This window comes from Lissotriton vulgaris, chromosome 1_1, assembly GCF_964263255.1.
Source record: "Lissotriton vulgaris chromosome 1_1, aLisVul1.2, whole genome shotgun sequence".
Lineage (NCBI taxonomy): Eukaryota > Metazoa > Chordata > Amphibia > Caudata > Salamandridae > Lissotriton > Lissotriton vulgaris.
The window spans coordinates 74,736,339-75,012,488 of record NC_141685.1 but is presented as its reverse complement, the minus strand read 5'-3'; the positions used below and the strand labels follow the sequence as shown (position 1 = coordinate 75,012,488).

The 276,150-nt window shown below is 49.2% G+C and overlaps 2 protein-coding genes across 2 annotated transcripts; one reads left to right on the top strand and one right to left on the bottom strand.

Annotated features, from left to right (window-relative positions):
- Positions 1 to 56,274: 56,274 nt before the first annotated feature.
- Positions 56,275 to 266,939, bottom strand: LOC147737380 (uncharacterized). The gene is made up of 2 exons (XM_086928029.1): positions 266,848 to 266,939; positions 56,275 to 58,402 (listed from the first exon to the last, which is right to left on the bottom strand). The coding sequence occupies exon 2, from the start codon at positions 57,743 to 57,745 to the stop codon at positions 56,423 to 56,425; it is 1,323 nt and encodes a 440-aa protein (XP_086784155.1). The 5' UTR covers positions 57,746 to 58,402; positions 266,848 to 266,939; the 3' UTR covers positions 56,275 to 56,422.
- Positions 266,940 to 270,942: 4,003 nt separating this feature from the next.
- LOC147737379 (uncharacterized) lies at positions 270,943 to 272,628 on the top strand. Its single transcript, XM_086927789.1, has 4 exons — positions 270,943 to 271,136; positions 271,212 to 272,282; position 272,412; positions 272,452 to 272,628. The coding sequence occupies exons 1-4, from the start codon at positions 270,943 to 270,945 to the stop codon at positions 272,626 to 272,628; spliced, it is 1,443 nt and encodes a 480-aa protein (XP_086783915.1).
- Positions 272,629 to 276,150: the final 3,522 nt, after the last annotated feature.

Here is a 276,150-nt window from a genome sequence, read left to right as displayed (position 1 = left end):
ATTATGCCAGCTACAAGCTCTTCATACAGACTATTTCAGGTTATGAAACTATGGACTTTTCGGCAAGTTGGGTTAGCCGTTACTGGGATGGGTGTTGCCTGTTCACGAACCTGTAGCACAGTTACTGATGTTGTTCTGAAGCTGGGAAGGTTTACAAGGGATGACTTGAGCTCTAATCGCACCTGTGATTTTGCTGCTGACTGTTTGGTTATGTTTGCTGCGTTTATTTGCCACAGTATTTTTTCGATATGGAAATGGGTGATGTGACGGATATGCAACCATCATTTAAATTCCAGATAGCGTCATGGAATGTGCGGGGGCTGAACAACCCGAGGAAGAAACGGCAGGTATTAGGATATCTGGATAGGCACGGGGTGTCTGTTGCCATGCTACAAGAAACGCACTTATTACCCACTGGATCCCCCCTTTTCGCCTCTAGGTGGGCCTCCTACAGGGTGTTCGCATCATATTCCAACTACTCAAGGGGTGTCACGATCCTAGTGAAGAAAGGTATGGGGTTTACCCCGGCAGGTACTGAAATTGATATGGAGGGGAGATACTGCATGGTCTGGGGAAAACTTCACGCACACACCATTCTCTTTGCCTGTTACTATGGCCCCAACACTGATGACCCTACTGCTCTCCTTACCATGTGGGGCAAAATCCAAGCATTAGGCATCGCCCACGTTGTACTGGGCGGGGACTTCAACACTGCCCTTCAACCCGCAATGGACAGATCTCATCCACAATCGATCCACTACACCAATACCCAGCGCGCTCTACTGAGCATTGTGGAAGGACACCACTTCGTAGATGCATGGCGACACTCACACACCTCCCTGAGGCAGGGTACACACTTCTCCGCAGTTCATTCCTCCTGGGCCCGCTTAGACTACATCTTCGTGTCAGCTGGTCTTTCCCCCTGGGCGGTCCACTCTCTGCACCTGACACGCACATTCTCTGATCACTCTCCAGTCCTCCTATCATTACGTATCCCCCTAGATGTCTCCCCTTACTTAAGCTGGCGTCTCAACCCTGCTCGCCTCACAGACTCAGCCTTCAGAGCAGAACTGGAGCAGGATATCATAGATTTTTTCGAACGCAATATTGAGTCAGTCTCCAGCTTCACCACAGTCTGGGAAGCCTTTAAGGTCACAGTGAGGGGATGGTGTATCTCAAAAGGAGGAGGTGTCCTAAAGTCCCTTCGTGGCGAACTGCGGAAGCTTGAAGCCGAAATACGCCTCCTTGAGCGTGACTTGTCTCATAGCGCACAGGGCGATGCAGTCAGAGCTCAACTCAGGGAAAAGCTTAATGAATACACTGAATTGGCGGACAAGGAGTGTAAATTCCTGGGGAAGCCTTACATGGCGCGCACATACGGAGAGGGTGACAGACCAGGCAAGGCCTTAGCTTGTGCGGTCAGACCGCCTAGACACCATAACTATGTCACCACCCTGTTGGATGATCAACATATACCACACAGAGACCTACCCAGCCAGCTTGGTGTCCTAACTGGCCATTACAAAACACTATATACCTCCCACAGACAAACGGCGTTAGATTTACGCGCATACCTAGAGGACACAGCGATCGCTTGGCTGGGCCCGTCCCAACAGAAGTTTCTACACCATGAACTGGAATTGGACGAAATAAAAGACGCAATCATGTCCATGAAATCGGGTAAAGCTCCTGGGTCAGATGGCCTGCCTATAGATTTCTATAAAACCTTCATTCATGTGCTCGCTCCTATATTGAAGCGCTTATACTATGCTTCCCTAGAAGAAGGCATCCTACCCTTCAGCATGCGCGAAGCCCTGATAACGTCCCTGCTAAAACCGGGTAAACCGCCGGAACACTGTGATTCATATAGGCCCCTGTCATTACTGAACTCCGACGTTAAAATCCTCGCAAAGGTTCTTGCGGCTCGCCTTAATCTCCTAATGGACCGACTGGTCCTGCCGGACCAAGCGGGCTTTGTTCCGAACCGTGCGACATCTCACAATCTCCGTATATTACAGGCTGTTTTACAGGACATTACCCCTAGATGCGAAGCTGCTGCGATCTTCCTTGACGCTACTAAAGCTTTTGATTCTTTAGAATGGGATTACCTGTTCTCCCTATTGGAGAGAATGGGAACTCCTTATAGCTTTATTGATTGGATCAAACTGTTATATCACAAACCACATGCAGCTGTCCTTTTAAATGGATCCAGGTCCCACTCCTTTGGCGTTCAAAGAGGTACCCGGCAGGGATGCCCGCTATCCCCGGTCCTATTCGCCATAGCCATTGAACCCCTCGCTGCCAAACTCCGGCAGCATCACAACCATCGCTCCCTGAATTACCCAGACAGACAGCTTCTCGTCTCATTATACGCTGATGATATGACCCTGTACGTCCACAAGCCACAGGAAAATCTGAATCCCCTCCTTCGCGAAATTACTAAATTTGGAGCCATTACGGGGATACAGATCAATTGGGCAAAATCGGCCCTCTTTCCCCTGACTGACAAAACCCAGCAGTTCCCTCTCGACTTTCCGCTGATATGGGAAAGCGATGAGATAAAATACTTGGGTATCAACATAACTAGAAATCGCGAAGCCCTCATTAGGGCGAACTATGGTACGGTACTGGATAAAATTACAGACAGCGTTACAAAATGGATCCATCTGCCATTGTCTATGGCTGGGCGTATATCCCTGATTAAAATGGTCATTCTTCCTAAGTTGCTATACCTCTTCACTAACATCCCTTACAGCCCTGGACCGCACTTCTTCCGAGCTTTAGATTCCCAATTGTCAAGACTAATATGGGGCGGAAAGCAGGCTAGGGTAGGTCTGAAAACGCTCATGCTGCCCTATCATCAAGGTGGATTCGACGTTCCGAACTTTCGACTCTACTATGATTGTGCGCAAGCCCACTTCGCTGCTTACTGGCTCCACCCTCCTCCCTTCATGGCACACCTCGCAGTTGAGGATGGTTACATGAGACCGGATAAACCGTCAGGTTATCTCTTCACAGAAGCCAGAGTGTCTGATCGCGATCCCTCCACAGTGGACTGCACAGTGTTGGCCTGGCACAGGATTGCGGTGCGCATGGACGTTGCCTTTCTCTACTCCCCACTCATGACTCTCGCGCACGATCCTAGGTTAAGCATATCCAGGGAAGAATTGGGCCGCAAACTGTTCACTAAATTGGCACTTCACACATGGGGGGATTTATATGTGCAAGGACAATTCCGCTCCTCTGCCCAGTTCTTCGGGGAACATACTCCCTCTATTATGGATACGTTCCTCTACATCCGGCTCAGACAGAATGTTAAGGCTGTTACCCCTGACTTTCCAGTAGAACCGGAGGTCATGGTACCCCTGCACTGTCTTCTCCAATCCGACACTCCAACACACGTGGTCTCTATGCTGTATAACCACGCATACTCAGCTCCCACTCCCCCCGCTTTCAGAGCTAGACGCGACTGGGATGATGACCTTGGTACTCCACTCACTGATGATCAATGGGAGGAAAGCTGTTCTCATACGAACTCAGTGACGGGAAATGCTCGCCTTCGCCTGCTCCATTTTAAATTCCTGCACCGCCTCTACCACACTCCTACCAAATTGCACAAATTCGGGCTGCGAGATAATGACCGATGCGTCCGCTGCAATCGTTCAGGGGCCAACTTCATGCATCTGGCATGGCTTTGCCGACCAGTTGCTTCATACTGGGTGGAGGTCTTTCAAGCTCTGTCTGTCATGATGGAGATTGAGATTGCTCCTTGCCCCAAGCTCGCCCTGCTAGGTCTCTCTTCCCCGGCCATTAAAAAGAATCGGAAATTCCTCGCGTTGGGATTTCTTCTTGCCAAACGCCATGTGGCCTGCAGATGGGGCCGTGGCCGCGCCCCCAAATTCAAGACGTGGCTGACTACCATGTCTACCTGGCAGGATCAAATGCATAATTACGCTGACTTATTGCCCCACAAATCGCGCCCCAAAGACCTATGGGGCCCTCTCACGGCCTACCTACTCCATGTCCAGGCAGAAGACGAATCCTCATCTGACGATCTAGCTGCGAATGCTCGGACTACTGCGCCAGTGGCGCACTACTGAGTGTTGACCCCTTTGCTGCCAGTAGCTGCCCGACACACTTCCCTTCTCAAGACACATACACTCCCCTAAGTAATCTGCGCGGCGGGAGTTGGCGTGCTGTGGGATAGCCCCGGGTTCGGGACCGCTATGCTGTGATTGGTGGCCCTAGCACTTTGTCCTTGCGCTAATGTATGGACCAGTTGTTAGCACTTTCCTCCTGCATTCCGGGATACTAACCCTTTCCTCCTTTTCCTTGTACATCACACACTGCATACGCGCGGACGGGCAACATAATCCCCCCCCTAGATCACAGACGAGATCACAGACTACACTAATCCCCCCCCACAACATCTCCACTTTCAGTTGACGGTAGGGTACATTCTTCTCCAACTGCACCAGAAATCTCTCAGAGAGAACACTACACCCTCACCCTACGTCACACAATTCTCTATACCACATACTTCGTATGGTGGCATCCAGTGGGGTGGACTGACTACACCTATTCCTATTTTGTTATTACAGGTTTGAAAATAAAATATAAAATGAGACCTCATAGGTTCATCTTTTGAACTCAACTCACTAACTGCTGAATGCAACACCGCAATTCTTTACCATCTTTGTGCGCTTTGCGACGCGGCCGGCCCTGTTGGGTTGTAGGCGGCATGCTGTGATACGTTAAGCTCCCGCCGCTGGTTAATACCTATATATTGTGACACTGTTCGTTGACGCTGCCGGCCTGCTCCTTCAGGTTGTAGGCACACAGAGCTGTGTATTTCTTCTGTATGTACAATAAAGGTCTTCCAAAAAAGAAAAAAAAAAAAAAAACTATGAATGGAAGTGTATGAATGTCTGCACTGCCACACAGGTATTGATTAACTCCTCCCTTCAACGTTAGTACTCTCACACGTATGGTGTAGGGACACATATGTTCGCGACTATCATTTTACAAGGCTGGACTTCTGTCAGTTGCGTATATGGCAGGCTCCCCCTTCTGGGCTCATGTGCTTCAATTCCCTTTTAGAGCTATTGTGCATGACTTGTCTCTTCCCTATAAATGTTGGTTCCCATTACATCTGTTCCCCTACTCAGCTTGCCATTGATTATGTGTAATGTTCAAGAGTCTCTCCTCTCATTTTCTCCATTGTACTACATATAGAATATTGCAATTAGTGTGTTTGTGTTAAGAATTAACATGTAATTTTGCTCAAGTATATTTATTTACATTGCATTTCATGTTCCCACCTTTTGATGTCACCCCAACACCAATATTCACCACTTGTTAGTATTGTTTCTCATTATCATTCCACAATGGTTCTTTTGCTCTCTCTTGTGCAGTCACGATTTTTACGCCACGGGGCCTGTCTCCATACTAAGTCACATTTACATTTGTCTGTCCACTTTTCTTCCTAGGGGTTCCACGTGCTATTGGTGGTCTCGATATACATTTCCCCATTGTTGTGTTTATCTTGGTTTTTGCAACAACTAATTCTATGATTTTCTATTATTTTACTATATGTTTGGTATCTTCCCCAGCCCTGAAGAAGTCACAGGTTACTACCCTTATGTGACGAAACACCTGTTGGCTGGTTGTTTTTCTTTGTTGTATTATTAAATACATTTGCATATTATACTGGTGTCGACCACAGATATTCGTACAATACGAGACATTTCAACCATTGTTATAACCTTATTACGTGTGCCCAGGACTGTGCTTTCAGTATGTGCATATGCTCTGAGCAAACAAGATTATCGGCCGATTTTATTCTAGCTAAGAGCGGTGGTGCTTGCGCAATAATAGGAGAGCAGTGTGTGGTCGGTATCACGAATAAGGAAAGGAATATCACTCAGCATATTTTAGACATTTTGTAAAATGTTCGAGGAATGGAGAGCGGTTATTTGAGTTGGTCTTTAATTGGTGGTTGGGGTTGGATTCTAGAAAAGGTGATATATTTAATTGTTCTTTTCATTTGTTGCTGTGTCTTGATTCAGTGTCTTCCCTTATGCTGTTCATACTGTGCTACATATTTCTCTCCCAAAAGGATTTCAGTTCATGATATTAATTCAACTATAATGCTTCAAAAGGAGCTTGATACTATTATGCAAATAGATGAGTGTTTTTGGTTCAACTACTTCTCTTGCCGGTTCTGTTCCTCATGTTACTCGAACTACTGATGTTTAGTGTCATTTACTTTCACTCGTTTGCTATGCATATATACATATATTCGTACTTAACATGTTATGGCTTGTATTCATCTATTGTCTCTACTTTTATATTTGTAACGACTTTTACCTGATAGCAAGAATAAAGATGTCCGTGTTAGCTAATAAATGCTAAAAGAGGGGTCTGTTAGAGTTGAAAAGTATTACTCCCATATTACTCGTATTTTACCTGATATTATGTTAGCATTTAAGTAGCTATTTCGTAATATATTCTTGCTGTATGCATATGCAATTAATAAGCACAGATGTTACGTTAGGTAGGTTGACATCTGTTCCACCATTTTAACTTTCGAAGACGCCATTTTGTATTATAATCCAAACATTTACTTGAAACCTTTACCAGAAATGGTCCTTGGTAAGTTTTGTTTCTCATATGTTGAATCTTGCTTGTTAATGCATGCCTTTTCTGTTACATAGAGGCCTTCACCTGTCTATTGGGGAGGATACGATAGACGACCTTGGGCAGTAGATAACTTATGCCAGGCTGTGGAATCGAAACGTATGTTCTGTACCCCCATTGTATTATGACGGCTACCAGTGTTTTTCCATAATAGGCGGGTCTTTGTGGACTCCGCAACATACATAATGTAACTTTATGACTGTAAGAGGCAGTCCCTTGTCAGCCATCATAGGAGGATGGTCAGATTGGACTCCAGTGCAGGGTACTTTGTGAATAAACTAGTTTGCTTCTATTCTCTATTGTGTCATTAACTCTTCATTCTTTGAAGTTTACAGGAGGTCGAGAGTGACCAGAGTGGCCCTAGTTGGGTCACTTCCTTCACAACATTTGCTCTTTTATTTTTACTGGTCTCCACCTCTGTCCATGACATTCATTCTTCAAAGTGCAGAGCCAGGTTTCTGATGCTATCAGGTACCTGCCTCTATTGGCAGTGGTTTAAAGGGAACTACAGAACTGCGGGTACTCATTCTCCAACATACCTGCTTGCTGCTCAGAAGTGCCGTACTCTTCCATTACAGGTATCCTACTGTGATAGAGAGCATCCTATCACCCAGGCTACTGGGAACCTCAAGATGGTGTCCAGTGGTCCACCTCAACCAGAGGCATCAAGCGGTCTAGTCTACGGAGCACAAGAGGAACAGAAGCCCGGACAGGAGTTAAAAGGGAGCCGTTGGCTCAGCTGTGGGCCATCTGGTGATTGGAGGTCCAGAGGAGGTGCAGCTGCGACGGACAGCGGCAGGAGAGGAGGCGAAACTACGCAGGACGGAGCATCGGACGACGGAGCCCGTGTAGACGGAGTGAAGAGTCTAGACAGTGGAAACACGGAGTCGACGAATCGATGGAGCGGCAGAGCTGACCTACAGGAGGTTTCCCCAACACACACCGCGCTCGTATCCGGCTGTCCCTCCGAGCTACAGGACACCGCGATACCCACTGCTACGGTCACCGGGGACCGTAGCCCCAGGCAAGTGACGTGGGGAGAACAGTGGAGGAGGAGGATGGAGGGCACATGACTGTTGGGCTTGAGGCATAAATAAAGTGGTGCACGCTGCATGCGAACACTCTTTCCTTCCCTTCACCTTTCCTCGTTACACCGACCCTTCCTCCTACTTGGGAATTATCCCTAACCTCGGTGACCCCCAAAGTATTGGTGACGGGTGCATGCATAGCGCTTTAAGAATCTATACAGGTCATGACGGTAGTGTTCTTCTGTTTGCCTTTTGGGAAACGCCGGTACGAGTGACTTGCGAGGAAGAATGACCAAGGAGGAGAGAGTCCGAGAACTGCTTTCCTGAACTACAAAGACCACGGCCGATAAGCTTTGTTATTTGCTACCAAGTTTTCTGAACGATTTATCCTTTTGATGCGTGAATAAAACGCTTATGTTGCTACTGTCAATGACTGTGTGAAAGAGTTAATTAAAGACAAGGTATCGAAACGCTTACACCAACCAATACTGAGAAGTGCAGGTGCCGTCCCTTGTGAAAGGAAGAGGTGCAGGTGCTGTCCCTTGTGAATGAAAGAAGTGCAGGTTTTGTCCCTTGTGAATGAAAGAAGTGCAGGTGTCTCCCATGTGAATGAAGGAAGTGCAGGTTCTGTCCCTTGTGAATGAAAGAAGTGCAGGTGTCTCCCATGTGAATGAAGGAAGTGCAGGTTCTGTCCCTTGTGAATGAAAGAGTGCAGGTGCTGGCCCTTGTGAATGAATGTAGTGCTGGTGGTGTCCCTTGTGAATGAAAGAAGTGCAGGTGCTGTCCCTTGTGAATGAAAGAAGTGCAGGTGCTGTCCCTTGTGAATGGAAGAAGTGCAGGTATGGAAGAAGTGCAGGTGCTGTCCCCTGTGAATAAAAGAAGTGCAGGTGCCGTCCCTTGTGAAAGGAAGAGGTGCAGGTGCTGTACCTTAGGAATGAAAGACGTACAGAAGCTGTCCCCTGTGAATGAAAGAATTGCAAGTGCTATTCCCTGTGAATGAAAAAAGTGCAGGTGCTGTCTTGTGAATGAAAGAAGTGCAGGTGCTATGAAAGAAGTGGAGGTACTGTCACAAAGAAGTGCAGGTGCTGTCCCCTGTGAATAACAGAAGTGCAGGTGCTGTCCCCTGTAAATGAAAGAAGTGTAGGTGCTGTCCCTTGTGAATGGAAGAAGTGCAGGTGCAGTCCCCTGTGAATGAAAGAAGTACAGGTGCTGTCCCTTGTGAATGAAAGAAGTGAAGGTGCTGTCACAAAGAAGTGCAGGTGCTGTCCCTTGTGAATGAAAGAAGTGCAGGTGCTGTCCTTTGTTAGGTTAAGGTTAGCTTAAGTATTAAGGCCCAGATCTCTGTACTGTGGTGAATGTATGACAATGTTCTGCATTCTGTCCAACACCTGTTTTTGCCTTTGTCGCCCCGAGTGGGATGGGTATGCTCAGACGTGAGTCCCATGCTCTCCACACCACTGGAGTCAAGCTATCCAGGCTGATGCCGGCTGATAGCCAGAAACCAGTCCTTGGATGCTTGATTCCGGTCCAGGAAAGACATGGCTTGGCAGTTCGGGCTGGACTGTTCCCATGAGGCACAGGGTCAAGGCTGATTTGAATATGGCCATGTCTGACTTGGGGTGGTGTGGAGTGCAAAAAACGATGGATTTAGGCCCAGATCTCTGTACTGGGGTGAATGTATGACAATGTTCTGCATTCTGTCCATCACCTGTTTTTTTTGCCTTTGTCGCCCCGAGTGGGATGGGTATGCTGAGGCGTGAGTCCCATGCTCTCCACACCACTGGAGTCAAGCTATCCAGGCTGATGACGGCTGATAGCCAGAAACCGGTCCTTGGATGCTTGATTCCGGTCTGGGAAAGACATGTCTTGGCAGTTCGGGCTGGACTGTTCCCATGAGGCACAGGGTCAAGGCTGATTCACATATGTCCATGTCTGACCTGGGGTGGTGTGGAGTACAAAAAAATGATGGATTTAGGCCCAGATATCTGTACTGGGGTGAATGTATGACAATGTTCTGCATTCTGTCCATCACCTGTTGTTTTTGACTTTTAGAAAGAAGGCATTTTCCTACTTTTAAACCATAAGAAAAATATCATCTCGGAGGCCACTTGGGAATGCTGTGTAGCATTCTGCAAAACAGGAGCCATCTTCATATTGAATAAACATTTAATATTTTTTTATATAGCATTATTTTGTTTAAGATTTTGGCATCACAAAATGTTGTAGTGAATTCCACGTTTATTCTTTGTTTACTTCATGCTTTTCTGCACTCCACACCACCCCAGGTCAGGCATGGCCATATGCAAATCAGCCTTGACCCTGTGCCTCATGGGAAAAGACCAGTCCGAACTGCCAAGCCATGTCTTTCCTGGACCGGAATCAAGCATCCAAGGACCGGTTTCTGGCTATCAGCCGTCATCAGCCTGGATAGCTTGACTCCAGTTGTGTGGAGAGCATGGGACTCACGTCAGAGCATACCCATCCCACTCGGGGGACAAAGGCAAACACAACAGGTGATGGACAGAATGCAGAACAATGTCATACATTCACACCAGTACAGAGATCTGGGCCTAAATTCATTGTTTATTTGCACTCCACACCACCCCAGGTCAGACATGGCCATATGCAAATCAGCCTTGACCCTGTGCCTCATGGGAACAGTCCAGCCCGAACTGCCAAGCCATGTCTTTCCTGGACTGGAATCAAGCATCCAAGGACCGGTTTCTGACTATCAGCCATCATCAGCCTGGATAGCTTGACTCGAGTGGTGTGGAGAGCATGGGACTCACGTCTGAGCATACCCATCCCACTCGGGGCGACAAAGGCAAAAACAACAGGTGATGGACAGAATGCAGAATATTGTCATACATTCACCCCAGTACAGAGATCTAGGCCTAAACCCATCGTTTTTTTGCACTCCACACCACCCCAGGTCAGACATGGCCATATGCAAATACGCCTTGACCCTGTGCCTCATGGGAACAGTCCAGCCCGAACTGCCAAGCCATGTCTTTCCTGGACCCGAATAAAGCATCTAAGGACCGGTTTCTGGCTATCAGCCGTCATAAGCCTGGATAGCTTGACTCCAGTTGTGTGGAGAGCATGGGACTCACGTCAGAGCATACCCATCCCACTCAGGGGACAAAGGCAAAAACAACAGGTGATGGACAGAATGCAGAACAATGTCATACATTCACACCAGTACAGAGATCTGGGCCTAAATCCATTGTTTATTTGCACTCCACACCACCCCAGGTCAGACATGGCCATATGCAAATCAGCCTTGACCCTGTGCCTCATGGGAACAGTCCAGCCTGAACTGCCAAGCCATGTCTTTCCTGGACTGGAATCAAGCATCCAAGGACCGGTTTCTGACTATCAGTCGTCATCAGCATGGATAGCTGGACTCGAGTGGTGTGGAGAGCATGGGACTCACGTCTGAGCATACCCATCCCACTCAGGGGGACAAAGGCAAAAACAACAGGTGATGGACAGAATGCAGAATATTGTCATACATTCACCCCAGTACAGAGATCTAGGTCTAAACCCATCGTTTTTTTGCACTCCACACCACCCCAGGTCAGACATGGCCATATGCAAATCAGCCTTGACCCTGTGCCTCATGGGAACAGTCCAGCCCGAACTGCCAAGCCATGTCTTTCCTGGACCCGAATCAAGCATCTAAGGACCGGTTTCTGGCTATCAGCCGTCATAAGCCTGGATAGCTTGACTTCAGTGGTGTGAAGAGCATGGGACTCACGTCTGAGCATACCCATCCCACTCGGGGCGATAAAGGCAAAAACAACAGGTGATGGTCAGAATGCAGAACATTGTCATACATTCACCCCAGTACAGAGATCTGGGCCTACATCCATCGGTTTTTTGCACTCCACACCACCCCAGGTCAGACATGGCCATATGCAAATCAGCATTGACCCTGTACCTCATGGGAACAATCCAGCCCGAACTGCCAAGCCATGTCTTTCCTGGACCGGAATCAAGCATCCAAGGACCGGTTTCTGGCTATCAGCCGTCATCAGCCTGGATAGCTTGACTCCAGTGGTGTGGAGAGCATGGGACTCACGTCTAAGCATATCCATCCCACTCGGGGCGAAAAAGGCAAAAGCAACAGGTGATGGACAGAATGCAGAACATTGTCATACATTCACCCCAGTACAGAGATCTGGGCCTAAATCCATCGTTTTTTTGCACTCCACACCACCCCAGGTCATACATGGCCATATGCAAATCAGCCTTGACCCTGTGCCTCATGAGAACAGTCCAGCCCGAACTGCCAAGCCATGTCTTTCCTGGACCGGAATCAAGCATCCAAGGACCGGTTTCTGGCTATCAGCCGTCATCAGCCTGGATAGCTTGACTCCAGTGGTGTGGAGAGCATGGGACTCACGTCTGAGCATACCCATCCCACTCGGGGCTACAAAGGCAAAAACAACAGGTGATGGACAGAATGCAGAACATTGTCATACATTCACCCCAGTATAGAGATCTGGGCCTAAATCCATCATTTTTTTGCACTCCACACCACCCCAGGTCAGACATGGCCATATGCAAATCAGCCTTGACCCTGTGCCTCATGGGTACAGTCCAGCCCGAACTGCCAAGCCATGTCTTTCCTGGACCGGAATCAAGCATCCATGGACCGGTTTCTGGTTATCAGCCGTCATCATCCTGGATAGCTTGAATCCAGTGGTGTGGAGAGCATGGGACTCACGTCTGAGCATACCCAACCAACTCGGGGCGACAAAGGCAAAAACCAACAGGTGATGGACAGAATGCAGAACATTGTCATACATTCACCCCAGTACAGAGATCTGGGCCTAAATCCATCGTTTTTTTGCACTCCACACCACCCCAGGTCAGACATGGCCATATGCAAATCAGCCTTGACCCTGTGCCTCATGGGAACAGTCCAGCCTGAACTGCCAAGCCATGTCTTTCCTGGACCGGAATCAAGCATCCAAGGACCGGTTTCTGGCTATCAGCCGTCATCAGCCTGGATAGCTTGACTCCAGTGGTGTGGAGAGCATGGGACTCACGTCTAAGCATATCCATCCCAATCGGGGCGAAAAAGGAAAAAGCAACAGGTGATGGACAGAATGCAGAACATTGTCATACATTCACCCCAGTACAGAGATCTGGACCTAAATCCATCGTTTTTTTGCACTCCACACCACCCCAGGTCATACATGGCCATATGCAAATCAGCCTTGACCCTGTCCCTCATGGGAACAGTCCAGCCCGAACTGCCAAGCCATGTCTTTCCTGGACCGGAATCAAGCATCCAAGGACCGGTTTCTGGCTATCAGCTGTCATCAGCCTGGATAGCTTGACTCCAGTGGTGTGGAGAGCATGGGACTCACGTCTGAGCATACCCATCCCACTCGGGGCTACAAAGGCAAAAACAACAGGTGATGGATAGAATGCAGAACATTGTCATACATTCACCCCAGTATAGAGATCTGGGCCTAAATCCATCATTTTTTTGCACTCCACACCACCCCAGGTCAGACATGGCCATATGCAAATCAGCCTTGACCCTGTGCCTCATGGGAACAGTCCAGCCTGAACTGCCAAGCCATGTCTTTCCTGGACTGGAATCAAGCATCCAAGGACCGGTTTCTGACTATCAGTCGTCATCAGCAAGGATAGCTGGACTCGAGTGGTGTGGAGAGCATGGGACTCACGTCTGAGCATACCCATCCCACTCAGGGGGACAAAGGCAAAAACAACAGGTGATGGACAGAATGCAGAATATTGTCATACATTCACCCCAGTACAGAGATCTAGGTCTAAACCCATCGTTTTTTTGCACTCCACACCACCCCAGGTCAGACATGGCCATATGCAAATCAGCCTTGACCCTGTGCCTCATGGGAACAGTCCAGCCCGAACTGCCAAGCCATGTCTTTCCTGGACCCGAATCAAGCATCTAAGGACCGGTTTCTGGCTATCAGCCGTCATAAGCCTGGATAGCTTGACTTCAGTGGTGTGAAGAGCATGGGACTCACGTCTGAGCATACCCATCCCACTCGGGGCGATAAAGGCAAAAACAACAGGTGATGGTCAGAATGCAGAACATTGTCATACATTCACCCCAGTACAGAGATCTGGGCCTACATCCATCGGTTTTTTGCACTCCACACCACCCCAGGTCAGACATGGCCATATGCAAATCAGCATTGACCCTGTACCTCATGGGAACAATCCAGCCCGAACTGCCAAGCCATGTCTTTCCTGGACCGGAATCAAGCATCCAAGGACCGGTTTCTGGCTATCAGCCGTCATCAGCCTGGATAGCTTGACTCCAGTGGTGTGGAGAGCATGGGACTCACGTCTAAGCATATCCATCCCACTCGGGGCGAAAAAGGCAAAAGCAACAGGTGATGGACAGAATGCAGAACATTGTCATACATTCACCCCAGTACAGAGATCTGGGCCTAAATCCATCGTTTTTTTGCACTCCACACCACCCCAGGTCATACATGGCCATATGCAAATCAGCCTTGACCCTGTGCCTCATGGGAACAGTCCAGCCCGAACTGCCAAGCCATGTCTTTCCTGGACCGGAATCAAGCATCCAAGGACCGGTTTCTGGCTATCAGCCGTCATCAGCCTGGATAGCTTGACTCCAGTGGTGTGGAGAGCATGGGACTCACGTCTGAGCATACCCATCCCACTCGGGGCTACAAAGGCAAAAACAACAGGTGATGGACAGAATGCAGAACATTGTCATACATTCACCCCAGTATAGAGATCTGGGCCTAAATCCATCATTTTTTTGCACTCCACACCACCCCAGGTCAGACATGGCCATATGCAAATCAGCCTTGACCCTGTGCCTCATGGGTACAGTCCAGCCCGAACTGCCAAGCCATGTCTTTCCTGGACCGGAATCAAGCATCCATGGACCGGTTTCTGGTTATCAGCCGTCATCATCCTGGATAGCTTGAATCCAGTGGTGTGGAGAGCATGGGACTCACGTCTGAGCATACCCAACCAACTCGGGGCGACAAAGGCAAAAACCAACAGGTGATGGACAGAATGCAGAACATTGTCATACATTCACCCCAGTACAGAGATCTGGGCCTAAATCCATCGTTTTTTTGCACTCCACACCACCCCAGGTCAGACATGGCCATATGCAAATCAGCCTTGACCCTGTGCCTCATGGGAACAGTCCAGCCTAAACTGCCAAGCCATGTCTTTCCTGGACCGGAATCAAGCATCCAAGGACCGGTTTCTGGCTATCAGCCGTCATCAGCCTGGATAGCTTGACTCCAGTGGTGTGGAGAGCATGGGACTCACGTCTAAGCATATCCATCCCAATCGGGGCGAAAAAGGAAAAAGCAACAGGTGATGGACAGAATGCAGAACATTGTCATACATTCACCCCAGTACAGAGATCTGGACCTAAATCCATCGTTTTTTTGCACTCCACACCACCCCAGGTCATACATGGCCATATGCAAATCAGCCTTGACCCTGTCCCTCATGGGAACAGTCCAGCCCGAACTGCCAAGCCATGTCTTTCCTGGACCGGAATCAAGCATCCAAGGACCGGTTTCTGGCTATCAGCTGTCATCAGCCTGGATAGCTTGACTCCAGTGGTGTGGAGAGCATGGGACTCACGTCTGAGCATACCCATCCCACTCGGGGCTACAAAGGCAAAAACAACAGGTGATGAATAGAATGCAGAACATTGTCATACATTCACCCCAGTATAGAGATCTGGGCCTAAATCCATCATTTTTTTGCACTCCACACCACCCCAGGTCACACATGACAATATGCAAATCAGCCTTGACCCTGTGCCTCATGGGAACAGTCCAGCCCAAACTGCCAAGCCATGTCTTTCCTGGACAGGAATCAAGCATCCATGGACCAGTTTATGGTTATCAGCCGTCATCATCCTGGATAGCTTGAATCCAGTGGTGTGGAGAGCATGGGACTCACGTCTGAGCATACCCAACCAACTCGGGGCGACAAAGGCAAAAACCAACAGGTGATGGACAGAATGCAGAACATTGTCATACATTCACCCCAGTACAGAGATCTGGGCCTAAATCCATCGTTTTTTTGCACTCCACACCACCCCAGGTCAGACATGGCCATATGCAAATCAGCCTTGACCCTATGCCTTATGGGAACAGTCCAGTCCGAACTGCCAAGCCATGCCTTTCCTGGACCGGAATCAAGCATCCAAGGACCGGTTTCTGGCTTCCAGCCTTCATCAGCCTGGATAGCTTGACTCCAGTGGTGTGGAGAGCATGGGACTCACGTCTGAGTATACCCATCCCACTCGGGGCGACAAAGGCAAAAACAACAGGTGATGGACAGAACGCAGAACATTGTCATACATTCACCCCAGTACAGAGATCTGGGCCTAAATCCTTCGTTTTTTTGCACTCCACACCACCCCAGGTCAGACATGGCCATATGTAAATCAGCCTTGCCCCTGTGCCTCATGGGATCAGTCCAGCCCGAACTGCCAAGCCATGCCTTTCCTGGACCGGAAGCAAGCATCCAAGGACCGGTTTCTGGCTATCAGCCGTCATCAGCCTGGATAGCTTGACTCCAGTTGTGTGGAGAGCATGGGACTCACGTCAGAGCATACCCATCCCACTCGGGGGACAAAGGCAAAAACAACAGGTGATGGACAGAATGCAGAACAATGTCATACATTCACACCAGTACAGAGATCTAGGCCTAAACCCATTGTTTTCTTGCACTCCACACCACCCCAGGTCAGACATGGCCATATGCAAATCAGCCTTGACCCTGTGCCTCATGGGAACAGTCCAGCCCGAACTGCCAAGCCATGTCTTTCCTGGACCCGAATCAAGCATCTAAGGACCGGTTTCTGGCTATCAGCCGTCATAAGCCTGGATAGCTTGACTCCAGTGGTGTGGAGAGCATGGGACTCACGTCTGAGCATACCCATCCCACTCGGGGCGACAAAGGCAAAAACAACAGGTGATGGACAGAATGCAGAACATTGTCATACATTCACCCCAGTACAGAGATCTGAGCCTACATCCATCATTTTTTTGCACTCCACACCACCCCAGGTCAGACATGGCCATATGCAAATCAGCCTTGACCCTGTGCCTCATGGGAACAGTCCAGGCCGAACTGCCAAGCCATGTCTTTCCTGGACCGGAATCAAGCATCCAAGGACCGGTTTCTGGCTATCAGCCGTCATCAGCCTGGATAGCTTGACTCCAGTGGTGTGGAGAGCATGGGACTCACGACTAAGCATATCCATCCCACTCGGGGCGAAAAAGGCAAAAGCAACAGGTGATAGACAGAATGCAGAACAATGTCATACATTCACCTAAGTACAGAGATCTGGGCCTAAATCCATCGTTTTTTTGCACTCCACACCACCCCAGGTCATACATGGCCATATGCAAATCAGCCTTGACCCTGTGCCTCATGGGAACAGTCCAGCCTGAACTGCCAAGCCATGTCTTTCCTGGACCGGAATGAAGCATCCAAGGACCGGTTTCTGGCTATCAGCCGTCATCAGCCTGGATAGCTTGACTCCAGTGGTGTGGAGAGCATGGGACTCACGTCTGAGCATACCCATCCCACTCGGGGCGACAAAGGCAAAAACAACAGGTGATGGACAGAATGCAGAACATTGTCATACATTCACCCCAGTATAGAGATCTGGGCCTAAATCCATCATTTTTTTGAACTCCACACCACCCCAGGTCAGACATGGCCATATGCAAATCAGCCTTGACCCTGTGCCTCATGGGAACAGTCCAGCCCGAGCTGCCAAGCCATGTCTTTCCTGGACCGGAATCAAGCATCCATGGACCGGTTTCTGGTTATCAGCCGTCATCAGCCTGGATAGCTTGACTCCAGTGGTGTGGAGAGCATGGGACTCACGTCTAAGCATATCCATCCCAATCGGGCCGAAAAAGGAAAAAGCAACAGGTGATGGACAGAATGCAGAACATTGTCATACATTCACCCCAGTACAGAGATCTGGGCCTAAATCCATCGTTTTTTTGCACTCCACACCACCCCAGGTCATACATGGCCATATGCAAATCAGCCTTGACCCTGTCCCTCATGGGAACAGTCCAGCCCGAACTGCCAAGCCATGTCTTTCCTGGACCGGAATCAAGCATCCAAGGACCGGTTTCTGGCTATCAGCCGTCATCAGCCTGGATAGCTTGACTCCAGTGGTGTGGAGAGCATGGGACTCACGTCTGAGCATACCCATCCCACTCGGGGCTACAAAGGCAAAAACAACAGGTGATGGACAGAATGCAGAACATTGTCATACATTCACCCCAGTATAGAGATCTGGGGCTAAATCCATCATTTTTTTGCACTCCACACCACCCCAGGTCAGACATGGCCATATGCAAATCAGCCTTGACCCTGTGCCTCATGGGAACAGTCCAGCCCGAACTGCCAAGCCATGTCTTTCCTGGACCGGAATCAAGCATCCATGGACCGGTTTATGGTTATCAGCCGTCATCATCCTGGATAGCTTGAATCCAGTGGTGTGGAGAGCATGGGACTCACGTCTGAGCATACCCAACCAACTCGGGGCGACAAAGGCAAAAACCAACAGGTGATGGACAGAATGCAGAACATTGTCATACATTCACCCCAGTACAGAGATCTGGGCCTAAATCCATCGTTTTTTTGCACTCCACACCACCCCAGGTCAGACATGGCCATAAGCAAATCAGCCTTGACCCTGTGCCTCATGGGAACAGTCCAGCCTGAACTGCCAAGCCATGTCTTTCCTGGACAGGAATCAAGCATCCAAGGACCAGTTTCTGGCTATCAGCCGTCATCAGCCTGGATAGCTTGACTCCAGCGGTGTGGAGAACATGGGACTCACGTCTGAGCATACCCATCCCACTCGGGGCCACAAAGGCAAAAACAACAGGTGATGGACAGAATGCAGAACATTGTCATATATTCACCCCAGTACAGAGATCTGGGCCTAAATCCATCATTTCTTTGCACTCCACACCTCCCCAGGTCAGACATGGCCATATGCAAATCAGCCTTGACCCTGTGCCTTATGGGAACAGTCCAGTCCGAACTGCCAAGCCATGCCTTTCCTGGACCGGAATCAAGCATCCAAGGACCGGTTTCTGGCTATCAGCCGTCATCAGCCTGGATAGCTTGACTCCAGTGGTGTGGAGAGCATGGGACTCACGACTAAGCATATCCATCCCACTCGGGGCGAAAAAGGCAAAAGCAACAGGTGATAGACAGAATGCAGAACATTGTCATACATTCACCTAAGTACAGAGATCTGGGCCTAAATCCATCGTTTTTTTGCACTCCACACCACCCCAGGTCAGACATGGCCATATGCAAATCAGCCTTGACCCTGTGCCTCATGGGAACAGTCCAGCCCGAGCTGCCAAGCCATGTCTTTCCTGGACCGGAATCAAGCATCCATGGACCGGTTTCTGGTTATCAGCCGTCATCAGCCTGGATAGCTTGACTCCAGTGGTGTGGAGAGCATGGGACTCACGTCTAAGCATATCCATCCCAATCGGGGCGAAAAAGGAAAAAGCAACAGGTGATGGACAGAATGCAGAACATTGTCATACATTCACCCCAGTACAGAGATCTGGGCCTAAATCCATCGTTTTTTTGCACTCCACACCACCCCAGGTCATACATGGCCATATGCAAATCAGCCTTGACCCTGTCCCTCATGGGAACAGTCCAGCCCGAACTGCCAAGCCATGTCTTTCCTGGACCGGAATCAAGCATCCAAGGACCGGTTTCTGGCTATCAGCCGTCATCAGCCTGGATAGCTTTACTCCAGTGGTGTGGAGAGCATGGGACTCACGTCTGAGCATACCCATCCCACTCGGGGCTACAAAGGCAAAAACAACAGGTGATGGACAGAATGCAGAACATTGTCATACATTCACCCCAGTATAGAGATCTGGGCCTAAATCCATCATTTTTTTGCACTCCACACCACCCCAGGTCAGACATGGCCATATGCAAATCAGCCTTGACCCTGTGCCTCATGGGAACAGTCCAGCCCGAACTGCCAAGCCATGTCTTTCCTGGACCGGAATCAAGCATCCATGGACCGGTTTATGGTTATCAGCCGTCATCATCCTGGATAGCATGAATCCAGTGGTGTGGAGAGCATGGGACTCACGTCTGAGCATACCCAACCAACTCGGGGCGACAAAGGCAAAAACCAACAGGTGATGGACAGAATGCAGAACATTGTCATACATTCACCCCAGTACAGAGATCTGGGCCTAAATCCATCGTTTTTTTGCACTCCACACCACCCCAGGTCAGACATGGCCATATGCAAATCAGCCTTGACCCTGTGCCTCATGGGAACAGTCCAGCCTGAACTGGCAAGCCATGTCTTTCCTGGACAGGAATCAAGCATCCAAGGACCAGTTTCTGGCTATCAGCCGTCATCAGCCTGGATAGCTTGACTGCAGCGGTGTGGAGAACATGGGACTCACGTCTGAGCATACCCATCCCACTCAGGGCCACAAAGGCAAAAACAACAGGTGATGGACAGAATGCAGAACATTGTCATATATTCACCCCAGTACAGAGATCTGGGCCTAAATCCATCATTTTTTTGCACTCCACACCTCCCCAGGTCAGACATAGCCATATGCAAATCAGCCTTGACCCTGTGCCTTATGGGAACAGTCCAGTCCGAACTGCCAAGCCATGCCTTTCCTGGACCGGAATCAAGCATCCAAGGACCGGTTTCTGGCTATCAGCCTTTATCAGCCTGGATAGCTTGACTCCAGTGGTGTGGAGAGCATGGGACTCACGTCTGAGCATACCCAACCCACTCGGGCGACAAAGGCAAAAACAACAGGTGATGGACAGAACGCAGAACATTGTCATACATTCACCCCAGTACAGAGATCTGGGCCTAAATCCATCGTTTTTTTGCACTCCACACCACCCCAGGTCAGACATGGCCATATGTAAATCAGCCTTGCCCCTGTGCCTCATGGGAACAGTCCAGCCCGAACTGCCAAGCCATGCCTTTCCTGGACCGGAATCAAGCATCCAAGGACCGGTTTCTGGCTATCAGCCGTCATCAGCCTGGATAGCTTGACTCCAGTTGTGTGGAGAGCATGGGACTCACGTCAGAGCATACCCATCCCACTCGGGGGACAAAGGCAAAAACAACAGGTGATGGACAGAATGCAGAACAATGTCATACATTCACACCAGTACAGAGATCTAGTCCTAAACCCATCGTTTTCTTGCACTCCACACCACCCCAGGTCAGACATGGCCATATGCAAATCAGCCTTGACCCTGTGCCTCATGGGAACAGTCCAGCCCGAACTGCCAAGCCATGTCTTTCCTGGACCCGAATCAAGCATCTAAGGACCGGTTTCTGGCTATCAGCCGTCATAAGCCTGGATAGCTTGACTCCAGTGGTGTGGAGAGCATGGGACTCACGTCTGAGCATACCCATCCCACTCGGGGCGACAAAGGCAAAAACAACAGGTGATGGACAGAATACAGAACATTGTCATACATTCACCCCAGTACAGAGATCTGGGCCTACATCCATCATTTTTTTGCACTCCACACCACCCCAGGTCAGACATGGCCATATGCAAATCAGCCTTGACCCTGTGCCTCATGGGAACAGTCCAGGCCGAACTGCCAAGCCATGTCTTTCCTGGACCGGAATCAAGCATCCAAGGACCGGTTTCTGGCTATCAGCCGTCATCAGCCTGGATAGCTTGACTCCAGTGGTGTGGAGAGCATGGGACTCACGACTAAGCATATCCATCCCACTCGGGGCGAAAAAGGCAAAAGCAACAGGTGATAGACAGAATGCAGAACATTGTCATACATTCACCTAAGTACAGAGATCTGGGCCTAAATCCATCGTTTTTTTGCACTCCACACCACCCTAGGTCATACATGGCCATATGCAAATCAGCCTTGACCCTGTGCCTCATGGGAACAGTCCAGCCCGAACTGCCAAGCCATGTCTTTCCTGGACCGGAATGAAGCATCCAAGGACCGGTTTCTGGCTATCAGCCGTCATCAGCCTGGATAGCTTGACTCCAGTGGTGTGGAGAGCATGGGACTCACGTCTGAGCATACCCATCCCACTCGGGGCGACAAAGGCAAAAACAACAGGTGATGGACAGAATGCAGAACATTGTCATACATTCACCCCAGTATAGAGATCTGGGCCTAAATCCATCATTTTTTTGCACTCCACACCACCCCAGGTCAGACATGGCCATATGCAAATCAGCCTTGACCCTGTGCCTCATGGGAACAGTCCAGCCCGAGCTGCCAAGCCATGTCTTTCCTGGACCGGAATCAAGCATCCATGGACCGGTTTATGGTTATCAGCCGTCATCAGCCTGGATAGCTTGACTCCAGTGGTGTGGAGAGCTTGGGACTCACGTCTGAGCCTACCCAAACAACTCGGGGCGAAAAAGGCAAAAACCAACAGGTGATGGACAGAATGCAGAACATTGTCATACATTCACCCCAGTACAGAGATCTGGGCCTACATCCATAGTTTTTTTGCACTCCACACCACCCCAGGTCAGACATGGCCATATGCAAATCAGCCTTGACCCTTTGCCTCATGGGAACAATCCAGCCCGAACTGCAAATTTGCATTTGTCCATGTCTGCTAAAGAACAGTGATGGATTAAACCCAGATCAGTTGACTGGGGGTGAGTGTTTGTATTGTCAACTCTCTGTCCATCACTACCTTTGTTTTTTCTTTGTTTGCCCTAAGTTGGCAGGGTATGCTCAGGCGTGAGTCCCCTGCTCACATTGCCACTGGAGTCAAGCAAGCTCGGCTGAAGACGCCTGTAATGCCAGAAACCGGGCCTGGGAAGCTTGATTCCGATCCAGGGAAGACATGGCTTGGCAGTTCGGGCTGGACTGTTGCCATGAGGCACAGGGTCAGACTGATTTGCATGTGGCCATGTCTGAACTGGGGTGGCGGAGAGAGCTAAAGAACGGTGATGGATTAAACCCAGATCAGTTGACTGGGGGTGAGTGTTTGTATTGTCAACGCTCTGTCCATCACCACCTTTGGTTTTTCTTTCTTTCTAAAAGTGGCATGTCCAGAATTACAATTTAAAATCTAAGTAGATCATAAGTTCTGATTTGAAATTGTGGTCTCAGAGACACCAAACTGGAAATGTTAATCTCTTCCAGGGTGTAAATTACACTTACAAGAGGCGATAAGGTAATCCCAATGTTATCCTATGGTAGAGATATGCATTCAGTAGTGAAAAACGACTTTGGGTGTTTTTCACTACCAAGACATGAAAAACTTAAAAAACCATGCTCTGCCTTTAAAATACATAGCTCCTTGCCCTCTGGGTTAACCAGAGCCTACCTTTGGGGTGACATATGTGTAAAAAGCGAATGTTTGGGCCTGGCAAGGGGGTTATTTTGCCAGGTCCACATGGCAATGTAGAACTGCCCACACAGGCCCTGCAATGACAAGCCTGAGACATGGTTATAAGGCTACTTATGTGAGTGGCACAATCGGTGCTGCAGGCCCACTAGGAGAATTTAATTTACAGGCCCGAGCACATTTAGTGCACTTTACTAGGGACTTAGAAGTAAAATAAATGTGCCAGTTGGGGATGAGCCAATATCATCATGTTTAGGAGAGAGAGCACAAGCACTTTGGCACTGGTTAGCAGTGGTAAACTGCACAGAGTCCTGATACTAGATCATAAAAAATGAAGGAGGTAGATAAACAGTTGGAGGGAAGACCACCCTAAGGCTGCCAGGTTTAACACATCCCTTCAGGAAGGCTTGAGCTATCCAACACGAATAGACCTCTGGCAAGTGAGTCGTTGTCTCAGGTCCCCTCATTTGACAAAGACATCAACCCTCGAAAGGTCCGTCTGTGGCGGTGCCCTCATGATTTCAGACCTAGTTGCAGTTCATATCAGAGCTGCTCCCTCCATGTGAATGTTAAAATCAGAACTCAAAAGAAGGCCCGTAACTAAGTTCTAGATTTTATCTTTTTTAAGGCTGATCCTTCGGAGATACCGGGTTTCTTTTCCCCTTATCTTCTTTCTGCGTTTCCTCTTCTCCGCCTCCTTTCTTTTCTACTGTCTGGTTATGTGCTTGACCCAGTATGCCCAGTATGCCCAGCCCATCACACATCTTGTATAAATGCTCCGAGTTTAGATTTTCCTGAGTGTGAAATGATGGAAAATGTCAACTTTATCAAAAGCACAAAGGCAAGTATTATACTTTACTTTATTTTCTTCGTCTGTACGGTAGTCAAGTTAAACTCTGTTACAAAAAGACTACAGTTCCCAGAAGCCATTGGAATTCATGATTACAAAAGACTAAACCAGATGCACCATCAGTGGCTCTCTTGATGCAGCCAGTCTGCTTCTCTGTCGTCGCACATTGGAGACATAATTGAGAAAAATCAGTGCTGTAAAGAGTATTGATCACTGGAAACATCAGAGCGAACCAATAGTGAAATCAACTCTGGACAATTCATGACCATGAGTGACAAGAGCTAGAACAAGAAAGAGAAGAAACATGGCAAGGGTGGCATCTAATACATAGAAGTAAGTTATGGCGTAATCGTATTGCACTTACTCCAAATGTGGTTACTGAATATTATGGGGTTCGGCTCCTGGGGCTATCAACTGGCTCTAAACTCACAAGTCACACAGGAATACAGCATAAAAGAGTTCCAATTTTCAAGCATTATTCCAGTTTACTATATGACAAGTATTACTCCTATAAAAGTGCCAGCACTCTCAATATCTCTTGCATTTAGTCTATCAACATTGAGCGCTGCAAGTCCCAAGTGTTCCTTGTTTTAACAGATCGCATGGGAGAGATGAACAGCCCATCAACATTTTCGAGACAGATGAATTCCCTGTCAGTCACCGGTTAGTGAAAAATTCTTCTTCATTGTAAATCCAGTTTAAAGGACACAGCCAGAGCGTTTGCATGGTCACCCCCAAACCTTTGGACTGATGCTGCTCGTTTATTGACTCTGAAGGTGCACTGAGTCCTGCCAATCAGACCTCAGTGCCAGAGCTTTGACCCTTAAAATGTGTATGTCTAACAGGTTTACCCACAATTGGCATAAGTTCATCTACTCATATGCCCCATGTATGTTGTACCAAGGGTATCTAGTCCCTGTAACCTAACTGCCCCCGTGGACTGCAGAAGTTATTGTGCCACCACCAAGTAAAGCATGATTCCCAGTCCACCACTGCTGGCTGGCAGAGAGTTTTTAACTTACTAACCTGAGTTTGCCATTCAATCCAATGGCAAAGCCTAAAACCTTCCTTTTTCTGAAGGTGGGATATATTATACTAAAAAGAAGGACTTCTGTTTTATTGACTTCACATGTCCTGACAGTAAAGCTCCACATTCTTGTTTTTGCTGTGGAAAGGTTAGTAGCCCATTTGGGCTACTAGCTCTAACTCTAGCAACTCAGCAGGGCTACCTTCCGGATGGGACTACTAAATACGTTACTTCAAGTGATCAAACAAATTATTGCATTAAACTGACTTGTTGTTCAAGTAGATTTTAATGTAATCGTTGCCCAAAGTTTTCTAGTAGCCGTTCACGTTGTACAAAAGCTGCCATCCTCTAGGTAGCCTTCTGCCCTCCTGGGGAGATGTGAGAACCACTCAACAAACAAAGGACCTGCAGAGGGAAGAGAGGTGGCTTCTTCCTGAAATGATGGCCAGAGTAGTTGTGCACCCAAAAGCGAGCTTCAAAGGTGAAGCTGCCTTTGAAGAGCAAATGGTAATCACACATGGACGGGGCTGCTCTTTTGTACTGTCATATAGATATGCTTTGCCTACACACTGTGTTAAGTTAGCATGAGTTTATTAGGTGTTTAAGCGCCATTTTACCTTTCTGCTGCTTCTGCACATGGCACATAATTGTTACTTTAGCTTTGAGCCTAGTAGAATGTTTTGCTTCACACGAGAATAATTTGTTGTTGCTCTGATATCAGTTTTGCTTGGTGAGCTGTGTCTGTACAGTGAGTGCCGAGGCCTTCAAGGATATCTCAACACAGTGGTTGTTGTAAAGTCTGATCTTCGCACGTTCTAGACATAACAAACATGCAGCTGCGGCCGAATTCTGGCTTTAGGCGCGTTTAATATTGCAACACACAGAGAATACACACACTTGATGGTGTTTCGCATGCAGAAGCACCATCATGAAATTATTATAAAAAATGAAGATAAAACTTCAAATCTACAAAAATCAGTCCCCAACAATGAGCTCCGGTATTCAAGAAAATATCAGTGCAATCTGCGTCAGAGGAACCTGCACCTAAACTGACAGATCCTGGATGAAGCAGTCAAGGGCAGTTCAGTGGATGTTAGAGTCTGACCTGTGTACCTCTACGCCACAAGACTGATAAATTAACTCTAGAAAATAAAGGCAACAACATTCACAAACCGCCTCATGTGTCAACAGGCGTCCAACACCAGCTGTGATCATGGGAATGGTATGATGTGGTTACAGCCGTGCTCTGCTTCCTCAAGTGATAAGGAACCATCATTCAGTGCTCTAGGTGTATTGTAAACTCTTTGTATCCAAACGGCAGCAACCAGTGAAAGCACAAAGGAGTGGAGACAAACAACCAAAGGGTAAAGGAAAGAGGAGTTCTGCTATCTACAACACAGCAGACTGTCCCAATTTGTACCAACCAGAAGGAAGATTAATCTTTACCCACAAGCATGCAAAACCATCATTCAATCTGAAGGCACAATCACCTTCAAAGGAACCTTATATATATTATGAGTGTGGCAAATATTTAATGGCTATTGCAAGTTATTGTTAAATCAGAAATCAAACGTGCAAAATACCACAAACATACTGGGTTTGAGAATAACACAAGTGCGTTATCAACCATGTTGGCCCATCAGGAAACGCAGTCATGGGATGTAGACAAATATATCCCCGACCCACAGACACTAATCAAGAAAGAAGAACCAGCGCTTTAGTTTGTCATCGCTACTAAAGCTTCATCAGTGAACGCACACAAGAGAAAAACCATTCAAGTGCAGTGACTGTGTGAAGAGTTTTTGTAGGTTATTAGAACTACAAAGACACCAACGAACACACACAGGAGAAAAAACATTCAAGTGTAGCAAATGTGAAAAGTGCTTAAGTCAGTCAACAAACCTACAAAGTCATCAGCGAACACACACAGGAGAAAAGCCATACGATTGTACTGAATGTACAATGCGCTTTAGACAGTTATCACAGCTACAAAGACATCAGCTAAAACATTATGGGGAAAAACAATACAATTGCAATGAATGTGGAAGTATTTTTAGTGATTCCACAACATTAAGGAATCATCAGCGAACACACACAGGGGAAAAACCATTCAAGTGCAGTGTATGTGTGAAGAGATTTAGGTGGTTATCATAACTACGAAGACATCAGCAATCACACACAGGGGTTCAGTGAATATCCTTTGTGCATCACCCAGTAAAACTGTCTTGATTTGTTTTGATCCTTTTAAAATCTTTGTTCCAATCACGCTTCAGAATTGCAAAATAATGGATTTTATTTTGCTTTCCAAACTGCTGATATATTCTGAAATAAATCAGCAGTTAAGAAAGGTTAAATAGTGTGTGTTAGAAAAAATGCCTTTCCTTTCACACTCTATTCACACCAGCGAGATTGTCACATAGTTCACTTTAAAAACACCAATCGCTTTGGAATCAGAGTAAGAAAAGTAAACACCAATCCCCATGTTAACAGCGTAAGCTGGAATTTGTCAGAAGACGTAGCCGTAAGTGTAACCTCTGCCTTTAAAGCACAGCAGATGTGATGAGATAAATACAAAATGTAAAGGCACCGTTATTTGTTACTCTTTCACGACACCCCAGAAATTAACTGGCGGCCCACAGTTAAGGGAACGCTGTTCTATGATATTGATTGAACGACTTATTGGAGTATACATGAATTCTAAAATAAATGTTAATCGATTAATTTACTCAAATTCTGTCAACTCTTCTGTGATTTTCTTGTTTTTGGAGAGAGAGTGCTTGAAATATATGTCTACGTTCCTCCTCATCAGGAACGTGTGAGGAACCCGATGTACCACTGTTGGTCCGTCAAAGCTTAAAGCGGTGGGCACAGAGACTCAGCTGGAAGGTTTCAATATCATACCTGCTTATCAATACTACTCATCCTCACTGATTGAAATAAGTGACTGGATCTGGTTCCCTCCTCCCTTGTCCACTAGCTTGGGGGGGTTCGATCTCATACCTGTTTATCAATACTACTCATCCTCACTGATTGAAATAAGGGACCGGAGTTGATTCCCTCCTCCTTGGCCCTCTAGCTAGGGGGTGTTCGATCTCATACCTGTTTATCAATACTACTCATCCTCACTGATTGAAATAAGTGACTGGAACGGGTTCCCTCCTCCCTTGTCCACTATCGGGGGAGGGGGTCAGTCTCATACGTGTTTATCAATACTACTCATCCTCACTGATTGAAATAAGTGACTGGATCTGGTTCCCTCCTCCCTTGTCCACTAGCTTCGGGGGTTCAGTCTCATACGTGTTTATCAATACTACTCATCCTCACTGATTGAAATAAGTGACTGGATCTGGTTCCCTCCTCCCTTGTCCACTAGCTGGCTGGGTTCAGCATACATTGGAAAATCCAGTTTTCATGATGTAAACAATAAAGGCAAGAGAATCACGCAGGTTTTATGATCAAAGGAAAGAGAGAGGAACCAGAGACGCTAGTTCTTTTCCCCTAGGGTATCGTAGCTAAACAACAAGAACTAGCTCTGTCAGTGTGCTATGTGTCTGTGTGGGAAACCATTTGGTTTTTTATGACGGTCCTCACCCACCAACCTAGTTGGTGGCATGCTTCATCATCGGGCCCCACCCGAGGCACCGAGTGTGCCTCAGGTGTGCTGCGAAGCCAGATTACTGCGGAGCGGGTTTTATTGAGTCGTGAGTGTGCTAGGAATTTAAAAGAGAGACAGACAAAAAACACATAATGTATAGGCACATAGTATTCAGCCATATGCATCATGTGAGTCAGCGCCAGGTGCCTAAACGTGTCAGCGAATAAGGCGGTAGTGTTGGCGCTGGTGGCGGAACGTGGCATGCAGCGATCTCATTATATATGCGATATGGGTGCTAGTGCCTAAATGCGGTCAAACATTGCTGTGAAGGATTTATGAAGCATTGCTTACACCTATACTCAGGGGACAAAGCTCCATGGACCTCTGCCAGGGGCCGGGACCTTTTTGCACTCTGGAATTAGTGGAGAGAAAATTAAAATTCATTGTGTGGGGGAGGCTTCGGACATTTGCTACAACCGGTAAAGGAATGCACACCCAGTCACGGCCGAAGGCAGCATGACTGGCGGCTGTACCGTGAGCGGGGCCGGCCTCTGTTACTTACTTCGCATGGTCTTCAGACCCGAAAGGAACCTGTTGTCTGGTTGTGAGCTCCGATGGAAATGAGCTCCTGGAGTTGCGGCATTTAAATACCTTAGTGGTATCACAGGTGTAGCTCATTGCTGGCAAACAGGGACTGAGTGAGTAGTGTTCTCCCGATCTCGCGCTGCTCACAGGAGGCGTGTCAGGCGGGGTCTGTGTGAGTAGCGTCCTCCTGCTACTCGCAGAGGCGTGTTTTCTGGTAGGAATAGACAAAAAAGAGATACCCATGCTCATGCCCTGATGAATGATCCTGATATATACTATGGTAAATTGAATAGAATATTAGGGCACGAGCATGTGCATTTTTTTCCTGTCCATTCCTGCAGGAAGATACGCCCCAGTGAGTAGCGCTAATTCTAGGAGAACGCTACTGACGCAGACCCCGCCTCATGTACTTTACATTTTTCTTGAGACATTATTAACACTGACCACTTTGGAACCCACAGTCCTTTATATACTATTCAATTTACCATAGTATATATCGGGATCATTCATCAGAGCATGAGCATGTGCATCTCTTAGATGAACAGTTGACACTCTCTCAGTCATACAACACCTATTCTACAACCTCAGGAGCAGCGCCTGTAGGAGAGTGTGAGTGTGAGACGCTTCCTAATAAACTCAACCTATTCTACAATGTCCCCCATAGCACCTGTAGGAGACTGTTGGGTGAGCGTCAGATACTCTCTAATAAAGCCAAACCCCTTTTACACACTTTCCTGCAGCACCTTGTGGTTCTGACAATTATGGACCCTGCTATAATGTGGTACCGAAGCCCAATACCCGTGTCAGAAAATATCATCGTACCATGACGAATTTTGTATCGGCAGACCGGTAATGATTTGGACATTATACCTGTGCATTTGCGTCATGATCGAGCAATGCAATCACCTTAAAATAATAGTTTCTGTCTTGAACCCTCGAGGTTCCATTTTGTGAGCGGCATCTGTCTTGTGGTTGCCCTTACATAGTCAATTGACCAAGGCCGAATTCGAGCTGAAAGGACACGTCCACCTTTCCTGACTCCTCTCTGACCTGGGAGAGCTGCCTTTACTGCCTTCACTGCCTCCAGCCAAACCTGTTCGGGCAGTCCCCAACCCACTGGCCGAGCGAGATTAGCATCAAGGCACAACATGTCATAAACCATTCACTTTATCATACACACACCTGTCTCAGTTTCTTCTTTATGGCTAGTTTTACAAGGAGGAGGTGCCCGATTTTATTGGGGTTTCATCGATATCTGATGGAAGTTCTGGGCCTGGCTGGGTAATCTATCACAAACTGGACATACGAAAATGTAGGCTGGCCATCATGACTTTGCTTTTTCATTGTTGTGAAAATATGTATATGACCATACTGTAAACTAAAGAATTCTTGCCCGAAGCTAGTATTTTTGTATAAAAGGAGAAGGCTGGTTCTGTAAAAACGAACAGTCTCCTGAGAATATACACACCGTGCTGTTGTACTTCTAGGACGCTTGTTACTTGGTTGCAGCCAATAAAACTCGATCCTTGACATCACCTAGAAGACTCTGTGTTTCTGTGGTCCAGAACAGGAAGAACTCAAGAGGTCTCTGGGTGTTCCCCCTGGCACCGCCGGGTTCCTAAAAACCCGGTACCTCAGTTTGGGGCCCAACTCGGAGCGGTATCAAGTGGTGTCGGTCCAAGCCAGATGTTTGTGAGGAGCTTCGTGTGAAAATTCCAGAGGACGGCCAGCCACTTCAGCGACCTCTGTATGTCGACGTGGTTCCGAAGGCCTTTGCTGCGAGGTTCCCCGCGTCCCGACGGCTACGAAGGACTGCTGCCCTGACTATCGCCCTATTTTGGACCCATTGATGCTTGGTAGAGCGAAACGATAGACGAGTCTTCTAGTGACGTCATCGATCATCAATACTTCAGTTAAGTATAAGTGGAGCATCTCCCAGTCCTTAGTTTGATTCTTAGTTTTGGTATCCTTGAGATACGCTTTGATTTGGAACTTGCAAGCGCCAAAGCCGAGGGACTCGTGTATTCACGAGAATATCGTATTCGATAATCCTTTGAAGTTTGAAACTAGACTAGTGAGCGAAGATGCCTGGTCTTAGCAGACTTGGAAACTTGTTTTGTCTTGGTTGTAGTAAGGACTCCCGATTAGAGGATTCGTGTCCGGTTCCTCCGATTGGAACTCCAGCATATGAGCTCTAGGTAAAGCACGGCGTAAGCCCTATCACATATAATGAAGTGTGGATAAAATACATCAGAAAAGATGGTGTCTTAAAATGGTCCCAATATGGTAGCTTTGACACAGAAATATTAGATAATCTAGAAATGAAACTGTTCAAGAAGAAAGCCCGGGCGGCGATGTTTGACTCTTTTTGCCTATGGCGCAAGGAAGCCAAACAGAAAGAAATGAAATTAGCAAAGAAAAATAAAAGAGGTATGTCAATGGTGCAAGCCGCCGTTGCATACAGGGATAATGAGGAAGAGCAAGAGAGTGAACAAATGCTTAGAAGCAAGAAGTTAGCAGTAGACAAATGCTACCCAATGTTGCCACGTGAAGGACAAGGATCAAAAGGGACATCTGAGAAGGATCCTTTAATGTCCTATTTACTGAGTCCTCCACCCCCTATGCACAAAATGCTACTGCACCCCAGCAGCGCTTTGTTATACCGCGCCCCTGCGCACAAACTCCAGTTCTTACACAAGCACCAGCTCCTCTTCAGCTGGTTTCTACTCCTCCGGCGCAGCCCTCTCAAGGGCTGCCGCCTTTGCTACACACTTCATCTGCTTTCTCTACGATTTCACCAACTGCTCCAATTTCTTATCCTGATACTCTTTCTGCTACTGCCTCGACTTCTACTTTTCATCAGCCTGTCTTTTCTGGCGTATCTGCCTTTCCGCCTGCTTCTCCTTCTGTTCGACAGAGAGTGACAAACACTGTCACTGGTCTTTTCTCACCTTTCTTTGGGTCGCCTAAGACGACCCCTAATACGGAACGTAGACAGTTGCGAAGTCGATTGCCTGATTATCAGGAAAGAGAAATGCTGAATGAGTTAGCACGTAAATGGGTTACTGATACTGTAAAGTATGATGTTCAGTCCGTAATGGAAGTTTTCCGTCAGTGGGAAGCATCTACACAGAGATATGTATTTGAGCAGATGTGTCTATATCTCCGTGAAGATGTGAGGGGAAATGATCCAGAATATGACATGACTGAATTACTTCGTGTGCGATTCAAGTTCGCAGAAGGCATGATTGTAGGTGCCGATGTTGAACAAGCAATTGAGATGTTATTGTCATATAGAAGCAAGGGAAGCGATTCCCGATCACTATCTGAGTGTGACATGCCAGGTAGGAAGAAACCGCGACAGTACCCCATGAGAGAGGTTCCTCCAGTTTGGAGGGAAGGTGATGCAAATGCGAATCCAGCAATTCCGCCGCATTTCCAGCCTGTATGGGTACATGTTCCCTGGAAAAGATCTGAAGTTTTGGCTCTAAAGCAGACATTGCCTGATCCTCGCAAAAATCCTGCAGGGTATTATAAGGAGTTATCACAGACTGCCAGTTCATGTATCATGAATTTAGCCGATGTAGACATGTTGTTTGGAAATGTTGTTCCACAGCCTTTATGGGGAAAGATTCGTCATGCAGATCATGACCAAGAGCTAGGTGATACATGGGTTAATATTGCTGCTGCTGATGCTAGACAAGTTGGTGGCTCTAAGCCCAAGCCTTTGGTAGCAGACCTTCCTGGTAGAATTATCACATATATGAAGACTTTAATGCCTGAATTGCGTGTAAATTGGGGCAAGCAGAAGAAAGATGAAAATGTGTCTGACTTTTTCACGAGGTTTGAAGAGACTTTCGTCGATCATATTGGTCAGGATATGGCTACCGAGGGTGGCCAAAGATTGTTTGTAGACAAGTTTGTGCATAATCTGCTTCCTGAACTATGTAATAAATTGAAAGATTCAGAGAGTGCTTGGACTGTTTCCACATCAGCGCAGATTTTAGCCACAGCCCAGTACTACGAGAATAGGCGCAAAGACGAGCTAGAGAAGGCAGACAAAAAGACTTAAGACTTGAAAACTAAAGTCCTTCTCCAGCAAGCTTATCCGCCTCGTACTGCTAGTCAGCGCGATTATCAGCAACCTCAGCAGTATTCGAGAAACTCTCAAAGTAACAAGTCTTCTCAACAGCGTTTACAATATGGTCCCAATCAGTGTGCGTATTGCAAGGAAGAGGGTCATTTCAAGAATAGTTGTCCAGCTCTATTGCGACGTTTGAATGGTGTTTCTGGTGCAAGAAAGCTAGTTCTTTTCCGCCTCAGAATTCCATGAACAGCTTTGATCAACAAAATAATACGTCTTCTAGGACAGCTCAGTACTATGCTGATGACTATTATGCAGAAAACGAGAATGAGGGTAACGATTGCTAGGAAAGCCATGGACAAAGAGAGGGAGTTGTTTCAGTTCCAGTAGATCAGAATGGACCTTATGTTGAGGTGATTACATCAGGTGTGTCAGAACCTTTTCTGTTGGATACTGGTGCTACAAAGAGTTCTATTATGCACTCAAAACTTCCTGGTGCACCTTTGTCGGCGAAATGAATGTTTCAGTAGGTTTTTTCTGGCGCCCCTGTTAGGAACCCGATCTCTAGTCCTACGTCCCTTTCTGTTGGGCCATGTGAATTAGAAGCACTCCTCATTCTTACAACCGGTTGTGGTGAAAACTTGCTGGGATTGGATCTGTTAAAGAGATTATATGCGACTTTGTACTGTTCTCCTTCGGGAGTACAACTCACCCTAGGTAAGAAAGTGGTTTCTCCAATGTATTTGTCAAGGGAAGATATTCCAACAGAATTATCTTCTCTTCCAGATGTACTTTGGGCCACTGGTTCTAATGATGTGGGTCTTTTGGAGATAGTGCCATATGTTATAATATTGAAAGCCAATGTTAGGTTGCCACGTATTCCCCAATACAAGATCTCTAGAGAAGGTGAAAAGGCGTTGTTAGCAATAATTTACGATCTGATTGAGAAAGATGTCATTGAAGAGACAACAGGTAAGCTCCCTTGCCCTCCCTTCTTTGTCTCCTCCTGATTTAGTGAACAGCGCCAAGAAACCGACCGGTGTATGTTGCGCTTTATAAATTGTTTTTACATTACATTACGTTTGTAACAGTCCTGTTCTGCCAGTTTTAAAGCGTACTGATCCTTCACAGCCACCTGTCTATAGATTTGTGATTGACCTTAGAGAAGTAAACAAGATCGTTGTGCCCCAGTTTCCAGTTGTTCCCGATATAACTGCCCTATTGACTATGGTTCCAGCTTCAGCCACTTGGTTCTCGGTGATTGACTTGAAGAATGCTTTCTTCAGCATCCCGATTGCTGAGGAGAGCAGAGATATTTTTGGCTTCAATTTAGGAGGTCGAAGCTTCCGCTTCAAACGCGCTCCTCAGGGCTACTGTGAAAGTCCATCTATATTCAGTCAGGCTCTGAAATCACAGCTTGACACAATTGTTCTACCTGATGGTGCGACACTTATTCAGTACGTAGACGATTTGCTACTCGCTGCAGATACTGAGGAGATTTGCAAACAAGCCACTTTGTCATTGTTGCGTCATTTATGTGACATGAAGCACAAAGTCTCTCTTACGAAATTGCAATTTTGTCGACAAGAAGTGACCTACTCAGGTCACATCTTATCGAAGGAGGGAAGGAAACTGACCCCAGAGAGAATACAGGCAATTGCAAAGTTGGGTGTCCCAAGGACACAGAGAGAAGTGCGTGCGTTCTTGGGGATTACATCATATTGCAGGCAATGGATACCACATTTTTCATTGGTGGCCAAACCTTTGGTGGCATTAACTTGCAAGGATACACCGAAACCCATTCCGTGGTCTGAAGATTGTCAGAAAAGTTTTCACGAATTGCGTGATGCATTATGTTCGGCTCCTGTGTTGGGTAACCCCGACTACAGTAAGCCTTTCACGTTGTATGTCCACGAGAAGGAAGGTTGCGCATTATCAGTCCTGACACAATCCTTTGGGGACAAACAGCGTCCATGCGTGTACTTTTCAGCAACTCTAGATCCCGTAGCTAAGGCATTGCCAAGTTGCTTGAGGGCCACTGCGGCAGCAGCTGTCTGTATTCGACAGTCTACTGGGATAGTAATGAATAATACATTAATAGTTATGGTTCCACATGCAGTAGACATTTTGCTAAACAGAACAAGGACACAGCACTTAACTAGTGCTCGACTGTCAAGTTATGAGCTGACACTGTTAGCGAGTCACATACACATAAAGAGGTGTGATACATTGAACCCAGCCACATTATTGCCCATTCCAGCAGAGACAGATGAGGTCGAACAACATGATTGCTGTTTTAGGACAGAAGAAGAGACAAAAGGGAGAGTAGACTTACAGGACACTGTGTGTGAATGTAATGATGCTTTATGGGTTGATGATTCATGTTTCAAGTTGCCAAATGGTGATACGACTGCAGCATATGCTGTGACAACGTTGCATACGATTGTAGAAACTGCACGTATCCCACACAATTCTGCGCAAGCAGCAGAGTTGATTGCACTTACAAGAGCGTGTGTGCTGGCAAAAGGAAAATGAGTGAACGTGTACACAGACAGCCAATACGCCTTTGGCGTGGCTCACAGTTTTGGACGATTGTGGCGTGAACGTGGGTTCTTGACATCGCATGGCACAAAAATCCAACATGGTCAGTTAGTGAATGAGCTTCTCGAGTCACTGACCTTGCCACTACAAGTTTCGATTGTGAAATGCAGTGCACACAGAAAGATTCAAGATGATGTTGGTCGTGGGAATGCATTTGCAGATGAAGTTGCGAAAGAGACTGCAAGGAATGTAATGAGTCGAATGTATGTTGCAGGTCCCGCGAGATGGATTGGTGATGTTGGCATGTGTGAATACACAATTGAGAGTGTGAAGTCTAAACAATCCGAGGCCACTGAGAAAGAGGTGAATGGATGGAGAGAAAGCAAAGGTAGATTGGATGCGAATGGTTGTTGGGTCGAATTGTCAGAGCATCAGAGATGGCTGCTACCCGACGCGTATGTGCTTGCAGTGGTGACAATGGCTCATGGAATGGCTCACATCAGTGTGAAAGGAATCTGCAAGTTGTTGGCTGCAGTATGGCAGAATAGTGGAATACCTAAATGTGCACAGAATGGGGTCAAGAACTGTATGGTGTGTTTGAAGTACAATCCTGGTAAGGGAACCCCAACTCCAGCTGGTCATTTTGCGCCTCCAACGTATCCGTTCGAGGTTTTGCAGCTAGACTTCATCCACATGGAAAGGTGCAACAATCTGAAATACGTACTTGTTGTTGTTTGTGCCTTTTCCAGGTGGGTGGAAGCGTATCCCCTTAAGTACAATACTGCCTTGTCCACAGCCAAAGCCCTTGTCAAAGAATTCTTCCCTAGATTCGGAATGCCGAGAATGATCTGGAGTGATAATGGGAATGAATTTGTGGGACGAGTGATGAAGAGAGTGTGTGAGAGTCTAGGCATACATCAGAAGTTTCACGCTGCAAATCACCCCCAATCAGCTGGATTAGTAGAGTGCTATAACGGCACTCTAAAGTTGAAATTAGCCAAGATCCAAGCCAGCACAGGCCTTAAATGGCCTGACGCCCTGCCTTTGGCACTCCTATCTACCAGAATGACTGTCCATTCTAGAATGGGACTTAGCCCTCATGAAATAGTGTTTGGCGGCCCGGCCAACATATGGGGAGTGCCAAGGCCCTAAAAGCTCAGTGAGATAGAGCATCCTGTACTGCTTGACTATTTGTACGAATTGACGGCTAAATTGTGTGTTTTACACCAACAGGTCCATGACTCTCTGCCTCCGGTCTCTGAAGCTCCAGGACATCAAATCGATCCTGGATCCTGGGTGTTGGTGAAAAACTTTCAGCGAACAAAGAACGAACAGCCCAGGTGGACTGGCCCACACCTCGTCCTTCTTTCCACAAGATCAGCCATTCGGGTGGAGGGAAAGAAGAACTGGATCCACGGGATCCATTGCAATTGGATCCCTCTGCCTCTGCCCTATGACCGGTGGGACCAGGAGGGTGTCGCCGACTCAGAGACTGAATCTGTGCCTCATTTCTTACCCTTCAGTGATGCACGTTTGAAAAGGACTACTACAGAAAAGGAGAGCGATAACATTCTACAAGGATTTGTGCCACCGTCAATGCAGTTGGACACTACAGAACCTGAAGTCCTGTTTGAAGACCATACCGTCCCAGGAAAACAACGGTATAATCTGAGGCCAAGAAAAACGAACTAATAAAAATGAACTAATAAAGTTTTCCTTTCCCCCAAGAACTATTTTTGATTGTGCAGCTCTCTCATCCAGGAAACTTGCTTATTTTTGATTTTCGAACCGCCATCCGGTTCTGCTGCTAGGGTCGCGGTTGCCACAGTGCAGCTAGAGACGGTTAGGTCGACAGTTCTGGTTGGTCTAAGGGAGTTACCCTGGACTGAACAGAAGCACTCCTTAACAGAATCAATCTCCCACTGCGGGCAGCAACTTAGAGGATGGAGTTTCCAAAGATGGAGAGACCTGCCAGATCTACAAATTTTGAAAAGACAATATGCACTTTGATGGCAAGAAAACAATTTTTAATAATATGCATTTTAATGTTGTGTAGCATAATGATGTTTTTGGTGGGCTATGCTCTGTTCACCTTTCGAGCCACATTTGTACACGACACTCAGCCCACACCTCCTCCTACTGTTTCCCCGCATTCTTTTCACTCTCTGCCTGAACACGAGTCTGCCAGAAGATTAGAATTTGTAAATAACTCATTCGTCCAGCTCCTACACCAGCACCAGTCTGTAATGAACACAACGAATTGTTGGGTATGTGGACTTATGCCACACAAAACAGATAAGGGTATCCCGTATTTTGTCCTGCCATTTAGTTACCATGGTTCTCTGTGGGCTTTTCAGACAATGTTCGTGTTTGCCATAGAACCGTATCTCCCACGTCCCACAGGAAGAAATTCAAGCAACAAGGCACTAGTGGCAGGAATCAGAAATATGAGCAGGGATATCGACACGGTTAGAACAATTCCCAGAGATGAGTTGACGCCTTACAGTAGATGGAATGTAACTAAGTATGGGATTTCCTTAGCTGAGAGCCAGAAAGCAAAGAAATCCTCCCCAATCTGGATAGTACCCCATCAAGGTCACCTATGTCTGCAGGGAAATGGCAAAAACCCCAGAGCTCAGTTAGGGAAGAGTGTCTGTACTGAGACTTACGTTTTCTCATCTCAGACCTCTCTTTCATTCATAGCAGCTAAGGGTACCTACTTCATCTGCCACGATAGAGCGTATACATGGTTGCCCCCTGACTTCTCGGGCACATGTTTCATCTCATTTCTGCTGCCACCCACCTACATGGCCGAGGCAGATTACCATCGGACAAGGACAGTCAGGGGTGTCATGAGTAAAGACGACACTGCGGAACAGGAGTTTGGAGATTTCACAAAAGGTTTTTTGCAGTTTTGGGGGCCTATGGTGAACAGCAGGAACATTCACCAATTGACGAGGGTAGTTGAATCCGCCGTGATTGAAACGGCTGGTGCCCTTAGTAACTTGACTGCAGAGCTCCAGTCGGACCGCCTTATGACTCTTCAGAACAGGGTTGCCCTAGATGTCACACTCGCAGACCGTGGTGGGGTATGTAAAGTAATCCAATCCAGTTGCTGCGTTTTCATCCCTGACAATGCTCCGACAGTGTACCAGGCCGCCATCTCCAAACTGCACAAGATCTCTGACTCCATTCATGTGAACAAAGGAGACTGGTCCTTGCTGGGGTGGTTCTGGGAACTGATATCTGTCTGGGGATGGAAAATTCTGATTTTCATTGGAATGATCTTAGCCATTCTGTTTATGTTCTGCCTGTGTGTGCAGTGCGCTCCTGCAATATGTGGCCTCTGTAATACATCATGTGTAAGGAAGCCTGTGTCCAGGGACGAACTGAGCAACAGGATGATGCTACAGCAGCATCTCCATGACTTCATGAATACAGATTTGGACTCAGATTAGCTTGAGTTATTGCGTATATAAGGGCAAAAGGAGGGTCTGTGGTTCTGAAAATTATGGACCCTGCTATAATGTGGTACCGAAGCCCAGTACCCGTGTCAGAAAATATCATCGTACCATGACGAATTTGGTATCGGCAGACCGGTAATGATTTGAACATTATACCTGTGCATTTGTGTCATGATTGAGCAATGCAATCACCTTAAAATAATAGTTTCTGTCTTGAACCCTCGAGGTTCCATTTTGTGAGCGGCATCCATCTTGTGGTTGCCCTTACATAGTCAATTGACCAAGGCCGAATTCGAGCTGAAAGGACACGTCCACCTTTCCTGACTCCTCTCTGACCTGGGTGAGCTGCCTTCACTGCCTCCAGCCAAACCTGTTCGGGCAGTCCCCAACCCACTGGCCGAGCGAGATTAGCATCAAGGCACAACATGTCATAAACCATTCACTGCATACAAACCACGCTTTATCATACACACACCTGTCTCTGTTTCTTCTTTATGGCTCGTTTTACAAGGAGGAGGTGCCCGATTTTATTAGGGTTTCATCGATATCTGATGGAAGTTCTGGGCCTGGCTGGGTAATCTATCACAAACTGGACATACGAAAATGTAGGCTGGCCATCATGACTTTGCTTTTTCATTGTTGTGAAAATATGTTTATGACCATACTGTAAACTAAAGAATTCTTGCCCGAAGCTAGTATTTTTGTATAAAAGGAGAAGGCTGGTTCTGTAAAAAACGAACAGTCTCCTGAGAATATACACACCGTGCTGTTGTACTTCTAGGACGCTTGTTACTTGGTTGCAGCCAATAAAACTCGATCCTTGACATCACCTAGAAGACTCTGTGTTTCTGTGGTCCAGAACAGGAAAAACTCAAGAGGTCTCTGGGTGTTCCCCCTGGCACCGCTGGGTTCCTAAAAACCCGGTACCTCAACCTGTAGGAGACTGCCAGCTGAGGGTGAGGCACTCGTTTAAACTCAACCACATTTACACACTCTTCAGCATCACCTGTAGGAGACTGACAAGTGAGCATGAGGCGCTTTCTAATAATCCCAACTACTTTTACACCCCCTGGAGCATCTGGAGGAGACTGCTGGGTAAGTGTGAGGCGCTCTCTAATAATCCCAACCTCATTTACACTCTCCTCAGCAGCACATATAGGAGACTGATGGGTGAACGTGAGGCACTCTCCAATAAACCCAACCTCATTTACACTCTCCTCAGCAGCACATGTAGGAGACTGCTGGGTGAGTGTGAGGCGCTCTCTAATAAACCCAACCTCATTTACACGCTCCAGCAGCACATGTAGGAGACTGCTGGGTGAGCGTGAGGCACTCTCTAATAAACCCAACCTCATTTACACTTTCCTCAGCAGCACATGTAGGAGACTGCTGGGTGAGCGTGAGACGCTCTCTAATAAACCCAACCTCATTTACACTCTCCTCAGCAGCACATGTAGGAGACTGATGGGTGAGTGTGAGGCGCTCTCTAATAAACCCAACCTCATTTACACTCTCCTAAGCAGCACATCTAGGAGACTCCTGGGTAAGCGTGAGGCGCTCTCTAATAAACCCAACCTCATTTACACTCTCCTCAGCAACACATGTAGGAGACTGCTGGGTAAGTGTGAGGCACTCTAATAAACCCAACCTCATTAACACTCTCCTCAGCAGCACATGTAGGAGACTGCTGGGTGAACGTGAGACACTCTAATAAACCCAACCTCATTAACACTCTCCTCAGCAGCACCTGTAGCAGACTGCTGGGTAAGAGTGAGGCACTCTCTAATAAACCCAACCTCAGTTACACTCTCCTCAGCAGCACATGTAGGAGACTGCTGTGTAAGCGTGAGGCACTCTAATAAACCCAACCTCATTTACACTCTCCTCAGCAGCACATGTAGGAGACTGCTGGGTGAGTGTGAGGCGCTCTCTAATAAACCCAACCTCAGTTACACTCTCCTCAGCAGCACATGTAGGAGACTGCTGGGTAAGCGTGAGGCACTCTCTAATAAACCCAACCGCATTTACACTCTCCTCAGCAGCACATGTAGGAGACTGCTGGATGAGCGTGAGGCACTCTCTAATAAACCCAACCTCATTTACACTCTCCTCAGCAGCACATGTAGGAGACTGCTGGGTAAGCGTGAGGCACTCTCTAATAAACCCAACCTCAGTTACACTCTCCTCAGCAGCACATGTAGGAGACTGCTGGGTAAGCGTGAGGCACTCTCTAATAAACCCAACCTCATTTACACTCTCCTCAGCAGCACATGTAGGAGACTGCTGGGTGAGCGTGAGGCACTCTCTAATAAACCCAACCGCATTTACACTCTCCTCAGCAGCACATGTAGGAGACTGCTGGGTGAGCATGAGGCGCTCTCTAATAAACCCAACCTCATTTACACTTTCCTCAGCAGCACATGTAGGAGACTGCTGGGGGAGCGTGAGGCACTCTCTAATAAACCCAACCTCATTTACACTCTCCTCAGCAGAACATGTAGGAGACTGCTGGGTGAGCGTGAGGCACTCTCTAATAAACCCAACCTCATTTACACTCTCCTCACCAGCACATGTAGGAGACTGCTGGGTGAGCATGAGGCACTCTTTAATAAACCCAACCTCATTTACACTCTCCTCAGCAGCACATGTAGGAGACTGCTGGGTGAGCGTGAGCCACTCTCTTATAAACCCAACCTCATTTACACTCTCCTCACCAGTACATGTAGGAGACTGCTGGTGAGTGTGAGGCACTCTCTAATAAACCCAACCTCATTTACACTCTCCTCAGCAGCACATGTAGGAGACTGCTGGATGAGCGGGAGGCACTCTCTATCAAACCCAACGTCATTTACACTCTCCTCAGCAGCACATGTAGGAGACTGATGGGTGAGCGTGAGGCGCTCTCTAATAAACCCAACCTCATTTACATTCTCCTCAGCAGCACATGTAGGAGACTGCTGGGTGAGCGTGAGGCACTCTCTAATAATCCCAACCTCATTTACACTCTCCTCAGCAGCACATGTAGGAGACTGCTGGGTGAGCGGGAGGCACTCTCTATCAAACCCAACCTCATTTACACTCTCCTCAGCAGCACATGTAGGAGACTGCTGGGTGAGCGGGAGGCACTCTCTAATAAACCCAACCTCATTTACACTTTCCTCAGCAGCACATGTAGGAGACTGCTGGGTGAGCGGGAGGCACTCTCTAATAAACCCAACCTCATTTACACTCTCCTCAGCAGCACATGTAGGAGACTGCTGGGTGAGTGTGAGGCGCTCTCTAATAATCCCAACCTCTTTCACATTGTATCTAATTGCATTAATACAGCGCTTGCTTCCCCTAACGAGGCCTCAAAGCACTTTTGGCAAGTAGCACGCTACTCTGGAACTCCAAAAGGATTAGCGGTGACTTAGAGTAGTGAAAATTGAGTTAATTTGAGCGGTAGACATATGAGTCTGTTAGTTGGATTGAAAAGGATAATGGGGGGATAGAAGAGGGAAGGGTGTAGAAAGTGTTTCTTAGGAGATCAAAGTAGTAAGATGAGGTTTGGGACGAGTATAAGGAGAGATGGAGGACGGAAGAATCTCTAGAAATGGATTAGGGAGATCATAGTAGTAAAACAAATTTTGGGATGATTCAAAGGAGGGATATGGGAGGGAAGAATTTAGAAGGGTTGTTTTGGAGATCATAATATTCAAATGAGCTTTAGGGTGATCCAAGAAGGGATACAGGAGGGAAGAGTCGAGAAAGGGTTATTTTGGAGATCACAGTAGTAGAATGAGGTTTCAGATGAGTCAGAGAGTGGAGGCAGACAATATATTGAGAGAAGTATAGGGTGAAATATAGGTTAATGCATTGGATATACCATGGCTAAAACACTTTCGCAAAGGCAATATCTCGTTGATTGGTCAGACCTATTGGCTTTGCCAAAGCTTGTTTTAATTTAACTTTATGGTCCACATGTATTACGGCAAGAGCATCGGCCATTATCACTTCACTCCCAATTGCCATCCATCCACGTCCTATTTTTGACAGGCAGCAGTGAGAAGCACGCTAAAGGTAAGCCTTTCTCTGTCTCTCTATGCCCAGACCATGGCCCAGGGACACTGCCCAGTCTTCTTTCCGCAGTCGATAAGCAAAGACTCAATACTACTGTTAAATGATTTGCATCTGTGCAGCATTGAACCTATTAATTTGAAGTTCCTCACTAGTGCAACCGAGCAGCTAAGGTGCAACACACACATTTCATCTTTACCCTCTCTCCCCGTATCTTCTAGAATTTCTAATGGAACTGTACATCATACTTGTCAGAATCTCAATATAACATGAATTCTAATCGATGTCTGATGGTTAAACCTGTGCCTGAGGGGAGGAGCCTGGACGACTCATTTAGATTCTGCATGAATAGCAGAAACCGGCTTAAAACGGGCTCGGACCCTGATCTTACATTCTTCCTGGTTATTGTTTCAAATTAGCCAAAGGACCCATATGATTATTTACAAAAATAAATGTTTAGTCTCCTCATTCACTATTGAGGCATTTTTATTTACAGAATATATTCTCAATATTTCTCATTAAAAATGTCATTTAATAAAAATGTATCCAATAAAATGGCACATGCTCTCTGGCCCTGTGAAGAACGTTATTACTTCAATACCGGAGTCGATCTCTCTAGTCTAGAAACTAACAGTTTTATCTTGCTTTAAGATTTTAATCTCCATGTGGACAGGGAGTCTGACAGGGAACTCATAGAAATGCTATTTATTCAGCCTTTGATTTGCTGTAACTTGTACAAGGATCAACTCACTGAGCAGGCCATATTCTTGCCCGTATCTCGTACTCCAAGCTTTCGTCACCACTCTTTCTACTTTAGAACTGACGTAGATGGACTACAAAGCAATATTGTTGTCAATCAAGGAGAGAGAACAAAACATAAGCCAATGAGTCGTACAGCATTGCTTATCACCCATGGTCTAAATTGGGCCCTCTAAAATTGATCCCCTGCTTAGAGCATACTGTGCCTGAGCCTCCTGGTAGCATCAACAACTATGTAGATTAGTTTAATGAATGGATCACTGTTAGAAATGGGGTCTCTAGTTTGGCAAGTGCTTGCACCTTTGTCCAAGTAGGGACCCTTCTTCCTAGTTAGGATAAGGGAGTTACACTCCTAAAGTGACCCCTGCTCACCCCCTTGGTAGCTTGGCACGAGCAGTTAGACGTATTCTACAGGCAGTGTGTAAAGCATTTACACATAAACAACAGTAATAAAGTGTAAGTACTACAAAAGGACACCACACCAGTTTAGTAAAATATCCAATATAGACCAAAAACTATAAAAATCCACATTACAGTACTTAGAAATCTTCAATATCAAAATAACCTTGAAAAACAGTTCCTTGAAGTCTATAGCTCCGCCCGGGGCTATCGCGGCGTCATGAACAAACAAATCCAAATAGTTCTGGCTGACCGTGGCGTTGCAGGTCAACTACCTTTTAGAAATGCAGGGCGTCCGCGACCTCTCTAGAGCTTCCGAAAGTACGGCCTCCACAGGCGTCAGTTCCGTAGGTCGGTTCACAAGTCCTCGGGCCCCACCAGCCCCTCTGTGCCCGTCACTATGTCCCCTCGCCCTTGTGTCTCTCACCGTGATCCCAAGCTCTCGTGTGCTCATTGTTATGACCCCGTGCCTTGTTAATGAACAGTGACCCCCTCCAGCCCCTCTGTGCCCATCACTGTGTCTCCTCGCCCCGTGTGTCTCTCACCGTGATCCCAAGCTCTCGTGTGCTCATCGTTATGACCCGCGCCTCGTTAATGAACAGTGACCCCCTCCAGCCCCTCTCTGCCCGTCACTGCGTCCCCTCACCTCGTGTGTATCTCACCATGATCCCAAGCCTCTGTGTGCTCATCATTATGACCCCGAACCTCGTTAATGAACAGTGACCCCCTCTGTGCCCGTCACTGTGTCCCCTCACCCCGTGTGTCTCTCACTGTGATCCCAAGCCCAGGTAGGCTCATCATTATGGTCTGGTGTGCCTTGTGTGTTCTCGAGGAGCCTCAGATTCAGCCCCTCATGCCAGCTCTGCCTCCCTCCTTCAGTGAAATACCAGCAATTTGTTCATTTTTTAAACTTCTGAAAAAGAACAGACATGACATTCAGGAGTAAATTTAACACCTTCGCTGCTAAGCTGATTCCTCTCCTGTGCTGATATTTATAGAATCCCATGGTTCATGACGAGCTCAGCTCGTCATGAGCACACGACCAGTGTACTGCATGACGAGCTGAGCTTGTCATGAGCAGCGAAGGGGTTAAATGAGGACTTGTATTTCATTCAATGTGTGAAATGTAGACACAGCTGCTGCAATGACACTGGGCAGCGTCTTCTAATTTTCCTGTTCCTGGGGGTGATTCTTTATATTTGACAGGGCTGTGAATCCTCAAACCATAGCTGCCAAGTTTCAGATTGCTGTGCGTGACATTTTCATAATTTCACTGAAATTATGAGTGACATTTCAATGACTATGAGTGACACTGTCTTGCGGCGAGAAAAATCAAGTAATGAAGATTAGGGAAATAGATCAATATCAGAAATGACCCCCATTTGAGCAACAAGAAACTCTAATAAGGTCTTAAAACTGAAGCAAAGCAGCAGAAATGGAAGGAAGGGCACTAACTGGAGACAGCAGCATGACTGCAGCTCTCAGCGACAGACATATTTCCCCCTGAAATAAAACCAAACACGTAGGCCCACGGAAAAAGCTAAATATCAGAAATTACGCCCTTTATAACAGTAGTAAGCTTTGGAAAGACGTTGAAGCTTCTGCATAGCCCCTGAATTGCAAACTTACTAACCTACTGCCCCTTTCTAAGATGAATGTTACAGAAAGGGGACCCGTTTTAAAACTTCATGGGATATAAATTGCACACAAATAATCAATCATGGTAATTAATAAGAAATCATTTTTAGAACTATTAAATGTGAACTGTTACTCATCCAAGTTATTATTTTTTTCAAGGGACCATTTCTCCCTTTTCCGTCTTCATACTGCTTTTCAAAAAGGTTTTTGTTTTGGCGTTTATAAAAACAGAAGAGTTCAGGTCTTACAAGCAATATTCTGCATTGGCCGCATGTGGAGAGCAGGGCACGTGCACACTCCAGTACGGATGACAGCCCTAGGTCAGGTGTAACATGAAAACGAAGTACAGAACTCCCATGATCGCTTTTATGTGACCTCAAGACGCCACAATGTACTAAAATGCAATTGTTTAGACAAAAACGCAGTCATGTAGCTAAGAACCGGAGTATGTGCAAAACAAGAGTTGTTCGGTATTAAATACACTCGTATCACTGCTAAACAATTCCCAAGCAGGCCTCTGCAACAGGTTATGAAATAATTGCGTAACATTATGATGTGAATGCAGAGCCCGCACACTGCCCAGATGAACAGAAGGGCCCTGCACACATTTGTTTTCAGAAGTTGCTGTCACAGAGAGCTACTACAGAAATACTGAGCACCTGCGCTGTGCTGAATTAAGTTCGCTAGAAGAAACGAAGAGAACCCGTTTACTAAATAGATTAATTCAGTCTAAAAACAAAGCTACATTGGCACAACTTAGCTGAATAGCTTAGACAATTGTGACAAATGAGGCCTCTGTCTTTACAATGGAATAAGACACCTGCAATGTATTCGCATGTCTTGTAAAAAGAAAAAACTCTGCCACACCCGCTAGTTACATGATGATAGAGAGCGCACGACGGGACAACGTACCACACATAAATCAAGGACAATTTGCAATTAAAAACATTTTAACTTTTAAAGGAACGCTACAAATTGAAGATATTTTCCATTCTTATTGAACAATGCCACTCCTGTAAGCAAAAACATATCCGGGACTGCATAGAAGAGGGTTTCGCTGTGAATAAGCAGCACAACCTTTTACTATTTAGTACAAACAACTCCGGTCACAAACTGGCACTGAAAGTATTAGGAACAGCAGCACTGGCAGCGCACTAGCGCTATTAATAAAATGTAAAGTACACTTCGAAGAAAACCGATACCTCTCGAGGAGCAGAAATTGTACGGGCTCCTTCAGTCTCTCCCTCAGTGGATGGGGTCTGATGGAGGGGGTATTTCACCCACACAGGGGTCTCTCACTCAGTGGATGGGGTCCGAGGACGGAGAGGGTATTTCACCCACACAGGGGTCTCTCACTCAGTGGATGGGGTCTGTGGACGGAGGGGGTATTTCACCCACACAGGGACGGTGGCGAGGGCGAGGTCAGCGTGTAGAAGGTGAGTTGTTTGTTGAGGTATGCTGGTCCGGTGTTGTGGAGTGCTTTGTGAGCGTGAGTGAGGAGCTTGAAGGTGATCCTCTTGTTGGCGGGGAGCGAGTGCAGGTCTCTCAGGTGGGATGTGATGTGGCGGGGGATGTCAAGAATGAGGTGTGCAGAGCCATTCTGTATGCGTTGTAGTCGTTTCTGGAGTTTGGCCGAGGTTCCTGCGTACAGAGCGTTGCCGTAGTCCTGCCTGCTGGTGATAAAGGCATGGGTGACTGTCATTCTGGTCCCGGTGGGGATCCATCTGTAGATCTTGCAGAGCATGCAGAGGGTGTTGAAGCAGGAGGAGGATACAGCGCTGACTTTCTGGGTCATTGACAGCGATGAGTCCAGGATGGACCCCAGATTGCATGCGTGGACAGTGGGAGTCGGTGCAGCTCCCTGTGTGGCTGGCCATAAGGTGTCGTCCTAGGCAGACGGGGTGCAGCCGTCTTGTCCGAGTTCAGTTTCAGGCGGCTGTTCTTCATCCATTCGGCGACGGCCTTCATTCCTTCATGGAGGTTGGTTTTGGCAGTGGTGGGGGCCATGGTGACGGAGGGGATCAGCTGGGTGTCGTCGGCATATGAAATGGTGTTGAGGTCATGCGATCGGGCTTTGTGGGTGAGCGGTACCATATAGACGTTGTAGAGTGTTGGGCTGAGGGATGATCCTTGGGGTACACCGCAGATGATCTTGGTAGCTTTAGATAGGAACGGAACTATGGACAGGGGCTGGGTGGCTGGTGTCGCAACATTGTATGGGGACCCAGCCTGCTCCTGGCAACTAGGGTGCTACACTAAAAAGGCTACGCTGCTGTAGTAGGGGCCAGTGGCATCCATGTTGGAAGTAGAGAGCACCTGCACCCTAACACAGATTAGCTATGAAAAGGTGCCCGAAGACCTAAGGGCCAACAAAAAGTAGGTGGAAAAAATTAGGCAAGGGAAAAAAATCACAGGGAAAGACCACCCTAGGGCTGACAGGTCTAACACCCAGCCTTCATGGGGTGGACATAGCGTGGTGTACAGCGGCTCATGAAAACGTCGGGAGGAGCTGGTCAAGGCAGAGGCCGAGGTGGTGTCTCTTGAGCATCACAGTCAAGAGGCGAGCGGGGGTCTGGTGGTGTGTCAGCTGTTACACGCTCAGCAGTCGTACGTCTCTCTACTGTTAGACGAGACCCACCAGGTCTGGCTGGCGACACGGAGCAGAATCTGCCAATGGGGTGACAAGTCGAGTAAAATGCTACATCGGCTCTGCCAGGGGGTTTTTCTTCCACAGGTCCTTCCAAGGGTGCTGGATGCAAATGGGGCGCTGTTAACGGATCCCCGGGTCATAGGGGAGAGCTTCGCCACTTATTACGTGGATCTTTATGCTTCACGGGAATGCCTCCCCGAGGAGACAGTCGAGAAGTTTATCGCGGATCTCCCGCCTAAAGCAGTATCTGACGATACGCGCCAGCGGCTTGAGCTCCCTTTATCAGTGGAGGAGTTGAGTACCGCCCTGGGAGAGCTCAATGCAGAGAAGGCCCCAGGCCCTAACGGGTTTCCCGCCGAGTTTCATCATCGCTATAGTCTACAGTTGGCCTCTTACTATCAGGCGGCGGTGGAGGAGGCTAGGGAGATTGGCCGTCTCCCTCCACACTGGCACCATGCAGAAGTGGTGGTATTTCATAAGCCGGGCCGGCCTCCGGGGCAACATGCCTCCTACCCCCCCATTTTTCTCCTTAATGTGGAGGCGAAGGTTCTGGCCAAGGCCCTGGCTAACCGCCTTCTGCCGTATATCCCTGAGTTGGTTCACCCGGATCAGGCCGGGTTTATGCCCCAAAGGGTGACGAGACATAATATACAGCGGGCCCACGTGGCCCTAGCAGCTGTCCGGCAAATAGGGGAACAAGCGATGCTCCTAGTGGCAGATATGTACAGGGCGTTCGACTCCCTGAGCTGGGTCTATCTGTTCGCCCTCCTTCGTCGGCTTCATTTTGGCCCCCGGTTTTTGTCATATGTTAATGTTAATGTTAATGTTAATGTTAATGGGACTTCTAGAGCGCGCTGCTCCCCTGAGGTGTCCTGGCACTATGCACTACCTACTAGAGAAGCTGTGGCAACCGCTGTGGGCGGGATTCAGTTAACTAAAAGCCAGGTTTTTAATCCTTTCCCGAACGACAGCAACTCTTTCGAGTTCCTTAGGGTGAAAGGAAGGTAGTTCCAGGCTTTGGCGGCGCAATGCCAGAAACTCCTACCGCCCCATTTCTGTTCATTGAAGCGGGGGAGTACGACTTGTTTCGCCTGCATGGAGCGCAGAGCTCTTCCGGGGACATACCATTGAATGGATTGCTTAAGGAAGTCAGGGCCAAGGCCATTAAGAGCCTTAAAAACTAAGCACATGGCCTTGAACTGGATCTGAGATTTTATAGGGAGCCAGTGGAGAGCTTTAAGTCCTGCCCTAACTGAAGAAAATTAGGAGTCTCCAATAGCAGTCTGGCTGCCGCATTCTGCATGGTCTGGAGCAAAGCCAGCTGTCTCGTCTGGATGTTAATGAAGAGGCCGTTGCAATAGTCCAGACGTGAAGAAATGAGCGCTGTGACGGCTGTTTTCATGCTTTCAGGCGGAAGAAGGTATTTTATTTTGCGCAAAATACGCAAGATGAAAAAGCAGGAGAGACAACCTTACTGACCTGATCACAGTATGTCAGTTTAGAGTCCACAATCACTCCGAGATTTTTCGCCCCGGCGACCGGCGTGGGAAGGGCGCCCATTGTGTCTGGCCACCAATCAGGGGTCCACAAGTGTGCTGTGTTTCCAAAGAGGATAACCTCAGTTTTCCCTGCGTTAAGTTTCGGGCAGTTTGACGCCATCCAGGCAGCAACTGCCTGCATGCAGTTGTGACATTTTAAGCTGGTCTCTGCCTCATCGCCTTTTTGAATAGATAACACAATTTGTGTATCGTCGTCGTATGAGATTAGCCGAAAGGCAAAGGATCTAATCAGAAGAGCCAGCGGGACAACATACACATTAAATACAGTCAAAGAACTAGCAGGCGCTCAAACTACAGCAACTGCCCGGCCTTTAAATAAGCAACAATGTCAGGACCTTGCTCTTTTTTTCAATGATAAAATTGATAACCTAATTCTAGAGATTAATAATAATAAGAGCGATGCCGCCACCCAAGGAGGGTCTGATAACACCGCGATAGCCAAGGCCACCCTAGAGTGCTGGCCTCCCATTACAATGGAGGGTCTAAAGTCCATCATAAACACCATTAAATCAGGATCCCCCAGTGACCCAATCTCCATAAACGTATTAAAACAACTCAATACACCTTTTCTGGTAATAATACTAGACACTCTGTACACCTCCTTTGAGCAATCAACGGTTCCCACACTGTGGAAACATGCTAAGGTGAACCCGCTACTAAAAAAGCCAACGGCAAATCCTGAAATTTTGTCTAATTATAGACCCATCTCACTCCTATCAGTATTTTCTAAAATGCTTGAGAGACATGTCCACTCAGCCTTGACTCAATTCATTGAAGGAAACAATCTTCTTCACCCCTCTCAGTCAGGCTTCCGAGCTGGTTTCTCGACAGAAACAGCACTGCTGGGAGTCACAGAAAAGATCCGGAAACTCCTTGACGAAGGTCAAACGGTAGACCTCATTTTATTAGACCTCAGTACGGCCTTCGATACTATATCACACAAAAGGCTGCTAACCACTCTGGAAAGCACTGGGATATGTGGGGAAGCATTGAAGTGGATTAGCTCCTTCTTGGAAAAACGGACTTTCCAAATCATATCATCCTCAGCATGCTCAGGAAACTTTGCTTCACCGCACGGAGTACCCCAAGGCTCAATTCTGAGCCCGCTGTTTTTCAATCTGTATGTAAAGCCACTGGCAGATCTTGCGGATAAAGCAGGTCTAACTCTTATGACCTATGCGGATGATTCACAAATCATCTTCTCCCTTTCAGAATCTAGTACATTGTCCCCTTCACATCTCAAATAAGGTCTCAGTGACATATTCAACTGGATGACTAGCAACCAATGGAAATTAAACAGAGATAAGACAGAGGTTATTTTACTGGGAAAACAGAAGGATCTGTGGAATGTCTCCCACTGGCCTATTCAGATGGGAAATCTCCCTACACCGACCACCCAAGTGCGTAACCTGGGGGTTATGGTGGACAGCACTCTTTCCATGAAGCCACAGGCAGGCAAAGTGGTGGCTCTATGTTTCACCATATTAAAATGGCTCAGGAAAATCCTCTGGATGCTGCCCATCTCCACCCAAAAGACCGGAGTCAACGCCCTCATTACATCCCGGCTTGACTATGGAAACATCCTTTACCTCGACGCAAATAAAGCAGTAGTGCGGAGACTACAGCTGGTTCAAAACTCGGCTGCCAGGTTGCTTTGTAGAGTCCCAAAAACCGCCAGTATCTCTGGCCACCTACGAGATCTACATTGGCTCAGGGTCGAAAACCGCATCAAGTTTAAAGCCCTGAGCTACATGCTCAGAATAAAAGCGGGTACAGCGCCTAAATATCTTCAAGTCCATCCTTACACACCTAAACGCAACCTACGATCTCAATCCGCAGCAAATTTCTGTGTACCCAGATTCAAGTTGGCAAGAATGGGTGAAGTAGTGTGGCTCACTGGTTAGAGGCGGCAGACCCGAGAGCAGAGGACGGCCCGGGACCAGGGTTCGATTCCCGGCGCGGCAGGTTTCTGGACCAGGGTCAGCGGACTCGATAATTCTCTCGCCTCGGTGCCCACTCTGATCAGCGATCACACTCGGCAACTCTGGGCATTAGCTTGCCTCATCTTCACTAACGGCCCCACCAGACAGCCGGGGATGCCTGGTCTCACCCTGGAGATACCCATTAAGGGACCATCTCTCAGGGAAGCCAGGAAGGGTTTCGCAGCGGTCGAAGCGCCTTGGGACCCTACGGGTAAGTAGTGCGCTATATAAATGCCAATACATTTACATTTACATTTACATTTACATTTACATTTAGATCCTTTTCATACTTGGGTCCATCCCTTTGGAATACGCTACCTTCCCATATCCGAAAGGAGGAAAGCTACTTAAGGTTTCGTAAAAACATCAAAACCTGGTTGTTTGAACAATAACTTCTTACTAGGTGACCTGTAATCTGATGTGCTCCGTTGTGGCCCCGGGAAACCCTTGTTGGGTAGCTGTGCGCCTTATAAGTTTGACATATAAAAAATAAATAAATAAATAGAGTTGGGCTAAGCGAGGAACCCTGTGGGACTCCATATGTGTGGCTGCTGTACACTGACTTGACGGCGTCGGTCCGCGTGGCGGGTGCAGTGTCATCTGGGTTCTCCATCCACTGTGGCACCAGGCAGGGGTGTCCCCTTTTGCCCTAATTATTCGCTCGCGGCCTGGGTGCGCATTGATGCACAACTGAAGGGATTTGAGTGGGCGGCGGGTCCTTCGGATAGGATCGCGCTCTATGCGGATGACGTCCTCTTCTTTTTAACGGCCTTGAATAAGTCGGGCCGCGGATTCTGGAGATCATGCGGATTGTTGGGGAGACGTCTGGGCTCTACATGAACCCTCGTAAATCTATGCTATGGGTACTGGGAGCGTGAGATGGGGTGGGTGCCTGGGCGTCCACGCTGCAGGTGGTGGTAGGAGGCATCAGATACCTGGGCGTTTCCTCTCTGATGTACCAGCGGTATCCTGGGAGCGGAATGTGGTGCCAGTCTGGGAGCGCGTTCAGGCGGATCTCAAAATTTGGTCCTGCATGCCACTGATGATCTATGGCCGATCTGACATATTCAAAATGGTCGCACTCCCACACCTGCTCTATCAACTGAAGAATCACCCATACCCGATCACGTCCAAATGGTTCCGACTGGTCAACTCTGCTTTGGGGCAGTTCCTCTGGTGGGAGGGAGAGGTGCGTGTTGTATTGTGGACGTGCATCCATTCTACATACTGTGGAGGGCTAGTGACCTTGGATATCCTTTCCTACTATCAAGCCTGCCACCTGTTGGTCCTCAATGAGTGGTGGTACAGGGACAGAGGAGACCCGGTCTATGCAGTGGAGCGACACCTGATGGGGCATTCCACTCTCCATACAATTCTCTATTCCGCTGAGCTGCGTGGCGCATTGCCGCTGGCGACAAAAGTAGTATTCCAAATTTGGCGACAAGCCCTGAGGCATATGGGGTGGTGGAACACTCTCACGGATAAGAGCCCCCTATGGCACAATGGACGCCTACCAGCCTTGGCAGCTCTTCAGGGTTTCAGGGGCTGGGACGCCATTGGCGTCTCCACCCTGGGAGATGTTGTGTGTGATGGTTTCCTCAGGTCGTTTCATGACCTTCAGGTGGAATTCGGCATGCCTCAGTCGCAATTCTTCCAGTACCTCCAGCTCCGGCCGCGGTCGCCCCCAGCCTGGAGGGCCTCGACTCAATTCCTGAGTTTAGTCCACTGGAAGCGAAAGTTTTCATGGGTGACCTAGAAACCAAAAAGATATCAAGAACTTACCAGACCTTGGTCACTCACAGCGCGACTCAACTGGGGAAACTGTGGAGGCATGGGAGGGAACTGTGGGGGCTATGGAGGAAGAAGAGTGGAGGGAAGCCCTTGCCGCACCACGAGGGGCGGATATAGCGGTTCGCCTCTACCTCATCCAATTTAAATATCTTCACCGTGTCTACTTTACTCGGGTGCGGTTGTGGCGGGCGATGTTGGTTGCGTCCCCAGAGTGCCTTCGGTGTCCCGGGGTTGAGGGCACCTTTTTACATACTGGTGGTGGAGGAGTGTGGCTCAATGGTTAGAGCGGCAGACCCTGATGCAGAGTTCTGGCCAGGGACCAGGGTTCGATTCCCGCCTCGGCGGGGCCTCGGGCTCAATTTCCTCGGACCTGTTAATTCTCGCCTCAGTGCCTATTCTAATCACGGGCCCCACGCTGCAACTCTGGGCAATAGCTTGCTTAGCCTCCACACCGGCCCCAACAGCGCTAAGGATGCCTGGCTTCACCCTGGGGGTGCCCAGGAGTGGACACTTCACAGGGAAAGCCAGGAGGGGTTCCACAGCAGTATGAGTATCAGCGCCAGGAAGCCGAATAGGTGACACCGCAAGGTGACCGTCTAGTGACAGTGCGCTCTATAAGTACCATGACATTTACATTTACATCCTGTCTGGCAATGCCTATCATTAGACCGGTTCTGGAGAAATATCTTTGCTTGCCTTTCTGAAGTTCTGGGGTGGTCGCTCCCACGTACGCCTCAGCTTGCTCTATTACATGTGATTGAGGGATGGGGGGTAACATTTATAAACGCTTCTCCAGCTGGGCCTCACATTGGCGAAACGTGACATTGCCCAGATGTGGAAAGATGCACGAGCGCGTTCTGTGGCTGCATGGAAAAACAGTTTGGACTTCAACATGGGGCTGGAGCGGCCGATCTTTGTGGCGCGGAGACGCCGCGTAAGCATTACAAAATTTGGAAGCGGTGGGCTGACTATAGGGGCCTGTGGTTGGAGCCGCCGATTGAACTAGACGATGTTACGGTGGATCGAGGGAGTGGATGCGGGGATGGGTCTGGCTCGGGGGGAGGGTGGTCGGGGGAGTGTTTGTGCTCGGTGTGCATGGGTCTCGGTGGTGGTGGCACAACCTGGGAGGTGGGAGGGGGAACAGTTGGGGTTCAGGGGGATGTTATTCTTTGTAATACTCATGGTATTGCTTGTTTTGTTTTCGCCACAAAAAGGTCAATTGCTGCCATTAAACTATGTGATGTGATACTGCAGTAGATTCTGGTGTGCAGAGTTATGTGTTCTTGGTGCAACTTGATAAATAATTTCTTTTTTTTTTAAAGACACTCCGGCGTACCGGGAGAGACCCAGACTGGAGCACAATCACTATAATCGGAAAGTTCTAAGCAATCTTGGCAGTCAGGCCACAATTTATCCGCCATACGTAGGGTCTTTAAACAAAATTTTTTGAAGAATTTAGGAGAGCTGAATTTATACATGAAACCTGGCTCCCCTACCCCTACAAGCATAGCTTTGAACATTCGGCCTATCAAAGAGTCATCTGGGGAAAGCAATAACATCCAAGAGTTCTTTAATTAGTAGGCCCAACAGTACAACGGAAGATCTGGTAGGCCCATTCCCCCTCGCTGAAATTCTCGTGAGAAATGCGCATGCGCGGGCAGCCGCGCATGCGCATTAGTAGCCAAGATGGCGACGCGGTTACCAGAGTGAGCCCCAGAGACGCAGCCGACAAGGTAAGTGGTGTTTATTGTTTTTAAAATCATTATTTAAGTATTTAGGGAGGGCGGGAGGGAGGCCGGTAGTATTTAGCGGTGTTGATAGTTGGGCCTTCTATCATCTGGTATTTCAATGTCCCACATAATTTGAAATGTAATTTTTCTGTAATTCATTCCTCGCACAATAACTGTGTGTTCGCTGATGTCTTTGTAGGTTTTCTAATCGACTAAAGCTCTTCACACATTCACTGCATTTAAATGGTTTTTTTTCTCCTGTGAGTTCGCTGATGATACCTTAATGCTGAAACTACTGTCACACTCATCACAATGATAGGGTTTTCCCCCGTGTGTGTTCGCTGATGAATTTGTAGGGATGATAATCGACTAAAGCTCTTCCCACATTCACTGCACTTGAACGGCTTTTCTCCTGTGTGTGTTCGCTGATGTCTTTGAAGGCTTGATAACTCACTAAAGCACTTTGCACATTCAGTGAACTTGAATGTTTTTTCTCCTGTGTGTGTTCGCTGATGACTTTGTAGCTTTGATAATCGACTAAAGCTCTTCCCACATTCATTGCACTTGAATGGTTTTTCTCCTGTGAGTTCGCTGATGTTTCCTTAATGCTGAAGAGTCGCGAAAACTACTGTCACATTCACTACAATAATAGGGTTTTTCCCCCGTGTGTGTTCGCTGATGACTTTGTAGGTTTGATAATTGACTAAAGCTCTTCACACATTCACTGCACTTGAATGGCTTTTCTCCTGTGTGTGTTCGCTGATGTCTTTGAAGGCTTGATAACTCACTAAAGCACTTTGCACATTCAGTGCACTTGAATGTTTTTTCTCCTGTGTGTGTTCGCTGATGACTTTGTAGCTTTGATAATCGACTAAAGCTCTTCTCACATTTATTGCACTTGAATGGTTTTTCTCCTGTGTGAGTTCGCTGATGTTTCCTTAATGCTGAAGAGTCGCGAAAACTACTGTCACATTCACTACAATAATAGGGTTTTTCCCCCGTGTGTGTTCGCTGATGACTTTGTAGGTCTGATAATTGACTAAAGGTCTTCACACATTCACTGCACTTGAATGGCTTTTCTCCTGTGTGTGTTCGCTGATGTCTTTGAAGGTATGATACCCGACTAAAGCACTTTGTACATTCACAGCACTTGAATGGTTTTTCTCCTGTGTGAGTTCGCTGATGATACCTTAATGTAGACGAGACGCGAAAACTACTGTCACATTCACTACAATGATAGGGTTTTTCCCCTGTGTGTGTTCGCTGATGATTTTGTAGGTATGATAATTGACTAAAGCTCTTCACACATTCACTGCATTTAAATGGCTTTTCCCCTGTGTGTGTTCGTTGATGTCTTTGAAGGCTTGATGAATGACTAAAGCACTTTGCACATTCACTGCACTTGAATTGTTTTTCCCCTGTATGTGTTCGCTGATGACTTTGAAGGTATGATAACTGACTAAAGCACTTTGCACATTCACTACACTTGAATGGCTTTTCTCCTGTGTGTGTTCGCTGATGTCTTTGAAGGTGTGATAACTGACTAAAGCACTTTGCACATTCAGTGCACTTGAATGGCTTTTCCCCTGTGTGTGTTCGCTGATGTCTTTGTAGCACTGATAATCGACTAAAGCTCTTTACACATTCACTGCAATTGAATTGTTTCTCTCCTGTGTACGTGTGCTGATGAAGCCTGAGTAGTGATGACATTCTAAAGCTCTTGGTGCATGTGCATGCTTCTTCTTTCTTGGTTACTGTCTGTGGATCGGGTATATATTTGTCTACATCCCATGACTGTATTTCCTGATGGGCCAACATGGCTGATAAAGCACTTCTGTTTTTCTCACACACTTTATATGCGTGCAGTATTTTGCACATTTGATTTCTGTTTTAACAATAAATGCAATAGCCACCAAATATTTTCCACACTCCTAATATGTGGAAGAAGTCTTTGTAGGTGATTGTGCCTTCAGATTGGATTAGGGCTATGCACGCGTGAGGGTAAAAATGTATCTTCCTTCTGGCCCGCGCAAATTAGGACAGTCTATGGTATTGAAGATACAAGAACTCCTCTTTCCTTTACCCGTCAGTTGTCTGGCTCCGCTCTGTTGTGCTCTTCTCTGGTTACTGTTGTTTGTCCAGAAAGAGTTTAAAATTCACCTAGAGCACGGAATGATGGCTTGTCATCATATTAGAAAACAGAACTCTGCGGTAATCACACCATACAGATCCCATGATCAAAGTTGGTATTGGACACTTGTTTATACAGGAGGCGGTTTGTTATTGTTGTTGCCTTAATTTTCCTAAGATCATTTCTTCATCTTGTGGCGTGGAGGTGCACAGCTCAGACTCTTACAATCACTGAACTGCCCTTGATGCTTCATCCGGGATCTGTCAGTTTGTGTGCAGGTTCCTCTGTCGCCGACTGCGCTGATGTTTTGCTGAATACTGTAGCTCAATATTTCTGCTATTATTGAAGATTTACAGCATTCGCTTCATTATTGATGGTCATTTCATACAGTCAAGGCTTGTTTTCTGTTGGATGTAAAGATATTGAAAATTACTAAATTGAAACATATTGGAATTATAATTCACAATGTTAACTGCTTGTAAAAGACATTTCGGGGGAGATTTACCAAATATCCACGCAATGCTGCACAGCCCTCCCCCCGCGAGGCTACGCTGCATTGTACGACAGGGAGGGAGTAGGAGAGCACCATTTTTTCAAAGATATGGCTCTCTCCTTCCCTTTCCCTTGCGCCCAGCACTGATTACAGCGGCCCTGGGCCATAAACACACCTTTTTTTTTTTTCTTCAAATTATTTTTATTCACTTTTGTAGCAATAAAAAACTTCACAATACATCAATCTCTGTTGGAGGTGGTACAACAGTGCAGCCCTGCCAATAGAATGTATACATTAGTTTGCGTATATACAGACTGAGGGCATGGGGTCACACATAACTGATGCAGCGTGAGACCGGCGGGCGGTACTCGAGGGGAAGGAGGGGGGGGGGGAACTAGGTACCAGTTGTGGGAAGAGGGAGTTTGAGACCATAGGTCATGTGACTACAGGGAGATGGGGGAGAATACCCTAATGAGGGGAGAAGCAACTAGGGGAGGGGGGAAGGAATCAAAGGGGCGAAGGCTGAGGCAGGGGGGCAGAGTTAAACTGATTGTACTAGGCATATCTGTGACGAAGGCAGCGAGGGGGACAATGAAAAGGGGTGGGGAGAACGTAGGGCGCCCAGCTGGGGAGGCAGGATGCGAGGAAGGGATGGGAGATTAGGCCATGTGCGTGTTAGAGAGGCGTTGGTGCTGACGGGGACGCCGCGGTGTGTTGTGAGACAGTTGGGGCGTCGCGTCTGTGGGCTTGCAGGAATTGATGGGACAGTGTGGCCCACTCTAAGGATATAGGGTTCTTCCGCTGGCCCCTTGCCTCCTCCTCCCGCAGTGTATCTTCCTCTGCCATAGCCCATTTTTTTACCGCTCCCACCCATGTCTCAAATGAGGGGCCGGCAGCCGCCCGCCATTGCATGGCTATGTTCCTTTTCGCTAAGAGCAAGGATAGGGCTGCACATCTGACCTGTACCTTGTGTGTCTTCGGCCGGCGGAAGATTCCCAACGCAACTGCCTCCCAGGAGCGAAGGTCTGCGAGGCCTGTGAGGGTGCAAAGTGAGTCAAGAATGGCCGGCCAATAGGATTGAAGAGTCGGGCAACTCCAGAACATGTGTAGGAAGTGTGCATCCGGAGAATGACATTGGGGGCATAGGAACTGTGTGTCGGCCGCTGTAGGCGTGCAGGGGACTGATAGGCCCGGTGTAAAATATGGAATTGGATATTTTTTAACCTTGCGTTTCTCGAGACTTTCTTTGGGAATTCGAGCACCCTATCCCACTCCCCGTCGTGCAATTGCCGTCCGAACTCGTCCTCCCAAGTGGCCCGCAGAGTGAGTAAAGGTTTGTATGTGAGTTCCCTGATTGACTTATGGAGCCAAGTGACAAGGTGCCTGCCGCAGCCCATGTAAAGGATGGAGTGGATTACGGGGTGTGTTGCAGGTTCGCCTGCTGTTAGGTCACCATGTGGGCGGAAGCAGTCAATGAGTTGGTGGTGCGTCAGAAACTGTCGGGCGGGAGGTCGTGGTCCTCTATAAGTTGGTCGTACGGACGAAGTTGGCCCTCTGCAAATAGCGTCTCCGCTTCCGGGATCCCTGATTCTGTCCATACGTGCATCATGGCGCTCGTGAAGTATGAGTCCCCACGTGGCCAACCCACTAGTGGTATTTGGGGGGAATAGCAAGGAGTCCCTGGCGCCAAACGGTGTATACGTAACATACATCGGCGGGCAACCGATACCTGCAGAGGATATGTCCGGCGGGGCTTGGTACCGGGGAGCAGCATGCAACAGAGTTCTGGTGTGGGGATAGGGCCGTGTGATGTGTGAGTTTCCCCAGCGTGTCTGCCAGCCGTCCAGTATGACAGCCACTGAAGGTGCGCTGCTAGGAAGTATGACTCGAAGGCAGGGGCACCCAGGCCTCCCCGTGTGGTGGGTAGTTGAAGCTTGGTGAGGGCTATTCTATGCCGGCCGTCTCCCCACACCAGTGTGCGGAGTTGCGTGTCCAACTCCTGGAAGAAGCTTCTAGGTGGGACAACCGGGAGGTTGGTGAAGTAGTACAATAGTCGGGGACGATGACCATCTTTGCAAGTGCTACACGACCGATAGGGGCCAATGGGAAGTGTTTCCAAAAGCCTACCAAGGCTCGGATGCTGGTGAGGACTCTGCGGTGGTTGCCCTCGTACATATCAGTGGGCGACCGATAGAGGCGGACTCCCAGATACCGTGAGGCGCCCTCGGCCCAGGAGAGGTGCTGCATACCGATCTGGACTTCTCGAGGGTTTAGGGAATGATGCAGGGGATACACCACCGATTTCTCCCAGTTCACTCGGAGGCCAGATGCCTCTGCAAACTCGGAAAGGATCATCCATATGGGGGTTAGGTCCCTGGTGATGTCCCGGACGTATAATAAAAGATCGTCCGCATACATGGAGACACAGTGAATCGTATCAGCTATGGGAATGCCCCATGCCGTGCCCTCCTGGCGCAGGCGAATCGGCAATGGCTCTACGGCTAAGGCAAAGGTCAGTGGCGATAGGGGGCAGCCCTGTCTTGTACCTCTTTTGACTCGTACCGGGGCCGAGATGTATTTGCCAAGTCTGACCCGAGACGTCAGATTAGTGTAGAGCAGTCGAGTGTATCGTGTAAGGGTGGAACCTATTCCCGTCCGGCGGAGTACAGAAAAGAGGTATGGCCAGGTCACAATATCGAAGGCTTTTTAGAGATCTAAGATAATACAGGCCGCGCGTGGAAAGGCGTCGCCCACTTGGTCCTGAATATGAAAGACTGGTCTGATGTTCTGGGATGTGTTCCTGCCGGGGACAAAACCGTTTTGGTCTGGGTGTATTAGGGGACGAAGTATTAGTTCAAATCGGGTGGCCAGAATTTTCACCAGGATTTTGCAGTCCGCTGAAAGGAGTGTGATGGGGCGGTAGGAGGATAGCTGTTGCGGGTCTCTGTGCGTTTTGAGAAAGGATACAATCACAGACTCTCGGAGAGAGCTCGGGAGCTCCTCCCGCTCGAGAGCGTCCGTGATCATGGCTGTGAACCGTGGGGTCAGCAATGTGGAGAAGGTACTGTAGTACTCGAGAGGTAGCACATCAAGGCCTGGGGCCTTGTTCCGAGCTAGGGAACGTATCGCGCTGGAGACGTCGGTCGCTGTGATTTTCACATCCAGGGTGTCCCTGGTTTCTTTCTCGATATGGGGAAGTGGCAATGAGTCTAGGAATTGTGAGGCCACATCCTGCTGATAGTGTGTCTGAGTGCTGTACACGGTGGCATAATAGTGCTGGAACGCATCTAGTATATCTTGTTGAGAGCGTACTAGAGTGCCCGCGGGGGACAGAATTTCGGTAATAGGTGTTGCATCCGAGTCTTGCCCTGCCAACCACGCCAGTAGTGTGCCCGTTTTGTCCCACTCTTTGTGGACGCGGGCGGCATATTCTCGGAAGTTGAACTTGCGCATATCCGCCAGAGCGGTGGTGTATTTCGTTTTGGCCTCAGCCACCTGGGCCGCTGTAGCCGCTTGTGCATCCTCCTTCTTGGTGAGTGTTGCTAGCGTACGTTCTGTGTCAACGAGTGTGCGTTCAAGCGTGCGGCGGGCCCCCGTTATCTGTTGAATGCTAGCGCCCCGTGCCACTACTTTGAATCCGTCCCATTCCACGAGTCTGGTGGTGGCGGTCCCGGTGTTGGAAGTGAAATACTCTTGGATCGTCTGCGCATGTTCATGTCTGAAGACCTGGTCTGTGAGACACCCTTCGGGAGGCACCACGTGGGTACCGGAGGGTGGGGTGGTCTTCAGCGGATGCTCAGGCTGTGTGCGTCGTGGTCTGAGATTACGCGGCCTAAGTAGTCAGTGGGTTGGATCATGGGTAGTATTGACTGGGTGCATAAAAATCTGTTGAGTCTTGTCCGCAGATTATGCGGGATGGAGTGGAATTAGTACAACTGACTATGGGGGTGGTGTGCTCTCCAAGCATCTACTAGTGACCAGTGTGTGACCCAGCTACGGAATCTTCTGGTTCGTGTGTGGGCTGGGGAATGCAGGGGTGGAGGATGGGACCTGTCGAGTGTAACGTCAAGTTCACAGTTGTAGTCGCCCCCTAGTATCCATGGGAGCGTGGCAAATTGGGCCAGTACGTCCGAGAGGGAGTCCCAGTATCTATCCTGCTCTGTGTTGGGTGCGTAGATGCTACCTAAGAGGATTGGCCACCCATCCAATAGACCCTCCAACAGAGCATACCTTCCCTCCTTATCCACCACCCTACATGTCTCCCGAAAGGGGGTACCTGGTCGAATCCAGATGAGTGCACCACGCGCATATGCCAAGTACGATGTGGCGCATATGAGCCCGCGCCAGCCGGATCTTAATTTGTCTGACTTTACTGCTGTAAGATGTGTTTCCTGTAGGAACGCGATTTGAGCTTGTTGGTGCTTAATATATGCAAAGGCCGCATAGCTCTTTCGCGGCGTATGTAAGCCGCGCGCGTTCAGGGTGATTATATTAATGTCTGCGTGCAGCATGGGATGGTATGAAAAGGGTGGCTCGTGCCTAGAAGTGGCTGCTCGCATACGGGAGAAATGGGCCTGTCTGTGAGCGTGTTGGTGCTGTGCGTGGGGATGGCCCTCGCTTGCTTTCCACCATGTGTGTCATCTGCCCATATGTGCATGCCTTCATTGGGGTGGAGGGAAGGTGAGAACAGGGTAAACGAAACCAACAACTGCATGGGAAAACTGTCCCAATACGTGGGGCGCATCGGCAAGCTCGATGCGTCCAAACCAGCTCTCCTAGAACCGGGGAGCAAACAGTTGAATCTTGGGGGTGGCAGGCTGGGCCTGCGAGGCAAATTCCTTTTCGGGCGTTTGCAGGAGAAGCGGTCGTCCAATTAGGGTATACAGTGTCCATCATGTTCTGACCAGGGTTGTGGGTGTTCTCCAGGGGGGGAGTGCCCACTCGCCTTGGTCCTCGAGCTGGGCATATTGTTGGGTTGTGGCCAGCGACATCTCTATTGAGCAGAGTCAGCGATCAAGGGTGTGACCGGGACCATGGTGATGGAGTCCGATGCGGAGTGGGGTGAATTACTGTTGTCTTCACTACTTGATGAGAAAAGGTGCGGGATCCCCTCGATGTCTTCCCCTGGTTGGGGAGCCTCAAGGTCCGTGACAGCCTGAAGGGCTCTATGGCACTCCTGCAGGAGCTGCTCCAGGTCCGGGGATTCAACTTCTCGGCGCTTGGTGGATCCCTCCAATTCTGTCGTCCCTGCTGTTGCGTTTGCTGTGTGGCACCCTTCCTATTGCGGGGTGTCCTGTGGTCGCGTTTCTGTGGCTGGGTTGCAGGCGGTCCGCGTGTGCAGTGGAGATCAGCACAGTCGCACGCCTCCTCGGCCGTGGAAAAGAAGTGTGTGGAGCCCTCGTGGATCACTTTCAGGCGGGCCGGGAAGAGCACAGAGTATTGTACTTCATTCTCCCGCAGGCGCCGTTTCACCTCCAGGAATGATGCCCTGAGTTTTTGTACCACCTTGGCGTAGTCCGGGAAGATCATGACATGTTGGTTTTCGACCTGCAGAGGGCCCGCACGTCTTGCCGCCCGCAGCCCTGCGTCCTGGTCCTGGAAATGAAGGAACTTCGCTAGCAGGGGGCGAGGGGCGCTGCCGGGTATCCGATTCCGGTTAGGACCCGGTGGGCCCGTTCCAGTGAGAAGAAGGCGGTGCGGTCCTTTGTCGGGTGAAAGATTTAACCCAGGCCTCCACATATTCGATGGGGTGTGTTCCCTCGACCCCCTCCGGCAATCCTATTACGCGTATGTTGCAGCGCCGAGAGCGTCCTTACAAATTGCTCACCCGGTTCTCTACCGCGGCGAGGCGGTCCATGGCCGAACGGAGTGTCGACTGCTGGGTCTTCAAAATGGGTTGAATGTCTGCCAGGGTCTTCTCCCCCTCTCGGACCTTATCCGCCAGCTTTCATTGGTCGTCGCGGAGTAGGTTGATGTCTGTGGTAAGAGTGCCCAGGCGTTCCTCCATGGATGCCCTGGAGAGTTCAATGGCCGCCAGGACTTTGTCTAACTTGTTCGATATGGTGGGGTCCTGATGTGGCGGGGGCGCCTTGGTGAAGGTGCTAGTGCGAGGTTGCTTTTCTGGCGCGGCTTCAGGGACCGCCGTCTGTTGTGTGGCCTTTGGCTTTCCCATGGCGATGATCTGGGGTGCAGCGTCCTCGTTCATTTTCTTCTGGCGCGGGAGTGGCGTTGGGGTGCTGCTTCCCTGCGTGGTAGCCGTGTGGCTCGCCGCCTTCTTGTGGTAGGGGGCGTAGTGCGCCCTGAGATCGCCCGCGCCTCAGCGGGGGCTGCCCCGCCGTGACGCCAGTCGTGCTCGTTTGCTGGGGGCCACCGTACTCAGTGGGTCTTGCGTGTATCTTCTCCGTGCACCTGCGCTGGTAAAGAAGGCAGGGGGGTATCACCCCTCGAGAGCAGTCTGGTGCCTGCCCAAAGAAAAGTCCAGTGAGCTCCCGGGGGGCGCCGCCAGCTGTGGAGGTGCCAGGAATGGGGCCGGATCACTGCCCAGCGATCCCGGCCGCCATCCTAGGGTCAGGCAAGGACTGTTGTGGCTGTTGGTGTGCCTGCAGGTCACTCAGGCCGTCGGTAGTATCCCGTGGCGGGGGGGGGAGGAGGGGCATGCAGGAGCGACTGCTGGGCGCCGCACTCACCCCCCAGAAGTCTGTGTGCCGGGTCAGGAGGTCTCCGCGCTCCGACGGAGTCTCGGCGTGGGCGCCATTTTGGATTCAGGCAGGCACCAATTCCAGCCGTTCCCAACCGAACTCCGCACCCCCGGTGGGGGGGTGAATTTATCCACTGTCCCCTCATGGAAGTACGATGTATGTCGGGGGGGGGGGGGCGAGGGGCACCCCCGCCTCCCGTAGTAGTTCGTTGCCGGGCGGTGATCACTAGTTCCCGCCGATTGCCTCAGACTGGTGCGGGGACGTTACCGGCACTCCGCCCCTGTTCAGCGCGATTCTTGAGGGCAGGGGAGGACACCGCGACGCAGGATCCGGCTCTTCACGGCCGCCGGGCCGCGCACGTTCAGGCAGGTCGCGGCTGTCCTGCCCCGTCCCTGTTAGTAGCGGGTCGCCGCCATCTTGGCCACGGGCCCGCGAAGCTGGAGCTGTGCTGCTTCGTCGCTCCTCTGGCGCGAGGGACTCGGGTCTCTCTGGCGCTCCCGGTGCCGCCGCCGGTCCAGGGTCTAGTGGATGTGTTCTGACCCCAAAAGTATAGCGATGAATGGACAGTTGGGCCGCCCGTGGCAGGAGCCTCAGAAAGCAGCAGCCGCCATTGTGGCTCGCTAAGCCAAGCCCCCACGCCATGCACACACCTTAGCACCAGAGCGCTAGGGCGTGTGTTTGTGTGAGTCCAGCACAAGTTTTGTACAGAAAGGACACCCTTCCTGTACAAAATACTATGCCAGACACAAGGGAAAGCTTTTACCACTTTGAATGTGTGTTGCAGAGTGCAGCACACATGCAAAGTCAGAAAAGGAAGGAGAAATGAAAGCATTTCTCCTTCCTTGCACCTAGTTTTGTGGTTGCACGACAACGCCCATGCACCCCCCTTGGCAGGCACCCATGGCACCAAGTAATGCGAAATAAAGGTATGCGCAGTGTCACATTACTTTATTGTTATTTCCAGTGCTAAACAAGTTTAGCGCTGGAAAGTAAATTAGGAAACAAGATTTTTGCCATTTTGTGCCACTTTTGTGACGCAAACAGTGCAAAATCTTAGTAAATCTCCCCTTCTTCTTTATCACTTTTGAAACTTAGCAAGGAATATTTCATCATACACAGATATTTAACTAAAAGTTCTGTTGATCTTATTAATGCCTGAAAAGGAGGGGATTTACCAGTGTTTACAGAGTAACTTAGCTAAGTAAGGGCACTCACGGAGCACCCAAGTGCTAGAGGTATAGCTTAAGATAGACGCATATGGTAAAGCTTTCATTTAAACAACAATAGAGTTTAGAAAAATAGCTGGATCAGGCTGGGCTGTAAAATTTCCAGTAACTCTTCATGAAGTATACAACAAAAGTAACTCCATTCACACACTTCTTCTCATTCTTTCCAATTTACTTAAGATCATCTCAAATAGTCAAGTCAAGTAGTCAAGTAAAGAATTTGTATAGCGCACTACATACCCATAGGGTCTCAAGGCGCTTAGGGAGGAGAGGAGGATTACTTGTCAAATATCCATGTTTTAAGCTGCTTTCTGAATGCTAGGTGGTTCTGGGTAAGGCGAAGGTAAGTGGGGAGTGAGTTCCATGTTTTAGCTGCCAGGTATGAGAAGGATCTGACTCCCATGGTGGTCTTGTTGATGCGAGGTACAGTGGCGAGGGCTTGGCTGGAAGAACATAGTTGGCGGGGGGGGTGTAAAAGGACAGTCGTGAGTTGAGGCATTCTGGTCCGATGTCGTAGAGTGATTTGTGTGCGTGGGTTAGCAGTCGGAAAGTGATCCTCTTATTGACGGGTAGCCAGTGGAGGTCTTTCAGGTGACCAGAGATGTGTTCGTTACGCGGGATGTCTAATATGATCCTGGCTGAGGCTCCTGTCTTTACCTCACTGTTTTTAAGTCACCTTTGACACTTTCAACAGCTCCCTTGGTTCAAGCATTTCTGGTTTCTTCTAACCTGGAAGATTGGAACATTATGGTGAGTTGAGGGGGGTTTCCTATCGCCATAACATCTGTCCATCTCCCTGAAACTAGTGCAGCTTACAGAGCCTGGTTCTGGCCATGGAAGACAACTTTAAAAAGCAAGTCTTTAGTTATTCCTAAAGTAGATAAAGTTCTGTAAGATGCAGCTCCTTCTGGGGCTTTTGTGTAAAACAGAGTGAGGGGTTCAATGTAAGCCCCATCCTTTACATTATAAGCGCAGATAAGGCAAACAGATGTTGATTCATATAATTTAATATTCAACTATCTCAGTCATTTACTACTTATAGAGAATCCATCACAACCAATAATTTACCTGACATATCCCCGCAGCAGATGTGTGCATATTACTCTTTTCCCCCTTTTTCCAACATTACATGGCATCTGGCATGACAGTGTCCTTTTGGGGGCCAGGATGCCATTTGTGACCGGATGGGCATTTGGAAGAGCGGGAGGAGGTGTCAGTTATCCACAGGTGATGCAGCATTTCTACCTTTCCATATTTCTCATATTCAAGTTGACCTAATTTCATGTCCTTCGGCCCCCCTACTGCCCTCTGGCTGCACAGTCACTCTGTGGGGTTCTTCAGAAGTCAGATAATTGCTTCATACTCACAAGGCCATGGATCTCACTTCTTCTACAATTATTGCAGACAAAGGGCCTAGTTAGGAGTTTGTCCAACAGATTATTGCCAAAAAGCTAGGGGTGGGTGAAGAATTCCGCTCTGCCGGCGGAGCTCGCGAAGGTTGCCCACTGATCCAAAAAACTCTATGTAGAACAGAGTTCTTTTCTCAAGCGGTTCACCAACGGTAAGGTGACGAGTGCTTGTGAGAAAATATAACGCGCTAGACCTCCTCATGGTGAGTTTTCTCATTGGGGGAGGTCACAGCAGGTCACGACAACTCGAGTGTTAAAATCTGCCATTCTCGTTGATGAAGCTGCCATTCGATTAGAATATCAATTAGAGCGGCAGAAAGCAGCAGCGCCCTCTGGCATGACGCGTAGTGCTGTTCGTGCTGATTTTACAGTGGGGGTTAAATTCCTGGCACTAAAAATCAGTGAGAGCAGTGCAACTACAACCTCTGCCACTTGTGGAAGTCTGCAGAGTGCAGCGGGGTTTCCCTGGCACTTCGTGGAGTTCCACAGAGTAAAAATCTGCAAACTACACCAAGGCATTTTCAAAACGTGACAGATATCCTGTCTGCCTTATTATAATTGCTATAGGATGCAATGCATTTTTAATGGGGCGGGCAGGATACCTGTCACATTTGTGATGGAATAAACCATCCGCTGAAATCTAAATCAGGCTTTTGGTGTACATTGCGTCCAGTGTGGCTAGCTGGGCTTGAAAGATCTTGTTGTTTGTCGGTCTCTCACTGCTTTGAGGTCACCGCCAGGCAGAACTACTGCCATCTACACCCTGTACAGATCTTCCTTACGGGCAGGACATCCGTCAGCTGCGCCTTGTGCAGATCTTCCTTTCTAGGCTGGACTTCTGTCAGCTGCGCCTTGTGCAGATCTTCCTTCCAGTCAGGACTTCTGCAGCTGCGCCCTGTGCAGATCTTCCTTCCAGGCAGGACTTCTGTCAGCTGCGCCTTGTGCAGATCTTCCTTCCAGTCAGGACTTCTGCCAGCTGAGCCTTGTGCAGATCTTCCTTCCAGTCAGGACTTCTGCCAGCTGAGCCTTGTGCAGATCTTCCTTCCAGGCAGGACTTCTGTCAGCTGCGCCTTGTGCAGATCTTCCTTTCTAGGCTGGACTTCTGTCAGCTGAGCCTTGTGCACATCTTCCTTCCAGGCAGGACTTCTGTCAGCTGCGCCTTGTGCAGATCTTCCTTCCAGGCAGGACTTCTGTCAGCTGCGCCTTGTGCAGATCTTCCTTCCAGTCAGGACTTCTGCCAGCTGAGCCTTGTGCAGATCTTCCTTCCAGTCAGGACTTCTGCCAGCTGAGCCTTGTGCAGATCTTCCTTCCAGGCAGGACTTCTGTCAGCTGCGCCTTGTGCAGATCTTCCTTTCTAGGCTGGACTTCTGTCAGCTGAGCCTTGTGCACATCTTCCTTCCTGGCAGGACTTCTGTCAGCTGCGCCTTGTGCAGATCTTCCTTCCAGTCAGGACTTCTGTCAGCTGCGCCCTGTGCAAATCTTCCTTCCAGGCAGGACTTCTGTCAGCTGCGCCTTGTGCAGATCTTCCTTCCAGTCAGGACTTCTGCAGCTGCGCCCTCTGCAGATCTTCCTTCCAGTCAGGCCTTCTGTCAGCTGTGCGTTGTGCAGATCTTCCTTTCAGGCAGGACTCCTGTCAGCTGCTCCTAGTGCAGATCTTCCCCCCAGGCAGGACTTCTGTCAGCTGCGCCGTGTGCAGATCTTCCTTCCAGTCAGGACTTCTGCAGCTGCGCCCTGTGCAGATCTTCCTTCCAGTCAGGACATCTGTCGGCTGTGCCTTGTGCAGATCTTCCTCCAGGCAGGACATTTATCAGCTGTGCCTTGTGTAGATCTGCTTTCCAGACAAGGGCTTCCTTGCTCAATGATCAGTTCAAAGGTCGGGAGAGGTAGAACTGGTCTAGGTCATCTTCTTTATTGCAGTTCAACTGGTCAAGCCACAGAGCTCGCGCACTGAGATGAAGGAGAGTCTGGATTTTCTGAGCTCCGTAGAGCAAGCGTCAACGCTACAAGTGCTGCTCCAAGGTTTAATTCAAACACTGCATCTGAACATCCCCTGGCAAATGCCAACTAGAGAATAAACATCCTGCCTGCACCAGCAGAGTGCAGCAAGCTTTTCAAGCACCTCGAGGTACATGGACCTTCTCTATCTGTCATAACTGAAGATGTTAAACCTTGGTAACATCAATCCCCTTTGGACAAGGTCCTCCATTTTGCTATCATCCTGCGCATGCATAAACCCTCTAGTCCAGAGGTCTTCAAACTTTTGGATGCCGAGACCCCCCTGTCAACATTTTCAAACGTAAGGACCCCCTCCTGACAAAATTTCTAAACCTCTGGGTTATGAGGAAGGTGAGGACCAAATTATGCGACAGGCTTGACTAAATTGTGTGAGTAGAAAATGTAAATAATGTTCTGTGATGCTGCGTATTTTGGGGTAGCATTGCTTAATTATTTAGAATGTTTTTAAACATAGTACCAGTTTATAACCAAAATACAGCAATTAACATCAGAAAGATGTGTATTCAACCTCTGTGAAGGGCCTCCCAATCCGCAGGAATACGCGCTGCCACATTAGAAGCTCACCTGGCCATGGCCGGGAGCAGCAAGGGTGCATTCAAACCGTGGCGGTCTTGTGCAGAGTTAAGCAGTTTACCCATGCCCCTTTCCTCTCACCCCCTTCCTTCCATCCCTCTCTTCTCTCCTCTCCCAACCCTGGATCCCTCTCTCACATTGCAGGCAGATGGGTATTAGCCCCAGGACACCTTTTGGTAACAGTAGCGCACTACAAATGTAAATAATAGGCAGAAGCAGGGGATCCACTAGACCCGAACTTCAGGGAGGGAGGGGGGTTAACATTCCCAGCCAGGGCTTGTCCAAGAACTGGTCGCACACGGTGCAACAGTCTTTCCACCTTCTCCATGAATTCCCTCACTACCACTCACTAACAATACACCTCATCTCTCTATAGCACCTGTCTGACAAACATTTCATTTCTTTATAGCGCTACTCAGAGTTTACTCACACTCAGTTCTGTGATGTGCATGGTACATCTTCTTTGTACCAGGCACTTTAACCTTCTGCACTGTGTGGGTGACAAGAGTGCCCATGTGACTGCACGGTGAGCAATGCAACAGTGTGAAAGTAGGGTAAAAGGAGTGATTGCAGGGTGAGTGAGGTGACCATATGAATTTGGGATCGGCTGTAAGTGCAGAGTGGGACGAATTAGTGCATGGTTAGTGATGGCCTTGTTCGAGTGAGCAGTAAGGGGGGGACAGGTGCGTGGAGTGTCACATGAGTGCAGGGTGAGAAGTGTGCCCGTGTGACAGCAGGGTGAGGTACAGAGTGAACAATGCAAGCAAATATTTAGTGCAGAGTGATCACTGTGACTGCAGGGTGAGTGGGTGAATGTTGTGAGTGCATGGTGATCAGTGTCAGTGCGTTGGGATCAGTGTGAGTGGATTATGATCACTGTGAGTGCAGGGTGAGCGGGTGAATGGTATAAGTGCATGGTGATCAGTGTGAGTGAATTGTGATTACGGTAAGTGTAGGGTGAGCGGGTGAATGGTGTGAGTGCATGGTGATCAGTGTGAGTGCAGGGTGAGCGGGTGAATGATGTGAGTGCATTGTGAACAGTGTGAGTGCATTGTGATCACTGTAGGTGCAGGGTGAGTGGGTGAATGTTGTTAGTGCATAGTGATCAGTGTGAGTGCACTGTGATCAGTGTGAGTGCAGGGTGAGCGGGTGAATGGTGTGATTGCATGGTGATTGGAGTGAGTGCAGGGTGAGCAGGTGAATGATGTGAGTGCATTGTGATCAGTGTGAGTGCATTGTGATCACTGTGGGTACAGGGTGAGTGGGTGAATGTTGTCAGTGCATGGCGATCAGTGTGAATGCACTGTGATCAGTGTGAGTGCATTGTGATCACTGTGAGTGCAGGGTGAGTGGATGAATTTTGTGAGTGCATGGCGATCAGTGTGAATGCACTGTGATCAGTGTGAGTGCATTGTGATCACTGTGAGTGCAGGGTGAGCGGGTGAATGGTGTGAGTGCATGGTGATTGGTGTAAGTGCATGGTGATCAGTGTGAGTGCATGGTGATCAGTGTGAGTGCATGGCGATCAGTGTGAATGCACTGTGATCAGTGTGAGTGCCTTGTGATCACTGTGAGTGCAGGGTGAGCGGGTGAATGGTGTGAGTGCATGGTGATTGGTGTAAGTGCATGGTGATCAGTGTGAGTGCATGGTGATCAGTGTGAGTGCATGGTGATCAGTGTGAGTGCATGGTGATCAGTGTGAGTGCAGGGTGAGCGGGTGAATAGTGTGAGTGCATTGTGATCAGTGTGAGTGCATGGTGATCAGTGTGAGTGCATGGTGATCAGTGTGAGTGCAGGGTGAGCGGGTGAATAGTGTGAGTGCATTGTGATCAGTGTGAGTACATGGTGATCAGTGTGAGTGCATGGTGTTCAGTGTGAGTGCATTGTGATTAGTGTGAGTGCATTGTGATCACTATGAGTGCATGGTGATCGCTATGAGTGCATGGTGATCAGTGTGAGTGCATTGTGATCGCTGGGAGTGCAGGGTGAACGTGAAAGTGAAGGCGAGAATGAGAAGTGAGTAGTCTGAAAGCAGGGTTCATTCCCAGAAACTTGAAGCGTAGGGTTTCAGATATAAGTTAAACTATTGCTATAATGGCATTAATCAGGGTTCGAGGAGGAAATAAATAATGTGCTGATCCTGCAACAAACTTCCAGTCTAATGATTAGGGTTACCAGCTCATTATTTTGATGGCCCAGAAATAAGCAGTCACCTACAGCTGTATTTTTTGCACTTATCCGTGAATACTTAGAACAGCAAATATAAATAGAAAGCACTTTTAATTGTGTTCTAGGGATGCCTCAATGATCCATGACTAAAAGTTAAAGAGAATAAAGACAGAAAAGTCACATAACTAATTAATACATACTTTTTTATTTATAACTCAATTTAGTGTCAAGAGCAGGTCTCTGCAGGATCTTTAAACAACACATAGCAGGCATGTTTCTTTTGGCAACCCAACTTTATATTTCTTTTCATTAAATGCATTCTTACACTACAGCAGTAAGTGTAAAAAGACAAATGTAAGGAATAGGCAGAGTGGGGGCCCAGGGGGTACTGGAACCATAAAAAAACTAAGCTTTGGTAATCAGTTAACAAAGGCATGTAATATTTGCTAATGGTCTTTAAAGACCTGTGAAAACCTCGGGCCGGAGGTAAGACACCAGACACTGCCCAGCCGAGGCCTCAGGAGCGCGAACTGCACTGCAGCAGCCCGGGCCGAGACACAGGATGGGGGAGGAGGAGGGCTGAAGCCCTGGAGGCCAGGGCAGAAGTGACACTGTGAAGGCGCGACCCCCTTTGCATCGCTCCACGGCCCCCCTGGGGTTCGCACCCCTGAGGTTGAAAGACCCCTGCTCTAGTCCGTATTGCATGAAGCTGTGTGGTTCACACCCAAAAGAGATCCCTCCACAAATTTCTGACATTTTCCTACACCCCCTGGACAGCCGTGGAAACACAGACCAACTACACGCTCTCAGGGATCACCCGTCCATCTGCCAGGATCAAGACTCAGATCTTTCAACCTTCTCTGTTACCGTCTTTGGAACGGCCCGTCTCTGAGATTCGTGGAAGCTCCACACTCAGTGAGCTCAGAGTTGCCTTGTAAAACCATCTCATGAGAGTGGAAGAAAAGAACATTAAGTGACACACACTGCACAGACATGTAAATAACTCTACCATTATCATTTCATGAACCATTGTCCTACTGCTGATGTTTCGACATGGATGTTTTGTCGTCTATCACAGCAGCTTCTTTATTTAAAATCTTACTCACTACTGACCTATGTACTGTTTCTGGCCCTACGACATCTCTTGCAGGCATGTTGTGCTGTCTCTTGCTACATAAATAGGAAGTAGGTTGCTACTGCAGGAAGAGTGCAGTGTCCTTGCAGTCAAATGCACTTGATTGGGATAAAAGGTGTCATGTTTGTTAGAAAAGCTGCAACTATTAGAATAATAACACACCAAATGCAGCGCATATAATGCAATATCACAGACCATGTACTAGAAAAACATGACGCGAACAATGCAATAACACAGTCCAGGTGTTAGGAGAATACAGCCAAACAATGCAATAACACTGGCCTGGCACTAGGTGAATCTGTTGCAAAAAATGCAATAACACTGGCCAGGCACTAGGTGAATCTGACGCAAACAATGCAATAACACCGGCCAGGCACTAGGTGAATCTGATGCAAACAATGCAATAACACTGGCCAGGCACTAGGAGAATCTGATGCAAATAATGCTATAACACAGGCCATGCACTAGGATTGATGCAAACACTGCAATAACACAGGCCAAGAACTATGAGAATCTGAAACAAACAATGCAATAACACAGGCCAGGCACTAGGAGAATCTGACGCAAACAATGCATTAACACAGAACAGGCACTATGAGAATATGATGCAAACAATGCAATAACACGGGCCAAGAACTAAGAGAATCTGACACAAACAACGCAATAACACGGACCAGGCACATGGATTGACGCAAATAATGCGATCATACAGGCGAGGCACTAGGAGAATCTGATGTAAACAATGCACTAACACAGGCGAGCCAATAGGAGAATCTGGCACAAACAATGCAATAACACAGGCCTGGCGCTAGGAGAATCTGATGCAAAGAACGCAATAACACGGACCAGGCACATGGATTGACGCAAATAATGCGATAACACAGGCCAGGCACAAGGAAAATCCGATGTAAACAATGCAATAACACAGGCCAAACACTATGAGAATCTGATGCAATCAATGCAATAACAGAGGCCAGGCACTAGAAAAATCTGATGCAGGTGAGCATGTAATAGCTGGCGGGATCTAGTGTACTGTGTGGACAAGAGGGTGGGAGGGCAAAGACTAGCTTCATATGGACTGAAACATGGGCAAAATGAGCAATATTTTAAGGAAGTATTTACCATATAGTAAATCATGCAGAGTCAGTTTTTTTGTTTTTGGGCCAGGTGTGGGATATTATGTACCAAGGGGTGTCAGAGAGATTATAATCTTCCCTTCAAGGGTCATCTGCTTTACAATGAATTTCAATACGAGGAGTGTCTCTAAAAAGCAGCGATGGGGCATGCAGTGAGAGGGGAGAATGCAGATTGTCACTAACGTTATGGAACAGCACACAACTTTAGAGGCTACTTAGATACAAGGGAGACACCTGAAATGGGCTCTGCACCTTACATGAATCCAGAACAGGAAAGCGCCTTTACACACAGACCAATCATCCTAGGAGGGGCCGAGGGGAGACATAACATCTAATCCTGGCTTTACCACTTTACCTAAAGATGCTTGTAGGAAATGGGACCCCCGGCCGGCCAGGGCTTGCGCCACAGCCAGTCAGAGACCCCCACCCCTATGTAAAAACAACCCCCTGCTCACCCATCTAGGTAACGCGGCGCGAGCAGTCAGGCCTATCTCGGAGGACATGTGTGAAGCATTTGCGCATGCACCCACCAACAACAACGTCCCGGGCCTCCCACAAAAGGAACTCCACACCAAATATATATATGCAAAGAATCTTTGTATTAGGAAGGACACATAGGAACATACACTTTACAATGTGCCAGGGGCACTGCAGGAGTTACAAGGGAAAAAGGGTACAGGGCAGGGCCAAGGGGCCCCTGCCGGGTGTAGACATATCAATTGGGAACTTCCTAGCACTAGCAGTAGAACCCACTCTGACCAGGGATCACATACATGGGACATCGGGTATTCAGGGGAGAAGGGACAAGGTACATAAAATGACAGGGGCCCCCATCAGCAGGACAACACATGATAATTCTCCGCATCACATTGATATTGGTCAAGAGCATTCCCCAGGCCAGCTGGCCTTTCTGGGGCAAGGGCACCCCACAATCTCGATGTCCAGGGCAGGCTGCTGGTAGCCTACACTCAACCTAAACGTGGCGGCTGCCCACGAAGTGCTGGGCAACCGTGGATGATGGGGACATCACGTAGGAGCCTCGCAGGCTCGAGAGGGCAAGGGACAATGGGGGAGCCCCTCGGGGCTCGGGTTACTGGGACCCGGGGTGGAGCCTCCCGGGCTCAGGAGGAAATGCGCCAAATGGGAGGGCCCCTCTGGGCTCGAGAAGCCAGGGGCCACGTGGGAGCCATCTCGGGGCTCGTAGGACAAAATAGTGGGCGGAGCCTGGCAGGCTCGTCTGAACAGCGGCCAAAGATGGAGCCTCTCGGGGCTCGGGACCAGATATGGGCAAGTGGGGTCCCCCTCGGGGGACCCAGCATCACTGGGGGCCCCACAGGCCCAAAGGCACATCAGACGGTCGTTGGAGGGGAGGGGCGGGCACTGACAATGTGCCCCGATGCCCCCTCCTCGTAGCTGCACTCACTGGGTCGGGTGGCGGGCGTTGGAGGGGAGCTCCTGCTCTATGGAACCCTCCAGGCGTGCAGGCGGCCTTTCCTTTTCTCCCCGGGCTCGCCTTCGCTCGGGGATCTCCCTCTCTCCTCCGGGTAGCCTCGCTGCCGGCCAGGCGGGGACGCCCTCAGGGCCGGGCCAATCCCTGCGCGGCCTCGTGATGACGTCCCGGGAGTCCCGGCGGCCAGGACCAATCAGCGGACAGCAGTGCTCTCTCCAGGGCCGCCAATGGTAGCGCGGCCCTCGGTAGGAAGGCGGGAGCAGCGCCTCCCCGGCTAACTCCGGGCTGCGGCGGTAATCACGGGGGAAGTGACGGGGGCCGGGCTCCCTCGATCATGTAGCGAGGGCGGGTGCAAGCGAGGTAGGCACTCGCTGGGGGCTCGGGCCCCCTCACACGAACGGCCAATTGCCGGGTGGCACCGGCTGGTGAAAGATAGCGCTCCCAGCACTAGAAACCTCAATGAAGCGCCCCAAGGCGCTAGGCCAGCAGGAGAGCGCTCCCGAGCGCTCGAAGCATAGATGAAGCGCCCAAGGCGCTAGGACAGCAGGAAAGCGCTCCCAAGGGCTAGTGGCATAGAAAGCAGAGTCCATAGGAAGTCCAGGAAGTCCGTAGTTCAGGAGCAGAGCAGGGCCCAGGGAGGCACGCCCTTCCCTGAGCCCAAGCAGCAGCACGACCCTGGCAGGGTCCCAAGCAGGAAGAAGAAGAGAGAGAGAAGAGGGCCCACCCTCCTTTTACACATGAGCTCCCTTTGTCTCCAAAGGGGCAGGCAGGGAGAGAACCAGCTAGAACTGGTTATAAGGAATTTCTTGTTACTGGCCAGGCTAGGGACACTGGACGCACCCCATGGGGGTGGGGCCAGCCTGGTGGGGGAAGGCCCAGCCGGCTTCAGCCAATCATACGCCAGCACACCTACTGCACAAACGCACCAAGGTCTAGAAGTGGCACTTCCCTTCTAGTCACACACATGCCGCATACATCATCTTGTAGCATTCAACCTCACGAGCGCACACATACCAAACTCGACCCGGCACGCCCCACGCATCAGGGACTACCAGAGCCACATACATTCCCCATGCATCCCTATGGGAGGCAGGTCTCTCTCACCACACACACACTCAGAAGGGGAATCACCATTCCCAGGTCACATATAACAAGCACAAAACTTCAGGGGTGGACCTGCCAGACGGGCCAAGTCCAACACATGCCCCTCCCAGCCCAAACGCAGGGCAGACCAATCACTACCGTGATGGACTTCCCTGCTGCAGGGCGATAAAAAATGGACGCGGCCCGCACTGCCGGACACCCTCCAGTTCTACGCCCCATGGACCGATAGACATACACAGACTAAAAATAATAAAAATAAAAAAAAATTTAATTTAAAAAAATGAAGACATAGGCCCAACCAGGCTACCCACCTGGTACTCCTTAGTTGTCCATGACTAGGACCAGGCCCTAAGCCATCCAGATACCACTGGTCCCTGCTAATCTGAAGTGGGGGGCGGTACCCCTGGCCCACAATAGCCATTCTCCACTCCCGTTCTCAGTGTAGCCATGACTACCACTGTTCCTTCCACCTAGGGTCCGCACCCTCAGGCTTGCCAGAGGTCACGGGCAACAATGCCCCACCCTACCTCTACTTCTGAGGTTCCGCGTTCTCCCAGGAGAAACACCCTCAGAACACACTCTCCTACCAGTCTTGGAACTTCCTCCCTCCACTGGTCTTCCACCTGGGAACTAAGCGTTCAGCTCTCCCCAAGGCAATCCGCGGCCGAGCCAGCAGGTCTTCCTTGTCCGGGATACAACTTAACATAAATTCAACAAAAATGAGCTGCGGCAGCGCCAGCAGGTCTCAGTGTTCAGCTCTCCGCAAGGCAAGCTGCGGCAGCGCCAGCAGGTCTTCCTTGTCCGGGATACAACTTAACATAAATTCAGCAAGATGAGCAGCGGCAGCGCCAGCAGGTCTCAGTGTTCAGCTCTCCGCAAGGCAAGCTGCGGCAGCGCCAGCAGGTCTTCCTTGTCCGGGATACAACTTAACATAAATTCAGCCAGGGCGACACCTGACGCCTAAAACACATTCAGCGGGGTACGGAACACATGATGCGTCAAACACATTTAGCGGGGAAAAGGGGGGGGACACCTGACACATCAAACACATTCAGCGGTGTACGGAACACATGATGCATTCAACACATTCAGCGGGGTAAGGAAGGACACTATTATCGTTGATTCAGCAAGCTCCCCATCCCAGAGAACTTACACTCCATTACTCAGCACACCTCAACATTCATCCACACACCGTCCCCTAGACTGGTAAGACAGTTTTCCACCGCCCCTGATTCCTCAACCTGACCCTTGTGGCACAGGTACCATTACTCTAGGGAAGGGACAAGGACCATACACACTTGAACACACTTACGCAACTACTACTGGATCCCCCCCTTCTGGTGAATCCAGAAAACCATATTGTACTAGGGAGATTATTTACCCTCCCAAGCTAGGGACACCTAACTCACAGTGTATACACACATTTTTTCAGAGAGCGGACATTTAAGTAACCTTTAAAAACTTTCCACAGAACGGGGATTTCTATTAATCTAAAACATTTCCACAAAACAGACATTTTTAGCAACCTGACCTGACCCCATGTGGCACAGGTACCATTACTCTAGGGAAAGGACAAGGACCATACACATTTGAACACAATTACGCAGCCACCACTGGATCCCACCCTTCTGGTTAAATCCAGAAAACCATATTGTACTAGGGAGACGATTTACCCTCCCAAGCTAGGGACACCTAACCAGAACACATTTTTCACAGAACGGACATTTAAGTAACCTTTTAAAAACAATAATCTCCTTTCTTTGCGACCATTCACAATGCAGAGTTTTGTAGGGAGGCCAGTTATCGTTATGATACTGCGCAAACACAAGTCCGGATCCCACCGCTGCCACCAGTGTAGGAAATGGGACCCCCGGCTGGCCAGGGCTTGCGCCACAGCCAGTCAGAGACCGCCACCCCTATGAAAAAACAACCCCCTGCCAACCCATCTAGGTAACGCGGCGCGAGCAGTCAGGCCTATCTCGGAGGACATGTGTGAAGCATTTGCGCATGCACCCACCAACAACAACGTCCCGGGCCTCCCACAAAAGGAACTCCACACCAAATATATATATGCAAAGAATCTTTGTATTAGGAAGGACACATAGGAACATACACTTTACAATGTGCCAGGGGCACTGCAGGAGTTACATGGGAAAAAGGGTACAGGGCAGGGCCAAGGGGCCCCTGTCGGGTGTAGACATATCAACTGGGAACTTCCTAGCACTAGCAGTAGAACCCACTCTGACCAGGAATCACATACATGGGACATCGGGTATTCAGGGGAGAAGGGACAAGGTACATAACACGACAGAGGCCCCCATCAGCAGGACAACACATGATAATTCTCCGCATCACATTGATATTGGTCAAGAGCATTCCCCAGGCCAGCTGGCCTTTCTGGGACAAGGGCACCCCACAGTCTCGATGTCCAGGGCAGGCTGCTGGTAGCCTACACTCAACCTAAACGTGGCGGCTGCCCACGAAGTGCTGGGCAACCGTGGATGATGGGGACATCACGTAGGAGCCTCGCAGGCTCGAGAGGGCAAGGGACAATGGGGGAGCCCCTCGGGGCTCGGGTTACTGGGACCCGGGGTGGAGCCTCCCGGGCTCAGGAGGAAATGCGCCAAATGGGAGGGACCCTCTGGGCTCGAGAAGCCAGGGGCCCCGTGGGAGCCATCTCGGGGCTCTTAGGAAAAAATAGTCAGCGGAGCCTGGCAGGCTCGTCTGAACAGCGGCCAAAGATGGAGCCTCTCGGGGCTCGGGACCAGATATGGGCAAGCGGGGTCCCCCTCGGGGGACCTGGCATCACTGGGGGCCCCACAGGCCCAAAGGCACATCAGACGGTCGTTGGAGGGGAGGGGCGGGCACCGACAATGTGCCCCGACGCCCCCTCCTCGTAGCTGCACCCACCGGGTCGGGTGGCGGCCGTTGGAGGGGAGCTCCTGCTCCATGGAACCCTCCAGGCGTGCGGGCGGCCTTTCCTTTTCTCCCCGGGCTCGCCTTCGCTCAGGGATCTCCCTCTCTCCTCGGGGGAAGCCTCGCTGCCGGCCAGGCGGGGACGCCCTCAGGGCCGGGCCAATCCCTGCGCGGCCCAGCGATGACGTCCCGGGAGTCCCGGCGGCCAGGACCAATCAGCGGATAGCAGTGCTCTCTCCAGGGCCGCCAATGGTAGCGTGGCCCTGGGTAGGAAGGCGGGAGCAGCGCCTCCCCGGCTAACTCCGGGCTGCGGCGGTGATCACGGGGGAAGTGACGGGGGCCGGGCTCCCTCGATCATGTAGCGAGGGTGGGGGCAAGCGAGGTAGGCACTCGCTGGGGGCTAGGGCCCCCTCACACGAACGGCCAATTGCCGGGTGGCACCGGCTGGTGAAAGATAGCGCTCCCAGCGCTAGAAACCTCAATGAAGCGCCCCAAGGCGCTAGGCCAGCAGGAGAGCGCTCCCGAGCGCTCGAAGCATAGATGAAGCGCCCAAGGCGCTAGGACAGCAGGAAAGCGCTCCCAAGGGCTAGTGGCATAGAAAGCAGAGTCCATAGGAAGTCCAGGAAGTCCGTAGTTCAGGAGCAGAGCAGTGCCCAGGGAGGCACGCCCTTCCCTGAGCCCAAGCAGCAGCACGACCCTGGCAGGGTCCCAAGCAGGAAGAAGAAGAGAGAGAGAAGAGGGCCCACCCTCCTTTTATACATGAGCTCCCTTTGTCTCCAAAGGGGCAGGCAGGGAGAGAACCAGCTAGAACTGGTTATAAGGAATTTCTTGTTACTGGCCAGGCTAGGGACACTGGACGCACCCCAGGGGGGTGGGGCCAGCCTGGTGGGGGAAGGCCCAGCCGGCTTCAGCCAATCATACGCCAGCACACCTACTGCACAAACGCACCAAGGTCTAGAAGTGGCACTTCCCTTCTAGTCACACACATGCCGCATACATCATCTTGTAGCATTCAACCTCACGAGCGCACACATACCAAACTCGACCCGGCACGCCCCACGCATCAGGGACTACCAGAGCCACATACATTCCCCATGCATCCCTATGGGAGGCAGGTCTCTCTCACCACACACACACTCAGAAGGGGAATCACCATTCCCAGGTCACATATAACAAGCACAAAACTTCAGGGGTGGACTTGCCAGACGGGCCAAGTCCAACAATGCTGGAAATAAACACCAAATGTTACTTCTCGACAGGGCCACTATACAGGTTCTTATTCTGGGATTGTAGTCCCTCGGCCTCTCCCTCACGATCTCCACCACCCCACGTGTGGTTTATTGCACTAGGAAACTGTGCAACCAGGAGACTCTGTGTTTAACCCTGACCTACAATTTGTGAAATAGTGCGCTTCAGGAATCACTAAGTAAATGTATGCCTCTCCCCCATTTATGTCCAAGTTCTGAGGTATTTACAACCATCCTAAAGCTGTGCTTTTAAAAATGGGCCCAGACTGTGGTGATGCGTCTTTAACTAAAGATTCCTTCCAGCGGCTCCTGGAATGTTGTTGTTGATGCGTCGCCAGGAGTGTTTTTGATGCGTTGCCAGGAGTGTTGTTGATGCGTTGCCAGGAGTGTACCCGACAGTTACGTTCCTGGTGCAGTTGGGTGAGTGGTGAATAAATCTTACCCTTAGCCTACCGATGACACGAGAGTTTGATTACCACATAGACATTGCTGGGGTGGGGGGTACAGTCTCTCTCATGGACTATTCACCAGAATGTAACATGGCCAAGTAATAACCTTTGGAAAAAGTAGTTCTGTGTTCATCAGACTTAAACTGTTTAGTACTAGGCAAATCCTCCTCTTTCTGTGCCTCTGTCCCCTTATCTGACAATGTATGTACCGAGAAGGAGGCTGGATGGAAGAAATAAACATGAAAGTCACCTTCCCAGCTCAAACCACCAGCATGGATTTCATTAACTTGTTCAGAGCTGCTTAACTGCAGGTCTCCGCACTGCATATCAGCATCTCTAAAGGCGAACACTGACGAAGCAAAGGGAGGGGGAGAGCCCTATGATCCTCTAGAGCCTAGGGCGCTCACTAGAAAACGACAACGAAGGACAGGACTCTAACAGGATAAACCGATCCAACTCAAATATGAGGTCAACGTATTATTTATCGCCTTAATGGTGCAAAAGTCACTCTGGAATGAAATCAATACTATTCGAATAATCAATGTTCGATTTATAATAGAGGCATTGTTGTGCTGTAATAAAGGATATCAGTGGCAACAATAGCTATTCTCACAACAAAGTGTACTTATTTCAAGTTCGGTTTGCATATTTTACAAGAAGGGGATAAAGCGACAACTGATAGACAACATTATAAAGCTTACTAAATTGCCTTATAAAGGTTACTGGTACATTTAGAACCACACAAAGGTTAAGGAAAAGCAGAAGTATCAAGTTAGACAGTGTATCCGCAATGACGGACAATAACCCCTTATTAATAGTGAGCACATAACAACAGTCTCCAGGTAGGAGCGCCTAATTACAAAAGACCTGCTAATACCGTGAACGACTACAGTGACTATGACATTGGTCTATCAAAACATTTGAATTCTGCGTTTGGTCTTTTCATTAGGTGTTGATCCTGGAAGATATAGTCAGATGGGTTTCGGGCTTGTGCTTTATGCACGCTTCGGGAATTTGCAGAACGAATGTCACCCAAATATCGCACCATTTGAGGAGGCCATTGGGGTGAGAGTTGGTCTCTTAAAATGGAGCGCCATAATAAAAGAACTGTTCGAAGAAGCACTGGGGTTACCAGCTTCTCAAAAGGGCATGTCCTCTGTTTAGATAGCTGTCCAGAGGGCCAGAGACCTGGCTGGGGCCATCAATGTAAGCAATGGCCCGGAGCCGCCATGGCTAACTTGTAACTCCTGGGTCAGTTTGCTTGTTTGGTGGCTGCAAAGAATCGTAGCATGCTGATATGGTTGGGTTGCTAACACGATCCACAAACTGGCATGTGGACACTCACTTCTGGATCTTGCTGCCTGGCAGCTCCTGCCACCCAACAAGCAGGACTTTTATAGCTGAGATGGGTGCGCCCAGCCAGGCTGTTCCAGTTGTGCTGGCATCACCGAGCTGCACTAGATGAGTGCAGACAATGGAGCAGACCACCCGAGGGAGCGATAAACCTGGAGGTTCACGGTGACAAAGAGTAATTCTTTTTAAGATTACTGTGAGGGTGTTACCAGTACTTCTTTAATGCAGTATTTTCATGGAAACCTTAAAAAAGGTTAACGGGAGGAGCTACGACGGCAAGCAAGATGGCCGCTTGATCTCCCAGCTCCGCTGACCTCCGTCTTTCGCTCAATGATCCTGTCATGTATCCTGATTTCCCGCCCCATATCCGTGTGCGTGAACTACTCTGCTTCGGATGGAGCAATCCCTAGAATTTTCCGACATTGTGGAGTGGAGAAATGTCGTGCTAAGATTTGAGGCCTAACCCAGCCTGGAAGCCGGGGTCTCGAGTGCTGATCTAGCCGGGCCCGAGTTGAACAACAACGGATTGGTGAGGGCGGCAGGGTCCGGTCCATGGAACTTATGACATCTTTCCGACTGCTTAGCTACTGATCGGCTGCCTGACGCTGTACCAGAGGTGGGGGGGCGAGCGACGCCCGAAGCAGTGTGGTGGGGGTCTCCGACCCGGTGGACTGGCGATCGTATTGCTGGTTCCGTGGAGTTGGAGACTTGGCGCGCACTAGCGCTTGTTTACGATCTGACCCTCACAGTCTATTCCGCTCCGGCTAATCTTACCCCGGGGAAGGCGCCTCTCAGTGGGGATAACAATGCCAGATGTCAGGCGAAAACTGGCGGAGCGGGCTGATTGCGGCCCGACACTGCGGTCAGTGCTGGCAGCCCTTGAGGAGCTTCGGCCGACTATGGAGGCCCGGGGCTGTAACCTGATGTCGGCAACGGATGGAATTGGCGGATCGAGGCCGGACCCTGCCTTGCTGCCCGAGGCCCGGTGGCCAGTTCACTTTTCGATAACTACCTCGGCGGCGCATTTGGACCCGGTGCTTGGAGTTGTGCCTGCCCCCACAGAAGTGGACCGACTTGAACGTGCGGAGATAGGCGTTTTCACCATATGGTCGGAATCTCTGGTTACCCCTCTGGCGGACCATTTAACTGCTGTTCCTGAATTGGAGACTTTTGGTCGACAGGGTGAACTTTGTCAGACAGTATTGCACCCTCTCCCCAAGTGGACCATCAAGATGGCAGACGAGACGGAGCCTGGCCTTGGAGTCGGGGAGAGGCATCGTTGGAACCGATCGTCTGCTTTGGGTTTTGTCATCATTTATTCATCTATCAGACTATGTTTCGGTAACTTTTGTGTAACTTTGGATAAATTGATGATGGGGCTCTATTCGTCGGAGGGAATCAGCAAAATTGATCGACGGGGCCAAGGCTGAGACTATTGTCTGGGGTTGCACATTATGGTTCCACTGGTAACGGGATTGCTTCATTTGATTAACGGAGACCGGGGCAGGGTTCATAGTTTCCTCCGGTACACATTTATTGTGTTCTGTTTGATTGTGTCAGTTTAGTGGGGGATTCTTCGTTAAGACGGAGGGGAGAGACCGGGATTGTTTATGATATAGCCCTCCTCCACTTTTCCTTTTAGGTGGGGGTTTAGTCCCTTCTTTCTTTCCCTTGTTTCTTCCTATATTTCGGGTTCCGTTTTGGGGCGGCAGGCACGCTGCTAGGGGGGTAGGCCGTAGTCATCTGCAGGGGTGCAGGGTAGGGGTTTGGGGGAGGGGACTTTTGTTTTTCTGTTTGTTTTTATGGCCTTTTTTCTCTTTTTTATCCTTTCTCGCTTTTTCTTTCGTTTCCTTCTTTTTCGGGTCAGCGTAGTGGTTCTGTTCTTCTGTCAACAGCTGACTTTCTATCTGTGCCTATACGTTTCGCGGTATGTTAGTATTACTGGGCGGGTGCTTATCTGGTGCGAACGGTGTTTCTTTGCTTGTTTATCCCGAATTGTATGCTTTTGCGCCACTGTCTCAAGTGAGATAGAGTTAATTGTGAACTTCCTATTTTCCTGCCCGCCCACTATGCGCTTTCGTGATATTGTATGGCACCTGATCCTTCTATATTATATTATAAAATGGAACCTTGAATATCCTGTTATTCGCATTGTATGTTCAACGACCAGTGTTAATTGACGTAGTGATGCATTCGCCCTCTGAGAGGCTGAGTTTGGTCCTAACTAACTGACTTGCTATGATGGTACTGATTAGCGGCCGGCCCTGGTGGTTGTAGGCCCTTATTTGTAACTGGTTGAAATATCAATAAAGGTTTTCCAAAAAAAAAAAAGGTTAACACTAGCTACAGTCTGATTGCGGTTACTAAACATGTAACATCTGATAGCACAGTAAGAATTTACACTTTTTCTCTTTTTACAAATTATGCTCGACTGATCTTATACTCTGTACAGCCCATCCTATAATTTGTGTAGCCTATTTTATATTTTGTTTAATTCTTGCTGTCTGTCACCGGCAGACGTCACAGCACTGTAAAATATACAAGTCACTATTCCCTAGTGCACCAACCAGGATTCAAATTAGCGACCCTCCAGTTTGAGACAAAGACATCAGAAATTATAACACTAAGCCCAGTGCCCCAGGCGATCTGAATGGCGTCTGAGTTGAGCCCATTTATGTAAACGCAGGCCATAGGCTGTGTGCCGAGCAGCTTCATGAGTGATCTCAAACTCCCTGACATACCAAGCCGCCTAAACGTCTCGATCACAAAAGGCTACTCCAGGGAGTCAAACGCCTTATCGGCATCAGCTGACTTCATGTTTGGGTTTACCTAATGCAGCACTGCGAATACCGTCTGTAGATAAACCGCTGTGGATTTATGTGGGACTAATCCCAACTCTACAGGGGAGACTATTTTCTCTAGTAGGAGGGATAGCCGAGTCGCATCACCTCAGGCAGGAATTTATTATCACTATTACGCAGTGGCAGAGGGCGATTAGATGTATACTTACAGGGTCTTTCCAGACTTAAAGGGCACTGATATGACTGCATCACTTATAGACGCCAGCGACACACCGCCCTTCAATGCCTCAGCATAGACCTCCTGGATAGGCCGCACCTCGACTGCACCCCCGGCCCAGGACAGGCCTCAACACCTCTGCACTCCCTGAACAGGTCTCACCTCCTCAGCACAGTACAGGCCTCACCTCTTCTGCACCCCCTGGACAGGTGTCAGGGTGCAGGAAAAAGGAATCAAAGCTCTTCTTTGTCTCGCAGTATCTGCCATTGAACCAGCATTGCAAAGATCACCCGCTCGCAAAAGGTCGCAGGTGATTATAGCACGGACCCGGGCCTTCTCCACTGTACTACCAACAGGGAGGACCACGGTGGAAGTTGCCGGTCTAGTCCTGAGTTCCTGGACACGGGCATGAGGTCTAGACCAGCTGTGAAGTGCGCCGGTTGATTTTAGAACCGAGGCACTTCACCAACGGATTTTCAGAGATTAGTCATGTTCTTTCTGTAGTCTACTTTGATAGAAATAGTGCAATTTTGTGCCAGGCTTAGGCGCAGGTTAGAGCACTTCGGTGCGTCGGTTAGTTAGTTCGATAATTTAGAACTAGAGAGAAATACCAATTTAAAGTAAATAGGAAAAAAGAAATATAAAGAGAATAATTAATACTTACCCATTGAATACTTCAGCTCCTGATTTCTTCGTCGCTTGGTTGAGAGCGGAGGCTCCAGAAGGTTTCTAAGGGAGAAGAAAGAAGAATTCAGAAGGTAAGAAAGTAAGGCAGAGAGTGAATGAACGAATGAGTGAAAAATAATACATGAACTCACAGAGTTAAAGGGTGCTAAAATTTTGTTTATAATGCAGGTTACCAAAGAATAAAATACTTGTATTGAAGAATAGATGAGGAGTAAAAGCCACAGGCACTCTGGGTAAAGAAATAGAGAGAGAGAGAGAGAGAGAGAGAGAGAGAGAGAGAGAGAGAGAGAGAGAGAGAGAGAGAGTGTAAGAAAGTGGAAAAGGAATTGAAGGAAATTAGTAATGGTGCTTGAAGAGAGAGAGGGAGTAAGAAAGGCATAAAACGGAGTACGGCAGAAAGTAAGAAGTAGAGTGGAAGAGCCAGAAGGTCAGGCAGTCTCTTCTCTGTCCCATTCCCCTTTCCTCCGGCTGGGTTCACACGGCCACTAGTTATCTCTTCAGTTGGTGGCTGGGCTGTGGGAAAACCAGTGGTGGAATTTGGAAAATCTCATTGTTCTGCTCCTGGGACTGTTGGCACTGTGAGTAACCACGACCCTTGACAGAGTGAAGTGCCCACGTCAATACTCACCGAGCAGAATGGCTAAAGGAATCAATTAAAAAAATTTAGGAAATATACTTAAAGAGATTCAACAAGAGTTGATAGGAGTCAGGGAGAAAAATAAGGTAATCAAATTTGTAATGAAGGCCCAAATTTTCTTAACTCAGTGCTCATTGTACTTCATGTGTCGGCCCACTGTCTTCCCAGATGCACAATCTCGTATGGCTTTCATCTTGTCGTATCTCAATGGAGATGCAGCTTTGTGGTCAATGCCCCTGGTCACCCAAGATTCACCCATTTTATATAACTTTGCGAGAATTCAAGAAAGAGTTTTTGCGAATTTGTGATCGTCGGAAGGAGGCACAGGCTACGGATAATGAATTACTGGAGTTGAGGGAAGGAAATCGAGAGCTTGTCACTTACCTGCCCCAATTTAACAAACTTGTTGTGGAAACTGAATGGCTGAAGGCCAAAAAGGCAGCCTTGTTCTATTGGTGTTTGAAAGATGACTTAAAGGATGCTTTGTCATGGATCCTAAATCGCCGATCGCAGAAGTATCAGCTTTGATTGATCTCGTTTTAGAGATAAACTATCGACAAACGGAAAGAAGGGGTGAAAGACGCCGCGACTTTCGGCCCAATGTACCACGCTTTGACCGGGTCAGAGCAGAGGTTGTTAAATCTGGAGATAAATAACATGGAGTCGAACCTATGCAAATTGGAACTATTAGAGGCCCCCTTTCCAAAGAAGAGAAAGAAAAGCGTCAACAGAATAATCTATGGCTTTATTGTGGTATAAGTGGACATTTTGTAAAGGAATGTCCCAAGAAGCCAAAAATCTTCAAGAAGGAAAACTCTCTGCACCACCAGTAGAAGGAGTTGGGCTGGTGGTTGCTAACAAGGATACAACTTCAATTTCTCCTCAAGTGGCTAATACTCTACAATCTTCCACTCCACACCTCATTCTGACGATGACCCTAAGATTTCGAGACAGAGTTCTTTCAGGAATGGCCGTGATGCTGGACTCCGGTGCTACGGGGTAGGTTTGTCACCTTAAATATGCCTCGGAAATTGGTCTGAGGCATCACCTAAAAAGAGAAGTGAGGCAGTTAGGGCTGTTGAGGGTACAAATGTATCTTCCGACCCATAACCAGTCACACGGAAGTTGTGGAACTTGTCTCTGTCGAAGGTCAAAAGGAAGAGATTCAATTTAACTTGATCGATGCTCCGCAGTTTGGAATCATCCTGGGTTTGACTTACTTAACTGAACACAACCCAACAATTAAATGGAGTGATCAAACCGTGAAGTTTAACTCAAGTTATTGTTTGGAGAATTGCTTCGGAGAAAAGCAAAAAGAGCAAGATGGAAATCCAGCAGCTTTATTATGCGAGCAAAAGATGATGGTGTGTGAGGTGCAAACTGTGAGTCTTCCAGTAGAATATCAAGAGTTTGCTGAAGTTTTCAGTGAATTGGATTCAAAGAAGTTGCCCTCACATCGGTCGTATGACTGCAAAATTCGATTTGGAACCTGGATCTAACCTTCCTTATAGCCAAATGTATGCGCTTACTGAAGTTGAAAACCGGCATCTTAAAGATTACATTCAGAAATACTTAGAAAACGGGTTCATTCGACCATCACAGTCCCCCGTTTCTTCACCGTTATTTTTCGTTCCGAAACGTGACGGAGATCTGAAAATGTGTATAGATTATTGTGCCTTGAACAAGATTACAATAAAGAATCGTTATCCTCTTCCCATGATTTCAGTTCTTCTTGATCAACTAAAAGATGCCAAAATCTTCATGAAGTTAGATTTACAGGGAGTGTGCCATTTAATTTGAGTGAGAAGTGGAGACGAATGGAAAACAGCATTCAGAACAAAGTATGGATTATATGAGTACCAAGTGATGCCCTACAGTTTGAGCAACGCTCCTGCAGCGTTCCAGTACTTCATTAATGATGTCCTGAAGGAGTTCATTGATCAATGCGCGATTGTTTACATCAAAAACATTTTGATTTATTCCTCATCAGAAGAAGATTGGCAACAGGTCAAAAGAGATTTGCATTGCCTGAATGAAGCGTTCTTAAATCGGCCTCCTCCAACCTCAGTGAATGAAATACAGAGCTTCATCGGGTTTGCAAATTTCTATCGCAGATTCATTCGAGAATTTTCCCCGAAGGTACCTCCAATTACTAAATTGCTATGGAAAGGAGTACCTTTTTAATAGTCGGCCGAGGCAGAAGATGCTTTCCAGTTCTTAAAGAAGAGTTTTTCCACTGCGCCAATTCTGCTGCATGCGTATCCTACCCAACCGTTTTACTGATGCTTCTGAACAGGCCATCGGAGGGGTACTTTTACAGAGACACTAAGAGACCGAACAGTTGCATCCGGTGGCATATTACTCTAGAAAATTGCAACCAGCGGAAATAACTGATACTATTTCAGTTAAAGAACTCCTCACTTTCAAAGATGCCTTCCAAGAATGGCGACATTACCTTCTGAGAGCAAAACATGTGGTGCATATGCTCTCCCTATTATAAATTAATGTATTAATCAGTGGTTCCATGTTTGGCTATTTGGTTTACTTATCAGTGAACACCGCCAAACTTTGGAACACCCTCCCCCTCTCACTCCGCTCCAACCCGGACCTACTGTCATTCCGTAAAAAGCTGAAGACCTTACTTTTCACCAAAGTCTCCGAGCTATAATGTGTCATGTCACCGGGCCCTTCGATTCTTACCCCCCAGCGCTTGGACGCCCCCGGGCAGCAACCGCGCTCAATAAATCCATTTCCATTCCATTCCATTCCATTCCATTATCAGACCCGAGTCTAGTGCACTAAGTGTGCCCAGGGCGTGTAAATCCAAATGCGGCTGGTGGGCTTGCAGCACTGGTTGTGCCACCCACAGAAGCAGCCATGTAAAATGTGTCTAAGGTCTGCCATTGCAGAGCCTGTGTGCTGGTACTGTCATGCTGACTGGGCAAGTGCACCCACTTGCCAGTCCCTAAACCTTCCCTTTTCTTCAGATCAGACACCCCTAAGGTAGGCAGGGTGCATTGTAAGTGTAAGGTAGGACAAGCCCTGATATGTGTGGCATGTCCTAATAGTGAATTACAGCCATTTTCGTTTTTCACTATTGCAAGGCTACCTGTTCTCCATAGGCCAGAATGGGCTGTTAGACTTGTTACATTTTATAATCCTAACAGACCCCGAGAACATGGTGGAAAATGGAGTTTAGTAATAGTATGCCTGAACTCAGAATAATAAAACACATCTTTTAGTGAAGGTTATTTTAATATTCTGTGTTTGCAAATACCACTTTTAGAAAGTAGGTATTTGCTTGTCTAACTATTCAAACCTGCCTCTGCTAGTTTGTGTATTCCTTTGTCTGGTTTTGTGAGTGACAGGGCGGGGGGATTCCAAGAGACAGGATGAGTCACCCAGTGGTGAATAGAGAGATCTGGATCTATATGGGAGAGAGGAATTGCACCTGAACTCTGAATAGGGCTGTGCCTGCCTTCCACAATGCTGGCTCCATCGCCCGTGGGGCGTCTGAAGTGCATGCCCTGCACTGTGAAAGGAAAGGAGAAGTCTGGTAAACAGAGTGCTTCAGAACTGGTTTGGATTGGGCAAAGGCCCCTCTCTACTCAGAGAACAAAGGATTTTGGGGTATAAATATTGGGACCCTGATCCCATGGAATTAGATCACTTTGGACTACAAGAAGAAACCTTTACTGAAGAGAGGAAGCTGAAGAAACCGAGGAGAGACTATTCCCAAGCTGAAGTGCTGCTTGGGGGATTGGCCTGCAGTGGTTGCCTGACTGCCAAAGGAAGGAGAAAGGAACTTTGTGTACTTTGCTTTCAACTTGTGAAGAATCTCCAAGGGCTTGGAAAAGAGCTAGCCTCCTGCTGAAGTCTCAGGGACAACAGACTTCAACCCCCAGCTCCCCAGAGTTTTTGTGGAAGTGCCTGCTGCTGTTTCGGGCCTTCTGAGGAACTGCGTGTCGCAAGGAGCTGGAAGCGCGACTCATCGAGAAGAAGCGTGTCGCCGTCGCTGTGCCTGCCATCGCAACTCCGAAGGAGGGTTTCACCGCTGGAACTCTCGCATTGCACCGCATCGGAGAGAAGCGTGCTGAAACGAAGAGGAATCGTGTCGCCGTTGCTGCTGCCGTCGCAACTCTGAAGGAGGGTGTCGCCGCTGTAGTTGATGCACTGCAACGCATCAGGAGAAGAATCTCGCAACGAGGTCGGAGCGTGTTGCCGTCGCTGTGCCTGCCGTCGCAACTCCGAAGGAGGGTGTCGCCACTGGAACAGTTGCATTGTACCGCATCGACCAAGAGCACCTCGCATCCCCCGAGAAGCCCGCCGCCATCGGAGCTGCTGCCGTCGCATCTTGGATTTCGCCGCTGTAGTTGTCGCATCATGTGGAAGCTCCACGCATCGTGGGAGAAGAGCATCGCCGCTGGAGCTGCTGCCGTCGCATCTTGGATGTCGCCGCTGTAGTCCACGCATGGAATCGAGAACTTCTGGCATCCCCGAGAAGCGTGCTTCATCTGGATGATCTTCATGTCTTTATTTCTTTGCACCTGAACTTTGTCACATTTCCCATCACTGCGGCATTGCTTGTCGTGGAAGCGCAACGCAACCTAAGGTACATTGACGCAGAGTGTCGCATCTAAGAACTGAACTAAACTAAGCTTAAATCCACCATCTTAAAGTAATCATAGTGTGTAGTTTTGTCGTTTATGGTCTTGTGGTAACTCTATATAAAGTCTACTTATTTTTGATATAAAACCTGTGTGGTGTCCATTTGTAGTGTTGTCACTGGGTTACCGTATGTGGTCACAACAAATTAACTTACAACGCCTCTGAAATAAGTCTTGACTGCTTGTGCCAAGCTACCTAGAGGGTGAGCAGGGGTTATTTTAGGAGTGTAATCCCCTTGTCCTGACTAGAGGAGAGGGTCCCTGCTTGTCACAAGTACCTACCTGTGCCAACCAGAGACCCCCAGATCTAACAGAGATCAAAAGATAGTTCCTGAAACTAAGATCATTGGAACCACTAGTGAGAAAACTCTCGTAGACAAGGTCAATGAAGCCTTAACTTCTGAAGAAATGCAGACCTGGGCAGAGGAGTCAACTCGAGAAATTGTTGATGGATTACCGTTTCATTCCAAGGCCTTGTACTTACCAATCAAAGAACTTCAACAACAAGCATTGATCGACTGTCATGACAGTCCATTGGCTTGTCAACCTGGAATACATCAAACGACGAGTTGTTAAGGAGACAGTTTTGGTGGCCAGGGTTGTCCAAAGATGTTCGAGTTTATGTGGAAGGCTGTGAGATTTGTGCAATGGGAAAGACAGATAAGCTGGCTCCTCAGGGTTTATTGAGACCTTTGCCTACCCCACCATTTCCCTGGCACACTGTGACTATGGATTTGATTGTTGAATTGCCTTCTAGTCAGGGATTCAGTTCAGTATTGGTCATAGAAGACGCCTTCTAAAAAATTGAACATTTTGTTGCCCTGAAAGGGAAGTCATCTGCAAAACAAATAGTCACACAATTCAATCAAAGTGTTATTAAGATACATGGCATTCCAAAGGTTTTGATTACAGATCATGGATCTCAATTTCTATCCCATTTTTGGAAGGCTTACACAATGGGTTTGGAAATTGAGACACGTTATTCAACAAGTTTTAATCCACAAACAGATGGTCAATCTGAAAGGGCCAATCATCAAGAGTTAGAAAAGTATCTCATACTGTTTCTCTTGGATCAAGAGGGAGAGTGGCCTGATCTTCTTTGGACCGCAGAGTTTGCACATAATAATGCTAAGAATGCCTCTACTGGCTTTTCCCCTTTCTACTTGAATTATGGAAGGCATCCAAATTCCTCTGCAGCACAACACTTTGTACAGCATCTTAGCAAGGTACACGAGTCTGCCACCAAGAACTTAATGAAAGCTAAGGAACGCTACAAGCAAAGTGCAGATAAAAAAAGAAGACCTGAACTAGATTTAAGTAAAGGGGACAGGGTTTGGTTAAGCACAAGACACCTAAAGCTTAAAGGAAATAGAAAGTTTCAAACCCAATTTATAGGTCAATTTCTTGTGGAGCAAGTAGCGAATCCAATGACTTTCAAACTAAAACTACCAACACAGCTAAAAAAACACCCAGTGTTCCATGTTTCACATCTTAAAAAGGTTTCACCCCATTTGAAAGAATTGAGAAACAGAGAGCCTATTTTAGTGGAAGGACAAGAAGAATTAGAAGTTAAAACAATCCTAGTTTCAAAGTCCATTTGAGGGAAAATCTTCTATCTTGTAGACTGGAAGGGTTTTGGCCCAGAGGATAGGTCAAGGGTGGAACAATCAGATGCTCATGCTCCCCGATTAACTAAGATTTTTCACTCGTAAAATCCTTACAAACCTCAGCCCGGAGGCTTAACCTTGCGAGGGGGTACAGTCAGGGTGCAGGAAAAAGAAATCAAAGCTCTTATTTGTCCCGCAATCTGCCATTGAACCGGCATTGCAAAGATCACCCGCTCGCAAAAGGTCACGGGTGATTATACTGCGGAACCGGGCATTCTCCCCTGTACTACCAACAGGGAGGACCGCGGTGGAAGTTGCCGGTCTAGTCCTGTTAACTTGGACACGGGGGCCAGGTGTAGACAAGCTGTGAAGTGCGCCGGTTGATTTTAGAACCACGCACTTACCAACGGATATTCTGTAGTCTAGTTAGATAGAAATAGTGCAGTTTTGTGCCAGGCTTAGGCGCAGGTTAGAGCGCTTCGGTGCGTCGCTTAGTTAGGTCTTTTAGAACTAGCGAGAAATACCAATTTAAAGTAAATAGAAAAAAATATATATAAATAGAAGAATTAATACTTACCCATTGAATACTTCAGTTCCTGATTGCTTCGTTGCTTGGTTGATGGCGGAGGCTCCAGAAGGTTCCTAAGGGAGAAGTAACAAGAATTCAGAAGATAAGAAAGTAAGAAAGTAAGGCAGAGAGCGAATGAATGAATGAGTGAAAAAGAATAAATGAACTCACAGACTTAAAAGGGTGCTAAAATGTTGTTTATAATGCAGGTTACCAAAGGATAAAATACTTGTATTGAAGAATAGATGAGGAGCAAAGGCCATAGTTACTCTGGGTAAGGAAATAGAGAGAGAGAGAGAGAGAGAGAGAGAGAGAGTAAGAAAGTGGAGAAGAAATTGAAGGAAATTAGTAATGGTGAGCTTCTCTTTTACAGCGATTTCTACACATGCTTAAAGATAGCGAGGGAGTAAGAAAGGAATACAACGGAGTAAGGCAGAAAGGAAGAAGTAGAGTGGAAGAGCCCGAAGATCAGGCAGTCTCTTCTGTGTCCCATTCCCCTTTAGCCCGGCTGGGTTCGCACAGCCACTAGTTAACTCGTCAGTTGGTGGCTGTGGGAAAACCAGTGGTGGAATTTGAAAAATCTAATCGTTCTGCTCCTGGGAGTGTCTGCACTGTCAGTAAACAAAACCCTTGACAACAGGCCTCACCTCCTCTGCACCCCCTGGACAGGCCTCACCTCCTCTGCAACACCGTGGACAGGCTCACCTCCTCATGCTCAGCTCCTCTTCTCCCCAGGACAGGCCTCACCTCCTCTGCACACCAGGACAGGCCTCACCACCTCTGGACACCCTGGACAGGCCTAACCTCGTCTGCACCCCCTGAATAGGCCTCACCTCCCCAGCTCCGCCTGGAGATGCATCTTCTCTGCACCCCTCAGGACAGACCTCACATCCTCTGCACCCCTGGACAGGCCTCTCCTCCTCTGTATCCAAGGACAGGCCTTACCTCCGGTGCACCCCCTAGACAGGCCTCACCTCACCTGCCCCAAGACAGGCCTCCCCATCTCTGCTACCCATGGACAGGCCTCACCTGCTATGCTCCTCCTGGACAGGCCTCACCTTCTCACCTCCCCCTGGACAGAACTCACCTCCTCTGCACCCCCTGGATAGGCCTCACCTCCCCAGTTCCCGCTGGAGAGACATCTTCTCTGCACCCCTCAGGACATACCTCACATCCTCTGCACCCCTGGACAGGCCTCCCCTTCTCTGTACCCCAGGACAGGCCTCACCTCCTCTGCTATCCATGGACAGGCCTCACCTCCTCTGCTACCCATGGACAGGCTTCATCTCCTCTTCTCCTCCTGGACAGGCCTCTCCTCCACTAGTCCTACTGGACAGGCCTCATCTCCACTGCTCCCAGGACAGGCCTCTCCTCCTATGCTCCTCCTGGACAGGCCTCACCTCCACTGCTCACCCTGGACAGGCCTCACCTCCTCTGCTCCCCAGGACAGGACTCACCTCCTCTGCACCCCTAGACAGACCTCACCTCCTCTGCAGCCCTGGACAGGCCTCACCTCCTCGGCACCCGTGGACTGGCCTCACCTCCTCTGCACCCCTGGACAGACCTCTCCTCCTCTGCACCCCTAGACAGGCTTCACCGGCTCTGCACCCCTGGACAGGCCTCGCTTCCTCTGCACCCCTGGACAGGCATTGCCTCCTCTGCCCCCTGGACAAGCCTCACCTCCTCTGCACCCTGAACAGGCCTCACCTCCTCTGCACCCCTGGACAGACCTCACCTCTTCTGGACCCCTGGACAGGCCTCACCTTCTCTGCACCCCTGAGCAGGCCTCACCTCATCTGTACCCCTGGACATACCTCACCTCTTCTGGACCCCTGGACAGGCCTTACCTCCTCTGCACCCCTGGACAGGCCCCTCCTCCTCTGCCCCTGCTCTGGACAGGCCTATCGGTGAAGGATTATCATTAAGGACAGAGGAGCCCGGACTTCATTCCACCCCATCCAGCGCCTCTGACTCGCCCTGAGTCTCGGGGCACTATGCACATTCCCTGAAGAAAGACACTGCACCCCTGGACAGGCCTCGCCTCCTCTGCACCCCTGGACAGGCCTCAGCTCTCATGCACCCCTGGAAAAGTCTTTCCTCCTCTGCACCCCTGGACAGGCCTCTCCTCGCCAGACCACCTGGAAAGGCCTCTCCTCCTCTGCACTCCTAGACAGGCCTTTTCTCCTCTTCTCCCCAGGACAGGCCGCACCTCCTCTGCACACCTGGACAGGCCTAACTAAATCTGGACCCCCTGGACAGGCGTAACCTCATCTGCACCCCCTGGATAGGCCTCACCTCCCCAGCTCCCGCTGGAGAGGCATCTTCTCTGCACCCCTCAGGACAGACCTCACATCCTCTGCACCCCTGGACAGGCCTCTCCTCCTCTGTATCCAGGACAGGCCTTGCCTCCTGTGCACCCCCCAGACAGGCCTCACCTCCTCTGCCCCCAGGACAGGCCTCACCTCCTCTGCTACCCATGGACAGGCCTCACCTGCTCTGCTCCTCCTGGACAGGCCTCACCTCCTCTCCTCCCCCTGGACAGGACTCACCTCCTCTGCACCCCCTGGATAGGCCTCACCTCCCCAGTTCCCACTGGAGAGGGATCTTCTCTGCACCCCTCAGGACAGACCTCACATCCTCTGCACCCCTGGACAGGCCTCCCCTCCTCTGTACCCCAGGACAGGCCTCACCTCCTCTGCTACCCATGGACAGGCCTCACCTCCTCTGCTACCCATGGACAGGCCTCACCTCCACTAATCCTCCTGGACAGGCCTCACCTCCTCTGCACCCCTGGACAGGCCTCTCCTCTGCACCCATGGACAGGCCTCACCTGGTCTGTACCCCTGGACATGCCTCTCCTCCGCTGCACCCCCTTGGACAGGACTCACCTCCTCTGCACCCATAGAGAGGCCTCACCTCCTCAGCACCCCTGGACAGGCCTCTCGTCTGCACCCCAGGATAGGCTTCTCCTCCTCTGCACCCATGGACAGCCCTCATCTCCTCTGCACCCCTGGACTGGCCTCACCTCCTCTGCACCCCTGGACAGGCCTCTCCTCCTCTGCACCCCCTTGGACAGGAGATACCTCCTCTTTCATACCTGGACAGGCCTCTCCTCCTCTGACACCTGGACAGGCCTCACGTCTTCTACTCCCCTGGACAGTACTCTACTCCTCTGCACCCCTGGACAGGCCTCACCTCCTCTGCATCCTTGGACAGGCCTCACGTCCTCTGCTCCCCTGGATAGGCCTCACCTCCTCTGCACCCCTAGACAGGCATCACCTCCTCTGCACCCCTGGACAGGCCTCTCCTCCTCTGCACCCCTGGATAGGCCTCACCTCCTCTGCACCCTGGACAGGCCTCTCCTCCTCTGCACCCCTGGACAGGCCTCTCCTCCTCTGCCCCTCCTCTGGACAGGCCTCTCGGTGAAGGATTAAGCTGTGCATTTTCACCCTCTTGAGGCGGAAGCCGGGAGGTCCTCCCTCATCTGTTTTAAAATTCTCGAGTGTCCTAAGCTTTGTTATCCTCGCTTGATTTAATAAGCGTTTTACCTTACTTTATTTCGTGTTTGTTACTCCGCTTGATTAATAAGCGTTTTTACCTGCCAGATACTTTAGCCTCATCTCACCGCTGCCTGGGCCACTCTCAGCTGAGCATTGACGCTGAGAGTTGGTCCCGGGGAGCCGAAGCTTTCACAGCGGCCATCTTGGGTGTGACTAAGCGCTCTGTGGTGCTCTAGCTGCATATAAAAGGGGACGGCCTCCCTCCGCGCAGTGGACGAGACCTGCGGACACGCCAGACTCACGCCGGAGTCATGCCAGAGTCCTGCCCGTCTGCGCCAGGACGGGCCCAGGGACCAGTACCCTTGCCTTTTCCACGCCAGTTGCAGTCACATATTCGCGCTCCTCCCTCCTGCAATTAAGTGACTCCACTACTTTCCCTAACGCCTTGTGTAAACACACGTTAGACCCTGCACGAAATGGATATCAATGCCGATACTGTCCTTACCAATTGATTAAGCCAGTGGAGAATAGACAGAAACCGGAGTATAAGCTCAATATGGCACTATTGAATTGCCGCTCCCTGCCTAAACATGCTTTAGAGATCTCATTCCTACTACATGATTCGGCATTGGATGTACTGTTTCTTACAGAAACATGGTTAGGACCCAGCTCAGGCCCAGACATTGTCCAGGCTCTGCCTCCGGGCTACCTGATTCAGCTCATTGACCGAACAGGGAATGTAGGAGGAGGGGTTGCCATCCTCTACAAGGAACATCTAGTTTGTCGCTTGCTAGGCAGCCCATTACTTGACTGCGAAAACGTCCACTTTTCTATCACCCTGTCGCCCTCAGCCTCCTTCTCAGGGCTTTTAGTATATCGTCCACCAGGATCCTTAGGACAATTCCATAGGCCACTGCTAGAAACGGTTGTAAACCTCGCCAGCTCAGCTTCCAACTTCACCATATTGGGAGATCTGAACCTCTATTTCGACGATCCACAAGACACGATAGCTATGGATCTGGCTCAAGACCTTGAGACATGCGAAATGGTTCAAAAAATCCAAAAAGCCACCCACATAAAGGGACACCTGCTTGACCCAATCTTCTCAAATATTTCAGACTTATTCACCATGGATCCGAGCCCTGTCCCGTGGTCAGACCATTTTACTATTGCTTTTACTTGGAGTGACCGCCCCCCCCCCCCCCCCCCCCCCCCCGGCCCGACCAAAAACTTCTGTAGAGCGCAGACAAGACACTGGTCCAAACTTAAGATGAATGAATGGTCGGAAGCTCTAAGGACTACCTTACCTCCCATTAACCTTGATATCACTACAGCGAATCCAGAGTTCAACCAGGGGATAGAGTACTCACTGGACACAGTTCTCCCCAGGAAAGCCGTAACTCAAAAAAGAGGATCAATCAACCAGCCCTGGTTTAGTCCAGAACTCCAAAAACTTAAACAGAGAAGTAAAAAAGAGGAGAGACGATGGAGAAAAGACTTTGATTCAGAGATAAAAACTAAATACAGGGCCTCCATTAATGCTTATAAATCTGCGCTAAAGGCAGCTAAAACTGCTTTCTATGCAGAGAAAATTATTGCATCTCCTAATTCATCGAAAGAAATTTTCAGAATTGTCAAAACTCTCTTGAAAAATCCAAAAGATTCTTCAGGGTCTCCCACCCATCCCCATCTCCGAAGCACTATCGTTAACTAAACCTCCCCCTCAAGGCACTACTCCTGAACTCTCTTCCTTCACCCCGCTTACTGAGGAATTGTTACCCCCCCCCCCTCCTCAATGCAATAAAAAGTGGCTCGCCACTTGATCCTGTTCCAATTAACATCTTGAAATCAGACCTGCCCATTATCGCCACTCCAGTCATTAATCTAAATAACTCCTCGATCGAAGCAGGCACAGTCCCACGGGACTGGAAAATGGCCATGGTCAAACCATTGTTAAAAAAAAACAACCTGGACCCCGGCGACCTATCCAACTACTGCACCATCTCCCTTCTCACGGGTATCAGTAAACTGGCAGAAAGATTTGTAAACCGCCAACTGTCTTCATTTCTGTAAGCCTTTAATCTACTTCATCCTTCTCAAACAGGCTTCTGCCCTGGACAAGGAATGGAGACCGCACTTCTTAAGGTGGTTGAAGAGTCTAGGAGGATCCTTGACACAGGTGGCAATGTGGTCATTATCCTCCTAGACCTCAGCGCCGCCTTCGATACGGTAAATCACGGAATCCTTTTAGCCCGTCTAAACAAAATCGGAGTCTCGGGAAAAGCCCTCTCATGGTTTGAATCTTTCCTCAGGAAAGGTATTTTCAGGTATTGGAAGGGGATTGCCATTCATCGCCGATACCCTTGCACTGTGGGGTTCCACAGGGCTCCTCCCTCAGCCCCACACTTTTTAATGTGTATATGTCTACCTTAGCTGAGATAGTGGCCCCCTTCTGATTTGAATTAATCAGCTATGCTGATGACACGCAGCCCGTGGTCTCTCTGAACCAGGCAGACCTGTCCCACACGAGTTTGAGTGATTGTCTTGAGGAGGTAGCAAAGTGGATGGGCCAGTCTCAGCTCAAACTTAACAACGAGAAGACCGAACTGATGTTACTGGGCAAGAAGGCATCATTCAACTCCAACACTTTATGGCCCCCTTCTATGGGGGCTGGTCCTACCCCAAGAAACGTGATCAAGAGTCTAGGATTCTGGTTAGACGAGGATCTTTCATTTAAAGTACAAGCCAGGAAAACTGCTGCCACCTGTTTCGGCCTGCTAAGATCCATACTCATAATCCTGCCTCAACTGCCTGATATAGCCAAAAAGATCCTAGTTCAAGCCTTGATTTTATCTAGGCTTGACTATGGTAATAGGCTCTACCCGGGAGCCCCGGCAAACTCCAGGTAGTCCAAATTTCAGCAGCTTGACTGGGATGTCATTGCTTCTCTGCTGCTGAACAGACGCTGGGCTCGCTGTGTGTGCTGAACTATTCTTGCCTCCCGTTTTCATCAACTGCTCGCGGTACCCGCTGCGCGGGTCCCGCTTCGTTGGAGGTCATCCTTGTGAAGCGCCACTGCCCAAATCTATCCTCTGGGTGCTGTGACCTGCAGGGCTGCGAGCGTGTTGTGGGCGCAGGACTCCAAGTCCCAGGAGCGCCCACAACTCCCAATCGACAACAGCTGGGACGCTCTCCCTGCAGGCTCCTCCCCTTCCTCTCCAGCCAGTATATCCTCAACCTAAGTGACCCGCTGCGCAGGAGCGCGCGGGAGGGCGCTGGGAGAAGCCTGGGACAAGGGCGGGACCGTCTGTGGCCGTCAGGGGCCGAAGGCGGCCGGGCTGGGCCCACTCCCTGACATCTTTTATTACGGATTAGCTAAGGTACTGTGTTATACGAAAAAACCTTTGTGGTCTCCTGACATTGTCTGCTATTGAATAGTGCTGCCCGGTCCACTACCTATTCTGCACCCTCCATTCTTCTCCTGGTTACCAGACGGGGGTCAGTTTGAAGAGGGTCTCTTTGAGCCCTCACTGAATCGCCCAGGAACAAGGATTAGTAGGGGGGGTTAATGCTATAGAATAGGACCAGACTCTGTATACATGGTCTTTATTAGATTTTTGTTGATTGATTTTGCCTTGTAGGTGATTCACTTGAGATTAACTCGGACTGACCTTAGGCTACTTTCGAGACTACCCCATATTTGAACCCTAGCATTTATCTGTATTCGCTTTAGGATTTCGAATTCACTGAATCCAGAAATTGTTTATGTTGCATGGTATTGTTTTACTTTTTGTCCTGCTAGACTTGTGGCCTGCCCTCATCACCTTATATCACTTACTTGTGTAGTTTTTGATCCTTGACACCATCCTTACTCTCTTGTAAATATGTCTAAAAAATTGGCCCCTGTCACCCCAGCACCACTTAAGACCTTAGATTCCTTCTTAGTACAAGTGGTCAAAAAAATAAATAATGACAGAAGGGAATCCTTAGGTTTGAGCCAATCACCAATTTTGCTCCCATTGAGCCCCGACCCTAGCGCACAAACATCTGGTACATCATTACCTGATCCTACAATTCACATACCTGACACTAACTCACTAGATATTGGCATAGATGACGGAAACTCCGATCTGTTAGTTGATCAGTCAACAAATGTAGTGTCTGACTCCGAGCAACAGCAAAACACCGTTGCAGAAATTCTTTCACCTTCATCGCCTGTTATGCGACCTGTGAGAAATTGTAGAAAAGCTCAAGCCAAACGGGGGGGAAACAGCTAGGAAGGAAAAAGATTACCTCACCCCCTAGACATAAAGGGAAAAATGCGGAGCGCGAAGACGCTGATGAGCTCAGACAAATCATCGACGATGATCTATTTAATAGGATCTCGGACATGATAGATATTAAAATTAAGACCATTATCAAGCCACTTATCGGGAAGATAGATAAATTAACAGCAGAAGTAAAAAAGATGGGCAGGTTGCAAAGTAAGTTGGTTAGTAACTTGGAGAATCTAGCTATTCAAGTTATTAAACCAGTAGGCATCGTGGAGGAGGATCCGGGTGCCGATACAGGTCCTATGGAATCTCAACAACAGCCCACCCCGGAAGGCCAATTACCATTACCACCACCTGTGCCCACTCAGGATGTAATAAGAGAGCCCCCCACGTTACAACCTGTGGTGCCAGCCCCACTGCATTTAGGGGATGATTCTTCCCAATTTATCATGGAAGCCTCACCATTAGTCCTGGTATTGGCGAATGTCCCTGTCTCATCTCAGGAGCAAAAAGAATCCGCTCAAGGACTAAAAGACAAAGCTTTATATTGGCTCACCAATAATATGCGTATGACAGATCAGGGAGTTGACCAGCTAGCGGGGGAAATTGTCATGACAAGGAGGGTATCATGGATTGGGAATAAGACTAAGAAGTTTAAAGGGGACTGCGTCGTACTAAACTTTGCTAGCGCAGAAGTACTCCCTAACATTCTTGCTAATATCCTCCCACCCCAAAGTAGAACTGGATCCATAATTCCCCTTACCCTGAAATTCTTTTATAATGAGACTCAGAAGGCGACCTCCTCCAACATCCCCAGGCCTAGAAGGAACGCTAGAGTTGCTCACTGGGGCGGGGAAACTAGACCCAGACTTAACAATGATTGTTTTCACCCCATGACTAGCCGCGGGTTAGGGCAATACAACTTCCCGAACGGGCCAATGGCCAGAACTCCAGGGCTACTTTGGCCCAATATAAATAGGTGGGGTCCAAATACTCCGGGTTATGATAATAGAGGCCAGGGTAGTGGGTTCATGACCAGGCAGGGGAATGAACACTTCTTGACGCGACCTAATACTCCTCAGCCTATGTGGAATCCAGCAGCAAATGGATGGGGCCAGGTGCCCACTCCCTTTGACTGGGGATTGGGAATGGGGAACAGATACGAAGTTTTGTCGGGCCTAAACGACTGCGACTGACATATAGAGGCTACAATCCAGGGGAAAGAGGCCATAGTCCAACAACTGGATCAGATCAGTCCACGCATCAATGGCCTAGACTCCAATGAACTCAACCCTCAGTCAGTGCACATAGTCCAACAACTGGATCAGATCAGTCCACGCATCAATGGCCTAGACCCCAATGAACCCAACCCCCAGTCAGTGCACGAAGACCGAATTACATTTGGGAATGATCATCCCATATCCACGTCATATTTGCCTGACCATAGCCCGATTCAGGGTCGGGGTAGTGCTAACCTACATAGTCTACTGGATGCAGGATTTAATGAAGTAACCCAAATACCGCGAGAGCCCGAAGTGGCATTGGTGTGGCGCCTAGTAACTAAGACATCTATAGACTCCTGTAGATTAATAAGCTGGAACATAGCAGGGCTAAACGGTAAGCGTCAGGATAAATCCTGGTCAAGCTTTGTTCTAGGCCACCACATTATTGCCCTACAGGAAACTTGGGACACTTCTGACAATCTGTGGTGGGATGGGTTTATTAGTTTTACCAAAGCAGCCGTCCACAGTCGCATGGGGAGGGCCAAGGGAGGCCTTTTATTCCTGTTTTCTCTAGATTTAAAGGGTAGTTGCAGGCAGATTAGCACCGACTCCCCTAATATCCTGATGGTCGAAAGAGTGATTAAAAACACTAGTAGGACTATTTTTATAAATTTCTATAATTCAGGGAATAGTGATCACAGAGGCCGTAACATCACTGACTTAGATAGTATTTTAAATTCGGTCAGTCAGAATAATACGCTTGATACAGATTATATTTTATTAGGTGATTTTAATATTCATCCGTGCAATCTAAACTGCAGGAGAAGTAGCCCTGAAGGGGATGATGGACCTGAGGGACCTCATTTTGAACATACCACTGAGGGAGAGGAGCTGGAAGATTTTCTCGCCAACTTTGACCTCTATGAACCAGATGGTGGCATTAGACTGCCAACCTTCACTGGTATCCCTCATGGTACAATTATTGATTACATATTCGTATCCCTAGGCACTCTTAACCGGGTTAACGTCTATCACACTACACAATCACATTTCAGCGACCACAATCCAGTAGAATTAGAAGTGGCGTGGGGAGGCAATATGGGACCATCCCCACTGAAAGTAACCGCCCACCCCCTGAGGACTACTGACCAAGGTAGACGCATGAAATGGGCAAAGGTGGTTCCGGAAAAATTTTATGCTGAAAACTTTTCAAAGATTAAGGGGCAGGTCGAGGTTTGTAATAACCCTTGTGCACAGGGTCAAGAAATTGTAGAGGCGTTTGAGGTAATATGTGGGCAGGTGTCACAGGACCTTTTAGTAAAGACTAAAAAAGGAATCCCAGGCAATAAGCGCTGGTTCGATTCAGCATGCTCAAAAGCACATAGATCACTACTGGCAGCTCTAAAAAATACCCCCAGGGTAAAAGATGATATTACCAGACTCAGGAAAATTTATAAATTAGCAATAAAAAAACGAAAGGATACCATCAAACAAGAAGCATGGGAGGGCCTCCTTTCGGCGGCAGTCTTGAAGGATAGTAAAAAATTCTGGGAGATCATTAAACAGCCCTTTTTCTCAGATGACAATAATGATATCACGGACTGCGTTATTCCTGATGAAAAGTGGTTATCTCACTTTAAAAATGTCTATGGGGACACTGCTGATGTAACTAAAGACTTCCTGTTGACAAGACCAGCCACCCGCCCCATCATCTTTAATCGAGATGAGGTGGAGAAAGCCATTATGTCCACTACAAAGCACAAGGCACCTGGCCCTGATGGTGTGCCTGCCGACTTTTTTATGTACTCCCCAAAATTGTGGGCTGAAGTCTTGGCAAATGTGTTCAATGCAGTTAATGGTAACCCTGTACCTGCATCATGGAACACCTCCACCATAGTTCCCATCTTTAAAAAAGGTCAGCGGGATGATCCAGGCTGTTATAGGCCTATATCCCTCCTGGATTCATCAGTAAAAATTTTAGGTAGAGTTCTTTTATCCAGGCTGAGGGAGAATGTTGAGGGCTGTGGTGGATTGTCCAAAATCCAATATGGATTTAGGGAAAGAAAGGGGACTATTGAACAGTGCATCAACTTACATCTGCTCATCTCCAAATACACTATAGCCAAGGAGGGGTCTTTGTATCTTGCATTCATGGACCTCTCCTCGGCATTTGACCTGGTCAATAGGACTAAGTTGTGGTCTATTCTGCTGGACAGACCCCCCAGGATATAGCGGCATGGATTAGCAAATTTAGCGGCACAAAAATGGAAATTTAGCGGCACAAATATGGAAATTTAGCGGCAATTTAGCGGCATTTTATTTGGCGGTTTTTCCTACAACAAACACATATCTGTGTGTGTTGGTCCCTGGTGTGTCTGTGGTCTGTGTGTTGTTCCCAGTGTGTTTATGGTCTGTGTGTGCTGGGCTCCAGTGTGTTTGTGGTCTGTGTATGTTGGTCCCTGGTGTGTTTGTGGTCTGTGTGTGTTAGTCGCTGGTGTGTTTGTGGTCTGTGTGGGATAATTACGGGTGTGGAGTTTCTATCCTGCAGTTCCTAACGAGGGCTTCAGATGGCATCTGAGATTGTTGGGTTGATGCTTTGTGATCACTTTGGCAAATTGTTTTAGCTTGGCAAATGTACGAACCATGTTTCACTTTCTCCGGGTAAATACAAATAATATTGCTAGCATGCAATGCAGGTTTTTATTTATGCAAGTAATTACAGATGCCAAGTGGAAATCGTCATATTTACTATGTGATGTCATCTGGAACAGACATATTTTGCGGGTATTCCAGTGTACTAGCAGGAGTAAAGAAGGGAATTACTTACTTTTGAAGCGGTCATCGAAAATGCTCTAAAAGGATGTGAAAAAAGAATTAGCATGTATCACACCATTAAACATATTGTCCCTGGCGCCAACCCAGAAGAAAGAACTGAAGCATATTTTCAATAATAACAAAATGGTGCCAACGGCCTAATCTGCATCCTTTTAAGTACTGTTTGGCGTTATTACAGTGCTACGGCCCCAAAGTGCGCCAGAAATTACACACCAGGCACATGGCGCCCCCTGCTGATCTCCAGCGGCAGTGAAAGTGTCATTTTCCCAGGCTTCTAATTCTGTCTCGCCTCCGCAGTGCAGAAATCTAAACCAGCTATTCCAGACTTTTCAGTGTTCAATATGAGTAAAGAATGATTGAGATTTGCATAGATATTCCAAAATGCAAAACGTACGAATTTCCTGCACATATTGTGACAAAAGCAGAACTGTGCAGAAATCTAAACCAGGTACAAAAGACGAGCAAACTATCCTCCGCAGACAGCAAGACTCTAATGCCTGTGGTCAGCGAGTTTTTTTTATGGACAAAGGCGGGGTTTTAGGTTTTCGCATCTGCAGGAATCGGGATATTTTTGTGGCGCTGTGTTTTCCATTTCTTTAGCTTTCAGACTTTAATCTGCTTTCACTTCACTGGCGCATGGAAACCACCACAGCTTCTACTTATCCACCGACCGACCACTATATACACGGAGTGGAAAGTTGATTGAGCAACTCGGCCCTCTCCCCTCGATCATGGGATCAGCTGAGAGCACCGCTGGAGGGTCCCACAGAGCGCCCCCTCCCCAGATGGCTCTTTCCACTAGGGCCCTCACCCCTCCGCAGCCGGCCCCGCCCCTTTGAAAGGGGTCTGGATGTCTAGATTTCGCGGGCACTTTTGTAGAAATCCCGCCATTTTTACAAAAGTGCCGATTTCGCGGGCACTTGTGTAAAAATCGCGGCATTTTCACAAAAGTGCCGATTTCGCGGCAAATCGCGAAATCGCGAAATCGCGATATCCTGGAGGGTCTGGCTGGAGATAGGTATTGATGAGGCATTGGTCACCTTTATGGCCTCCCTGCACCAAGAACTCTTCTCGAGTGTACGTGTGACGAACGAGGGCAGACGCACTGCTCTCTTTAGATCATTAAGGGGTGTGCGGCAGGGCTGCATTTTAGTCCCCTTACTCTTTACCATCTACATCAATGGCCTGGGCGCACACCTAGGGGGGCAGGAAGCCGACGTCCCGCGTGTAGGAGCAATAAAGATCCCGGCGCTCCTATACGCGGATGACGCCGTGCTGATCGCCCGCACGGGAGTTGGCCTCCAGCGCCTATTGAATGCCTTTGGTTCGTTTATGGAGCAACTAGATCTTAAAATAAACGTAGCCAAGTCACATACAATGGTGGTGGGTCTAGAGTGTCGCAGGAAGAGAAACAAAACATTCACTTGCAGGGGGGACCTGGTCTCTAGGGTATCCACATTTCCCTATCTAGGCATACTGTTTGACCAGAAAGGGTCATGGGGTCCACAGGTTAGAGCTAAGAGGTTGGCCGTTATTCGATCATCTTCAGCACTCCTGAGCTTTGCTGGTAGGCTAGGGGCCAGGCCTATGGAAGCCATATTAAAAATTTACAATAGCAAATCTGTGGCCATTGCATTATATGGCTCCGCATTGTGGGGATATTTAAATGTGGAACCAATTCAGAGAGCGGAGAATGGATTTATCAGAACCCTACTCTCTGTACCCCAGTCGACCCCAACGTATTCTATACATAAAGAAGTTGGCCTACAGTTTCTTTCAGATAAGTTGAGTATGGCTCCTTTGATTCTTTGGTTAAAAATATGGATGAATGAAGAACTCCCATTAAACCATAAGATCATGACCAATGTCCTGTCCCTCGATAAATCCAACAAGATTCCTTGGCTGGCCTATTTGGCCAGGGCTTTTTTAGACTTAGGCCGCCCGGAGCTTTTTACCTCCCCGGAGATTATTAGGATCCAAGATCTCGACTTTGTCAAAAAGTCTTTCATGGGAAGGAAGGAAATATACAGTGAAGAACGTGAACTAGCAAAACCGGCAGTGAGGGATCATTGCCTGTTGGTCAGTTCGCCATCACTTGCACCATATCTTGGTTTCGTCACAATCCCCTTCCACAGGTTTCTTTTAACCAAATTTAGATTTTATTTGCTGCATTTTTACTTAGGCTCTTTTAATAATTGGCAGAAGCCAGAACTAGCCCCGCCCTGTAGCTGTGACCAGTTCTCAGTGCAAGATACAATGCATTTTGTTATGTTTTGTGGGTTGTACTTAGAGCCAAGGAAAAAATTCTTGTTGCCAATTCTTAAAGAAGCCGGCTTCACCCAGGTGAGACCGGCTCTGCTCTTCTTACAATTACTACCTAATCCCCACATTACTTTTTGCGTTGCTAAATTTCTGGTAGCCGCCTCAAGGGCGAAAGCTGTCTGTCAAGATTAGTTATTTATGTCAAACAACCTTTTTAACTGTTTGTCACAATCTTAAAATTTGTTGTTAAAATCCTATATCATGTGTATTACAGAAATTTTCATATGAAATGTATTTTATCCTTCTTCTCTTTGTATGGTTTTTAAATAAGCCGAATAAAGATATTTTGACTTTGACTGCTGACGAGCACCAACCATCGCTCCTCAGTCAAACCAGCGCTAAGATCACTCCATTGGCTACCGATAAAAGAACGGACACACTTTAAGGCCCTTTGTATTGCCCATAAAAATCTCCAAGGCAAAGGCCCCCCGATCCTTACTAACCTGATTAAACCATACAAAATGCTCAGGAACCTGCGTTCTAATGATCTCAATCTGGCAGAAGTCAACAGAATCAATGTGGTCGCCTTTTTTCTTATAATACCTCAAAGTTATGGAACTCTCTGCCCCTCTCCCTTCGTCAGGAACCCAATTTCCTTACATTTCGCAAACAAATTAAAACATGGCTTTTTCCCAGAAATTAACTAAATGATTAGATTCCATCTTTCATTCTCAGACCCCCTGTCGCCACGGCTTCAAGCTCTGGGATGCCTCCGGGTAGCCATGCGTTATAAAAGAACTATTTTCATTTCATTTCATTCATTTTATTAAGGACAGAGGAGCCCAGAGTTCATTCCACCCCATGCAGTGCCTCTGACTCCGCCCTGAGCCTTGGGCGCTATGCACAGGCCCCGAAAAGAGACACTGCTCCCCTGGACAGGCCTCACTTCCTCTGCACCCCCTTCAAAAGGACTCTCCTCCTCTTCACCCCTGGACAGGCCTCTCCTCCTCTGCACTCTGGACAGGCGTCTCCTTCTCTGCACCCCATTGACAGGCCTCGACTCCTCTGCACCCCTGGACAGGCCTCACCTCCTCTGTAAACCTGGACTGAACTTTCCTCCTCTGTACCCCTGGACAGGCCTCAATGCCTCTGACCCCTGAACAGGCCTCACCCCCACTGCGCACCTGGATAGGCCTATCCTCCTCTGCACCCCTGGACAGGCATCACCTCCTCAGACCCTTGGACAGCCGTCACCTTCTCTTTTCCCATGGACAGGTCTCACCTCCTCTGCACACCCTGGACAGGCCTCACCTCCTCTGCTCCCCCTGGACAGGCCTCACCTCCTCTGCACCCCCTGGACAGGCCTCACCCCCTCTGCATCCCTGGACAGGCCTCAACTCCTCTGCATCCCTGGACAGGCCTCTCCTCCTCTTCACCCCTGGACAGGCCTCACCTCCTCTGCCCACTTCACCCGTTGCTACTGCCACAACGCACCTGCCTGGATACATCACAGCGGGTTAAACACCTCACCCGTTACTATTGCCACAATACACCTGCATATATACATCACTCCAGGTTAAACGCCTCACACGTTACTACTGCCACAACGCACCTGCATGGATACATCACAGCAGGTTAAACACCTCACCCGTTACTATTGCCACAACTCACCTGCACGGATACATCACACCAGGTTAAACACCTCACCCGTTACTATTGCCACAACGCACCTGCATGGATACATCACAGCGGGTTAAACACCTCACCCGTTACTATTGCCACAACTCACCTGCACGGATACATCACACCAGGTTAAACACCTCACCCGTTACTATTGCCACAATGCACCTGCATGGATACATCACAGCTGATTAAACACCTCACCCATTACTACTGCCACAACGCAGCTGCATGGATACATTACAGCAGGTTAAACACCTCACCCATTACTACTGCCACAACTCACCTGCACGGATACATCACACCAGGTTAAACACCTCACCCGTTACTACAGCCACAACGCAGCTGCATGGATACATCACAGCAGGTAAAACACCTCACACGTTACTATTGCCACAACGCACCTGCATGGATACATCCCAGCAGGTTAAACACCTCACCCGTTACTACAGCCACAACTCACTTGCATGGATACATCACAGCAGGTTAAACACCTCACCTGTTACTACTGCCACAACGCACCTGCATGGATACATCACAGCGAGTTAAACAACTCACCCGTTACTACTGTCACAACGCAGCTGCATGGATACATCACACCAGGTTAAACACCTCACCCGTTACTATTGCCACAACGCACCTGCATGGATACATCACAGCGGGTTAAACACCTCACCCGTTACTATTGCCACAACTCACCTGCACGGATACATCACACCAGGTTAAACACCTCACCCGTTACTACTGCCACAACGCACCTGCATGGATACATCACAGCAGGTTAAACACCTCACCCATTACTATTGCCACAACTCACCCTCATGGATACATCACAGCAGGTTAAACACCTCACCCGTTACTACTGCCACAACGCACCTGCATGGATACATCACAGCAGGTTAAACACCTCACCCGTTACTACTGCCACAACGCACCTGCATGGATACATCACAGCAGGTTAAACACCTCACCCATTACTATTGCCACAACTCACCCTCATGGATACATCACAGCAGGTTAAACACCTCACCCGTTACTACTGCCACAACGCACCTGCATGGATACATCACAGCAGGTTAAACACCTCACCCGTTACTACTGCCACAACGCACCTGCATGGATACATCACAGCAGGTTAAACACCTCACCCATTACTATTGCCACAACTCACCCTCATGGATACATCACAGCAGGTTAAACACCTCACCCGTTACTACTGCCACAACGCACCTGCATGGATACATCACAGCAGGTTAAACACCTCACCCGTTACTACTGCCACAACGCACCTGCATGGATACATTACAACAGGTTAAACACCTCACCTGTTACTATTGCCACGACTCACCTGCACGGATACATCACACCAGGTTAAACACCTCACCTGTTACTATTGCCACAACGCACCTGCCTGGATAAATCAGAGCAGGCTAAACACCTCACCCGTTGCTACTGCCACAACGCACCTGCATGGATACCTAACAGCTGATTAAACACCTCACCCGTTACTACAGCCACAACGCAGCTGCATGGATACATCCCAGCAGGTTAAACACCTCACCCGTTACTACTGCCAAAACGTACCTGCATGGATACATCACGGTGGGTTAAACACCTCACCTGTTACTATTGCCACAACGCACCTGCATGGATACATCACAGCGGGTTAAACACCTCACCCGTTGCTACTGCCACAACGCACCTGCATGGATACATCACGGTGGGTTAAACACCTCACCGGTTACTACTGCCACAACGCACTTGCCTGGATACATCACAGAGGGTTAAACACCTCACCCGTTACTACTGCCTCAATGCAGCTGCATGGATACATCACAGGATGTTAAACACCTCACCCGTTACTTATGCCACAACGCACCTGCATGGATACATCACAGCAGGCTAAACACCTCACTCGTTACTACTGCCACAACGCACCTGCATGGATACATAACAGCTGATTAAACACCTCACCCGTTACTACAGCCACAACGCAGCTGCATGGATACATCCCAGCAGGTTAAACACCTCACCCGTTACTACTGCTCACTTGCATGGATACATCACAGCAGGTTAAACACCTCACCTGTTACTACTGCCACAACGCACCTGCATGGATACATCACAGCGAGTTAAACAACTCACCCGTTACTACTGTCACAACGCACCTGCATGGATACATCACTCCAGGTTAAATGCCTCACCCGTTACTATTGCCACAACGCAGCTGCATGGATACATCACAGCAGGTTAAACACCTCACCCGTTACTACTGTCACAACGCACCTGCATGGATACATCACAGCGGGTTAAACACCTCACCCGTTACTACTGCCACAACGCACCTACATGGATACATCACAGCGGGTTAAACACCTCACCCGTTTCTATTGCCACAGCTGCGTGGACATACAAACATGCTTCAAGGCCTTCTGAACCGGACGCACATGGCATCCATTTACCCAATCTAGGGACGAATAACCCCCCATGCCTATTCTTTCAACAATGTAGATTGTTTCTGTGTTTTAGCCAATATCCATCATGTTTTAGTTTAGGCGCTATATCATTAGGTGCTCACCTTACACACACGAAAAGAGTGCCTTGGCACTCACCTACCCACAGCCTGCTAGGTAACCACGCGGGCAACGCCGTCTGAGGACCGCGACATGGGGACAGTTCCTTCACATCACCTTACTTACATTTCTATCATGATAGGCATGGAACAATTAGTTATAATGATCACTGGTGCAGGCACCGACCGTTGTGTCTACTTCAGTCAATTCTGGTTACACAGCTCACCAGCTGTAGGACAACAGCATGCTATATCACAGGAAATGATGAGTTCGATTAAGCGTTGTGTGTCGAATGGCATATTCTGGTGCCTAAAACTGCCAGCAGAACACCGGATGCATCCATCCCATGTGCAATAACTGAAATAGCTGGTTGCTTTAAAAAATGTCACTGCAGCAGCCACTTTAAAAGCAACTCGGCCAGCACCCTGGCGGCCAGGCCTGGAATCAAAGCCCTGCATAAGTTTCTGTTAGAGGCCAGGAGAACCCCCTCACCACAGCTTCCAAGAACACAGCCAGGATTTAAGAACTCTATGACACCACAAACAGTTCAAAAACAACTCATTTGGCAAGCCCAGACCCTCCCAACCCATCTTCAAGATGCCATCCCACACAACTAGCCTGCCTTCACATTCCTACAACCTGGGCAACACACACTGTGTGCTGTAGAAGCCACAGGGAACACAAGACAATTTGGTTCATACACTTGCTCACTCACTTTGGGTCCTTAGGGAAGGGTAGAACATCGACTATTAAAAGTTAACTGCTTTCTGTTTTAACTGCATTTAAAAACAAGAGCGCACGCCTCGCAGTAAAAGTAAAAAATCAAGAGGACAGGAGGACAGGAGGAGGCAGCAGGGGCAGGGGAGAGAGGAAGGGGCCTGCACCTGTTTCCCATGCGGGAGCGAGCAAGAACCATCTGCTAATTAAAAACAGATGGTTTCAAAGCTCGCTCCCACAAGGGAATCACCAAACGTGCACACGTTGCCATTGAAAGCAATGCGAAGCGTGCACATTTTTGGCAGAAAAAGGAAATTGATAACTAAAAGTCTCCTCCTATGCGTGCTGTGTACGCGAGACCCAAAACACTACTTTGGTGTAATGCGTAATAATATCTATGTAGAACTTGGTAGACCCTTACATGTTCTGGAAGTGTATTTATTTAATTTAAAGCACTATGTGATTGTGAGTTAAATATGAATTTTCCCAGCAGGTGTCGACACAGAGGAATAATCTACACGCTAAGACCACTGCTGCTGCTCTGTCTTTAGGACTCTCTGCCGTGCTTTCATTTAACATTAGCGGTGAACATTTGCCCCGGTCAGCAGTCATGAGTAAAAGGTCGCTACTCACTACATTGGTAAGTTTCCTACAAACATTTTTATACGAATGTGAACACACACAGGCATGGAAGAGACCACTGCGGCCTTGCACAAAGGGCCCCTCTTACTTTAAATGTTCCCCAAGCTTTGCAGAGAAGGCAGAGAGAGAACGAAGTACCCTGCAGGATGGACTGCACCTCTAAATGAAGACAAGAATAAACCTACAAGCAGCTGATATCACCCTGAGGAGCTGCGGAGAGCCGGCGCAGACGCCGCATCCTTTGTGCAGATGTCACCTTTGGATCAGGCCAGGGCAAGGAAGGGCAGCTTGTAGGGGATGCGGACAGGCCGCTGCAGTGCGACCACCATGTCTGCTCCTCACCTCCTGGCTGCCAGTGAAACACAGGCACCGGAGCTGCAAATGAATGATGGCACCCTTCTCCCACGAGCTCCAGTCATCATTAGACGCGTGGGAAGCCGATGCCTCGAGTCTGCGCAGTGTGTCTTCAAAGTCCGGAACACAAAGTGCGCAGACTCAAGCTCCCAGCTTTCTGTTTGCCTGCAGATTCTACCCCACCCTTTCACAACTCGTCACAGGGATGAATCCACCCCCTATGACGAGTTGGGAAAGGGAGGGGTGACCATCCTCGCTAGGAGGCCTCCGGGTAGCTAGCGCTATACAAATCCAAATTAATTCATTCATTCATTCACGATCCTCTCCACTCCCTGACTGACGTGGAGCCCCTGCACTGGGACTAATATTGCCAATTATTAAGTTCCAGAGAACGATCGCGCATCTGCACCGCAATTCCCAAAAGCAGCGATTGCTGGCCATGCTAGGTGGCCATGCTGGGTGGCCTTGCTGGGTGGCCATGCTGGGTGGCCATGCTTGGTGGCCATGCTGGGTGGCCATGCTGGGTGGCCATGCTGGGTGGCCATGCTGAGTGACCATGCTGAGTGACCATGCTGGATGGGGTTCGTGTATAAAATGGTGCCTGTTCAGAACCGTCTAATTACTATTCCAGGAAATGATCGAAGTAACCTCTTCTTTCCTGAGCTCCCGCGATAAACTGGATCACTCAGTTTTGTTGACAAAGTTTGTTGGCCAGGGTTTCTTCAGCTGAACGCTTTGGTGGTGAGTACGCCCGCCCTGCCAGAGATCCGGCCTCCACTTGGGAGAGAGTGAAACCCCTGGTAAGGGCTAAGTCGGCCGAACTTTTTAGCGTTGCAAACCTCATCATACTTTAGTTCGAAGGAATAGACTAAATGTAACCTGATTTCTTGCGCTACTAGTAAAGACCATTATTAGTTGAAACAATTCCAGGGAAGGCAGCTCCGTAGAGACATAACAGTTTGGCTGAAGAATAAAGAACATGATTCATGAATATTATTGTTCAGTTCATGTAACTTTCTTTCGCAGCCAGATGACTTAACCTGGGGCATTGAACTATTGAAGAAGAGGGAGAGAAATGTTTAATGAAAGTCTTTACGGAATGTATCCTTGTAGCAGTGTCTAGAATCGGGTGTAGCTAAGGCGTTGAACAAGTGACTTCACCTGATCCCCTTTATCTTGCAGCCTAATTTTAAGAGAGCCGGTATACAAACAGAAACCCTCAAAAAAGCAGAACATAGAGAGAGAGATTTCTAGTTCACCAAACATGGTAAAAAAACCTAATCCTTCAAAAACGGGGGATCTTTTATGCGGAACTCAAAACTTAGGTTCCATCTGAATATTATGTATGCTCTTTTTGAAATCTAGCTCCTCGCAGTTCCTATCCCCTAAACCCCTTTCACTCGCCTGGCCACTCCAATACTCTGCGCTAATACAACATTCAGAGTTGGTGGTGCCTAGGGGTGGATCTCTCGATCTTACTACTGACCCCGAGGAAGAACTGCTTGAGTGAAAGACACCACTGTGCTCCCACTACTGAGGAAACCCCCTCAACACCCTTAAACGCTCGCCAACCACAGGCCGATCTCCCTGCTACCATTCCGGTTTTACGCCTTGGAGAAAATGGTCAACAGACACTTTGTTGAATACCTCAAGGACCACCATCTCCTCAAAACCACTCAGTCTGGTTGAGCCCCAATCACAGCTTGGAAACTGTCCACATCCCCGCCATGGATGACATCCGCATGACTCTGGACAGAAGAGACATGGTGATCTCATTCTCCTGGTCCTCTCTGTAGAGTTTGAGACAGTCTCTTATCCCATCCTTATCCAACGACTCCAGGAGCTCAGAATCCAACGAGACACACTCCGATGGATCTGCTTCTTCCTGATTGGAAGAACCAAGTCAGTCATCCTGTCACCGTACACATTTCATGCCGGTGACTTTGTCTGCTGAGTTCCACACAGATCTTCCCGGAGCCCGACCCTCTTCAATGCATACATGATCCCTTTAGCTAGAATCATCCACTCTCATAACATCAACGTTCTCTCCTGCACTGACACACAACTGTCTCTCATGGTCAAGACGCCCACTACCCGGATGAAGTTTTATTCGTGTGTGACTGGAAGTGCCCACTGGATGAAGATCATCTGTCTAAAACACTGACGGACTTAAACAGTAATCTTCGGGAAAAGCACATCAGCGTGGGACTCCACCTGGTGGCTACTAAAGACAGGATGAACATCTACCCTCACCACCCATACCAAGAATCTCAGGATCGTCATAGACAGCAAAACTTGACCCGCCAGATCAACACCCTCGTCTCCACCTGCTTCAACTCCCTCCACATCCTCTGCAAGACCTTAAAGTGGATCCACACCGAATGCAGAAAGACCATCACCCATGCACTCATAACGAGCAGACTGGACAATGGCAACGCCCTCTACGCCGGAATCAACAAAACCCTGCTACACAAACTCCAGACCAACCAGAACACCACAGCCAGACTCGTCCTCTGAATCATAGTCTAGTATGGGCACCCTCAAGTTTAGAGATGTACAAATAACAGTTTTGTAAATTGGCCATTGTGACAGAAATTCACAGTTGAAAACGTTGTCACAAACTGCATTTTTGTCCTACTCATTTTCAATATTTTGTTATTTCAACAGTCAGCATCTTTGGGAAAATCTTGAGGGATCTACACATATGACCCCTTTGTGAATTCTGAGTTTTGTCGCCTTTCAGAAATCTGCATCTTTCCTGGATCCCGCCTGGGTTTCACAGTGGATTCCACCAAAAACTGGAAGAAAGTTGAGAGCACAAAAAATAGGCAAAATAGGCAAAATGGGTTAAAACTGTTGTAAAAAGTTGTTTTTGTCCCTACAAGCTGGGAAGATGGTGACCTTAGCACAGCAAATGTACAATGATGTCATTTATAGGAAAAAAACAGTTTTCTCTGGAGCACTTTTTCCCTATTGTTTCAAAAAATGAAAACATTTTGCTATATTTTGCCTATTTTCTGAGTCCCCTCCCGGGGAATCCAAAAACCCTGGGTACCTTTACAATCCCCAGGATGTTAGAAATAAGAGGGTGCCAAATGTGCCATGTGTACCTGAGCGGAAACCTGAGCAGGCGTGTCCAGATTCTCTCCTCCTCCTGGGAGGTTGATCGGGGGGCAGATCTGGGGTGTGAGTGGGGGCAGGGGTAGATCTGGGGTCTGAGGGGGGGCAGGGGCAGATCTGGGGTCTGAGGAGGGGTTCTGGGGTATGAGGGGGGCAGGGGGGCAGATCTGGGGTCTGAGGGGGGCAGGGGCAGATCTGTGGTCTGAGGAGGGGTTCTGGGGTATGAGGGGTGCAGGGGGCAGATCTGGGGGGTCAGGGGCAGATCTGGGGTTGAGGGGGGCAGATCTGGGGTCTGAGGGGGGCAGATCTGGGGTCTGAGGGGGGCAGGGGCAGATCTGGGGTTGAGGGGGCAGATCTGTGGTCTGAGGGGGGCAGGGGCAGATCTGGGGTTGAAGGTGGGCAGGGGCAGATCTGGGGTTGAGGGGGGGCAGGGGCAGATCTGGGGTCTGAGGAGGGGTTCTGGGGTATGAGGGGGGCAGGGGGGCCGATCTGGGGTCTTAGGGGGGCAGGGGCAGATCTGGGGTCTGAGGAGGGGTTCTGGTGTATGAGAGGTGCAGGGGGCAGATCTGGGGTCTGGGGGTTCAGGGGCAGATCTGGGGTTGAGGGGTGCAGATCTGGGGTCTGAGGGGGGCAGGGGCAGATCTGGGGTTGAGGGGGCAGATCTGTGGTCTGAGGGGGGCAGGGGCAGATCTGGGGTTGAAGGTGGGCACGGGCAGATCTGGGGTTGAGGGGGTAGATCTGGGGTCTGTGGGGGTCTGCAGATGAAGGTCACTGCTCACCAGACAGGGCTCCTTCCTCCTCTGCTCCAGGCTGCACACACAAGGAGAGACAGGAAGTGATGTCACCATCGCTGCTAATGCTGTCTCTGCCGCAGCTGACCCAGAAGAGGAAACCCTTCTGCTTACCATCCATTGTGTAGCTCGGCTGGTTTCATCAGCAGGTGAGGAGCGCCCTCTGGTGGCCGCGGACGGAACCGCCGCCTCCAGCAGGGAAAGAAGCATTGGCGCCTGCAATGACACAGACGTGGGTTCTTCTGAGACACTCACAGTCCATGACAGGGTCTCATACGGGAAACAAGCATTGGCACCTGCAAATACACAGACATGGGTTTTATGGGAAACAAGCATTGCCGCCTGCAAATACACAGACATGGGTGTAATGGGAAAAAAGCATTGGAGCCTGCAAAGACACAGACATGGGTGTTATGGGAAACAAGCATTGGCTCCTGTAAAGACACAGACATGGGTGTTATGGGAAACAAGCATTGGCGCCTGCAAAGACACAGACATGGGTGTTATGGGAAATAAGCATTGGCACCTGCAAAAACACAGACATGGGAATGGGTCTCATACGGGAAACAAGCATTGGCACCTACAAAGACACAGACATGGGTGTTATGGGACACAAGCATTGGGGCCTGCAAAGACACAGACATGGGTGTTATGGGAAACAAGCATTGGCGCCTGCAAAGACACAGACATGTGTGTTATGGGAAACAAGCATTGGCACCTGCAAAGACACAGACATGGGGAGGGGTCTCATACGGGAAACAAGCATTGGCACCTGCAAAGACACAGACATGGGTGTTATGGGAAACAAGCATTGGCGCCTGCAAAGACACAGACATCGGTTTTATGGCAAACAAGCATTTGCTCCTGTAAACACACAGACATGGGTGTTTAAGACACTCACAGTCCCAGGACAGGCCTCGCCCTTGCATGGTGTGCTCTTGAGGAACCTCAGATTCAGCCCCTCATGCCAGCTCTGCTCCCTCCCTCAGTGAAATACCAGCAATGTGTTTATTGTTTAAACTTCTGCAAAGGAACAGACATGATATTCAGGAGTGAACTGAAATGAGGACTTGTATTTCATTCAATGTTTGTAATGTAGACACAGCTGCTGAAATGAGGCTGAGCAGCGTCTTCTAATGTTCCTGTTCCTGGAGGTGATTCTTTATATTTGACAAACCAGAGCTGCCAAGGTTTCAGATTGCTATGTGTGACATTTTCATGATTTCAGTGAAAGTATGAGTGACATTTGTTAATGTTAATGTTATGTGGTATTTATAAAGCGCGAAGCTGTCGCTCCGAAAGGAGCATCCTGGTGCTATATAAAGGTAGAGAAGAACTGAGATGAGGTACTAGATGAGGTTCAGCACATAAGTGTCTGTCAGATTGTATAGCCACGTTTTAAGCCATTTCCTGAACGCGGCCTCCGTGGGTTGCATTCTAAGATCATCTGGCATCGAATTCCAGGTCTTGGAGGCCAGAACACCTAGTGTTTTTGCCTCCTTTCGTTTTACGATGAAATTTCGGTATGTTAGCAAGATTTTACCCTGCTGACCTCAAAACTCTGGTGGGATTATAACGGGTAAACCTTTTTATTAGGTACCTTGGTCCGATATTATTTAGAGATCTAAAAATAGTCAGTAGAATCTTAAAAAGAATTGTTTTGTGGATCAGCAGCCAATGCAGAGTTCTAAGAGCTGCAGACGCTGAAAATTTTCTAGGAAGTTTAAGCACCAACCGCGCTGCAGCATGTTGTACGCTCTGTAACTTCTTGAGCGTTTGTTTCTTTACCCCTGCCATCAGCCCATTACAGTAATCGAGGCGAGAGAGTATAAGAGAAACTGCGACAGACTTTCGAGCTGCAATAGGAAGAAAATCAAAACATTTCTTCAGGGATTTTATGATATTGAAGAAGCAGCCAGCCATATTTCTAACATGGAGGTCAACGGAAAGTGAGGAGTCATAGAGGATATATGGTGTGGAAAGAGACACCTTCCCACAAATGAGTGCGCTCGATTTGCAATGAAACACTCGGGTTTCTTCACAACATTTTTTTAGTTTCATCTATATTTATTCCAACATCTGTGAATCAAAGTTCCATTTAGTTTTCCATTCTTTATGGTTTTATAACACAGTTCATTAAAGTTTATCTTTCCAATGGTCAACAAATCTTTATCTCCCAATGCATTTCGGGTCGAAAAACATAGACCCTTCGTCAGGGAACTATAAAATGAAAAGAAACAGGACCAATTAATTTACCGTCTAATAGTCACAATGTAAACTAAATTGCATCAACACCATCAAAGAACACATATAATCAAAATAGCACATAATCAATATGGCAATACATTCAGGATTAGCTAAACGTTACATGCTGTGACTGGTGTTTTTCCTCATACTGAGAAGGCATTAAACTATCAATTATCGATATCTGTCTGAAAAATGAAAAATAACTATATACTAACTAACTCACTCAGGGAAATCACTATGCCTAACGTTCAGTTCATTTGCGCGTAGCTTTTTAACTCGCAGCCTAACGGCGGGTTTACTTACATGCGACCATCGGGTCTGAAGCGCAGAGTATGCAACTTTTTCGTCTTGGCGTTCTAACAGTTACGCGCCAAATATTTACTAGTTACCGAAGGAATTGCAGTTCCGGTCACGTGATCGGCAAATACTCCAATCACTGAGGTTCTATACTCTTGTCACATGGTTAGGTCTACTAAGGCTTCAATGAAGTTAGCTATGTAAACAAACTTCGGGTGAGCAACCCGTGAAAAACAAATAGTATAGCATAAACTAAGAAACGTTTCACGTATATTGCATGAAACGAGTAGTCAAAACTGGAAAAGATACTATAATTGAGATATTGCATGAAACGAATGATAGAAACAAAAAAGGATGCAGTGATTAAAGACATGCATGTAAATTAAGGAAATACTCAATTAGGGGTCTCGGATACAGTTCAAGCCTAATGTTGGGTGGATCTACAAAAAACACGAATATTCAATTCGGTCATTAAGCCCAATGGGGTGGTGTTAGACGGACCGGGAGGGTCGGCCGAGTATAAGGGGAGAGGTCTCCAGGGAGAGCCGTCTCCAGCGATCGTACAGACAAGTAACTTCCCCCCCACAGACGGACACCACACAAGGATAAGGTTAAACGATACTTTATCAGCAAATCTTCAAGTACGGTCAAATGATACAAGGAGGTCTGGACTCAGGGGTCCCCTCGGTTCTGGTCTCTGGTTTGGGAAAGGGGTAGCGGGACAGTCTTGTTACCAGGTGGGTGGATGAATAGCTCGCAATCCTCGAGCTCGGCGTTCTAGGTGATCGGGCCGCGGCGGAGCCAGCAGGTCCCGAGATGATCGAAGGTAGCGACGGTCCGCGGCGGAGCCAGCAGGTCCCGATGAAGATGGAGGTACAAACGGTCCGCGGCCACGCCAGCAGGTCCCGACGACGATGAGGGTTTCCGGAGGTTGCGGCAGCGCCAGCAGGCAGGACGATAGTTCACAAGGCAGGGCTACGGCAGCGCCAGTAGTCCGTCAAGGATGAGTTCTTCTCTGCGTCTCTCGACTCCAGGATACAACTCCTTCCTGCTCTGGAGCTGCCTCAGTTATAGGGCTGTTGCCCTTTGATGTCCGGACCCTCGCACTTGGAGGTCGGGGGGTCCAGGATGAGGGAGTCCAGACACCCAGCAGGGGGGTGGAGCCAGCGCCCGGGGAGGCTGGGGGCGAGCGGTACCTGGCGGGGGAGAGCCATCGACACCTCTTTCTCCCATTGACCTGCCAAGTAGTCCGCTCACCTCCTGGGTGGATGGTGGTGCCGGGATGTCTGAGGCCTGGCCAGGCCCAGGGTTAGGGTCGATCGGAGGCCACGCGGCCTCGTGGTGCAGTGTCCAAGATGGCGCCCAGGTCGGGCGCGCGGGCCAGTAGTGGATCGGGCCCAAGAGGTCGAGATGTTCAGAGGCAGGGGTCCCGGAGGGGACGGAAAACGTGAAGTGGTGGTGTGTAACACTGGAGGGACCGGGCTCGGGCCTGGTCGGGCAGAGGGGGAGCGGGCCCTTCCTGTGGCCTGTCCAACATGCGTCCCCCCCAGCTGAAGGCGGGGAGAGTCACCCATCCTCTTGGGGACTCTCCTCGTCGAGGCGGAAAAAGCGTGACAGGCCATCTGCGTTGGCGTGGTCTTGCCCAGGTCGATGTTCCACAGTGAAGTCCATCCCCTGTAGGGAGATGGACCAACGTAGTAGTTTTGGGTTCTCCCCCCGCATCTGCATCAGCCATTGCAGGGGTCGATGGTCGGTCTGTACCCGAAAGTGGGTGCCAAAGAGATAGGGCCGGAGCTTTTTGAGGGCCCATACCACGGCGAAGGCCTCCCTCTCGATGGTGCTCCAGCGTTGTTCTCGAGGCAGGAGTCGCCTGCTGATGAAGGCCACTGGCTGATCAAGGCCTTCGGGGTTCAATTGAGACAGGACCGCCCCAATGCCGTGGTCGGAGGCATCCGTCTGGACGACGAATTCCCGGCTGTAGTCGGGGGCCTGGAGCACAGGGGCGGAGCACATGGCGGCCTTTAGTTGTTCGAAGGCTGTTTGACAATCTGGGGTCCAGTTGACCTTCTTGGGTTGATTTTTGGACGTGAGTTCTGTGAGGGGCCCCACTATGCTACCATAGTCCTTCACGAACCGTCGGTAATAGCCCGTGAGTCCCAGAAAGGCGCGTACCTCGGTCTGGGTGATGGGGGGCTGCCAGGACTGGATAGCGGCGATCTTGAGCTGCAGAGGGGCCACCAGGCCGCTTCCCACCTGGTGTCCGAGGTAGGTCACGGACCCCTGACCAATCTGGCATTTGCTGGCCTTGATCGTGAGGCCAGCTTGCTGAAGGGCCTGTAGCACCTCTCGGAGGTGGTGGAGGTGGTCGGACCAGTGGTGGCTGTATACAGCGATGTCGTCTAGGTAGGCGGCACTGAATCCTTCGAGTCCGGCCAAGACCTGATTAACGAGTCGCTGAAACGTTGCTGGGGCATTCTTCATGCCGAAGGGCATGACCTTGAAATGATAATGGCCGTCAGGAGTGGAAAACGCAGATCGTTCTTGGGCCCGGGGTGTGAGGCCGATCTGCCAGTAGCCCGCTGTCAGGTCGAAAATGCTGAGGTAGCGGGCAGCTCCCATGCGGTCGATTAGTTCATCTGCCCGGGGGATGGGATGTGCGTCTGTTCTGGTGACCGCATTCAAGCCCCGGTAGTCGACGCAGAACCGGAGTTCCGGTGTGGTGCCGGGGGTGGCTGCTTTGGGGACCAGTACTACTGGGCTGGCCCAGGGGCTGTCTGAGGGTTCAATGACCCCGAGCGTGAGCATCTTGGTTACTTCTTCTTGGATGCAGGCCCGTACCCGATCTGGTACGCGGTAGGCCCGGTGGCGGATAGGGGGGCTGTCCCCCGTGTCCACGTCGTGCACACACCAGGAGGTGACAGGGAGAACAGGCTGGCGAACTGCAGCAGAAGGTCTCGACATTCTTGGCGTTGTTCCAGGGTGAGGGCCTCCGAGAGCCGGACCCCGTCCACGGAGCCGTCTTTCTCCCGAGTCCGTAGGAGGTCAGGGAGGGGTTCGGAGTCTTCTTCGGCTCCATTGTCTGTGGCCATCAGGAGGCTGAGTTCTGAACGCACGAAATGGGGTTTCAGTCTATTAGCCTGGAGGACCCGGAGGGGGTTCCGTGAAGACTCCATGTCGATGAGATAGGTGACAGGGCCCTTGCGCTCGACTACTTTGAAGGGCCCCGTCCACTTGTCTTGCAGGGCGCATGGTTCGGTGGGGGACATCACCCATACTTGTTGGCCGGGTTCAAATTCGATGGAGGAGGCATTTTGGTCATACCACTTTTTCATGTCCTCTTGACTGGCCTCCAAGTTTGCTTTTGCCAGCTCTCTGAACCGTCGGGTCTGGTTGCGGAGGGTTAGGAGGTATTTGAAGACATCTGGAGGGTTCTTTAGAGGGGGCATTTCCCAGCCTTCCTTGACTAGGCTGAGTGGCCCCCGTACGGGGTGTCCATACAACAGTTCAAACGGGCTGAAACCGAGGGACTTCTGGGGGACTTCTCGATATGCGAAGAGGAGGCACGGCAGTAGCACATCCCACTGGCGAAGGAGGGGCTCTTCCAACCCCCCAATCATCCCTTTGAGCGTGCGGTTGAACCGCTCAACGAGTCCGTTTCCTTGAGGGTGATAGGGGGTCGTGAATCGGTAGGTGACCCCACACTGTTGCCAGAGGGACTTCATATATTTTGAAATAAAGTTCGTGCCTCTGTCGCTGACGACTTCTCGTGGGAAGCCCACACGGGAGAAGATCCCCATCAGTGCCCGGCCGACTACCGGGGCTGTCACAGTTCGCAGGGGAACAGCCTCGGGGTAGCGGGTGGCGTGGTGCACCAGTACCAGGATGAACCGATGTCCTTGTGCTGTACGGGGGTCCAGGGGCCCCACAATGTCTATCCCGACCCTCTCGAACGGGGTGGTGACCACTGGAAATGGTTGCAGGGGGGCTTTCAGTTTGCGGCCGCTCTTCCCACTGGCTTGGCACGTGGGGCAAGATCGGCAATGCTGGAGTACATCATTCCTCATTTTAGGCCAGAAGAAGTGGGTCACTAGGCGGCTGTAAGTTTTATCCTGACCCAGGTGTCCAGCCAGGGGGACATCGTGGGCCAGATTTAGCAAGAAGTCTCTAAAACGGAGGGGCACCACTAGCACTCGACTGGCCCCCAACTCTGCGATCCTTTGTTCACTGTATAGCAGATCATTGTCCCAATAGACCCAATGTGTTCCGGAGGTATCCCCTGCGCTCTGGGCGAGGGCTTGTTGGCGAAGTCCCTCGAGGGAGGGACAGGTCTTCTGCTCTTGGCGAAACTGCTCCTGTGTGGGCCCCCCCTCTTGATGCCACTGGTCGAGGCCAGAGAGGTCCGGAGGTTGAGCTGGTTCTGGGGGGACGGCACGGTCGGCGTCTTCGACTGGAGCAACCGGGGGAGGAGGCGCCGGCCATTCAGGTTCCTCGGGTCGGAGATTGGCACGGGCGGCCATGGACCGGGTGGTGACGCACGCCCAGTCCGGGATGCCTAACATCCCCAGGTGTTCTCTTCGTTCTACGGCTGCCCACGGAGAGCTTTCAAGGTCATTCCCCAGGAGGCAGTCTACGGGGGCATCATCTCGGACCGTCACCTTCAACATGCCGGAGACTCCTCCCCATTCGAAAGGGACGCAGGCCATCCGACACAGACTCTCCGAGTTATCGGCTGAACGGACAGGGCAGAGAATATTTGGTAGGAACTGTTCTGGGGTCACCAGGTGACAGCGGACGGCTGTTACACTGGCCCCGGTGTCACGGAGGGCTTCGGCCCGGCGTCCATTGATGCTCACCCATTGGCTGTACTTCCGGGTGTTAGCGGGTAGGGGGACCCGCGGGACCATGTCTTTCCCCCCTAAGCAAGCTAGAGCCATGGCGGCTGGCTCCCATTCTTGATGTTCTTGCTCATATTCTTCTTGTTCCTCGGATATCTGTTCTTCCCCCAGGGCAGCGGCAGCCACCTGGCGGGGTCTCGGGCTCTGGTTCTGTGGGCAATTTGGGTCGTTTGCGTAGTGGCCGACTCGCTGGCATCGGTGACACGTGACATTGGCCCTATATCCCGGTCGTGCCGGGGTGCTGCCCCGGTTGGCCGGGGGAGTAGTGCTGGCAGCGGGGGCGGCCGGAGTGCTGTCTTTTCCTCTTCCTTGGCCCCCTCCTCCTCCTCCTCGGGGACGGTGCTGACCGTGGTGGTTTCGGTTCTGTTCATAGGACCCATTTCGGCCCACTCTGGTGATTTCCCACCGGTCAGCTTCGGCTGCGAGCTGCCGTGGATCAGACAATTTGCTGTCGAGGAGGTGCTGCCGGAGCTCGATGAAGCAATTGTTTGACAGATGCTCCCACACCATGAGATTGAAGAGCTGTTCGTACGTTGTGACATTGCTTCCTTTGATCCAACCCTCGAAGGCTCTGCTGAAATAGTTAACGTACTCCACCCAAGTTGTACCCGGGATGCGGGTGCAGTCTCTGAACCTCTGGCGGTACATCTCGGGTGTGAGCCCATAGCGGGTGAGGAGGGCCGCTTTCATGTGGTCATAGGAGGTCATCAGATGGTCCGGGAGCTGTAGCAGGGCATCGCGGCCCTCATTGAGGAATCTCCCCCATAGACCGGCTCCCCAGTCGCTTCGATCGATCCGGTGGGAGGTCATAGCTATTTCGTAGGCCTTGAACCATTGTTGGATGTCGTCCTCTCGGAAGTATTCTCGAACGACATCCTTGGGGATGTGTACCTTCTTATCTGTTGCTCCCGGGGCGCGGGGTTGCTCGGTCGCCCCTGATTCCTTGTTCTGCTTGCGTAAGTCTATCTCAGCTAATTTGCGCTCATGTTCATATGCCAGTCTTTTTTCCTCGAGCTCTCTTTGTCTCTGTTTCTCCTCTCTTTCTTCTCGGAGCCTCATATGTTCTAAGTTCAGTTTCTGTTCGGCCAACTTGAGTTCACCATCCATTTTGAGCCGGGCCATTTCTAGTTCATGTAGTCTTGTTCTTTCTCGTTCCTGGATCTCGTCTTGCGAGAGGCCCGTTCTTCGTTCCTCGGGAGCCGCGGTGTCTTTTTCTACTGCTGCGATATTTTGGTCCGGGGGTCTGACGGCCCCGGTTTCTGCCCAGGACTCCAGGGCCTGTTTGAAATCATCTTTGGTACTTAGACCGGTGGTAGCGATACCTAGTTCGATGCAGAATTGTTTTAGTTCACGATGGCTGTATTCTTCCAATTTCTCCATCTGAAATTTCTCGGTGGATCCGCTTTCTTTGGTTGTCATTGTGATTTCGTCGTGGGGTGAGCTACTTTCTGTACGATTATGCGGTGATTCGGATCGCGCCGCTGGCCACCAATGTTAGACGGACCGGGAGGGTCGGCCGAGTATAAGGGGAGAGGTCTCCAGGGAGAGCCGTCTCCAGCGATCGTACAGACAAGTAACTTCCCCCCCACAGACGGACACCACACAAGGATAAGGTTAAACGATACTTTATCAGCAAATCTTCAAGTACGGTCAAATGATACAAGGAGGTCTGGACTCAGGGGTCCCCTCGGTTCTGGTCTCTGGTTTGGGAAAGGGGTAGCGGGACAGTCTTGTTACCAGGTGGGTGGATGAATAGCTCGCAATCCTCGAGCTCGGCGTTCTAGGTGATCGGGCCGCGGCGGAGCCAGCAGGTCCCGAGATGATCGAAGGTAGCGACGGTCCGCGGCGGAGCCAGCAGGTCCCGATGAAGATGGAGGTACAAACGGTCCGCGGCCACGCCAGCAGGTCCCGACGACGATGAGGGTTTCCGGAGGTTGCGGCAGCGCCAGCAGGCAGGACGATAGTTCACAAGGCAGGGCTACGGCAGCGCCAGTAGTCCGTCAAGGATGAGTTCTTCTCTGCGTCTCTCGACTCCAGGATACAACTCCTTCCTGCTCTGGAGCTGCCTCAGTTATAGGGCTGTTGCCCTTTGATGTCCGGACCCTCGCACTTGGAGGTCGGGGGGTCCAGGATGAGGGAGTCCAGACACCCAGCAGGGGGGTGGAGCCAGCGCCCGGGGAGGCTGGGGGCGAGCGGTACCTGGCGGGGGAGAGCCATCGACACCTCTTTCTCCCATTGACCTGCCAAGTAGTCCGCTCACCTCCTGGGTGGATGGTGGTGCCGGGATGTCTGAGGCCTGGCCAGGCCCAGGGTTAGGGTCGATCGGAGGCCACGTGGCCTCGTGGTGCAGTGTCCAAGATGGCGCCCAGGTCGGGCGCGCGGGCCAGTAGTGGATCGGGCCCAAGAGGTCGAGATGTTCAGAGGCAGGGGTCCCGGAGGGGACGGAAAACGTGAAGTGGTGGTGTGTAACACTGGAGGGACCGGGCTCGGGCCTGGTCGGGCAGAGGGGGAGCGGGCCCTTCCTGTGGCCTGTCCAACAGGTGGGCAGAGTTAAGTTTCTTAATCCAAAAGTATTCACATCTAAGTCTTTGTTTAGTAGGATCCTGATCTCGGCGTGGTGAGATTTTCTCCAAAACCATGAAGCGTAATTGGGAGATTTGGTGTCTGGCTTCTAACCAGTGACATGCTACAGTGGATTTTGAATTCATGAGTCTTATATTACTCTTATGTTCAGTTATACGTGTTTTAACTTTTCTTTCGGTCTGACCCATGTATGTTTTCCCACATGGACATTTAATTACATATATACAGTTCATCGTATCACATGTGCTGTTATGATTCAGTTCAATTTGTTGTCCTTTGTTGGGGTGAGTGAACTGATTTCCCACAATAACGTTTCCACAGTGGGTGCAATTTTGACATCTTTGCATGCCTCGATAGGTCATTGTAGATTTCTTGGGAGTATTCAAAAGTTCTTTAATGTTTTTGGACCTTTGAAACGCAAAAATTATTTTCTCATTGTATAAGTCTTTTAAGTCAGGTTCTTGCTGAATTAATCTCCAATGTTTATTGATGATTTTTTTTATTTTTGATGCGTCGCTGGAAAATTTCAACACACACACTGTTTTCGCTTCTTGGATTTTAGTTTTCTCTTTTAACATGCTGGTTCGAGACTGAATGGCCACTTTATTTAAAGATGTTTGCAACACATCATCTGGATATCCTCTTGACTGGTATTTGATTATTTGTTCTTGCAAAACACTTGTCAGATCTCCCTCATTGGAGGTAATTCGTTTCATTCTGATAAATTGTGAAGTCGGTAAGTGTTTTTTTAGAGACATGGGGTGAAAACTTTGGAACAGTAGTGAAGAGTTTTTATCTGTTTTTTTGATGTGAACACTCGTACTGATGGTATTATTTGAAATTTCCACTTTCACGTCAAGAAATGCAATTGATTGTTCATCTATGGTATGGGTGAATTTGATGCGTTCATTACGTAAATTGAGTACCATGATATTATTTTCCAAGTCTTGTCGTTCACCTCTCCATATTATAAACAAATCATCAATGTACCTTTCGTACATAACCAAGTGCTCTGTCCATGTTGGGTTTTCAAGAATAAAGTCAGTTTCAAATTTGTTCATGAAAATATTGGTGTACGAGGGCGCCCCCCCAAAACCCATGGACGTGCCACTGCTTTGATTGTAGAATTTTCCTTCCCATTCAAAATAACTGCAGTATAATGCAAATTGCATGAGCTCTATGATTAACAGTTTCTGTTGCTCCTCAAGGTCACTGTTTATTAGGCTCCATTCTAATGCCTCTATACCCTCACTGTGGGGAATAGAGGTATAAAGGGCCGTAACATCGATGGTGCATAGTAAATATGTTTCATTCATATCTAGCACGATGGTTTTCAGTAAGTTCAAGAAAGCAGTCGTATCTTTAATATTTGTAGAAGTCTTTTGTACAATTGGTTGCAAGAACTTATCCACAAATTTCCCTATGGGTTCAGAGATTGACCCACATGCCTAGACGAACGGTTGCTCCCCCACGCTGCCTGGCTCCTGCCTGCAATCCTTTTCCCAGTGCCTACAGCTGAAGCGTTTTCAAGCAGCCCTCGTGTGTGGTATCGTAGCTCTTGGCTCAGTGCATTGTGAATTGTAGTGGCGCTTATATTAGCAATCAGCCTCCGTGTGCATCTTCATAGCGCTTGTGCTCTATGCATTGTGAATTGTAGTGGCGCTTATATTAGCAATCAGCCTCCGTGTGCATCTTCATAGCGCTTGTGCTCTGTGCATTGTGAATTGTAGTGGCGCTTATATTAGCAATCAGCCTCAGTGTGCATCTTCATATTATTATTATTATTATATGAAATTTGTAATGCGCTCAGCTTACCCGGGGGCACTAAAGCGCTAGTGTCTGGCTCATTTGGGTAGCGCTTGAACATAACTGCATTTGGTAGCGCTTTTTACCTATTCCTAACAGTATTAAGTCCTTAGCGCTTTACCTGCTTTCAGTGCATTCCTTCATAGCTGGCATTGCAATGTGCTGGTTTCGATTCCTACCCCTCCCACCATTTTGTTGTTGTGCTTTCCCCTGCCCCGCCTCCCCGCTACCGCCTCCCAGCTGACCCGCCCACGCTCCGCCCCCCTCCACTCTTCATTTATGTCAGATGTCCCAACGCGCAGCGTCCACGCGCTACGTACACGCCGAAGGTGCGCCAAAGGTAAGCCCGTCTACGCCCGTCCGCGCCTGGACCGCGCCCAGCGCCAGACCCCATGCCCCTCTCGCTGCGCTGCCCTCCCGCATCACCTACGATGCCGCAACCCTCCTAGCCCTTAACCCCGGTCGCGCTCCCAACTGCGTCCTAGCCGCCCCTGGACAAACCCATGGACCTTTCTCCTGCTTCTCCTGCAAATTCAGCGGCACCGACAACATCTCCGCTACGACCACACCACAGATTCCCAACCCCAACCACCTACAATACATCCTTCTCAACACCCGATCTGTCCACAGGCACGCCATTGACCTATGGAATCTACTAGACACCATTTCTCCGGACAACGCCTTCCTTACGGAAACATGGATGAATGCTTCCTCCGCACCAGACATCACCATTGCCATCCCTGAAGACTATAAAATCACTCGCAAAGACCGTACCAGCCACACAGGAGGAGGAATCGCTATCGTCCATAAGAAATCAATCCGCATCTCAACCAGCTCTGACGCCAACCTCGCCAACTCCGAACACCTTCACTTCCAGATCCACATCGACCCCAAAACCACACTCAGAGGCACCCTCCTCTACAGACCACCAGGACCCCGCGCAAAATTCAGTGAAGACATCACGGACTTCATCACTCCACACGCGCTCCCCTCCAAAGACTACATCCTTCTGGGAGACCTCAACTTTCACCTCGAAAAGATTAACGACCGCAACACCGCCACCCTCGTGGACAACCTCGCCAACCTCGGACTTAAACAACTAGTCACTTCCCCCACCCACATCGCAGGTCACACACTCGACCCCATCTTCACATCCAGCAACCATGTCTCCTTCAGCCACACTATGGACCTCCTCTGGATTGACCACAGCTGCGTTCACTTCACCTACAACAAACCAAAACCCAGCATCCACCTCCAACCTACCCTACAAAGGAACTGGAACAAAATCACCACGGACCAAATCTCCGCATTGCTCCTTCAAAACACCCCAGCCCTCTCTTCTAACGCTAACGAAGCCGCCGCCAACCTCACCCTATGGTTATCCAACACCGCTGACACCTTAGCACCACTGAAAAAACGTCAAAACAAACCTGGCAGCAAGAAGGCCTCATGGTTCAACGATGATCTCAAGAAGTCCAAGAAACTCTGCCGCTCCCTTGAAAAGGCCTGGAAAAAAGACCCAACCACCAGCACCAAGGACGCCTTCAAAAACGCCCTCACCACCAACTGATCCGAAAAGCCAAGAAAACAGCATTCAAGGATCGACTTGACAACAACGCCCACAACAGCAAGGAACTTTTCAACATCATCAAGGAATTTTCCAATCCCTCGGCCAACTCCAACGACATCACCCCCTCTCAAACCCTCTGCGACTCCCTAGCCTCATTTTTCCACAACAAGATTGCAGACATCCACAACAGCTTTGACAACCAACCCGGAAACCAACTCACCCTACCATTTGCTGATCATCTTCCCCCCGTGAACACCCTTAACGACTGGAACCCAATCTCCACTGAGGACACCATCCGCCTGATGAATTCCATCCACTCAGGATCCCCCACAGACCCATGTCCTCACCACATCTTCAACAAAGCAGACTCCGTCATAGCACCGCACCTCCGAGACGTCATAAACTGTTCCTTCAACTCCGCCACCTTCCCGGAAGACTGGAAACACGCTGAACTCACCGCCCTTCTGAAAAAACCCACAGCGGACCCCACCGAACTCAAAAATTACCGCCCCATCTCGCTTCTTCCATTCCCGGCCAAAGTCATCGAGAAAGCTGTCAATAACCAGATCGCCGCCTTCCTCGAAGCCAACAAATCCCTCGACCCCTCACAATCTGGCTTCCGAGCAAAACACAGCACTGAGACCGCCCTCATCGCAGCAACAGACGACATTCAAACTCTTCTGGACAGTGGAGACACAGTCGCCCTCATCCTCCTCGACCTCTCTGCAGCATTCGACACAGTCTGCCACAGCACCCTTTTACAACGCCTCAATAACATCGGAATACAAGGAAAAGCACTGGAATGGATCACCTCGTTCCTCACCGGAAGAACCCAGAGAGTCCGCCTTCCACCATTCAAGTCCGAGGCCTCTGAAGTCATCTGCGGCGTACCACAAGGATCCTCACTCAGTCCCACCCTCTTCAACGTATACATGAGCCCCCTCGCGACCATCGCACGCCAACACAACCTCAACATCATCTCGTACGCGGATGACACTCAACTGATCCTTTCCCTCACCAATGACCCCAGCACCGCCAAAACCAACCTACACGAAGGAATGAAAGAAGTGGCCGAATGGATGAAACAAAGCCGTCTGAAACTGAACTCAGACAAAACAGAAGTCCTCATCTTAGGTACATCCCCCTCTGCATGGGACGACTCCTGGTGGCCGGAAGCCCTCGGAAAAGCACCCATCCCGACAGACCACGCACGGAACCTAGGCGTCATCCTGGATTCTTCACTCTCTATGAACAGACAAGTCAGCGCCGTATCCTCTTCCTGCTTCAACATTCTTCGCATGCTCAGAAAAACATTTCGCTGGATCCCCTCCAAAACAAGGAAAACAGTCACCCACGCTCTGGTCACGAGCCGACTGGACTACGGAAACACCCTCTACGCAGGTACTACCACAAAACTCCAGAAGAAACTCCAACGAATCCAAAACGCCTCAGCCAGACTCATATTAGACATCCCACGCAACGAACACATCTCTGGTCACCTTAAAGACCTCCACTGGCTACCCGTCAATAAGAGGATCACTTTCCGACTGCTTACCCACGCACACAAATCACTCTACGACATCGGTCCAGAATGCCTCAACTCTCGATTGTCCTTCTACACCCCCTCCCGCCAACTACGTTCTTCCAGCCAAGCCCTCGCCTCTGTACCCCGCATCAACAAGACCACCATGGGAGGCAGATCCTTTTCATACTTGGCCGCTAAAACATGGAACTCACTCCCCGCTTACCTTCGCCTTACCCAGAACCACCTAGCATTCAGAAAGCAACTTAAAACGTGGATATTTGACAAGTAATCCTCCTCCCCTTCCCGAGCGCCTTGAAACCCTCCGGGTATGTAGTGCGCTATATAAATTCTATGACTTGACTTGACTAAATGGCGGGTTGTTAAGATCCTTGTGTATTTTTGGTGTCATGTATAACTTCGGTCGTCTAGGATGGTTCATTTCAAAATATTGTTTAGTTTTTTCATTGATCCACTTCATGTCATAGGCATGGTCGATGATTTTTTGTAGAATTAATTGGTATTCGTTAGTAGGATCAGATTCTAAAGGAAGATATATGTCTGAGTTGTTGACATGATCATTCACGTTTTTTATGTAGAAATCAGTATCCAAGACTACTAAGGCACCTCCTTTGTCTGCCTTCTGGAATGTTAATTGTTTGTTGTTATTCAGATTTTTCAATGTGTTCAATTCACTAGAGGAAAGGTTGCTTTTTTTATGTTTGGTGTATGTTATTTGTTGAACATCTGTGAGGACCGATCGTTCAAAAGCTTCAATAGTTTTATGTGTGAATGGTACGCAAAACAAACTTTTAGGTCTGAATTCCTTATCACAAGTTTTTTCTGGTTGGACTTCAGTGGAATCTTTAAAGAAGTATCTCAACTTCAACGATCTAAAGAATTTGAATAATGCAATGTCTGTTTCAGCTGGATTGGAACAATATGTAGGTACAAATGTCATCCCTTTATTTAGAAGTTTAGTTTCAGCTGCCGTGAGTTGTTTGGATGAGATATTAACAATCAATTGGTTTTCGTTTTTTGACTCCTTTTCCTTTCTGCTATGCTTTTTTCTGTTTCCACGTCCTCTTCTTGTGGTTCTGTAGTTATTGGCGGGGCGTTTGCAGCTGGGCTGATCTCTAAAAAACTCACTTGTGGGGTCACATTGCTAGTAGATGGTTTTTCTCCTGTATTGTCTATTGGGGTTATAGGTTTTGATATGGGTCTTCTGGTTGATACTATGTCTGAGTCTGATACAACGCTCTCTTGAGATGAGGATGTTGTGGTCTTTTTCGATTGTTGTTGTTGAGGTTGCCATTTCCTTTGATTATAAATGTCGGCCCAGGTATAAACCTCCTCGAGTTTATAATCCAAGGTATCTCTACGATACTTACGAATTTTGCGTTCATTCACTTCTTTAGCGTATTTATCAAGTTTACTATTCACATCCTCTAGGGTTTTTTGAAGATCCGGGATTGTACTGATTTCCGACTTTAGGGTTTTGATTTCTTCCTCTATTTCTGTCAGTGCTTTAGAGAGTTCTTCCACAATCAGCAGAATCAAATCCAAAGAACATTTGTTTAAAATTTGATACCAACGTTCCACGAATTGTTTACTATTTTTGCACAACATAGGCTTAAGGGCTATCCGAAGGCCTCTCGGTATTCTTTTGTTCTTATGATAGTGTATTAGCGTGGTGGCATGCATCCTCTGGTTAATTTCTTTTTTGCTCATATATTCAAATTAACGTATTAATTGTGCAGTAGTAGTTTTCTGAGAAGTGAATTGTCTGGTCTCCTGAATCAAATCATAGATTTCCAAAGCTGCTTCTGGAGTGAAACCTAAAGTTTCAGCTTTGTTGGTTGTGATGTGGTGTGTTTGTAAGACAAGGGCAGGACGCCTTGTGGCATGAGTCGCGCCAACCTTTGATTCAATTATATTTTGGCGTAAATCAGAAAATTGGAGTGCACAAGGATAAAAATTTTCAGTTGAGTCATAGAGGATACCCAGATTCCTTTCTGACTTCACCGAGACAGGAGGCGGAATGGTGCCTTCAGGCCACCATTTGCTAGGGCAGAACTCAATGGTTTTCCCAATAGGCAAGATTTCCGTTTTGCTGGAATTACATTTTAGATGGTTATTTTCCATCCACTGGAAGATCTCCATCAAGCAAATTTGGAAATTTTGTTCAGCTTTAGTTGAGTTTTTTTCAAGGGAGACAATCACTTGCGTGTCATCTGCATATGAAGTGACACATATACCATGTGATTCAATGAGGGTAATGAGAGGCGACATGTAAATGTTAAAAAGCAGGGGACTCAATATGGAGCCCTGAGGGACTCCTGCAGTAATTTGTTTCTCCTTTGAAGAAAAAGATCCTAAGGATATAATTTGGGTTCTCTCCGAGAGGAAAGAGCCAATCCAATGAAGAGCTCTATCAGTTATACCATTTCCTCTCAATCTGTCAATGAGTATGTCATGGGAAATGGTATTGATCGCCGCTGATAAGTCAAGCAATATCAAGACGGCGTTTGTGAGAAGTTGGCCTGATATGTGATGTTTCCAATTCTGGAACCACCTTGTATCAGTCCAAACAATCCCTTATGGTGTCTGGTTGTAAGTCAACCTTGTTAGACAAGCTATCCTAGGGGTAGCATGGACTAAGCAGCCTAAAAGGCTTAACTTAAGAGGTCGTGTTAAGCAAGCTGTTTTACCACATACAATCCTGTAATACCAAATGAAAGGACACCACACAAGTATATATTATAAAAATATATGTGTTTATTTCTAAATTAATCCCCAGTACTCTTTATGAGCAAAGGGGCACAAGCGTTAAATCAAAAGCACAGTATAACATACAAAGTTGCACAATTATGGATGAGGGCGGGTGGCTCTACTAGCCAGGGAATTTTTAAAATCTTTTCCATTTTTTCACTTTTTTACACACTCACTAGTGTTAGGTCCCTACACTTTCACTGACTCCTATACACCTACACATAGCCTCTGTCACATCTTAGTGCTCCCGCGTATTCCGTCTGGTCGTAGCACGCCCCGTCCCGTTATAGGGGCGGGAAGACCCCTATGATGAAGCATGACTCTACTTGGTTTTTTAGAGTGTGAGGGGTATTTTAACAAGCACATTGTGCTCCCATCTTTCCAAGTGTAAGAGAGAGCCTAGCACCCTGGTGTAAACGGTAAAAAGTATATATAAAAATTATCACCTATTCACTTTTTTGATAGAATCTCTGTGGTTATAAAGGCCACTCAAACCATATATTAAAAAAAGTGGTATAAGAGATACCAATCGAACAGTGGTTAGGCCTAGGGCCTAGGGAATCGCTGGGAGCAGTCTGGAGTAGCAATGCTGAAGTCGGGAAAAGCCCGCGGGATTCGGGTGCAGCACGTAAAGTGCGGCTTGCACCAATGCAATGTCAATGGTGCGTAAAAGTTACACAAATAAAGTTTAAAGATACTTCCGCTGAACCTAGAGGAACAAAACTTAAGACACAGACCCTAGAGGTGTGTACCAGTATAGGAACACCGGCGTTGCAATGTTACCTCACCCACAGGAAGCGGGTGCATAGGGTCGAAGTGGCGTCGGGTTTTGACACGCAGGCTCTTGGTGCTTGGAGTTGAAGATGCTGCAGGCGATGGGAAGAAGAAGTGTCCGGTGGATCCAAGGGTGGATCTGAAGTGGTGAAGACCTGAAAGCAGAGGGGACAATGTTCAAAGTCACTGACCAGTGACCACCGTGGAACCAGATTGGAACCAGGCAAAGTCGGGTGCAAACAGGTGATTAGGTGTTGCTTCTCTCTGTAGCCACGTGGACACGAAGAGGTCAAGGACGTCCAGGAGTCGATCACGAGCTGTCCCACGAAGGCTCTAGCTGATGGCGGTGTTGGCAACTCGATTGAAGCAAACAAGCTTTGGCTAATGCAAGCCACGTAGAAAGTGAAAAAGGCTTATTACTCGGACCAGCAAGGTCAGAGCGGGTACTCCTTTCTACAGGAGCGAGGGCAGGTCTGGAGCAACCAGACCCATGGTGTAAATTGTAGGTTTTGTTGCCAAGATGGCCGCTGACCACGTGGCAAGTGGCCGGGATGGCGAGTCGAGTGGCACAAAGCAAAAGGGCCCCACGCAGATCGTGGAGATGCTGGAGGGCTGATCTTTGGTGCAAATGCTGCTCGGTTGTGGGGCTTCTCAAACCCCAAAGCACAAAGTCGAGGGTGCCTCGGGTGCTGCGCATTCTGCGTCTCGGGGGTCTTCCAAGATGTCCAGTCCCACGTCTCTCGATGCCTCCACGGGTCCCTTCTTTGCAGGGACTGTGGATCGGGCTGTGAGAAGTCTGGGAGGCTGGGTCTTGTCAGGCTCTGTACTCGGGCTTCGGCAGGAGGCGGCGGCAAAGCAGGCATTGAGGTGCTGGGTGGTGCCTGTGTTCACAGGGTGGCCCCTCCTAGGCCACAAGGGAGATGCTCTTCAGTCTTCTATTCATCAGAATGTCGAAGTCTAGTCGTCTTCTTAGTTTTAAGTTGATTTCAGGATGATCTGCTGTGCTAGGGCACTGCTCCCACTCTTTTTACAATCTGAGGGGTGGATCTCCTGCTAGGTCCCCCACTATGGGTGGGACCAGGAAGGGGGGCGGTTACACCCCCGTTCCTTTGTCTAGGTCACACTGGAGCTGGGGCTGGTGTGCCCCAGAACCGGTTTGACCGGATTATGCAAGGGGAAGCCTTGTGCTCCCCAGGCACTGTCTGGTTTCTTTCAAACCTCCCTGCTACAATCCACTATCTCCTGTCTGGGGTGGTGTGATACCTCCCTGCGACAGGAAAGCCTTTGTCCAGGCCTCCTCTGCTGAGTTTCGGTCAGCAGCAGGAGGTCAGACATGTGTCTGTGGCAGAAGCATCCATTTTGTGGATCTGAGGCTCTTTTAAAAATCAACCGCGTTTTAGCAAAAGTAACATGTCGTCCCCTCTAGAGGGGTGGAATGCTATCCCCGTCGACAGGACTGTTGAGGGGATAGTATTCCAAATCGTATGACACCTTACACGGCATGTTTTGATAAAGCCAAACCAAAGTTAACATATAACCGCGAGGATTATAATGCACCTAAGAGTATATGGTTTGGCATTATCCCGGAACAGCTAAGGGAATTGGTACCGACAGCTGCAGACAGGCTCAGCTCATGCTAGAGCACCATCTCACATTAAACCACGCACTCTGCCTTCAGGATTGTCAAGGCCTGTCATAGGAGTGACTCACAGGTTTATATGTGTCCAGATAGGTTTAGATATAGGCATACTATATCTAAGCAAGGGGTGATTACACCACCTTGCCCCAGCTGAGTGATCAGCCAGTTGTGTCAATTTTAGATAGCCATCCAGGGGAGGCAAAAGATATGCTGCAGCCCCTGGTAGGCCTTGGATGCACCTATGCGCTGGGCACCTATAGTGCTATGTACAGGAGTTGATAAGGTGACCCAAGCCAATCTAGTTATGCACCTAGGGTACATGGAATCCATTTTACAGAGAGAGCAGATAGCCTGGGGCCCTGATTATCAGGGAACCAGGCCAACTAAGTCGAAAACCAGCTAAACACAAGGCAAAAAATCTGAAGTATGAATACAGTTTTTTGTTTATGTTAGGCTTCTGAAATCATTTTGATGTAGTAATTTTTCTTGGCCATTTTATGTGTGCAAAGTATTCATTCCTTTTTTTATAAAAAGCTCTTTTGCTCTGGGGTCATAGTCCTTTCTCCATTTCCGTTCGCTTTTTCTACACTGGAGATGAATTTCCGAAAGAGCCAGCGAGTACCATGGTGCGCTTATCTTCTTAGGTTTGTCATTTTTCATGAAGCGCTTTGGCGGTACCAGGTCGTATATTGCAGACTGTATCCAAGTGTGAAAACTTTTGGAGTCTTGCTCAACGTTGCCGGTCATAATAGGGACTTGTGCCTGGGCTGCTCGCTTAAGTCTGGTACTCTTGGCAATGGCTGTCCAATTTTGCGAGGTGGTTATAAGTTGGCGTTTTTTTTTTTTTTTTACTTTTTGTGGACATTTATGCTAAAAGGAATAAAGCAATGATCAGACCATATTTGAGGTGTGGGATGATAATCTACTAATGCTGGGAAGTTGGAAAATATCCCATCAAAAGTATGACCATCTGAATGCATTGCATTTATTATTCTTTGAGAAAGTCCAAAGATTTCAAGGGTGTGTAGAAAACTTTCAACTTGGGGGCCGGTCTTTGATTCCAGATGCCAGTTGAAATCTCCGAGGAGAGTAAAATGAGGGTACCGAAGCATCTGCCGACCTGAAAAATTCACCCAGGGATTCCATAAATCCAGAGGCGCTACCCGGGGGACGATATATCAATCCTCCTGTGAAAGACAACGAGGCATGGCGGGAGATGGAAAAGCCAATGCTTTCCGCCCCTTTGATATGATCAAGGCAGAATGTGTGACACTTCCAAGAATTTTTAATTATTATAGCTGTTGGACCTGACCCTCTTGGCAGGGTCATCCCTAAACTTTTTTCCTTCCTCCAATATTCTCTCTGACCTGTTTTTCTTGGTTTAATGACTCTGAACACTTTACCACTGCTGACCAGTGCTAAAGTGCATATGATCTCCCTATGAAAAGTGTAACTGTGTTTGGTATACCTGATTGGTTCACTGGATTTACTGTCAGTCCCCAGTAAAGTGCACCAGGAGTGCCAGGGCTTGTAAATGCCAATACTGCTAGTGGGCCTGCAGCGCTGGTTGCGCCACCCACAGAAGCAGCCTTTTAAAAATGTGTCTAGGGTCTGCCATTGCAGAACCTGCGTGCAGTCTGGTACTGTCATGCTGGCTGGGCAAGTGCACACACTTGCCAGCCCCTAAACCTTCCCTTAACTTCATATTAGTCACCCCTATGGCAGGCCCTAGGGCAGGGTGCCTTGTAAGTGTAAGGTAGGACATGCTCTGATGAGTGTGGCATGTCCTAATAGTGAATTACAGCCAAATTCGTTTTCACTATTGTAAGGCTACCTGCTCCCTTTAGGCCAGAATGGGCTGCTGGAATTATTACACTCTGTTAGACCTGGCACCTTGGCGTGAGTTTCCCTTCCACTTTTTGCTGATGTGCCTCCGATGTTTTGCAGGTTTTCCGATACTCAGGGCACTGCGCCACGGCCGACCCGTGCCGCAGTGCAAGTTCTCCCTACTGTAAATTGTACATGCGATTGGTATCCATGATTGGTTCATTGGATTTACTGTTAGTCCCTAGTAAAGTGCACTAGGAGTGCCGGGGCTTGTAGATGCCAATACTGCTGGTGGGCCTGCAGCGCTGGTTGCGCCACCCACCGAAGCAGCTGTAAAGATGTGTCTGGGGACTGCGACCGCAGAACCCGCGTGCGGTCTCGTACTGTCACGCTAGCTGGGCAAGTGCACCCACTTGCCAGCCCCTGAACCTTCCCTTGACTACATATTAATCAATCAGTGACACTTATAAAGCGCGCTACATACCCGTGGGGTCTCAAGGCGCTGGGGGGGGGGGGGGAGCCGCTACTGCTCGAACAGCCAGGTCTTCAGCTTCTTCCTGAAGGAGAGGTGGTCTTGGGTCAGGCGCAGGTCGGTCGGGAGGGAGTTCCAGGTCTTGGCGGCCAGGTGGGAGAAGGACCTTCCTCCTGTAGTCGCTCTTCGGATGCGGGGGACGGCGGCGAGGGCGTGGTTGGCTGATCGGAGGTGGCGTTTGGGAGCGTAGAAGTTGACTCGGCTGTTGAGGTAGCTCGGGCCTTGGTCGTGTAGGGCTTTGTGTGCGTGGGTGAGGAGGCGGAAGGTGATTCTTTTGTTGACGGGGAGCCAGTGAAGGTCTCGCAGATGTCCGGAGATGTGGCTGGTTCGTGGGATGTCGAGGATGAGTCTGGCTGAGGCGTTCTGGATCCGCTGGAGTCTCTTCTGGAGCTTGGCGGTGGTCCCGGCGTAGAGGGCGTTGCCGTAGTCCAGTCGGCTGGTGACGAGGGCCTGGGTGACGGTCTTCCTGGTCTCGGTGGGGATCCACCAGAAGATCTTCCGTAGCATGCGTAGGATGTTGAAGCATGCCGAGGAGACGTTGTTGACTTGCCTGGTCATGGAGAGGGAGGAGTCCAGGATGAAGCCCAGGTTGCGTGCATGGTCTGTCGGTTTGGGTGCGGTGCCCAGGGCGGGAGGCCACCAGGAGTCGTCCCAGGCGGAGGGAGAGGAGCCCAGGATGAGGACCTCCGTCTTGTCCGAGTTCAGTTTCAGGCGGCTGGTCGTCATCCACTCGGCTACCTCTTTCATCCCTTCGTGCAGGTTGGCTCTGGCGGCGGCGGGGTCGTTGGTCAGGGAGAGGATCAGCTGGGTGTCGTCGGCGTAGGAGATTATGCTGAGGTTGTGTTTGCGTACGATGGCCGCGAGGGGGCTCATGTAGACGTTGAAGAGGGTGGGGCTCAGAGATGATCCTTGGGGGACGCCGCAGATGACTTCGGTGGCCTCTGACTTGTACGGTGGTAGGCGGACTCTCTGTGTTCTCCCGTCGAGGAAGGAGGTGATCCACTCCAGCGCCTTGTCCTGGATTCCGACGTTGCTGAGGCGCCGTACTAGGGTGCGGTGGCAGACCGTGTCGAATGCCGCGGAGAGGTCTAGGAGGATGAGGGCCGCTGTTTCTCCATTGTCCATCAGGGCTCGGATGTCGTCGGTGGCGGCGATGAGGGCGGTCTCGGTGCTGTGGTTGGCTCGGAAGCCGGACTGTGAGGGGTCGAGGGATCCGTTCGTCTCGAGGAAAGCGGCCATCTGCTTGTTGACGGTCTTCTCGATGACTTTGGCTGGAAACGGGAGGAGCGAGATGGGGCGGTAATTCTTGAGGTCGGTGGGGTCCGCTGTTGGTTTCTTGAGTAGGGCGCTGAGTTCGGCGTGTTTCCAGCTCTCGGGGAAGATGGTGGTGTCGAGGGATGTGTTGATGATGTCTCGCAGGTGGGGTGCGATGACAGCGTCGGCTTTGTTGAAGACGTGGTGAGGGCAGGGGTCGGTCGGTGATCCGGAGTGGATGGAGTTCATCGTGCGGATGGTGTCTTCGGTGCTGATCGGGGTCCAGGCGCGGAGGGTGGTGGTGGGGGGTGGTTGTTCGGTCATGGTGTGCGTTGGTTGGTTGTTGTTGTTGTTGTTATTAGTCACCCCTATGGTAGGCCTGCGGGCAGGGTGCGTTGTAGGTGTAAGGTAGGACAGGCCCTGATGTGTGTGGCATGTCCTAGTAGTGACTTACAACCAAAATCGTATTTCACTATTGAAGGCTACCTGCTTCCATTAGGCTAGACTGAGCTGCTGGAATTATTACACCCTATAATCCCAGCAGGCTCAAGGAGCATGGTAGCGAGTCGTGTTTAGTATGCCTGAACTCAGGATGATAAAATATTTCTTGTAGTCAAGTTTATTTTAGTATCCTGTGTTTGCGAACGCTACTTTTAGAAAGTTAGCGTTTGCTTGCCTAACCATTTCAGCCCGCCTCTGCTGGTATGTGTATCTGACTGTCTGGGATGTGTGAGTGACAGGGCTGGAGGGATGACAGGTGGTGAATGCACAGATTACACCTTAGTGGGAGGTAGGAGTGGCTCTTGACTCTGGATCTTGCTGTGCTCTGCCACCACAATGCTGGCTCCACCCTCCTGGGGAGCGACTGAGGACTCAGCCGACACCTGGCCCAGGAAGGGCGAAGCCCCATCAACAAGGTACTCTGGCTGCCCCTGTCCGCACAATGCTGGCTCCACCTCCTGTGGGGCGTCTGATGCGCCTGCCCCTCACACTGAAAGCAGAAGCCGGAGTACACCCACCAGGGTACTCAAGGACTGAAAGTGGCTATGCAAAGGCCCCCCTGGCCTGCGAGAACAAAAGAAATACCGTATAAAAGAAGGAGCCCTGCTCCTTGAAAATTAGATCCTGTTTGGGCTACAGAAGGAACTCTGCCCGACGAGAAGGACCGTGAAGGACAAGGAAGAGTGCTGTCTCTTGCCTGTGTCTGGTGCCTTGCTGCCGAAGGAGAGGAAAAAGGAAAGACTGCGAGAAGACTTTTGCTTTACAGGACTTTGTGCCAAACTCTGCTGAAACGATCTCCAAGGGCTTGCTGCTGAACTTGCCCCCTGACCAGCGCCCCAGGACCAGTGGGCGCTACACCCTGAAGAAAGCGACTGTGTGTGCTGCTTATCGCTGCAATACTGACAGAGGGGTCTCGGAGCGCTGGGCAAGCCTGCCACGCTCCCCGTAATCCAAGGCATCGACATCCTCCCGAACGCCGTGACCGGGACCCAAGGCAACAGCGAGAGCAAAGTGAGGTCCAGCCGCCGCTGGCCTGAACACCGTGACCGCATCTGCACCGGGAACCGAGAGCAAAGCGAAGGAGGACCCGTCCGGTCCAAGCTCCCGAGCTGACTGTGCTTCGAGCCGTCAGCCCACCTGCAAAGACGGACAGCCGCCCTGTGAGAACCCCCCTCTGGTTGGTATCCTGCCCGACAGCTCAGCTGTGAGCGCACAGCTGCAACCGGTCCTTGGCTGGGTCCGTCCTGCACTTGGGGACCGTACTGCCACTGGCCGCCACCACAACAGCCGCCGCCTCCAGGGTCGGAGCGAACGACGAGGAAAGGACCCTGCCGCCACAGAGCACCGCTGCCCCGGATGACCCGTGACCTGCTCGGCTGAGAGCCGCAACGAACAGCGACCCCGGGAAGGCAACGTGACGTGGGACAGCTCCCCTGGAAGCCGCCCGCTCCACAAGAACTTTGTTGAATCGGCCAGAAGGCCCTAAAGAATGCTTATTGCTAGAAAGAACTGTGGCAACTTGAACTAAGTAACTTGGAAACGCTATTTGAAAGTTTGATAACTGTATTCACAAGCCTGCTTGAAATTTATATAAAGATATATATTTTTACAGAATACAGTTTGGTGTCATTGTGTGGTGGGTTGGTTGTGACGGTGTAATATTGCAAGTGTTTAACCCTATGTGCCCCAAAGATTAGCCTACGACTGCTTAAGCCACACTACCTAGAGGGTAAGCAGAGGTTGTCTGGAAGGTAACCCTCAGCCCTGACGAGGAAGAGAGAGTCCCTGCTTGTCGCTAGTGTTACACTGCGCCAACTAGAGCCTCCCCCTTCCTACATTGGACGCAGCGGTGAGGATTTTCGAATTTACACTTGCAGTATCTGTACCTTAACTTCTGACCATTGCACAGTGATTTCAGTCCAGTTACTTAGCCACAGACTTTGCTTTTGAATTTTGCCGAAAGAAGATTCCGAGTGTAAAAACCATGCCGGGCACGAAGAGCCTGGATGGAGCGGAGTCCACGACCTCTGAGGTGTTGGAGGTGGAGTGGGACGCCGCAAAGCTGGACAAATACTCAAAGACTGAACTAAAGTTTTTCTGTAAGAAACTCAAGGTTCAGCACGCCGGTTGCAAGAACAAGCCAGAGTTCTACGAGGCCCTGAAAGCCTGGATAGAGTCCAGAAAGGCCCCGGAGGATCAAGATGCCCTCGTGGAGCAAGATGCGACTGAAGAGCAGAATGCACCTATGGATCTGGTGGATCTCGAAAGGCAAGACAGCGTGCACAGCTTTGGTAAAGGCCTGTCGCCAGAGGAGCTGGCGGACAGGAAGGAAACGAGGGATCACGAAAGAAAGCTGGCAGAATTAAAAATCCAACTGGAGCTGGAAACCAAAAGAATGGCGCTGGAAGAGCGAAAGCACCAAATGGATTACGAATTGAAAATGAGGGAGATGAGTCTAAAGGAGAGGAACTTGGATCATCCTCCCTCTGGTGGCAGCACATCGCCAGTGCAGGTAGAGTCAAGAGTGCACATCCCTAAGGACGTAGTTAAAGAGTTCTTTAAGGGGGATGACATAGGACAGTGGTTTAGGGCATACGAGGTAGCCATGTCCTCCCACCGGGTCCCTGACAAGGATTGGGGAGCGGGGTTGTGGGGAAGGTTCCTTAGCGAAGGGCGAGATACCTTGCTAGATTTGCCCGTTGAAAATCAGAGATCCTATTCCCACATGAAAGAAGCTTTAATGAACAGGTACGGGCTTACCCCTGAAATGTATAGACAGAAGTTTAGGGGATGTACTAAGCGGCCTGGGAATACGTATGTGGAGTATGTGACTTATTTTTGCAGAGCACTGGATGGTTGGGTGAAGGGTAGCAAAGTGAATGATTTTCAAGGTCTCTTTGATTTAATTGCATGGGAGCACTTGTCTGATCACTGTTTTCCTGAGTTACGCCAACACCTGATCGATAGCAAGCTGTCCAACCCGAGGAAGCTTGCTGAGGAGGCGGACCGCTGGCTCAGCACCAGGGTCCACAAGGGTCCCGTGGGAGACTCCGCCAAGAGTGGGCAGGGTCCCCAGCAGAAGAGTGGGGGGGACAAGAGGGGAAAACAGAAAGGGTTCCAAAAAGGCCCCCAAAGTAGTTCCCAGGGGAACCAGCAGCAAGGTTCTCAGCCTCCCCCACCCCCGAAGCAGAATGAGGCCCCGACAGGTAAACCTGTTCCAAAGGGGCCCTTCAATTGTTACAAATGTGGCGAGCCTGGGCACATATCCAGTGACCCCAAGTGTCGCCTGTTTGGAAAACCCGCACCCACTGGTGCTCCGCCCCGTCAAGTGACTAGTGTTCACTTAGGAGAAGAAGTGATGGTCCCGGGGGGTGGAGATCCCGTTCACATGACCCTAGTCTCGCTAGGAGACAGTGAGATGATCCCTACGAACTACCTGCCCTCTAACACTAAGAAATATGGGCAGGTGGTGATCATCAATGGTAAGGAAGCCGAGGCTCTTAGAGACACAGGAGCCAGTGTGACTGCGGTGAGGCAGCACCTGGTGTCTCAAGAGCAGGTTGTACCCCATGCCTACTGTAGGGTTATCAACGCTGATAATTCGGAGAGTCAGTGTCCGATGGCTCAAGTTCCCTTCGAGTGGGGGGGGGGGTCTCTGGTACTCTGCAGGTCTGTGTAAGAAAAACCATGCCTGTTGACTGTTTGCTAGGGAATGACTTGGAGCACTCCCCTTGGGAAAAGGTGGAGAAAACGACTCACCTGCAGATGGTGGGTCTGCCTGACTGGGCGTGCGTGACCACCCGGTCAATGACAGCCAGTAGGGGTGATCAAGAGGTCCTGGGGCCTGAAGGAGAGGCCCAGGAACCGGCCTTAGGGAGAAGGCGCAGGGGGCGCGGGAAACCGGCCCCTGAAGTTCCCACGGTCCAGGAGGAGGCAGACCTTGAGGGGGATGCCCTGGAGCCTACAGGGGAACAGATTGCCGAACTGGGGGACCTGCCTGAGCTGACCCATTGGCAGCAAGAAGGAGGACCCTCCAGGGAGGAATTCTGCAAGGAGCAGAAAGAATGCCCTTCTCTCGTGGGTATGCGGCAGCAGGCTGCAGACCAGGCCAATGGTGTTCAGGCCAAAACACATTACGTGTACTGGGAGAACGACCTCCTGTATTCAGAGCCTAAGGCTGCTGAACCTGGGTCAGCCCGTGTGCTTGTGGTACCCCAGAAGTTCAGAGCCTTCCTACTGGGTCTGGCTCACGATGTGCCTTTAACAGGACATTTGGGGATGGACAAGACCTATGACAGGCTTGTCACCCACTTTTACTGGCCCCAAATGCACAAGAGCTCAGACGCTCATTGTAGAACCTGTCCAACTTGCCAGGCAAGTGGGAAGACCGGAGGGAAGAACAAGGCTCCCCTCCAACCCTTCCCTGTGGTTGGTACGCCATTCCAGCGAGTGGGTATTGACATCGTTGGGCCTCTGGACCCCAAGACAGCCATGGGCAACAGGTTTATCCTGGTCTTGGTGGATCACGCCACCCGGTACCCTGAAGCCATCCCTCTGAGGACAGTGACGGCCCCCGTGGTGGGACGGGCACTGATGGGAATTTTCTCACGAGTAGGATTCCCTCTAGAGGTGGTGAGCGACAGGGGGACCAACTTCATATCCAAGTATATGAAGTCCCTTTGGCAAGAGTGTGGCGTAACGTACAAGTTCACCACACCTTACCATCCCCAAGGTAACGGGTTGGTTGAAAGATTCAACCGAACCCTGAAAGGCATGATCATGGGCCTGGAAGGTCCAATGAGGCGTAAGTGGGACGTCCTCTTACCATGCCTGCTCTTTGCATATCGCAAGGTGCCACAGAAGTTCCTAGGGTTCAGCCCCTTTGAACTGCTGTACGGTCACCCCGTGAGAGGACCACTGAGTTTGGTAAAGGAAGGCTGGGAGCAATCTCCCAGGAAACCTCCCCAGAATGTATATAGCTACATGCTGGCCTTCAGAAATCAGACCAGACGCTTCAGACAACTTGCCGAGGCAAATCTGGAAGCGAGCCAGGAGGAGATGAAGCGGTGGTACGACCAGAATGCCACTCTGGTCGAGCTTCAGCCTGGACAAGAGGTGTATGTCCTGGCCCCAGTGGAGCCCTGTGCCCTTCAGGATAAGTGGACAGGCCCATTTGAGGTTGTGGAGCGCAAGAGCCCAGTGACATACTTGGTGGACATGAAGACGCCCAGGAACCCTTTGAGGGTCCTACATGTCAACCGCCTCAAGCCCCACTTGCGTAGGTCCGAAGTGGGCAAGTTGCTGGCAACTGATGACGGAATGGAGGAGGAGTCGGAGCCTCTCCCTGACCTCTTAGTGGCCTGTGAGAAAGATGGGTCAGTGGATGGAGTTAACCTCTCACCCACCCTGACCCCCGAACAACAGGAAGACTGCCGCCAGTTGTGGGGCGTCTGATGCGCCTGCCCCTCACACTGAAAGCAGAAGCCGGAGTACACCCACCAGGGTACTCAAGGACTGAAAGTGGCTATGCAAAGGCCCCCCTGGCCTGCGAGAACAAAAGAAATACCGTATAAAAGAAGGAGCCCTGCTCCTTGAAAATTAGATCCTGTTTGGGCTACAGAAGGAACTCTGCCCGACGAGAAGGACCGTGAAGGACAAGGAAGAGTGCTGTCTCTTGCCTGTGTCTGGTGCCTTGCTGCCGAAGGAGAGGAAAAAGGAAAGACTGCGAGAAGACTTTTGCTTTACAAGACTTTGTGCCAAACTCTGCTGAAACGATCTCGAAGGGCTTGCTGCTGAACTTGCCCCCTGACCAGCGCCCCAGGACCAGTGGGCGCTACACCCTGAAGAAAGCGACTGTGTGTGCTGCTTATCGCTGCAATACTGACAGAGGGGTCTGGGAGCGCTGGGCAAGCCTGCCACGCTCCCCGTAATCCAAGGCATCGACATCCTCCCGAACACCGTGACCGTGACCCAAGGCAAAAGCGAGAGCAAAGTGAGGTCCAGCCGCCGCTGGCCTGAACACCGTGACCGCATCTGCACCGGGAACCGAGAGCAAAGCGAAGGAGGACCCGTCCGGTCCAAGCTCCCGAGCTGACTGTGCTTCGAGCCATCAGCCCACCTGCAAAGACGGACAGCCGCCCTGTGAGAACCCCCCTCTGGTTGGTATCCTGCCCGACAGCTCAGCTGTGAGCGCACAGCTGCATCCGGCCCTTGGCTGGGTACGTCCTGCACTTGGGGACCGTACTGCCACTGGCCGCCACCACAACAGCCGCCGCCTCCAGGGTCGGAGCGAACGATGAGGAAAGGACCCTGCCGCCACAGAGCACCGCTGCCCCGGATGACCCGTGACCTGCTCAGCTGAGAGCCGCAACGAACAGCGACCCCGGGAAGGCAACGCGACGTGGGACAGCTCCCCTGGAAGCCGCCCGCTCCACAAGAACTTTGTTGAATCGGCCAGAAGGCCCTAAAGAATGCTTATTGCTAGAAAGAACTGTGGCAACTTGAACTAAGTAACTTGGAAACGCTATTTGAAAGTTTGATAACTGTATTCACAAGCCTGCTTGAAATTTATATAAAGATATATATTTTTACAGAATACAGTTTGGTGTCATTGTGTGGTGGGTTGGTTGTGACGGTGTAATATTGCAAGTGTTTAACCCTATGTGCCCCAAAGATTAGCCTACGACTGCTTAAGCCACACTACCTAGAGGGTAAGCAGAGGTTGTCTGGAAGGTAACCCTCAGCCCTGACGAGGAAGAGAGAGTCCCTGCTTGTCGCTAGTGTTACACTGCGCCAACTAGAGCCTCCCCCTTCCTACACACTCTATAATCCCAGCAGGCTCAGGGAGCATGGTAGAAAATAATGTTTAGTATGCCTGAGCTCAGAATAATAAAATACTTCTTTTAGTAAAGTTTATTTTAATATCCTGTGTTTGCAAATGCTACTTTTAGAAAGATAGCATTTGCTTGCCTAACCATTTCAGCCCGCCTCTGCAGTATGTGTATCTGACTGTCTGGGTTGTGTGAGTGACAGGGCTGGGGGATGACAGGTGGTGAATGCAAGGATTACACCTTAGTGGGAGGTAGGAGTGGCCCTTGACTCTTAATCTGGCTGTGCTCTGCCACCACAATGCTGGCTCCGCCCCCCTGGGGAGCGACTGATGACTCAGCCTGCACCTGGCCCAGGAAGGGCGAAGCCCCATCATCAAGGTACTCCTGGCTGCCCCTGTCCACACAATGCAGGCTCCGCCCCCCTGGGGAGCGTCTAATGTGCCTGCCCTCACACCGAATGCAGAAGCCAGAAGTACCCCCAACAAGTGGTCAGAGGCTGAGAGCAGTTATGCAAAGGCCCCCCTGGCCTGTGAGAACAAAAGAAACTGTGTATAAAAGTAGGAGCCCTGCTCCTTGTAAATTAGAATCCTGTTTTACCACAAAGGACCTCTGCCCGACTAGAAGGAGAAGAGACGCTGGAAGGACTGGCCTGCTGCTTGCCTTGCTGAGAAAGGAGAGGAGAAGACTTACTGAGAAAAGACTTTGCTGCTTTGTGCTCTAAACATTCTCCAAGGGCTTGTTGGAGCGTGCCCCCTGAACTGGACCCCAGGACTAGTGGGTTCTTGGTGCTTTTGCTCGTCCTGACATTCGAGCCGTGTGTGCATCCCGCTGGAGCCAGACTGCGCCCCTCTTCGCCCCCTCCTAGGGCTGTGGCACTCGGGAGCTTGCCAGCCTTTGTCTTGTGAGAGCCTAGCTCCGACCGGAGTCGCTCTCTGCCCCCAGGCTTGGCTTCCTGCTCCTCTGCCCCTTGCTTGCTACTGGAGCGCGCTGAGACGCTCTCCCCCCTCCCGCCGGAATTCCCTCTGTGGATTGTGATCCACGCCGGGTCTACAGCTGCACAGTCCGTGCCCTGTGACGCCGCTTTGCAATTCCCGAGGTTCGTCAGGCCGCGCCGCCCCCGCTGAGGAGACCCCCGTACTGCCGTGCCAAGGGTCGCGGGCCGCGCCTGCCTGACTGCACACGCCCGCTGGCATCAAGATCCAAGAGTGCCCCCACGTCGGAGTCGCACAAGCCTGTGCCGACTCTCCCCTAAGTGACAGAAGTGTTCATCTAATTCGTCACCGGGCTCGGGGCCCGCAACTCCTTCTTTCCCCGTCAACCAGCTGCTGACTGATTGAAAGCCGAGCAGAGAAGTCTCCGTGTGCCCGGAGCCCCCACGGGTGAGTGAGAGCTGTGCGCTCCATCAGCACTCCCCGTCAGGGACTCCGAGCTTCCTCCTGCCTTCCGTGCTGTCCCCGAAGTCCCCCCCGCACCGCTGGGCCGGCCCGCAGTTGACTCTGTCCTCAAGCCGAGAGGAAGAGCCGGGCCCGGCACAGGCGTGCTCACGCCCGATGCGTGAGCCGCGGTAGGGGTATCGTCAGTTTCATCGCGGAGAGCCAGGGAGGCGCTGCAAGGCACGCCGAAGGCCCGGGGTGGGTCTGAGCTCCGCTGAATTCAAGGAGAGACTTCCATAAGGGTGAAAGAATGCTGAGAGAACACTAAAGAGAACCAAGGAACTTAAGAGATCCATAACAGAAGTGAACTAACTAAGAACTCTCCATTTAAACTGCAACTAAAAAGAGAAGTTTGCCTATTTACAATCTGTGGTGCTACAAAAACGTTATTTGGTCTTGTACTAAGTCTGAACTGCATAGAGATATATATTTTTACATAAAGAAGCGTATTTTTATATACTCACAGCCTGGTGTCCATTTGTGGGGGGATTGGTGTATTTTACTGTGTGTGTGATTACAAATGCTTAACTGAATAACGCCTGAAGAATAGCCTTGGCTGCTCACGCCACGCACCTAGAGGGTGAGCAAGGGTAATTCTAAGGGGTCATCCTTCGCCCTGACTTAGAGGAGAGGGTCCCTGCTTGTCACAAGTGCATACTTGCGCCAACCAGAGACCCCCAATTCTAACAATAGCTAACCCTCCTCCCCTGTCTTTTGGCCTGTCCGCTCTAAATATGACTTAGTCTGGTGGTAGGGCAACAGACAGATCGGGGGCGCTCCATTCTTTGAGCCAGGTCTCAGTTATAAAAAGAAAGTCAAGGTGATGCTTCAAAATCAGGTCCTTGCTATCTTGGCTATGTTTGCACACGGAACAAGCATTTATAAGCCCTCCTTTGATGCTACATTGAGTAGGTAAAGTATAGCTCTGCTTTTCCGATCCCAGCAAGGGCATTGTCCATCTACAAGTTCTACAGGAGATAGGGCCCATACAATGTACTGTCTTGCAGCAGGCAAATAAATATTAGAAATTACCCCCATTTGAGGAACAAGAAACTCTAACAAGGTCTTAAAACTGCAACAAAGCAGCAGAAATGGAAGGAAGGGCACTAACCGGAGACAGCAGCATGACTGCAGCTCTCGGAGACAGACTGCATGACTGCAGCTCTCAGAGACAGACAGCATGACTGCAGCTCTCAGAGACAGACTGCATGGCTGCAGCTCTCAGAGACAGACTGCATGACTGCAGCTCTTAGAGACAGACGGCATGACTTAAGCTCTCAGAGACAGACTGCATGACTGCAGCTCTCAGAGACAGACTGCATGACTGCAGCTCTCAGAGACATACTGCATGACTGCAGCTCCCAGAAACAGACTGCATGACTGCAGCTCTCAGAGACAGACTGCATGACTGCAGCTCTCAGAAACAGACTGCATGGCTACAGCTCTCAGAGACAGACTGCATGACAGCAGCTCCCAGGGACAGACTGCATGACTGCAGCTCTCAGAGACAGACGGCATGACTGCAGCTCTCAGAGACAGACTGCATGACTGCAGCTCTCAGAGACAGACTGCATTGCTGCAGCTCTCAGAGACAGACTGCATGACTGCAGCTCTCAGAGACAGACTGCATGACTGCAGTTCTGAGAGACAGACTGCATAGCTGTAGCTCTCAGTGACAGACTGCATGACTGCAACTCTCAGAGACAGACTGCATGACTGCAGTTCTGAGAGACAGACTGCATAGCTGTAGCTCTCAGTGACAGACTGCATGACTGCAACTCTCAGAGACAGACTGCATGACTGCAGCTCTCAGAGACAGACTGCATGACTGCAGCTCTCAGAGACAGACTGCATGACTGCAGCTCTCAGAGACAGACTGCATGACTGAATGACTGCAGCTCTCAGGGACAGACGGCATGACTTAAGCTCTCAGAGACAGACTGCATGACTGCAGCTCTCAGAGACAGACTGCATGGCTGCAGCTCTCAGAGACAGACTGCATGACTGCAGCTCACAGAGACAGACTGCATGGCTACAGCTCTCAGAGACAGACTGCATGGCTGCAGCTCTCAGAGACAGACTGCATGACTGCAGCTCTCAGAGACAGACTGCATGACTGCAGCTCTCAGAGATAGAGACAGGATGACTGCAGCTCTCAGAGACAGACTGCATGACTGCAGCTCTCAGAGACGGACTGCATGACTGCTGCTCTCAGAGACAGACTGCATGACTGCAGCTCTCAGAGGCAGACTGCATGACTGCAGATCTCAGAGACAAACTGCGTGACTGCAGCTCCCAGTGACAGACTGCATGACTGCAGCTCTCAGAGACAGACTGCGTGACTGCAGCTCTCAGAGACAGACTGCATGACTGCAGCTGTCAGAGACAGACTGCATGACCGCAGCTCTCAGAGACAGACTGCGTGACTGCAGCTCTCAGAGACAGACTGCATGACTGCAGCTCTCAGAGGCAGACTGCATGACTGCAGCTCTCAGAGACAGACTGCATGACTGCAGCTCTCAGAGACGGACTGCATGACTGCAACTCTCAGAGACAGACTGCATGACTGCAGCTCTCAGAGGTAGACTGCATGACTGCAGCTCTCAGAGACAGAGACTGCATGACTGCAGCTCTCAGAGACAGACTGCATGACTGCATCTCTCAGAGACAGACTGCATGACTGCAGCTCTCAGAGACAGACTGCATGACTGCAGCTCTCAGAGACAGACTGCATGACTGCAGCTCTCAGAGACAGACTGCATGACTGCAACTCTCAGAGACAGACTGCATGACTGCAGCTCTCAGAGGTAGACTGCATGACTGCAGCTCTCAGAGACAGAGACTGCATGACTGCAGCTCTCAGAGACAGACTGCATGACTGCAGCTCTCAGAGACAGGCTGCATGACTGCAGCTCTCAGAGACAGACTGCATGACTGCAGCTCTCAGAGACAGACTGCATGACTGCAGCTGTCAGAGACAGACTGCATGACTGCAGCTCTCAGAGACAGACTGCGTGACTGCAGCTCTCAGAGACAGACTGCATGACTGCAGCTCTCAGAGACAGACTGCATGACTGCAGCTCTCAGAGACAGACTGCATGACTGCAGCTCTCAGAGACGGACTGCATGACTGCAACTCTCAGAGACAGACTGCATGACTGCAGCTCTCAGAGGTAGACTGCATGACTGCAGCTCTCAGAGACAGAGACTGCATGACTGCAGCTCTCAGAGACAGACTGCATGACTGCAGCTCTCAGAGACAGACTGCATGACTGCAGCTCTCAGAGACAGACTGCATGACTGCAGCTCTCAGAGACACACTGCATGACTGCAGCTCTCAGAGACGGACTGCATGACTGCAACTCTCAGAGACAGACTGCATGACTGCAGCTCTCAGAGGTAGACTGCGTGACTGCAGCTCTCAGAGACAGAGACTGCATGACTGCAGCTCTCAGAGACAGACTGCATGACTGCAGCTCTCAGAGACAGACTGCATGACTGCAGCTCTCAGAGACAGACTGCATGACTGCAGCTCTCAGAGACAGACTGCATGACTGCAGTTCTCAAAGATAGACTGCATGACTGCAGCTCTTAGAGACAGACTGCATGACTGCAGCTCTCAGAGACAGACTGCATGACTGCAGCTCTCAGAGACAGACTGCGTGACTGCAGCTCCCAGTGACAGACTGCGTGACTGCAGCTCTCAGAGACAGACTGCAAGACTGCAGCTCTCAGTGACAGACTGCATGACTGCAGCTCTCAGAGACAGAGACTGCATGACTGCAGCTCTCAGTGACAGACTGCATTTCTGCAGCTCTCAGAGACAGACTGCATGACTGCAGCTTTCAGAGACAGACTGCATGACTGCAGCTCTCAGAGACAGACTGCATGACTGAAGCTCTCAGGGACAGACTGCATGACTGCAGCTCTCAGAGATAGAGACAGCATGACTGCAGCTCTCAGAGACAGACTTAATGACTGAAGCTCTCAGAGACAGACTGCATGACTGAAGCTCTCAGAGACAGACGGCATGACTGAAGCTCTCAGAGACAGACTGCATGACTGCAGCTCTCAGAGACAGACTGCATGACTGCAGCTCTCAGAGACAGACTGCATGACTGCAGCTTTCAGAGACAGACTGCATGGCTGCAGCTCTCAGAGACAGACTGCATGACTGCAGCTCTCAGAGACAGACTGCATGACTGCAGCTCTCAGAGACAGACTGCATGACTGAAGCTCTCAGGGACAGACTGCATGACTGCAGCTCTCAGAGACAGACTGCATGACTGCAGCTCTCAGAGACAGCAGCATGACTGCAGCTCTCAGTGACAGACTGCATGACTGCAGCTCTCAGAGATAGAGACAGCATGACTTCAGCTCTCAGAGACAGACTTAATGGCTGAAGCTCTCAGAGACAGACTGCATGACTGAAGCTCTCAGAGACAGACTGCATGACTGAAGCTCTCAGAGACAGACTGCACGACTGCAGCTCTCAGAGACAGACTGCATGACTGAAGCTCTCAGGGACAGACTGCATGACTGCAGCTCTCAGAGATAGAGACAGCATGACTGCAGCTCTCAGAGACAGACTTAATGACTGCAGCTCTCAGAGACAGACTGCATGACTTCAGCTCTCAGAGACAGACTGCATGACTGCAGCTCTCAGAGACAGACTGCACGACTGCAGCTCTCAGAGACAGACTGCATGACTGAAGCTCTCAGAGACAGACTGCACGACTGCAGCTCTCAGAGACAGACTGCATGACTGAAGGTCTCAGGGACAGACTGCATGACTGCAGCTCTCAGAGATAGAGACAGCATGACTGCATCTCTCAGAGACAGACTTAATGACTGCAGCTCTCAGAGACAGACTGCATGACTGAAGCTCTCAGAGACAGACTGCATGACTGAAGCTCTCAGAGACAGACTGCATGGCTGCAGCTCTCAGAGACAGAATGCATGACTGCAGCTCTCAGAGACAGACTGCATGACTGCAGCTCTCAGAGACAGACTGCATGACTGAAGCTCTCAGGGACAGACTGCATGACTGCAGCTCTCAGAGACAGACTGCATGACTGCAGCTCTCAGAGACAGCAGCATGACTGCAGCTCTCAGTGACAGACTGCATGACTGCAGCTCTCAGAGATAGAGACAGCATGACTGCAGCTCTCAGAGACAGACTTAATGACTGAAGCTCTCAGAGACAGACTGCATGACTGAAGCTCTCAGAGACAGACTGCATGACTGAAGCTCTCAGAGACAGACTGCACGACTGCAGCTCTCAGAGACAGACTGCATGACTGAAGCTCTCAGGGACAGACTGCATGACTGCAGCTCTCAGAGATAGAGACAGCATGACTGCAGCTCTCAGAGACAGACTTAATGACTGCAGCTCTCAGAGACAGACTGCATGACTTCAGCTCTCAGAGACAGACTGCATGACTGCAGCTCTCAGAGACAGACTGCACGACTGCAGCTCTCAGAGACAGACTGCATGACTGAAGCTCTCAGAGACAGACTGCACGACTGCAGCTCTCAGAGACAGACTGCATGACTGAAGGTCTCAGGGACAGACTGCATGACTGCAGCTCTCAGAGATAGAGACAGCATGACTGCAGCTCTCAGAGACAGACTTAATGACTGCAGCTCTCAGAGACAGACTGCATGACTGAAGCTCTCAGAGACAGACTGCATGACTGCAGCTCCCAGAGACAGACTGCATGACTGAAGCTTTCAGAGACAGACTGCACGACTGCAGCTCTCAGAGACAGACTGCATGACTGCAGCTCTCAGAGACAGACTGCATGACTGAAGCTCTCAGGGACAGACTGCATGACTGCAGCTCTCAGAGATAGAGACAGCATGACTGCAGCTCTCAGAGACAGACTGCATGACTGCAGCTCTCAGAGACAGACTGCATGACTGAAGCTCTCAGAGACAGACTGCATGACTGAAGCTCTCAGAGACAGACTGCATGACTGCAGCTCCCAGAGACAGACTGCATGACTGAAGCTCTCAGAGACAGACTGCATGACTGAAGCTCTCAGAGACAGACTGCATGACTGAAGCTCTCAGGGACAGACTGCATGACTGCAGCTCTCAGAGACAGACTGCATGACTGCAGCTCTCAGAGACAGACTGCATGACTGAAGCTCTCAGAGACAGACTGCATGACTGAAGCTCTCAGGGACAGACTGCATGACTGAAGCTCTCAGGGACAGACTGCATGACTGCAGCTCTCAGAGAAAGACTGCATGACTGAAGCTCTCAGGGACAGACTGCATGACTGCAGCTCTCAGAGACAGACTGCATGACTGCAGCTCTCAGAGACAGACTGCATGACTGAAGCTCTCAGAGACAGACTGCATGACTGCAGCTCTCAGAGACAGACTGCATGACTGCAGCTCTCAGAGACAGACTGCATGACTGAAGCTCTCAGAGACAGACTGCATGACTGAAGCTCTCAGGGACAGACTGCATGACTGCAGCTCTCAGAGACAGACTGCATGACTGCAGCTCTCAGAGACAGACTGCATGACTGCAGCTCTCAGAGACAGACTGCATGACTGAAGCTCTCAGAGACAGACTGCATGACTGCAGCTCTCAGAGACAGACTGCATGACTGCAGCTCTCAGAGACAGACTGCATGACTGAAGCTCTCAGAGACAGACTGCATGACTGAAGCTCTCAGGGACAGACTGCATGACTGCAGCTCTCAGAGACAGAGACATTTTCCCCCTGAAATAAAACCAAACACGTAAGTCCATGGAAAAAGCTAAATATCAGAAATTACGCCCTTTAAAACAGTAATAAGCTTTGGAAAGACGTTGAAGCTTCTGCATAGCCCCTGAATTGCAAACTTACTAACCTAGAGCCCCTTTCTAAGATGAATGTTACTGGAAGGGGCCTGCCAGCAAAAGGCATGTGTTTTAAAACTTCATGGGATATAAATTGCACACAGATGATCAATCATGGGAATTAAGAAATCATTTTCAGAACCATTAAATGTGAACTGTAACTCGTCCAAGCATGTTTTCTTTTTTAAGGGACCACTTCTCCCTTTTCCGTCTTCATACTGCTTTTCAAAAAAGGTTTTTGTTTTGGCATTTATAAAAACAGAAGAGTTCAGGTCTTACAAGCAATATTCTGCTCAGGCTGCATGTGGAGAGCAGGGCACGTGCACACTCCAGTACGGATGACAGCACTAGGTCAGGTGTAACATGAAAACAAAGTACAGAACTCCCAGGATCGCTTTTAGGTGACCTCGAGACGCCACAATGTACAAAAGAAACAGCCCATGGAAAATAAAATGCAATAGTTTTGACAAAAACGCAGTCATGTAGCTAAGAACCGGAGTATGTTTCAAAACAAGAGAGGTTCGGTATTAAATACACTCGTATCACTGCTAAACAATTCCCAAGCAGGCCTCTGTAACAGGTTATGAAATAATTGCATAACATTATGATGTGAATACAGAGCCAGCACACTGCCCAGATGAACAGAAGGCCCTGCACACATTTGTTTTCAGAAGTTGCTGTCACGGAAAGCTACTACATAGAAACTGAGCACGTGAGCTGTGCTGAATTAAGTTCGCTAGAAGAAACCAAGAGAACCTGTTTACTAAATAGATTAATTCAGTCTAAAAACAAAGCTACATTGGCCCAACTTAGCTGAATAGCTTAGACAATTGTGACAAATGAGGCCTCTGTCTTTACAACAATGGAATAAGACACCTACAATGTATTCGCATGTCTTGTAAAAAGAAAAAACTCTGCCACACCCGCTAGTTACATGATGATAGAGAGCGCACGACGGGACAACGTACCACACATAAATCAAGGACAATTTGCAATTAAAGAAATTTTTACTTTTTAAGGAACGCTACAAATTGAAGATATTTTCCATTCTTATTGAACGATGCCACTCCAGTAAGCAAAAACATATCCGGGACTGCATAGAAGAGGGTTTCGCTGTGAATAAGCAGCACAACCTTTTACTATTTAGTACAAACAACTCAGAAAGTACTGAAAGTATTAGGAACGGCAAAAAACACAGTTGATGGACAGAATGTAGAACAATGTCATACATTCACCCCAGTACAAGGATCTGGGCCTAAATCCATCGTTTTTTTGCACTCCACACCACCCTGGGTTAGACACTGGCTAAATGCAAATCAGCTCTGACCCTGTGCCTCATGGGAACAGTCCAGTCCGAACTACCAAGCCATGTCTTTCCCAGACCGGAATCAAGCATCCAAGGACCGGTTTCTGGCTATCAGCCTGGATAGCTTGACTCCAGTGGTGTGGAGAGCCTGGGACTCACGACTGAGTATACCCAGCACACTCGGGGTGAAAATTGCAAAAAACACAGTTGATGGATAGAATGTAGAACAATGTCATACATTCACCCCAGTACATGGATCTGGGCCTAAATTAGTATTAGGAACGGCAGCACTGGCAGCACGCTAGCACTATTAATAAAATGTAAAGTACACTTTGAAGAAAACCGATACCTCTCGAGGAGCAGCAATTGTACGGGCCGGACCTCGCCGCAATGACTACCTCCGACAATCAACTCTCTCCCGCTGCTTTGCACCACATCAGGCTTTGCATTTCTCTGATTCTTTCTTGTTCACCTCCCCCTTCAGGAGCTCACTCATAAAATTAGAAAAGAAGCAGGTTGTAGTCACAATAAAGTCATGAGACAGAATAATCAGGTGTGACCCACACAGGGGTCTGTGACTCAGTGTATGGGGTCTGATGGAGGGGGTATTTCAGCCACACAGGGGTCTCTTACTCAGTGGATGCGGTCTGATGGACAGAGGGGGTATTTCACCCACACAGGGGTCTCTCAGTGAGTGGATGGGGTCTGATGGAGGGGGTATTTCACCCACACAGGGGTCTCTCACTGAGTGGATGGGGTCTGAGGATGGAGGGGGTATTTCACCCACACAGGGGTCTCTCACTGAGTGGATGGGGTCTGAGGATGGAGGGGGTATTTCACCCACACAGGGGACTCTGACTCAGTGGATGGGATCTGAGGACGGAGGGTGTATATCACCCACGCAGGGGTCTCTCACTCAGTGGATGGGGACTGATGGAGGGGGTATTTTACCCACACACGGGTCTCTCACTCAATGGATGGGTCTGAGGATGGAGGAGGTATTTCACCCACACAGGGGTCTCTCCCTCAGTGAATGGGGTCTGATGGAGGGGGTATTTTACCCACACAGGGGTCTCTCACTCAGTGGATGGGGTCTGAGGATGGAGGGGGTATTTCACCCACACAGGGGTCTCTCACTGAGTGGAGGGGGTCTGAGGGCGTTGGGGGTATTTCACCCACAGGGGTCTCTCACTCAGTGGATGGGGTCTGAGGATGGAGGGGGCATTTCACTCACACAGGGGTCTCTCACTCAGTGGATGGGGTCTGAGGACGGAGGGGGTATTTCACCCACACAGGGGTCTCTCACTCAGTGGAGGGGGTCTGAGGGTGTAGGGGGTATTTCACCCACAGGGGTCTCTCACTCAATGGATGGGTCTGAGGATGGAGGGGGTATTTCACCCACACAGGGGTCTCTCACTGGATGTATGACATCACAAAGCAGGCTTTTACCCCGCATGCCAGTACAACGCAGTTTTCACAACGCAAGTCGTTACAACGACTTGCGTTGGGGGGCACTGGATAGTGGAATAGTTTAATTTTCTATTCCAACTCCAGTCGCCGTGGATTGTAGGGAAGGTGTTGGATAGAAAATTGGACTATTCCCTATCCTACAGCACCCCCCAGCGCAAGTCGTAACGACTTGCGCTGTAATAGCTGCGTCGTAATGGTAGTGCGGAGTAAAAGTTGCATTGTAAAGGATGTTCCCCCTGTCACTCAGTGGATGGGTCTGATGATGGAGGGGGTATATCGCCCACATAGGGGTCTCTCACTCAGTGGACGGGGTCTGAGGACGGAGGGGGTATTTCACCCACACAGGGGTCTCTCACTCAGTGGATGGGTCTGATAATGGAGGGGGTATTTCGCCCACACAGGGGTCTCTCACTCAGGGGACGGGGTCTGAGGATGGAGGGGATATTTCACCCACACAGGGGTCTCTCACTCAGTGGATGGGGTCTGAGGATGGAGGGGGTATTTCACCCACACAGGGATCTCTCACTCAGTGGATGGGGTCTGAGGACAGAGGGGTATTTCACCCACACAGGGGTCTCTTACTCAGTGAATGGGGTCTGAGGATGGAGGGGGTATTTCACCCACACAGGGCTCTCTCACACAGTGGATGGGGTCTGAGGATGTAGGGGGTATTTCACCCACACAGGGATCTCTCACTCAGTGGATGGGGTCTGAGGATGGAGGGGGTATTTCACCCACACAGGGGTCTCTCAATCAGTGGATGGGGTCTGATGGAGGGAGTATTTCACCCACACAGGGGTCTCTCACTCTTTGGAGGGGGTCTGATGGAGGGGATATTTCACCCACACAGGGGTCTCTCAATCAGTGGATGGGGTCTGATGGAGGGGGTATTTCACCCGCACAGGGGTCTCTCACTCAGTGGATGGGGTCTGATGGAGGGAGTATTTCACCCACACAGGGGTCTCTCACTCAGTGGAGGGGGTCTGAGGACGGAGGGGGTATTTCACCCACACAGGGGTCTCTCACTCAGTGGATGGGGTCTGAGGACGGAGGGGGTATTTCACCCACACAGGGGTCTCTCACTCAGTGGAGGGGGTCTGAGGGCGTAGGGGGTATTTCACCCACAAGGATCTCTCACTCAGTGGATGGGGTCTGAGGATGGAGGGGGTTTATCACCCACACAGGGGTCTCTCACTCAGTGGATGGGGTCTGATGGACGGAGGGGGCATTTCACTCACACAGGGGTCTCTCACTCAGTGGATGGGGTCTGAGGACGTAGGGGGTATTTCACCCACACAGAGGTCTCTCACTCAGTGGAGGAGGTCTGAGGGTGTAGGGGGTATTTCACCCACAGGGGTCTCTCACTCAGTGGATGGGGTCTGAGGATGGAGGGGGTATATCACCCACACAGGGGTCTCTCACTCAATGCATGGGTCTGAGGATGGAGGGGGTATTTCACCCACACAGGGTTCTCTCACTGGATGTATGACATCACAACGCAGGCTATTACCCCGCATGCCAGTACAACGCAGTTTTTACAACGCAAGTTGTTACAACGACTTGCGTTGGGGGCGCTGGATAGTGGAATAGTTTAATTTTCTATTCCAACTCCAGTCCCCGTGGATAGTAGGTAAGGTGTTGGATAGAAAATTAAACTATTCCATATCCTACAGCGCCCCCCAGCGCAAGTCATTGTAACGACTTGCGCTGTAATAGCTGCGCCGTAATGGTAGTGCGGAGTAAAAGTTGCATTGTAAAGGATGTTCCCCCTGTCACTCAGTGGATGGGTCTGAGGATGGAGGGGGTATTTCGCCCACACATGGTTCTCTCACTCAGTGGACGGGGTCTGAGGACGGAGGGGGTATTTCACCCACACAGGGGTCTCTCACTCAGTGGACGGGGTCTGAGGATGGAGGGGATATTTCACCCACACAGGGGTCTCTCACTCAGTGGATGGGGTCTGATTTAGGGGGTATTTCACCCACACAGGAGTCTCTCACTCAGTGGATGTGTCTGATGGAGGAGGTATTTCACCCACACAGGGGTCTCTTACTCAGCCGATGGGGTCTGAGGATGGAGGGGGTATTTCACCCACACAGGGCTCTCTCACACAGTGGATGGGGTCTGAGGATGGAGGGGGTATTTCACCCACACAGGGGTCTCTCACTCAGTGGATGGGGTCTGATGGAAGGAGTATTTCACCCACACAGAGGTCTCTCACTCAGTGGATGGGGTCCCATGGAAGGGGTATTTAACCCACACAGGGGTCTCTCACTCAGTGGATGGGGTCTGATGGAGGGCGTATTTCACCCGCACAAGGGTCTCTCACTCAGTGGACGGGGTCTGAGGATGGAGGGGGTATTTCGCCCACTGTGGTAAATAAATTTACCTAATCAATTTTTCCGCATAATTATCATTACAAGACAGCTCATTCAAATGAGAGGCAGAGTCCGTGGTATCTGAGTCATACGGGTTTTAATGGACAATGAACCTCGAGGTTGGATATCATGTTCCGTCACCACTAGGGTTCGGGAAGGGACAGTCAACGTTTTATTAACATTACACATTATATATAGTAAAGTAACATCATTGAATCCAATACAGTAGGCGTAACAGGTGAAAAGAGCGAGATAAGAACACATGTGCGTAGGAGGAGGCGTGAAAAAGAGGCGTACACATGGGCGTGCACCGTACATGTCAGAGAAACGTCACAAGAATCGTCACATGTGGGTGGATGCATAGAGAAAGTTGCAGAATCAGCAGAAACCCTTAACCCGGATGCGCGCGCAACTAGCATGACGTGAAACTGGGGGGCTTTAACTTTAGCACTAGTGGAGGAGACTGGTGTCTGGAGTGTCAGGGCAACCTGTACCTATAGCGTATCTGGTATCCTATGTTTGGACGATGTAGTGTCTGAAGTAAAAGGTCTCTCGGGCAGGGGCCATCCCATACTGAAAGCTAGTGCATGCATACGTGTCTGGGTGCAACGTGCGGAGCCATGGGCCTACCATGGTAACGGAGCCAGTAAATCACTTGCAATGAGGACAGAAAAGGCCGGGCCCTTTGCTCTGCAGCCGGGAAGATGTTTACCTATTCACTAGACTGGAATGTGTTTTCGAGGAGGCTGAGCAGATAACTGTAGGTAAAACATGAATTTGGCAGACAGTCCAGGCCGAGCCGGGCACCGCTGCGCTGGCAGGAAGTAAGGCAGGGGTCAGGGATGCACACAGCCCTCGGAGACAGGAGAGATGAGGCAGAGAGGCCACATTTAAGGGCCTAGCTCGACTGGGCCAGGAAACATGGGGAAAACGTGTGCGAATTTCAGAAGTGCACCATGTAAAGATGTTGGCACGGCATGTTTAGAAACTGTATTATCGATCCATTCCAGGTGGATCTGGTAGAGGACATGTTGACGTTGGACGCAAATGTATTTGCATCTTCATATTCGGTCATGGAGGGAAATTACATGTACTTTAAGCACGTACATGGAGACGTTGGGGTTCACGTTAGGGGACATACTCGACCATAAAAATTTCAATTACCTCATTCCCTCCTTGTCCCCTACGTTCCCTTCAGGATATATCTATCTTCATGAGGCCATCTATCTGTTCATATAACATCATCTGCTCATCTTTTTTCAGACGGGAACTGGAACGCGAACTTGGATGGGGAATACAAGCTGTGGCGCACAAGCCGCAAATCGCTGGCCCACATTGCAGACATAGACAACAACTGAATACTATGAGCAGTGCGATTCCTAGGAATGACAATAGCTTCCATCCCCAGGCAGATACTACACTCCAGAACCAACCGGACCAAGTCCAGGAGCCTGGATTTTGGTGTATCAGGTGAGCTATTTCATGAAGCCGAGTTATGGCCTTATACACAGATGGCGCATTATTTGGAATAAATACGCAACAACTGGATCCGATGACTCTACAAGCCCCGCCCCTATCGGCCAGGATGACGTCAAGGACAAGGCGGTTCTGAAGAACAACAAGTCTCATAGCAGACTGCTCCTCTGTTAAGTTACCTAGGGCAGAAGTTCACTACTGCTTCAAGAATTCTGGTCAATTTACGTATCAGTTTACTATTGGAGACAGTGCCTAAATAAGGAAAGAATCCTTTATTGAAATCTGTGTATTGTTCCCATGTGGTTTCAGTCTGATCAACTATTGGGAGATCTCTTTTCTGTCTAACATGAGTGAGGCGGGAATTCCTGTGATAATCAGATGGGGCTAGAAAAACAGGTGGCAGTAGGAATGCAATAAAACAAGTACCATCCCAGTCTGGAGGTAAACATATATATGCAGTCTGACCACAAATGAAATAGGAATGTCGGGAAGCTCTGAAAGTAGACTTGCCTTTATAACTGAATTCGACAACTGTATCACAATCACTGTGTCCTAAATGTACTGAACCATTCTTTCTGACGCATAATTCACCTTTTACTGGTAAAACTGTAATAGACGGCAAGTCCGAATTAGTCTCAGACTGCACGTTCAGGATCATGAGGTTAAGTGTAAAATTACTTAATCCATACACTTCATTTTCTAGATCGGTCCCTGTCCTCTGGGGAAGACCCTCCTTGTCTGGGAAACATGCTTTATGCCTTAAAATCATGAGCCGGGTACTACTACTACGCCTGGAGGAGTGGGCGACCAATAACAATATCCTGGCACAATCCCAATATGGCTTTAGAAAGGGTTTGGGGACTATTGACCAGTGCATTAACCTCAACCTTTTAATAGGTAAATATACCAAGGTCAAATCGGGCTCCTTATTTCTTTGTTTTGCGGACCTCTCTAGTGCCTTCGACCTGGTGAACCATTCCCTGTTGTGGACAACCCTTCTCGATATGGGAGCACCCTCAGCTATTATCCATTTCTTAGCTAGGTTATACTCCAACCTTACCACCCAGATTCGATATGGACCAGCAGGAGAGTGTACGAGAAAGATTATGGTAAAATCAGGCATTAGGCAGGGGTGCGTATTGGCCCCCTTGCTTTTTTCCCTTTTTATTAATTCTATGGAACAAGAATTAAAACAGGTCCAAGCAGATGCACCACAAGCAGGTGGCCTACCAATTCCAGTGTTGTTATATGCGGACGACACTGTTTTATTATCTAGAACCCCAATCGGCCTACAGCGGCTAATGAACTGTTTTTATGATTTTATCCAGGGCAAGAAACTTAAAATTAACAACTCTAAAACATTCATTATGGTCTGTGGCAAAAAGGTGATTCACCCCAAGTCTTTCTATTTTAAAGATAACAGAATTGAGGTTGTAGATAACTTCTGTTATCTGGGCATTACTTTTAACAGTCGGGGCTCATGGACACCTGAACAAACTAATATAAAAGCCAGGATGGGGAAGGCTACACTAGGTGTCTTCCGATTTGCCAATAAACTGGACAGCCGACGGATTCCGGCAATGCTAAATATTTATAGACACAGATGTTCATCAATAGCACTTTATGGTTCAGGGGTATGGGGGTACGGGTTTAACAAAGACTTGCAAATTCTGGAAAATTTGTTTCTGAAACGGCTACTTTGTTTACCCTCATCGGCATCTAACCACCTGGTCCACGAGGAACTAAGGTTGGACCATATAGCCGATTTAATCGAATTGAGACCTCTCCTGGTATGGAGGTCTATTTGGCTGAAGGACGAAACAAGTTTCACAAAGAGCATTATCAAAGATTGTCTGTCTTTGGATAATTTCAAGAATATACCATGGATAAAGTATGTGACCACTACTTTTAAAGAACTCTTTGATTTGGATGTACGCAAAGATCCCGAGATTGTAACCACTTTATCCAAAAAGGAGGTGAAAGAAGAATTTATGAGGGTAAAATTCGTTAAACGGAAAGCAGATACAAGTAACTACTCAACCCATGCTTTCTATTCCGCCAATGCAAACGAGGGTCCTGGTTTGCCTATCTATCTTAAAATAATCTACAGGCAATCTCACCAATTCGTCCTATCCAGATTTAGACTTGGTATTGTCCACAACCTTGTGGCCTTTCCAAAAATGAAAAATTATACAACATCTGCCTGTCCATGTGATGGACTAACCAAGCAAAGTACCCTTCATTTTATGTTAATCTGCCCCCTTTATAAAGCCCTACGTATTGTTTACTTGAAACCGTTATTTAAAAAATATTCTGTGTCTTCTACTTCAAATGCCATGAAATTGTTATTTTCACTTGCTAGCCCGGATTTGTGTTTTTTTATAGCAACCTTTATCCTGAAACCTGTTGCTGCAAGAAAAAGTATGGTTTTTTAGCTATTTTTTTCTGTTTTTTTTTTTTTTTTTTTTTATTGCTGACTTCTGTATGCCCTGAAAACAACCCATGATGATATGTACTTTCCCTGTGTAATGTCACATGTATGATTTTATCTGTGTACTTTTATGACGTTTTTTAAACTGTCGAATAAAGTTTATGAACTGAACTGCATAACGGTGTTCAGGTCTCCCCATATCCAATTGCCTTGGGAAACCTGGGACTTACTATCTAGGGAAGACATTAAAGTAAACCATGCACCACAGGAACCATTATGTGTGAACGGGTAAGGAAAGAGGGGCAGAGCTCCCTTGTAGTTCTGATAGGGAGGGAGTCGGCCACATATCCAGCAATTAGTGGCATTGCTGGTCTGGTGAGAATGGTGTAACATACGGATGAATGTATTGTTGCGCATCGCTAAACGATAAGAAAGCTCATGTGGGGGCAGTTCACTAAACGTGTGCTCTGCAGTGTCATTAGAAAAAGAATGTGCAATAGGAAAGAACATGTGTAACGTCCAACTCGTGCAGATAACCGTAAGACTCAGAAAAAACATAATGAGTAATGTTATGATACAACGGCTTCGGAGATTTTTACAATATTTCTGTTTCTTGATCTCCTGTCTATCTCTCTCTCTAGTGGGGTCTATCTTATACATGTCAGGAACCTGTCTAACCGCTTCACCCAGGAGGGGACTTAAACAATTAAACTGTCTGACTTACTAGACCTCAACTTCATACGATACTCCTGTTGCGGAGTTTTCTCTAGCAGGGGGAGTTTAGACTCAGTCTCTGGAAGTGGGCAGTCCTTAAGGGGAGAGGCTGGCAATAGTCCGTGAATTTTTTTAACATGGCTCGAATGGAGCCATCCTTTTCTCCCCTCCACCTTAACTGCAGTCCTTGTAGATAACAAAACCAACTTCGGCTGTTTCCATCTGGGTTCCAGCGGACTCTTCCGGTCGAAGTTCCTTACGAGGATCAGGTCTCCTGGGCGGACTTCATGTGGCTTTACTTGGGTGTTGTCCGGAAAGGCAGCCGTGACCTGTGAACGACAAGATTGTAGTGCAGACATCAATGCAGCCAAGTAATCCGTCAGCATACAACTGTCAACATCTGTGATTTTACGAGGCATAGGCGTCCCCCACATATTAGGAGGCCTTCCAAAGACCACCTCATACGGGGATAGCCCTGTCCTAGAATGAGCTACCATTCGCATGTAAAAGAGTGCAACTGGCAAGGCAACTATCCAATCTACACCTTTCTCGGCACATATTTTGGCAAGGCGGGTTTTCAGAGTCTGATTATGTCTCTCAACGAGACCTGCGGCTTCAGGATGTCGGACACAATGGAACTTCCACTGGTAACCTAACAAGAGTGACACCTGCTTCATGAGCTCGGACGAGAATGGCTGTCCATTATCAGAGTACACGACACGGGGCAAACCGTACCGCGGGAAAAACTCACGTACCAGCTGTTTGGCAGTGGTTGCAGCAGTGTAATCGGGGACTGGATATGCTTCTGTCCATCGGGAAAGAGCACATACCACTACGAGGACATACTTAAATCCTCGACATCTGTCCATCTGGATATAATCCATCTGGAGGACTTCAAAAGGATGGTCAGGAGGATGAAATCCACCCTGTTCCACGGGGACACCTTTTCCTGGATTGAACTGACAACAGATCATGCAAGTACGCACTTTCTGTTTTGCGGCTGCTCGTAAATGTTTGTTGTACCAAAGATTCTGTAAACTGTCTAACATAGCTTTCTCTCCTAAGTGTGCTGGACTATGCGCTGTATTAATAATGACTTGAACCATAGAGTCGGGGAGGGACCATGTGGCTCGTCCCTTCGTCATCCATCCCTGATCTGTTCGGATCCCTCCTTGTTCAGTCCATTTCTTGATTTCGTCTGGTGTGGCATGTGTCTGTATGTCGAGTACATCTAGAATGGGATCCTTAACTGTCAGGCAATGTGTCATTGTGGTCGAATCACTCTTTGTCATGTTAGTCGGAGTATTTGTCTGAGCTGTGAATTTGGCTGTACGATCTGCCAGGTCGTTACCCTGGGAAATAGTGTCGGTGACTTTGGTATGTGCTTTGCACTTCATGATGGCTATGGCTGTAGGCAAGTGTATTGCTTCTAACAGAGCTTGAATGAGGGGACCATGCTGTATCTTGGTACCGTGAGAAGTTAAAAAACCTCTCTCTTCCCAAAGAACTCCGAAGTCGTGAACGACTCCGAATACATACTGTGAGTCTGTGTATATGTTAACTTTCTTGTTCTTGGCTATTATACAGGCTTGGGTCAGAGCAATGAGCTCTGCAGCTTGAGCAGATAGTGTGTCAATACGGTGTGTTTCTATGACTTCAGATTCAGTGGTCACTGCATAGGCGGCCACTAACTCTCCTGTACTTGTTCTCATACATGAACCATCCACATAAAGTGTCAGGTCTGGGTCGGTCAATGCAATGTCTGTCAAGTCTTGTCGGGGCTTCGTTACTGTATTAATGACTTCAACACAGTCATGTGGTGCTGGGTCTGGGGTACCCGAGGGTAACAATGTGGCAGGATTGAGTATGTTGCAGAGTCTGATTTCTATGTGTGGCTGGAACAGTGTCAATTCATAACCTGTCAGTCGTGCTATGGTCAAGTGTTGAGTCTGGGTACGGTTCAGAAGTACTTCCACGGAATGTGGAACCTGTACTGTCAAAGGATGTCCTAATACTATTGAATCACTTTGTCTGATAGCTAGAGCTGTTGCTGCAACTGATTTCAAGCACGCAGGCAGAGCCTGGGCTACTGGATCCAATGTACTAGAAAAATAAGCACAAGGCTTGTGATGTCCTGCTTGATCTTGTGTGAGAACGGACAACGCTGTGCCATCGCGTTCAGTGACAAAAAGTGTAAAAGGTTTGCTGTAACATGGTGTCGCTAAAACTGGTGCTTGGCATAAGGCTTTCTTCAAATCATTAAAAGCTTGTGTATGTTCCTGAGTCCAAGGGAGGACAGTTGAAGTCGCTGCCTCCTGTGTTGTCAACTGTATGAGGGGCTTGGCTAGAAATGCATACTGGGGAATCCATTGTCTCCAGTACGAAGTGAGGCCAATAAAGGCCCGTACTTCCTTTTGTGTCTTGGGTTGTGTCAGATGTGCAATTAACTGGATACGATCTGGTGTCAATTGTCTACCCCTCTTGGACAGCAAGTGCCCAAGGTATACCACTTGCTGGGCACAGAATTGGAGCTTCGAAGGGGATACTTTGTGCCCCTTTTCGGCTAGGAAATACAAGACTGTCAGTGACGCGCACTCGCAGTCACGTTCGGTCCGTGCGGTGATCAGTAGATCATCGACATACTGTAGTAGAGCAGTGTCAGTAGGCATGTGAATAATGTCTAGTTGTCGTTTCAGAGCTTGGCTGTAAATGCTAGGACTTTCTGTGAACCCTTGAGGTGCACGTGCAAATTTAAAGCTTCGGCCATTTAAACAGAATCCGAATAAGTATTGGCTGTCAGGATGAATGGAGACGCTAAAGAAGGCGTTCTTGAGGTCAATTACAGTAAAGAACGCTGCTTCGGAATCAATGGCAGTCAGTAGGGACGAAATGTCTGGGACCACTGGGTACTGTGGTACAATGCATTTGTTCAGCTCTCGAAGATCGATCACCAAACGATAAACTGGAGGGGCATTTGGGTCAGTTCGTTTAAGAATCGGGATGATTGGAGAATTACATACATTGGAGTCGGTTTCCACAACTACTCCTTGGGCAATGAGCTCGTCAATAATTTTCAATAAGGCTGCTACAGCCTCGGGGGGCAATTTGTATTGTCGGATTCGGGGCAATACAACACCTTGCTTGAGTGTAACACGATAGGGAGTAATATGCATACAACCTACATCAGTTGGACCTTGCGCCCATAAATGCTGTGGAACATCTTTCAATCTGACATCAAAATCTCTCAAAACATAATGACCCTTGAAATCACGAAGGAACAATCTCACTCCTTCCGGGGAACAACATATAACAGCTCCTAGAGCTTTCAGTGTTTTAATACCCAGTAAGTTTTCAGGACACGATTTTGTAAGCAATAAATCTGTAGTACGGGACAATGGACCAACTGCAAGGGGAACTGGCTGTGATACATCGTTAACAATAGGCTTTCCTGAAAAACCAAGGGAAACATTCTGTGAGCCTGAGAGGGGTGCCCCTGGGACCTCGTCATGACTGATGGTAGTTCTGCTCGCCCCCGTGTCAATCAAAAATGTTCTGTCTTTCCCTAACACCTGACTATGTACATAGGGACCATCTTGATCTACAGGAACCTCGATAAGGGGCAAGCCAACCTCCCTCTCTAGGCTGAGCTGCTAGGGGTTTTTTTAGAGTTCAGATATCTGGGGCGCACTGCCTCAAATCTAACGTTACTGTGTGTAGTAAGAAATTGGTAGCTATGTGGTACGTTAAGAGCGGGCGGAGAAACACCCTTAACCGTCTAAGAAGTCAGAGACTATTCGATTATTATACAGCTGTGCTCTCGCAACCACAAAATAGTGTAACACAATTAAGTACAATAAACAGGTGTCAATAATACAATAGAAGCAGATTCTTTGGTGTGTTTCTTGTCCCAGCAGGGCGAAGATTTATTGTATCCAGACGTAAGGAATATCACAATATGCCGACACGTGTTTCGTCGTGTGCCGTTGAGTCAACACGACTCTTCAGGGCTGGTGGTACAAAACATAGTGTACACATATTTAGTGGTACGTCGTATCACAGAAATAAGCTGCATGTGGTGACATAACGTGCATCACGCATGCAGTGAGAATGTGCGTATTTAATAGCACGCAGTCAGTGTAATTGGTGATGACGTTCAAGATACTGAGAGAGTGACACTCTAAAGAAGTGAGTGGTTTTCTTTGAGTGATGGTGCCTAAGGTGTGGGGTTTGCTGGTTTTGAGTAAAAAACATTTTTTTTTATTTTTTGTAGGAAATTGTGGCAAGCATTCACGTACACACGGGAAGCAACGGAGGAGGGATCCCTAACCACGGGTAAGACACTGCCCTCTCCCCTGACCGACTGCAATAATTCCATTTTAGTCAAAGGAGTGTATACGAATACGCGTTCAAGAGTATCATCTGGCTTCCGGATTGGATGTACTTCTCGTAAAGGGTTCTGTCTGTCTAGGTGATATGGTTGTCTTACTGGGGGTGGAACGGAAACAAGACGTGGAGTCAGGAAAGTTCTGTATTTATGACGTTGTTCTAGAATGATGTCAATTAAATCGGTACCTAGACCTCTCCATCTTCTCAGGAGTAAGTCTTGCAATAGATTATACAATGGACCTGGATCAGATTGTTGGTTTTCATACTGTGTAATGAGATGTTGGGTCATGTATATACCAGCTAATCGCTGTTCTTCTGGAGTAAGACTTAAAAACGTTTGTACAACTAAATCATCTTTATATATTCTGTCATCCCCGGCCCATTGGACTGCTGACCGGGCTAGTTCCTGATCACGTAAGGTAGTGAGTTCATGATAACCTATTCTTTCTTTCAGGATTTTATCAGTAACTTGGAATATATGTTCAAGAGAACATTGCTCTGGTATCGGGGTAAGGTAACGTTTCTTACTTTCTGGACGAATGGGTCTGTCGAAAGGTCTATCAAGAGAATACTGTTTAGGGAGTTTCACTCTACCGACGTACGCTATTCTATCTTCTGTCTCTGCTGAAGTCTCTGCTTCTACCTCCTCCTCCTCCTCCGAGGAGTCATTCTTGTCTGTCTCGGCTTCTTTTTCGGCTTTCTGTCTGGTATGTATCGCTACTATTTCTTTACGGACCTTTCTGGTCATAGCTTCTATACAATTCTGTCTGTCATGTTTACCTTCCGCAATATTTTGACTCCATTTTGTCAGTACTTTCATCTCTTCCTTAACAACACCTATCTGATCTTGTTCCCTTATCAAACAATTAACCAAGAATCGTAATAGTAAACCTTGTGTTTCTACTTTCTGATATGCCATGGCTTCACGAACACATTCTGGCCTCTCTCCTGTTCTAATAAAACGATATATGTTGTCTAGATGTTCTGGCAGTTCTGGTAATAACATCAGATAATCTGTAACACGTCGTAGACGTAACGAGGCTAACATCATGTCTCCTGCCTTGCCAGGTACTGGATCATATCTACAATCCGTTAGATACTGTTTAAGTTTTTCATGGGGCATCGCTGCCGGAGTACGCTGTGTAGCTAATTCTCTCATTGTCACTCGATGTAATTGTGGCGGGGTGTGATAGGGACCTCCTGAAGCACCTCCTGAGGCACCTCCTGAGGCAGAACCATGAGCATGACTTGACGTCATTGCGTGTGGGAAAGGTACATTTAACGGGGACGACTGAGCCGCATCTGTAACAAAAGGGTTAAGAGGACCAGAAATAGGGGGACCAGTAGCAGCAGCAGCAGAAAGGGAAGTGACAGCAGGTGCGGGAAGTAAATCTCGGCGTGGAGGGGTCGTGGCTTGATCAGCCGGAATATGCTGTGGCAGATTATTATTAGCAGGATGTACGGGTACATTGGTATATGCGGGAGCTACATCATCTAAATAGGAAGAAAGGAAAATATCTGCTGCGGTCTTATTGTGACGTACTTTAGTCGGAACCAATGGTGGTGACAAGTTACGGGGTACTTCCGGGGTCGCCTTGGGCAGGCCCTCGGCAAGAACTGGATACATGCCTGTAATGAGTGCATTTCTTTGGCGGTCTAATTGTTCTGATCTGACCTGTTCTCCTTCTTCTAGTAACTCTTTTTCTTTGGCTTTTTTGGATTCTTCTCTACTTCTCTCTGCTTTTCTGAATGCTTTTTCTGTTCTTCTATGCGATTCTTTGCGCCACAATTCTATGGCATCTTTCTGAGATTGTCTGGCTTTCTTTTTCCATAACGCTTCTTCTACTCTCATGATGCACTCGGCATCCCATGTCCCTGAGACAGGCCATCTAAACTTCTCTTCCAGATTCTTTGTGTAGTACAACACAGCGTCTAAGCCATGCTTGTGGTACATAAAATATCCTGGAGTGTCCCTAGGCGGGACAGGAACTGCTTCTTCAAGTATCCCTTTCCTAGTACCTATCTGACATAACTTCGAAAACAACGGCATTTCTGGAATGATTCGGACGTGAATACAATAACCACAGTAATAAACAGTAAACAATCATTCATACCACAACATTGAAACACATTAAAACATGTCGGACTGAAATTACCTGGAACACAGAAAACACAGTAAAACTCTCGGGATAAAACTGAATAACTAGATGAACTAGATGCACTGCTAAAACAGTACAGACCGGTCTCATAAAGAGACACGTCGGACCGTATCCACCTAAGCGAACACGTCAGGACCAGAATTGTGTACCCAACTCTGTCTTTACCAGGCACAAACTAATGAACCTGTCTAGATGCGTTCCCAACAACGGTACTCACCGGGAAGCAAAGAAACTGAAGGCCTCGGAAACTGGACTGGACTCTGGACTGGACTGGACTGCTACGACATCTGACGACGACGCATCACGCTTCCATGCATGCGCTTCGGAACTTCGGAACAGGTGGGGCTCCGGACACCTCGGACCTTGCTCTTTCGACTAGGGCTCTGGTCGGGATCCTCCGCATTCCTCACCGCCTCGTCTGGACGCCGGACCGCAGTCTCCGTCTCCCTCGTGGACCCGAGGGAAGATAGCGGGAAACCCCGCAACGTGCACGGTTTCCGTCAGGGTTGTAGAAGGGGCCGAAAGCCGCGTGACTTCACCGGCGAGTGGGGAAGGGGGGGTACCTGTTCGGGCGCCAAATTATGTGGTAAATAAATTTACCTAATCAATTTTTCCGCATAATTATCATTACAAGACAGCTCATTCAAATGAGAGGCAGAGTCCGTGGTATCTGAGTCATACGGGTTTTAATGGACAATGAACCTCGAGGTTGGATATCATGTTCCGTCACCACTAGGGTTCGGGAAGGGACAGTCAACGTTTTATTAACATTACACATTATATATAGTAAAGTAACATAATTGAATCCAATACAGTAGGCGTAACAGGTGAAAAGAGCGAGATAAGAACACATGTGCGTAGGAGGAGGCGTGAAAAAAAGGCGTACACATGGGCGTGCACCGTACATGTCAGAGAAACGTCACAAGAATCGTCACATGTGGGTGGAAGCATAGAGAAAGTTGCAGAATCAGCAGAAACCCTTAACCCGGATGCGCGCGCAACTAGCATGACGTGAAACTGGGGGGCTTTAACTTTAGCACTAGTGGAGGAGACTGGTGTCTGAAGTGTCAGGGCAACCTGTACCTATAGCGTATCTGGTATCTTATGTTTGGAGGATGTAGTGTCTGAAGTAAAAGGTCTCTCGGGCAGGGGCCATCCCATACTGAAAGCTAGTGCGTGCATACGTGTCTGGGTGCAACGTGCGGAGCCATGGGCCTACCATGGTAACGGAGCCAGTAAATCACTTGCAAGGAGGACAGAAAAGGCCGGGCCCTTTGCTCTGCAGCCGGGAAGATGTTTACCTATTCACTAGACTGGAATGTGTTTTCGAGGAGGCTGAGCAGATAACTGTAGGTAAAACATGAATTTGGCAGACAGTCCAGGCCGAGCCGGGCACCGCTGCGCTGGCAGGAAGTAAGGCAGGGGTCAGGGATGCACACAGCCCTCGGAGACAGGAGAGATGAGGCAGAGAGGCCACATTTAAGGGCCTAGCTCGACTGGGCCAGGAAACATGGGGAAAACGTGTGCGAATTTCAGAAGTGCACCATGTAAAGACGTTGGCACGGCATGTTTAGAAACTGTATTATCGATCCATTCCAGGTGGATCTGGTAGAGGACATGTTAACGTTGGACGCAAATGTATTTGCGTCTTCATATTCGGTCATGGAGGGAAATTACATGTACTTTAAGCACGTACATGGAGACGTTGGGGTACACGTTAGGGGACATACTCGAACATAAAAATTTCAATTACCTCACCACACAGGGATCTCTCACTCAGTGGATGGGGTCTGATGGACGGAGGGGGTATTTTACCCACACAGGGGTCTCTCACTCAGTGGATGGGGTCTGAGGATGGAGGGGGTATTTCACCCACACAGGGGTCTCTCACTGAGTGGAGGGGGTCTGAGGGCGTTGGGGGTATTTCACCCACAGGGGTCTCTCACTCAGTGGATGGGGTCTGAGGATGGAGGGGGTATATCACCCACACAGGGGTCTCTCACTCAATGGATGGGTCTGAGGATGGAGGGGGTATTTCACCCACACAGGGGTCTCTCACTGGATGTATGACATCACAGCGCAGGCTTTTACCCCGCATGCCAGTACAACGCAGTTTTCACAACGCAAGTCGTTACAACGACTTGCGTTGGGGGGCGCTGGATAGTGGAATAGTTTAATTTTCTATTCCAACTCCAGTCGCCGTGGATTGTAGGGAAGGTGTTGGATAGAAAATTGAACTATTCCCTATCCTACAGCACCCCCCAGCACAAGTCGTAACGACTTGCGCTGTAATAGCTGCGTCGTAATGGTAGTGCGGAGTAAAAGTTGCATTGTAAAGGATGTTCCCCCTGTCACTCAGTGGATGGGTCTGATAATGGAGGGGGTATTTCGCCCACACAGGGGTCTCTCACTCAGGGGACGGGGTCTGAGGATGGAGGGGATATTTCACCCACACAGGGGTCTCTCACTCAGTGGATGGGGTCTGATCTAGGTGGTATTTCACCCACACAGGAGTCTCTCACTCAGTGGATGTGTCTGATGGAGGAGGTATTTCTCCCACACAGGGGTCTCTTACTCAGTGAATGGGGTCTGAGGATGGAGGGGGTATTTCACCCACACAGGGGTCTCTCACACAGTGGATGGGGTCTGAGGATGGAGGGGGTATTTCACCCACACAGGGGTCTCTCATTCAGTGGATGGGGTCTGATGGAAGGAGGGGGTATTTCACCCACACAGGGGTCTCTCACTCAGTGTATGGGGTCTGAGGATGGAGGGGGTATTTCACCTACACAGGGGTCTCTCACTCAGTGGATCGGGTCTGAGGACGGAGGGGGTATTTCACCCACACATGGGTCTCTCAATCAGTGGATGGGGTTTGATGGACGGAAGGGGTATTTCACCCACACAGGGGTCTCTCACTCAGTGGATGGGGTCTGAGGACGGAGGGGGTATTTCACCCACACAGGGGTCTCTCACTCAGTGGAGGGGGTCTGAGGGCGTAGGGGGTATTTCACCCACAAGGATCTCTCACTCAGTGGATGGGGTCTGAGGATGGAGGGGGTTTATCACCCACACAGGGGTCTCTCACTGAGTGGATGGGGTCTGATGGACGGAGGGGGCATTTCACTCACACAGGGGTCTCTCACTCAGTGGATGGGGTCTGAGGACGGAGGGGGTATTTCACCCACACAGGGGTCTCTCACTTAGTGGAGGGGGTCTGAGGGTGTAGGGGGTATTTCACCCACAGGGGTCTCTCACTCAGTGGATGGGGTCTGAGGATGGAGGGGGTATATCACCCACACAGGGGTCTCTCACTCAATGCATGGGTCTGAGGATGGAGGGGGTATTTCACCCACACAGGGGTCTCTCACTGGATGTATGACATCACAACGCAGGCTATTACACCGCATGCCAGTACAACGCAGTTTTTACAACGCAAGTCGTTACAACGACTTGCGTTGGGGGCGCTGGATAGTGGAATAGTTTAATTTTCTATTCCAACTCCAGTCCCCGTGGATAGTAGGTAAGGTGTTGGATAGAAAATTAAACTATTCCATATCCTACAGCGCCCCCCAGCGCAAGTCATTGTAACGACTTGCGCTGTAATAGCTGCGCCGTAATGGTAGTTCGGAGTAAAAGTTGCATTGTAAAGGATGTTCCCCCTGTCACTCAGTGGATGGGTCTGAGGATGGAGGGGGTATTTCGCCCACACAGGGGTCTCTCATTCAGTGGACGGGGTCTGAGGACGGAGGGGGTATTTCACCCACACAGGGGTCTCTCACTCAGTGGACGAGGTCTGAGGATGGAGGGGATATTTCACCCACACAAGGGTCTCTCACTCAGTGGATGGGGTCTGATTTAGGGGGTATTTCACCCACACAGGAGTCTCTCACTCAGTGGATGTGTCTGATGGAGGAGGTATTTTACCCACACAGGGGTCTCTTACTCAGTGGATGGGGTCTGAGGATGGAGGGGGTATTTCATCCACACAGGGCTCTCTCACACAGTGGATGGGGTCTGAGGATGGAGGGGGTATTTCACCCACACAGGGGTCTCTCACTCAGTGCATGGGGTCTGATGGAAGGAGTATTTCACCCACACAGAGGTCTCTCACTCAGTGGATGGGGTCCCATGGAAGGGGTATTTAACCCATACAGGGGTCTCTCACTCAGTGGATGGGGTCTGATGGAGGGCGTATTTCACCCGCACAGGGGTCTCTCACTCAGTGGACGGGGTCTGAGGATGGAGGGGGTATTTCGCCCACACAGGAGTCTCTCTGTCAGTGGATGGGGTCTGAGGATGGAGGGGGTATTTAACCCACACAGGGGTCTCTCACTCAGTGGATGGGGTCTGATGGAGGGGCTATTTCACCCACACAAGGGTCTCTCACTCAGTGGATGGGGTCTGATGGACGGAGGGGGTATTTCGCCCACACAGGGGTCTCTCACTCAGTGGATGGGGTCTGATGGATGGTGGGGGTATTTCACCCACACAGGGGTCTCTCACTCAGTGGATGGGGTCTAATGGAGGTGGTATTTCACCCACACAGTGTCTCTCACTCAGTGGATGGGGTCTGATGGACGGTGGGGGTATTTCACCCACCCAGGGGTCTCTCACTCAGTGGATGGGGTCTGATGGAGGGGGTATTTCACCCACACAGGGGTCTCTCACTCAGTGGATGGGGTCTGAGGACAGGGGGGGTATTTCACCCACACAGGGGTCTCTCACTCAGTGGATGGGGCCTGAGGACGGAGGGGGTATATCACCCACACAGGGGTCTCTCACTCAGTGGACGGGGTCTGAGGACAGAGGAGGTATTTCACCCACACAGGGGTCTCTCACTCAGTGGATGGGGTCTGATGGAGGAGGTATTTCACCCACACAGGGGTCTCTCACTCAGTGGATGGGGTCTGAGGATGGAGGGGATATTTCACCCACACAGGGGTCTCTCACTCAGTCGATGGGGTCTGATGGAGGGGGTATTTCACCCACACAGGGGTCTCTCACTCAGTGGATGGTGTCTGAGGACGGAGGGGGTATATCACCCAAACAGGGACGGTGGTGAGGTCAGCAGAGCAAAGATGGCGGTTCGGGGTGTAGAAGCTGAGTGTTGTGGAGTGCCTTGTATGCGTGGGTGAGGAGCTTGAAGGATATCCTCTTGATGGGGAGCCAGTGCAGGTCTCTCAGGTGGGATGTGATGTGGCTGTGGGGGGTGGATGTCGAGGCTGAGACGTGCAAAGGCATTCTGTATGCGTTTTAGTCATTTCTGGAGCTAGGCCGAGGTTCCTGCGTAGCGGGCATTGGCGTAGTCCAGCCTACTGGTGACGAGGGTCTGGGTGACTGTCCTTCTGGTTTCGGTGGTGATCCATCTGTAAATCTTGCTGAGCATGCAGAGGGTGTTGAAGCAGGATTCGGATACGGCGTTGACTTGCTGGGTCATTGACAGCGATGAGTCCAGGATGGACCCCAGATTGCGTGCAAGGTCGGTGGGAGTCGGTGCAGCTCCCAGTGTGGCCGGCATTCAGGAGTCGTCCCAGGTGGACGGGATGCAGCCGTCTTGTCCGAGTACAGTTTCAGGCGGCTGTTCTTCATCGATTCGGCGATGGTCTTCATTCCTTCATGGTGGTTGGTTTTGGCAGTAGTTGGGGCCTTGGTGAAGGAGAGGATAAGCTGGGTGTCGTAGGCATATGAGATGTTGTTGAGGTCATGCGATCGGGCTTTGTGGGTGAGCAGTGTCATGTAGACGTTGAAGAGTGTCGGTTTGAGGGATGATCCTTGGGGAACACTGCTGATGATCATGGTGGCTTTAGATCGTAACGGAGGGAGGGGGACACTCTGTGTTTTGCCAGTGAGGAAGAAGGTGCGCCAGTCCATGGCTTAGTCGTGGATCCCTCAGTTGTGGAGGCGTGTGCGTAGAGTGTGGTGGCAGATGGTGTCAAAGGCGGCCATAAGGTCCAGGAGGATGAGGGCTGTGGTTTTTCCATTGTCCAGCAGGTTCCTGATGTCATCGGTGGTGGCAATGAGGGCAGTTTTGGTGCAGTGGTTGCTGCGGAATCCGGATTGGTATGGGTCCAAGATGTTGTTCTCCTTGAGGAAGAGGGTCAGTTGCCTGTTGAGGGAGATGGGCTGGAAGTATTTGAGGTCATTAGGGATCGCCTTAGGTTTCAGGAGTAGGGCGTCGATCTCGGCGTGCTTCCAGCTCTCCGGGAAAGTGGCGGTCTCGAAGGAATTGTTTATGATCTTGATGAGATGGGGTGCGATGGTGGAGCTTTTTTTTTTTTGAAGATGTGGTGCCGGCAGGGGTCTGATGGTATGCCCGAGTGGATGGTGTTCATGATTTTAATGGTGTTGTCGTCGTTGACATGGGTACAGGAGGAGAGCAGGGGGTTAGTGTGGCTGATAGGCGTTGAGTCTGAGGTGTCGGTGGCTGTCGGGGGGGCCTGGTTGTTCAAGCTGTCATGAATGTCTGCGATCTTACAGTGGAAGAAAGTGGCTAGGGAGTAGCAGAAGTCTTGCAATGGCTGGATGCCGTTGGACCTGGGTTTGGAGATTTCCTTCACGATGTTGAAAAGCTCTTTGCTGTTGTGTGCGTTGTTGTAAAGCGTTCCTTGAAGGAAGTCCTTTTGACGGTTCGGATGAGTTGGTGGTGTCTGCGGATGGCGCTCTTCTGGGCTGCATTGCTGTCCAGTGGTGTCTGTTCATGGTGCCACTTCATCTCGAGCCTTCGACAGGTCTGCTCGGATGCCTGAAGGTTGGCGGTGAACCAGATGGATTTTCTGTTGATGCGTCTGTTTGAGGGTTTCTTGATCGGGGCGAGAGTGTTGGCACAGTCATCGATCCATTGCCTGAGGTTGCGGGCCGCAGTGTCAGTGTTGGCGGTGTCAGTTGGTGGGTTTCGGGCAAGGGTGGCGATTAGCTGGTCTTCGGTGACTTTGCTCTAGCTGCAGAGGGTAGTCCGTTGTGTGTAGTGGTGCATGGTGGGTTTCTCGAAGGTGAAGTGGATGCAGCAGTGGTGGGTCCAGTGGAGTTTGGTGGTGTGGTTGAAGGTGACATAGTTGCTGGCGGAGAAGATGCTGTTGAGCATGTGTCCGGCGGAGTGGGTGGAAGTCGTGACAAGCTGTTTGAGTCCAAGGTTGTCGAGTAGAGTGGTAGAGTTACTGTTGAGGTGGAAGTTTAGGTCTCCGAGGCTGATGTAGTCCGTGGATGCAAGGGCGTGCATGCTGACGAAGTCGGGGATGGAGTCGCTGCACTGTGGCCGGGGGTCTGTAGGCGAGGGTTCCTCTGAGGGTGGTATTGGGGTCTATGTGGACCTGGAAATGCTGGTGTTCGGCGGCACTGAGAGTGTCGTCGTTGCTGGTCGAGATTCTGAGGGTGTTCCTGTGGACATTGGTGATTCCTCCTCCTGCCCTGTTGGTACGGTCCCTGCGTGTGATCTTCTAGCTGTCCAGGATGGCTATGGCAAAGTCAGGTGCAGAGGAGGGGTTCATCCAGGTCTCCGTCAGGAAGGCGTCTTCCGGGGAAGATGAGTCGGGTAGGTCCCAGAGTTCGATGGCGTGCTTGTGGGCAGTATGTATCTGAGGTGGTGGCATCCTACCCCGGTGGGCGAGGTGGCGGCTTAGAGGCTGGTGAAGCTGCAGCTCTGGCAGGAGAAGGGTCCTTGGGCGCGCTTCGGGGTGGCCAGGAAGCAGGTGTATGATTGTCCGGCGTTGAGTGCGTGGAAGGTGCTGGTGTTGTAGAGGCGGCGGGTGTCGTGGCGTTCGGGGGGCCAGGGGGTCTAGTGCTGGGCGCGGTCCAGGCGCGGACAAGCGCAGGAGGGTTTGCATTTGGCATGCTTTCGGCACGGTGGCCATTAGAAGGGGAGGTGGGAGGGAGGAGCTGCTGGGACACGGGAGCAGGACGAATGGGCAAGCGGGATAGGGGTTCCAGGGGACGCAGCAGCAGGAAGGGGAGAGGAAGGCTGGAATGCTGGAGGGCCACAGAGCAAAAAACAAATGGAAGCTCAGAATACAAAGAATAGGAATACAACAGTGGGCACAAAATAATACAGCAGCAGAATCCTAAAAAGCAATATAAAAGTGGGTAACAGATACCCCAAAAAGTAATACAACAGCAGACAAATAACAGGCAAAAAGGAACAAAGTGAGCACACATATACTTACGGCTCACCACTGGGCCACTAGGAATGAGGTGCAGGCGGGATCCTGCGGGTGGAGGAGGACCTTGAACTCACAGCAGCATTGAGATCAGGGACATGGGCACAGACAGGTAGAGATGTGTGGCGTGGGGAGCGACCTGCCTGGATCTGGGTCAAGGGTCGCTCCTTTATCTAACTCTTGATTCCTGGCTCTTTAATCCACTACCAGCCACCCTCTGCTCCTTTATCTCACATTGATTCCACCTCATAGCTCTTTAATCCACCCCAGACACTCTTGGCTCCTTTATCTCACTCTTGATTCCACCTCGTGGCTCTTTAATCCACCCCAGACACTCTTGGCTCCTTTATCTCACTCTTGATTCCACCTCGTGGCTCTTTAATCTACCCCCAGACACTCTCGGCTCCTTTATCTCAATCTTGATTCCACCTTGTGGCTCTCTAATCCTCCCCAGACACTCTCCTCTCCTTTATCTCACTCTTGATTCCACCTCATAGCTCTTTAATCCACTCCCAGACACTCCCGGCTCCTTTCTCTCACACTTGATTCCACCTCATGGCTCTTTAATCCACCCCAGACACTTCCAGCTCCTTTATCTCACTCTTGATTCCACCTCGTGACTCTTTAATCCACCCCGGACACTCCTGGCTCCTTTATCTCACTCTTGATTCCACCTCATGGCTCTTTAATCCATCCCCAGACACTCTTGGCTCCTTTATCTCTCTCTTGATTCCACCTCATGGCTCTTTAATCCATCCCCAGACACTCTTGGCTCCTTTATCTCACTCTTGATTCCACCTTATGGCTCTCTAATCCTCCCCCAGACACTCTCAGCTCCTTTATCTCACTCTTGATTCCACCTCATAGCTCTTTAATCCACCCCCATACACTCTCAGCTCCTTTCTCTCACACTTGATTCCACCTCGTGGCTCTTTAATCCACCCCCAGACACTCTTGACTCCTTTATCTCACTCTTGATTCCACCTCATGGCTCTTTAATCCACTCCCAGACACTCTTGGCTCCTTTATCTCTCTCTTGATTCCACCTTGTGGCTCTCTAATCCTCCCCCAGATACTCTCAGCTCCTTTATCTCACTCTTGCGCCTATTGACCCGGAGAGGCTGGTCCCCCAGGCGGATCCAATAACACTGAGCGAGGTCACTGCTGCCATTTCAGGTCTGGCTTCGGGGAAGGCGCCTGGACTGGATGGGCTACCGGGAGACCTGTTCAAGCAGGAGCCCACCGTCTGGGCACCTTACCTCGCTGCTCTTTTCAACAGTATCCTCGGTGGGATGGAAATCCCTAGTACTTGGCTGGGGGCTGAGGTGGTCCCAATCTTCAAAAAGGGATCCCCCCTCCTCCCAGCCAACTACAGACCGATTAGCCTGATAGATGTAGCACAGAAGCTGTTCGGCAGGGTTCTCCTGAACAGGCTTCAGGAATGGATAGAGGAGGTGGGCGCCCTCAGTCCCTATCAGGCAGGATTTAGGAAAGGGGTATCGACTGTGGACCAGGTCTTTAGACTGAATCTGGTCTATTGGAGGACAGCGAGGTTCGAGGGCGGCAGTCTGTACACGATTTTTGTAGACCTACGGGCCGCCTTCGACCTAGTGCCCAGGGGGAAACTTTGGAGCATCTTGGCAGGGATGGGTGGCTCTTTAATCCACCCCCAGACACTCTCTGCTCCTTTATCTCACTCTTGATTCCACCTCATGGCTCTTTAATCCACGCCCAGACACTCTTGGCTCCTTTATCTCACTCTTGATTCTACCTCATGGCTCTTTAATCCACCTCCAGACACTCTTGGCTCCTTTATCTCACTCTTGATTCTACCTCATGGCTCTTTAATCCACCCCAGACACTCTCGGCTCCTTTATCTCACTCTTGATTCCACCTCATGGCTCTTTAATCCACGCCCAGACACTCTTGGCTCCTTTATCTCACTCTTGATTCTACCTCATGGCTCTTTAATCCACCCCAGACCCTCTTGGCTCCTTTATCTCACTCTTGATTCTACCTCATGGCTCTTTAATCCACCTCCAGACACTCTTGGCTCCTTTATCTCACTCTTGATTCCACCTCATGACTCTTTAATCCACCCCAGACACTCTCTGCTCCTTTATCTCACTCTTGATTCCACCTCATGGCTCTTTATTCCACCATCAGACACTCTCGGCTCCTTTATCTCACTCTTGATTCTACCTCATGGCTCTTTAATCCACCCCAGACACTCTCGGCTCCTTTATCTCACTCTTGCTTTCACCTCGTGGCTCTTTAATCCGCCCCAGACACTCTCAGCTCCTTTATCTCACTCTTGATTCCACCTCATGGCTCTTTAATCCACCCCCAGACACTCTTGGCTCCTTTATCTCACTCTTGATTCCACCTCATGGCTCTTTAATCCACCCCAGGCACTCTTGGCTCCTTTATCTCACTCTTGATTCTGCCTTGTGGCACTTTAATCCACCCCCAGACACTCCCGGCTACTTTATGAATGAATGAATGTCTTGTAATGCGCAAACTTAACCCGGAGGGCATCAAGGCGCAGGCAACACACAGACAAAAGGCAGATACCACAGAAATTAATACGCCTGTGCGAAGAGCCAGGTCTTCAGGAGTTTACGGAAGATCACAAGTGAGGGTTCGCTGGCAAGTTCAGGGGGGAGCGAGTTCCATAGTTTGGGGGCCAAGGTGGAAAAGGCTCTTCCTCCCCACTTAGCCTTTTTGAATCTGGGAACGGTGAGCAGATTTCTAGAGGCCGAGCGAAGGACTCTGCTCGGGGTACAGAGACTAACAAGGGAACTTATCCCTTCAGAACCTGATCCAAAGACTGCCCTATGGGCCAGGCAGGTGGAGTTTGAAAGAGATCCTGGCTTGAATAGGTAGCCAATGGAGATCTTTCCTGGCCAGGGTTGCCGATGCCCACCTAGGGAGGTTCAGGACTATCCTGGCTGCAGCATTTTGGACTACCTGGAGACGCTGAAGCGATTTCTTATTAATGCCACCATAGAGCGCATTACAATAGTCTAGCCTGGAGGAAACCAGGGCGACTGTTGACTGTTTGCGGGCCTCAGGCGACAGATATGGGGCAATCTTTTTCAGCGTCTACATAAAAGCAGTTAGACGCCCTGTATGCATGTGACAGATAGGGCCACTCCTCTGTAACTATTAATGGAAAATAGGGGCTAATTATTCACATAGTCTTAACATGCAAGCAGAAAAACGCACTCCACATACAGAGGCAAGAGAAACAGAGTTACTACGTAAATACATCTTTAATAAGACAAGCCTTCACTCCGAACAATAAGCGTACAAGCAGACAACATAGGCAGCAAGATACATCGTAGGAGGGGATAGATGTAAAAGAGACAGTGTCTTACTAAACCTTAGTTAGCTCCATATAACATCAAAACTAAAACATCAGTACAGAAGGCATCACATCAATAGTGGGATGTTTACTATAAAGACTTATATGTTTCTCAAGCCTGATACCTAGGCACTCTTTTAAGTTACCTCTGTTACGATCCTTAAACAATGGTCATACTTTATTACCTGTAACAGACCTTGGACATCCCCTGTTTCGTTTCAGGTCCATGAAGTAGTTATAACCGACCAGTTGGAGCAACAGGAATAATAATACAGTTATAAATTCATAACACAGATGCACTTTATGGATCCATAACTCTGGGGTAATATGCAGCTTCACACAGCCCAATTACCAACCTCCCTGAAAATTTGTAGAGCAATTTATTAAGGCCCTATTTTGCATCTCCTTTTTTGCAGGATTTATATCCACACAGAGAGTCAGAAAATTAGCGCCCAGAGACTCTATGTCGCTATCAGAGTTTAGAAAGTGTCATCAATGACACAGGTGAAATAATTTCGCCTCATTTCACTTAGATTTGTCACATAACACAACACCTTGCATGTCATGCATGTTCACACACGTCAGCTAGTAAGCATGCAGACATTCTATTCTGTACCTATGAATTTACCAGAAATCTTTTTGGGACTTATAAGATTTTCTTATACTCTCATAAGCCACTTTTCTCACTTTGGGAATTAAGGTACTAAACTGCTCAGTTCACCTTTCACACCCGACTTTCCTTTGATTTTGACCATGGCACGGGTTGGCCCATAGCATGAAAAGTTCATTAAAACATCCAAACAATGTATTGGTTCGTGGATGCTCATAATTTAATCATGGTACATATGTTTTTATTGCAGATAATGAGAACTCCCTGGTTTTAAGTGTATGTGTGCACCTGTTTGTTGTCCAGTCTTATGTTGGCCCTGAAGAAGGTGAATCAAAGTAATGGCATCACCGAAACGTACGTAGGCCGTACGCACCAGAGACCCTCACTTTAGATAAAAAATCTTAATCTGAAGAAAGAAAAAATAGGGTTACTAAAGACTATTAACCCTCATAACAAAAACAAAAAGGAAGACTTAACACAACGGGTTGTAATCTTATTCTGAGGAGTCTACCAGAGGACATCTCATATGTTTTTCACTTTTTTCATTGTTTGTTGTGATGTTAGGAGAATCAGTATGTAAGTTTAGGCATGTATGAATGATGGTATGAGTGAAAGTCACTTTACATGTACTGTTTAGGGGTTTCTGTTTAGACAAGATTCAACCTTGCATTTTTTAAACTTATTTGTACATATGTTACCATGTCACTGTTTAGCAATTTTGATAAAACAATCACTAGAAAATAAGAAAAATAAAACTGTTATGAAAAAAATATAAAATAAGTGAAAGAAATTACATACAAATTCTGAGTCTAAATGAATTACTTCATGTTTTATGTAGCATCCTATATGTAATTTTGAAGAGACTTTAATGCTCAGGTGTAAAGCAATATAGGTCAGTATAGAGGTTCCCCCCTTTTTAGGTCTCGCCTGTCGATGCGCATGCGCATCGAGCTTGCGAGACTATGGGGGCTTAAACACTCTTTAACCAACTTGCAAGGAATCGTGGCGATTCCTTGCAGTGCCCGTGAAATTTAAGCTCAATGTGCATGCGCATTGAGCTTAAAAGCGCGTGCACATGCCCCCAGCCGCCTGCCTTGCCCACTCTCTCTCTCACAGCCTCCCCCAGCTCCGCCCCCTCACTTCTTGGTTGCACGGCTAGCGGCCGTGCCTCCCCTACTCTCCTGCCCCCTCCTCCACCTACTCTCCTCCCCCCTCCTCCTCCTACTCTCCTCCCCTCTACAATTACTTGGTGCCCTACTGTGGCTGGCGTCGGTACAGGACAGTCAACAGCCAGGTCCGTCGACAGCAGCGTCCGTCCCTTGCATGTTCACACACTACCTTCCCCACCGTCTTGGCAGTCGCCACAGGACGCTCCATCCAAAAGAAACACGGCCTGCTGTCCTTGCGCTCCCCGGACTTCCAAAACCAACTACAAGACGTGTTGTTTCTTTCTTCCAGTAAGATGCTCGGTATTCACCAGCCTCTGCACATAGTCTGGTTTGCATTTATGCCGCCTGCCTTGCCCACTCTCTCTCTCACAGCCTCCCCGAGCTCCCCCCCCTCACTTCTTGGTTGCACGGCCGCTAGGCCGTGCCTCCCCTACTCCTCCCCCCTCCTCCTCCTACTCTTCTCCCCCCTCCTCCTCCTACTCTCCTCCCCTCTACAATTACTTGGCGCCCTACTGTGGCTGGCGTCGGTACAGGACAGTCAACAGCCAGGTCCGTCGACAGCAGCGTCCGTCCCGTGCATGTTCACACACTACCTTCCCCACCGTCTTGGCAGTCGCCACAGGACGCTCCATCCAAAAGAAACACGGCCTGCTGTCCTTGCGCTCCCCGGACTTCCAAAACCAACTACAAGACGTGTTGTTTCTTTCTTCCAGTAAGATGCTCGGTATTCACCAGCCTCTGCACACAGTCTGGTTTGCATTTATAGACATGAGCGAAACGGAGTGTTCTTTTTTTTCTAATACATTTTATGGTAATCTCGCAGATACACCTTTAGAGCAAAATGTTGTTTGCTGGTATCTTGAGTGATGTTTTTCATGCAAAGGAAGATCTCAAATAAAAAAGAAAGGCACGCGAATATCTAAAGTAAAAAAAGTTACACAGGATACCATTGGAGCAAAAAACATCTCTCTTCGCGAGACATTCTGCTTAAAATACAGTCTCCAGCAAGCTAAAATGTATGCTAAATTGCAAAATGAAAAAAAATCTCCAAAGTTTCATATAGTATGCAGTTCAGGAGGTTTACGATCTTTTTCCAGCTCCTGGGGAATGAACAATGTCCCTTGGCTGCTGTGGTCTCTCTTCCAACCCCGCCGTCGGCCCCATCCATTCACCCTCCTGTCCCCCTCGCAGTGCTCGCCTTCCCCGCCCAGTGTCTTCACATTCCTGCCCCATTAACGTCCAAGAGCAGTGAAGATGTCCCGAGCCCCCTCCCTCGGCCTTTAATTAGTGGCCCCCTTTGAGGCGGGGGAGGGGGTGCTGCTGTTGCAGGCCGCGCATTCCCGGCCCATTACCTCACGGGCTACGGGCCCAGCCAGTGGCCGGCAGCACAGAATTGTCAGTATGGTGTACCCTTCATCCCTTATCCATTCTCTCAATATGGATCTTGTATCGGGTAGTAGGAAATGCTTTGGAGTTCTACCTTACCTATATCACTGCAGCCAATTCTAGGGAGAATAAAGGTGATACTTTTTTGATACGCCTGTTTCTCTATCTTTTAGATCCCACCTCACAAGTACACCCCACCCCTGCCCTCGGTACGCGGCTCATGGGAACTCGAGCACTTCATGTGCACCCCTCACTGAGTTCGTCCTGCATGGCAGACTCGTGCGTGACGCCCCCTCCCCCTCCCATAAAAAGAACACAGGCCTAGCTATTAACAGTTGTTGTTTGGGACGGGAATGCTCCTTGCATGGTATGTAGGCCCGAGTACCCGACGGCTTGTTAATCTGGTAGCCTGATCTATTTGGCCGTGGGGTATGCAAACCTAGCTTGTGCGCAGAGGCCTAGACCTGGCCTTGACCGTGTGATGGCCTCTGCCCACGAACTGTCACGTGACCAAGGGAGGCGCATTAAGCATGTCTTTACAGTACACAAATGTCTACGTCCCTGACCCGAGTGAAGAACCTAAAACCGCGTTGGCAGTGTACTGATTTATGAAATGCTATAGGTGTCACATTTGCGAAAGTTAGAACTATTGGCATTATAAATGACAAAGCTATTAATTTAGCTATTTTAAAAAAATAACACATAAATAAAAAAAATGTCATTTATGAGACCAATAGCTCAAACTTTCCTAATGCGAGCCCTATTGCATTTCCAATGCATGTTACTTTCTTTTTGTTTCATCCAAACACCTCCCTTGATCTAAACCAATACAATGAGCTAACAGATCACTAACTTATAGGTGGAGTGTGAAAAATAAAATATCAAGGAAGCAAACCTGTATTACGCCTTGAAAATGGAGCAACACCCTTCTACAGATAATGCTTGCACCTTCATTTCTATAATTAAAAAAAAACTGAATACATCTTTCTTGAACATTTTCAAAAAATATTTCATCCATTATCCATGATTAAAAGAGCCCCAATTTGCCACCTCGGAATCCACTTAGACTACATTTACCTTTCTTCTGCTATTATCTGTATTATGCACAAAGTCATATCACCTCTTCCCCAAGTTCTACATACGTTTATTTTTAGGCCTCGCGTAAGGCCTCGCGTACCGACAGCTCATGTATGCTCATGTATCCCGCTTTCACCACATCCACAACCACCACCACCACATCCACCACCACATCCACCACATCACCACCACATCCACCACCTCCACCACCACCACATCCACCCCCACATCCACCATCACCACCACCACCACATCCACCACCACCATATCCCCCAGATCCACCACCACCACATCTATATGTGTGTGGCTCTGTGTGTGTTTAGGTGCAAATGCAATGTTCTTGGATTTTCGTCACAATAAAATACACTGAACATAATCTTCACAAAAATTATTTACAAACGTTTAAGCTATTGCCATTATAAATTTCAATAACTTTTATTTAAGTATTAATTATTTACAAACTTAAAAGCCATTGTTATTTGTGATATCAATACATCTAAGTCACGTAAATACAACACACATTGCATTACAAATGCTATAGGTGTCACATTTGCAAAAGTTAAAACTATTGACATTGTAACTGACAAAGCTATTAATTTAGCTACTTTAAAAACCAACACCTAAATAAAAAAGTGTCATTTACAATATCAATAGCTCAAACTTTCCTAATGCGAGACCTATTACATTTCCAATGCTTGTTCTGTTGTGAGACTGTTTCACATGTCACATTGACCCCCTCTCGTCTTCCTTGGGTAATTTTGAGGCAGTATATTTTTCCATACAGTTTGCCGCCACAGCCTCCTTTTCTGGCATTCTCTGCAATAGGCCTCCCGGCCCTAGGGCCACTTTTTCCCATGACATTCTCAAAATGCTAGAGCCCTTTATTAACAGGCCAAACTTAAGCCTCCATGGTGACTTCAATTTTCATTTGGAGGTGGCAGATGATAGAGACACGATGTCTTTGGTGGAGGGTCTGACCGCCTGTGGGCTTAGCCAACTGGTAGAAGGCCCTACACATCTTGCTGGGGATACGCTAGATGGCATTCTTTCAAACGATACCAGGTTGGTGACGGGAACCTCGATTCCTCTATCCTGGTCGGACCATCTGGCAGTTCCCTTCCACCTTAATATCACCTCCTCTGCCCCCAACCAATGAAATAGGAGCTTATGGGAAATGAGAAGAAATTATAGAGATGTCTGTAATAGCTCCCTAGCCCCATTTCTGGCAGGAGTCAGTCTCCCCCTCTCATCAGACCCCAATGCTGCTGCAAGCAGTCTGTCTAATGCCCTGTGTAACGCGATAGACACTCTAGCACCTCCCAAAAAACATTACTCAGCCAGGAAAAGTCCCTCCTCACCCTGGTATTCTGACCGACTTAGACTTCTACGGCAAAAGTGCCGACATAAAGAAAGATCCTTGTATGCACAACCCGACGCCCCGGGGAAGATCCAACACAAACTGTCACTAAGGGAATACAAAAAGGCAATAGCCGAGGAAAAAAAGAGCTATTTTAGCAATATCACTGCATCGCTAAAATCATCAAGGGAGCTCTTTAAAATCATCGACACTTTGTCGACACCCAAAGCTGCCAATTCTGTTGTGGAGACACAGGAGCTCTGCGATAACATTGCAAGCTTTTTCCATTCAAAAATTGCTGACATACACAACTCCCTTGAAACCCTTAATTTGGAGTTGGACGCTAATCAGGCATACATGCCTCCCTTACCCTCTTCCTTCCTGGTTGAGGCCTCTGAATCGGGTTCCTGTCCCTGTCTTGCAAGCTTTCCTGTTTTGTCCCTGGAAGAACTAAACCGCCTCCTTGAAGCCACCAAGTCTTGCTCTCCTCTGGACCCTTGCCCTTTAAAAACGTTAAAGGCTTGTAGAGAGGTGGTCCTTCCCCTTCTGCTGGAGGTGATGAATATGGCCATCACAGAATTGAGCTTTCCCGTACCCTGGAAAACCGCAGTTATTAAGCCGCTTTTGAAAAAGGCCTCCCTGGACCATGAAATCCTAAAAAAAATTCGGCCCATATCCTTACTTCCAGCACCTGCCAAGATGCTGGAGGCCCATCTCAACCGCCATCTGGCCTCTCATCTGGAAAGTCAGAACCTGATGGATTTTTCCCAACATGGGTTTCGTGCTGCCCACAGCACTGAGTCTGCCCTCACAGTTCTGGTCAATAATATCAGATCGGAGGTGGACAGGGGACAGACCACTCTGCTGGTGATGTTGGATCTAACGGCAGCTTTCGACACCCTGTCCCCTCCAATCCTGGTCGATAGGCTAAAGGGTATAGGGGTGGAAGGTAGTGCCCTGAATCTCCTTCCCTCCTTCCTCCATCAAAGACGGCAGAGAGTAAAGTTGGGCAACTTTCTGTCTCCCTCCCACTCGGTGCAATGTGGGGTTCCACAGGGCCCTGCGTTGAGCCCGCTTCTGTTTAACATCTACGTGACCCCACTGGCTAAAATTGTGCGATCTTTTGGGTAACAGGTACTGACGTATGCCGACAACACCCAGATCATCGTCTCCACCACTCAGCTGATAAAAGATTCTGCCCTCAAATTCCGAGCGTGTATGTAGGCAGTCTCGCAATAGATGATACGCAACCACCTAAAACTAAATGGGGAAAAGATGGAGGTCTTGGTCTTCGGAGGGAGCCAGGATTTATGGTTGGGGGACTGGTGGCCTTCCTCCCTCGGGGAGTGTCCCCATCCTACCCACTCAGCTAGGAATTTGGGCGTACTCATAGACCCAGCCCTCTCCTTTGACCTCCAGGTCAATAGAACAGTGGCCACCTGCTGTGTTATCATCCGGACACTGAAAAAGATTGCCCCTAATCTGTCTCCTGAGGCCCGCAAACAGTCAACAGTCGCCCTAGTTTCCTCCAGGCTAGACTATTGTAATGCGCTCTATGGTGGCATTAATAAGAAATCGCTTCAGCGTCTCCAGGTAGTCCAAAATGCTGCAGCCAGGATAGTCCTGAACCTCCCTAGGTGGGCATCGGCAACCCTGGCCAGGAAAGATCTCCATTGGCTACCTATTCAAGCCAGGATCTCTTTCAAACTCCACCTGCCTGGCCCATAATGCAGTCTTTGGATCAGGTTCTGAAGGGATAAGTTCCCTTGTTACTCTCTGTACCCCGAGCAGAGTCCTTCGCTCGGCCTCTAGAAATCTGCTCGCCGTTCCCAGATTCAAAAAGGCTAAGTGGGGAGGAAGAGCCTTTTCCACCTTGGCCCCCAAACTATGGAACTCGCTCCCCCCTGAACTTGCCAGCCAGCCCTCACTTGTGATCTTCCGTAAACTCCTGAAGACCTGGCTCTTCGCACAGGCGTATTAATTTCTGTGGTATTTTTTGTTACTTTTGTCTGTGTGTTGCCTGCGCCTTGATGCCCTCCGGGTTAAGTTTGCGCATTACAAGACATTCATTCATTCATAAAGTAGCCGGGAGTGTCTGGGGGTGGATTAAAGTGCCACAAGGCAGAATCAAGAGTGAGATAAAGGAGCCAAGAGTGTCTGGGGTGGATTAAAGAGACATGAGGTGGAATCAAGAGTGAGATAAAGGAGATGGGAGTGGCTGGTGGGGGATTAAAGAGCCATGAGGTGGAATCAAGAGTGAGATAAAGGAGCCGAGAGTATCTAGGGGTGGATTAAAGAGCCACGAGGTGGAATCAAGAGTGAGATACAGGAGCCGAGAGTGTCTGGGCGTGAATTAAAGAGTCACGAGGTGGAATCAAGAGTGAGATAAAGGAGGAGGAGCTTCGCGGGCAACCAAGATGGCCGCGTGAGCTCAGAGCTCCGAAGACCCTCCGATCCTCCAAATTAATCCTGTCGTTTATCCTGCCCCACGGAAGTGGGAACATGCTGTTGAACTGCTGCTGATGCGGGACTCGTTTTCCGATTGAAGATCCGAGTTCCCTATGCGGAGTTACACTGTGTTGAAGATTGGGGACTACGACGCCATCAGAGCCCGGATTTACATGGGTGACTGCAGCGCCGCTATATACGGTGGTTGTCCTAGGAGTGAACGGCTGCCCCACCTCAAGGAATCACCCAGGCTACTCTGTGGACTGAAGTGCTGTACGAGGGGTGGGGGTGGAGCTATCGCCTACCGACTTGGGGCCCCGAAGAAGACCAGGGAGTTTTCCCGATTGAGTGACCTTTTTGCCCAACATGGCTGGCAGAGGCGACCCAGATAAAGGGAAACCCCGGGTCAGCAGAAAAACGTCTTTTTCTCAGTCCACTATCTCCGATCGCTACGCCCTCCCTAAGGGATCGCCCGGAGCCACTGTGCGGACTAAGGACAAGCAGCGGGAGGTGTCACCGGATGACTCGGATCCAACTCTCCGGGACGTAATGGGCGCCATTGCGGGCATCAAGGCGGAGATGCATAAGCAACATGAGGTGCTATTGCACAAGGTTGACACGTTAGCCATCGAGATCAATTTGATCAGAGCCGATCTCGGCAAGACTAATGACCGAGTCAAGTCACTCGACATAAAATCGTCAAGTCTGACCTCGGACGTAACAGACCTACAGTCGGAGATCCGAGACCTAAAAGCTGCGAACACCATGTTTGCCCGCAGGCTTGATGATTTTGAAGGACGGGCCAGGCGCCAGAACGTCCGCATTGTTGGTGTTCCGGAGGGGGCCGAGGAGGATGCCACCGATCTCTTTGTTGAGAACTTGGTCCAGAACCATCTAGCCCCCGGCGGCCTCGGCAAGTTCTTCTTGGTGGAGCGAGCTCATAGACTGCCTAGAGGCCGCCCGAAACTGGGGGCCCCTCCGCGCCCTATCATTGCCAGGGTGTTGAATTTTAGGGACAGGGACGCTATCCCGCAGGCTTCGAGGAGAGATGGGCCGCTAAAGTTCCAAAATGCTGACATTATTTTTTTCCCGGACTTCACCCAAGCGGTGCAGAAGCGAAGGCAAAGTTTCACGGGCGTGAAACGTAGACTGAGAGAGCTGGGGATGAAGTACTCTATGCTGTTCCCAGCGAAATTGTGCATCGAAAATGACGGCCGGGCATTGTTCTTTGACATGCCAGAAGCGGCTGGGGACTGGCTGGACACTTTGCCCCAGCGCCAGAGCGCGCCCGAGGACCAGTCGGAGGGGGCGTCGGGCGGCCCCGATCTTCAGGAGTAAAAGGACCCTTTGGGCCATTTTCGGATGATGAGTCTACTCAGGCAGTCAGTCGCAGATTACTGTACTTTGATGCTATTCTTTCTCAGTGAACGGGGGAAAGGGGGGGGATAGGCTGCCTCCTTTCTCCTCTAGGGGCTTTTTGTAGAGTAGTTTTTGGGGCGACAGGCACACTGCTAGTTGGGGGGGCTCATTAGTCTAATGCAGGGGTGCAGGGTGGGGGGTGGTTGGGTTGATTGTTTCTTGTGTGTTTTCTTTCTCATTTCTTTATCTATTTCATGGCAAGGTGACTATTCTGTTGTTGACTATGCTATAGCGGCTGTTCCCGGCAGGGGTGGCATGGGCCTCTACATTGACGATTGGGGGTAAGAAGTTATATGTTCTGAGTTGGAATGTTAATGGGCTGGGTGATCGCATTAAGCGAGGGGTTGTGTTGCAAATGTTTAAAAGATGCATGCCTGATGTCATCCTGTTGCAAGAAACGCATCTCATTGGGAATACGTGCCACGCACTCAACAGAAAAGGCTTCAAAATGGTGGCACACTCGGGGTTCTCCTCGGGGTCCCGTGGGGTGGGGATCATGCTGCGCATGTCTCTCCCGTTTGAGGTGGAATCTAGTGTGATTGATGAGAGGGGACGCTACGTCGCCGTCACGGGTAGATGGGAGGGGCGTACCCTGGTCTTGGTTTCTGTTTACGTCCCCCCTAGTTTGCAAACGACTACTTTCCAAGACCTTGGGGGCGCCATTTTGGGCCTGCCCGAAGGTCTGCTAATAGTTGGTGGGGACTTTAATGCAGTTGGGTCTGGGACCTTGGACCGTCATCCATCCAGAGATCTTCGAAATGCGCAGTCCTGGCTTCCTGATTTCCTGGACACCATGGGGCTTATTGATTGCTGGAGACTACTTCAACCCGCACAGCGGCAATACTCCTTCCACTCGGGGGCGCACGGTAGCCTCTCCAGGATTGACTATGTTCTGGCATTGGCTGCCCACGCGTCGGCCGTCTCCGAGGCCCGTTTGATGGCCAGAGGCATCTCGGACCATTCCCCGGTCTGGGTGTCCTTTGATTTTTGACATCGTAGTGGCCTCGAGAGTAGCGCCGGTCAATCCGTGGTACTTCCGTAACCCTAAGACTCGTGACCTCCTGGCTAAGGCCATTGAGCTCTATTTTTCTGAAAATACGGGCTCGGTAGCGTCGGCCTTGTCCCTATGGGAGGCCTTTAAAACTGTCCTGAGAGGAGAAGCCTTCTCCTTAATAGCCGAGGCGCGCAGACGTAGAGACGAGGAAGTGGTGCGGCTGGAATCAGAGATTGGGGATCTTGATTCTCAATTGGAGACTGGTCCGACGCCTGCCCTGCTACATGCTCTCTCGCTCAAGCAGTCGGAGTACCGGGCCGCTGCTACTGACGCCGCCAAGGTAATGGGCAGAGAACAGCAAGGGAGGATATACGATGTCGGGGACAAGGCAGGCAAGCTTATTGCGTGGCTTGACAAGAAGGAGATGGCTTCCCGGGTGGTTCCCGAGGTGCTGGGGGAGGACGGACTAGCTGTCACCGACCCCAGCGCTATAGTTACGGTCTTCGCCGATTACTTTGAGTCCGTATACACCTCGGCTTCTGATATGACCGAGGCGGACTCCGCCTCTCTCCTTGAAGGGATTGACCTTCCGTGTTTGTCGGATACTGAACGCGACGACATGGACAGAGGTATAACGGTGGACGAGGTGGCGCTTGCGATACGCTCTTTAAGGTCTGGCAAGGCTCCCGGTCCCAATGGCCTCCCGGTGGAGCTTTATAAACTAAAGGCTGACGCCATTGCTTTGCCCTTGCGGAACATGTTCCTTGAGGCGCGTGAGGTGGGTGAACTCCCTCCGGACCAACGATTGGCCACCATTGTGGTCATACATAAGGATGGTAAACCCAGAGCCCTCTGCCGGTCATATCACCCTATCTCCTTGTTGAACACCGAGCCTAAGATCCTGGCTAAATTGTTGGCCAATCGGTTGGTGGGCGCGATTACCGATTTGGTCCACCCGGACCAATCGGGCTTCATTCCTCATCGCAACACTGCCCTCAATCTTAGGAGACTCCATGCGGTCATGGCAAGGATCAGTACGCTCCGGGAGCCGTCCGTCTTGGCATCTCTGGATGCGACAATGGCTTTTGATTCCCTTGAATGGAATTACCTGTGGGCAGTGCTGACGAAGTTTGGGTTTGGCCCTGAATTTATCAGATGGGTCAGACTTCTATACGCTAACCCATTGGCCAACGTCACGGTCAACGGCCAAGTGTCAGCATCTTTTGCCTTGCGAAGAGGTACCAGGCAGGGATGCCCCCTGTCACCTTTGCTATTTGCACTGGCGCTTGAGCCCCTTGCCGCTTGGTTACGGACCCACTCTGACATTAACGGGATGAAGTGGTCGTCTGGCTTTGAGGACCGCGTGTCTTTATACGCAGACGACATTTTGCTCTACCTCACCTCCCCTTGTAAATTCTTCATTGTGGCTTGTGATGTGCTGAATACCTTTGGTAGATACTCGGGCCTGGTTATTAACTGGTCCAAATCTTACCTTTATGTACTGAACGGTGAGACTCCGCGTCTTCACAGGGGCTGTGCTATACAGATCGCGAGGCAGGGGTTTAAATACCTGGACATTTATATTTCAACCGATGCTCGGACACGGTACTCAAATAACTTGCTTCCCCCTCTTGCACGCCTTCGGCGCGACGTGGAGGGGTGGCGCAAGTTGCCGCTTTTCCTGCTCGGACGGGCGGCATTGTTTAAGATGATGTCTCTGCCCAGATTCTTGTACGCGCTCCAGAATATGCAGGACCCCGTCCCCTCTGGGTATTTTAGGGAGGTTGAAGGTTTGCAGCGGACCCTCCTCTGGGAGGGTAGGCCACGTATTGCTATCACCAAATTGACGCTCCCGTGGTACGGCGGCGGCATCGCTCTGCCGGATATCCGATGGTACTACTGGGCCTCCCAGTTGGCCGCCCTCAACCACGGTTTTTATTGACCGGCTGATAGTCCAGGGTACGCCATGGATCGGTGGCTCCTTGACGGTGGGAAGTACTACAGAGCGCTATATTCGAGGTCTCTGGATGGAGAAATAACAGGTCCCACTAAGACAGCTGTACATATTTGGAGGGCCATCACGAAGGCGCAGGGGTGGCAGGGGAGGCTTACGTTGGCTACTCCGCTTTATGATTCAGATCTACTGGGCAAACTGTGGCGCACAAAAGGGTTTGATCGGTGGGACCTTATTGGCATTTCTAAAGTGGATGTAATGATGGCCAGGGGCGAGATAAAGTCTTTCGCCGCTCTACAAACGGAGTTTCAGTTGGGAGCGACGGAATTCTTTAGATATTAGCTCTTATGGCTGTGTTGCCGGTGGGTGAGAAGGTCCCTGAATCGTCCCCGTTAGAAGACAGGGTCCTGGATGGACACATGCCGGACAGTGCCATTTCACTTGTCTACAAAAAACTGATCAATGTCCGCACGGACCTTCTTTTGAGTGTGAGGGACCAGTGGGTGCGTGATGGAGTCGAATTGGACGATGAGGATTGGCAGTTTGCGGTATCTTCTCCCAAGGAAGTGGCAATCCCAGCTAGATTACGCCTGGTCCAACTGAAAATTCTTCACAGAATGTATGTAACCGGCCCCCGGCTGATTCATATGGGACTCTCAGTGGATGGTCTTTGCAGCCGCGGATGTGGAGAACTGGCCACGTTTATGCACATCATTTGGGAGTGCCATGCCATAGCCTCTTACTGGAGGTGTGTCCATGCAGTGATGCGTGAGGTGACTGGTGTGGATTTGCCGGCGGAGGCCCGGCGTTGTCTGCTGAATGTGTGGGGCCCCACGGATTACAATAACGCTCAAACCCAATGGGTCACCCTGGGGAACATGGTGGCGAAACGTGACATCGCCCAGAAGTGGGGGGCTACGTCGCCCCCCTCTGTGGAACTGTGGAAAACCAATATGGATTGGTGTATGGTTTGCGAGAAGACGGTGTATGTGGCCAGGGGTAAGCCCAAGAGGTGGAGTACGGTCTGGGGGGCCTGGAATGAATATAGGGGTGATATCTGTCTACCTCCCGACACTGCCCCATTGGATGTACGACTCTCCCCCTAGCCCTTATTTCCAACTTACTCGTTACTTCATTGCCATCCTGGTTCTACTCCCCCCGTTGTCGTCCAATTTGTACTGCTTAGTCGCACCTTGTGGGCCCACGGCCCTGCCATCCCCTGACTTGGGTATTGTCACATTTTTGTACTTTCCTTGCCTACTTACACTGGTTTTGGTGTTTCTTTAGTTTGTTACCTTATAGGTTCGATGTTACCATATCATAAAATTAAACCTGAAACGATTTCTAACATGTACTGTGTACACTACATATCCTTTTTCCAAGAATGCTGCCTAGCCTCCGGGATGTAAGGCTAAATAGCTGTGTGCCTTGATTTTTCAAATAAAGGTTTTAAAAAAAAGAGTGAGATAAAGGAGCCGGGAGTGGCTGGGGGTAGATTAAAGAGCCACAAAATGGAATCAAGAGTGAGATCGAGGAGCCGGGAGTGTATGGGGTGGATTAAAGAGCCATGAGTTGGAATCAAGAGTGAGATAAAGGAGCCAAGAGAGTCTGGGGTGGATTAAAGAGCCATGAGGTGGAATCCAGAGTGAGATAAAGGAGCCGAGAGTGTCTGGGGGTGGATTAAAGAGCCATGAGGTGGAATCAAGAGTGAGATAAAGGAGCCGAGAGTGTCTGGGGGTGGATTAAAGAGCCATGAGGTGGAATCAAGAGTGAGATAAAGGAGCCAAGAGTGTCTGGGGGGTGGATTATAGAGCCATGAGGTGGAATCAAGAGTGAGATAAAGGAGCTGAGAGTGTCTGGAGTGGATTAAAGAGCCATGAGGTGGAATCAAGAGTGAGATAAAGGAGCCGAGAGTGTCTTGGAGTGGTGGATTAAAGAGCCACAAGGCAGAATCAAGAGTGAGATAAAGGAGCTGAGAGTGTCTGGAGTGGATTAAAGAGCCACGAGGTGGAATCAAGAGTGAGATAAAGGAGCCGAGAGTGTCTTGGAGTGGTGGATTAAAGAGCCACGAGGCAGAATCAAGAGTGAGATAAAGGAGCTGAGAGTGTCTGGAGTGGATTAAAGAGCCATGAGGTGGAATCAAGAGTGAGATAAAGGAGCCGAGAGTGTCTTGGAGTGGTGGATTAAAGAGCCACGAGGCAGAATCAAGAGTGAGATAAAGGAGCTGAGAGTGTCTGGAGTGGATTAAAGAGCCATGAGGTGGAATCAAGAGTGAGATAAAGGAGCCAAGAGTGTCTGGGGGGTGGATTATAGAGCCATGAGGTAGAATCAAGAGTGAGATAAAGGAGCCAAGAGTGTCTGGGGGGTGGATTATAGAGCCATGAGATGGAATCAAGAGTGAGATAAAGGAGCTGAGAGTGTCTGGAGTGGATTAAAGAGCCATGAGGTGGAATCAAGAGTGAGATAAAGGAGCCGAGAGTGTCTTGGAGTGGTGGATTAAAGAGCCACAAGGCAGAATCAAGAGTGGGATAAAGGAGCTGAGAGTGTCTGGGGGTGGATTAAAGAGCCATGAGGTAGAATCAAGAGTGAGATAAAGGAGCTGAGAGTGTCTGGGGGTGGATTAAAGAGCCACAAGGTGGAATCAAGAGTGAGATAAAGGAGCCGAGAGTGGCTAGTGGTGGATTAAATAGCCATGAGGCGGAATCAAGAGTGAGATAAAGGAGCCAAGAGTGTCTGGAGGTGGATTAAAGAGCCATGAGGTGGAATCAAGAGTGAGATAAAGGAGCTGAGAGTGTCTGGGAGTGGATTAAAGAGCCATGAGGTGGAATCAAGAGTGAGATAAAGGAGCCAAGAGTGTCTGGGGGAGGATTAGAGAGCCATGAGGTGGAATCAACAGTGAGATAAAGGAGCCAATAGTGTCTGGGGAGGATTAGAGAGCCATGAGGTGGAATCAAGAGTGAGATAAAGGAGCCGAGAGTGTCTGAGGGTAGATTAAAGAGCCACGAGCTAGAATCAAGAGTGAGATAAAGGAGCCAAGAGTGTCTGGGGTGGATTAAAGAGCTATGAGGTGGAATCAATGTGATATAAAGGAGCCGAGAGTGGCTGATGGTTGAATAAAGAGCCATGAATCAAGAGTTAGATAAAGGAGCGACCCTTGACCCAGATCCAGGCAGGTCGCTCCCCACGCCACACATCTCTACCTGTCTGTGCCCATGTCCCTGATCTCGGTGCTGCTGCGAGTTCAAGGTCCTCCTCCACCCGCAGGATCCCGCCTGCACCTCATTCCTAGTGGCCCAGTGGTGAGCCGTAAGTATCTGTATGCTCACTTTGTTCCTTTTTGCCTGTTATTTGTCTGCTGTTGTATTACTTTTTGGGGTATCTGTTACCCACTGTTATATTGCTTTTTAGGATTCTGCTGCTGTATTATTTTGTGCCCACTGTTGTATTCCTATTCTTTGTATTCTGAGCTTCCTTTTGTTTTTTGCTCTGTGGCCCTCCAGCATTCCAGCCTTCCTCTCCCCTTCCTGCTGCTGCGTCCCCTGGAACCCCTATCCCGCTTGCCCATTCGTCCCGCTCCCGTGTCCAAGCTGTTCCTCCCTCCCACCTCCCCTTCTAATGGCCACCGTGCCGAAAGCATGCCAAATGCAAGCCCTACTGCGCTTGTCCGTGCCTGGACCGCGCCCAGCACCAGACCCCCTGGCCCCCCGAACGCCACGACACCCGCCGCCTCTACAACACCAGCACCTTCCACGCACTCAACGCCGGACAATCATACACCTGCTTCCTGGCCACCCCAAAGCGTGCCCAAGGACCCTTCTCCTGCCGGAGCTGCAGCTTCACCAGCCTCTAAGCCGCCACCTCGCCCACCGGGGTAGGGTGCCACCACCTCAGATACATACTGCCCACAAGCACGTCATCGAACTTTGGGATCTACCCGACTCATCTTCCCCGGAAGACGCCTTCCTGACGGAGACCTGGATGAACCCCTCCTCTGCACCTGACTCTGCCATAGCCATCCTGGACAGCTAGAAGATCACACGCAGGGACCGTACCAACAGGGCAGGAGGAGGAATCACCATTGTCCACAGGAACACCCTCAGAATCTCGACCAGCACCGACGACACTCTCAGTGCCGCCGAACACCAGCATTTCCAGGTCCACATAGACCCCAATACCACCCTCAGAGGAACCCTCGCCTACAGACCCCCGGCCACAGTGCAGCGACTCCATCCCCGACTTTGTCAGCATGCACGCCCTTGCATCCACGGACTACATCCGCCTCGGAGACCTAAACTTCCACCTCAACAGTAACTCTACCACTCTACTCAACAACCTCGGACTCAAACAGCTAGTCACGACTCCCACCCACTCCGCCGGACACATGCTCAACAGCATCTTCTCCGCCAGCAACTACGTCACCTTCAACCACACCACCAAACTCCACTGGACCCACCACTGCTGCATCCACTTCACCTTCGAGAAACCCACCATGCACCACTACACACAACGGACTACCCGCTGCAGCTAGAGCAAAGTCACCGAAGACCAGCTAATCGCCACCCTTGCCCGAAACCCACCAACTGACACCGCCAACACTGACACTGCGGCCCACAACCTCAGGCAATGGATCGATGACTGTGCCAACACTCTCGCCCCGATCAAGAAACCCTCAAACAGATGCATCAACAGAAAATCCATCTGGTTCACCGCCAACCTTCAGGCATCCGAGCAGACCTGTCGAAGGCTCGAGATGAAGTGGCACCATGAACAAACACCACTGGACAGCAATGCAGCCCAGAAGAGCGCCATCCGCAGACACCACCAACTCATCCGAACCGTCAAAAGGACTTCCTTAAGGAAAGCTTTACAACAACGCACACAACAGCAAAGAGCTTTTCAACATCATGAAGGAAATCTCCAACCCCAGGTCCAACGGCATCCAGCCATTGCAAGACTTCTGCTACTCCCTAGCACTTTCTTCCACTGTAAGATCGCAGACATTCATGACAGCTTGAACAACCAGGCCCCCCCGACAGCCACCGACACCTCAGACTCAACGCCTGTCAGCCACACTAACCTCCTGCTCTCCTCCTGTACCCATGTCAACGACGACAACACCATCAAAATCATGAACACCATCCACTCCGGCATACCATCAGACCCCTGCCGGCACCACATCTTCAAAAAAAAAAAGCTCCACCATCGCACCCCATCTCATCAAGATCATAAACAATTCCTTCGAGACCGCCACTTTCCCGGAGAGCTGGAAGCACGCCGAGATCGACGCCCTACTCCTGAAACCTAAAGCGATCCCTAATGACCTCAAATACTTCCAGCCCATCTCCCTCAACAGGCAACTGACCCTCTTCCTCAAGGAGAACAACATCTTGGACCCATACCAATCCGGATTCCGCAGCAACCACAGCACCAAAACTGCCCTCATTGCCACCACCGATGACATCAGGAACCTGCTGGACAATGGAGAAACCGCAGCCCTCATCCTCCTGGACCTTATGGCCGCCTTTGACACCATCTGCCACCACACCCTACGCACACGCCTCCACAACGGAGGGATCCACGACTAAGCCATGGACTGGCCCACCTTCTTCCTCACTGGCAAAAGACAGAGTGTCCGCCTCCCTCTGTTACGATCTAAAGCCACCAAGATCATCAGCAGCGTTCCCCAAGGATCATCCCTCAAACCGACACTCTTCAACGTCTACATGACACTGCTCACCCACAAAGCCCGATCGCACGACCTCAAAAACATCTCATATGCCTACGACACCCAGCTGATCCTCTCCTTCACCAAGGCCCCAACTACTGCCAAAACCAACCACCATGAAGGAATGAAGACCATCGCCGAATCGATGAAGAACAGCTGCCTGAAACTGTACTCGGACAAGACGGCTGCATCCCGTCCACCTGGGACGACTCCTGAATGCCGGCCACACTGGGAGCTGCACCGACTCCCACCGACCTTGCACGCAATCTGGGGTCCATCCTGGACTCATCGCTGTCAATGACCCAGCAAGTCAACGCCGTATCCTCCTTCTGCTTCAACACCCTCTGCATGCTCAGCAAGATCTACAGATGGATCACCACCGAAACCAGAAGGACAGTCACCCAGACCCTCGTCACCAGCAGGCTGGACTACGCCAACGCCCTCTACGCAGGAACCTCGGCCAAACTCCAGAAACAACAACAATGCATACAGAATGCCTCTGCACGTCTCAGCCTCGACATCCACCCCCCACAGCCACATCACTTCCCACCTGAGAGACCTGCACTGGCTCCCCATCAAGAGGATATCCTTCAAGCTCCTCACCCACGCATACAAGGCACTCCACAACACTCAGCTTCTACACCCCGAACCGCCATCTTCGCTCTTCTGACCTCACCACCGTCCCTGTGTGGGTGATATACCCCCTCCGTCCTCAGACCCCATCCACTGAGTGAGAGACCCCTGTGTGGGTGAAATACCCCCTCCATCAGACCCCATCCACTGAGTAAGAGAACCCTGTGTGGGTGAAATACCTCCTCTGTCCTCAGACCCCGTCCACTGAGTGAGAGACCCCTGTGTGGGTGATATGCCCCCTCCGTCCTCAGGCCCCATCCACTGAGTGAGAGACCCGTGTGTGGGTGAAATACCTCCTCTGTCCTCAGACCCCATCCACTGAGTGAGAGACCCCTGTGTGGGTGAAATACCCCCTCCATCAGACCCCATCCACTGAGTGAGAGACCCCTGGGTGGGTGAAATACCCCCACCGTCCATCAGACCCCATCCACTGAGTGAGAGACCCTGTGTGGGTGAAATACCCTCTCCATTAGACCCCATCCACTGAGTGAGAGACCCCTGTGTGGGTGAAATACCCCCACCATCCATCAGACCCCATCCACTGAGTGAGAGACCCCTGTGTGGGCGAAATACCCCCTCCGTCCATCAGACCCCATCCACTGAGTGAGAGACCCTTGTGTGGGTGAAATACCCCCTCCATCAGACCCCATTCACTGAGTGAGAGACCCTTGTGTGGGTGATATACCCCCTCCGTCCTCAGGCCCCATCCACTGAGTGAGAGACCCCTGTGTGGGCGAAATACCCCCTCCGTCCATCAGACCCCATCCACTGAGTGAGAGACCCTTGTGTGGGTGAAATACCCCCTCCATCAGACCCCATTCACTCAGTGAGAAACCCCTGTGTGGGTGAAATACCCCCTCCATCAGACCCCATTCACTCAGTGAGAGACCCCTGTGTGGGTGAAATATCCCCTCCATCCTCAGACTCCGTCCACTGAGTGAGAGACCCCTGTGTGGGTGAAATATCCCCTCCGTCCTCAGACCCCGTCCACTGAGTGAGAGACCCCTGTGTGGGCGAAATACCCCCTTCATCCTCATACCCATCCACTGAGTGACAGGGGGAACATCCTTTACAAGGCAACTTTTACACCGCACTACCATTACGACGCAGCTATTACAGCGCAAGTCGTTACAACGACTTGCGCTGGGGGGCGCTGTAGGATATGGAATAGTTTAATTTTCTATCCAACACCTTACCTACTATCCACGGGGACTGGAGTTGGAATAGAAAATTAAACTATTCCACTATCCAGCGCCCCCAACGCAAGTCATTGTAACGACTTGCGTTGTAAAAACTGCGTTGTACTAGCATGCGGGGTAATAGCCTGCGTTGTGATGATGTACATCAAGTGAGAGACCCCTGTGTGGGTGAAATACCACCTCCATCCTCAGACCCATCCATTGAGTGAGAGACCCCTGTGTGGGTGATATACCCCCTCCATCCTCAGACCCCATCCACTGAGTGAGAGACCCCTGTGGGTGAAATACCCCCTACACCCTCAGACCCCCTCCACTGAGTGAGAGACCCCTGTGTGGGTGAAATACCCCCTCCGTCCTCAGACCCCATCCACTGAGTGAGAGACCCCTGTGTGGGTGAAATGCCCCCTCCGTCCATCAGACCCCATCCACTGAGTGAGAGACCCCTGTGTGGGTGATATACCCCCTCCATCCTCAGACCCCATCCACTGAGTGAGAGACCCCTGTGGGTGAAATACCCCCTACACCCTCAGACCCCCTCCACTGAGTGAGAGACCCCTGTGTGGGTGAAATACCCCCTCCGTCCTCAGACCCCATCCACTGATGAGAGACCCCTGTGTGGGTGAAATGCCCCCTCCGTCCATCAGACCCCATCCACTGAGTGAGAGACCCCTGTCTGGGTGATATACCCCCTCCATCCTCAGACCCCATCCACTGAGTGAGAGATCCTTGTGGGTGAAATACCCCTACGCCCTCAGACCCCATCCACTGAGTGAGAGACCCCTGTGTGGGTGAAATACCCCCTCCATCAGACCCCATCCACTGATTGAGAGACCCCTGTGTGGGTGAAATACCCCCTCCATCCTCAGACCCCATCGACTGTGTGAGAGAGCCCTGTGTGGGTGAAATACCCCCTCCATCCTCAGACCCCATCCACTGTGTGAGAGAGCCCTGTGTGGGTAAAATACCCCCTCCATCCTCAGACCCCATCCACTGAGTAAGAGACCCCTGTGTGGGTGAAATACCTCCTCCATCAGACACATCCATTGAGTGAGAGACTCCTGTGTGGGTGAAATACCCCCTAAATCAGACCCCATCCACTGAATGAGAGACCCCTGTGTGGGTGAAATACCCCCTCCATCAGACCCCATCCACTGAGTGAGAGACCCCTGAGTGGGTGAAATACCCCCTCCGTCCTCAGACCCCGTCCACTGAGTGAGAGACCCCTGTGTGGGCGAAATACCCCCTCTGTCCTCAGACCCCATCCACTGAGTGACAGGGGGAACATCCTTTACAATGCAACTTTTACTCCGCACTACCATTGCGACGCAGCTGATACAGAGCAAGTCGTTACGACTTGCGCTGGGGGGCGCTGTAGGATAGGGAATAGTTTAATTTTCTATCCAACACCTTCCCTACTATCCACGGGGACTGGAGTTGGAATAGAAAATTAAACTATTCCACTATCCAGCGCCCCCCAACGCAAGTCGTTGTAACGACTTGCGTTGTGAAAACTGCGTTGTACTGGCATGCGGGGTAAAAGACTGCGTTGTGATGTCATACATCCAGTGAGAGACCCCTGTGTGGGTGAAATACCCCCTCCATCCTCAGACCCATCCATTGAGTGAGAGACCCCTGTGTGGGTGATATACCCCCTCCATTCTCAGACCCCATCCACTGAGTGAGAGACCCCTGTGGGTGAAATACCCCCAACGCCCTCAGACCCCCTCCACTCAGTGAGAGACCCCTGTGTGGGTGAAATACCCCCTCCATCCTCAGACCCCATCCACTGAGTGAGAGACCCCTGTGTGGGTAAAATACCCCCTCCGTCCATCAGACCCCATCCACTGAGTGAGATATCCCTGTGTGGGTGAAATACCCCCTCTGTCCTCAAACCCCATCCACTGAGTGAGAGACCCCTGTGTGGGTGAAATACCTCCTCCATCCTCAGACCCATCCATTGAGTGAGAGACCCGTGTGTGGGTAAAATACCCCCTCCATCAGACCCCATCCACTGAGTGAGAGACCCCTGTGTGGGTGATATACCCCCTCCGTCCTCAGATCCAATCCACTGAGTGAGAGACCCCTGTGTAGGTAAAATACCCCCTCCATCCTCAGACCCCATCCACTCAGTGAGAGACCCCTGTGTGGGTGAAATACCCCCTCCATCAGACCCCATCCACTCACTGAGAGACCCCTGTGTGGGTGAAATACCCCCTCTGTCCATCAGACCGCATCCACTGAGTGAGAGACCCCTGTGTAGGTAAAATACCCCCTCCATCCTAAGTCCCCCTCCACTTAGTCAGAGACCCCTGTGTGGGTGAAATACCCCCTCCATCCTCAGACCCCATCCGCTCAGTAAGAGACCCCTGTGTGGGTGAAATACCCCCTCTGTCCATCAGACCGCATCCACTGAGTGAGAGACCCCTGTGTGGGTGAAATACCCCCTCCATCAGACCCCATCCACTGAGTCAGAGACCCCTGTGTGGGTCACACCTGATGGTTCTGTCTCATGACTTTATTGTGACTACAACCTGCTTCTTTCCTTGTTTTATGAGTGAGCCCCTGAAGGGGGAGGTGGACAGGAAAGCAGCAGAGAAATGCAAACCCTGATGTGGTGCAAAGCAACGGGAGAGTGTTGATTGTCGGAGGTAGTCATTGCGGCGAGGACCGGCCCGTACAATTGCCGCTCCTCGAGAGGTATCAGTTTTCTTCAAAGTATACTTTACATTTTATTAATAACGCTAGCGCGCTGCCAGTGCTGCCGGTCCTAATACTTTCAGGGCCAGTTTGTGACCTCAGTTGTTTGTACTAAATAGTAAAAGGTTGTGCTGCTTATTCGCAGCAAAACCCTCTTCTATGCAGCCCCGGCTATGTTTTTGCTTCCTGGAGTGGCATCGTTCAATAAGAATGGAAAATATCTTCAATTTGTAGCGTTCCTTAAAAAGTAAACATGTATTTAATTGCAAATTGTCCTTGATTTATGTGTGGTACAACGTTCCCGTTGTGCGCTCTCTTTCCTTATGTAACTAGCGTGTGTGGCAGAGCTTTTTTTTTTTTTAAAGACTTGCGAATACATTGTAGGTGTCTTATTCCATTGTTGTAAAGACAGAGGCCTCATTTGTCACAATTGTCTAAGCTATTCAGCTAAGTTGGGCCAATGTAGATTTGTTTTTAGACTGAATTAATCTATTTAGTAAACAGGTTCTCTTGGTTTCTTCTAGCGAACTTAATTCAGCGCAGCTCACGTGCTCAGTATCTATGTTGTAGCTCTCCGTGACAGCAACTTCTGAAAACAAATGTGTGCAGGGCCCTTCTGTTCACCTTGGCAGTGTGCGGGCTCTGCATTCACATCATAATGTTATGCAATTATTTCATAACCTGTTACAGAGGCCTGCTTGGGAATTGTTTAGCAGTGATACGAGTGTATTTAATACCGAACCCTCTTGTTTTGCACATACTCCGGTTCTTAGCTACATGATTGCGTTTTTGTCTAAACTATTGCATTTTATTTTCCATGGGCTGTTTCTTTAGTACATTGTGGCATCTCGAGGTCACCTAAAAGCGATCATGGGAGTTCTGTACTTCGTTTTCATGTTACACCTGACCTAGCGCTGTCATCCGTACTGGAGTGTGCACGTGCCCTGCTCTCCACATGCGGCCTGAGCAGAATATTGCTTGTAAGACCTGAACTCTTCTGTTTTTATAAATGACAAAACAAAAACTTTGAAAAGCAGTATGAAGACGGAAAAGGGAGAAATGGTCCCAAAAAAACATGCTTGGCGAGTTACCGTTCACATTTAATGGTTCTAAAAATGATTTCTTAATTATCATGATTGATCATCTGTGTGCAATTTATATCCCATGAAGTTTTAAAACCCATGCCTTTTGCTGGCAGGCCCCTTCCAGTAACATTCATCTTAGAAAGGGGCTCTAGGTTAGTAAGTTTGCAATTCAGGGGCTATGCAGAAGCTTCAACGTCTTTCCAAAGCGTATTACTGTTTTTAGCTCAAAGAAAAGTTTATTAGGATAACCAAATAATGGCAGCATAATATACAACGAGAAAACAACAGGAGTAGCATGGATATTAACTGAGGACATTATAAAAAGTATGATGAAAGAAAATGGGGGAAGGGACAAAGAAGGAAGGGAGGGTAGGGAAGAGAGAAAGGAGAGGGAGATAACAAGGAGGCTAAAACTTTAAAAATTACAATCATTGAAGCTATATAATAGTAGAGGCAGTGCACAAATATGCAGATAAATAAACATTAATGAATAAGGAGGAACAAAAGGTTATTCAAGGGGGTTTGGAAACTTCTTGTTGAACTGGGGATGGTTGGAAGGAACGCTTGGCACATGCATCTAACCCTAGATCTTTGCTGGTCTTGCTCTCACCCCAATGCCACACTTTTTCATATACTTTTCACATGTCCTCCCACGCATGCCTTCTGGACTAAAGTCTGGAATCAAATCAATTCTATTTTCAATACCTCCATCCCCTTTTCTCTCACTGACATTTTCCTTGGTTCACTTTCCTCTTCTTGGAATGGTGTTGACGCAAATGTTCATATTGTTGACTTATTGTTGGCTGTTGCATTTCAGCAAATTACTGTTAACTGGAAAGACTCAGAGGGCATTACTTTTAAAGCTTGGTGGTTCAATGTATGTTACAATCACAGACTAGATACTGCATTTGTTTATCCCACTTCCCTGGCTCCGAAAAGGCGTATTACTGTTTTAAAGGGCGTATTTCTGATATTTAGCTTTTTCCATGGACTTACGTGTTTGGTTTTATTTTAGGGGGAAAATGTCTCTGTCTCTGAGAGCTTCAGTCATGCAGTCTGTCCCTGAGAGCTTCAGTCATGCAGTCTGTCTCTGAGAGCTTCAGTCATGCAGTCTGTCTCTGAGAGCTTCAGTCATGCAGTCTGTCTCTGAGAGCTTCAGTCATGCAGTCTGTCTCTGAGAGCTGCAGTCATGCAGTCTGTCTCTGAGAGCTTCAGTCATGCAGTCTGTCTCTGAGAGCTGCAGTCATGCTGCTGTCTCCGGTTAGGGCCCTTCCTTCCATTTCTGCTGCTTTGCTGCAGTTTGAAGACCTTGTTAGAGTTTTGTGTTGCTCAAATGGGGGTCATTTCTGATATTTATCTGTTTCCCTAATCTTCATTACTTGATTTTGCCTGCCTGTTATATTCTGGTCTTCTCCTTCTCTGCTGCTCAGCCTGTGTGTGTGATGTCATTGGAATGTTCGTGTATGCATGGTTTGAATGTGTGATGAGTTTGAGTGAGTGGGGCTGAGCAGCTGGATGCTGCTCCCGGTGGAGCCTTCCTTACTACCAACTATGTCTAATAAACCAACTTAAGAATATCTACTATTATTGGATTTACTTATTTTACAATGTACATTTAACATTGTAACACCGCCGCAAGACAGTGTCACTCATAGTCATTGGAATGTCACTCATACTTTCACTGAAATGATGAAAATGTCACACATAGCAATCTGAAACCTTGGCAGCTATGGTTTGGGGATTCACGGCCCTGTCAAATATAAAGAATCACCCTCAGGAACAGGAACATTAGAAACGCTGCTCAGCCTCATTGCAGCAGCTGTGTCTACTTTGCACACATTGAATGAAATACAAGTCCTCATTTCAATTCACTCCTGAATATAATGCCTGTTCCTTTGCAGAAGTTTAAAAATGAACACATTGCTGGTATTTCACTGAGGGAGGGAGCAGAGCTGGCATGAGGGGCTGAATCTGAGGCTCCTCAAGAGCACACCATGCAAGGGTGAGGCCTGCCCTTGGACTGTGAGTGTCTTAAACACCCATGTCTGTGTCTTTACAGGCACCAATGCTTGTTTCCCATACGAGACCCTGTCATGGACTGTGAGTGCCGTGCCATGTCTGTGTCTTTACAGGCGCCAATGCTTGTTTCCGATAACACCCACGTCTGTGTCTTTACAGGCGCCAATGCTTGTTTCCCATAACACCCACGTCTGGGTCTTTGCAGGTGCCAATGCTTGTTACCAATAACACCCACGTCTGGGTCTTTGCAGGCGCCAATGCTTGTTTCTGATAACACCCATGTCTGTGTCTTTGCAGGTGCCAATGCTTGTTTCCCATAACACCCATGTCTGTGCCTTTACAGGCGCCAATGCTTGTTTCCCATAACACCCATGTCTGTGTCTTTACATGTGCCAATGCTTGTTTCCCTCCTGGAGCCTGGAGGCGGCGGTTCTGTCCGCGGCCACCAGATAGCGCTCCTCGCTTGCTGATGAATCCACTGAGCTGCACATTGGATGAAAGGGAGAAGGGTTTCCTCTTCCGGGTCAGCAGTGGCAGAGACAGCACCAACAGCGGCTGTGACATCACTTCCTGTCTCTCCTGGTGTGTGTAGCCTGCAGCAGAGGAGGAAGGAGCCCTGTCTGGTGAGCAGTTACCTTCATCTGCAGACCCCAGATCTGCCCCCTCAGACCCCAGATCTAGCCCTGCTCTTCCTCAGACCCCAGATCTACCCCTGCTCCCCCTCAGACCCCAGATCTGCCCCTGCTCCCCCTCAGACCCCAGATCTGCCCCTGCCCCCCTCAGACCCCAGATCTGCCCCTGCCCCCCTCAGACCCCAGATCTGCCCCTGCTCCCCCTCAGACCCCAGATCTGCCCCTGCCCCCCTCAGACCCCAGATCTGCCCCTGCCCCCCTCATACCCCAGAACCCCTCCTCAGATCCCAGATCTGCCCCTGATCCCCCTCAGACCCCAGATCTGCCCCTGCCCCGCCCCTCAGACCCTTGATCTGGCCCCCTATCAGCACTCCAGGAGGAGTTGTGAGTCTGGACACGCCTGCACAGGTTTCTGCTCAGGTACCCATGGCAAATTTTGCACCCTCTTATTTCTAACATCCTGGGGATTGTAAAGGTACCAAGGCTTTTTGGATTTCCCTGGAGGGGACTCAGAAAATAGGCAAAATATAGCAAAATGTTTACATTTTATGAAAAAATAGGGAAAAAGTGCTCCAGAGAAAACTGTTTTTTTCCTATAAATGACATCGTTGTACATTTGCTGTGCTAAGGTCACCATCTTCCCAGCTTGTAGGGATAAAAACAGTTTTTTTACAACAGTTGTAGCCCATTTTGCCTATTTTTTGTGCCCTCAACTTTCTTCCAGTTTTTGGTGGAATCCACTGTGAAACCCAGGGGGGATCCAGGAAAACTGCAGAATTCTGAAATTAGACAAAACTCGGAATTCACAAAGGGGTCATATGTGTAGATCCCTCAAGATTTCCCCAAAGATGCTGACTGTTGAAATAACAAAATATTGAAAATGAGTAGGACAAAAATGCCGTTTGTGACAACGTTTTCATCTGTGAATTTCTGTCACACTGGCCAATTTACAAAACTGTTATTTGTACATCTCTAAACTGGAGGGTGCCCATACTAGAATATGATTCAGAGGACGAGTCTGGCTGAGGTGGTCTGGTTGGTCTGGAGTTTGTGTAGCAGGGTTTTGTTGATTCCGGCATCGAGGGCGTTGCCGTAGTCCGGTCTGCTCGTTATGAGTGCACGGGTGACGGTCTTTCTGCATTCTATGAGGATCCACTTTAAGGTCTTGCAGAGGATGTGGAGGGAGTTGAAGCAGGTGGAGGCGACGGCGTTGATCTGGCGGGTCAAGGTTGGCTGTTTATGACGATCCTGAGATTCTTGGCATGGGTGGTGAGGGTAGATGTTCGTCCTATCTTTAGTAGCCACCAGGTGGAGTCCCACGCTGACGTGCTTTTTCTGAAGATCACGGTTTAAGTCCATCAGTATTTTAGACAGTTAATCTTCATCCAGTGGGCAATTCCAGTCACACAGGAATAAAACTTCATCCGGGTAGTGGGCGTCTTGGCCATGAGAGACAGTTGTGTGTCAGTGTACGAGAGGACGTTAATGTTATGAGAGTGGATGATTCTAGCTAAAGGGATCATGTATGCATTGAAGAGGGTCAGGCTCCAGGAAGATCTGCATGGAACTCAGCAGACATGGTCACCGGCATGCAACATGTACGGTGACAGGATGACTGACTTGGTTCTTCCAGATCCATTGGAGTGCGTCTCGTTGGATTCTGATCTGGAGGCATTGGATAAGGAAGGACTGGCTCTCTTAAAATTAGGCTGTAAGATAAAGGTGATTAGGTGAAGTCATTTGTTCAATGCTAACCTTTTACCACCTTAGCTACACCCGAATCTAGACACTGCTACAAGGATACATTCCGTAAAGAGTTTCTTTAAACATTTCTCTCCCTCTTCTTCAATATTTCAACACCCCACGTTAAGTCATCTGGCTGCGAAAGATAGTTATATGAACTGAACAATAATATTCATGAATCATGTTCTTTACTCTTCAGTCAAACGGGTTTGTCTCTATGGAGCTGCCTTCCCTGGAATTGTTTCGACTAATAATGGTCTTTAGTGGTAGCACAAGAAATTAGGTTACATTTAGTCTCTTACTTCGAGTTAGAACCAAAACTACGACGAGGCTTGAAACGCCAAGGAATCAGCTCTCTCTGCCTCTCTCAGCCCTCACTAGGGGGCATCCACTCTGCCCCAAGTGAAGGCTGGATCACTCACAGCGTGAGCGTACTCACCACCAAAGAGCTCAGCTGAAGAAACGTTGGTGTAAAGAAATGCAGGAACAGTTGAATATCCAAAAAGAGATTTATTTAAGGAAGAAGGGCACAGCGCATCCAAAAGCCAGGAGAGCAGGATACAACTGTCGAACCAGGAATCTGGAACGAAGAACCAGGGAAGCTCACGCAGGAGCAAGGTTCCAGTTCCAGTTCCAAGAAATAAATAAATAATATATATACAGCAGAACAAAAGCACAAGGCAGAATGTAACACATCTCCTCCCTTCAAAACAAACAAAATAAAAAGGAGGGAAGACCAACTAAGACAGAAACCTAGAAGGAAGAACTACAGGTCTGGCATTACACTTAACCCTATGAGCAATGGACTGGGAAGGAAGAAAACAGTCACTCTTGTTCTGATTAGAAATCTGATCAGCATCTGAAGGCACAAACTTACACTTAGCGACCTTCCTTATGTTCCAAACTCTTCCATCTTGGGTGATGACAGAATTCCTGAAAACTTTAACAATCTTAATAGGATTACTAAACTTGGATAGACCCTTGAGTGTAAAACCAGGTTTCTTGATCCTTACCCATTCACCAACAACAAAATCAGGAGTTTTCACATTCATCTTACGGTCAAACAACGTCTTCATAGTGTTCTGTTTGGTTTCAACACGTTTAGCAACTTGCAAAATATCAAGGTGGTCAACATTCACATCAAACTTCTTAACCCACCAAGGACAGATATCAGAGAACTCGGACTTCTCCCTCTCAGAAGCTGGAAGGGACTAACCTCTGTGACAGCATGCGGAGTGATGCGGTACATCCAAAGTCTTTCCCTTACCACATCCCTCCAGGGTTCACCCGAACAACAAGCAGGCTCCACCGCATTTTTAAGAACACGGTTGAACCTTTCAACTTGGCCATTCTCCCAAGGCTCATACATAGAAGTAGTGTGATGCTTGATACCACAAGACACAAGAAAATCTTCCATCTCACGTGAAATGAGTTGAACACCGTTGTCAGTAACCAAAATCTCCGGAGACCCTTCTCTGGCAAAAACCTCTCTAAGGAAAGAAATGATGACTAAGGTTGTAGCACATGAGACAAATTTCACCTCCGGCCATTTGGAGTGATAGTCAATTAAGACCAAGGCGAAACGAGCATTTTCAGGAAGATGATGGAAAGGGCCTGAGATGTCAAAAGCAAGTTTTTGCCAGGGATGATCAGGCCAAGGAACAGGACTAAGAGGAGCAGAAGATACTCTAAGCATCCTGTCACTATTCACACAATCCAAACAGTCACAAACAGTTCTATCAACCATCTTGTCAAGACCAGGCCACCAAAAATTGGTCCTAATGAGACGTTTCATGGAAGACATACCAATATGAGCTTGATGGGCCAAAGAGAGGATTTTCTTATGTAACGAGGAAGGGGGAATCATTTTGCCAGCCTTAAACAAAATCTTACCAACAGCCTCAGTCTCAGAAGCAACTTGACAAAAAGGAGCAAACTCAGGCATAACAGACTTATCCTTGGGCCAACCTTTCTCCAAACATTCAAAAATAAACAAAGAAACAGGATCCTTCTCAACTTCAGACATCCACTCAGCTTCAGACACACCCTTGAATTCACTGGAGACATAATCATTAACAACAGAAACAATTTCAGCCTCATGATCATCAGAATTAGCACCCTGGTCAGGGCAAGGTAACCTGGAGAGAAAATCAGCCGTGACAATACTTCTTCTAGGAACATACATTACCTCAAAATCATACTCCTGCAATCTAGAAGACAAACGTGCGATACGAGCGGTTGAATTCCAACCACCCCCAGGAGATAAAATTCCTACCAGAGGCTTGTGATCAGTCTTGAGGATGAACCTGTTGCCCCAGATATAATTGCGAAAATGCTCTACAGCCCACGTACAGGCCAATAACTCCCTCTCAATGACAGCGTACCTTCTTTCAGTGATGGATAAGGTCCTGGATGCAAAAGCAACGCACCATTCCTCTTTACCTGAAATTTGACTCAAAACTGCCCCAAGTCCATAACAGCTAGCATCCACAGTAATAACACACTTCTTGTTAAGAGAAAAAGATCTCAAGGTGGGAGCATTCACAATATCCTGTTTAATAGAATTGAAAGCAGTTTCTTGCCTATCAGACCATACAAAATCTGAGGATTTTCTAGTTAGTTCCCTGAGAGGTTCCATCTTAGTAGCAAAATTCCAAATAAACTTGCTGTAATACTCGCATAACCCAGCAAAAGAAAGTAGTTTCTCTTTGTTATCAGGGGAAGGCGCCTTCACAATAGCATCAACCAGTGAACGCTTGGGAACAACTCCATCAGCAGACAGCGTGTGACCCAAATACTCCATACTTTTACAAAAAAACTTACACTTGTTGAATTTAAGAGTTAGACCAGCATTACCTAACTTGTTGCAAACATCCTTGAGATGAACATGGTGATCATCCATATTCTTGGAAAAAATAAGGATGTCGTCTTGGAAGCACTTAACAAAAGCACAAACATCCTTAAAAATGTGATGCATAGCCCTTTGAAAAACTGAAGCGGCGGAGGCTAAGCCAAAAGGCATCCTCTTAAATTGAAAAAGGCCAAAAGGAGTAATAAACGAAGTAAAATGTTTAGCATCCTCAGTCAACTCAATTTGATGATATGCGGAACGCAAATCAAGAGTGGAAAAAATACACGCACCATCCAACAAGCACACCATCTCATTAATGTTGGGCAAAGGGTGACAATCAGTGATCAAATTAGCATTAAGTGCCCTCAAATCTACACACAACCTGATACTTTTATCGGGTTTCTGTGCTAAAACAATGGGCGAAACCCACTCAGAAGACTCAACTTCCTCTATGACCCCTCCTTGGATCATGTCATCCAATAAGGCCTCGAGTTCAGCTCTGATACTAATGGGTACACCCCTCAACCTCTGTTTAACAGGGATAGCATCCTTCTTGATCTTAATCCTATGGGAAAAACCTTTAAATTTACCCAGATTTTCAGAAAAAACATGAGGAAACAATAAAGAAAGATCTTTCTCTTGACCATTCACGTTCTTTGAATTCTCAATAACATCCTTACTACACTCAGACAAAAGGACATAATTTCTACTGGAACCACCTTTGTCTGAATGTGTAACATCACAAGTAATAGCAACAACAGACACAGGATCTTTATTCCTAGGATTCAACGTAATACCCAGTTTGGCTTGATCCCTCCAGCCCAAAACATTCACACCTTTGACAGCAATGTACATTCTGATCCATGCATTATTCCCCCTAAACTCAATTAAGACTTCCTTATAGCCAACAAAATCTATGTAGGACTCATCAAAATTTTGTGCCACAATGTCAGGTTCACATAAATTCGTTTGATCTACCAGATTCCCCAAAATTTCATGGCTATACATTGTGGTAATGATGGTCCATGGTGACCCTGAATCAGCCATTAGTTTGAGCTGTTTACCTAAAATATTTACTACACAATCAGGAGAATTCAAACTGTCAGCGGACTTGACATCAAAGGAATTGCGAATAGATACAACAATTCCACATTCAAGTTTGGACTGAGCATCATCATGAGATGATACACCTTGCGACACAGTAGAAATTTTACCTTTAGAAGTATGACTAAAAGTTGAATCCCTTCTCACATTAAAATCTTTGCACATTTTCGCAAAATGACCAACGCGTCCACATTTAGTACATTCTTTTCCAATGGCAGGACAACGTGGATACGAAGCAATGTGGCTGGGATGACCACATCTGAAACAATAATAATTTTTAGAATTGATTTGACTCTTCGTACCCATACTAGGCTTGCCATTGGACGAAGAACCAGCAGACGTGATAATGTTCACATTACTCTGTTCAATTGTGCTAGATGTTATTTTACTAACAGAACCAGAGGAGGTCTTACTTTCAAGAGTTTTCATCCAACGTTCAGATTGTTCAAGTGCTTTGGAGGTACTAATAGTCACTTCTAGACTGGGGTCACCCAAAATCCAAAGTTGTTCTTGAACCTTCTTACTTCTAACATGAACAATGATCTGGTCCCTGAGCATCTCATCAGTCATCAAACCAAAGTTGCAATGTAGAGACAAAGCACGAAGAGCAGTAAGAAAGTCATCAAAACTTTCATTCTCCTCCGGAGCTCTAGTGTAAAATTTGTATCTATTCAATGCAACACTAGTATAGGGCTTAAACCTGTTTTCAATGCGGAATAATGCCTCATCATACACATTGTGATCGCCCCCAGAACGTATAGGTGGAATTGTTCTGAAGATATTTTGACCCTCTGAACCTAAACAATGGAGAAAAATATTTTTTTTCCTTTCAGCAGACATTCGCTCGCCATCAATAGCTTTTAAATAGGTAATGAATTCTTCTTTCCATCGTGACCATGGAATAGCCGGTTCACCCTTACTCTGCAAAAATTTGCTGGGAGGATCAAATTGCATTGTCATCAATAATATAATAACGTAAGCTAGGAAAGAAACGTAAGGTATGTACCACTTCAAATTTCAAAATGACTAAGCAAAAGCACAATGCTAGACAGTATAGAACATTACATGCACACAAAAAAAACCTTTCAAAATAATGATGGTTTTTTAGTAAATAGTGTAGGAGAGTAGGGTCTGCAATCCTATGATCACCCAGATTTTTTGCTTTTGTTTCACTGGTTTACGACTTTCCCTGGCTGTGGGCCTGCTGATCAGACCCACAGCCTAGCTGTTCTCTCACTAAATTGTAAGCATGTACCTTAGGTGCATTACCAATTGGTACTGGGCCACCTTATCAGACTCTGTACACAGGGCATAGGTGTACCCAGGGCCTACCAGGGGCTGCAACATGTATTATGCCACCCCTGGCTGGCCATCTAAATCTGACACAACTGGCTGCATGACAGCTGGGGCAAGGTGGTGTGATCACCCTTTGCTTTAGATATAGTATACCTATATCTAACCTTAAAATGGACACACAGATTCCTATCAGTCACTCCTATGGCAGGCCTTAACAATCCTGAAGGCAGGGTGCTTGGAATCATGTGAGATAGCGCTCTGGCATGAGCTGAGCCTGTCTGCAGCTTGCGGAATCAAGTCCCAATAGCTGTTCCATGATAACGCGTACCATATACTCTTAAGTGCATTATAATCCTCGCAGTTATATGCCAACTCTGGTATCGCTTTATCAAAACATGTCGAGTAAGGTGTCATACGAATTGGAATACTAACCCCTCGCCAATTCTGGCGACGGGGTTAGCATTCCACCCTTCTAGAGGGACACGACATGGTAGTAACTGTGAACCCCGGTTAAAGTTAACTAAAGCCTCAGCTCCACAAAATGGATGCTGCCACCACAGACACGAGTCTGACCCCCTACAGCTGGGAGTCCTTCCAGCGAGGGGAGCTTGGACAATGGGTTTCCCGTCAGGGGCGGTGCTAGCACCATCCCAGACAGGGTTTTGTGTATCCTGGGTAGGCAGGGCTTTACAGGAAGGTGACTGCAGAGTGGCACCCCAGTGCTCACTATGCATAGGCCGGCTAGAACGAGTTCCAGGGGCACACCAGCCCCTGAGCTGGGGAAAGCCCGGCATGGGAGAGGGGTGTAACCACCCCCCACCTAGTCCCACCCATAGGCAGGACCTAGTCACCGGGCCAGCCCCTTTTCCTAGTATAAAGTTAGGAGCGGGCCCCCTTCCAAATTAGATCAACTTTGAATCAAGAACTACTTTCTACGAAAGGAACTCAAGACTCTTCTCAAGATTTCTCCCTTGTGGCTAAGGAGTAGTCACCCTGCACCCGCAGGCACCATCTAAAGAATACTGCGGTTTGTTGCAAGTCCTTCCTCCGGAATCTGACTGACCAGCTCGACGAGACCCGGCTTCCCTGGCACCTCTGACCTCTACCTACATCTACAGCTAAGCTGAGACCCGTAGGTGCGACGAGACCTCGAGGGACCGGCCATCATCAGAACTGCACGACTTCGATCCAGCACGACCGCCGAGTGACCCTCTGGTGAGTGCTTTGGGGTCTGAGAAGCCCCGACCCTGAGCAGCCCCAGCACCGAAGTTCAGCCCTCCAGCATCTCCACGATCGGCGTGGGGCCCTTCTGCTTTTTTGCTGCTCACCGCGTTGTTTGGCTACTAGCCCGTTGGCTTGTGGCCTTCCCGACGACGCCCGACGACAACAACACTGCTGGTCTGGTTGCTCCAGACTGGCCCTTGCTCCCTTCCAAGAGAGGAGCACCCCGGACCCTCCTGGTCCACTCCAGACGCCATTTTAGGTCCACCGCGTGGGCTTGAATTTGCCAAGACTTTGTTGCCCAATCCTGGGTCCAGCGACGTCGACAGCATCAACCATCGTGGGACAGCTCGCACCTCCATCCTGGTCGCCGACAACGCCTCCTGGTCCGTGAGACTGCAGAGCCCAGCGTCGCCCACTCACCTAGTCGAGGTGACTACCATCCGGTGCCATCCTGGTGCCCACCTAATCACTGGCTAGTGATTAAGAACTTGGTCCCCTCTGCTTTCAGGTGTCATCCATCTTCGATCCAGACTTGGATCCATCGAACTCTCTTCACTGGTCGCCTGCCAGCAACTTCTTCTTTCAGGCTCCTGGTTCGTCAACGAGGATTCCCGACGTCTTTTCAGACCTATGCAGCCGCAGCCCCTGGGCTAGGTAACTTCGGCATTTCGGTGCCCCAGCATAGCCTCACTATCCAAGGGTCCAGATCCACTTTCGTTTTTCTCCTACCAGGTCGGGTTCGCCCGAAAACACTAACTTTGCTTTTACTAGCCTCTATAGACTTTGTCCCGCATCCCGCGTGAGAGTGCACACTCTGCACCCGAGTCCCCTAGGCCTCCTATTAGTAATCTGAAGGTTCAGTAGTCAAGTCCTAGCGATTCCAAAGCCTATTAGTCCAGTACTTACCTGCTAGTAATTTCGCATTCCACTTTCATAGTATATGGTTTTGTGTGCCCCTCGGGCATTTGTGTAAATTGTGCGAACTTATGTATTTTCGTAAGAGTTTTGTTGTGTGCTTAGTACCCTGTCCTCATAAAGAGTACAGGGCTGTTGTGATCTAAATAAATACATTGTTTATTTTCATAACACTTGTGTGGTGTCCTTTCACATGGTGTTCAAGGGGTATATGTGATGGTATAACAGCTGGCTTAACACGCCCTCTAGAGATTAGCCCGAAGACTGCTCGTATCCACGCTACTAGGATAGCTGGTCTATAAGGTTGACTTACAACCAATCATCAATAAGGGTTGTTTGGACTGATACAAAGTGCTCACTAGAATAGTGAACATTATATATCAGGCCAACTTCTCACATTGGTGAGCAGCGGTTGGGATTTGAGCTTGCTGTTGTTTTACCACACGTATCCTAAGAATATCTTGTGAAAGATCACATAAGTACTCCAGGTACATATAACTTAGCTTAGAATACTCTGAGTTCTACTGAACCAGCTGTTGTAGCTCCTCAAGGCTGGGCACACCTTGGCTACAACTCTTAGCAAGGGATCAGTAGGCAAACATATAGTGTAGGTAGGTGCATCACTTACACCACACTAGAAGCATGTCTAACCACGGAGAGTCTGCAGAGACCCCTCTGGTGGTTGAGGACCCTCCACAGGTCCCTTCCAGATATGCTGCTCTTAGCTTCCATGAGATGAGACAAATCTGTACATCCAGGAAACTAAAACAGGGGTCTAACCCCACCATTCCCTTTCTGATTGGTCTCTTAGAGACTTATGATGCAAGGAGGGCTGGTAACCCAGACCCTTCTATTCCAGATGGGAACATGCCTCCCCTAGAGGGAACCACAGGTGACCCTGTCATCCACCTCTCTGAAGAAGGTGAAGAAGAGGATGAGGATCAGGAGTTATCTTCGGATGAGGCAGACAAAGGTCAGGAAGTAGTCAGTAGACTCTCCAGGGCCAACTTAAGCAGGCATGAGAATGGTACTAGGAAACCCCTAGGGCCACTCTCAGGCCAACTTAACATTGGGAGTGGACGAGTTAGGTCTCTATCCAGAGGCTCTAACAGATCCATTCGAACCAATGGCTCTCGAACCTCTTCTCACAGAGGGATGACATCCCCTCAGAGAAGAGTGTATGAAGCTAAAGAGAGGGAGGTCAATCTGAGGATTGAAAGGGAAGAACTTGCCCTGGCCAAAGAGAGACCTGCCTTTGCTAGAGAGCAAGAATTGAGTGGGACAAAACCCACTGGTGGCAGCATTATACCTAGCAATAGGAACAGGAGTTTTGATACCAGACACCTGAGTAAGATAGTGCCCCCCTTTAAACAAGGGGATGACATCCACAAATGGATAACTGCTTTGGAGAGGGCCTGCATTGTGCAAGGTGTTCCCCAAAGTCAGTGGGCAGCTATCTTGTGGCTCTCCTTTGAAGGTAAAGGTAGAGATAAGCTCCTCACTACTAGAGCTGAGGATGCTAACAATTACCAAGTCCTGAAGAACACACTGATTGATGGGTTTGGCCTAACCACTGAGCAGTACAGGTTGCTGTTCAGGGATACCCAGAAAATTCAGTCTCAGGATTGGTCTGATTTTGTAGATTGTGCCACTAAGGCTTTGGAGGGCTGGTTGCTGGGCAGTAAGGTTACTGATTATACAGGATTGTACAATTTGATCATGAGAGAACAGATTTTAAACAATTGTCAGAACCAGTTGTTGCATCAGCCTCTTGTTGACTCAGATCTGACCTCTCCCCAAGAATTGTGAAAGAAGGCAGACAGATGGGTCAGAACAAGAGTTAAGCAGAACCAGGGCCAGAACCAGGGTGGTCAGAAGAAAGCAGACCAGAAGGGTAAAGATACTAAAGGTGAAAATGACCAGAAGTCTTCGATAGGTCCCCAACAATCCAAAGAGGGTGGGTGTCAGGCTTCCCAGAAGAAGAAGACTCTAGAAGGCCAGTATAAAAGGTGGTGCCAGTACTGTAAAAGTAAAACTCACTGGTTTAGTGAGTGCACCAAGAAAGGAGGAGGGCAGACTCCTGCCACTGCAGCCCCTAAGCCACCTGTGCCCCCTAGTACAGTCAGCAGTGGTAGTGCACCTCCCAAGGGACTAGTTGGGTTAACCTTGGGTTCTGAGGGGTATGACAACTTAGTTGGCACACTCACTCAGGCTGTCCTTGTTTGTACAGGGGATGTGGATATATCCCCTGATGTAAGTCCCAATACTTTGGGCAAATACATACAGACACCTTTTATCAATGGCAAAATGGCTCAGGCCTATAGGGACACTTGTGCCAGTGTCACCATGGTGACACCTAACTTTGTGGACCCTGGACAGATCATGCCAGGTACAGATTTCCTGGTGACCAATGCAAGCAATGTCAATACCAGCCATAGTATGGCAATTGTTGCTTTCTCCTGGGGAGGGGTAAGTGGCCAAAAGAAGGTTGTAGTTAGTTCAGACCTCCCAGTGGATTGTTTGTTGGGCAATGATTTGGAGTCATCACAATGGTCAGAAGTGGAGCATAGGACTCACATGGAGATGTTAGGCTTGCCAGCACATGTTCTTGCTGTGACTAGGTCACAGGCCAGAAGATGCCCCACTGAACAGGTGCTGGATCCTGGAACAATGGACCAGCCACCTTCCAAGAAGAAGAGCAGTAGGGTTAAGGCATTGCCTTCCCCCTTGCCCCAGGTTGTGGATCAAGTCTCAGAGGAGGCTGACCTACAGGAATTGAGGGAAACTGAGCCTAAAGAGTTCGAACTTGATCAAGTTGAATTTCTGGGTTCAGGTGGCCCCTCAAGGGTAGACCTGGGGAAGGACCAGTTAGACTGCCCTTCCCTTGAACCCCTCAGACAGCAGGCTGCTGCTGAGGCTGCTGGGAACGCCACAGGTACCCACAAGGTATACTGGGATGATGGACTCCTGTACACTGAGGCAAGAGACCCCAAGCCTGGCATGGCCAGGAGGCTGGTTATCCCCTTGTCTCAGAGAGGTTTCCTTCTTACCTTGGCCCATGAGATTCCCTTAGCAGGACACTTAGGCCAGACAAAGACTTGGGACAGACTTGTCTCACACTTTCACTGGCCTCATATGAATGAAGATACCAAGGAGTTGTGTCGCTCCTGTGTCACTTGCCAAGCCAGTGGTAAGTCAGGTGGCACTACAAAGGCCCCCCTTATACCAATGCCTGTGGTGGGGGTGCCCTTTGAAAGAGTGGGGATTGACATTGTTGGTCCAATGGAACCGCAGACAGCATCAGGGCACAATTTTATACTGGTGTAGTGGATCATGCCACCAGGTATCCTGAAGCTATTCCACTTAGGACCACTACAGCACCTGTAGTGGCAAGGGCCCTAGTTGGAGTATTCTCCAGAGTGGGCTTCCCTAAGGAGGTTGTCTCTGACAGAGGTGCAAACTTCATGTCAAGCTATCTAACTGCTATTTGGAAGGAATGTGGTGTCAACTACAAGTTCACCACACCCTATCACCCACAGTGCAATGGGCTTGTTGAAAGGTTCAACAGGACCCTAAAAGGGATGATTCATGGACTACCTGAAAAGCTCAGGCGTAGATGGGATGTCCTGATTCCCTGCCTTCTGTTTGCTTACGGAGAGGTCCCACAGAAGGCGGTTGGCTACAGCCCTTTTGAACTTTTGTATGGGCATCCTGTAAGAGGACCCCTGTGCTTGGTGAAGGAAGGATGGGAGAGACCTCTCAAAAAGCCTGCAACCAGCATAGTGGACTATGTACTTGGTCTCCGCTCCAGGATGGCTGAGTATATGGAGAAGGCATCTGAAAACCTTAAGGCCAGCCAAGAACTCCAAAAGCTTGGCATGACCAAAAGGCTGTCCTGACTGTTTATCAGCCTGGACAGAAGGTGTGGGTGTTGGAGCCAGGGGCCCCAGCAGCACTCAAAGACAAATGGTCTGGGCCCCACACAATCCTTGAGCAAAAGGGAGAGGTCACCTACCTGGTGGACCTTGGAACTCCCAGGAGCCCCCACAGGGTGCTCCATGTTAACAGGCTCAAAGCATATGTCGACAGGAAGGACATGAGCTTGCTCATGGCCATAGATGAGGGACAGGAGGAAGAGAGTGACCCTCTCCCAGACCTGCTCACTCAGAATCCTGATGATGGATCAGTAGATGGTGTTGTCTTTTGTGGCAGCCTCTCTGAACATCAACAGAAAGATTGTAAACAGGTTCTTCAATCTTTCAGGCATATGTTCTCTCTAACACCCAGCCAAACCAATTGGTGTACCCATGAGGTTGACACTGGGGACAGCTTGCCAGTAAAGAGTAAAATCTACAGGCAGCCTGATCATGTTAGGGACTGCATCAAAACAGAAGTGCAGAACATGTTGGAGTTGGGAGTCATTGAACCCTCAGATAGCCCTTGGGCTAGTCCAGTAGTTCTAGTGCCAAAACCTCACACCCAGAGTGGTAAGAAAGAGATGAGGTTCTGCGTAGACTACAGGGGTCTCAATGCAGTCACTAAGACTGATGCCCACCCAATACCAAGGGCAGATGAACTTATAGATAGATTGGCTTCTGCCAACTACTTAAGTACATTTAACCTGACAGCTGGGTATTGGCAAATCAGGTAAGCTGAGGATGCCAAGCCCAAGACAGCTTTTTCTACCCCTGGTGGGCATTATCAATTTGTGGTAATGCCCTTTGGTTTGAAAAATGCACCTGCCACCTTCCAAAGGTTGGTGAATCATGTTCTCACTGGGCTGGATGACTTCTGTGCAGCATATCTAGATGATATAGCTGTCTTTAGTTCCACCTGGGAGGATCACCTGGTCCACCTGAGGAAAGTGTTAGAGGCACTGCAAGCAGCAGGTCTCACTATCAAGGCCACAAAGTGCCAGATAGGGCAGACACAGGTTGTGTACTTGGGCCACCTTGTAGGTGGAGGCCAAGTTCAACCACTGGAGAGCAAAATACAGTCAATCAGGGACTGGGCTCCTCCAACCACCCAGACTCAGGTTCGAGCTTTCTTGGGCCTGACTGGTTACTACAGAAAGTTTGTCAGAAATTATGGATCAATTGTGACTCCACTTAATGAACTGACAAGTAAGAAAATGCCAAAAAAGGTTCAGTGGACAGCAGGCTGTCAAAAAGCATTCGATGGCCTAAAGCAGGCCATGTGCACAGCACCTATCCTCAAGAGTCCAGACTACTCCAAACCATTCATTGTCCAAACAGATGCTTCTGAGTTGGGTGTGGGAGCTGTTCTATCTCAACTGAATTTTGATGGTCTTGACCAGACAATTGCTTTCATTAGCAGAAGGCTGACCCCCAGAGAGAAAAATTGGTCAGCTATTGAGAGGGAGGCCTTTGCTGTGGTCTGGGCCCTGAAGAAACTGAGGCCATACTTGTTTGGCACTCATTTCAAGATTCAGACAGACCATAAGCCCCTCTTGTGGCTAAATCAGATGAAGGGTGAAAACCCCAAACTGCTTAGGTGGTCCATTTCCCTACAGGGGATGGACTATACAGTGGAGCATAGACCTGGCACTGATCATGGCAATGCAGATGGGCTCTCCAGGTATTTCCACTTAGAGCAAGAAGACTCACCTGGTCAAGGTTAGTTTATTGTCCCAAAGTTTGGGGGGGGTCATGTAGGAGAGTAGGGTCTGCAATCCTATGATCACCCAGATTTTTTGCTTTTGTTTCACTGGTTTACGACTTTCCCTGGCTGTGGGCCTGCTGATCAGACCCACAGCCTAGCTGTTCTCTCACTAAATTGTAAGCATGTACCTTAGGTGCATTACCAATTGGTACTGGGCCACCTTATCAGACTCTGTACACAGGGCATAGGTGTACCCAGGCCCTACCAGGGGCTGCAGCATGTATTATGCCACCCCTGGCTGGCCATCTAAATCTGACACAACTGGCTGCACGACAGCTGGGGCAAGGTGGTGTGATCACCCTTTGCTTTAGATACAGTATACCTATATCTAACCTTAAAATGGACACACAGATTCCTATCAGTCACTCCTATGGCAGGCCTTAACAATCCTGAAGGCAGGGTGCTTGGAATCATGTGAGATAGCGCTCTGGCATGAGCTGAGCCTGTCTGCAGCTTGCAGAATCAAGTCCCAATAGCTGTTCCATGATAACGCGTACCATATACTCTTAAGTGCATTATAATCCTCGCGGTTATATGCCAACTCTGGTATCGCTTTATCAAAACATGTCGAGTAAGGTGTCATACGAATTGGAATACTAACCCCTCGCCAATTCTGGCGACGGGGTTAGCATTCCACCCTTCTAGAGGTACACAACATAGTAGTAACTGTGAACCCCGGTTAAAGTTAACTAAAGCCTCAGCTCCACAAAATGGATGCTGCCACCACGGACACAAGTCTGACCCCCTACAGCTGGGAGTCCTTCCAGCGAGGGGAGCTTGGATAATGGGTTTCCCGTCAGGGGCGGTGCTAGCACCATCCCAGACAGGGTTTTGTGTATCCTGGGTAGGCAGGGCTTTACAGGAAGGTGACTGCAGAGTGGCACCCCGGTGCTCACTATGCATAGGCCGGCTAGAACGAGTTCCAGGGGAACACCAGCCCCTGAGCTGGGGAAAGCCCGGCATGGGAGAGGGATGTAACCACCCCCGACCTAGTCCCACCCATAGGCAGGACCTAGTCACCGGGTCAGCCCCTTTTCCTAGTATAAAGTTAGGAGCGGGCCCCCATCCAAATTAGATCATCTTTGAATCAAGAACTACTTTCTACGAAAGGAACTCAAGACTCTTCTCAAGATTTCTCCCTTGTGGCTAAGGAGTAGTCACCCTGCACCCGCAGGCACCATCTAAAGAATACTGCGGTTTGCTGCAAGTCCTTCCTCCGGAATCCGACTGACCAGCTCAACAAGACCCGGCTTCCCTGGCACCTCTGACCTCTACCTACATCTACAGCTAAGCTGAGACCCGTAGGTGCGACGAGACCTCGAGGGACCGGCCATCATCAGAACTGCATGACTTCGATCCAGCACGACCGCCGAGTGACCCTCTGGTGAGTGCTTTGGGGTCCGAGAAGCCCCGACCCTGAGCAGCCCCAGCACCGAAGTTCAGTCCCCCAGCATCTCCACGATCAGCGTGGGGCCCTTCTGCTTTTTTGCTGCTCACCGCGTTGTTTGGCTACTAGCCCGTTGGCTTGTGGCCTTCCCGACGACGCCCGACAACAACAACACTGCTGGTCTGGTTGCTCCAGACTGGCCCTTGCTCCCTTCCAAGAGAGGAGCACCCCGGACCCTCCTGGTCCACTCCAGACGCCATTTTAGGTCCACCGCGTGGGCTTGAATTTGCCAAGACTTTGTTGCCCAATCCTGGGTCCAGCGACGTCGACAGCATCAACCATCGTGGGACAGCTCGCACCTCCATCCTGGTCGCCGACAACGCCTCCTGGTCCGTGAGACTGCAGAGCCCAGCGTCGCCCACTCACCTAGTCGAGGTGACTACCATCCGGTGCCATCCTGGTGCCCACCTAATCACTGGCTAGTGATTAAGAACTTGGTCCTCTCTGCTTTCAGGTGTCATCAATCTTCGATCCAGGCTTGGATCCATCGAACTCTCTTCACTGGTCGCCTGCCAGCAACTTCTTCTTTCAGGCTCCTGGTTCGTCAACGAGGATTCCCGACGTCTTTTCAGACCTATGCAGCCGCAGCCCCTGGGCTAGGTAACTTCGGCATTTCGGTGCCCCAGCATAGCCTCACTATCCAAGGGTCCAGATCCACTTTCGTTTTTCTCCTACCAGGTCGGGTTCGCCCGAAAACACTAACTTTGCTTTTACTAGCCTCCATAGACTTTGTCCCGCATCCCGCGTGAGAGTGCACACTCTGCACCCGAGTCCCCTAGGCCTCCTATTAGTAATCTGAAGGTTCAGTAGTTAAGTCCTAGCGATTCCAAAGCCTATTAGTCCAGTACTTACCTGCTAGTAATTTCGCATTCCACTTTCATAGTATATGGTTTTGTGTGCCCCTCGGGCATTTGTGTAAATTGTGCGAACTTAAGTATTTTCGTAAGAGTTTTGTTGTGTGCTTAGTACCCTGTCCTCATAAAGAGTACAGGGCTGTTGTGATCTAAATAAATACACTGTTTATTTTCATAACACTTGTGTGGTGTCCTTTCACTTGGTGTTCAAGGGGTATATGTGATGGAATAACAGCTGGCTTAACACGCCCTCTAGAGATTAGCCCGAAGACTGCTCGTATCCACGCTACTAGGATAGCTGGTCTATAAGGTTGACTTACAACCAATCATCAATAAGGGTTGTTTGGACTGATACAAAGTGCTCACTAGAATAGTGAACATTATATATCAGGCCAACTTCTCACAAATAGAATGTATCATAAAATTAGATCATGGTATAAAACAGTTGCTAAAGTGGAAATATAAGTTGCCAAGCTGCGTAAATCTGTCTCAAGTTGTGCACTAAAAATAATGATGAAGGTTGCAGAGAATAACCCCTTAAAAATAAGTACAGCCTTGTTGATGCCAATGTGTTCCTTAAAGATATAACGTTCAGCGTGTATTAAATAAAATAAGAATGAGCATCAACATAAAGGGTAGAAAATGCTCCCAAGGCTCTCACAAGAAGGTGAACAATCCAGGAAATTTTAAAATCCCTCACTGAAATCCATAGACTCTCCGACGTTTTGACGAGACTTCTAGGCTCCCCTAAGGTTCACAATGTCAGTGCACACTTTCCGGTTAGAGAAAATACAAACCGGCTTCTTGGTACACAGCGCGTCAGCCGTCTTGGTGCACAGCGCGTCAGCCTTCGGAGGATAAAGCCAGCGTCATCAGAATCAGACGCTCTATTACGTCGTTGAACACGTAGAAAAACAAGGCACATCAGCTGTAGAAATGTACGTGATGACGTTGCTGCAGCAAGATCCAGTAACTATGGCAACAGTAGAGGCGTTACTTCATTTTCGAAGAAATCCCTATAAATCAAGAATTTCCACAATATACACACCAGGAAGTTGCCGGTAAGATCTTCGCACACAGTTTTTTTAGTTACCACAGGCCGAGTAGGTTCAAAATGATGAGGATAAATGGAAATGGGTTCGTTTTTTTTTTTAAGAAGAATTTTCGCTCCTGTGCCCCTTAAGCTGCAGAAATATTCTTCTTGTGCTCCAAATCGTCGCCAATTTTGTAAAGAAATGCAGGAACAGTTGAATATCCAAAAAGAGATTTATTTAAGGAAGAAGGGCACAGCGCATCCAAAAGCCAGGAGAGCAGGATACAACTGTCAAACCAGGAATCTGGAACGTAGAACCAGGGAAGCTCACGCAGGAGCAAGGTTCCAGTTCCAGTTCCAAGAAATAAATAAATAATATATATACAGCAGAAAAAAAGCACAAGGCAGAATGTAACAGTTGGCCAACAAACTCTGTCAACAAAACTGAGTAATCCAGTTTATCGCGGGAGCTCAGGAAAGAAGGGGTTACTCCGATCATTTCCTGAGTAGTAATTGTATGTGAGAGCACTGTTCCAGTCCTTGTCAGTGAGGCTGTTCTTGTTTTTGCGGGCTGGTCTTGTCGGGGTGTGTGTGTTGGACCAGGATGCTGAACTTGATGAGGGCCTGGTCTGTCCAGGAGACTGGTGAGGACTCCTCGAATCTGATGTTGTTAAAGGTGGTGAAAATCAGATTCAGGAGGTGTCCGGCGACTTGGTTTGGTCCCTGTACTCTTTGGGTTAAACCCATGTTTGCAAAGTCTTATTTTTAGTTGGAGTTGTCGTAGCCTTCCAGATAGAACTTCTCGTCTCCGAGTTGGATGATATTGCTAGTGTCCAGGGCAAGTGGTGTGACGATGTTCACTATGGAGCCAGTGAAGTTTTGTGTGCGGTCCTGGTGGTCTGCAGATGAAAATGCCGCTTAGGGTGAAGTTGGCTGTGATGTTGTGTCTTTGGAGGTGGAGCAGCTAATGGAGTTCATGTGGATGATGGTGATTCCGCTTCTGAGCTTGTGAAGTCTGTCTTGCCTGGTGATCTTACACCTGGGGGGGGGGAGGTGGCTGCGGAGATGCCAGGTGCCGATGCAGGGTTCAGCTAGGTTTCCGTGAGGAAAAGTAGGTCAGTGTTTTGTTGTGCAGTAGGTCCTAGATCTCTGTGGCTTGGTGAGTGAGTGAGTGGATGTTGATGAACTTGCATTCGAGTGCGGAGTGTTGTGTGACTAGTTGCGAGACTGTGTGTGCGAAAGAGTGGGGTGTTGGTTGCTGCTGGTGCGGATGCGGTGAGTGTTGGGTGTGGGTAAGTGCATGAAAACTTGCAGGAAGCGCAAGAGAACGCTCCCTCGATGTTGTTTGGGGCAGTGAGGCACCAGCAAGTGGAAGGGTGGCTGAGGTTGAGGGAGCGGAGGGTCGCAGTAGGTAGTAGTGGGAGTGGAGAGGACCAGGGTTCCTGTCACTGGGCATCATCGAAGCATGGATGGGCACAGACTGGCTTGCCTTTGGCATGCCTTCAGGGCATATGGCCATGTCTGAACTGGGGTGGCGGAGTGAGCTAAAGAATGATGATGGATTAAACCCTGATCAGTTGACTGGGGGTGAGTGCTTGCAATGTTCAACACTCCGTCCATCATCCCCTTTGGTATCGCTTTGTTGGCCCTAAGTTGGCAGGGTATGCCCAGACGTGGGTCCCGTGCTCACTTTGCCACTGAATTCAAGCTAGCCTGGCTGATGACGGCTGATTAACCAGAAACCGGTCCTAGGATGCTTTCTTCCGGTCCAGGGAAGACATGGCTCGGCAGTTCGGGCTGGACTGTTCCCATGAGCAACAGGGTCAGACTGATTTGCATATGGCCATGTCTGCACTGAGGTGGCGGAGTGAGCTAAAGAATGATAATAATTCTTCTATATCCCTAGGTAATCCCCTTTCTAACCTCCCTGATAGCTCTCTGCCCTACCTCTATATATGTTTTGTTGCTATAAATGTTACCACCATGTCAATCTGTTTTCCATATGTTAAGCGCTCTGATACCCACGGGTCATGTCCGCGCTATATAAAACACTATAAATAAATAAATAAATAAAATGATGATGGACAATGGGCAGATGGATAAGATCCCCTCCCCCTTTAAACTTATATTAAGGAAAGAAACCAGTGGCTGTCTGTGGTATCAGTTGCATGACAGCTACTGCAAGACAGTCTGGCTCAAGACCATCTTTAGTGTTTTTAAAGCATGGAGTGCTTCACGGAGAGCATGTAGCATTGGTAGATTATCATTCCACACACCCGTAAATAATAATTTTACTTTCCCAAAAGTATTTAGAGACACTTGTATGGGAAAATGCAAGAGAGCGGGAGTAAATAGAATTGTCTGTTCCTTTTCCCCCACTGGTCTTCGATCCTTCGAAGAACTGAAAGAAGATTTTACTTTGAATTGGTGGGATTTTTTTAAATTTCTTCAAATTAGAGATCTTCTTGAACGGAAAGAAGGGGGACAGGCTAAATTTGGGAAAGTTTAAATTATTGAAAGGATAACCCAAAATAAAGTAAGCGGCCCTCCCAGATGATATGGACAAACCTCCAAAAAATGAAAGGAGAAGACAAGACATTTTTTATGCTCATGAGTTATTGCATACGCTTTTGATATCTGCTAGGTTACAGGCACAGTTTTATAAAACGTGTTTCTTTTTGTATGATACACCTGACAAAATCTCGAAATGGGGTTGAGGGAAGGGAACATGTTGTCCTCGCTGTGCAGTCTGTAATGCAGAGAGTGTTCATATTTTTGCATCATGTCAGATTTTGCAGAAATTTTATAAAGATATCACAAAGTTTTTATCAGTGTTAAAAACTGAAATAACACATAGGGGCTGAAAGCATTCCCACCCAGGGCCTGATTCTGATGCGGTTAGGAAGGCCTCCTAATGGCATTTGCTCCTTCCAAAAAGTATCGGGAGCGACCCAGTTCCCAATTATAATGCAATTAGGAACATGTGCTCCCATTGAAGTCAATGGGAGTCCAACCAAATCGTATCGGGAGGCATCCGGATGCATCGTACTTGGTCAGTCGGACTCTCCCGATCCGAGTGGGTCGGAAACCATTTCCAACCCGATTCGGTCAGGAAGCATTTCCAACCCGCATCAGAATCAGCCCCTGAGTGTGTAATCCTGCTCGGGACTTTTGAGACTAATCGGCGTAGGGCAGGGCATGAACTGATTTTTATTTCTATGGCGGTTTTATGAATGTGTATTGCGGCTGCCTGGGTGGATGCTAATGCACCGACTTTTCAACAATGGCTTGGTAGGTGGTTAGCAATGTCTAGAAACAGCCATATATAGGCGGAAAGGGAGGAATCCGCGTAAACAAGGTATGAAAATCTGGGACCCTCTCCGTGTCTGGATTCCAACTCAAAGTGGAGAATGAAGATGAAGTAAGAATTTGCACTTTATTGAATCTGCACAAATCACATCAGGATAAATCTTCTTTTCCGGGAATATTTTAGTCTTTTCTAGTAAATTGTATTGTAATTCGAAATTTGAGATGGAAGCAGTTTATTGCCTTACATGAAATAATGTAAAGAACTTTGGGAAGTAGGTGATGTATTAACTCTTACTCCTGTCTGCGTGGGGGAGGGGTGGGGTGAAAAATGCAAAATGATTATAGATTATAGATTCACCTGGTCAAGTGACGCTATTCCATACATTAAAGGGGCTGAAAGATGCGAAATGGATCAGGACATTCCCCTCATTCTCTCATTCTGAAGATGTACACGTGTCTCGTGTGTAGCGCCTCGATTCTGGGGAGTGGGATTAAAGCGCCTCGGTCCGAGCCACAGTCCTTCCCCCGGGGGGCGCCTCTAGGCAGGTCCAGGGGAGCAGTGTCTCTCTTCAGGGCCTGTGCAGGGCTCAGGGAGGAGTCGGAGGCGCTGGATGGGGTGGAATGAACTCTGGGCTCCTCTGTCCTTAATGAGAATCCTTCACCGAGAGGCCTGTGCAGAGGAGGGGCAGAGGAGGTGAGGTTTGTCCAGAGGAGGGGCAGAGGAGGTGAGGCCTGTCCAGGGGAGCAGTGTCTCTCTTCGGGCCTGTGCATAGCGCCCCAAGGCTCAGGGCGGAGTCAGAGGCGCTGGATGGGGTGGAATGAACTCTGGGCTCCTCTGTCCTTAATGAGAATCCTTCACCGAGAGGCCTGTCCAGAGGAGGGGCAGAGGAGGTGAGGCCTGTCCAGAGGAGGAGCGGAAGAGAGGCCTGTCCAGGGGTGCTGAGGAGGAGAGGCCTATCCAGGGGTGCATAGGAGGAGAGGCCTGTCCAGGGGTGCAGAGGAGGTGAGGCCTGTCCAAAGGAGGAGATGAGGAGAGGCCTGTCCAGGGGTGCGGAGGAGGAGAGGCCTGTCCAGGGGTGCAGAGGAGGTGAGGCCTGTCCAGAGGAGGAGAGGCCTGTCCAGGGTGCAGAGGAGGTGAGGCCTGCCCAGAGGAGGGGCAGAGGAGGAGAGGCCTGTCCAGAGGAGGAGAGGAGGAAAGGCCTGTCCAGGGGTGCAGAGGAGGAGAGGCCTGTCCAGAGGAGGAGAGGAGGAGAGGCCTGTCCAGGGGTGCAGAGGAGGTGAGGCCTGTCCAGAGGAGGAGAGGCCTGTCCAGGGATGCAGAGGAGGTGAGGCCTGCCCAGAGAAGGTGCCGAGGAGGTGAGACCTGTCCAGGGGTGCAGAGGAGGAGAGGCCTGTCCAGGGGTGCAGAGGAGGTGAGGCCTGTCCAGAGAAGGAGAGGCCTGTCCAGGGGTTCAGAAGAGGAAAGGCCTGTCCAGAGGAGGAGAGGCCTGTCCAGGGGCGCAGCGGAGGTGAGGCCTGTCCAGGGGTGCAGAGGAGGGGAGGTTTGTCCAGGGGTGCAGAGGAGGTGAGGCCTGTCCAGGGATGCAGAGGAGATGAGGCCTGCCCAGGGGTGCAGAGGAGGTGAGGCTTGTCCAGGGGTGCAGAGGAGGTTAGGCCTGTCCAGGGGTGCAGAGGAGGTGAGGCCTGTCCAGGGGTGCAGAGGAGATGAGGCCTGTCCACTGGGCAGAGAAGGTGAGGCCTGTCCAGGGGTGCAGAGGAGGAGAGGCCTGTCCAGTGGAGGAGAGGAGAAGAGGCCTGTCCAGGGGGCAGAGGAGGTGAGGCCTGTTCAGGGGGCAGAGGAGGAGAGGCCTGTCCAGTGGTGCAGAGGAAGAGAGGCCTGTACAGGGGTCAGAGGATGTGAGGCCTGTACAGGGGTCAGAGGAGGTGAGGTCTGTCCTGAGGAGGTGAAGCCTGTCCTGGGGTGCAGAGGAGGTGAGGCCTATCCAGGGATGCAGAGGAGGTGAGGCCTGTCCAGAGGAGCAGTGTCTCTCTTCGGGGCCTGTGCATAGCGCCCCTAGGCTCGGGTTAGAGTCAGAGGCGCTGTATGGGGTGGAATGAACTCTGGGCTTCTCTGTCCTTAAAGAGAATCCTTCACCGAGAGGCCTGTCAAGAGGAGGGGCAGAGGAGGTAAGGCCTGTCCATGGGTGCAGAGGAGAAGAGGCCTGTCCCGGGGTGCACCGGAAGTGAGGCCTGTCCAGAAGTGCACCGGAAGCGAGGCCTGTCCAGAAGTGCAGAGCAGGTGAGGCCTGTCTAGGGGTGCAGAGGAGGTGAGTCCTGTCCAGGGGGGTGCAGAGGAGATGAGTCCTGTCCAAAGGGGTGCAGAGGAGGTGAGGCCTGTCCAGGGGGTGCAGAGGAGGTGAGGCCTGTTGTCAAGGGTTGTGTTTACTGACAGTGCCGACACTCCCAGGAGCAGAATGATGAGATTTTTCAAATTCCACCACTGGTTTTCCCACAGCCACCAACTGAAGAGTTAACTAGTGGCAGTGCGAACCCAGCCGGGGGAAAGGGTAATGGGACAGAGAAGAGACTGCCTGACCTTCTGGCGCTTCCACTCTACTCTTCCTTTCTGCCATACTCCGTTTTATGCCTTTCTTACTCCCTCTCTATCTTCAAGTATGAGTGGAAATCGCTGTAAAAGAAAAGCACACCATTACTAATTTCCTTCAATTCCTTCTCCACTTTCTTATTCTCTCCCTATCTCTCTATTTCCTTACCTAGAGCGCCTATGGCTTTTGCTCCTCTTCTATTCTTCAATGTAAGTATTTTATTCATTGGTAACCTGCATTATAAACAACATTTTCGCACCCTTTAACTCTGTGAGTTCATTTATTCTTTTTCACTCATTCGTTCATTCACTCTCTGCCTTTCTTTCTTATCTTCTGAATTCTTCTTACTTCTCCCTTAGAAACCTTCTGGAGCCTCCGGCATCAACCAAGCAACAAAGAAATCAGGAACTGAAGTATTCAATGGGTAAGTTTTAATTCTACTCTTTATATTTTTTTTCCTATTTACTTTAAATCGGTATTTCTCTCTAGTTCTAAATTACCGAACTAAATTACCGAACTAACTAACCGACGCACCGAAGTGCTCTAACCTGCGCCTAAGCCTGGCACAAAACTGCACTATTTCTATCTAACTAGACTACAGAAAGAACATGACTAATCTATGAAAATCCGTTGGTGAAGTGCCTTGGTTCTAAAATCAACCGGCACACTTCACAGCAGGTCTAGACCTCACGCCCGTGTCCAGGAACTCAGGACTAGACCGGCAACTTCCACCGTGGTCCTCCCTGTTGGTAGTACAGGGGAGAATGCCCGGTTCCGCGCTATAATGACCCGCGACCTTTTGCGAGCGGGTGATCCTTGCATTGCCGGTTCAATGGCAGATACTGCGAGACAGAGAAGAGCTTTGATTCCTTTTTCCTGCACCCTGACACCTGTCCAGGGGGTGCAGAAGAGGTGAGGCCTGTACTGTGCTGAGGAGGTGAGACCTGTTCAGGGGGTGCAGAGGAGTTGAGGCCTGTCCTGAGCTGGGGGTGCAGTGGAGGTGCGGCCTATCCAGGAGGGTGCAGACGAGGTGAGGCCTGTCAAAGGGGTGCAGAGGAGTTGAGGCTTGTCCTGGCGGGGGGTGCAGTGGGGGTGCGGCCTATCCAGGAGGTCTATGCCGAGGGATTGAAGGGCGGTGTGTCGCTGGCATCTATAAGTGATGCAGTCATATCAGTGCCCCCTAAGCCAGGAAGAAACCCTGTAAGTGTACATCTTATCGCCCTCTGCCACTGCGTAACAGTGATAATAAATTACTGCCTGAGGTAATGCGACTCGACTATCCTTCCTAATAGAGAAAATAGTCTCCCCTGTACAGTTGGGATTTGTCCCACATAAATCCACAGCGGTTCATCTACGGACGGTATTCGCAGTATTTGCAGTGCTGCACCAGGTAAACCCAAACATGAAGTCAGCTGATGCCGATAAGGCGTTTGACTCCCTGGAGTAGCCTTTTATGATCGAGATGTGTAGGCGGCTTGGTACGTCAGAGAGTTTGAGATCTCATATGAAGCTGCTGGACACACAGCCTGTGGCCTGCGTTTAAGTAAATGGGCTCAACTCCGATGCCATTCAGATCGCCTGTGAGTTTGAGATCTCGTATGAAGCTGCTGGACACACAGCCTGTGGCCTGCGTTTACGTAAATGGGCTCAACTCCGATGCCGTTCAGATCGCCTGGGAGTTTGAGATCTATGAAGCTGCTGGACACACAGCCTGTGGCCTGCGTTTAAATAAATGGGCTCAACTCTGATGCCGTTCAGATCGCCTGGGAGTTGAGATCTCGTATGAAGCTGCTGGACACACAGCCTGTGGCCTGCGTTTACGTAAATGGGCTCAATTCCGATGACGTTCAGATCGCCTGGGAGTTTGAGATCTCGTATAAAGCTGCTGGACACACAGCCTATGGCCTGCATTTATGTAAATGGGCTCAACTCCGATGCCGTTCAGATCGCCTGGGAGTTTGAGATCTCGTATGAAGCTGCTGGACACACAGCCCGTGGCCTGCGTTTACGTAAATTAGCTCAACTCCGATGCCGTTCAGATCACCTGGGAGTTTGAGATCTCGTATGAGGCTGCTGGACACACAGCCTGTGGCCTACGTTTACGTAAATGGGCTAAACTCCGATGCCGTTCAGATCGCCTGGGAGTTTGAGATCTCGTATGAAGCTGCTGGACACACAGCCTGTGGCCTGCGTTTACGTAAATGGGCTCAACTCCGATGCCGTCCAGATCGCCTGGGAGTTTGAGATCTCGTATGAAGCTGCTGGACACACAGCCTGTGGCCTGCATTTACGTAAATGGGCTCAACTCCGATGCCGTTCAGATCACCTGGGAGTTTGAGATCTCATATGAAGCTGCTGGACACACAGCCTGTGGCCTGCATTTACGTAAATAGGCTCAACTCCGATGCCGTCCAGATCGCCTGGGAGTTTGAGATCTCGTATGAAGCTGCTAGACACACAGCCTGTGGCCTGCATTTACGTAAATGGGCTCAACTCCGATGCCGTTCAGATCGCCTGGGAGTTTGAGATCTATGAAGCTGCTGGACACACAGCCTGTGGCCTGCATTACGTAAATGGGCTCAACTCCGATGCCGTTCAGATCGCCTGGGAGTTTGAGATCTCATATGAAGCTGCTGGACACACAGCCTGTGGCCTGCATTTACGTAAATGGGCTCAACTCCGATGCCGTCCAGATCGCCTGGGAGTTTGAGATCTCGTATGAAGCTGCTGGACACACACCCTGTGGCCTGCGTTTACGTAAATGGGCTCAACTCCAATGCCATTCAGATCGCCTGGGAGTTTGAGATCTCGTATGAAGCTGCTGGACACACAGCCTGTGGCCTGCATTTACGTAAATGGGCTCAACTCCAATGCCATTCAGATCGCCTGGGAGTTTGAGATCTCGTATGAAGCTGCTGGACACACAGCCTGTGGCCTGCATTTACGTAAATGGGCTCAACTCCGATGCCGTTCAGATTGCCTGGGAGTTTGAGATCTCGTATGAAGCTGCTGGACACACAGCCTGTGGTCTGCATTTACGTAAATGGGCTCAACTCCGATGCCGTTCAGATCGCCTGGGAGTTTGAGATCATGTATGAAGCTGCTGGACACACAGCCTGTGGCCTGCGTTTACGTAAATGGGCTCAACTCCAATGCCGGTTCAGATCGCCTGGGAGTTTGAGATCACGTATAAAGCTGCTGGACACACAGCCTGTGGCCTGCATTTACGTAAATGGGCTCAACTCCGATGCCGTTCAGATCGCCTGGGAGTTTGAGATCTCGTATGAAGCTGCTGGACACACAGCCTGTGGCCTGCATTTACGTAAATGGGCTCAACTCCGATGCCGTTTAGATCGCCTTGGAGTTTAACCCTTTCGATGCTGATGACGAGCTCAGCTCGTCATCACCCACGGGTGTCGTGTGCTGATGACGAGCTCAGCTCGTCATGGTGCCACTAAAATGGCAATTTCCAGCACAGGACGGGAAAACTGCCAGCAGCCATGTGGTTAAGATCTCGTATGAAGCTGCTGGACACACAGCCTGTGGCCTGCATTTACGTAAATGGGCTCAACTCCGATGCCGTTCAGATCGCCTGGGAGTTTGAGATCTCGTATGAAGCTGCTGGACACACAGCCTGTAGCCTGCATTTACGTAATTGGGCTCAACTCCGATGCCGTTCAGATCGCCTGGGAGTTTGAGATCGCGTATGAAGCTGCTGGACACACAGCCTGTGGCCTGCGTTTACGTAAATGGGCTCAACTCCGATGCCGTTCAGATCGCCTGGGAGTTTGAGATCTCGTATGAAGCTGCAGGACACACAACCTGTGGCCTGCATTTACGTAAATGGGCTCAACTCCGATGCCGTTCAGATCGCCAGGGAGTTTGAGATCTATGAAGCTGCTGGACACACAGCCTGTGGCCTGCATTTACGTAAATGGGCTCAACTCCGATGCCATTCAGATCGCCTGGGAGTTTGAGATCTCGTATGAAGCTGCTGGACACACATCCTGTGGCCTGCGTTTACGTAAATGGGCTCAACTCCGATGCCGTTCAGATTGCCTGGGAGTTTGAGATCTCGTATGAAGCTGCTGGACACACAACCTGTGGCCTGCATTTACGTAAATGGGCTCAACTCCGATGCCGTTCAGATCGCCTGGGAGTTTGAGATCTTGTATGAAGCTGCTGGACACACAGCCTGTGGCCTGCGTTTACGTAAATGGGCTCAACTCCGATGCCGTTCAGATCGCCTGGGAGTTTGAGATCTCGTATGAAGCTGCTGGACACACAGCCTGTGGCCTGCGTTTACGTAAATGGGCTCAACTCCGATGTCGTTCAGATTGCCTGGGAGTTTGAGATCTCGTATGAAGCTGCTGGACACACAGCCTGTGGCCTGCATTCACGTAAATGGGCTCAACTCTGATGCCCTTCAGATCGCCTGGGAGTTTGAGATCTATGAAGCTGCTGGACACACAGCCTGTAGCCTGCGTTTACGTAAATGGGCTCAACTCCGATGCCGTTCAGATCGCCTGGGAGTTTGAGATCTCGTATGAAGCTGCTGGACACACAGCCTGTGGCCTGCGTTTACGTAAATGGGCTCAACTCCGATGCCGTTCAGATCGCCTGGGAGTTTGAGATCTCGTATGAAGCTGCTGGACACACAGCCTGTGGCCTGCGTTTACGTAAATGGGTTCAACTCCGATGCCGTTCAGATCGCCTGGGAGTTTGAGATCTATGAAGCTGCTGGACACACAGCCTTTGGCCTGCGTTTACGTAAATTGGGCTCAACTCCGATGCCGTTCAGATCGCCTGGGAGTTTGAGATCTCGTATGAAGCTGCTGGACACACAGCCTGTGGCCTGCATTTACGTAAATGGGCTCAACTCCGATGCCGTTCAGATCGCCTGGGAGTTTGAGATCTATGAAGCTGCTGGACACACAACCTGTGGCCTGCATTTACGTAAATGGGCTCAACTCCGATGCCGTTCAGATCGCCTGGGAGTTTGAGATCTCGTATGAAGCTGCTGGACACACAGCCTGTGGCCTGCATTTACGTAAATGGGCTCAACTCGATGCCGTTCAGATCGCCTGGGAGATTGAGATCTCGTATGAAGCTGCTGGACACACAGCCTGTGGCCTGCATTTACGTAAATGGGCTCAACTCCGATGCCGGTCAGATCGCCTGGGAGTTTGAGATCTCGTATGAAGCTGCTGGACACACAGCCTGTGGCCTGCATTTACGTAAATGGGCTCAACTCCGATGCCGTTCAGATCGCCTGGGAGTTTGAGATCTATGAAGCTGCTGAACACACAGCCTGTGGCCTGCATTTACGTAAATGGGCTCAACTCCGATGCCGTTCAGATCGCCTGGGAGTTTGAGATCTCGTATGAAGCTGCTGGACACACAGCCTGTGGCCTGCATTTACGTAAATGGGCTCAACTCCGATGCCGCTCAGATCGCCTGGGAGTTTGAGATGTCATATGAAGCTGCTGGACACACAGCCTGTGGCCTGCATTTACGTAAATGGGCTCAACTCCGATGCCGTTCGGATCGCCTGGGAGTTTGAGATCTCGTATGAAGCTGCTGGACACACAGCCTGTGGCCTGCATTTACGTAAATGGGCTCAACTCAGACGCCATTCGGATCGCCTGGGAGTGTGAGATCTCATATGAAGCTGCTGGACACACAGCCTGTGGCCTGCATTTACGTAAATGGGCTCAACTCCGATGCCGCTCAGATCACCTGGGAGTTTGAGATCTCATATGAAGCTGCTGGACACACAGCCTGTGGCCTGCATTTACATAAATGGGCTCAACTCCGATGCCGTTTAGATCGCCTGAGAGTTTGAGATCTCGTATGAAGCTGCTGGACACACAGCCTGTGGCCTGCGTTTACGTAAATGGGCTCAACTCCGATGCCGTTCAGATCGCCTGGGAGTTTGAGATCATGTATGAAGCTGCTGGACACACAGCCTGTGGCCTGCGTTTACGTAAATAGGCTCAACTCCGATGCCCTCGGATCGCCTGGGAGTTTGAGATCTCACATGAAGCTGCTGGACACATAGCCTGTTGCCTGCATTTACGTAAATGGGCTCAACTCCGATGCTGTTCAGATCGCCTGGGAGTTTGAGATCTCGTATGAAGCTGCTGGACACACAGCCTGTGGCCTGCACTACGTAAATGGGCTCAACTCAGACGCCATTCAGATCGCCTGGGAGTTTGAGATCTTGTATGAAGCTGCTGGACACACCGCCTGTGGCCTGCGTTTACGTAAGTGGGCTCAACTCCGATACCCTTCAGATCGCTTGGGAGTTTGAGATCTATGAAGCTGCTGGACACACAGCCTGTGGCCTGCATTTACGTAAATGGGCTCAACTCCCATGCCGTTCAGATCGCCTGGGAGTTTGAGATCTATGAAGCTGCTGGACACACAGCCTGTGGCCTGCATTTACGTAAATGGGCTCAACTACGATGCCGTTCAGATCGCCTGGGAGTTTGAGATCTCGTATGAAGCTGCTTGACACACAGCCTGTGGCCTGCGTTTACGTAAATGGGCTCAACTCCTATGCCGTTCAGATCGCCTGGGAGTTTGAGATCTCGTATGAAGCTGCTGGACACACAGCCTGTGGCCTGCATTTACATAAATGGACTCAACTCCGATGCTGTTCAGATCGCCTGGGAGTTTGAGATCTATGAAGCTGCTGGACACACAGCCTATGGCCTGCATTTACGTAAATGGGCTCAACTCTGATGCCGTTCAGATCGCCTGGGAGTTTGAGATCTCATATGAAGCTGCTGGACACACAGCCTGTGGCCTGCATTTACGTAAATGGGCTCAACTCCGATGCCGTCCAGATCGCCTGGGAGTTTGAGATCTCGTATGAAGCTGCTGGACACACAGCCTGTGGCCTGCATTTACGTAAATGGGCTCAACTCCGATGCCGTTCAGATCGCCTGGGAGTTTGAGATCTCGTATGAAGCTGCTGGACACACAGCCTGTGGCCTGCATTTACGTAAATGGGCTCAACTCCGATGCCGGTCAGATCGCCTGGGAGTTTGAGATCTCGTATGAAGCTGCTGGACACACAGCCTATGGCCTGCATTTACGTAAATGGGCTCAACTCTGATGCCGTTCAGATCGCCTGGGAGTTTGAGATCTCATATGAAGCTGCTGGACACACAGCCTGTGGCCTGCATTTACGTAAATGGGCTCAACTCCGATGCCGTTCGGATCGCCTGGGAGTTTGAGATCTCGTATGAAGCTGCTGGACACACAGCCTGTGGCCTGCATTTACGTAAATGGGCTCAACTCCGATGCCGCTCAGATCGCCTGGGAGTTTGAGATGTCATATGAAGCTGCTGGACACACAGCCTGTGGCCTGCATTTACGTAAATGGGCTCAACTCCGATGCCGTTCGGATCGCCTGGGAGTTTGAGATCTCGTATGAAGCTGCTGGACACACAGCCTGTGGCCTGCATTTACGTAAATGGGCTCAACTCAGACGCCATTCGGATCGCCTGGGAGTGTGAGATCTCAAATGAAGCTGCTGGACACACAGCCTGTGGCCTGCATTTACGTAAATGGGCTCAACTCCGATGCCGCTCAGATCACCTGGGAGTTTGAGATCTCATATGAAGCTGCTGGACACACAGCCTGTGGCCTGCATTTACATAAATGGGCTCAACTCCGATGCCGTTTAGATCGCCTGAGAGTTTGAGATCTCGTATGAAGCTGCTGGACACACAGCCTGTGGCCTGCGTTTACGTAAATGGGCTCAACTCCGATGCCGTTCAGATCGCCTGGGAGTTTGAGATCATGTATGAAGCTGCTGGACACACAGCCTGTGGCCTGCGTTTACGTAAATAGGCTCAACTCCGATGCCCTCGGATCGCCTGGGAGTTTGAGATCTCACATGAAGCTGCTGGACACATAGCCTGTGGCCTGCATTTACGTAAATGGGCTCAACTCCGATGCTGTTCAGATCGCCTGGGAGTTTGAGATCTCGTATGAAGCTGCTGGACACACAGCCTGTGGCCTGCACTATGTAAATGGGCTCAACTCAGACGCCATTCAGATCGCCTGGGAGTTTGAGATCTTGTATGAAGCTGCTGGACACACAGCCTGTGGCCTGCGTTTACGTAAGTGGGCTCAACTCCGATACCCTTCAGATCGCTTGGGAGTTTGAGATCTATGAAGCTGCTGGACACACAGCCTGTGGCCTGAATTTACGTAAATGGGCTCAACTCCCATGCCGTTCAGATCGCCTGGGAGTTTGAGATCTATGAAGCTGCTGGACACACAGCCTGTGGCCTGCATTTACGTAAATGGGCTCAACTACGATGCCGTTCAGATCGCCTGGGAGTTTGAGATCTCGTATGAAGCTGCTTGACACACAGCCTGTGGCCTGCGTTTACGTAAATGGGCTCAACTCCTATGCCGTTCAGATCGCCTGGGAGTTTGAGATCTCGTATGAAGCTGCTGGACACACAGCCTGTGGCCTGCATTTACATAAATGGACTCAACTCCGATGCTGTTCAGATCGCCTGGGAGTTTGAGATCTATGAAGCTGCTGGACACACAGCCTATGGCCTGCATTTACGTAAATGGGCTCAACTCTGATGCCGTTCAGATCGCCTGGGAGTTTGAGATCTCATATGAAGCTGCTGGACACACAGCCTGTGGCCTGCATTTACGTAAATGGGCTCAACTCCGATGCCGTCCAGATCGCCTGGGAGTTTGAGATCTCGTATGAAGCTGCTGGACACACAGCCTGTGGCCTGCGTTTACGCAAATGGGCTCAACTTCGATGCCGTTCAGATCGCCTGGGAGTTTGAGATCATGTATGAAGCTGCTGGACACACAGCCTGTGGCCTGCGTTTACGTAAATGGGCTCAACTCCAATGCCATTCAGATCGCTTGGGAGTTTGAGATCTCGTATGAAGCTGCTGGACACACAGCCTGTGGCCTGCATTTACGTAAATGGGCTCAACTCCAATGCCGTTCAGATCGCCTGGGAATTTGAGATCTCGTATGAAGCTGCTGGACACACAGCCTGTGGCCTGCATTTACGTAAATGGGCTCAACTCCCATGGCGTTCAGATCGCCTGGGAGTTTGAGATCATGTATGAAGCTGCTGGACACACAGCCTGTGGTCTGCGTTTACGTAAATGGGCTCAACTCCAATGCCGGTTCAGATCGCCTGGGAGTTTGAGATCACGTATAAAGTTGCTGGACACACAGCCTGTGGCCTGCATTTACGTAAATGGGCTCAACTCCGATGCCGTTCAGATCGCCTGGGAGTTTGAGATCTCGTATGAAGCTGCTGGACACACAGCCTGTGGCCTGCATTTACGTAAATGGGCTCAACTCCGATGCCGTTTAGATCGCCTCGGAGTTTGAGATCTCGTATGAAGCTGCTGGACACACAGCCTGTGGCCTGCATTTACGTAAATGGGCTCAACTCCGATGCCGTTCAGATCGCCTGGGAGTTTGAGATCTCGTATGAAGCTGCTGGACACACAGCCTGTAGCCTGCATTTACGTAAATGGGCTCAACTCCGATGCCGTTCAGATCGCCTGGGAGTTTGAGATCTCGTATGAAGCTGCTGGACACACAGCCTGTGGCCTGCGTTTACGTAAATGGGCTCAACTCCGATGCCGTTCAGATCGCCTGGGAGTTTGAGATCTCGTATGAAGCTGCTGGACACACAGCCTGTGGCCTGCATTTACGTAAATGGGCTCAACTCCGATGCCGTTCAGATCGCCTGGGAGTTTGAGATCTATGAAGCTGCTGGACACAAAGCCTGTGGCCTGCGTTTACGTAAATGGGCTCAACTCCGATGCCGTTCAGATCGCCTGGGAGTTTGAGATCTCGTATGAAGCTGCTGGACACACAGCCTGTGGCCTGCGTTTACGTAAATGGGCTCAACTCCGATACCGTTCAGATCGCCTGGGAGTTTGAGATCTCGTATGAAGCTGCTGGACACACAGCCTGTGGGCTGCATTCACGTAAATGGGCTCAACTCTGATGCCCTTCAGATCGCCTGGGAGTTTGAGATCTATGAAGCTGCTGGACACACAGCCAGTGGCCTGCGTTTACGTAAATGGGCTCAACTCCGATGCCGTTCAGATCGCCTGGGAGTTTGAGATCTCGTATGAAGCTGCTGGACACACAGCCTGTGGCCTGCGTTTACGTAAATGGGCTCAACTCCGATGCCGTTCAGATCGCCTGGGAGTTTGAGATCTCGTATGAAGCTGCTGGACACACAGCCTGTGGCCTGCGTTTACGTAAATGGGCTCAACTCCGATGCCGTTCAGATCGCCTGGGAGTTTGAGATCTCGTATGAAGCTGCTGGACACACAGCCTGTGGCCTGCATTTACGTAAATGGGCTCAACTCCGATGCCGTTCAGATCGCCTGGGAGTTTGAGATCTATGAAGCTGCTGGACACACAGCCTGTGGCCTGCGTTTAAATAAATGGGCTCAACTCCGATGCCGTTCAGATCGCCTGGGAGTTTGAGATCTCGTATGAAGCTGCTGGACACACAGCCTGTGGCCTGCATTTACGTAAATGGGCTCAACTCCCATGCCGTTCAGATCGCCTGGGAGTTTGAGATCTATGAAGCTGCTGGACACACAGCCTGTGGCCTGCATTTACGTAAATGGGCTCAACTCCGATGCCGTTCAGATCGCCTGGGAGTTTGAGATCTCGTATGAAGCTGCTGGACACACAGCCTGTGGCCTGCATTTACGTAAATAGGCTCAACTCCGATGCCGTTCAGATCGCCTGGGAGTTTGAGATCTCGTATGAAGCTGCTGGACACACAGCCTGTGGCCTGCATTTACGTAAATGGGCTCAACTCCGATGCCGTTCAGATCGCCTGGGAGTTTGAGATCTCGTATGAAGCTGCTGGACACACAGCCTGTGGCCTGCATTTACGTAAATGGGCTCAACTCCGATGCCGTTTAGATCGCCTGGGTGTTTGAGATCTATGAAGCTGCTGAACACACAGCCTGTGGCCTGCATTTATGTAAATGGGCTCAACTCCTATGCCGTTCAGATCGCCTGGGAGTTTGAGATCTCGTATGAAGCTGCTGGACACACAGCCTGTGGCCTGCATTTACGTAAATGGGCTCAACTCCGATGCCGCTCAGATCGCCTGGGAGTTTGAGATCTCGTATGAAGCTGCTGGACACACAGCCTGTGGCCTGCGTTTATGTAAATGGGCTCAACTCCGATGCCGTTCAGATCGCCTGGGAGTTTGAGATCTCGTATGAAGCTGCTGGACACACAGCCTGTGGCCTGCGTTTACGTAAATGGGCTCAACTCCGATGCCGTTCAGATCGCCTGGGAGTTTGAGATCTCGTATGAAGCTGCTGGACACACAGCCTGTGGCCTGCGTTTACGTAAATGGGCTCAACTCCGATGCCGTTCAGATCGCCTGGGAGTTTGAGATCTCGTATGAAGCTGCTGGACACACAGCCTGTGGCCTGCGTTTACGTAAATGGGCTCAACTCCGATGCCGTTCAGATCGCCTGGGAGTTTGAGATCTCGTATGAAGCTGCTGGACACACAGCCTGTGGCCTGCATTCACGTAAATGGGCTCAACTCTGATGCCCTTCAGATCGCCTGGGAGTTTGAGCTCTATGAAGCTGCTGGACACACAGCCAGTGGCCTGCGTTTACGTAAATGGGCTCAACTCCGATGCCGTTCAGATCGCCTGGGAGTTTGAGATCTTGTATGAAGCTGCTGGACACACAGCCTGTGGCCTTCGTTTACGTAAATGGGCTCAACTCCGATGCCGTTCAGATCGCCTGGGAGTTTGAGATCTCGTATGAAGCTGCTGGATACACAGCCTGTGGCCTGCGTTTACGTAAATGGGCTCAACTCCGATGCCGTTCAGATCGCCTGGGAGTTTGAGATCTCGTATGAAGCTGCTGGACACACAGCCTGTGGCCTGCGTTTACGTAAATGGGCTCAACTCCGATGCCGTTCAGATCGCCTGAGAGTTTGAGATCTATGAAGCTGCTGGACACACAGCCTGTGGCCTGCATTTAAATAAATGGGCTCAACTCCGATGCCGTTCAGATCGCCTGGGAGTTTGAGATCTCATATGAAGCTGCTGGACACACAGCCTGTGGCCTGCATTTACGTAAATGGGCTCAACTCCGATGCCGTTCAGATCGCCTGGGAGTTTGAGATCTCGTATGAAGCTGCTGGACACACAGCCTGTGGCCTGCATTTACGTAAATGGGCTCAACTCCGATGCCGTTCAGATCGCCTGGGAGTTTGAGATCTCGTATGAAGCTGCTGGACACACAGCCTGTGGCCTGCATTTACGTAAATGGGCTCAACTCCGATGCCGTTCAGATCGCCTGGGAGTTTGAGATCTCGTATGAAGCTGCTGGACACACAGCCTGTGGCCTGCATTTACGTAAATGGGCTCAACTCCGATGCCGTTTAGATCGCCTGGGAGTTTGAGATCTATGAAGCTGCTGAACACACAGCCTGTGGCCTGCATTGATGTAAATGGGCTCAACTCCTATGCCGTTCAGATCGCCTGGGAGTTTGAGATCTCGTATGAAGCTGCTGGACACACAGCCTGTGGCCTGCATTTACGTAAATGGGCTCAACTCCGATGCCGCTCAGATCGCCTGGGAGTTTGAGATGTCATATGAAGCTGCTGGACACACAACCTGTGGCCTGCATTTACGTAAATGGGCTCAACTCCGATGCCGTTCAGATCACCTGGGAGTTTGAGATCTCGTATGAAGCTGCTGGACACACAGCCTGTTGCCTGCATTTACGTAAATGGGCTCAACTCAGACGCCATTCGGATCGCCTGGGAGTTTGAGATCTCGTATGAAGCTGCTGGACACACAGCCTGTGGCCTGCATTTACGTAAATGGGCTCAACTCCGATGCCGCTCAAATCGCCTGGGAGTTTGAAATCTCATATGAAGCTGCTAGACACACAGCCTGTGGCCTGCATTTACGTAAATGGGCTCAACTCCAATGCTGTTCAGATCGCCTGGGAGTTTGAGATCTCGTATGAAGCTGCTGGACACACAGCCTGTGGCCTGCGTTACGTAAATGGGCTCAACTCATACGCCATTCAGATCGCCTGGGAGTTTGAGATCTTGTATGAAGCTGCTGGACACATAGCCTGTGGCCTGCGTTTACGTAAGTGGGCTCAACTCCGATGCCCTTCAGATCGCTTGGGAGTTTGAGATCTATGAAGCTGCTGGACACACTGCCTGTGGCCTGCATTTACGTAAATGGGCTCAACTCCGATGCCGTTCAGATCGCCAGGGAGTTTGAGATCTATGAAGCTGCTGGACACACAGCTTGTGGCCTGAGTTTACGTAAATGGGCTCAACTCCCATGCCGTTCAGATCGCCTGGGAGTTTGAGATCTCGTATGAAGCTGCTTGACACACAGCCTGTGGCCTGCGTTTACGTAAATGGGCTCAACTCCGATGCCGTTCAGATCGCCTGGGAGTTTGAGATCTCGTATGAAGCTGCTGGACACACAGCCTGTGGCCTGCATTTACGTAAATGGGCTCAACTCCGATGCCGTTCCGATCGCCTGGGAGTTTGAGATCTCCTATGAAGCTGCTGGACACACGGCCTGTGGCCTGCGTCACGTAAATGGGCTCAACTCCGATGCCGTTCAGATCGCCTGGGAATTTGAGATCTCGTATGAAGCTGCTGGACACACAGCCTGGGCCTGCATTACGTAAATGGGCTCAACTCCGATGCCGTTCAGATCGCCTGGGGCACTGGGCTTAGTGTTATAATTTCTGATGTCTTTGTCTCAAACTGGAGGGTCGCTAATTTGAATCCTGGTTGGTGCACTATGAATAGTGACTTGTATATTTTCACTGTGCTGCCACCACACAGGCAAACTGACCGAGGAGTTACAAGTTAGCCGTGGCGGCTACGGGCCATTGCTTACATTGATGGCCCCACCCAGGTCTCTGGCCCTCTGGACAGCTATATAAACAGAGGCCATGCCCTTTTGAGAAGCTGGTAACTCCAGTGCTTCTTCGAACAGTTCATTTATCGTGGCGCTCCATTTTACGCGACCAACTCTCACCCGAATGGCCTCCTCAAATGGTGCGATGTTTGGGTGACATTCTTTCCGCGAAGTCCTGAAGCGTGCATAAAGCACAAGCCCGAAACCCATCAGCCTATATCTTTCAGGATCAAGACCTAACGAGAAGAACAAACGCAGAATTCAAATGTTTTGATAGAACAATGTCATAGTCACAGTTTGATGCACTGTAGTCGTTCACCGAATTAGCAGGTCTTTTGTAATTAGGCGTTCCTACCTGGAGATGGTGGGTATGTGGTCACTATTAATAAGGAGTTATTGTCCGCCATTGCAGATACACAGTCTACCTTGATACTTCTGCTTTTCCTTAACCTTTGTGTTGTTCTAAAAGTACCAGTAACCTTTATAAGGCAAGTCGGTAAGCTTTATAATGTTGTCTCTCAGTTGTCGCTTTATCCCCTTCTTGTAAAATATGCAAACCAAACTTGAAATAAGTACACTTTGTTGTGAGAATAGCTATTGTTGCCGCTGATTTCTTTTATTGCCTCTATTATAAATCGAACATTGATTATTCGAATAGTATTGATTTAATTCCAGAGTGACTTTTGCACCATTAAGGCGATAAATAATACATTGACCTCATATTTGTGTTGAATCAGTTTATCCTGTTAGAGTCCTATCCTTCACACTAGATCCGACCAGCTATTACATGCTCACCTGCATCAGATTCTTCTAGTGCCTGGCATGTGTTATTGCATTGTTTGCATTACATTCTCTTAGTGCTTGGCCTGTGTTATTGCATTGTCTGCATCAGATTCTGATCGTGCCTGGTCCATGTTATTGCATTGTTTCCCTCAGATTCTCCTCGTGCCTGGCCCGTGTTATTGCAATGTTTGCATCAGATTCTTCCAGTGCCTGGAATGTGTTATTGCATTGTTTGCATCAATCCTTGTGCCTGGCCTGTGTTATTGTATTGTTTGTGCCAGATTCTCTTAGTGCCTGGCCTGTGATATTGCATTGTTTGTGTGAGATTCTTCTAGTGCCTGGCCTGTGTTATTGCATTGTTTACATCAGATTCTCCTAGTGTCTGGCCCGTGTTATTGCATTGTTTGCGTCAGATTCTCCCAACGCCTGGCCAGTGTTATTGCATTGTTTACATCAGATTTTCCTTGTGCCTGGCCTGTGTTATTGCATTGTTTACACCAGATTTTCCTTCGTGCCTGGCCTGTGTTTTTGCGTTGTGTATATCAGATTCACCTCGTGCCTGGCCTGTGTTATTGCATTGTTTACATCAGATTCTCCTAGTGTCTGGCCCGTGTTATTGCATTGTTTGCGTCAGATTCTCCCAACGCCTGGCCAGTGTTATTGCATTGTTTACATCAGATTTTCCTTGTGCCTGGCCTGTGTTATTGCATTGTTTACATCAGATTTTCCTTGTGCCTGGCCAGTGTTATTGCATTGTTTACATCAGATTCTCCTAGTGTCTGGCCCGTGTTATTGCATTGTTTGCGTCAGATTCTCCCAACGCCTTGCCTGTGTTATTGCATTGTTTACATCAGATTTTCCTTGTGCCAGGCTTGTGTTATTGCATTGTTTACATAAAGATGTTCCTTGTGCCTGGACTGTGTTATTGCATTGTTTCCATCAGATTCACCTAGTGCCTGGCCAGTGTTATTGCATTGTTTGCATCAGATTCTCCTCGAGCCTGGCCTGTGTTATTGCATTGTTTGCATCAGATTCTCCTCGAGCCTGGCCTGTGTTATTGCATTGTTTATATCAGATTTTCCCAACGCCTGGCCTGTGTTATTGCATTGTTTACATCAGATTTTCCTTGGGCATGGCCAGTGTTATTGCATTGTTTACATCAGATTTTCCTTGTGCTTGGACTGTGTTATTGCAGTACTTGTGTCAGATTCACCTAGTGCCTGGACTGTGTTATTGCATTGTTTGAATCAGATTCTCCTCAAGCCTGGCCTGTGTTATTGCATTGTTTACATCAGATTTTCCCAACACCTGGCCTGTTATTGCATTGTTTACATCAGATTTTCCTTGTGCCTTGCCGGTGTTATTGCATTGTTTACATCAGATTTTCCTTGTGCCTGGACTGTGTTATTGCAGTGTTTGTGTCAGATTCACCTAGTGCCTGGCCAGTGTTATTGCATTGTTTGCATCAGATTCACATAGTGCCTGACCTGTGTTGTTGCATTGTTTGCATCAGATTCTCCTCGCGCCTGGCCTGTGTTATTGCATTGTTTGCATCAGATTTTCCTTGTGCCTGGCCTGTGTTATTGCATTGTTTACATCAGATTTTGCCTGTGCCTGGCCTGTGTTATTGCATTGTTTGCATCAGATTCTCCTAGTGCCTGGTCTGTGTTAATGCATGTTTGCATCAGAATCTCCTAGTGCCTGGCCTGTGTTAATGCATTGTTTGTGTGAGATTCTCCTAGTGCCTGGCCTGTGTTATTGCATTGTTTGCGTTAGATGCTCCTCGTGCCTGGCCTGTGTTATTAGCATTGTTTGCGTCAGATTCTCCCAACTCCTGGCCTTTGTTATTGCATTGTTTAAATCAGATTCTCCTCGTGCCTGGTTTGTGTTAAGGCATTGTTTACATCAGATTCTCCTCGTGTCTGGCCCGTGTTATTGCATTGTTTGCGTCAGATTCTCCCAACGCCTGCCCTGTGTTATTGTATTGTTTACATCAGATTTTCCTCATGCCTGGCCTGTGTTATTGCATTGTTTACATCAGATTCTCCATGTGCCTGGACTGTGTTGTTGCATTGTTTGCATCAGACTCACCTAGTGCCTGTCCAGTGTTATTGCAGTGTTTGCATTAGATTCTCCACAAGCTTGGCCTGTGTTATTGCATTGTTTACATCAGATTTTCCCAACACCTGGCCTGTTATTGCATTGTTTACATCAGATTCTCCTAGTGTCTGGCCCGTGTTATTGCATTGTTTGCATCAGATTCTCCCAACCCCTGGTCTGTGTTATTGCATTGTTTATATCAGATTCTCCTCATGCCTGGCCTGTGTTATTGCATTGTTTGCGTCAGATGCTCCTCGTGCCTGGCCTGTGTTATTAGCATTGTTTGCGTCAGATTCTCCCAACGCCTGGCCTAAGTTTTTGCATTGTTTACATCAGATTCTCCTTGTGCCTGGCCTGAGTTAATGCATTGTTTACATCAGATTCTCCTAGTGTCTGGCCCATGTTATTGCATTGTTTGCGTCAGATTCTCCCAACGCCTGGCCAGTGTTATTGCATTGTTTACATCAGATTCTCCTAGTGTCTGGCCCGTGTTATTGCATTGTTTGCGTCAGATTCTCCCAACGCCTGGCCAGTGTTATTGCATTGTTTACATCAGATTTTCCTTGTGCCTGGCCTGTGTTATTGCATTGTTTACATCAGATTTTCCTTGTGCCTGGCCAGTGTTATTGCATTGTTTACATCAGATTCTCCTAGTGTCTGGCCCGTGTTATTGCATTGTTTGCGTCAGATTCTCCCAACGCCTTGCCTGTGTTATTGCATTGTTTACATCAGATTTTTCTTGTGCCAGGACTGTGTTATTGCATTGTTTGCATCCGATTCACCTAGTGCCTGGCCAGTGTTATTGCATTGTTTGCATCAGATTCTCCTCGAGCCTGGCCTGTGTTATTGCATTGTTTGCATCAGATTCTCCTCGAGCCTGGCCTGTGTTATGTTATGTTATGTTATGTTATGTTATTTTGTGTCTTTTATAGCGCTCGGCTACTCAAAAGAGTGTCCCGGCGCTTTATTGACAACCTGAAAAAGCCAAACACAACAAACAGATTAAAAGAAACAAGATCAAGCAGATAACGAAAATCTAGGAAGCAAAAAGCCAAGTTTTCAGGCCCTTCCTAAAAGCCAACATGTTTGAGGTGCTACGTAACGTCAGGGGCAGAGATTTCCAGAGCTGTGGGGCCCGGAGCATAAAGGAGCGACCTCCCATACGCGCCTTCCTCACACGAGGGACAGTGGCCAGGAACATCGATTCTGACCTCAAAGATCAGGAAGGACGATAGGAGACGAGCCTCTTCTGAAGGTATTTAGCCCCTGTGGCATAGAAGGCCTTGTGAGCAAGAGTTAAGGCTTTAAAAACTATCCTCTGTCGGATAGGCAGCCAGTGGAGCGACTGCAGCAAGCCTGAGACTCTGACTCGCCTATGCAGGCCAAAAATGGCACGCGCTGCCGCGTTCTGGACTACCTGCATCCGTTGCAGGAGATATTCCGGCAGGCCAAGATATAGGACATTTGAGTAGTCCAGTCTTGAACCAATCAAGGCCTGTACCGTAATCCTCCTGTGGTCTTCAGAGAGCAAAGGGAAAAACTTCTGGAGCATACGGAGAAGACCAAAGCAAGTGCCAGTGAGGGCAAGGACCTGCGATCTTAAAGTCAGACCGTTGTCAATCTTGATCCCCAAATTCTTAGCTGACTGAGACGATCGCCCTGGAGGAGACATATCAGCAGGCCACCATACCTGCCAGTCCGGATCGGATTGACAACCGAAGAAGAGCACCTCCGATTTATCTGAGTTGCACTTGAGGCTGTTCAGTTGGAGCCATTTAAAAACAGCACTCAGGCACTCACGGATACTCTCTCCATCAAAATCCTCTCCTTTCCGACAGGTAAAAAGCAGCTGGGTGTCATCTGCGTAGGATACGATCTGGGCCCCGAAAGACTCGGCCAGAGCCGCCAGAGGGGTCATAAAGATGTTAAAAAGAGTTGGGCTCAATACAGAGCCCTGCGGGACTCTGACTCCCAATGGTGGCATCTCAGCAGAGCTAGAGGAAGCCCAGACCGTTTGTCGGCAGCCATCCAGAAAAGAAGTAAACCAGCTGAGCACCGTCCCCCTCAGACCGATCTCATGAAGTCTGACAAGCAGATCCTCATGGGGGACGGTGTCGAAAGCCGCCGACAAGTCAAGCATGATCAGCATGGCTCTGCCACCCAAGTCCAGTGTCTCCTTGATAGCCTCAGAAACCTCCAGCAGCGCCGTCTCAGTGCTGAGATTAGGACGAAAGCCCGATTGAGTGGAATGCAGCAGATCGTGCGATTCCAAAAAATTAGAGAGGACGTTATGCACGTGCTTCTCCAGGGTCTTAGCCAGTGCAGGAATAAGTGAAATAGGTCTATAATTGGCCAAGACCTCGGGGGCCAGACCGGGCTTCTTGATAAGGGGAATAACCATGGCCTGTTTCCAAGCCAAAGGGACCACACCCTGGCTCAGAGAAAGATTCAGGAGGGGGTTGACCAGCGAATTTACCACTGCCGCCATCTTCGCCAGAAATTTGGCCGGACATGGGTCGAGCGGCGAACCAGATTTAAGATTGGCCAGAAGTGTCAGTGACGAAGCAGTTGAAATAGGCGGAAAGTCTGACAGGACTGGTCCTAGGGGAACCGACGGAACTGGACCAGCCTCAGAGTACAAAGAGGCAACGGCCGGCCGCAGTGGAAAGGAATCCTGAATCAACGTAATCTTTGTAGTAAAGAAACATGCTAAATCCGATGCCCACGTCTCTGTGGGGGCAGACTGGGTCGCATTCGACCGTGGAGCAATAAATTCCCTGACGATCGTGAAGATCTCTTTGCAGGAGTTCGAGGCATCCTCGATCCTCCTAGCAAAGTAGCTCTTCTTCTCCAGGAGAATATCTCGGTGGTAGGTTTTAACCATAGTTCTGTATTCGAGTCTGGCAGCTGGGTCGTACTGAGCTCGCCAGGCCCTTTCCGCCACCTTGCACTGCCTGCGGGAAGCAAGCAGCGCTCCAGTGAACCACGGAGCAGAAACCCGTTTAGGCAATGCACGGGGGCCCTCACAGGGGCCAGATCATTCAACCTGTCCACAAACCAGGCCTGCAAGGACTCCAAGTCCCTCTCCAAAACCCCCGTAAGAGGGCAAGGATGTTCACACAGTGCCTGTGACAACATTTCTGGAGTCACTCGGTGAAATGCCCTTGAAGCTGATCCTAACTGTCTATGGGCACTACTCAGGGGTTTCTTATTGCCCAGTATATGAAAATTAACCAACCAGTGGTCAGTCCACAGGACCGGCAGAAATGCCGCCACCTCAATGGGGGACGTAGAAAAGACCTGATCCAAAGTGTGGCCTTTGTCATGCGTTGGCTCAAAGAGATAAGGGACTAAGCCCAAAGGAGCCGTGATATCAGAAAGTTTAATCACGTCTAGGTCCAAAGCATCGTCCATATGAAAATTGAAGTCACCAGCCAAAATGCAATGGTCCGCTCTCATGGTCAATGCCGACATAGCAGACTGGAGCTCTTCAAAAAAAGTACCAGCTGGGCCCGGGGGTCTGTACACTAACAGCCCTTTCACTGACTGATGCAGCGCCAATGAAAGAGAAAAGGCAAGGGATTCAGACCCTTTGATAGCCTCAGTGGGAATAATAGAACATGCAACAGATTTCTTCACCACAAGTGCTACACCACCGCCCCTTCCTTCCAGTCTATCCTGCCTGTGGATACTATAATCTGGAGGGATCGCAGAAGCGATATCCGGATTGGAAGAGGTTCCTAGCCAAGTTTCTGTGAGCATCAGGCACAAGGGTTTTTCCGTAGTCAGGAGGTCAAAGAGCTCCTAAGCGTGACTGCGCACTGACCTGGTGTTTAACAGCATACAAGGATCCTTCACAGAGGCCCCCTCCCGAGCAGGGAGTGTCCATGGAGCATTGCCTGGCGACCAACCACAACCCGGGCATCTACTCTTGCCCCTATGGCGACCAGGAAACACCTTCACGCAAACACACAATACCTTTTGTAAGGTCCGCAGTTGCGAAGATGTATAGCAGACCATAATAGCTACAGATAGAGTCTGGCCACCAGATCCAGACCTCCCGCCGCTCCGACCGCCTCCGGGACGCTGACGGGCGCAGACGGGCGGGACTCTGGCACGACTCCGGCTAAGCGAAGGTGCTCCCGCTGCGTGATACCGCTGCGCTAGGCAGGGAGCATTAAGTAGGCGTCCCACAGCAGCTTCAGCGCACTAGAGCGCTCGCTGATGATGGCGCCTAAACAACTACCCCACTCCAAGATGGCTGCTACAAAGTGAGCCCACCCCGGGAACCGGACCCGCTAAAGCAGCGGTGCATTCCGATTATGGTGCAGGTGAGAGGGCAATTTTAAAAACCAGGAATAATAACAGAAGAGAAAAGCAAATAACAAACAGGTCAGTTTAAAATATGGCAATTCGGCAGGATGAGCGCGACGCGCTAAGCAGCAATGTTATGCCTTGTCAGGGCAAACCCTGAGACAGCTCGCCTTAAGTAGGCGTCCCACAGCAGCTTCAGAGCACTAGAGCGCTCGCTGATGATAGCGCCTAAACAACTACCCCACTCCAAGATGGCTGCTACAAAGTGAGCCCACCCCGGGAACCGGACCCGCTAAAGCAGCGGTACGTTCCGATTATGGTGCAGGTGAGAGGGCAATTTTAAAAACCAGGAATAATAACAGAAGAGAAAAGCAAATAACAAACAGGTCAGTTTAAAATATGGCAATTCGGCAGGATGAGCGTGACGCGCTAAGCAGCGATGTTATGCCTTGTCAGGGAAAACCCTGAGACAGCTCACCTTAAGTAGGCGTCCCACAGCAGCTTCAGCGCACTAGAGCGCTCGCTGATGATGGCGCCTAAACAACTACCCCACTCCAAGATGGCTGCTACAAAGTGAGCCCACCCCGGGAACCGGACCCGCTAAAGCAGCGGTGCGTTCCGATTATGGTGCAGGTGAGAGGGCAATTTAAAAAAACAGGAATAATAACAGAAGAGAAAAGCAAATAACAAACAGGTCAGTTTAAAATATGGTAATTCGGCAGGATGAGCGCGACCCCCTAAGCAGCGATGTTATGCCTTGTCAGGGCAAACCCTGAGACAGCTCACCTTAAGTAGGCGTCCCACAGCAGCTTCAGCGCACTAGAGCGCTCGCTGATGATGGCGCCTAAACAACTACCCCACTCCAAGATGGCTGCTACAAAGTGAGCCCACCCCGGGAACCGGACCCGCTAAAGAAGCGGTGCGTTCCGATTATGGTGCAGGTGAGAGGGCAATTTTAAAAACCAGGAATAATAACAGAAGAGAAAAGCAAATAACAAACAGGTCAGTTTAAAATATGGCAATTCGGCAGGATGAGCGCGACCCGCTAAGCAGCGATGTTATTGCATTGTTTATATCAGATTTTCCCAACGCCTGGCCTGTGTTATTGCATTGTTTACATCAGATTTTCCTTGGGCATGGCCTGTGTTATTGCATTGTTTACATCAGATTTTCCTTGTGCCTGGACTGTGTTATTGCAGTGTTTGTGACAGATTCACCTAGTGCCTGGACTGTGTTATTGCATTGTTTGAATCAGATTCTCCTCAAGCCTGGCCTGTGTTATTGCATTGTTTACATCAGATTTTCCCAACACCTGGCCTGTTATTGCATTGTTTACATCAGATTTTCCTTGTGCCTGGCCGGTGTTATTGCATTGTTTACATCAGATTTTCCTTGTGCCTGGACTGTGTTATTGCAGTGTTTGTGTCAGATTCACCTAGTGCCTGGCCAGTCTTATTGCATTGTTTGCATCAGATTCACATAGTGCCTGACCTGTGTTATTGCATTGTTTGCATCAGATTCTCCTCGCGCCTGGCCTGTGTTATTGCATTGTTTGCATCAGATTTTCCTTGTGCCTGGCCTGTGTTATTGCATTTTTTACATCAGATATTCCCTGTGCCTGGCCTGTGTTATTGCATTGTTTGCATGAGATTCTCCTCGTGCCTGGCCTGTGTTATTGCATTGTTTGCATCAGATTCACATAGTGCCTGACCTGTGTTATTGCATTGTTTGCATGAGATTCTTATCTAGCCTGGCCTGTGTTATTGCATGTTTGCATCAGAATCTCCTAGTGCCTGGTCTGTGTTAATGCATGTATGCATCAGAATCTCCTAGTGCCTGGCATGTGTTAATGCATTGTTTGTGTGAGATTCTCCTAGTGCCTGGCATGTGTTATTGCATTGTTTGCGTTAGATGCTCCTCGTGCCTGGCCTGTGTTATTAGCATTGTTTGCGTCAGATTCTCCCAACGCCTGGCCTGTGTTATTGCATTGTTTAAATCAGATTCTCCTCATGCCTGGTTTGTGTTAAGGCATTGTTTACATCAGATTCTCCTCGTGCCTGGCCCGTGTTATTGCATTGTTTGCGTCAGATTCTCCCAACGCCTGCCCTGTGTTATTGTATTGTTTACATCAGATTTTCCTCATGCCTGGCCTGTGTTATTGCATTGTTTACATCAGATTCTCCATGTGCCTGGACTGTGTTGTTGCATTGTTTGCATCAGATTCACCTAGTGCCTGTCCAGTGTTATTGCAGTGTTTGCATCAGATTCTCCACAAGCTTGGCCTGTGTTATTGCATTGTTTACATCAGATTTTCCTTGTGCCTGGCCTGTGTTATTGCATTGTTTACATCAGATTTTCATTGTGCCTGGCCAGTGTTATTGCATTGTTTACATCAGATTCTCCTAGTGTCTTGCCCGTGTTATTGCATTGTTTGCGTCAGATTCTCCCAACGCCTGGCTTGTGTTATTGCATTGTTTACATCAGATTTTCCTTGTGCCAGGCCTGTGTTATTGCATTGTTTACATCGGATTCACCTAGTGCCTGGCCAGTGTTATTGCATTGATTGCATCAGATTCTCCTCTAGCCTGGCCTGTGTTATTGCATTGTTTGCATCGGATTCTCCTCAAGCCTGGCCTGTGTTATTGCATTGTTTACATCAGAATTTCCCAATGCCTGGCCTGTGTTATTGAATTGTTTACATCAGATTTTCCTTGTGCCTGGACTGTGTTATTGCAGTGTTTGTGTCAGATTCACCTAGTGCCTGGCCAGGGTTATTGCATTGTTTGCATCAGATTCACATAGTTCCTGACCTGTGTTATTGCAGTGTTTGCATCAGATTCTCCTCGCGCCTGGCCTGTGTTATTGCATTGTTTACATCAGATTTTCCTTGTGCGTGGCCTGTGTTATTGCATTGTTTACGTCAGATTTTCCTTGTGCCTGCACTGTGTTATTGCAGTGTTTGTGTCAGATTCACCTAGTGCCTGGACTGTGTTATTGCATTGTTTGCATCAGATTCTCCTCAAGCCTGGCCTGTGTTATTGCATTGTTTACATCAGATTTTCACAACACCTGGCCTGTTATTGCATTGTTTACATCAGATTTTCCTTGTGCCTGGCCGGTGGTATTGCATTGTTTACATCAGATTTTCCTTGTGCATGGCCTGTGTTATTGCAGTGTTTGCGTCAGATTCACCTAGTGCCTGGCCAGTGTTATTGCATTGTTTGCATCAGATTCACCTAGTGCCTGACCTGTGTTATTGCATTGTTTGCATCAGATTCTTCTCTAGCCTGGCCTGTGTTATTGCCTGTTTGCATCAGAATCTCCTTGTGCCTGGCCTGTGTTAATGCATGTTTGCATCAGAATCTCCTAGTGCCTGGCCTGTGTTAATGCATTGTTTGTGTGAGATTCTCCTGGCGCCTGGCCTGTGTTATTGCATTGATTGTGTTAGATGTTCCTCGTGCCTGGCCTGTGTTATTAGCATTGTTTGCGTCAGATTCTCCCAACGCCTGGCCTGTGTTATTTCATTGTTTAAATCAGATTCTCCTCGTGACTGGTTTGTGTTAAGGCATTGTTAACATCAGATTCGTGTTATTGCAGTGTTTGCATCCGATTCTCCTCCAGCCTGGCCTGTGTAATTGCATTGTTTACATCAGATTTTCCCAACACCTGGCCTGTTATTGCATTGTTTACATCAGATTTTCCTTGTGCCTGGCCTGTGTTATTGCATTGTTTACATCAGATTTTCCTTGTGCCTGGACTGTGTTATTGCAGTGTTTGTGTCAGATTTACCTAGTGCCTGGCCAGTGTTATTGCATTGTTTCCATAAGATTCACCTAGTGCCTGACCTGTGGTATTGCATTGTTTGCATCATATTCTCCTCGAGCCTGGCCTGTGTTATTGCATTGTTTACATCAGATTTTACTTGTGCCTGGCCTGTGTTATTGCAGTGTTTGCGTCAGATCCACCTAGTGCCTGGCCAGTGTTATTGCATTGTTTCCATCAGATTCACCTAGTGCCTGACCTGTGTTATTACATTGTTTGCATCAGATTCTCCTCAAGCCTAGCCTGTGCTATTGCATTGTTTACGTCACATTCACATAGTGCCTGACCTGTGTTAATGCATTGTTTGCATCAGATTCTCCTCGTGCCTGGCCTGTGTTATTGCATGGTTTGTGTGAGATTCTCCTAGTGCCTGGCCTGTATTATTGCATTGTTTGTGGCAGATTCTCCTCGTGCCTGGCCTGTGTTATTGCATTGTTTACATCAGATTCTCCTAGTGTCTGGCCCGTGTTATTGCATTGTTTGCATCAGATTCTCCCAACGCCTGTCCTGTGTGATTGCATTGTTTACATCAGATTTTCCTTGTGCCTTGCCTGTATTATTGCATTGTTTACATCGGATGTTCTTTGTACCTGGACTGTGTTATTGCATTGTTTGCATCAGATTCACCTCGTGCCTGGCCAGTGTTAATTGCATTGTTTGCATCAGATTCACCTAGTGCCTGATCTGTGTTATTACATTGTTTACATCAGATTTTCCCAACGCTTGGCCTATGTTATTGCATTGTTTACATCAGATTTTCCTTGTTCCTGGCCTGTGTTATTGCATTGTTCGCGTCACGTTTTTCTAGTACCTGGTCTGTTATTGCATTATGTGCGCTGCTTTTGGTGTGTTATTATTCTAATAGTTGCAGCTTTTCTAACAAACATGGTACCTTTTATCCCAATCAAGTGCATCTGACTGCAAACACACTGCACTCTCCCTGCATTAGCAATCTACTTCCTATTAATGTAGCAACAGTCAGCCCAGCATGTCTGCCAGAGATGTTGTAGGGTCAGAAACAGTACATAGGTCAGTAGTGAGTAAGATTTTAAATGAAGAAGCTGCTGTGATAGACGGCAAAACATCAATGTCGAAACATCAGCAGTAGGACAATGGTACATGGAATGATAAAAGTAGATTTATTTACACTTCTGTGCGGTGCGTGTCACTTAATGTTCTTTTCTTCCACTCTCATGAGATGGTTTTACAAAGCAACTCTGAGCTCACTGAGTGTGGGACTTCCACGAATCCCAGAGACGGGCCGTTCCAAAGACGGTAACAGAGAAGGTTGAAAGATCTGAGCCTTGATCCTGGTAGATGGACGGGTGATCCCTGAGGGGGTGTAGTTGGTCTGTGTGTTGCCACGGCTTTTCAGGGGGTGTAAGAAAATGTCAGCAATTTGTGGAGGGACCTCTTTTAGGGGAGAACCACCGAGCTTCATGCAATACGGACTAAAGGGTTTGTGTCTGCGCAGGATGAGTTGCAATTTTATAGCAAAATGGAGGACCTTGTCCAAAGGGGATTGATGTTACCAAGGATTAACATCTTCAGTTATGACATATAGTGAAAGTCTATTTACCTCGAGTTGCTTGAAAAGCTTTCTGCCCTCTGCTGGTGCAGGCTGGATGTTTAGTCTCTAGTTGGCATTTGCCAGGGGATGTTCAGATACAGTGGTAGAATTAAACCTTGGAGCAGCACTTGTAGTGTTGACTCTTGGAGTCTTGTAGTGTGTGCTGGCTGCGGTAGAACTGTCTTAATGTTTCATGGAGCTCAAGTTCAAGTTCAAGTTCAGAATTTGTATAGCCCACTACTCACCCAGAGGGTCTCTCAAGGTGCTTGAGGGAGGGGGGTACTTTACTTATCGAATATCCAAGTTTTTAGTTGCTTTCTGAAGGAGAGGTGGTTCTGTGTAAGGCGGAGGTGGGTGGGGAGAGAATTCCAGGTTTTGGCCACTAAGTAGGAGAAGGATCTTCCCCCCATGGTGGATCAATGGATGCGCGGAATTGCGGTGAGGGCTTGATTGGACGATCGTAGTTGGCGGGTGGGGGTGTAAAAGGACAGGCGCGTGCTGAGGCATTTGGGTCCTAGGTCATAGAGGGCTTTGTGTGCGTGGGTGAGGAGACGGAACATTATTCTCTTGTTGACGGGGAGCCAGTGCAGGTCTTTCAGGTGACCGGAAATGTGAGCTTGGCGGGGGATGTCTAGTATGAGTCTGGCTGAGGCGTTTTGGATGAGTTGGAGTTTTTTCTGTAGTTTGGCTGTGGTTCCGGCGTAAGGGTGTTTCCGTAATCCAGTCGGCTTGTGACCAGTGCGTGGGTGACCGTTTTTCTTGTTTCGGTGGTGATCCAACGGAAGATTTTTTTGAGCATGCGTAGGATGTTGAAGCATGGTAATGGGACGGCGTTGACTTGTCTGGTCATCGAGAGGGAGGAGTCTAGGATGAATCCCAGGTTACGTGCGTGGTCCGTAGGTATGGGTGATGTTCCCAGGGCCGGTGGCCACCATGAGTCGTCCCAATCAGAGGGGGATGAACCTAAGATGAGGACTTCCGTTTTGTCCGAGTTCAGTTTTAAACGGATGTTCTTCATCCACTCGGCTACTTCTTTCATTCCTTCGTGTAAGTTGGTTTTGGCGGTGTTTGGGTCTTTGGTGAGGGAGAGGATCAGCTGGGTGTCGTCTGCGTAGGAAATGATGTTGAGGTTGTGTTGGCGCGCGATGGATGCGAGGGGACTCATGTATACGTTGAAGAGAGTGGGACTGAGTGATGATCCTTGAGGTACGCCGCAGATGACTTCGGAGGCATCTGATCTAAAAGGGGGGAGGCGGACTCTCTGGGTTCTTCCGGCGAGGAACGAGATGATCCAGTCCAATGCTTTTCCTTGTATTCCGATGTTGCTGAGGCGTTGTATGAGGGTGCTATGACAGACTGTGTCGAAGGCTGCGGAGAGGTCAAGTAGGATGAGGGCGACTGTTTCTCCGTTGTCCAGTAGTGTTCGAATGCCGTCAGTAGCTGCGATTAGGGCGGTTTCTGTGCTGTGTTTGGCTCGGAAGCCGGACTGTGAGGGGTCGAGAGATTTGTTGGATTCGAGGAAGGTGGCGAGCTGACTGGTGATGGCTTTCTCAATGACTTTGGCAGGGAATGGGAGGAGCGAGATGGGGCGGTAGTTCTTAAGTTCAGTGGGGTCTGCTGTGGGTTTTTTCAGAAGGGCGCTGAGTTCGGCATGTTTCCAGCTTTCCGGGAAGGTAGCGGAGTTGAGGGAGCAGTTGATGACGTCTCGGAGATGGGGTGCGATAATAGAGTCTGCTTTGTTGAAAATGTGGTGGGGACATGGGTCGGTTGGCGATCCTGAGTGGATGGAGTTCATCAGGCGGATGGTGTCTTCAGTGGTGATTGGGTTCCAGGTGCAAAGGTTGTTAGAGGGGGGTTTTGGTTTGGAGGTGGGTAGAGTGGACTGGTCTCCAGACTGGTTTTCAAAGCTGTTATGTATGTCGGCGATTTTGTTGTGCAAGAATGAGGCTAGGGAGTCGCAGAGGTCTTGGGAGGGAGTGATGTCGTTGGTGCCGGCAGTAGGGTTGGTAAGTTCTTTGACGATGTTGAATAGTTCCTTGCTGTTGTGGGCGTTGTTGTCAAGTCGATCCTTGAATGCTGATTTCTTGGTGGATCGGATTAGTTGGTGGTGTTTGCGGGTGGCGTTCTTGAAGGTGGCCAGGTTGTCAGTGGTTGGGTTTTTTCTCCAGGCTTTCTCGAGTGTGCGACAGAACTTCTTGGATTTCTTAAGGTCATCGTTTAACCAGGGGGCATTTTTGCTCCCTTGCTTTATTTGATGATTTTTCAAGGGTGCTAGTTCGTTGGCGCTGTGGGTGATCCATTGTGTGAGGTTGGTGGCTGCTTGGTTTGGGTCCGATGATTTGGCAGGAGGGTTATGGTGAAGCGATGTGAAGAGCTGGTCGATGGTAATTTTGTTCCAGTTTCTTCGGGGAATTGGTTGTGGGTGGTTGTGGGTTGTGGTCTTTTTGTAGTTGAAGTGAACACAGCTGTGGTCCGTCCAATGGAGAGCTGTGGTGTGGTTGAAGGAGATGTGCTTGCTGGAGGTGAATATTGGGTCGAGCGTGTGCCCGGCATAGTGGGTGGGGGTATCAACAAGTTGTTTGAGTCCGAGGTTGGCCAGGTTGTCCAGAAGGGTGGTGGTGTTGCTGTCGTTTTTCTTTTCCAGGTGGAAGTTGAGGTCTCCCAGTAGAATGTAGTCCTCGGAGGAGAGGGCGTGTGGGCTGATGAAGTCAGTGATGTCTTTGCTGAATTGTGTGCGGGGACCTGGTGGCCTGTAGATGAGGGTGCCTCTGAGTGTGGTCTTGGGGTCGGTGTGGATCTTGAAGTGAAGGTGTTCGGCGGTAGTGAGGTTATCGTCTGAACTGGTCGTGATGCGGATGGTGTTCTTATGGACGATGGCGATGCCTCCTCCTGTTTGGTTGGTGCGGTCCTTTCGGATGATCTTGTAGCCGTCCGGGATGGCTATGGCAATGTCGGGAGCTGATGAGGCGTTCATCCAGGTTTCTGTAAGGAAGGCGACGTCCGGCGATGTGGTGTCGAGTAGGTTCCAAAGGTCAATGGCGTGTCTGTGGACCGAGCGGGTGTTGAGCAGGATGCATTTCAGGTGGTTAGTGTCGGAGCTCTGTTTGGAGCTTGTGGATTTGGTGTGGGTCCTGATGCAGTCGAACTTGCAGGAGTGGCAGGTGAAGGGTCCATGGGTGTGTCCTGGGGCGGCTTGGTAGCAGTCTGGGAGGCGGCCGGGGTTGAGTGCTGAGAGGGTGACAGCGTCGTACGTTATGCGGGTGGAGTGGATTTTGCGGGGGCCAGGGGGTATGGCGCTGGGCGCGGCCCAGGCACGGACGGGGTTAGACGGGCTTACCTTTGGCGCACCTTCGGCGCGCATGGGGCGCATCCGCTGCGCGTGAATGCTGCGCGCAAAAGCACCTGTCATAAGTGGACAGTGGAGGGGGGCGGAGCGAGGGAGGAGCAGCTGGGAGGCGGGAGCGGGGTGGAGAGCCGGGCTGGGAGGCACAACAAACAAACAACAAAATGGCAGCAAGCCAAAAGTGAAACAGGACGAGATTGGGGCACAACCTGAAAATCGCGATTTAAACGGGCAGTGGCACCGGCACAATCAGGCACACAAAATTAAATTAGGCAAAGCGAGCAGCGCACAGATGATTAACAAAAGAGCAGCAGTCCAGCAGTTAAGCGCTATGAAACGATACAATCAGGCACAATTAATACAGTCAGGCACAATTAAAGGCAGCAAGCAGTGCGCACTTGGACTCTAATGCAATGATCAGTCTGGCAGTCTGGCAATAAGCGCTACGATATCAGGGCAGGGAGCAGCGTGAGGAGCGACCGCTTCTGAGAAGTCAGGACGGTCACAGCGCTACGGAGATCGAGTAGAGCCTTAAGTTACAGTGGGAGGGAGCGGTGCCTGGTGCTAAATCTTGCTTTCTTCGTCCTTAATTTCAATCACCTGAGTCTTTTCCTTCTGTCCGAGGGACGACGGCGGCCGAGGCTCACCTAAGGGACTGAAGTGGAAAACCCTGTGTGAGTTATCGGGAGCGATGCAGGGGGCAGACCCAAACCAGCCACACATGGAGCTCAATGACAAATACTGAAGAATTAACTGAGCTTCCAAGCTGATGACCATTACTTAATTGACCTCCAGCCTGCACAACCTGGGACTAGACTGCAGGAAAGAGATCGATGGGAAATGAGAAAGGTTTGGAGGTGAGCAAAACACTGAAACATTACACAAAGATGAAAACTGGAAAGAGCCTGTGTGCCACAGGACACGTCTCGGGTCGCATGAACGAGGAGCCGTCCTGGACAGGGGCTTGTGTGGAGTTTAAATGAGGAAAAAAAGAAAGAAAGCTCAGAAAACTCAGAAAACTCAGAAAACTCAGAAAGCTCAGAAAACCCAGACTGTCCGTCCTCTCAGAGCACGAGCTCTGTGGCATGACCGTTGAACTGCAATAAAGAAGATGACCTAGACCAGTTCTACCTCTCCCGACCTTTGAACTGATCATTGAGGAAAGAAGCCCTTGTCTGGAAAGCAGATCCACACCAGGTGCAGCTGACAGAAGACCCTGCCTGGAAGGAAGATCTGCACAAGGCACAGCTGCCAGAAGTCCCGCCTGGAAGGAAGATCTGCACAAAACTCAGCTGACAGAAGTCCTGCCTCGCAGAAAGATCTGCACAGGGCACCACTGACAGAAGTACAGCCTGGAAGGAAGATCTGCATGAGGCATGGCTGACAGAATTACTGCCTGAAAGGAAGATCTGCACAAGGCGCAGCTGACCGAAGCCCCTTCCTGGAAGAAAGATCTGCACAAGGCACAGCAGACGGAGGTCCTGCCTGGATGGAAGATCTGCACAAGGCTCAGCTGACAGAAGTCCTGACTGGAAGGAAGAACTGCACAAGGCACAGCTGACGGAGGTCCTGCCTGGATGGAAGATCTGCACAGGATGCAGCTGATGGAAGGTCTGCCTGGCGGTGACCTCAACGCAGTGTGAGACCCACAAACCACAAGATCCTTCAAGCCCAGCTAGCCACAGTGGACGCAATGTACACCAAATGCCTGATTTATATTTCAGCGGATGGTTTATTCCATCACAAATGTGACAGGTATCCTGCCCGTCCCATTAAAAATGCATTGCATCCTTTGGCAATTATAATAAGGCAGACAGGATATCTGTCACGTTTTGATAATGCCTTGGTGTAGTTTGTAGAGTTTACCCTGCGGAACTCCATGAAGTGTCAGGGAAACTCCGCCGCACTCAGCAGACTTCCGCTAGTGGCAGAGTTTAAGTTGCACTGCTCATACTGATTTTTAGTGCCAGGAATTTAACCCCCACTGTAAAATCAGCACGAACAGCACTACGCGTCGTTCCAGAGGGCGCTGTTGCTTTCTGCCGCTCTAATTGATATTCTAAACGAATGGCAGCTTCATCAACAAGAATGGCAGATTTTAACATTCGAGTGGTCGCGACCTGCCGTGACCTCCCCCAATGAGAAATCTCGCAAGGAGGAGGTCTAGCGTGTTATGTTTTCTAGCGCTCGTCACCTTACCGTTGGCGAACCACTTGAGAAAAGAACTCCGTTCTACATGGAGTTTTTTGGACCAGTGGGCAACCTTCACGAGCTCCGCCGGCAGAGCGGAATTTTTCACCCACCCCTAGTTTTGAGGCAATAATCTGTTGGACAAACTCCTAACTAGGCCCTTTGTCTGCAATACGTGTTGTAGAAGAAGTGAGATCCATGGCCTTGTGAGTATGAGGCAATTATCTGACTTCTGATGAATGCCAAAGAGTGAGTGCGCAGCCAGAGGGCAGTAGGGGGGGGGCCAAAGGATATGAAATTAGGTCAACTTGAATATGAGAAATATGGAAAGGTAGAAATGCTGCATCACCTGTGGATAACTGGCACCTCCTCCCGCTCTTCCAAATGCCCATCCGGTCACAAATAGCATCCTGGGCCCCAAAAGGACAACGTCATGCCAGATGCCATGTAATGTTGGAAAAGGGGGGAAAAGAGTAATATGCACACATCTGCTGCGGGGATATGTCAGGTAAATTATTGGTTGTGATGGATTCTCTATAAGTACTAAATGACTGATCTCATTGAATATTAAATTATATGAATCAACGTTTGTTTGCCTGATCTGCGCTTATAATGTAAAGGATGGGGCTTATTTTGAACCCCTCGTTCTGTTTTACACAAAAGCCCCGGACGGAGCTGCATCTTACAGAACTTTATCTACTTTAGGAGATAAAGACTTGCTTTTTAAAGTTGTCTTCCAGGGCCAGAACCAGGCTCTGTAAGCGGCACTAGTTTCAGGGAGATGGGCAGATGTTATGGTGATAGGAAACCCCCCTCAACTCACAATAATGTTCCAATCTTCCAGGTTAGAAGAAACCAGAAATGCTTGAACCAAGGGAGCTGTTGAAAGTGTCAAAGGTGACTTATGAACAGCGAGTAAAGACAGGAGTTGGCATTTGAGATGATCTTAAGTGAATCGGAAAGAATGAGAAGAAGTGTGTAAATGGAGTTACTTTTGTTGTATACTTCATAAAGAGTTACTGGAAATTTTACAGCCCAGCCTGATCCAGCTCTTTTTCTAAACTCTATTGTTGTTTAAATGAAATCCTGACCATATGCGTCTATCTTAAGCTATACCTCTAGCACTTGGGTGCTCCGTGAGCACCCTTACTTTGCTAAGTTACTCTGTAAACACTGGTAAATCACCTCCTTTTCAGACATTAATAAGATGTCACCTGATCAACAGAACTTTTAGTTAAATATCTGTGTATGATGAAATATTCCTTGCTAAGTTTCAAAAGCGATAAAGAAGAAGGGGGAGATTTACTAAGATGTTGCACTGTTTGCGTCACAAAAGTCGCACAAAATGGCGCAAAATCTTTTTTCCTAATTTACTTTCCAGCGCTAAACTTGTTTAGCACTGGAAATAATCTTAAAGTAATGTGACACTGCGCATAGCATTGTTTCGCATTACTTTGTGCCATGGGGCCTGCCAAGGGTGGTGCATGGGCGTTCCCGTGCAACCACAAAACTAGGTGCAAGGAAGGAGAAATGCTTTCATTTCTCCTTCCTTTTTTGACTTTGCATGTGTGCTGCACTGTGCAACACGTATGCAAAATGGTAAAAGCTTTCCCTCGTGTCGAGTCATAGTAATTTGTACAGGAACGGTGTCCTTCCTGTACAAAACCCATGCTGGACTCACAGACGCACACAACCTAGTGCTCTGGTGCTAAGGTGGATGCTTGACGCAGGCCCTCTGTAATCAGTGCCGGCGCAAGGGAAAGTAAAGGAGAGAGCCATATCTCTGAAAATATGGTGCTCTCCTGTTCCCTTCCTGTCGCGCCACGCAGCGTAGCCTCGCGGGGGAGGGCTGCGCTGCATTGTGTGGAGATTTGGTAAATCTCTCCTGAAATCTCTTTTACAACTAGTTAAACATTGTGAATTCTCATTCCATTATGTTTCAATTCAGTAATTTTAAATATCTTTACATCCAACAGAAAACAAGCCTTGAATGTGTGAAATGAACATCAATAATGAAGCTAATGCAGTAAATCTTCAATAATAGCAGAAATAATGAGCTACAGTATTCAGGAAATCATCAGCGCAGTTGGCGACAGAGGAACCTGCACACAAACTGACAGATCCCGGATGAAGTATCAAGGGCAGTTCAGTGATTGTAAGAGTCTGAGCTGTGCACCTCCACGCCACAAGACGAAGAAATGACCTTAGGAAAATTAAGGCAACAACAATAACAAACCGCCTCCTGTATAAACAAGTGTCCAACACCAGCTTTGTTCATGGGATTGGTATGAAGTGATTACCACAGTGCTCTGTTTTATAAAATTATGACAAACCATCACTCCGTGCTCGTGGTGAATTGTAAACTCTTTCTGGCCAAACCACAGTAACCAGAGAAGAGCACAACAGAGCAGAGCCAGACAACTGACGGGTAAAGGAAAGAGGAGTTCTTGTATCTACAATACAACAGACTGTCTCGATCTGCAGCGCCCAGAAGGAAGATACATCTTTATCCGCAAGCGTGTATAGTCGTAATCCAATCTAAAGGCACAGTCCCCTACAAAGACACCTTCTACATATTAGGAGTGTGGCAAATATTTGGTGGCTATCGCATTTTCTTGTTAAGACAGAATTCAAACGTGCAAAATACTGCACACATATAAAGTGTGTGAGAAAAACACAAGTGCTTTATCAGCCATGTCGACCCATCAGGAAATGCAGTCATGGGATGTAGACAAATATATACCCGACCCACAGACACTAACCAAGAAAGAAGAATCATACACATACAGCAAGAGCGTTAGTTTGACATCACTACTCAAGCTTCATCAGCACACATACACAGGGGAAAAGCCATTAAAGTGCAGTGAATGTGTCAAGATCTTTATTAGGTTATCAGAACTACAAATACACCAGCGAACACACACAGGGGAAAAGCCATTCAAGTGCATTGAATGTTGGAAGAGATTTAGCCAGTTATCAGTCCTAAAACGTCATCAGCGAACACACACGGGGGAAAAACCTTATCATTGTGGTGAATGTGACTGTAGTTTTCGTGACTCTTCAGCATTAAGGGTTCATCAGCGAACTCACACAGGAGAAGAACCATTCAAGTGCAGTGAATGTGCAAAGTGCTTTAGTCGGTTATCACACGTTCAAATACATCAGCGAACACACACAGGGGAAAAACCATTCAAGTGCAGTCAATGTGTAAAGAGCTTTAGTCAGTTATCAGACCTTGAAAGACATCAGCGAACACACACAGGGGAAAAACCATTCAAGGGCAGTGAATGTGCAAAGTGCTTTAGTCACTTATCAAGCCTCCAAAAACATCAGGGAACACACACAGGGGAAAAACCATTCAAGTGCACTGAATGTGAAAAGTGCTTTAGTCTGTTATCAGACCTTCAAAGACATCAGCGAACACACACAGGGGAAAAACCATTCAAGTGCAGTGAATGTGCAAAGTGCTTTAGTCGGTTATCACACGTTCAAATACATCAGCGAACACACACAGGGGAAAAACCATTCAAGTGCAGTGAATGTGCAAAGTGCTTTAGTCACTTATCAAGCCTCCAAAAACACCAGGGAACACACACAGGGGAAAAACCATTCAAGTGCACTGAATGTGAAAAGTGCTTTAGTCTGTTATCACACCTTCAAAGACATCAGCGAACACACACAGGGGAAAAACCATTCAAGTGCAGTGAATGTGCAAAGTGCTTTAGTCGGTTATCATACCTACAAATACACCCGCGAACACACACAGGGGAAAAGCCATTCAAGTGCATTGAATGTGGGAAGAGATTTAGCCAGTTATCAGTCCTAAAATGTCATCAGCGAACACACACGGGGGAAAAACCTTATCATTGTGGTGAATGTGACTGTAGTTTTCGTGACTCTTCAGCATTAAGGGTTCATCAGCGAACTCACACAGGAGAAAAACCATTCAAGTGCAGTGAATGTGCAAAGTGCTTTAGTCGGTTATCACACCTTCAAAGACATCAGCGAACACACACAGGGGAAAAACCATTCAAGTGCATTGAATGTGGGAAGAGATTTAGCCAGTTATCAGTCCTAAAATGTCATCAGCGAACACACACGGGGGAAAAACCTTATCATTGTGGTGAATGTGACTGTAGTTTTCGTGACTCTTCAGCATTAAGGGTTCATCAGCGAACTCACACAGGAGAAAAACCATTCAAGTGCAGTGAATGTGCAAAGTGCTTTAGTCGGTTATCACACCTTCAAAGACATCAGCGAACACACACAGGGGAAAAACCATTCAAGTGCAGTGAATGTGCGAAGTGCTTTAGTCAGTTATCACACCTTCAAATACATCAGCGAACACACACAGGGGAAAAACCATTTTATGTGCAGTGAATGTGCAAAGTGCTTTAGTCACTTATCAAGCCTCCAAAAACATCAGGAACACACACAGGGGAAAAACCATTCAAGGGCACTGAATGTGAAAAGTGCTTTAGTCTGTTATCAGACCTTCAAAGACATCAGTGAACAAACACACGGGAAAAACTATTCAATTGCAGTGAATGTGCAAAGTGCTTTAGGCGGTTATCACACCTTCAAAGACATCAGCGAACACAAACCGGGGAAAAACCATTCAAGTGCAATGAATGTGTAAAGAGCTTTAGTCAGTTATCAGACCTAAAAAGTAATAATCTAACACACACGGGGGGAAAACCATTCAAGTGCAGTGAATGTGGGAAGAGCTTTAGCCAGCTATCAGACCTAAAAAGTCATCAGCGAACACACACGGGGGGAAAAACCTTATCATTGTAGTGAATGTGACAGTAGTTTTCGCAACTCTTCAGCATTAAGGTATCATCGGCAAACACACACAGGGGAAAAACCATTCAAGTGCAATGAGTGTGTAAAGTGCTTTAGTCGGTTATAACACCTTGAAAGACATCAGCGAACACACACAGGGGAAAAACCATTCAAATGCAGTGAATGTGCAAAGTGCTTTAGTCACTTATCAAACCTCCAAAAACATCAGGGAAAACACACAGGGGAAAAACCATTCAAGTGCACTGAATGTGCAAAGTGCTTTAGTCGGTTATCACACCTTCAAAGACATCAGCGAACACACACAGGGGAAAAACATTCAAGTGCAGTGAATGTGCAAAGTGCTTTAGTTGGTTATCACACCTTCAAAGACATCAATGAACACACACAGGGAAAAAACCAGTCAAGTGCAGTTAATGTGCAAAGTGCTTTAGTCGGTTATCACACCTACAAAAACGTCAACAAACACACACAGGGGAAAAACCATTCAAGTGCAGTAAATGTGCAAAGTGCTTTAGTCGGTTATCACACCTTCAAAGACATCGGCGAACACACACAGGGGGAAAACCATTCAAGTGCAATTAATGTGTAAAGAGCTTTAGTCAGTTATCAGACCTAAAAAGTCAGCAGCGAACACACACGGGGGAAAAACCCTATCATTGTAGTGAATGTGACAGTAGTTTTTGCAGCTCTTCAGCATGAAGGTGTCATCAGTGAACACACACAGTAGAAAAATCATTCAAGTGCAATGATTATGGGAAGAGCATTAGTCAATTATCAGACCTACAAAGACATCCGCGAACACACACAGGGGAAAAACTATATGATTGCTGTGAATGTTTCAAGAGCTTTAGTCAGTTATCAATCCTACGAAAACATCAACAAACACACACAGGGGGAAAGCCACTCAAGTGCAATGAATGTGGGAAGAGCTTCAGTAAGTCATCACACCTACAAAATCATCAGTGAACATACACAGGGGAAAAAACCATTCAACTGCAGTGAATGTGTGAAGAGCTTTAGTCGATTATCAAACCTCCAAACACATCAGCGAACACACAGAGGGAAAAAACCCTATCATTGCGGTGCATGTGCCAGTAGTTTTTTCTTCTCTTCAGTATTAAGGTATCATCAGCGAACTCACACAGGAGAAAAACCATTCAAGTGCAATAAATGTGGAAAGAGCTTTAGTCAATTATCAGACCTACAAACACATCAGCGAATGCACACAGGGGAAAACTATATTATTGCTGTGAATGTTTGAAGAGCTTTAGTCAGTTATCAACCCTACGAAAACATCAACAAACACACACAGGGGGAAAGCCACTCAAGTGCAATGAATGTGGGAAGAGCTTTAGTCGACGATTTGAGCTACAAAGTCATCAGCGAACACACAGGGGGAAAACATAGAAGGGCACTGAAAGTGAGAAGGGCTTTTGTCAATTTTTGATCCCACACAGCCCTCAGAGAATACACTCCTTCATTTAGCTCACATGGAAATAATTCTAGAGATGCAGAGATTCTGGAAAGAAGTTAAGAACATCAAAAATAATATTGACCCATCTGAGGACATAGACAAGAGCTGAACAGTGCATTTATTGTGAGAGGAATGAATTACGGAAAAAGATAAAATTCAAATTATGTAGGACATTGAAATACCAGGTGATAGATGACCCGAATAGCAGTAAAGAAGAAAAACAGATAACAGTATTTGCAGAATTATAAAAGTGTTTGTTTCCAGTGATTGTTCCCTTCCGTACACATAGCAAAGTGACATTGTGTACCAGGATACACAGTGGGAGACAAGCACAATGTGGATTAAAAGAAAAGAAACATTGTTGATTTTTATTTGGTGAAGAACAGATACAAAGAAAAGCATTCAATCGCACCTGACCACACTACCTGTAAAAGCAACAATGAACAATACTGGGTCTAACAGTGGTCTTTTCAGCTAACTTGTCGGATTAGTGATAGAACCTATAAACCAAACACACCCAGAGTGGACATGTTGTCAGGGCTCTGGAGATGGAAGCTTCATTGGTAAAATGCATGTATTAATATTAACAAATGCCACTGCAGTATACGTAATGAAATAAGCACAGGTGTTCAAGAAATAACCTATTTTTAGATATAAAAGCGCATATACCTTGTTTTTTGGTAACGTTTGCTGCATCTTATACAAACTGTTTCAGTTGATGGGTCAGCTCGTGCCTCGCGCCTTATTACTAAGTGCGACCCGTGGCTCCTCTCTGACTTGGCTCTCTCTATTCATTTTGAGACTTGCCAAACTCTACTTTTTACCAGAATTGAGCCATTGTAAGCAGTAGACTCTGTTTGAAGAATGTGGTGAAATAGCGAAATCCCACATCAAAAGCATATATGTGCCAGGACAATCAGTTGCACTCCCAGGAACTCTTCTTCCACACTTGATTGTCCCTTGTCCTCAAATGTTCTGAAGGATTTGTCGTATGAATGCCAGAAGTGGCAGTGACATTCATGAAGCTAAAGCTAACAGGAGTGTGTGGGAGATAGAGAGGGAGAGAGATCCAGAGAGCGAGAGAGACAAAGAAAGGGGGAGAAAAAGAGAAATGGAAGGAGGGGAAACGGCACTTGATTTGTACTCACCTAAAAATAGAAGAAGCAGCCGAATACTTGTCAATGTGTGACATCACCAGAGAAACGGTCTGAACACCTGTGAATTTATATGTTTATTTTTAATACCCATAGACCCATGTCCTGCCAATAAACAGGGCACAAGTAAGGAAAATAGTGAAGGAGCCCATTATCATATGCAAATCACAGTGACGTCACATGTAGTGGCATCACAAGAAGTGATGTCACGCCCTTATAATAATTTTCACGTGAAAGGTTGACGGCCTGTTTTAAAAACAATAAACAAGCAACATAAAATAATGTAAAAATAGGTTTTTGATTTCAGTTTTTATACATCATGTGTTTTGCCCACTATTAGTTTGTAACTAAACTCGCAAATGACTGAAAGTGTAAATATTTTTAAACAGATATGTGGAACTTGGAAATTACATTTTTAACAGTTTTCAGCGAATAAATAAATTGTGCTTTTAATTTGCGTTTGTTTCC

What these genes read in the sequence shown, in the direction of transcription:
- LOC147737380 (XM_086928029.1), bottom strand. Translation starts at nt 57,745, where the DNA reads ATGTGCAAAATACTGCACGCATATAAAGTGTGTGAGAAAAACAGAAGT.
- LOC147737379 (XM_086927789.1), top strand. Translation starts at nt 270,943, where the DNA reads ATGTCGACCCATCAGGAAATGCAGTCATGGGATGTAGACAAATATATA. An exon ending in TGTGTCAAGATCTTTATTAG is followed by an intron (nt 271,137 to 271,211) that starts GTTATCAGAACT and finishes ATGTTGGAAGAG; the next exon opens with ATTTAGCCAGTTATCAGTCC.